Genomic DNA, 288358 nt, shown 5'->3' with positions numbered 1-288358 from the left:
ATCCAGATCCCATCTAAATTTCATCCCCTAGAATCCCACCATAAAGGACTATATTCTTTTAAGTTAGGAGACCAAATAAATCCTTCCTCTCACCAACTGCTTTTTGTCAGGCATTTGTTCATAGTAGTGAGGAAACTAATGGATAGAAACAACTTATTAGTTAAATTTACTTAGTTTTAAGATTATAAACCTTTCATTTGATATCAGAAGTAATTCTGTTTTACTGAGGAACTTAAACATTCTATCAATATTCATATTCTCAACTACGACTCCCAAGGTCAAGTCCCACCCTCCTGAGACAGTTTCATTCAGTGACTATTCACTTAGAAATCTTCACAGGAAATGACTTTCTGAAGAGAAGACTGCTAACACAGGCACTAATATCAACAATTAGTAAATGGTACCATAAACGTCTGCATGGAAAGGATATTCAGACAAAGCAGCATTCTACAGAATGTGAAAAGGTTTTATCAGCTACACATCTGATAAAGGCCTAATAAGCAAAATATATAAAGTAGTCAGAAAAGTGGATATGTAATAATAATAATAATAATAACAGAAAAATTCCCAGGAATCCACAAGGTTGTCCCCAGCTAAGCCCTAAGCAATAGTGGAGAGAGTGCCCGAACTGGCATTGCCCTGTAGTCAGATTTATGACTATCTTAAATGTCACCATAGAACCTACTTCATGGAAGCAGAGGCAGAGAGCCACAGTGGAGCACGGGGATGAGCTCCCAGAGTCGAAGAGTGGAAGGAGTAAGAATATGAGCAAAGAGATCAAGACCATGATGGGGACACCCATGCAAACAACTTACTTGAGCTAATAGGACTTCACCAGCTCTGGCCAGACAGGGAAAAAACAGCATAGGACCAAACTAGTTCCTTTGAATGTGGGTGACAGTCATATGGCTGGGGAAGACTGTGAGGCCACTGGCAGTGACAACAGAACTTATCCCTACTGCTTTTTTTGGCTTTTGGGAACCCATTCTCTTTGGAGGAATACCTTAATCAGCCTAGATATAGTAGGGAGAGCTTTGGTCCTTCCTCAAAGCAATGCGACTTACCCTTTCTGAGGAATGCATGGGGGATGGGGTAGAGGAGAAGGGTGGAGAGAATGGGAGGAGAGGAGAGAGTGGGAACTGGGACAGGTATGTAAAATAAAAAGATCATCTTTTCATTTTTTAACTAAAATAAAAAGGAATAATAATAATAGCCAAATTAAAAAAAAAATAGGAGTGGAGTTTAGTGAAGAGTACTAAAAAGAGACTATGGGAAATGGAAGGGAACGTTTCAGGGTCAGGTAAAACTGGCATAAAAGAATCTCTCAGGAATCTACAAGGATGACACTAGCTAAGACTCCTAACAATAGCAGATACGTAGCCTAAACTGGCTATCTCCTGTGACAAGTCAGGTGTTCAAGTGGAAGGAGCTTGACAGCAACTGAACAGCATAACCTTTGACCTACAGTTTGTCTTGCCTATGGGATGTGCTGAGTTAAGGGTGTCCTACAGATTAGTGGAGTGGCTAACCAATGACTGGTCTAGCCATGTTTTGTTGATGCTCATGAGAGATCTACACTTTCCTATACAAAAAAAAAAGGAGGAGAGGGGATGGAGAAATGGATCAGAAGTTAAGAGCACTGACTGTTCTTCCAGAGGTCTTCAGTTCAATTCCCAGCAATCACATGGTGGCTCACAACCATCTGTAATGAGATCTGGTGCCCTTATCTGGCCTACAGGCATGGAGGCTGAACACTGTGTACATAATAAATAAATAAATCTTTTTTAAAAATTGGAGGATAAATGGATTGGGAGGTGGGAACCAAAGGCTAGGGGTTCGGAGAAGGACTGTGAGGAGACGACGGAGGGTAAACTGTGGCCAGGAAGTAAATATTATTAGTTATATTATATGTAAATATTATATGCATTCCATCCTATCAGAGTTGCTGCTTTATTCATAATAGCCACAAATTGGAAAAAAAACATAAATTTCACTCAACAGAAAAGTAAAGGAAGAAAATGTGGTACACTCAGAGGGTGGAAAAATTAAACTCAGCTATTTGAAAAATGCAATGAAATTCACAGGTAATTGGATGCAACTATTGTGACTGAGGTAATTCAGACACAGAAAGACAAATATGGTAGTATTTACTCACACATGGATGTTTTCTATTAAATCACTGATAACCAAGCTTTAGTGAGTAAACTGACCGTGTTTAAGGGTTAAGTAAGGAACTGTGTGCATATACAGAGGGGCAGATGGACCTTGTTAGGAAATGAAACTAAAACATATGGATATAGACGGGATTCTAGAATGGGAAGATAAAGTGTAGAGGGGAGAGGAGGTGGATCTAAGGAGGGACAATGAGGAGAGATGGGTAAAATTATGAAATATTTGAGGGGTAGTATGAAAACCTAATATAGTATAAGGTTCTTAAAATACATATATATCTGATGGTTATCTATATTAAATCACTAAATAATGGGGAGACAGAGCCTCAGTAGCCTTCACTTGTAACAAAATGAATCTGCTAGTACCGGGTTTGGGTCACATCTAATTGAGTTGTTGACCCAAGTTGTCCCAGAGGAACCCCCACACAATGCTAGCTGTTGCCAAGACTGTAGGTTCTCTCCACAAATTGACTGCAAGGCCTTATTGTTGAAGTCAACTTATATAAAACTGAGCATCCTTTTATCCAAAAGTGGTTTTGCTGGTTATTGAGCTAGGTTGTTTTCTAATTTTCTGAGAAATCACCATACTGATTTCAATAGAGATTGTACCAGTTTGCACTCCCACCAGCAATGGAAGAGTATTCCCTTTACCCCACATCAAATAAATGTAGAGAAACTCATAGTGATCCCATTGAAATCAGGAACAAGACAAGGTTTTCTACTCTCTCCATATCTATTCAGTATAGTTCTTGAAGATCTAGTTAGAGCAATAAGACAACAAACAGAGATTGAGGGGGATATAAATCAGAAAAGAAGAAGTCAAATTCTCACTAGAAAGTTATTTGTTTTCTAATGAGATACAGAAAGGTGGTGGAATCCAGATGAGAGGAGAGGTAGGGAGAAACTCGAATGAGTAGAGAAGGGAAACAATAATAAGAATATATTCTGGAGAAAAAAGATATCTACTTTCAATTAAAGAAGAAAAAAAGAAAACTTAGGAGTCAATCAGGGTTTCTTTTTATGAGGTATTTATTCTATATACCTTTTTCATCATGTATTTTGACCTCATTCACTTCTTTATCCCTTTGCGTCTGCTCCTGCACACTTCACAGATAAAACAAAATTTAAGAGAAAAAAGAAAAAAAAATAAAGTAAGGGAAAAACTTAAAAATCCCATAATGAAAGTGGCAGTGTGCCACAGTGAGCCATACCATAAACTCCTTTGTCTGTCTACCTTTACTTGCAAGTGTTCATTGCAAAGAGTCATTGGTCTGGTTCGAGGCCTCGGGTTTCTGCTACACCATCAATGCTGGGCCCTCTCTAGGGCTCGTCTCGGATATCCTGTTGTGGCCCTGTGTTGTGAAGACACTGCAGGTTTGGGTCTGCAGGTCAGATACCTCACTTGCTGCAGCAGATCATAGATGGGGTCGATTATGGGACAGGCCAAGTTATAATCTTGGTGCTGAGCTGGGCTGTAGGATTGGACTGATAGATGTGAAATGGGGACAGCTCTCCCGCGTTTTCAATTTGGGGGCTGTCTCACCCACACCTGCACTAACCAGGTTGGCTCTTTCACTCCTATAACCACAAGGCCAGTTCTCCTGTCTGCCCTAGATCTTGATGTGTGGCGGGTGGGGAAGGGCAATTCTCCATCACCCATGCTGCCACAAGAGAGACCGGTAATGGAAACAGCTCTCCCATGCTCACAAATTCAGAGCCAGCACACACACAGCTGCGCTACCAGAGTTGCTCTATTGTGCTGCCCTGGTGTGGTGTAGGGCTTACTCTCCTAAATGTTGCAGTGGGTTGGGGTCCGGGATAATTCTCCCACTCTTATGACCACAGGGCCTGCTCTCCCACCTGCCTCAGACTTTGATGGGCAGGCAGGAGGGTATCATTCCCCTGTCCATGCCACCACAAGACAGTTGCGAAGTTGGGAGACCTCTCCCATACTCACAACTTCGGACTGGCACACTCACACCCGTGCTACTAGCGTTGGTTCTATTGTGCCGCCCTGGAGAGGTGTAGGGCCTGCTCTCCCAAGTGCTGAAGCCGGTAGAGGTCGGAGGAGCTCTCCTGCTCTTATAATCACCCAGACCAGTTCTTCCACTTGACCCAGGGGTTGCTGGGTGCCTGCATAGAGTACAGCTGGCTCCAGCTCACAGGGTCACCAGATAGAAGGGTAATGGGGCCATTTCTCCCGTGCTGGCTACATCGGGGCTGGCTCACCACAGCCCCACTAACATGGTTGGCTCTATTGTGCTGCCCTGGTATGGTGCAGAGTCTGCTTTCATGAGCATTGGAGCTGATGGGGGTCAGGAATGGGTTTTCCACACTCATGACCACAGGGCCAGCTCTAACATCCTGCAGGGTTTCTTAAATCAGTAAAGCAATAGTCTGAACCTATTTAAACCAAAATTTAAAGGAGGGGATGAGGAAAAATGTAAATGTATAGACAACATCTCTATCAGCAAAATGAATTCAGATATTGTTAATATTAAAAAACAAAAATTAAATCCTCACTCACTAATCTCATTAGTTCATCAGCATCTCTTTGATATTTCCATCCTACCCAAACCTAAACATGGCAAAGTCATCTACACTACATAGGCTCTCCTGTCCACTCTTCTATGACCACCGAGACTCTACTCAGATTCCAGAAGCTTTTGAGCTTCCTGTGGCTCTCAGAAAGAGATTATTTTGTTGGTATCTTGTAGAATTAAATACTGGACATCTAAAACCTAATGTGACTAACTGTAGTCTATGTAATATACCACAAGATATTTTATATAAAAACTTTTTTTCTTAGTTTTAATGGTGCCAATTTATAAACTATAATATTGATATCTATATTTGTAGCACTTTTGTTTTTATATTCCCAGATCCTGCATTGGGAGAGAAGTGTAGAAGACACTTGAATGGGAGGCAATGATTAAAAGGGATTAAAGAGCAATTAAAGTGTATTTTACATGTCTAAACAGCAAATTTACAGATATAAAAGGGTCACTAGGCATATTAAAAGGATTAGGACCTTATCCATTTAAAATTTATATTTGCAAGTGTTCATGCCCTGAGTCTTCATAACACACAAATGTCTGCTGGAAACTTAAAAGATATAATAATCTCTTTATAAATAACTAATGAGTGTGTAAACCCACCAGAAAAGTAATTGAGAATTTAAAGAAATTCAGAGTATTTCTGAGTTTGAGATTTTCCATTTATGGTGAAATCCTAGATCAATGGAGCCATAAACACAACACCTAATAGTTGTGATATATTGTATCCAATGGATGCCAATGAGAGAGATGTAAGTCTTTAGCATCAATAAACTCCATCCTGATCAAAATTCAAGTTTCCCTTTTAAAGGTCTTTTATATCATCCATCTTCAGGGATGGTTGATCCATGTGGACTCTCTTTTATCTCAGAGCGCTTAGCACCAACATGCTCACTGAAGTCCACTGTTAAACCTGTTTTCACTTCCCTTATTGCCCTCTCCCATGTAAAGACTTTCTACTAGACTAGAGTTAGGACTTTAAACCAAAAGGTCTAGGTCATAATACACTTTAACTGATATTTCTCTGAGCTTTCTCGGCTTCTATTATGAAGTTATTTTGATAACCAGTTTGATCCCTCAGGTTACCTGGTGGATTACTGTGGTCTGTAAGACTTAGCTTATGCTCAATGTCTAAGCAAGGCCTTAGGCATTTGATCATTGTGTTGAAACAGTTGTTTTTAAGCACATTTTAAGTTCTTGAGAAACCTTTGCTATGGCATGTATCTAGAATTGCTATTAATATTGGTTTGAAGACAACGCCAGTTTAGGAACCAAACTTCACTGTCAGGTACAATTATCAGGGAAGGTTTACAGAGGACAATACACTCCTGCAGAGACTTCCATGGCTTCCCTTAGTCAATCAGGATATTTTAAAAACTTAAAGATGTATAATCAGTTCAGTTTTTCAAATCTGCGCAGTGTTCTTTCTCTCTGAAAAGACTTTAGAAGTTAATTGCACCAGTGGTAACTATGGCAACATTACAGAAGTGACTTACCCAAAACTGTCAAACTCTGCTGATAAATATTAACTGGAAGCACAGGAAAATGCATAGCAGCTTAATCCACTGTTTACCAATCCTCCATGGGCATTATGTGTTTTCTTATATTTAGGCTTTGCTCAAGGTCCCAGGTGTGTTCTCTACCTGTTGTATGTTTTGTTTGTAGCTATGAAGGTAACTGAAATTGTACTAAGTACACATGAAGAACACTTCACATATCCAATAATTTGCCTTTGCAGCTCTTAGATTTGTTGAGCCTGCCTCACATTGTTTCCTTAGCTAGTCTTCAGCCCTTGTGTTTAAGTTCTCTCATGGCCTCAGCTTCTCCCTAGTATCTCAGACTAAAGCTTCAAACTGCTAAGCCTGACAGAGTTAACTAAATTTGATATAAAAGGCTAGAAACTGCGTGATATGATTCTGGTAGGGTTTTAGTTTTTATGAGAACTCCCTTCCTGGCTGGAATGCAATTACTTACTTCTAATTTTGCCTTTAAGTAGGGAAAGAAGAGAAAAACTCTTGATATTAGCCATATAAGAACTAGGCTCCACCCTTCTGACCTTAGTTAACCCTGATCAGTTCCCAAATACCTTCTTACCAATGCAATTTCACTGAAGTCAGAAATTCATAGGTTTAAGTCAGAGCTACTCATTTCTCTCTCTTTGTGAGAAAAAACCTTAAAAGTCACAAAAGTTTATCTTGGAATTCAGCTCTATGTGTATACGTAGTCTATATCCACAGTTCATGGCAATTATGGATTAAAAATGTCTGAAGTATGAAAGTCTAAACATTTACAGATTCTTCTTCTTGTCCTTTTTCTCTAAACAATAAAACATTTGCCAAAGGTTTCATTGTGTCTGGTAACAATAACAACAGAAATTAATGAAAGCTTACAGGATGATATGTATAAAACATGCAAATTCTATACCACAAGCAACATTGGATTGTGGTATTTGTAGGGGCTCTTGAAACTAAAACACCAAACAAACAGAGAGTCAATCATATATTATATTGTTTATATTATGTGGTTTATGATAAGAAAATCAGCTTTGTACAGCTTATTTTAGTTCATATAAAAATGACTCTTTCAGTTGAAAATTGGCAAAGATTTTTCAGTGGGGCTTGGTAGAGTGAGGAATGTGGTTCTCAAACAAAGTTTCCCTGATGGTTTCCAGGTATCTCACAATATGTTGCTTTCACAAATACGTAAAGAAAATTATTTAAATGGAGAAAGCTTTATTATTTTTTTCAGTGCCAAAGTTTTAGTGCATGGCTGCCTGGATCATTGTCCTCAGGCCTATGGTGTAAGAAAGCATTTTTTTCATGGTGGCAGGAAGAAGAGGTGAGCTAATGGACTTCTCCTCCTTCTCTTTTGGTCCATCTGAGCCCAAGTTGTTGAATGGTGCTGACCACACGTAGAGTACATTTGTATTTACCATCTATGGAAAGCTCTCCCAGGAACACCAAGTGTACCCTATCAATTTCCCAAGTATTTCTCAACACTAGCAAATGACCATTATGTTTTTCTCTTCTCAGTTTCCTGCTCCTATAGAAGCAGATGTTTCACTAACAGCATATGCATCCATGGTTTCCTTATCACTCTAGGGTTTAGGAATAACTCTAAATTTATTAGGTGAGTCAGGTGGACAGAGCTGTATTGACATAGTTTCCCTGAGGGGTTTAGTGGTTTCAAAATCCTACTGTGCACAAGGTAACCAGTTAGGAAAAGACAATGCCTTGGATAAAGACACTGCTATGGAGTTTTGCAAGGCCTGCAGGATCATTCTGTGAATACAAATGGAAAACAAAGGGAACCTCTATAGTGCTGGAATGATTGGCTTTCATTTATACAAACCTCATTTCACAAGCTTACAGTGGCAAAGAAAGGCCCCCCCATTGATTTTCATGGCTGCTTATGGGGACACCGATGGGCTATTAAAATGGTAAGTGGATCTGGTTCTAGCAAATGGTTATCTATGTTAACTTAGGGGCAAATAAAAACGATCTCGACAGAGAAACAGAATTGTATTACTTTCCAAAGTGGGAAGATTTGACAAGAAGATTCAACTCTGACATGTTTTCTGCCTGGTGTAAGGAGATAATTAAAGCAGGCTGGAGAAAGGCCAGAAAGGGATGACAGCTAGTTAATCTAATGGTTCCTCCAGGGAGCTCAATTTCTCTGGAACAGAAACCCTAGCAAACTTTCACTGGTAATTCTCGTTTTCCTCTTTGCTTTCTGCCAGCAGATATAAATATGTCTAAATCTGCACACAGCAAACAGAAGTATGTAGGAACTGTGTCTCCATACTCCTGTCTCAGTACAGCTGTTACATAAACCTCTCTGTAATAATGCAAGTGATCCAGATTTGGGGTGAGTCTACAGTGTGTTAGTGAGTATTTGATTAGGGTACAGGAGCCCACAGACAAACTGAGCCTTTGGAGTCCATTTCATCTGGATTTGTATGTGTGCTTTTTGCTTTTGAGTAGACTGCTCAAAAATGGTATCAAGTCCAACTTGGCTAAACGTTCACTTAATGAGATAGTACCCTTACCTGATACTGTTTGGGTGGCCAAGAACCAGAAACTAAGAAACCTTGGTCTAAGTAAAAAATAAACTTAAGCATAAAAAGATAAGAAGAGAAGAACCTTTTAAAGGTGAGCTCTGGACAGAAGAAGCTGGGGTGGGCTTTGAGTTTTATGGCCTGCCCCACTTCCTGTTATCACCCTTTACTTCATGTATATGGATGAAATGTGATCACTCTGACTCCTGACCATCAGCCAGCCTCACATTCCTGCCAACATTCCTTCCCTGCCATGACCAACTGTATCCCTTCTGAAACTGTAAGTTAAAATAAACCCTCTTTTACTCTCGTTATTTAAGGCTTGAGAATTGAAAAAATTAAAGAGGTAGATGCCCTTGTTCCTAAGCAATCAAGCATGTGGGTAACACAGCCATAGACAAGTTCATGTGATGCAGTCTGGGCTCATCACTACATTTTTATTTGCGTGCCATCTTCACTGAACCCTAATATGTTTAAATGCACAAATCAAAGTGTGACGCGTGTCAGCTCAAACTCCATTTCTCTGTGTTTTGTGTCCTGAGTGTGTGATGGCTTCAGCAGCAGCATCTTGTGAAATTCTGGGAGCTGGCAAAGATCTGCAGCAATAGGCTGTGTTTTGTGAGTCTTTTTGACACCCTAGTTAACAACCCTAAGAGAGTTTCCTGGTGCTTGTCCCTGGTATTTAGACAGATGTACTCCTTGTATAAGGAGGTGAATACTACCTATCTGAAGGGAAATGCAGCAGTGTGCAGCTCAGCTCATTGTCCCATGCTTCCTTTTGTCCACAAATGTAACTTTAACATGATACCAGCATAACTGCATGGCTTAAAGGATAATTACTTCACTAACGTGATAAAGACTCCATTCAGCATACAGTCCATTCTTGGTAAATGATACTCACCATTATGACAAATTATAATCACTTAAAATAACACTGCAGACATGCTATTGTCACATCATTTGGAAGTCATAAACTGTAGCATGGATGGAAAGCATGAACTACATCTCATCCTGCATTGTGAGACTTTCCTGCTGAGATTGAGAAACCCCTTAAAGCATGACTATGGACTGACTGCGGCTAGGAAGTGCAAATGACTGTCAGGGGACTCCTCTCAAATAAGGCAGGTGTGAGCCTCCTAGAGTCCTAGACATGATTTCTAAAGGTGAGAATGAGGAATTATAACTACAGCTCATTATAGAGAGGGTTAGGAATTATTTGCTATTCAGGACTGCTGCTTATAGGAGATCCGGCTTGTTACCAGGAAAAAGTGACTTCAACACACGAACATCTCTTTTATTATGTGACTTCATCGTTCTCAGAGACTTACAAAGACTTATTATGAAATGAGTTAAGTTTTATAGACCTGACTTAGCTTCGAACGTCAGAATAATGATTTAAAAACAACTTGAAATAAAGTATGATTTATACTGATAGAAGTAAAAGTTAAAGATCATGACATAGAGAGTTTTAAAGAGTAAGTTTCACATTCAAAACAAACAAAACTAATCCTAAGGCAAAAATTAAATTTGTGAGGGTTTTCTGTAAAGCATGGAAGATGTGGCCACATCCTGGTGAAGTTCCTGAGGATGTGTACATGATTTATGTCCCCACTTTTTGCTGTCCATGAGACATGAGGAAAGGGATCAGCCTAAAGAAGCATTCCTGTGATGAGGTCTCTGGGAGATAGCCTCCTTAATTTAGACTAACATGTAAGGGATGCTCAATTTTCTTATAGTGTAAATAATTCTGAAGGCTGGTGTATAAAATTTATATGTTTTGTAAAGGACAACTATTCTCAGTTTTCTTTCATATACATAAAAGTCATGAAAGTAAGAAAGACTCTTTCTGGAAAGAGAAAGTAGAAGAGGAAGAAGAGGAAGACGAAGAAGAGGAAGAGGAAGAAGAGGAAGAGGACCAAAACAAGTGCCTGGAGAAACAGTTGTTCAGTAGGGGTTGTTTATTAGGGGTGAATATGAGCAAAGTACATTTACATAGACAGAAACATGTCATAGTGAAAATATTGTTTTATAGTCAATATAAAATATAGTAATAAAATGAATAAAGGAAAATGCACCATTTTCCTCTATTTATAATAAATATATATTATATTTACATTATAAATATAATAAAATAATGTTTTATTATAAGCTTACCAGGTAATGCTCCCAGCATCTGTCTCAGGTAGAGGATCCAAGGTGTCTCCTAACTCTGCCTTCCTCCTCTCATGCTACAGGCCAAGCCAGTTTTATTTATTTATTAACCAACAAAATCAACACATAGACAGAAGGACCTCCCACACCAAAATGGTGAGAGAAATAGCTAAATGGCTCCAGGAAGCAGGCAGTACTGAGTCATGGTGTTCTGCACACAGTATTTGCATCTGGTCACTTTAGAGTCTATTTACTCTAAATTTCCCTAAACCCAGCTCTTCATCTCCAAAATAGGCTGAAGACTTTCACTTTTGTCCTCTTAGAAGGATTAAAGGAACAACATCTGTGTGCATTCCTCAGTGCACGTAGGGGCTCTCATTAATAGTGTCCTTTCTGCATCTAGTAAGAGCCCTTTCCTCCATGATTTGAACAACTAATTTTAGCATCTTAGGTGAATTTATTAACAAGACTGAGTGTGTGGAGAAGTTAGAAAAGGCCACTGGACGACTGTGTCTCAGGAGACACATGTGATACAAGCAGAGGCCATGCCATACTGACAAGTAGCTGAAACACTACACCACCCAGGGCATAGCTCAGGCTTTCAAGCCTCCTCAGAGCTGGAGGTTAAGACACTGTGGTGGGGTTCACACTTCCTCTTTGCTGAGGACTAGTGGTACTTCCCTTGGGATCAATAAATTTAATCACTCAAAACAAAAGTGGCTCATGGAAGCTGGCATCCTGAAAGTATCAGAAATAATCTCTGTCTTTTAAACTCAATAAATACAGAGCTGAAAAGTGGCCTTAAGATATCTGACCATGAGTCTTAAATAGAATACCATCTCCTCCCATGGATATACTTGCCATTAGACTTTGAATGGACACAGTGTGTATGGGAATAAAACTGTCTCTGACAAAAGTAAAGACAGGGAAAGAATTCTAGACCATGTGGGACATTGTAGGTTAATTGATAATCAAGGTTACTGCAGCTAATTCCTTGGACCCCTATAGGAGGCAGTAAGACATACTTCTCAGATTATGCAGAATGTAAAAAACACTGCCCTGCCCCACATCCCAAGGAGTAGATGCTGGAGCAAGTACTCAAGACAGACTAGGGGTACGAGCAGATGAAGTCCTGGCAGATGGAAGTGGACTGTATAGTAAAAAAATAAAATAAGAAGCAGAGGTTTGAAATAGCACTGAAGCCTTTAGAATCATCACCAGTGATTACATGAGCAGGTGATCTCACTTGGAGTCATCTGTATGAGCCGTGGAAAGGATAGGACAATGTTGAAGGACAGGATAATGAGAGAGCGATGTCAACTGAGTAAGTTAAGAAGAACCAAGTGCTTAGTGGCAAAGCTACAGAGCAGAGGAGTATAACAGTGAGAGTAAACTGAGTCCATTTGAAAGTGTGCTGTTGCCAAGTCAGGGGTAACACCAAAAGTCTACTTTTCTGTTTTGTGTTCTTCACTTTACTCCTTAAAAAAATGTAGCATTTAGTTTTAATAATATGGAGGAGTTAAATTTTCCTAGAAGAGAACTCAAAAGATCTGTATGGAGATGTCATCAAAAAAAATGAAAAAAAAAAACAATATTTTAAAACTTTTAGCATTGATATTTTTTTCTCTACAAAACAAAACTGAGGAGAGGGAACCTGAAAGGACCCTATCCTATAGCCATACTGATGAATATCTTGCATATCACCTTAGAACCTTCATCTGGCGATGGATCCAGATAGAGACAGAGACCCAAATAAGAGCACCGGACTGAGCTCTTAAGATCCAAATGAGGAACAGAATGAGGGAGAACATGAGCAAGGAAGTCAGGACCACGAGGGGTGCACCCACCCACTGTGACAGTGGAACTGATCTATTGGGAGCTCACCAAGGCCAGCGGGACTGGGACTGAATAAGCATGGGATGAAACCGAACTTTCTGAATGTGGCGGACAATGAAGGCTGATGAGAAGCCAAGGACAATGGCACTAGGTTTCGATCCTAATACATGAACTGGCTTTGTGGGAGCCTAGCCTGTTTGGATGCTCACCCTCCTGGACCTGGATAGAAGTGGGAGGACCTTGGACTTCCCGCAGGGCAGGGAATCTGGACTGCTCTTCATTCTCAAGAGGGAGGGGGAATGGAGTGGGGGGAGGAGGAGAGGGGGGAAAAGGGGAGGGGAGCGGGGGGAGGGGGCAATGTGTGGGAGGAGGGGGAGGGAAATGGGAAATGGGGAGGAGGCAGAAATTTTTTTTAACAACTAAAAAACATAAACAAAAAATAAAGAAAAAAAAGAACTGATAAAAAATATGTTAGTTGTTCTCTCTCCAAGACTGTTAAAACCCACAGGTGAGTCCCTGACAAGGGTGCTGAGAGGGCTATGAGCCAGGTTCTCAGCCTACATCTGTCAAGAACGGCAATGTCACTGGATTTCATAATTGGGTAATTATTCTGAAATACCAGACATTCAAATGTGGAAAATGTCAGCGCAGAATAAGTCACAAAAGAATGGTTCTACCCATGAAATATTTTCAAGATTGCTGTTTGTTTTCCTTCCTGTATTCACTTTTGCACCGATGTTAAATCTAAGTTTTCATACTTCAAATTGAGTCATTTATATACAGCTTCACACAGTCTGGCTTACAGATGAAACACATGAATGGTTTTCTATGGGCTTATAAGACAATGGGCATTTTCCATGAAGACATGTTGCTAATTTATCAGCATTTTTTTAATTTTCAACAATTCTACTAATCATAAATGCAGTTTACTCTCACTCAACTAATAACTCCTAGCAGAGGCACAAGCTGCATTCAAGATTCTTTCTGATGAACAGAGTGGTACAAAGCTGTTTCTTTGCCAGGACAAAGTACATGCTGCATGGGAGAGATATACAATGAATGATGTAAAATAAATTTATTTTCATTGTGTGAAATAATAATAATTTCACAGGAGAAAGATAAGGTCAAGGAGAAAAGTAAGTTTTCAGGAACAGAAAAATAGATTAAAATAGCACTTTCTATAGACAAGAAAATACACATGTGCTAAGGAATTAATTACTGTGATTGTCTTTTAAAAACCATTGAAGGCACAAGAAAAAGCAGATGCCAAGTCAGCCTTTGCTTGCCAAGGGAAGAGAGGTTCCCAAGAGAGAAGCGGGGAGTGAACAAGCTCAACTAGGACAGTGTTGGTCATGGAGGACTGAAGACATGATTGGAAGAATAGGTCAAAAATAAAACACCAAAGTATAAGAAGATAATCAGATGACTAGATTCTGAAGACAATGTATTCTTTGATGAGGCATTGGGATGTCTTATCACTCAAAGGTTCTTGTTGTCAAGCCTGATGACCCAACTTCCATTAATCCCTGTATCCCACACAGAGGAAGAAGAAAAATAAGTCTTCTATATTTCTTCCCACCACCATATGCATGCTATGGTATATACACAGAAACATGAACATACATCAACATATAAAACACATACACTTACATACAAACTAATAAATATAGGGGAAAATGGAATCTTTTGAGAAGAGGTGGTTATCTTTTGATAATAATGAAGTGATCAGTGATCTCCCCACACAGGATACCTTCACTGGGGATGTATTTTTGTTTTGTTTTGTTTTTATACACTGTTTTACATTAGCAGAATAAAGGACTCAAAAGTCAATCAGTTTTGCAAAGCAGACACTTTGTGCTTTCTATCACACATTGCCTATGACTTGTCCTAATCCATTATTACGAAGCAGCCTGCTATAGCATATATAATTCCTATTATAAATGATGCTTTACACAAGAAACATTTCTGTACCTGCCTGTGTCAATAATCCTGTGAAACTGGAAGTTGAAAGTCATTTTTTAGGTTTTTGTTTACAGAATCATGTCTCACAGGAAAGCACATGTTGTGTACCTAGAATAAAACATCCTCAGTCATGGCTGACAAAATTTCAACAGCCTTTAGCTCACTCTCTTTCTAGAAGGCACTTGGAAGATGCTCTTATACAGAGAGTCTGTTGTGGATGCTACTTTCAGTTCCATAAATGAGTCATTTAACCTCTGTACCCTTTAAAGATAGGAATAAATTGTTCCCTGGACTATTTCACCTACTGAAACATCTATTGCTGAGATAGTGTCTACAAAACTGAGAGAATGTCTCAGCACAAAGCAATTTGCTGCATATTTTGACCCTAAACCTGAAAATGAAACAGTTGGAAGCAGAGATGGGGGAGGAAGACAAATGTCTGTAGTTTTACAGAGATGGGTGATGAATGAGGAGGTCTATGATATCACACAGATGAGGACAGAGCAGTGGTCTATGATTTAACAGAGATGGGGGATGAAAGCAGATATCTATGAATTCACAGAGGTGGAGATGCAAGAAGTCTATGAATTCACAGAGATAGGGGTCTATGACTTCACAGAAACATGGAAATAAGAGAAGAAGTTCATGAAATCACAGAGATGGTGGATTAAAGCAGAGCTCTATACCTTCATAGATATGGGGATAGAAAAGAAGTCTATGATTTCACAAAGATAAGGATAAAAGCACATATTTGTAACTTCACAGAGATGGGAGAATAGAAGAAGTCTATGACTTCACAGAGATGGAGATGGAAGAAGTCTATGACTTCACAGAGATGGGGTAGAAGAGGTCAATGAATTCAGAGATAGGGCTAGAAGAAGTCTATGACCTAACAGGATAGGGGTGAAAAAAGTCTATGACTTCACAGAGATGGGGGTGGAAGAAGTTGATGACTTCACAGAGATGGGGTGGAAAAAGTCTATAACCTTATAGACGTGGGGTGGAAGAAGTCAATGACTTCACAGAGATGGGAAAAAGAAAGAAGTTTATGACCTCATAGAGATAGTGATGAAATAAGTCTATGACTTTACAGAATTATGGGACAGCATGCAGATGACTGTGACTTCACTGAGAATATGATGAAGGCAGAGTTTATGATTTCACAAAGGAGGGGATGGGAGCAAATGTGTGACTTCACAGAGTTAGTGTATGAAGGGACATTTTGACCTACAGAAGGGATCTTGCTGTTCTTTGATGTCACAACAGTTGAAGGAAAGAGTCTTGTCTCTCTTTCATGTATTTATAATGATAGTAAATAATTTTAATTGACTTCAAAGTCACAGAGAAATCCAAAGAATGCCCAAAATATTTCCAAGGTAGATAACAAACGGACAAAAACTTCTTGAAGAATTAAATTTTGCTATTTCTTTGTAAGTGGTACCAGGGTTTACAAAGGGCAACAAGGTACAAATCCCTATTCCATTATAGAGTTCTTGAAAAAGTCTAATTACTCCACAAAGCAGGTGAGGGTCCTGACAGCTCACTGCATCTTTCTCATGCTTTACTTTGCTCAGAGTACCAGCACTATGTTTCTTTGATTGTGGCTGCCCTCTCCTTACAGCTAAAGCTAATTGATCCCATTTCTCTAGTTCATCTTCCACACAAAAGCATACACCAACCAGCCCTGTTATCTGAATCATAGTGCTTCCACCAAATCTTTTTTCCACAACCCCTGTCACATAGTCTCTCGCCCACCATACCTCTGTAAGATAAAGCTCTTGTACACTGCAAATATTTGTCACTCATATCGGTTTAATGAAACATTGATTAGCCATGAACCAGGCAGGAAATATATGTGGGGCCACAAACTATGAGAATTCTGGGAAAGGGAAGAGAAAGAGGCAGTCACCAGCCAGATGTAGAGGGAGAAAGTAAAAAATGCTCTACTGAGAAAAGGTCCTAAGCCTTGTGTCTAGACAAGGACAAGAATTATGGGTTAATTTAAAATGCAAGAGCTAGTTAATAATAAGTCTGTGCTAATAGGCCAAATAGTTTATAGTCACAGCTTGGTCACATTATAAGCATAGGTATCTATAATCTTATCATAATGCTTGTTTCACACACTGTTGTAACCAAAACATTTGGATTTTATTTATTTATTTTTTTAAATTTATTTATTTAATTAAAGATTTCTGTCTCTTCCCTGCCACCGCCTCCTATTTCCCTCCCGCTCCCCCAACTAAGTCCCCCCCAGCCCGAAAAGCAATCAGGGTTCCCTGTCCTGTGGGAAGTCCCAGGAACCCCCACCTCCATCCAGGTCTAGTAAGGTGAGCATCCAAACTGCCTAGGCTCCCACAAAGCCAGTGCGTGCAGTAGGATCAGAAACCCATCGCCATTGTTCTTGAGTTGTCAGTAGTCCTCATTGTCCGCTATGTTCAGAGAGTCCGGTTTTATCCCAGGCTTTTCCAGACCCAGGCCAGCTGGTCTTGGTGAGTTCCCAGTAGAACATCCCCATTGTCTCATTGTGTGGGTGCACCCCTCGCGGTCCTGAGTTCCTTGCTCATGCTCTCTCTCCTTCTGCTCCTGATTTGGACCTTGAGATTTCAGTCCTGTGCTCCAATGTGGGTCTCTGTCTCTGTCTCCTTTCATCGCTTGCTGAAGGTTAATATTCAGGAGGATGCCTATATGTTTTTCTTTGGGTTCTCCTTATTTAGCTTCTCTAGGATCACTAATTATAGGCTCAATGTCCTTGGTTTATGGCTAGAAACCAAATATGAGTGAGTACATCCCATGTTCCTCTTTTTGGGTCTGGCTTACCTCACTCAGAATAGTGTTTTCTATTTCCATCCATTTGCATGCAAAATTCAAGAAGTCCTTGTTTTTTATTGCCGAGTAGTACTCTAATATGTATAAATTCCATACTTTCTTCATCCATTCTTCCATTGAAGGGCATCTAGGTTGTTTCCAGGTTCTGGCTATCACAAACAATGCTGCTATGAACATCGTAGAGCATATAGTTTTGTTGTATGATAAGGCCTCTCTTGGGTATATTCCCAAGAGTGGTATTGCTGGGTCCAGGGGTAAGTTGATATCGAATTTCCTGAGAAACCGCCATACTGCTTTCCAAAGTGGTTGCACAAGTTTGCATTCCCACCAGCAATGGATGAGTGTACTCCTTTCTCCACAACCTCTCCAACAAAGGCTATCATTGGTGTTTTTTATTTTAGCCATTCTGACAGGTGTAAGATGGTATCTTAAAGTTGTCTTGATTTGCATTTCCCTGATCGCTAAGGAAGTTGAGCATGACCTTAAGTGTCTTTTGGCCATTTGAAGTTCTTCTGTTGAGAATTCTCTGTTCAGCTCAATGCCCCACTTTATAATTGGATTGATTAGCCTTTTACGGTCTAGTTTCTTGAGTTCTTTATATATTTTGGAGATCAGACCTTTGTCAGTTGCGGGGTTGGTGAAGATCTTCTCCCAGTCAGTGGGTTGCCTTTGTGTCTTAGCGACAGTGTCCTTTGCTTTACAGAAGCTTCTCAGTCTCAGGAGGTCCCATTTATTCAATGAGGTCCTTAATGTCTGTGCTGCTGGGGTTATACGTAAGAAGTGGTCTCCTGTGCCCATGTGTTGTAGAGTACTTCCCACTTTCTCTTCTATCAGGTTCAGTGTGTTCAGACTGATATTGAGGTCTTTAATCCATTTGGACTTGAGTTTTGTGCATGGTGATAGATATGGGTCTATTTTCATTCTTCTACAGGTTGACATCCAGTTTTGCCAGCACAATTTGTTGAAGATGCTCTCTTTTTTCCATTGTATACTTTTAGCTCCTTTATCGAAAATCAGGTGTTCATAGGTTTGTGGGTTAATGTCGGGGCCTTCTATTCGATTACATTGGTCGACTTCTCTGTTTTTATGCCAATACCAAGCTGTTTTCAATACTGTAGCTCTGTAGTAGAGTTTGAAGTCAGGGATGGTAATGCCTCCAGACGCTCCATTGTTGTATAAGATTGTTTTGGCTATCCTGGGTTTTTTGTTTTTCCATATAAAGTTGATTATTGTCTTCTCCAGATCTGTGAAGAATTTTGATGGGATTTTGATGGGGATTGCATTGAATCTATAGATTGCTTTTGGTAGAATTGCCATTTTTACTATGTTGATCCTCCCAATCCAGGAGCAAGGAAGATCTTTCCATTTTCTGGTATCCTCTTCAATTTCTTTCTTCAATGCCTTAAAGTTCTTGTCAAATAGATCTTTCACATCCTTGGTCAGAGTTACCCCAAGATATTTTATGCTATTTGTGGCTATCGTGAAAGGTGATGCTTCTCTAATTTCCTTCTCTGTTTCCTTATCCTTAGTGTATAGGAAGGCCACTGATTTTTTAGAGTTGATCTTGCATCCTGCCACATTACTAAAGGTGTTTATCAGCTGTAGGAGTTCTTCGGTAGAGTTTTTGGGGTCGCTTATGTATATTATCATATCATCTGCAAATAACGAGAGCTTAACTTCTTCTTTTCCGATACAAATCCCCTTGATACCTTTATGTTGTCTTATTGCTATTGCTAGAACTTCAAGCACTATATTGAAGAGGTATGGAGAGAGTGGACAGCCTTGTCGTGTTCCTGATTTTAGTGGGATGGCTTTGAGTTTTTCTCCATTTAATTTAATGTTAGCTGACGGCTTGCTGTAAATAGCTTTTATTATATTTAGGTATGACCCTTGTATCCCTAATCTCTCCAAGACTTTTATCATAAAGGGGTGTTGAATTTTGTCAAATGCTTTTTCAGCATCTAATGAAATGATCATATGGTTTTTTTCTTTCAGTTTATTTACATGGTGGATAACATTGATAGATTTGCGTATGTTGAACCAGCCCTGCATCTCTGGGATGAAGCCTACTTGATCATAATGGATAATTTTTCTAATGTGTTCTTGGATTCGGTTTGCCAGTATTTTATTGAGAATTTTTGTGTCGATATTCATGAGTGAGATAGGCCTGTAATTTTCTTTCTTGGTTGGGTCTTTGTGTGGTTTTGGTATCAGGGTAACTGTAGCTTCATAAAAGGAATTTGGCAATGACTCTTCTGTTTCTATATTGTGGAATACATTAAGGAGTATAGGTATTAGCTCTTCTTGGAAGTTCTGGTAGAATTCTGCATTGAAACCATCTGGTCCTGGGCTTTTTTTGGAAGGTAGATATTTGATAACAGTTTCTAGCTCTTCGCAACTAACAGGTCTATTTAGATCGTTCACCTGGTCTTGGTTTAGCTTTGGTTTGTGGTACTTATCTAAAAAAATGTCCATTTCTTTTGCATTTTCTAGTTTTGTGGCATACAGGCTTTTGTTGTAAGATCTAATGATTCTCTGAATTTCCTCTGTGTCTGTGGTTATGTCCCCCTTTTCATTTCTGATCTTATTTATTTGCGTGTTCTCTCTCTGTCGTTTAATTAGTTTGGATAGGGGTTTGTCGATCTTGTTGATTTTCTCCAGGAACCAACTTTTTGTTTCATTGATTCTTTGGACTGTTTTCTGCGTTTCTATTTTGTTGATTTCCGCCCTCAGTTTGATTATTTCCAGTCTTCTACTCCTCCTGGGCACGTCTGCTTCTTTTTTTTCTAAAGCTTTCAGGTGTGCTGTTAAGTCTCCGATGTATGCTTTCTCTGTTTTCTTTAAGTGGGCACTTAGTGCTATGAACTTTCCCCTTAGCACTGCTTTCATAGTGTCCCATAGGTTTGAGTATGTTGTTCCTTTATTTTCATTAAATTCAAGGAAGACTTTAATTTCTTTCTTGATTTCTTCCTTGACCCTGGTGTGGTTCAGTAGTTGACTGTTCAGTTTCCATGAGTTTGTCGGTTTCTGGAGGTAGGATTGTTGTTGAATTCTAACTTTAATCCGTGGTGATCTGATAAGACACAGGTGGACACTGATATTTTTTTGTTTCTGTTGAGGTTTCCTTTGTTTCCGAGTATGTGGTCAATTTTCGAGAAGGTTCCATGGGCTGCAGAGAAGAAGGTATATTCTTTCCTATTTTGGTGGAATGTTCTATAGATATCTGTTAAGTCCATTTGCTTCATTACGTCCAGTAGTTCTCTTACTTCTCTATTAGGTTTCTGTCTGATTGACCTGTCCATTGCTGAGAGAGGTGTATTGAAGTCTCCTACTATTAGTGTGTGTGGTTTGATGTCTGCCTTGAGTTTTAGTAATATTTCTTTTACATACGTGGGTGCTTTTATATTAGGGGCATAAATATTCAGGATTGAGACTTCATCCTGATGAATTGTTCCTGTTATGAGTATGAAGTGTCCATCTCGATCTCTTCGGATTGATTTTAGTTTGAAGTCAGTTTTGTTAGAAATTAATATGGCCACACCTGCTTTTTTCTTAGGACCATTTGCTTGAAAGACCTTTTCCCAGCCCTTTACTCTGAGTAGATGCCTGTCTTTGTGGTTGAGATGTGTTTCTTGCAAACAGCAGAATGTTGGATCCTGTTTTCGTATCCAATCTCTTAGCCTGTGCCTTTTTGTAGGTGAATTGAGACCATTAATATTAAGTGATATTAATGACCAGTGGTTGTTTACGCCGGATATTCTTATTGTTTTGGAAGTAGAATTTGTGTGTCTCCCTTCTTTGAGTTGTGCTAGTGAAGGGTCGCTAGATGCCTGAGTTATTGTAGGCAGTGTTGGCAATGTTGGATTCCTTGGGTTGCAGTTTTCCTTCTATTACTTTCTGTAGGGCTGGATTCGTGGCTACGTATTGTTTAAATTTGTTTTTATCCTGGAATGTCTTGATTTCTCCATTTATAGTGAACAAAAGCTTGGCTGGGTATAGTAGTCTGGGCTTGCATCCATGGTCTCTTAGCTTCTTCAGTACTTCTATCCAGGACCTTCTGGCTTTCATTGTTTCCATAGAGAAGTCAGGTGTAAGTCTGATCGGTTTACCTTTATAAGTTACTTGGCCTTTTTCCTTTGCAGCTCTTAATATTCTTTCTTTAACCTGTATATTTTGTGTTTTGATTATTATATGGCGAGGGAATGTTTTCCTTGATCCAGTCTGTTTGGTGTTCTGTATACTTCTTGAATATTCAAAGGAATATCTTTCTTTATGTTGGGAAAGTTTTCTTCCATAATTTTGTTCAAAATATTTTCTGGGCCTTTGAGCTGTGACTCTTCTCCTTCTTCTATTCCTATTATTCTTAGATTTGGTCTTTTTATTGTGTCCCATAATTCTTGAATGTTTTGTGATGATAATTTGTTGGCTTTGCAGTTTTCTTTGATCAGAGCATTTATTTTCTCTATTGTGTCCTCAGAATCTGAGATTCTTTCTTCTATTTCTTGTATTCTATTGATTATGCTTGTTTCTGTAGTCTCTGCTCGTTGACCTAGATTTTCCATATCCAGCTGGTCCTCAGTTTGTCTTTTCTTCCTTGCTTCCATTTCAGTTTTCAATTCTTGAACTGTTTCCATTACCTGTTTGATCGTTCTTTCTTCGTTTCCCAGGGTATTATGTACGTATTTACTCATTTCTTCAAATTTTTGGTTATACTTCTCATCCATTTCTATAAGGGCATTTTTCACATGTTGTTTAAGGGACTCTACTGATTTCATAAAGTCAATTTTTTCCACTTCTTCTGTGTTAGGGTGTTGGAGACCTTCTGTTTTAAGATCGTTGGGTTCTGGTGTTTTCATGTTGTTTTTCAGATTATTGGGTGAATTCTTTCCTTGGCGCCTTCCCATCTCCTCCTATCGATGCTATCTAAGGGGTCTTTTAAAACTGGTTCAGGTTTCCCTGCTGGCCAGGGGCTCCTCTTACAAAATGCCCTTGCTCTGTTTCCTGGTTCCTGCCGGGGGCCAAGATCCCTCTCACCCCTCAGAAGGTTCTTCAGGAATAGGACACGGCTCCTCCTTTGCCTGGGACCTCCCCAACCGAAGGCCTACCTCTCTGGTTTAATTGTAGTGGGGCGATCTGTTCTCGGTGTTGTGCGCGGTCCCTGCAGCCTGCTTCTGCTGCTGGGATGGTTCCTGCCGCCAACAGCCTGTGTCCTCTGCTGCCGCTCTGGTCCCAGTTGGTCCCCACCGGCTGCGCTGGGCGTCCTCTGGCTGCCTCCTCCGCCCGGTGTTCTGGCCGCCTTCTGCCGCCCGGTGTTCCAGCCGCCTTTCGCCGCCCGGTGTTCTCAAAAATTTGGAATTTAAAGAAGTTCTTGCTAAAATGTCTTTACTTAAGTACATTGATCAGAAGTCATAAGAATGGAACCTTGGACACTTATTTTTGAAATATGTGCACTGGAAAGCGTTCAGCTATCAAAATGAAGGTATATCATGCAAATTTGCATGTGGAAATAATATATTTATAAATTATCGCAATTTAATTGAAAAGGCTATGAAAGGCAACAATTTTAATTCTTAGAATTAGTATTGCTATAGCTATTCCTGAAAGAAAAAAAAAGAAACCTTTACATTGTGCAAATTATGAACTAAAAAATAAGGTAATTGCATGTTGGGTAATAACATGAATATTAAGTCATAACCCTACCTTCTGAGGCATTTGGAAAGCATTGACATTGATTTTTTTTTAGTAACGACATTTGTCTTTTAAAAGCAAGTTGAGAATAGAGGTAGAGGCCGGGCGTTGGTGGCGCACGCCTTGAATCCCAGCACTCGGGAGGCAGAGGCAGGTGGATCTCTGGGAGTTTGAGGCCAGCCTGGTCTATAAGAGCTAGTTCCAGGACAGGCACCAAAGCTACAGAGAAACCCTGTCTCGAAAAACCAAAAAAAAAAAAGAAAAAGAAAAAGAGAATAGAGGTAGAAACCAGCTAGAAAATATTTGCTTCCATCATGAGATTTCTCAATGAAATGGCATCACGGAAATCAAATCTGATAGTAGAGATGCTTCTTATGGACACTTTCTTGATTCCTCCTGTTCTTCTCTCATTCCCTACCTCTGCTGCCTTCTGGAAAGGGACTTTCTTCACCCCATACTTGAGCTTATTGACACAGCTCTAACTCTTCAGAAACAAGAGTGAATGGTAGATTTTTCTCTTGCTCCCCTTAGCTGAGTGTGTTGGCTCAGCAATAAATCCATAAGTGTCTACTTCATCCTGTGTGGTAGGCTTGGCTTCATATAATAATCTCATTGCAAGGGAAAATACATACTTATTTCCACTCTAGAGGATGTGCCAATCAGAACATTAGGATGAAAAGATTAAAAACTTTCAGTCACTAAATGCAGCTTTCAGGAACTTGTAATACCTTCTTACCTTTTCTGGAGGGACAGAGTATTTCATTGTGCTGATTTAGCATCCCAAGGTTTCTTGTTTTCACACTTCCTCACCCCAGATCTTCAATACAAAATAGAGTTTAATCACATTCATACAACCTTGGTTTCTTTGTTGCCTTGTTAGCAAATTTCCACAAAATTATGGCTTAAAGCAACCCAAATTCATAACCTGGCAGCTTTGGCAGTCTGGCTGGATTCCCACTAGTTTACAATCTCCGTTTCTTAGGGCACTGTTCATTCCTGCACACTCTGGCAGAGAACTCATTTCCTTCTGTATCAAGATGCCAATGTCCCAGGTCTTGGCTCCTGAAGACCTTCCTTTATCTAAAAGGCAGATTCTTTTTCTCTCAGACTATCTTCTAACTTTTCTCTCAATGTGGTCATGAAAGTGTCTCACTGCTGTGAACATTATGAAAGAAGTTTCTTTCAATTTTTAGGAAATCACACCTCTAATGTATCTTTGCTCTTTAAAACACCACATCTATTGGATCTGGAGACTAGAATATAGGCATTGGTTGGAACCATCAGTCAGTCTACTTGTCTCCCTATCCTTGGAAATTTCCTATTCATAATATTGGTAATTTTGTGAGTGAGGTACACACTTGATGTCCTGGTCACAGTGACATCCCTTTCTTCTTGTGACCTTTTTCCTCAGTGTACCTTCTCACATCTCTTTTCTGATTAATTCATTCAAAACTCTCATTTATCCCTTTACATAATTCAAAAACATCCTCTTTTCATTATAGACAGTTTAACTTTTCAAAATTTTGCTTTATTTTTACAAATGGAAAACTTCAGTTTAACACAGACCATAACACTTAGGTCCTACTTACATAAATAATGCATTTAATATTTTACTGAATGTACTAAACTAAAAAAGATACGGGAGGCAGTCTGAAGTAGGCACCAAAGTATCTCAAGCTGAAAAATTCTAGCCTACCCATGAAAAGGTGAAGTGGCGTGCCAGCAACAATGGTTGTCTGAGTGATAACAGCTTGCCCCACATGGATATAAATATGATATTGCTAATCTGGTTGTTTAAATTAGAAGGCATTTATAGATTATATTTCACATTATAAGGATGCAATGTATTCTTAACACAACACTCAAATTAAGGATTTAATGCAAATATCTGCTATACTTACAGTAATTAAATGCTGTTTTCCATATAAAATGCACATCCCTGTTATTCAACTAAGCAGAGAACAAGAGTGTTTGAAGTTTCCCTAGCATGAAATTTTAAAACTTGTCCTTAATCTGCCCATGTACTGTATTTATTTTCTCACTTACATTTTCCCCTAACTTATCTCCCATGATGCTCACTCCAGGGATCACTACAACCTCCAGTCACTGATTTACATGCCCCAGAATGGAACTTTCCAAGCTCTGTGGTTTTCTGTGTCATATTTCTCTGTATGTATGATATAGATGAACTACATTTCTAAATCATATTTACCTTTTAGCTCCGACTTAGAGATCAATTAGTCCCTATTTCTTTCATCAGGATATGTAAATCTCCTCTAGGTTTGCAGAGTACAATGGTCCTGTGATGTTATTTCCCGTAGAACTACTGCTCAGTCAATGCTTGAAACTAATGGTAACTCCCTTCTAATGTTCAGCTTTCTGAAGAGTACAATGAATATTCAATATTAATCTCTACATACTGAACCATGTTGTATTGAGAATGTTTCACTCATGATACAAAGCTGACAAATCATAGTTAGAATTTCTACAAAAGTTCTTATTTTGATAGTCTATTATCTTTAATCCTGTAAAATGTCATTGCAAAAACACCATACTTTACACAATTGGAAAACATAATTACTCAATGATAAAATGGTATCTTTCTTTATGTTTTTCAGAGAGGTTTTCAACATAGTCAAAGTTCAGTAGAAACAAAAGTGGTTTTAATAAAGTCAAAATTTCCTATCAGAGTTTCCAGTGCTGTAAGTCATACATTTCACATCTTGCACCAGTGTCTGTCTGATGAACTGGAATGGAATAATAAATGGTCAAGTGCTTTTCTGAGTATCTATGCTGTCTCAAGGTCCTCATCTATACAATCCCCAATACACAAGGGATTCCACTTATTGTTCCTGAAGACCTTAGAGGCACTCTCTTTTATTGTACTGAATAGAATTTTTGTACAAAGAAAATGGGCCGTTTTCATATTGTATTGAAATATCCTGGCAGATGTTATAACCGACATATATTTTTTTTCTAAAATATTAGTTCATCCTTGTTCATGTGGCTTCCTCCATAGCTGCATGTAAGACACAAGATCATAGGACCACATCTGCTCACGTTAACCATGTGAATTCTTAGTACATAGTTGTATTGTCTAAACAACATATTTGTGCTCTGGAATAACCCTTTTGAATACTATGACAATTTGTTATTCATATTGATTTAATGAAAAGTAAAATTGCAGTAGCCAGGCAGGGATTAAAATGAGGACAACCAAACTAAAAAAAACAAATGATGGGAAGAAGAAAGACAAAATCAAAAAGTTTCCTGTAGATATAGAGAGAACCAATGGGCATGCTGTGTTGAGAAAAGTTACCAAGTCATGTGTAAAATCATAGATAAAAATGTGGCTTAGCTGAAGTGTAAGAGTAAACTAGTAATAAGTCTGAGCTATCAGCTGAGCATTTATGATTTATGTAAAGTCTGCCAGCCAGTTATTTGGAAAGTGACTACTATTTGGGAGCAGGCAACAGGGACAGGAAAACTCCAGCGACAAATGACTGCAAATGTGGGTTGTAAATCCACATAAGACCTAAAAAAATTTTAGGACTGGGCGGTGGTGGCGCACGCCTTTCATCCCAGCACTCTGGAGGCAGAGGCAGGCAGATCTCTGTGAGTTCGAGGCTAGCCTGGTCTACAAGAGCTAGTTCCAGGACAGAAACCAAAAGCTACGGAGAAACCCTGTAGTAATAAGGAGCAGCGGGGCTGCGTCCCCAACACCCCAGCCACCTGCTCAGCTAGCTTATGCCCTGAAATAATTACACAGACACTGTATTCTTTTAATCACTGCTTGGCCCTTTAGCTCTAGCCCTTACTGGCTAATTCTGATATCCCGATCAACCCATCTCTAATAATCTGTGAGCACCGGTCTTACCGGGAAAGATTCAGCATGTCTGACCTGGCGACTTGCTTCATCGCGTGCCTCTGCCCAGGAGCCAGGAGCATGGCATCTCTCTCTGAGGCTTCTGGTCCCGAGAGGAGAGCTGTGGAGTCTCAGATATATCTCGTTTGTTGAGTAGTGTTTATTCCCTTCTCAGATCTTTGACTGAGTTGAAGATTATATAATTGTAGTTACTCTTTACATTATTTGGACTCCTTGAGATAGAATGTTTAGCAAAGCTTTTGTTCTCAATATTGTTTGTTATATTTATTATTTGTTGTTATTGTATGTAGTTGTATTTGGTTTAGTTCTGTCTTATTTAGACAAAAAGGGGAGATGTAGGGATAAGTCCCGCCCCTAAGGGGGCATGTTCGCCTCGGGCTAATGTCTGCCTATAAATTTGGGGAGCATGCTCCGAGCTGTCGCTTCTGCTTTCCTGGTCTCCACGGGAACGGTGGTTCTGTAAGTCTATTTCTACATTAAAACTATATATATTTTTTTACAATCTGTCTGCATTCGTTTACGCCGGTACAAAACCCTGTCTCAAAAATCAAAAAAAAAAAAAATGCTAAAAAAAACACTTTTTTTAGGAAGGTGCAAAGCACACAAAAATGAAGCCAGGCACAGCGATTTTTAATTTTTTAATTAATTAATTAATTAAAGATTTCTGTCTCTTCCCCACCACCGCCTCCCATTTCCCTGCCCGTCTCCCAATCAAGTCCCCCTCCCTCGTCAGCCCAAAGAGCAATCAGGGTTCCCTGCCCTGTGGGAAGTCCAAGGACCACCCACCTCCATCCAGGTCTAGTAAGGTGAGCATCCAAACTGCCTAGGCTCCCACAAAGCCAGTACGTGCAGTAGGATCAAAAACCCACTGCCATTGTTCTTGAGTTCTCAGTAGTCCTCATTGTCCGCTATGTTCAGCGAGTCCGGTTTTATCCCAGGCTTTTTCAGACCCAGGTTAGCTGGCCTTGGTGAGTTCCAGATAGAACATCCCCATTGTCTCAGTGTGTGGGTGCACCCCTCGCGGTCCTGAGTTCCTTGCTCATGCTCTCTCTCCTTCTGCTCCTGATTTGGACCTTGAGATTTCTGTCCTGTGCTCCAATTTGGGTCTCTGTCTCTGTCTCCTTTCATCGCCTGATGAAGGTTAATATTCAGGAGGATGCCTATATGTTTGTCTTTGGATTCTCCTTCTTATTTAGCTTCTCTAGGATCACTAATTATAGGCTCAATGTCCTTTATTTATGGCTAGAAACCAAATATGAGTGAGTACATCCCATGTTCCTCTTTTTGGGTCTGGTTTACCTCACTCAGGATAGTGTTTTCTATTTCCATTCATTTGAATGCAAAATTGAAGAAGTCCTTGTTTTTTACTGCTGAGTAGTACTCTAGTATGTATATATTCCATACTTTCTTGTCCCACAGTCTCATGCCTGCCACAATGCAGAGATACATCTCCTGACAGCTTCCTGTGAGATGGACCTGGCTGCCAATTACCATGAGCTAAACAGTGTAGCAGATTCCCACAATATCTCACACAGACCACAGTACAGAGAGGCTGCTCTTAGACACTGCCTGTGGACTTAAACTACACAGTATATGTCAGGTTTGGGTTCTTGCTCGTGCAGTCAGAAAAATTTAAAGATATGCAGTAAAGAAAGAGTCAGACAAACGAAACCTCTGAACAGGTTACAGTGTGTTTAAAAATAGAGAGAGACTTGTAAGAGAAAAGAAAAAAAAAGTAGAAAAAGTTCTTAGAAAAGGAAAAGAATAATAAAAGTATAATAACACATGAATAGATGGAAAATACACAGAATCTGGATTCTGTATGTTACTGTGTTGTTTTTGAAATTTTTGGCACTGATTTATGGAAGCTGCTAGATTCAACCAACCTATATCTTTTAAGAATATGTTTCCTTCAAATTTTAAGTCAAAAGATACATTACTTTTGGGAAGAGGTTATGCTTTTATTTCCAAAAGAGAGAATTTGAATTCATTTTAGGTTAAGGAAAACCAGATTTGATCAAGGAAGATCCCCTGAAAAATCTAACTGCAAACACAAAGAAATAAATCTAGAAGAACTACAAGACAAGTGATGTATATTTTACCTGCTAAAACATAAAATGAAAAAAATCATCATTGCCTGACTTATGCACAATACACAGAGTATGCTTGTATTAATGAAGATGTGTATGTTACCTTTAAAAATTTATGTCTTTTCAGAGCAAAGGTACCAAATACCAATAAAATGGATGATCTAAGTGATCCAGCATTTCAAACTACCTCTGTTACAGTCTCCTCAAAATTCTGCATTCAAAAACAATTTCAAATCTGGTGGCTGGGATGGTCTATTTGGAACTTTATAATCATCTTGATTTTCTCAAGGTTTCCCAAAAGACAGTAACAAGTGCAAACAACAAAAAGAAGTCTAGAGTACTATGCCTTATGAATGTTTGTTATTACTTAAGGGGAGTTGGTTACAAATTTTTATTTATAATGGTAAGAAAAAAGTTGAACAAAGGAGATTAGATTTAAAGAACCTTTTCTGAAAAGAAAAAGGGCCTAAAGAAAAACATATAGTTATCCTCCTGGATATTGGAAGTAGACATGATTGCAAGGCAAAAATTGGGAGCTTGGGGGTGGGGGTGGGGTGGGGGTAAGGCAAGATGTGGAGAGAGAAGTGAGAAGGGGAAGATGGGGAAAGCTTGGGGGAATGGGAAGGTTAGGGTGGAAGAAGGGTGGATATGGGAACAGGGAAGTATATATCTTAATTAAGGGAGCCATTTTAGGGTTGGCAAGAGACTTGACTCTAGAGGGGTTCCCAGATGTCCAAGGAGATGTCCCCAGCTTGTTCCTTGGGCAGCTGAAAAGAGGGCACCTGAACTGGCCCTATCCTATAGTCATACTGATGAATAACTTGCATATCACCATAGAACCTTCATCTGGTGATGGATGGAGATAGAGACAGAGACCCACACTGGAGCACTGGACTGAGCAAATGAGGAGCAGAAGGAAGGAGAACATGAGCAAGGAAGTCATGACCGCGAGGGGTGCGCCCACCCACTAAGACAGTGGGGCTGATCTTATGGGAGCTCACCAAGGCCAGCTGGACTGGGACTGATGGAGCTTGTGATCAAACCAGACTCTTTGAATGTGGCTGACAATGAGGGCTGACTGAGAAGCCAAGGACAATGGCACTGGGTTTTGATTCTATTCCATGTACTGGCTTTGTGGGAGCCTAGTCTGTTTGGATGCTCACCTTCCTAGACCTGGATGGAGAGGATAGGACCTTGGACTTCCCACAGGGCAGGGAACCCTGACTGCTCTTTGAACTGGAAATAGAGGGGGAAGGGGAGAGGAATGGAGAGGGAAATGGGGGAAGTGGAAATTTTTAATAAAAAAAATAAATTAAATTAAAAAAAATAAAAGAAAACCCAGGGTAAAGAGCTGTACCCCAGAAAATTCCAGTGAGAAGAAAGAAATTATATTTATTTAAAAAGAAAAAAACCAAAAAACGAAAAAGGGGAATATAGAAGATACAGGATAGAAGGTCAGACTTTTGAATCTACATTTAAACCAAAAAAAGCAACTACTAGCCTTAAATATTTTGAATTGGTATGAATTTTTGCATATTGATACAAATTTAAAGATAATTTTGTTATATACTGTATGAATGTTTCTATTATTTGGGTTATTGTGTTTATACAAATATTTTAAAATGTAATGTATAATTCAGAATACAGATTAACAGTGATCTAAAACTGTCAAACCTATAGCCATGTTACATATGTTTTCAAGGTCATAAGCAGATATTTTTTTTTAAATAGAGAGATGGTCTTTAACACTTAAGAGACATTTGGAATATGACATTTAATATATTTAGTAACCTAAGGCTTTTCATGACCATGAGACATTTACTCCTGAGAGCACCAATTTAATTCAGAGAAGATGGTGGGCACCGAAAGAATCCCATATGGAGTTTGCTTTCTTTATGGAAAAAATATAGCCATTTGGGCAAGAAACTGTCCTTGCCTTAACTGTTGACAGTTATTTGGGAACAAGTGGTCTGGAGAGGAAAACTAGACCTACAAATTGGGTCATTTTTAATTGATCATTGCCCATTTTTTACTAACCATAATACCTCCCACTATGGAGAAAAATATTTTAGGCAAACTTGGTATATGGTACCCAGTTAATAATCTAGCTTCTGACTTCTACTTCCTTGCCCAGATGCAAGGTTTTTGGTCTTTGCAGCATAAGACATGGAGACTGCTGACAGAAGCCTTAGAATGCCACCGAGAATCACCCTATGATGTCTTTACATTAAAAGCACAAAGCAATCCTCTTCTTACATCATATTTTTATTGATCAATAATGGCACATATACACTTATTTATGTATCAAGAGTTTGTGATTATCCTTGTAACTTTTAATGAACTCATAAATGATTATTTATGATTGTAAAGAAGGAGCTACTCTTTCACCCAGTCTGCAAGGGCTTCAGCCTATGAATCCGGAAATATTCAAGAATGGCTCTGAGGCTGGAGAGATGGCTTAGTGGTTAAGAGCATTGCCTGCTCTTCCAAAGGTCTTGAGTTCAATTCCTGGCAACGACATGGTGGCTCACAACCATCTGTAATGATGTCTGGTGCCATCTTCTGGCCTGCAGACACACACACAGACAGAATATTGTATACATAATAAATAAATAAATATTAAAAAAAGAATGGCTCTGAACTATTGGACCCTTTTGCATTATACAAGTACCCAGGATTGAACCCATGACCTTGCACATGGAAGGCAAATTCTTTTCCATTGCTTCTTATCATAACCCTTACCTTCCTTTTTAAAATCAAAGTGTCCTTAGCACTGCTACTGCTAATATACCTCTCACAATTACTTCTTTATTCTTTCCTGATCATTTACAGAGCCTGTAGAGTTTTGATATTTTATAGCTATATAATATTTCAATGTCTAAAAGCCATCATATGCTTCAGTAAACATGAACATCAAGCCTCCAGTTTCTCTCCAGGTTTTTTTCTAATGTAAAACATACAGTATAATATTATATAACTGACTCCCTTTTCTGTGAAAAAGTAAAAGTATATGCATAATAATTTTTTTAGACTTTCCATTTCTGCTTGGGTTTTATAGGCCAAAGACCATGAAAGTTCTTATAGCTGTTAGTATGTGCTATAAAACTATTTTCCAAAGGGACCATGACTATTTCATATTCTTAGCCTTCCTAACAGTAATTACAGTTTGTGTCTCTCTTGTTCCCAAAGTCTTGTCAACTGATGATCTTTAGCACTGATAAATAGTCCTTGCTAATTATTTTAATACATAATGATACATCATAAATATGGTGTATAAATATTTTATATTGTGTATGTTGAATTGCTAATGGTAACTATAAAATAAAAAAAAAGTCTGAGACAGTAGTATGAAATCCTACTTGCAAATGTTTTTATCTGCCTCTGGGACCTACAGAAGATATCTTAAAATACTGGTTAAACATGTATGTGGTGCTGTTGCAAGGAAAAGTTGTTTGTTTGTTCCTGATGCCCGGCTAGTTTAGCCCTGAAATAACCACACAGAAATTGTACTAATTAATTCGCTGCTTGTCCCATTAGCTCTAGTTTCTTATTGGTTAACTCCTATATTAATATAACCCATTTCTAGTAGTCTGTGTATTGCCACATGGCCGTGGCTTACCAGGAAAATTCCCAGCATCTGTCTCTGGCTGATCCATGGCATCTCTCTCTGCCTCTGCCTCCTTTCTCCCAGCATGCCTTTTAGTTTCCCCCACCTATCTAAGTTCTGCCCCATCAACAGGCCCAAAGCAGTTTCTTTATTAACGAATGAAAGCAACACAAAGACAGTAGGACCTCCGACACCATTTCCCCTTTTCTGTTTAAACAAAAAAGAAGGCCTTAACTTTAGCATAGTAAAATTACATATAACAAAACAGTTATCTAGCAAGAATTACAGTTATAATATTTATAACTACTTTATCTTTTATCATAACTTTGAAAGCTGTAACTATAACTACAAATTATTCAACTCCCTTAAAAGAAACCCCACACTAGCTCAGAACTGAGAAATAGATGGCTATTTATTTAGGGGTAGACTCACAAATCAGAATCCTCTGCTTGAATGGTGATCAGAAACCGAATCCCACAGCTAGATCAGAGGGGCTGTAAAAGACAGCAGATGGGTGCTATACATGGGCTTATACAGTATAAGAGGCCATGCCCCAATGGGCAGGTAACCACTGGCTGTAAGACTTCCTACAGTGTTTTTGTGATATCAATAACTTCACTTATTTTCTCTTTTTAGATTTATTGTTATTATTATTTTTAAAACTTTTTTATTGATTTTTATTGAGCTCTACATTTTTCTCTTATTTTCAATACTAGTAACACTTGCCAAAAGACACATTAGTCAAGAAACAGCTTGTAAAGTTATTCTTCTAGTTTCAAATCCACCAAAATGTTTTGTGATACTTTGATAAGGTGTTGGAATTTTCTGAATATTGAAATAGCAAGAACCATAAGCCTAAAGAATAAATAAAACTGTAGCTGGCAGCGAAAGTATAAACCTCTAAGTGAAGCTCCATGTTTTCAGAATGACTATCTCAACCCTAAGGAGTTTGATTGAGATGAGTGGAGTTTGGAAGTGGGTAAGAGTTTGACTGGATTCCTTAAAATGTGCAATGGTTTTAGCATGTGTGAATTTGTAAGAATGAAGTGATTTTATCAGAACAAATATATAACTTCACCTACATATGTATGTTATCTAGGTTATGTCCATTCTACACTAACCGAGACAATGTTAATGAGTAAGAGAAGCATTTCAATTCTTCAAAATTACTTCATACAAAGAGATATTCTGATAAAAAGAAGTACAACAACTTCCATGAAATTAAGGAAAAGTTTTCCACTTTCAGCAATAAATTTCATGGAAACTATTAGGATTTTTTGTTTGTTTAAAGATACTAATGATAGATCGAGAAAATTCTGGGGTTTTTTTCTTACATTTTGGGTGTTTCTTTTTATTATAAATGTGTGGTCATTTGTTAATTTTCTGAATGTATCTCAATCATTGAGATATTGTCTTTTCTACTATGTTTTTTTTATTACCTCAGGCTTATTATTACCTAGCTCTTTTTTTCCTTTTTTTTTCTAATAACTGTTTTTATTATCTACTTTGCTATTTTTCTTTTCTTTTTTTTAATGAAAAAAATTCTGCCTCCTCCCAGCCTCCCACTTCCCTCCCCCTCTTCCCACTCCTCTCCCACTCCCCCCACTCCTCTCCCCCTCCCTCTCCAGTCTGAAGAGCAGTCAGGGTTCCCTGCCCTGTGGAAAGTCCAAGGTCCTCCCCCCTCCATCCTGGTCTAGGAAGGTGAACATCCAAACTGGCTAGGCTCCCACAAAGCCAGAACATGAAGTAGGATCAAAACCCCGTGCCATTGTCCTTGGCTTCTCAGCAGCCCTCATTGTCCACCATATTCAGAGAGTCCGGTTTTATCCCATGCTTTTTCAGCCACAGTCCATCTGGCCTTGGTGAGCTCCCAATAGATCAGCCCCACTGTCTCCGTGGGTGGGTGTACCCCTTGTGGTCCTGACTTCTTTGCTCATGTTCTCCCTCCTTCTGCTCCTCACTGGGACATTGGGATCTCAGTCTGGTACTCCAGTGTGGGTCTCTGTCTCTATCTCCATCCTTCGCCAGATGAAGGTTCTATGGTGATATGCAAGATATTCATCAGTATGGCTATAAGATAGGGTCATTTCAGGTTCCCTATCCTCAGCTGCCCCAGGAACTAACTGGGGACATCGCCCTGGGCACCTGGGAGCCCCTCTAGGTCCAAGTCTCTTGCCAACCCTAAGATGGCTCCCTTAATTAAGATATGTGCTTCCCTGCTCCCCTATCAAACCTTCCTTTATCCCAATCATCCCGTTTCCCCAAGTTCCCCTCATCCTCCCCTTCTCACTTTTTTCTCCCCATCTCCCCTTACCCCCTCCCACCCCACTCCCAAGATCCCAATTTTTTGCCCAGCAATCTTATCTACACATAACCAGGAGGATAGCTATATGTTTTTCTTTGGGTTTACCTTCTTATTTAGCTTATTTAGGATATCAAATTATAGACTCACTGACCTTTATTTATGGCTAGAAACCAATTATGAGTGAGTACATCCCATGTTCATCTTTTTGGGTCTGGGTTACCTCACTCAGGATAGTGTTTTCTATTTCCATCTATTTGCATGCAAAATTCGAGAAGTCATTGTTTTTTACCACTGAGTAGTACTCTAATGTGTATATATTCCACACTTTCTTCATCCATTCTTCTATTGAAGGACACCTAGGTTGTTTCCAGGTTCTGGCTATTACAAATAATGCTGCTATGAACATAGTTGAACAAATGCCCTTGTCATATGACCAGGCATCTCTTGGGTATATTCCCAAGAGTGGCATTGCTGGGTCCAGGGGTAGGTTGATCCTGAATTTCCTGAGAAACTGCCACACTGATTTCCAAAGTGGTTGCACAAGTTTGAATTCCCACCATCAATGGATGAGGGCACCCCTTCCTCCACAGCCTCTCCAGCAAACGCTATCATTGGTGTTTTTGATTTTAGCCATTCTGACAGGTGTAAGATGATATCTCAAAGTTGTTTTGATTTGCATTTCCCTGATCGCTAAGGAGGTTGAGCATGACCTTAGGTGTCTTTTGGCCAATTGAACTTCTTCTGTTGAGAATTTTGTTCAGTCTACTATGTTTCTCTACCTGATACAGTTGAAAACAATTAAGTGACTTAACTGAAAAAAAATTATTTTATTATAGCTGTGGAATCCAGAGGTTTGAAGACAATGTCTTATTAGGGTACTTCCCTGGAGTCCAAAGTTCTGAAATCAGTGTATTTAGGGGAATATATCACTCTGGTCATTTTGGGGGAGACTGTTTCTAGCTTCTGGTGTTATTGGTCTTGCAGAAACCACCCTGTGTGCTCCTGTTTTCCAGTGCAGGACACTTCGGTGTGAAATGCTTGGGGAAGTGTGTGAGCACAACTGAAGCTGCTCCATATATATTTCTCTGTTTCTAAGTTGCTTTGTTTTCCCTTCTTTTCTCTTCTAACACCAGTCATTGAACATGGGCTCAACCTAAGTCCAGGAAAGCTGCATTGTTGGCACCTGCACTCATATAATGGCCACAGACATTTTTCCTAAATTTTGTAAAATACTAAAGTTCTGGATGAGCATGTATATATGGGAAAGAGCTTGGTTACACTCAGAGTGAAATGTACTGGTTCATTATAGCAGTGAAATCCGTCATGTTTTCTCTGAATACAATGTCCCTAATTATGATGCACTATTGTGTACCTCTTTTTCCTTTGGGATCATTGGTCAGTAGACTATGAGGGTGGAGTGAATAGAAGCACATAAAAGGATTCAGATGGTTGTGGATACAATAGCGATTGCCCTCTGGAAGACAGCTTCGCTGAAAACTCAACTTTATTCCTGAGTATAGGAAATATATAAGATTAGGAAGCCTGGGGAAAACCCCATGGCATGATTTTATCATAAAGCTGGATTAATGGCAGCACAGTTCCATGAAAATAGCTAGAGCATATTATTTAATTACTATGTAGTCAGCAGGGGAAGAACATTTGCAGGGAATATGTCTAGGGTCATCCTTGAGATAAGCCCGGCATCCAGGACTATATCCATCCTCCAGATAAGGCTAAGCAGAGAACTGGAAGTCTTTCTGTGGAGAAAGTTCATGTTGCCGAGCTTGGAGAAAGCAGCCAGGCCGTAGTAGACTACAACCTCTCACCAGCAAGGTCCCCAATAAAATGTTGAATTTAAATATCAATAGATTATCTTAGAAAGAGTGTTTGCATCAATGTTTATAAATAATATTACTTGGCAGTCTTGTGTTAGAGTAATATGTTTCTCTGGTCTTGGCATCAACATAAATCTGATATCATAATAAATTGTGCGAAATCATGATAGACTCTGTCACCTGTGGTTACTAAACTGGTGTAGATACTTGCCCAGCCCTTTCAACTATGTTCACCATGACTAGAGGAGCCTGTTCTGCCTGGTCTTACCACTAAAATCCAAAGCTGTCTTTCTGTTCTATATTTCTACATTTTGGGGGTCTCTGTTGTTGCTCCTGGTTGCCAGTACAGTGGCTGAGAATGAAGCACTTCCTGGTATTTCATATTCAGATCATAGGCATTGCTTTTCGAGATGGGGAGTTTCTAGGCGATGAATTCATACCTGCAAAAGCCACTTAACACTTGGCATCTCAGGACAGCCATGCTTAGTTATCTGAAGCCCCTTCTCTGTTAAGCCCTCTACCATGTGTTCTGTTGTAGGAACTCCACCTTTACCAGCTACCAGGGCCACTCAATGGGCTTCTCCTCAGAGTAAAGGTTCTACTCACAACTTGAGTGGTCAAACGAGGACCTGCCAGATAATTTAAGAACAAAATCCAGTGCTGCCCTAGTTTTCATCCACCATACCTCTGGAATCTGAGATTTCTTAGAGTCTAGAAAGTAAATCATTTTTAGAATATGAATGTCGGCTTATGATGAAGGCTTGGGAGCCAGAAATTTGGCCCCTCTCTAAGTGTATCAGAAGTGCAGATTGTGCTCTGGTATTTGGAATCTGGCCATCTTGAACAGAACTCTCCACCTTCTCCTCTGTTCTCAAAGCACCTACTAGTTATCATATATTTTACCTATCATACTATGTCATTTTTTGACACTAGTTTTCCTCCATAAATTGCTGCTTGAGATGTTTTATTTGATTAGAGATTTTTAGTGATCCACAATAGAAATGAGAATAAAAATAAATAAATGAACAAAGATATCATTCTCTATTGCCAAGAAGTAGTCTCTGGTCATTCAAAGAAAAAAGAAAAAAACATGTAAATGTAAATATATATATATATATGGAGAATCTCTAAGTGTTTCCCAGATTGTGGTGTCCTTCAGGAAAAATGCAGGTACATTGTATCTCAATTGGAAGGCAATGCCCACAAACCACGTAATAAAATAATAATTCACTTAGAGTAAGCATTGAGAATCTAGTGTCCTCTAAACCAGCACTTTAGAACATAGATCTAAATGATTTTGGTTGATATGTGATCATTTTATCTCCAAGAGATCCTCTAAGTTGAGAAATATTGAAAGGAACAGGATAATCTTCTACAACATGGTTCAGGACCTCTATACTCACAACTGTGTCTATTCATATTTGGTAGCAGTAAAGATAGATCCAGGCAGCCATTTAATTGATACTTATAATAAAGCAAAATAAATGATTTCATTAGCAGTATTAACTCCATTTTTCTCTGTAATTTCTAAATTACTGACTGATGACTGAAATCCAGATGAGATATTTACAAGGATTTCAATTTAATGTGTGTTCTCAGTGTAAAGACAACATAGAAAAATCAATCCATCAGGATAAAAAGGTGTGGTGACTTGCTTCATGATTTTTCTTCTTAATACATATAAGAAAAATGGAAGTTAATATATTCTAAATGTTGAAACCGTTAATAGATAAACATAAATTAGTATAATTGTCATTGTGATTAAATGGTTTAAACTTAATGGGACATTCCACGCACATCTCCACTTCCAGCACTCAGGAGACAGAGACAGACTTCTAATGTGAATCCTGCTGTACAGAATGAGTGAGAGAGCTGTAGATAAGAGATAGATAGATGGTAGATAGATGATAAATGATAGATAGATGATAGATAGATAGAAGATAGATAGATAGATAGATAGATAGATGATAGATAGATGATAGATAGATAGATAGATGATAGATAGATAGATAGATAGATAGATAGATAGATAGATAGATAGATAGATAGATAGATGATAGATAGATAGATAGATGATAGATAGATAGATAGATAGATAGATGATAGATAGATAGATAGATAGATAGATAGATAGATAGATAGATAGATGATAGATAGATAGATAGATGATAGATGATAGATAGATAGAGGATAGATTGATAGATTAATAGATAGATAGATAGATAGATAGATAGATAGATAGATAGATAGATAGATAGATGATAGATAGATAGATAGATCATAGATAGATAGGTGATAGATAGATTATAGATAGATAGATGATAGATAGATAGATAGATAGATAGGTAGATAGATAGATAGATAGATGATAGATAGATAGATAGATAGATAGATAGATAGATAGATAGATGATAGATAGATAGATACATAGATAGATGATAGATAGATAGATAGATAGATAGATGATAGATAGATAGATAGATAGATAGATAGATAGATAGATAGATAGATGATAGATAGATGATAGATAGATAGATGATAGATGATAGATAGATAGATGATAGATTGTTAGATTAATAAATAGATAGATAGATAGATAGATAGATAGATAGATGATAGATAGATAGATAGATAGATAGATAGATAGATCATAGATAGATAGGTGATAGATAGATTATAGATAGATAGATGATAGATAGATAGATAGATAGGTAGGTAGATAGATAGATCATAGATGATAGATAGATAGATAGATAGATAGATAGATAGATAGATAGATAGATAGATAGATAGTCAGTCCCAATATCTAGCTCTGGCTGAAACTTTGGGAGAAATCAAAGTGAAGTTGTACTAAAATAATGATTTACTCAATACTGTAATTCAATAAAGATTAAATAAAGTAGACCAAACTTATGCAAAAACATAATGATTTATGTTTTAAATCATTCATGAAAAAACATAATTTGATAAGAATAAAAGCTCTTATCATATTACATAGCTCTCTTTGACACTGTGTAACTACTACATACTATAAACATACCCTCTCTCCTACTAAGGCTTTATTGCCTGGAATGCCTAGATGCATCAATGTATAAAAATGAATGGATGTATTTGGCATTTTATTGTTTGTAACAGTTCCCATGAAGAGTATAGAGCCTGTTCATTTGAAGGAATATCCTCTCTCAGCAGCATGACTGTGATAACAGTGGTCTGGTTCTGTAATTTTATCTCATCCATTGCCAATCATAAGATTCCCATAAGGAAAGAGGGAGGCTCAGAAATCCCATGCATATTACAAGAATCTCTAACAATGCCTGCATACTCTCTCTCAGAAAACATAGACTGTGAACAGCTGCTGTTAGAAAGGAAACTGCTTACATAAAGAACTCTACAGTGCAGCAATTTTTGACCCCCACTGATGATGAGACTGTTTTTTTTTTTGTCATGAAGTTTTCATAGTTAATCACGGTTCTGTACAAAGTCCAACAAGCCTATTGGTTTACTGCATTGTAATTCAAGCCAGTTCTTGGTGCTATTGTATTCCCTTTCTTATAAGAATGAATATAAAGAAAGGGCAAGCAGAGAAGCAATGTGATCATGCTTCTTTTGTTTTAGAGGACACCAATGAAAGCAAGGTCCATAAGAAATTCCAAAAGTCAACCAAAATACTCGTAGGACTAACCCACACTTAAAGTGACTGTATACAAAAACAATATATAAAAACTCAATAGCTCTTCAATATACCAATAGCATCATCATTATCAGTATCATCATCATGTTAAGCATGCATGGGCAGCCCGTTTATGGTAATTCTTCAGTTGTTCCTATCTGGGCAATCCTACATGCTTGTGTCATTGTCCTACCCAGGCTTCCAGTCTTCCTTTATGCTGCCCACTAAGCGTGTTTGGGGCCTTTCTCTTCCCCTGATCCCATGCACTGTTCCAAGTAGTGTTGTCTTTGGATATCTCCTGTCATTCATCCTCATAACATGGTCAATGTATCTCAAGCACCATTTTTATATTCTGTAGTCTACTTCCTTCTGCAGTTGGAGATGTTTCTTAATGTCATCGTAGCACAACATATCTCTTTGTGTGACACCTAGATTCCTCCTGAGACATGCTATCTCAAACACATTTAGCCACTGTTCTAGGGAGCATTTTGATTGTCCAGGACAATTATGGGAGTGTTGCAGTGATGTGTCCTCTCACTACTGATCCTTAATATATTTCTGGAATTAATTACAATAGTCCTGGAGGACAAAGACATAGGCATGCAGATAGGTGGTGTGCAAATCAATAATTTGCATTTTGCCTACAATACAGCACTACTTGCTGAAAGCCCAAATGAGCTGCAGTCCATGGTAAATAGAGTGGTGCAAGTGAGAGAAAAACCTTGGTATAAAAGTAAACATCAAGAAGACTGATGGGAAGAGTGCACAAGGATTTTAACATTGTAATAAAGAATCAGAACCTCAAACAAACAGTCAGATATGTCTATTTAGGAAGAAACCTCAGTCAAAAGGAGAGAACTTTTTCGGACATCAAGAGGGGGATAGGGATAGCGAGGGCTGCATTCCAGGCACTAGGAAAGGTTTGGTCAGCAAGAGTCATAATGACAACAAGAAAATTACAAGTATATGAGACACGTGTCTTGTCTATATACCAATAGCAAACATAGGATGATTAAAATCAAAGAAACATTTCCATTAACAATTGTGTTAAACCAACAGAAACACAATAACAAACTTAATGCAGTAAATCAAAGACTTGTACAATGAAAACTTTAACTTTAATTCCCTGAAGAAAGAAATGGAGAAATATGGAAGGTTGAAAGAATTACCCATGGTAATAGATTGGTGGAGTTAATCTGTTAAAACCACCTTTCTGTCAAAAGAAATTTACAGGTTGCTGGACGGTGGTGGCACACGCCTTTAATCCCAACATTCGGGAGGCAGAGGCAGGCGGAATTTTGTGAGTTCGAGGCCAGCCTGGTCTTCAAGAGCTAATTCCAGGACAGGCTCCAAAGCTACAGAGAAACCCTGTCTTGAAAAACCAAAAAAATAAAAAAAAGTCACTTATAGATTTGGTGCAATCCAGTTCAACATTCTTAGCAATTAGAAAATGTAAAGCAAAAATATTTTGAGATTTTATTTTACTCTCATCAGAATGGCCAAGATTAAGAAAAAAACAATAACAATTGCTGAGAAGGATATGGGAAATTAGAAACTTTATGTACTCTTTGTGGGACTTTATATCCTACTGCAGAGATACCTACTCATCCATGTTCAGTGCTTCTCAATTAACAATATGTAGGAAATAGAAATAGCCTAAATGTACATTAACTGATGAATGAGTAATAAAAACACACTATATAAGCACAATAGTATTTTATTTAGTTATAAAGGAAAACTGACAAATTTGAAGGTAAATGGATGCCACTGGAAACAATCATTGAGTCAAGTAAATCAGACACAGAAAGTAAAATATTACATCTTTCTTTCTCTTCAACTTTTACTTTAGAACTTCAGGTTTTGCCCACATACTATTAAGAGTGCTTTAGACTTAGATAATTAAGATATCCCCATAGGCAGAATTTTTTATTTAATGAGAGACCTCAAATCATTTTTCACTAGTCAGTGTGCTGGGAAATATGCTGGTTCCTAAGATCAAAGAGTTGAGTCCAATGTTTAAGTGATACGTAGGCCAATTTCTCTCCCCAGTATAGCTCTGGGTAATGTTCATGAGAGAAACTAATGCAAAGTCATAATAATCTTACAAGTGTTTCTATTTTAATACTTTTTATTATTATTCATGTTGGATGACCTAGAGTGGGATATTGTGGCTTCTGTTAGGTGCATGTAACACCAACTTTTAATATCACCAGGGTCTTTTTGACTAAATAAATTATTTTTATTCTATTAAATGACTTGAAGTATCTTATAAAATAAGTTGAAGAATCTAAGGTGATAGAGAATTTGTCTTGTAAGTATGGCCCCGAGTTCAGTCAAGCAGAGCTTACCTTAAAAAAGCAAAACCAGGCATGGATGTAAAGGAGTTTAAACTGAGCACTGGTTAGACAGAGAGCCAAGTCATAGTGGCTCATTTAGGAAACCGTTCTAGCCATTTTAGGGAACTCCATGAAATTTAAAGACCCATACTCAAATTTCATGTTCTTTACATTTTCTAAGCACAACAGCTGAGGTTGATCTCCTGCTTCTTGTCAAGCATACACACAATACAACTAGGGCACAGAAACACATGCATGTGTCCATAGTGCACACACACACACACACACACACACACACACACACACAAAGTAGATGAAAACTAATTTTGAGACTTAACCCTGTATTCCAGGGTACAAATTCTTGCTATATTTATTTCCTAGATCATCAATATGTCGATTTAAACTAATCCAATGGTTGCAGAATGACAGCTGACCTCCCACAGCTCAGGAAGACTTCTATCAGTATGCCTCCTGTGACACAGGAAAGTCATTTTGTATATCAACTTGGTGAACATGCAATACTCATTTTTCCAGTTAAACAAAAATGTAGAAATTCCTGTGAAAGTGTTTTCTTGATGTAGTTTACGTCTATAATTATTTAACTTTATGGAGTAGAAACTTGACTGTCTGAGTGGCTGCATCCCACTACAGGAAGGCCTCAAGGACAGATAAGGGATGGTCTGAAGAGAAATAAATTATACCTGTGGAAAGTTGCTTCATCTATAGACAAAGAGGCTCCACTCGCCTGTCCTATCTTTCCCATAGACATTTGAGTTTCCAAAATGGCTCAAATTATATAAGCCAAACTTTTTCAAAGCATCTTTACTTCTTTGTTTTTAAGGTTTGCCCATCTTGGTGTGATTGAACTTGGTGTGATCCACTAGGATTATCTTCCATTCAGGAATAAAAACTTTACTAAAATGCACCTATGCAAATTGTCCTTTCTCACTAGCCTGAGCAAAATTAACCATGTGTTTCTTTCCACAGTAACTTATTTAAAGGAAAGGAGTTTCCACTTATTGATATGATCACAAGATAGACAGAAAAAAATAAATACAGGGATTTGAATTGTTAATAAAGAGGAAAGAGAGCCATAATCATAAACATTTCTACTTTACACACAATTACAAAATTGTAAAATTTTGCAATGAAATGTTCATTAATGCATGAACCATACTGAGTAGCAATCCAAAATCTCTCTCAGCATGCTGGTAAGATTTGGATGATGTTCATAGCTTCTTGGACCTTCTGCTGAATCAGTATTAAAAGTAAAAATTCTAAAAACAAGTGAAATCAGCTTTATCTATCATGCTCTATGATATATGCTTAGTGGTGTCCTCGGTAAACTCCCTGAAATTAAATCCTTTCTTCTACCCAACCCGTAGTCTTCCCTCTGAAGCAGAACATGTCAGGTGGGGAAAACATGAATCAAATAATCCCACACTAGTTCCGAATAGGGTATACAAAAACTTTTTTTTTAAAGGCAAGCTCATGGATGACAAGAAAACAGAAACAGGATCCAACATCCAGGTGTGGCAAGTGGAAGAGATTGAGAGGGAAGTCCCTTTGGCCTTTTGGTACCCAAAGCCACACCTTACATGGTACAGCCTCTCAAAGGCCATTGGCTGAAGGAGGCTTCCCATCACCTCCCCCTTTTGTCTAAATAAGAGAGTTTCAAACCCAATACAAAACTGTATATAGTAAGAACTGATATCAAGTAAAAAATTAAAATTACAACCAGTATAAACAATATTAAGCAAGGAACATATGCTGGATGTTTTAATAATTATTTTATCCTAAGGAGTCTAAGTTTTATATTAGAAATGACTTGGATAAATTGTAAGAGGAAAGTAACTATGATTATCTAGTCTTCAACCACATCGAAGGCCTGATAAGGGAGATAATATTATTTGAATAGGCAGGAGGTCCAATCAAGCAGCTTCCAAAGTGTGCAGTAGATGGCAGACACAACTGACTACCTGAACAATCACCCAAAGTCTCATTTGCAATTTTGGAGCAACCAACTTTGGATAAGGCATAGAGTAATTGATAGACCATTTTTAGAGGCAGGAAGATTTTTTAAAGCATATTACCCTATCTTGGCAAGGTTTGGCAGGTTTTTATTTTTTTTTTCTATCCTGCTTGTCCAGTCCAGATACCATGCATTTTGTCAGTGGTCGAGGCACGGACAGTTCCTTACCCAAAGGCCAGTTTTGCCAAGAAGAAAACAAACTCCAAATGGAGTGTCTTCAATGCTCACATTTCTTGGGAATAGATCAGTGCTGTCAGGAGCAATCTTGTCTCACTTCAACAGAACCCCAAGTTATTTAAATGCCATGTTCTACAGTTACTTGAAGTGGTTGATGATTACCTATCTATGCGGAATACAATCTTTATGTATCTAAAGAACCTGATTAGTCTAACTATAAGTATGACAAAATGGATGACTATTCACCTATAATACTTAATAACTGTATAACTTAAAAACTAAGACTTTGTAGACTTTGTATCAGAATATCAAACAATCTTTAAACAACGATTCAGCAAATGAGGACAATGACCTCAAAATGTAAACAATGTATAAGTGTCATGATCAGAGGTAAAAATGTATAATGCAATATAAAAATTATATCCTAACAGTGTATCAGTCTAAAAAATGTCTTAAACAGAGGTAAAACTATACATGTATACAATCTGACAAAATAACTTTGCATAGGTGTACAAATATTTTAAGCAGAAATAGCATATTCAATATAACAAATGTAATTTGAATTTTTATGAATATATAAGAATTTATAACAATGTAAATTGTCTATAATAATAGCTCACAAGTATTCACTCTATTGTTCACTATTATTATTATTATTATTATTATTATTATTATTATTAGTGTGAGTTTATTCCCATCACTCCTCTATATTACAGACCCTTTTCTGATCCAATGATTGAACAACATTTCAACATATTTTAACCCATAGCATCATACTTACATTGTTACCATTTTAATTTATAAATGAAGTACCATCCTTTTGAATGGATAACAATATCATACTCAATGGGATGCATGCAAGTCTCAAGTTAGTGTCCATAACAGAATGAACTTCTAGTGAGCTGATTAGTCATACTTAAATTGCTACAGTTATATTCTTGTTTTATTGATTTGTGGGTTGTTTATTGAAAAATTGGTAATCAATCTTTTCATTCTAGGATAGAACTTCAGTAAAATTCTTAAAATGTTCAGAAACACATTGGTATGCTCACCTCACCAGGAGTACTTGTTATGCATTACTGAATGACAATCTCTGACCTAGAGTTAAAATGGGAAGACCACCTGCATGGTCTAGTGTCCCATTCTTGAACCTAATGTAGTCACAAAGCAACACTACTCAGCACTGATGTGATGGTGACATGGTTATGAACTTGAGGGTAAATATAAAATCAATGGATACACTAACAAGAGGCATATCAAAACCACTCCAGGATCCTAACACCGTTCATATCCAGGTTTCCCAACATTATTCAAGTCCTTTAGGAGCTAGTTACCACATACAACATTGTATCAGTAGTGGGGATGCAGTCTGCCTGTTTATATCCATGGGGAAGACCTCCCACTGTCAGAAGTGGGCACTGCATTCAACTTAGTGCTATTTACTTCTTGTTCTTTAAACTGAATTCCAACTATGCCTCAGATAAAGCCATCTCCTATCATATGTGATAAAACACAGATTTTATAGCCATTTATTATACATGAGGTCTAATCACCATTACAGGATAAATGCAGATTCCATGGATCCCCCTTTACACTCCTGTTATACTAACAATTCCGTTGCACAGAAAATGATATGCAGACCATGTGCCAGGGTTTTGTTATTATAGTAGTTAAGAAATCTTTGTCTTTTTTAAGTAATTTATTTTTATTCATGTGTATGTGTCCACCCATATGAGTGTATATTATTTGTATGCATGTGCCCTTGGATGACAGAAGAGATAATTGGATTCCCTACTGGCTGTGAGCTTCCTTACATGGGTACTATGTCTGCTTTTCATTAATATGTATTACTCTCATTGGTTAATGAAAAGCAGACAGTCTAGTAACTGGGCAGGAAGTTAGGCAGGAAAATCAAACTGAGAATGTTGGGAATGAGGGCAGAGTCAGGGGAGATGCCAGTCAGCCACCAAGCAAGCAGGCTGTGTAGAAAATGAGGTAGCAAGCCATGAACCACGTGGTAAAGCATAAATAGAAATTGGGTAAATTTGAATATAAGAATTAGCTAGTAACAAACTCGAGCTATTGAACAAGCATTTGTAATTAATAGTAAGTCTCTGTGTGGTAATATGGAAGCAGCTATTGGGATGGGGAGTGGAAGGGCAGAACAGAAACATTCTGCTTACAGTTCCCAGGATGGTCAGCACAAAGCTTCTTGGTGAAAATGACAGTTATAACTAACCTCTTTATTTTGATTTGAACTTGGCTTTTGCTTGCATTTATCTCATTGTAAAAATATATGCACAGTTGGAGAAAAGCCTTCTCTGAATCCAGCCATGTTCATTTATGTAATCTGTTACTTTATTCACAGTTATTAATCAATCATCTCTCACGGTGTTGAAGTAAAATACAGTGGTGTTTCCTTATCCTGTAGGCTGTGGGTAAGCCTTTGGCTGAAGGCATTGAAAACAATGTGAGACTCAGTTTCCCGCTCTGAAGGACAAGTGATGGCAGGTAGGGAGACTACACCTCCCTGTAAGTAACAAAACATATCTACTGCCAAAACCTCCTTCACACTGTGAACCACACTTTTGTAATGTCCCAGTTCACTTGACTCAGATGATAGATGAATAAAGCCGGGGAAGCAGATAGTCATGGTCACCACACCAGACTACAAGACCAAGAATCTCCCACTTTGGATAACAGAATAACGTCCCACCACCTGCAGCCAACCTCCAAGATCTCCTTATGGGAGGTGGATGCCATGCCTGCCAATCAGAAATACAGCATGGGTTAGCTGTGGGTCACATGGCCCCTGCAGGAGATCAGTGCTGACAGAAGGAATCAAGTGGCTAACCTGTTTTCTTCTGTGTTCACAGATCTTGAATGCCCTTAAAATATAGCTAGGTCTTTGCTTGTAGTTTATTGTGGATTTTCTGCATAAAAATGATGAAAATGACAAGACCGTCATTTTACCTTATGCTTTTGCTATTATTATATATCTTTTTGTGTTTTGTTTTGTTATTTTTGTTTGTTTTTTCAAGACAGAATTTCTCTGTGTAGCCCTAGCTTTCCTGGATCTCCGTCTGTGCTCTGGCCTTGAACTCACAGAGATTGATCTGTCTTTGCCTGCTTAGTGATGGGATTAAAGGTGTGCACCACCTCCCGGCCCAGCAACTGCATATATATATATATATATATATGTGTGTGTGTGTGTGTGTGTGTGTGTGTGTGTGTGTGTGTGTGTAGATTTTTGTTAATATATGACACAGACAATATAGAGTACACAAACAAAGTGAGAGTAGGAAAATATCAATCACTCCTGATCAAACTTAAAGCAACTTTATTAAGACATCCGTATCAAAAGTAATGGGCATCAAAGTACATTTTGTCTACAGCACTGTTTTAGGAGTAAGGGCAATAGTTTCTCAGTTTCTGCACAGTTTGCAGAATTACCAGGGTGAATGTGTGCATGGTACCAAAACTTGAAGGAAAAGCATTTCTTCAGCCCTCAAACAATGACAGCTCTTCACTGTGAGAAAATTTAATAAAGAGATAGCAGTAATGAATCCCTGGCACCCTGGCACTGCTTAGTATTAAAATTGTGCTTTTCAATTTTGAGAAAAACTAGTTCAACTTTGCTGGCAAAAGGTTCCTTCTTGGTGACAGAATAGTTTAGGAGGGAGATATAATCGGATAAGAGAGAGGCAAGTGGTAAGACAATATTTAATAATCATTGCATTGGTAAATGTATTGATTATATTGATCTTGTTAGTGTTACTATTAGTTAATTAATTAAATGACTCAGAGAAATATCTGAATCTTTCCAGTATTTATCGTATTTGTACCTAGAATGAGCAGTTTGGACTTGATGTCCCTTTGAAGAGACCATGTTCAAGGGTTTATCCATTGGTTTCTAAAACCAAACACAGAGACTCACAAGGATGAGGTTTTCATGCCTGGGTGAAGCTATGAGACACATATTGTCTAATTTCAAAGACTGATACTCTTCACTTTGAATGAATGGTTAAAAAAATAAATGTATGTTCAGTATCCTTGGGTTTTCAAGCAGGGGTGCAGAATGACTCCGTAAGAGTACTATTGCAGATGCATCATTCATTTCAGACATTCAAACAATAAAGCCAATTTGAACATGAATACCAAGGTATTAGGCCATAATACCCAACGTCAATATAATTTTCCACACTCTCCCAAATCATCTCTATCATGAAAGCATGAGGTTTCCTGTAAATTAAGAGAATAACACTTATTCTGAAAAAGAAGGATGAGTTTGAGGAGGGTTAGAAAATTACAGAGCAGTGGATTTTCAAAATTAGGAAATTGATTGAAGGGATGAGAAAATAATGGAAACTGAAAACTAAAGAAGTGGAAAGAAATAAAATTCTTAAAAACTAACAGTAAATGTGGTTTATAAATAACAGAATAAAATTCTAGATCCATATTCAATCATCTGATGGGCATGGGCTGCAGCCGCTCTGTGTGCAAGGAGTGGAGAGCCTTAAAAGGCACTAGACAAAACTTTCAAATGTCAAAGGATGATCAAAGTAGAGGTGGAAAGTTTCAAACAACACATGTAACACAAATGATCTTTCCACCCTGAATCTGGAGTGTCTGTCTCCAGAAGACCAAGCTCTGTGCACACTCAAATCTCTGTACACGATGATACTGTGCTTACATGTACATGTTTCCTTGTGTGCTTCAGTCACATGTAGATTATTACCCTTACACCACACAGATGCTTTTTTACACTGCATTCCTCAGTTAAGAGTGATGAGAAAAGCTCCCTGCTCTCATTCAAGCCAAATTAACCTTGCAAACATGTTGGATGTACTGGTAGTTGAATCTTAGGGCAACAGCTTGGATTATTTGTTTTTCTTGCTTTGTTTGTAATTTATGAATATATATAATTTCTGTCTCTCCAGGGATTTTGCCTTAGCTGTTTCAACTCTAAACTAACATGGTTAACATATCCAGTACATAGGTCTTTACACAAAGACTAACTTAGACATAGATGAAACTATTAAGATAAAACACTGAATAATGAAAAAAGATACAGCAAGTCAAACACTCCTGAGAGTGGGAGAATCAGTTTTCTTCAGGGACTGACTCCTTACTAAACTGTCCAATCCCATGTAGTCTGCTTTAAACTCATACACAAGAAACAATACTAAATGAACTCAGTAGATTGCATAGACTTACATACGTGTGTGTGCATGAATGTATGTGTATATAGGTATAATGTGGGTGGTCCTGTCTATGTGTTGCTTTTATTGGTTAATGAAAAAAGAAACTGGCTTGAACTGATAGGACAGAGTAAAGCTAGGCAGGGAACACTAAACTGAAGGCTGGGAAAAAGAAGACAGAGCAAGGAGACACCATGTAGCCCCACTAGAGATAGACGCTAGAAACCAGTAAACCATAGCCTCATGGCATTTCTACCTCTGATCAAGATACTTCTACACTGTTTACATTTTGAGGTCATTGTACTCATTTGTTTCACGGTTGTTTATTGTATAATATTGTAATATAAATTCTTAGTCTTTAAGTTATATAGGTATTCAGAATTATAGATCAATAGTCATCTATGTTTGTCATACTTATAGTTAGACTAATCAGGTTCTTTAGCTACATATAGATTGTATTTTACATAGATAGGTAATCTTCAACCACTTCAAAGAGCTGTAGAATATAGCATTTAAATAACTTAGGGCTCTGTTGAAGACACAATTGCTCCTGGCAGCACCAATCTATTCCCAAAAGAATGTTGAGCACAGAAGACACTCCACTTGGAGCTTGTTTTTTCTTGGCAAAACAGGCCTTTGGGCAAGGAACTACCCATGCCTTAATGCCTCAGTCACTGACAAGGTATATGTTATCTGAAAATGGATAAGCAGGACACAAGGAAAAAGACTGTCAAATCTTGACAAGACAGGGTAAGATGGATTTTGAAAAATGCCCTGCCTCTGAAAATGGTCTCTCAGTTACTTGCTTCAATGTTGCAAATGAGACTTTGGGTGATTGTCCGGGTAACCAGTTGTCTCTGTCATTTGTTGCACATTTTCAAAGCTGCTTAATTGGACTTTCTGCTTAGTCAAGTAATATTATTTCCCTTCTTTGATCTTCGAAAGGATTGAAGACTGGTTAGTTATAGTTACTTTCCTCTCATGACTTGGCCAAGTTATTTATTATACAAGAATTAAACACAATAGGATAGGATAATCATTGAATATATTTATTTTTATTGTATATAATTTTACATTAGGCTTAGAACTCTCTTATTTAAACAAAAAGAGAAGGTGCCATAGGAAATCCTACATCCAGTAGCTTTTAAGTTACCTGCCCATTGGAACCTGGCCTCTTTCCTGGCTGTGGAATTTGGTTGCTGTTCTCCATTCCAGCAGAGGATATTGATTTGATTGATTTGTGAGTCTACCCCTAAATAAATAACCCTCTATTATTCTCAATTCTGAGCTAGTGTGGAATTACTTTTAAGCATCCTTCTTCATACAGATGAATGGATATGGGTTAATTTATGAGTTAGTCAGAGATATGTTTAAACTATTGGCCAAACAGTATTGCAAATAATACGGTTTCTGTGTGATTATTTTGGTGCTGAGCATCCAGGAACAAACATGCGGCCTCCATTCTATACACATGTTTGTGTGTGTGTGTGTGTGTGAGAGAGAGAGAGAGAGAGAGAGAGAGAGAGAGAGAGAGAGAGAGAGAGAAGAGAGAGAGAGAGAGGTCATGAATTTGTAAGGAAGAGTAGGACCACAGGATTGGAGCAGTAGACAAGTGGTGCATGAGATTGATTGAGATACAGTGTTCATTTATGAAGTGCTCAAAAAGAGAGGAAGAATGGAAAAATGAAAGTGTGTATTATATACATTTTACCATAAAATAGCTAACCAGAAAGTATTGAAGTGATGAGATATACAATGAAAATCAACGTCAACCTAGACCATCATCTCAAAAGGAGGTATAATTTACAAATAAAAGAAAAATAAGAACTTTTCAAAATGAAATCAGAATGAAAGTTCAAGGTATCCACATACATGCTGGAAATTCAAGCACTGTATAGATAAAGAGGTATATAGCACCATATAGAAGGAGGAGGATCAGGAATTCTACTCTGGCTTCAGACATGGCTTTTGAAGCCATCCTGGGCTTGGGATATACAAGATGTTGTTTGAAAAGGTAAATTAATTAATTGAATGAGTAGTTAAATATAAGCAAGTGTCATGGATTCTTAGAACACACAGTATAAGAAAGATTCTATCAAAAGGATTTATGACACGAGACAATTAGATGTGCAAAAATAAGCATATTGCTTAAGGAATAACCAAGTTTAAGATATGCTCAGATGCCTGACTATAAAACTGTCTTTCATTTATTTACTTATTTAGTTGGTACTACAGTCTAAAAGCAAGTCACATTCGGGAAAACTAGCCTTCAGTTTAAATTTTTATTATTTTATAGCCAAATGCCATGCAAACAACTAATACATAATTAATGCTGGGGAGGTAGTGAGATGGACATTTAGAGTCTGGGCTTAGGGAAGTGAAGGATACTTGGATGTGTGTGAGGAGCAGTGAATGTCAGTCTTGGATTCTAGAGGACAATGAAAAGTCCTCTTGGCTTTGTAGAGGACACTGGCGATGACTTCTGGGTTCTGGGTAGGGTGGTGACCCATAGCATACAACATGTCAGTATTCACATGAACAGTCAGACTGCATTCCATAGTAGAATGTCTTTCCAGCATTGTCTGGATGTTCTGCTCTATGTTCCAGACCCCAGCATGTCCCAAAATGCCAGTCTGCATATCCAGAAGCTATTATCCTGTGTTCCACTTGGCCCAACTGTTAGATACTATAAGAGTTCTTAGCAAATTTGAGTAAGGTTAGGCTCAACTTGATGGGAAAAAAAAGTAAAATCATTTTCAGTTTGGGGTGCTTTTCATTTTAAAATATGTAATTATCACATAACTCCATTGTAATTGAGCACCATTGTGTAATATATTTCTACAGTCTTAATTATTCTAAAAAGATAATTGGATCCCAAGAGCCAGATGAATAAAAGGCTGCATTCTTACATACTTTATTAGATTTTTTTCAGATGTACATAAAGTAAAATAATTGTTCCTTATCAGAGATTATTGCAAATTGAAAAACATTTTTAACTGCACAGCAAAAACTAAATAAAGGTAAAGCTGGTAGAATTAATAAACATTTGTGGAAATAAGGCAAAATCACCCTTATTTTTTTTTTAAGAATTCATGGCAGCATTCCTATAAGAAGGGTTAAATGAGGCTGCTTGAAAACATAAAACTTCAATATATCATGATTAAAATAAGAAAAAAATCTAACTAAGAAATGTCAAATTGAGTGGTTCATATACACATTTAGTAAAAAAAAGTTTTGTGGGTAGCAAAAAAAAAAAGATGCTGAAACTATTCATAATCATGTTAATGGAATTCAAAGCACAAGATATATTTCTACACAATTACTACAATAGATAAAGCTGGAAATTGACATGACATCTGACAAAAGCATGGAAATATGACAATTCTGACATGTCCCAGGATATGTATAAATCATAGGAAGACTTTGAGAAACAATTAGTCAGGCCCAAGAAAATCAATAGCAGAGATAATGCACGTTGAAGTATAAATAATCAGGTAAAAATTACATGTCTACTAATGCATATGATATTTTTCACAACATTGTTAGGTGAACTGTCAAAATGAACTACTTACATTACAAGAAAGCTCATGGACACATTGTATGACTGTCGTATGTTGCAATCTAAGCATTAGCACAATGGACACAATGATGTGAGTATGTATGTCAGACACACATATGCATATGAACATACATACATAACAACATGGGTAATTTAAAGTAATTTCTTTGAAAGAAAGATGTTGAACTCATAATAAAGATGATAATAATAATTATTTGTTAATTTTATTATGTAGAATCTTTAATGCAAATTCTCTTTGTAGAGACAGAATACAGATAGGCATTGCCATGGGACAAAGGAAAATATTTAAAGTTCTATTCAGATTCTTCCTTTCAATTGTAGAAGGCATTCATGCATATATATACTTTTCAAATATAATTATTTTTAAATTGTATGAAATTTGTTGCATGTCAAAGTTTAGTAAAATACGAAAGAATGTTTTTCATAACTCTGGTAATCCAGTATACATATTGAGGCACTGCCTTACACAGAACTACTACTCAGTGAAATGAGCTATACACAATAATTTACAAAGCACACCTAAAGAGCTATTTATTATTTTAGTAAAAGAAAAAAGACCCAGGAGCTACAAAATATGATATCACACACAGCACATTCTTGAAAATGCTGAGGCATTAAAAAACAAAAAAGAAAAACAGTCTAATGACTTAGGAAAAGAGGGGTTAGACTGCTTTAAAATAAACAAAACTTAACACTTTAGGATGGTGGGGAAATTTATATGGCAAGGCTTACCTAACAACATGTGATAAGTGTCATAGACCTTCCCCTAGAAGATGTGAATTTTGTCAATGTAAATAATTTCACCACAGTAAATCTGACATGGAGACATAGTCTATATTTATTTATTTATTTTTATTGTTTTATAAATAATACCATTCAAAATTTCCACTTTCTCCTCTCCTCCTATTTCCCTTCTGCTTCCCCCTTCCCTTCCCCCCTCCTCCAGTCCTAACAGAGGGCAGGGTACCCAGCCCTGTGGGAAGTTCAAGGCCCTCCCAACTCCATCCAGGCTTAGGAAGATGTGCATCCAAATAGAATATGATCCGCAATAGCCAGTACATGCAGTAGAGACAAATCCCAGTGTCATTATCATTGGCTTCTCAGTCGGGCCCAATTGTCAGCCACATTCAGAGGGTCCAGTTGGATCCCATGCTCCTTCAGTCCCAGTCCAGCTGGCTTTGGTGAGCTCCCATTAGCTCAGGCACACTATCTCAGTGGGTTGACTAACCCCTCATGGTCCTGACTTCCTTGCTCATATTCTCCCTCCTTCTGCTATTCAACTGGACCTTGGGAGCTCAGTCCAGTGCTCCCATGTGTGTCTTTGTCTCTATCTCCATCTGTTGCTGGACAAAGGTTTCATGGTGATATTCAAGATACTCATCAGTCTGCCTATGGGACAAGGCCAGTTCACGCACCCTCTCCTGCACTGCCCAGGGTCCTAGCTGGGAACATCCCCGTGGACCCCTGGGAACCCCTCTAGAGCTAAGCCTCTTGCCAACCCCAAAATGGCTCCTTTAATTAAGATATCTTCTTCCCTGCTCCCACATTCTAAACCTGCACTAACACTGGTCATTGGGCTGGAGAAATGGCTCAGTGTTTAAGAGCACTTGCTGTTCTTGCAGAGGATCCTGGTTCACTTCCCAACACCCACATGGCCACTCACAACTGCCTGTAATTCCAGTTCAGGTGATCTGACACTATCTTTTTACATGCTCAATCTCCTACATGCTTGTGGTATAAATATATAAATCTCTATAATCAGAAACACACACCTGTTTAAATTTAAATTTTAAAATTAAATTTAAATTGTATACACAACACCTACAATGACTTTTCTTATCCATTTAGACTCTGCTGAGTTCAGATTTAATATTGTGTAGCCTCAGTAAACAATAATTTTAAAAATATCTTATCTTCTTTTATATAGCATTGTATTCTATTGAACTTGTCTGAGAGGCTCTGTGGAGACTTCTGTTGGATTTAATTGCTCCAGCATAAGTTTTCCAAATGTACAAAAAGAAGAAAAATGAAATTAACTGAGGGAGATTTCAATCAAATGACTAACTTATTATTTGATAAAACATTCATATTCTATAAAGAAATAATTCTCAGTTTTTTAACCTTCAATTTTTAATGCATGAGAATTTCTCTGAGGTATGTATTAATATTTTAGTAAAAAGGTTTCATTTTAAGCAGCTCAGATATAAAATCATATCCTAAAATAATAATACTTTAACTTAACAACAATTCAGAGGCAGAGGCAGGAGTGTGAGGGATTCAAATCATCCTTGTCTTCCTAGAGAGTCTGAAGCTGGTCTGTAGAAAAAGATCTAACATCTCTAGGTTAATGCCAGGTTGCCACGTCATCACTTCAAGCAGCCACCCTGGTCCTGAAGATAAGATCCTGTTCCTGAAGACACCACAGACAAGGGACTCAGGACTTGAAAAAATTTAGATAGAATTTTCCTCTCTGAGTACTATCTTTCATAGTATCCAAGCATGTTATAAGAACTTCCAAGAAAGAAAACTAATCAATAATCCTACACAACTGGAATGTCTATGCAGCAAAACAACATTCAGCCCAGTGAGGTATGTCCCTGGGTAAATGGCTGTACCTGTAGTTTGGGAGTAATCAATGTTTGTCTCACTGAACTTAATACCAATTAAACTGGAGGGAATCATTCCTGTTATTGTAAATCCAGCTAACCATTCATCTCTACAGAGATGCTAAAACTGAGATTGGAGAACTTTCTATTGTCACTCCCCCAAACCAATACAATTCCTAGCTGCCTTCTAAATATTTGTCCTTATACCCACAGCAAATGGTAGCTTTTACCTGTCATCAAAGGAACTTCATTTTGCAACAGATGGAGATTAGCAAAAAAGAACCAGAACTGTTTCCAAAATGAGGAAAAATATACCTTGACATTTTGTCTATTCTAGTCTATGACTATTTTCTCTCAATATACCTAATAGAACATATGAACATTAATTTTCACCTCAACATTTTACAAAGGAAAAAAATCAAAGAATCACCCTACTTCTGCACATGCTTACAGATACAAAGAATCTCCAATATACCATATTCTCTATTTTCCATAGAACTTAGGACCGTCTACCATAAAATCTGTTTCATTCATTCACTTATTACTGCTTGTTTCCAAGGAAGATCAGCTTAACAACCATGTTCCCCCATGGCCTTTGGCAGATTCCAATCTCTGCATTGGTGTTAGAGTTTTTAGACCTTAAACTTATAAGCAAATAGAATGTTAGAAAAGAGAGAGAGAGAGAGAGAGAGAGAGAGAGAGAGAGAGAGAGAGAGAGAGAGAGAGGAAAAATGTCACTTTGACCTGATTTTTGTCTTTCCATTCTTATTCACTGTTATAGCTGCTATAACTGGTGTCAGGTCATAATTAACATATGTTTCAAATAGTTTACATTAAAATAGAGTGAGGTATCCTTTGCCTTACAGAAGCTTTTGAGCTTCATGTGGTCCCATTGATTTTCAGTATTCTGTTTAGGAAGTTGTTTCCTATGCCAAGGCATGCAAAGCTATTCTCCCTTTCTCTTCAATAAATCAAGTTCAGTGTACCTAGCTGTATGTTGAGATTTTTGATTTACCTGGATTTGACTTTTGTTCATGATGATAATTATGAATACATTTTCATTCTTCTATATGCTGACATCCAGTTTGACCAGCAACATTAATTAAAGATATTTTTCCTTCTAGTGTGTATTTCTGGTTTCTTTAAAAATAATCAGCTGTCCATAGGTGTGTAGATTTATGTCTTGGTCTTCAATTTTATTCCTTTGATTAGTGTGTCTGTTATATGCCAATACCATGTGGTGACTAATACTCAGAAGTACAACTTGAAATCATGGATAGTGATATCTCAGGAAGCTATTTTCTAGTACAGCATTCGTTAACTATCATGGGTTTTTTGTTTGTTTGTTTGTTTCATATGATGTTTAGAATTGTTCTTTCAAGGCCTATAAATAATTATGTTGGAATTTTTATATGGATTGCATTGAATCTATAGATTGCATTTTTACCAAATTAATCCTGCTGATCCATGAGCATGGTTGATCTTTCTATATTCTAATATCTTCATCAGTTTTTTTTCTTCAAATGATTGAAGATTTTGTCATACAAATCTTTCACTTATTTCATTAGAATTGCTCGAAGATGTTTTATAATATTTGTGGCTATTGGGAAGAGTGTCATTTCCCTGTTTTCTTTCTCAGCCTGTTTGTCATTTTATATAGGAGGGCTATTGATTTTTTTGTTTATCTTATATTTAGCCTTTTCCCTGAAGGTGCTTATCAGCTGTACAAATTCCCTGCTAGAACTTTTTGGGTCACTTCTATATACTCTCATATCATCTGTGAAAAAAAATGATACTTTGACTTATTTCTTTCCAATTTGTATCCCCTTGACCTCCTTCAGTTTTTGTGTTGCTCTAGTTAAAATTTCAAGTACTATAATGAATAGAATGGGAAGAGTAGACAGGTTATCATGTTCCTGATTTTAGTGGAATTGCTTTGAGTTTCTCTCCATTTAATTTGTTGTTGGTTATTGATTTGCTGTAAATTTATTATGTTTAGGTACTGTAGAAATTTCTACTGCCAGCAGCCATTAAATTAAGTTACCTTTTCATTTGGTGTGGGCTTCTTATGCTATTTATGGCGATGTAAAGTGCTTGTCAGACCTCTTTTCTGGCTGGGGGATTCAGATGCTGTTCTTCATTCCAGCAGGAGATTGTGACTTGTGAGTCTACCCCTAAATAAATAACCCTCTATTATTCTCAGTTCTAAGGTAGTATGGGATTTCTTTTAAGCATCCTTCTTCATTTAGGTATGTTCGTTGTATTCCTAATCTCTCCAATACTTTCATCATGAAGGAGTGTTAATTTTTTTAAGGCTTTTTCAGCACCTACTGAGATGATAGTGTGCCTTTCTTCCTTTCAATTTGATTGTATGGTGAATTATGTTAACTTATATTTTTATGTTGAACCATCCCTGCATACCTGGAATGAAGTCTACTTTATCATGATGAGTGATCTTTTTGATGTATTCTTAATTTGGATTGTGAGTATTTTATTGAGTATTTTTGCATCTATGACCATGAGGGAAATTTGCCCATAATTCTCTTTATCTGCTGGAACTTTGTTTAGTTTGGTCTGGGATAACTGTTATATAATATCAATAGGACAAAAAGGCATGGTACAGAATGGGAAAACATTTTCACCAATTCTACATCCAACAGAGGGCTAATATACAAAATATAGTAAGAACTCAAGAAATCAAGAAACTAGATATCAACAACACCAAGTAATGAAATTAAAAATGGGATACAGATATAAACAGAGAATTCTTAGCAGAGGAATTCCAAGTGACTGAGAAACAATTAAAGAGTGGTTACTATCCATAGCCATCAGGGAAATGCAAATTAAAACTACTTTGAAATTACATCTTATACATATCAGGATGGTTATATGATGTGGGAAGTCCTTCTGTATATGCGTTGTTTTTATTGGTTAATGAATAAAGAAGCTATTTGGCCTATGATAGGGCAAATAGAGCTAGGTGAGAAAACTAAACTGAATGCTTGGAGAAAGAAGGAAGAGTCAGTGAGAAGCCATGGAGCCACCACCTGAGACAGACATGCCGAAACTTTGACAGTAAGCCACAGCCACATGGCAATACACAGATTAATGAAGATAGGTTAGTTTAGGATATTATACTGTCAATCCAAGATCCAAGGAGGAAAATTGTTTTTAGAAAAAACAATTAAATGAAGATTAATTAGAATTTTGCCTTCAATAGAAAATTATTCAGTTTTTAAAAAGAATGAATAAAACAGTCAAACTAACAAAACCAAGTGTATCTGGACGCTTGTCTAAAAAATCACCATGCAGTGTCATTGTCATTACAATGATATACAGGCTGATTCAGGACATTGATTTCATTTAACTTTTCATCCCATCTATGACACTTCTTCTGAAAACTTATATACAAGCAACATTGAATTGTTATCCATTCTTTAAATATTCTAAAACTCCTGGTGTCCTATTTTCTATTCTGGATAATCTTTTTGTAAGGAGCTAGCTCACTTCACTTCACTTCAAGAAAACTTGCACTCTTAACAGGAAACAACCCTTGACTTATAAAAGCACTTTTTAAAAATGAAATTGTACTAATTTTTCAAGCATAACTAGTTGTTATGAGTTTTGTGCACTAGTTGTCTAATAGTGCTATGCTCCCTTAGAATGTTAATTGTTCTGCCTTGTAACTTTCCATTTTGAGTTCTGTCTCATTTGTGACTTATTAAATTCCTGGTGTAAAAGGCTTATCACTATTTCTATTCCCTATTGTGGATCTCAGTAAATGTCTTTATGCCCACAGCATCAAAAAAAGGAAGCAATAAACATTCAAACTAGATTGAGCAGGACAATATGCAATGATGGGACTTTTCATATTTTATAAAAAGTTATTAAATATTTGTGGAAAGTAGACTATAATAGCTTCCTCTTGTTAAATATTTTTATTCTTGATGGTCTATGTATGTATATAATATTTTCAAAGGATGGCATTTTCACAATGCCTGGATTGTGACACTTACATCATTGGTGATAATGAGCATTTATTTTTAAAGGGCTTCACACTATATAAAAATCAAATTATTTGAAGAACTTTCAATAAGATAATTGGGTATGTTGTCAGCACAAGTAGAAAAGTGTGATATTACACTCAACTGACTTATAAGTCCATAAAAGCAAGCAAAACTAACAAATATCACAAGTTCCACAAATAGCCAGCTTGTTTCAGGGTGTAGAATAAAGTCTATGTTATTCTTACTTTTGAGAGAAGTAGGGAGTGAAAATTCACTGTGGACAGTATGGACCATAGGTCGTGAGAGAAGAGTGTTCAGGATGCTGTAAACCAAAGGAAGCTTTAATCCCAACACTTAGGAGGAAGATGCAGGTAGATCTCTGCAAGTTCTAGGTCAACCATGGCTACACAGTGAGATTCTGATATGGAAGGTGATGTATGCTGTAAGTATGTTTTATTGCAACTGGTTAATAAAGAAGCTTCTTTTAGCCAATGGCGTCACAGAGTGAAGCCAGGCTGAAAGAGATATATTCAGAGAGTAGACCAGAGAGAGACAGAACTTTACCTAGTAAGCCACAACCACATGGTGATACACAGATTAATAGAAATAGGTTAACTTAAGACATAAGAGCTAGCTAGCAATACACTTAAGTGATTGGCCAAGCAGTGATTTAAATGATATAGTTTCTGTGTGATATTCAAGTCAGGGAAGTTGGGAAACTAATGAGTGGCCTCCGCAAACAAGATTCTGTCTCAATCAAATATACACACAAGCAAAAATCTTATCTTGCTATATTACTTATATTAGTAGACATAAAGGAGCAAAATATAATCACACTGATATGTAAAATCAATGTTGACTGAATTTATGATCATTTCCTGTAACATGAGGGCCTGCTTGTTGGGGTTTCTGTCCTGCCCAGTTCCCACAGCCATTCAGCCCCAAAGAAATCACACAGTCTGCATTACTTATAAACTGATTAGCCCATTAGCTCAGACTTCTTATTAACTCTTGTAGCTTATATTAATCCAATATTCTTATCTATATTAGCCACATGGCCGGTACCTTTTTCAGCAGGGTAGGTCATATCTTGCTTCTTCCATGGTCTGGAGAGGACTGGGAGGAATGGGCTTCCTCCTTCCTAGAATTCTCTTATTCTCATCACCCACCTCTACTTCCTGTCTGGTTGACATGCCTATACTTCCTGCCTGGCCATTCTGTTTATTTAAAACATGATTGACAGAATACAGACAATTCTCTTGTACCACTCCTCCCTCTTTTTTTTTTTGAAAACAAGAACATCCATAGTCCATTTATTGGGAATGTGGGCATAGTTTTCCAGGCTAATTCTGGCTGGTTGGGGGTGCTGATAATCTTATGGGGACCTAAAGACATTTTAGAATTATGATAAAGTCCTAACTGGTGTATCCTGTGAGTCTTGATCATCTCAGGCAACAGTCTTAAATCTGTTCTGGATGTAGAACTCAGACATCCAGGCCATCTGTTCCTACCAGTGATTTCTCAGGTGGTCTTCCTTGATCGAACTTGATTTTTCTTAACTGATAATGAATCCACAGTCTCTGATTTCCTGTGGAAACAAAAGCAAATCTTTTCTCCAAAGTAACATACATTCTGACTTCAATTTTGAGTCAAGTTATTTTCAAAATACCTTACTTGGGTTAATTCAGCAGCATTTATAAACAAAAGTCTTTTAGCAACTATTGCTCCTTCCTCAACATTCAAACAACTCAAAGAGAGCATAATAACATACAGTATCCAGATTCTCTGTGTGTTTTCCATCTTTATGTAGCTTTATTTTAAACTCTATTTCTTTTATTTATAATTTTTGGCTTTTCGAGACAGGGTTTCTGTGTATCTCTGTCCTGGAACTCCCTCTGTAGACCAGACTATCTTTGAACTCACAGAGATCAGTCTGTCTTTGCCTTCTAGGCATTGGGATTAGAGGTGTATGCTACCACACCTTGAAGTCACAGAGGTCAGTCTACCTCTGCTTCCCAAGTGTTGGGATTAAAGGTGTGTACCACCACACCCAACAACTCACTTTCTTTTTTATTTTAAGCCTATAATCTTTTTTCCCAAGCCTGCATCTATTTTTAACACACTGTAAACCATTTAGAGGTTTTTTCATCTTTGAATCTCTCTTTACTGTATATCTCTCTTGTTCTGACTACATGAGTCTTTAATTTGCTAAGCACTATGGCTAGGAATAAAGTCATGGCTTTGACAGCTAGATCCAGCCCATTTCTTAGCTTTCTGAGATTTCAGCCTCATGGCTGAGGTGCTGCCAGAACCATGTTTATTGCCACAACTCTGTGGCGTTTCAAGGTCCTTGTCAGCAAGCAAGCTGCAACAGTGTGTCCCAAACAACACTCAAATGCTCTCTCTGTAGCCGAACCTACTTCCTCAAAGAGTCAGCACTGGCAGGACAGCCCAGAAAGCTGGCATTTTTAAATGGCACAGCTTTTTTCCTACTACGGCTGAAAACCAAAAAGCATGTGGTTGACTTTTCATCAACACTATGTAAGTGTTTCATGGCAGGACCTCTTAAAAGAGCTGCAAGGTTATGTAGCTAAAGCTGAGTGAGAAAGCCTCTCTTAAATAGAGTCTAGCAAGCAGAGCAGACTCGAGAAATTACTGCTACCAAAAAGCCATGCTTTACTCTATTCTATTCTGTCTAGAATTACTTCCCAAGTGCTTTCAGGTTTTATGTGGATGCAGTTGTCCATGTGGGTGCAATTCTGTAACATTAGGTCATGTTTGTTGGGTGCCATTCTATAACATGAGGGCTGAGCATGTTGAGGTTTCTGTCCTGCCTGGTTCCCTCAGCCAGTAAGCTCCCAAAAAATTATACAGAGATTCTATATTAATGATAAACTGATTGGCCCATTAGCTCAGGCTTCCTATTCGCTCTTGTAGCTTATATTAACCCGTTATTCTTATCTATGTTAGCCACATGGCTCAGTACCTTTTTCAGCAGGGCAGGTCACATTCTGCTTCTTCGATGATCTAGGCAGGACTCCTCTATACTACAATTTCCTAGTTAAATCTTAGACAAATTAAGAATAATAGGGGATTTTAGTTTAAGTCCTAACAACCTCTTCTTGTAGATTTTTTTAAAAAAAATAAGGCTTTTTTTAGATTTTTTTTTAAAAAGCAATATATCTGCTGCTGAATGAAGCCTCTTTGATGATTACTAGACAGGGTACTTATCTATGAGTATGGCAGAGCATCATCAGGAATTTTATTTGCCACTCATCTTCTGTTCTCTTTTAGGTCTCTGGGTTATCCAGTATTAGATTTCTGGTCATCAAAGCAGTGTTGGGCATGGGATCTCGCCAAATGAACATCTAGTTAAATAAACATTGGTTGGACACTCCCACAAGTTATGCACCACCATTGCCCCAAAAATTCTTGCAGTCAGGACAGATGGTAGGTTGAGTATTTTGTGCCTGGATTGATATCCAGGTTCCTCTTGAAACCTGAAGAGTACATTCTAAGTATCTCCTTCAAGAGTACCTTCAAGAATATCTCAGGAGGAGTACCTTCCTGCACCAAAGAGACTAGAATATAGATGTACATCACTACATGGATGTTGTCCTTGGCAATGGGTTCCCACTCTGAGAATTTGGAGAATAACCTTGTATTCTGACATCAACCGTGGCTATTTAGGGATCACCACAGGATCCCCTTGGCCAAAATTTAACTAAATACAAAATAGTGCCACCACAGTAAGCCTTGTCTCTGGCTACAAAAGGCAGAATATTACTGACCAACATACCTAGTGAGAGTTTAAATTGGAGGTCTCTGTGTGGTCCCTCCCCTAGAAGATTAGGGAACTCCATGGAAGATGAGGAGGAATAATTATAGGAGTCAGAGGAATGGAGGTAAACAAGAAGAACATGCACCACTGAATAACTAAACAGGGCTCACATGGATTCACAGAGACTGAAGCAGCAAGCTTCGGGGCCTGCATGTTCCATACTGGGTCCACTTGGTATATATTATGGTTATTAGCCTGGCATTTTTTAAGGACACCTAAAAGTGACAGCAGATGTTTCTCTGACTCTTCTGCTTGTTCTTGGAACTGTTTTCCTCCTACTGGCTTGTCTTGTTCAGCATGGATATGAAGATTTTCAACTTGCCTTAGTGTATTTTGTTTTGTCCTGTTTGGTTGTCCTCTCTTGGAGATCTGTTCATTTCTGAAGAGGAAAGGGAGGTAGTGGATTTGGGGAAGAAGGGGCTTAAGGTTGGGAGGAGTGAAGGGAGGAGAAACTGGTGGGGTTGTATTGTATGGAAGAAGAATTTATTTTCAACTAAAAAATAATAACAATGATTTCTTACTGAGATTTGGAACAAGGCAAAAAAGATGTCCCTGTTTATTTGACTTATGTATATGTGTAGCTATGGCTGCAGTTAATGCAATGAAAAGGAAAAGTAAATGAAAGACATACTGCCTTTTTAACTTAGAAAATTATATAGAAACTATTTTATTCATAAAAATAATCAATAATTAAAATCATGAAACACTTTCATACAATAACCAGTGAATTTTTCTTGAAAATGAACATTTAAAATTATATGTGTGACAGGCCAGCATTTCCGCTGTCATTCCTCTGAAGTTCTAAGTCCTAGGCACACGGGTACTATCCCTGGGCAGATGATTATAGTTATGTTTTAGGGTATTTTGGGGGAGGGGTTTATATTTTTTGTTTTGTTTTGTTTTTACTCTTTGGGGGGCCTGCAACCCAGTTTTCAAATAAGTATACAGAGAACTAGTCTTACTTATGAATGCCTAGCCTTAGCTTGGCTTGTTTCTAGCCAGCTTTTCTAATTTAAATTATCCCATTTCTCTTTAACTACATTTTGTTTCTTGGACTTATTACCTTTCTTCATTCTATATATCGTTCTTTTCTTCTTACTCTGTGGCTGGCTGTGTGGCTGGGATGCTGGCCCCTGAAATCCCCTCTCCTTCTCCTTTACTCTCTTCCCTAGATTGTTTTCTTATTTAGTCTCTTTGCATGCCAGTTCCATTTATTATTTCTCCTGCCTAACCATTGACCGTTCAGATCAGTATTAGACCAATTAGATGTTATAGGCAGGCAAAGTAACACAGTTTGATAGAGTTAAATAAATGCAACACAAAAGAATGCAACATGTAAGAATGCAACGCATCTTTGCATCATTAAACAAATGTTGCACAGTATAAGTGAACACAAATCTTAAACTAGTATTCCACACTAATTGGGTCTATGATGTCAAAAAGAGTTAGTTGAGTAAGGCAGTGAAAAGCAAGGTATTAACCAACATTTCTCAATGGTCCCTCCTTTAGCTTCTGCCTCCAGATTCTTGCTTAAGTTTCTGCACTGGCTTCCCTCAATAATGTCAATAAACCATTTCCTTCCCACATTTCTTCTCAGTGCTTTATCACAGAAACAGAAAACAAACTGGGATAATATGTGTCAAATTGTGAGGTTCTCTTTTGATGGCTTAAATTAATGTTATACCTCCTGTCTTGGCATGTAAAAATAAATGAACTCATGGAAGAACCCTTGATAAATTCTTCTTCAGTATTTACATTCACTTTATGTGAGTCATGTGTGATGTCAGTAACCGCAAACCCAATAGTGTTGGCGATAGCATTTCCAGTTTACTGAGCAACTAGTGAAGCTGTGGTAAGTAGTAATTTATTTCATCACATCGTCTGCCTCTGTCTAGCATATCTGATGAGAATTCCCTTAGTACATGTTGGGCAGACACTGGATAAAATGCCAGGTAGAGCAATTTCCAGCCTCAATGTACTTTTCTCAAGGTAATAAGGTTATCGTTGTGAAATGTAGGGCAGGAATGAGCAACTAAGTAAAATCTGTATGTATAACATAAAGTCAAATGAGAAGTACCAGTAAAAGTGTGAGTGTAAGTCTAATTCACACACTGGTAAGACATCAACCGCTTGTATAGCCGGACATTGGCTTAAAAATACAAGCCTTACACAGAAGATAGCTGGAAACTCTTCTTAGAAATTCCAAGACTTACAAAGCTCCTTCCCCAAAACCATTTATTTGTTTAGTTCTTCTTTAAACAGATATATACATATGTGTACGTCTCTGTCCTCCTATGTGCACATGAGTGTAGGTGCCCACTGAAAATAAAAGAGGACATCAGATCCCACAGAGCTGGAGATACAGCTTTTAAAAGTTACTTGCAATTGGTTCTGGCAAATCAACTTAGGTCATCTGCAGGATCAGAAAGTCAGTCTCTACTGAGCTATCTCTATATCCCTCAGATTTGATTGGTTCTTAGAAAAAAGGATTTTCTTTTGTCTTCTGCAGCTTCCATCTTCTCCACATTCTAAGTTGCTAACCTGGGCATTATTTTCTTCATTTCTAATAACATTTTTATTTGTTTAATGCGTAATAAAGATACATCAATAGTTTGGAGCACTTGTAGACAATCTATGCAATAGTCAATAACTGAAGAATTAACTAATATTCCTTAACTCTAAGATACCACAGACTTCTTTTCTGGAGTTCTGGAGAGAGAGGTGATAACCTGGGATCCTGCAATTTAGATTATTTCCATGTTTTTTTTTGCCTTTTTATTTATTCTAACTTGACATTTTACAATTTCTTATCTAAAAATGTGTTAACCATTATTCTGTCTCATCCCAAGATTATTAGATATACCTGCCCTGCTTTCATTCATAAATTGCATATTCAAAAGCAGGTTTGGAAATATGTAGAGCTAGCATGGAGTGGATATCAGAACACAGGCTGTCTGGAGATGGGCAGGGGTGATGGATACGATACGGAAATTAATCACTGGTTTATATTGATTTAGAATTATGTACAAATTAAAATTTACCAAATCAAATGCTTAAGTTTAAACATCTTGGTTTAGAATGATTGCTCAGCATTCAAGAGCACATGCTGGTTTTCCAGAGGAGCAAGATTAGTATCCCAACACCCATTAGCTACAACTCCATGGGATATGGTATGCTCTCCTGGCCTCTACTAGTATAAACACCACACACACACACACACACACACACACACACACACACACACACACACAAATACACACATGCACACCAATAGCTGCTGGGAAATGAGTCTGATATGTAATGTATTCGTGTCAGATAATCTAGGCAAGAACCCCTTCCAGGATCTTACATTCAGACCAGCTACATACAACTGTCCAGCACTAACTCAGAACATGATAATCCCCAGTCTTTGTGTATGCTGCAGCCCAAGCAGCTTCAAACATGCTCGAGCATAAAGCTCTCTTGTAATTGTCTAGATTCTTGGACCCCCACCAAAACTTCCACAATGTTTTCAAATTGCTCTGATGCAGAACACTTCTTTCTGCATTCAACAATATTCCTGTAAAGAAAATGAGGAATCTTCTCCCTCCTTCCGCTCCTCATTGGGACCTTGGGAGCTCAGTCCAGTGCTCCAGTGTGGGACACTGTCTCTATCTCCATCCATCACCAGATGAAGGTTCTATGGTGATATGCAAGATATTCGTCAGTATTGCTATAGGATAGGGTCATTTCAGGTTCCCTATCCCCAGCTGCCCAAGGAACTAACTGGGGACATCGCCTTGGGCTCCTGGGAGGCACTCTAGGTTCAAGTCTCTTGCCAACCCTAAGGTGGCTCCCCTAACTAAGAATTGTGCTTCCGTGCTCCCCTATCCAACCTTCCTTTATCCCAATCATCCTGTTTCCCCAGTTCCCCCTATCCTCCCCTTCTCACTTTTCTCTCCCCATCTCCCCTTACCCCCATCCCACCCCACCCTCAAGATCCCAATTTTCTCCCCGCCAATTTTGTCTACTTCCCATAGCCAAGAGGATAACTATATGTTTTTCCTTGGGTTCACCTTCTTATTTAGCTTCTTTAGGTTCACCAATTGTAGCAAGGAAGTCAGGTCCATGAGGGGCGCACCCCCCCACTGAGACAGTGGGGCTGATCTATTGGGAGCTCACCAAGGCCAGCTGGACTATGACTGAAAAAGCATGGGATAAAACCGGACTCTCTGAACATGGCGAGTAAGGAGGGCTGATGAGAAGCCAAGGACAATGGCACGGGGTTTTGATCCTACTTCATGTTCTGGCTTTGTGGGAGCCTAGCCAGTTTGGATGTTCACCTTCCTAGACATGGACGGAGGGGGGAGGACCTTGGACTTTCCACAGGGCAGGGAACCCTGACTGCTCTTTGGACTGGAGAGGGAGGGGGAGAGGAGTGGGGGGGAGGGGAAGAAGTGTGGGAGGAGGGGGAGGGAAATGGGAGGTGGGAGGATGCTGAAACTTTTTTTTCCTTTTCTCAATTAAATAAAAAAATGCTATGAAAACAAGTAAATAAATAAAGCAAAATACATAAAAAAATAAATTAAAAAAAGAAAATGAGGAATATTTTAATGTATTTCTTTTATTTTCAAGAATAAGAAGATAATTCTGTATATTTTTAAAAGTCTTTTGCTCATGTTTTAATTGACAGACTATCATGTTGGCACCTGATTTACAATTTTCAATGACACACTCTTGAGTGAATTGATTTATGATGATGTGGATTCATTAACTTGAAGTTCACATTTCTGTAATCGTAGTCCATTAATATCAGAACTTTATCCTTTCATCTTGCTTCACTCTGGGGACTCTTACTTGTTCCCACAGTCACTGCTAGGTTCATCATGAGCTTGCAGAAAGCTGCTCCCATCTGTTACAAATATATTCCCAGTGACTGCTGTCCACTTCTTCCCAAGTACCAGCACTTCCTGTCCATTCCTCTGTTGAAGAGCAGGTGTCTTTTCTCAGACTGATATCATGTTCTCCTTTATTGCTTTGTCCCATCGGTTGTCATAAATGTTGACCCTGCTACAATGTTCCTATTGGAGATTGCTTATTTCTTAGATACCAAGAATAAATGGAGAAGGGATTAATTAATATCTTGTCAGAAAAAAATAAGAAGCTCAAGAATATGGCCTCATCTGTCTCCTCCTTACAAAGAACACTGTTTTCAAACAAACCAACAGACAGGAAAAGAGTGACTGAAAGCTCCACCCAGCCCTGCTGAGGACACCCAGCAACCCAGACTCTCAGACATTATCAGAGGAATGGTACAGCTACATGGAGAACCAGTTCACACTTTTCATCCTGCAGCACAGCCTAACATTAATGTAAAGTGTTTCTGTGCAATTGTCACAGCTCTGGTAGACTAAAACAAGTCCTAAGGGATGATCAGTCAATATACCAAGGGTATCTAGTTTTCCCTTTTTTCTAAGACAGGGTTTCTCTGTAGCTTCGAAGACTGTCCTGGAACTCACTCTGTAGGCCAGGTTAGCCTCTAACTCAGAAAGATGTGCCTCCTTCTGCCACCTGAGTACTAGGATTGAAAGCATGCACCCCCTTCTGAGTATTTAGGCTTTTAAGGTCAAAGTCAAAGTGGTAGTTGGGATGAAACCTTTCACTGTCTCTGGAATAGAATATTTTTCCAGCCTCCTGCAGTGTATACCGGGGAAGTAAGAGAACAATTGAGTTGCATGAAGTTTCTGTAACTAAGGGCACTGATTATGATTCGGGGGTGGGGTGTCTCCAGTATTCTACAATGGCTGATTTCTTTTATCTAGCTACTTCTTATGAAGTCTCACTCAAATTCAAAATCCTCTTAATCTTTTTCATATTCACCAGAGAAAATGTTATTATTTTTTAATATTTATTTATTATGTATACAATATTCTGTCTGTGGTGTATGCCTGCGGACCAGAAGAGGGCACCAGACCTCATTACAGATGGTTGTGAGCCACCATGTGGTTGCTGGGAATTGAACTCAGGATTTTTGAAAGAGCAGGCAATGCTCTTAACCTCTGAGTCATCTCTCCAGCCCCAAATGTTATTATTTTTAAAGATTTTGTTTTAACAAAAAACATGGAACTACATGCTTCAGGCTTCCCAGGTCCAGAAATCCTGCTGATACTGGGCATAGCCTAGCCCAGCGTTGATTGGCACAAGACAGTGATGAAGAGGATGGGTGGGGAAACACAGCACAGTGGTGAGTAGAGGATCAGGTGTGGGTGCCAGTGAATGGAGACAAGCAGAAAGACATGAAATGATAGCCTATGTCTAAGGTTTTGTGCTCTCTAAGGTACAGCTAACAGTTTTAACCTGACCTTTAGGGGTTTACCTCATTTCACGAGTTCCAGTGGCACCTTTATCCCACACTTTACCATTTGGTCTTTACCTACCTGACTTCATTGTGTCTCTGCCAATATGACAGCTGATATATCCCCCAGAAGACTAATCACACACACACACACACACACACACACACACACGCACACACACACACACACCGTATTTGCCACTTTTCTATTGTGTGGTAAAACACCACAAATAAACAAGGTATAAAAGAAAAAGTTAATTTTGACTTAAGGTTCCAGAGGGTGAGTTCATCCTTGCAGGGAAACATGGCAGCAAGAGCAGCAGGCATCACAGCAGGAAAAGGAAGCTGAAATCTCTGTACATCTTGGACTGAAAATATGTAGCAGAGAGAGTGAACTGAGGGGTGATGCAAGGTTTCTAATCTCAAAGTCCTTTTCCACTGGCATTCTCCCTCCAGCTAATCTAAACCACCTAGACCTCCAAAAGCAGTGCCAACAGCTGGGGACTCAGTGTTCATATGCCTGAGGCTATGGTTGATATTTCTCATTCAAAGTACCCCATACCCTCCAACAACAGCAATACTTAGAAATAATTTTTCTACAACCGAGTCAGGCTTTCAACTTGCTTTTAAACATTGTTCTCTGACACATCTACTTAGCTCTGCACAGCTACCTTGATGACTGCCTATTTGTAATCCTTCAGCAATGAATAACATGGGGTTCTAGGCAAAATGAAACAAATGTGGCTTTGTCTAGTTAATCAATCCTAATAACTTTACCTTTGTGCACACTTCTGGATATCTATAGCCTACTAATTTTTGTATGACTTTCTTTACTTCATATATTAATTACAATTGTCTTTGCTAAAGAGAAAATCATTACTAATCCTTTTTATTCCATGGATTCAAGATAAAACCCATGTCTATCAGTGTTTCACTTTGACCTAATTTCTCTCCTAAAAATGTGTTAAGAACTGTCTTGATTATTATGGCAGGTAGAATAACATGGAAGCCTGATCGAGTCATTGAACTCATTCCAGAAACACATTTACCAGAATTAATGGGACTTTCACCCTACCATTTCCTGGCCTCTATAATATTGGATAAAGAGCTGCTAATATAGAACAAGCCAGGCAAATAACAAAGACAGAAGAATGTTAAAAACTCATTATAGCTGTGAAGGACTCTTAGCTGCTCAGACAGCCAAAACTCTCATTATGCACACACTGATTCTTAAAGTTCTACAAAGTTTCTGTGAACACGTGGGGAAAGTTTCCTGCCTCATTTTAAGTGGGCCATTTGCATGGGTGTCCTTGGTCTAGGGAGATGCAGAGCCCTTGGGTCCCTCGAGGCAATGAGATCTCAGTAATGGCACAAATGTCAAAGCCTTGACAGGCTCGACCTGTGGAATTAAGGCTATTTGTTCATTTCCCATAGTTAATGTGCCATCTTTTCAGTTAAATTACCCAAATGCACTTTATGAGTCTTCAGATTTCCTGCACTGTGGTCTTACATTGCCAGATCTAGACTTTGATCTCTGCTTTTCTATGTATCACCATTGTGGACAAGTGGACTACTTCACCCCTTTATGTCTGACTCCTTTAAAGCCATTTAACAGCTGTATTCCCAAACTATCTGGATTCCTATAAAATGCTACTAAGACAACAGCCTTTGAAAGTGAATGCTAGACATGTATGAAAAGGGAATATGGGGAAAATTTTTGATTCTTAGAAGAATTCTGTGAGAATTTTAAGAGATGACAATTTGAGATGGGTGGAGGACAGACATAAAATATTTGCTGTTGTAACTGAGCTACAGAAATGGCATGAATACTGGGCAGTGGTGGCGCATGCCTTTTAACCCAGCACTTGGGAGGTAGGGTCAGGCAGATCTCTATGAGTTCGAGGCCAGCCGGATCTACAAGAGCTAGTTCTAGAACTGCTCCAGCTGTTACAGGGAAATCCTGTCTCAAAAAATAAAAGGAAAAAGAAAAAAAGAGAGAAATGTCATGACTGAGGGACAAAATGAACTTTGGACATCTTGCCCTTTTACTCCTAAGGAAAGGGAGATGTCCAGATTTTCTGTGAGAAAACCTGGTGATAGTATTCATAGACTTTAGGAGAGTGATTAGCAGGATGAAGGCAAAAGATGGATCCTATGTTGCTCTAGAACCATATCCCCAGAGACAGCAATCACCAGCTCAACTGGAGGGAAGAGGTTTTTGAATTGCACAGTTGTGTCTTGATGTCTTAGCTGTAGCAGTCTGCACCCAAAGAACAAACTTAATCCTTCTGGCTGTAGCATTTTACTGACTGAAGGAAACTTCCCACCTTCTCCCTATACTACCCGTCTATTGCAGCACGATTTAGAAAAAAAAATGATCCATATTTGTCTAAAAAGTAAGATTTGTAATAAAAACTGGAAATTCTAGACCAGAAATGGAAATTCCTGACAAATAAGATTATAATTAAATAAAACATTTGCATAGCTCAATGTACCAGGCACAGGAGACAGACTTCAAAACAGAAGGAAATATTTACAATTTACAAATCTGTTGAATGGTTAGCATGAAGTAATTTTAAAAACCTCAATAATCAATTAGCAAAAAATCCTTAGAAATCCATTTCAAAATGTAGACAAATGACTTGCCTAGACAATATTTATACAGGAAACACATGACATCAAATTTTACATATTCAGTCTCTTTAAACAAAATCCACAATGAGTCACAGTGTGTGCAAAGCAAAATGACTACCATTGATCCAATCAAAGATTTAAAAAAGCATATCTCTTTTGGTTGAAGAATCTTGAAACAGAAGTGTTTTAGACTGTTGCTGCCAATGTTAATTAGCAAAACCATAGCAAAAGCAATGTGAAGTTTCCTCAAACTTTACATTGTTACTCATACTGTTATTTAGCAATTCTCTTCTAAAGAGTCATTTGCTTATTTATGTGTATGTCTGTGTGAGTGTGTGTTCTTGTGTTTTCTATGCTTCTGTCTGTAGGCAGAATCCAGAATCAGGCTCCTAGTATTTTCTTCCACCACAGTCCACTTGCTTCTCTTAAGCAGGGTCTTTCCCTTAATAAATGAGTATTTTCACAGTTAGCCTGAAAGTGAGCAAGCCTCAGGTGCTCTTGTGCCAGCATCCCTTAGCGCTAGAATGATAGTTTGATTGTTTGGATGGCACTAGGATCTAAACTCTAATCCTCCTGAGGGAAAAGCATGTATTCTTAACTACTGTGTGATCTCTCCAGACTCATTTTTCTAGAAATTCTTGTATCAAAAACATTCAATGGAGGGAAATAAGGATTTCAAAAAGACACCTATCCTCCTTATTAACAACAGACCAGATAGATATGCAACCTATTGAAAATGTTTATGAAATTCTTATTATCTACAACAAAGCTGAAAATCAGTTACTAAGATAGATGATAATTAAAAATGTGTCAGATGTTTAGTGATTTAAAACAATTACCTTCTTGTTCATGTCAAAACTGAATAACTTTTAATCTAAAATAGTATGCAGAATGCAATCATGAAAATGGTTCTAATATACTGTATGAAAAGAACACATCTTCACAATGACCTGGACCACCTTAGATTTATGCGGGTGCTGCAAGTAGAAATGACTCCGTCCAGGGCTCATAAATATTATATCTCGTTATATTTTCCGTTAAATGATAGGACTGAGGACTTTAAGAAAGATGTCTTAAATCACCTTTATCAAAGACTCAGTTGGATTTGTGAATTTGTGTTTTTCTGAGTGGAGAAAACCACGTGATTTCTAAAACACAGATTTTCAAGAGATTGTATCTGCACTGTATCATCAAACAAGACAGATATAGTCCAAGTCCAAGATTTTAAAAATGTCTTTGACTCCAAGATTAGTACAGGCAGAAACAGCTTCACCTTGGAAACATTTTCCTCCTTATAAAAACCAGATAATTGTGTAGGAAAAAAAGACATGGGATAATAAAAATGAAGACAAATCATTCAGAAATCTTTCCCAGCAGAGGTCTGTTAAAGAATTTCAAGTGCTGTATTTTGAAAAGCAAACCAAATCTGAGACTTCTGGTATCTCCGATTATCACTAGTGTAAGCACACATTCTGCAGATTCTCAGCCTGTCCCCATCACTGTGTGTTGGGGGACATACAAAGGGGCAAAGGACGACTGTTCCCTCGGCTCATTCTTTCACTCCCTGAGCTGATCTGCAGAATCCCTGGACAAGTCTCATCTACACAGAGATATCTTCTGTAGCTCCTGACCTCAAGTCTGATCCTTATGTAAAGTGCTGCAAGGTCCTTAGCTGTACTTCACTTCATTTAACTTGCATGAGGAATGTACTTTAATTTGATTAGAGTAAATTGTGATATATCATATTTTATGAAAATCACCATGGAGGTATATTCATTACTGGTCTGTCTCCCTTCCATTCTCCACTGAATCGACTGACTTTACTTCTCTTCCTAAAATGGGATGGATCATTTTTAGTGAACATGAAGAAAATGAAACACAAATAGCAGTTAATATTCAAGGCTAGAGGTCAAGGTGGTTTGCTCTTCAGAGACACATACATAAATTCTGAGACAGCAATGGCAGCAGCCATTGGCTTATCACTGACCACAGTAATTATTGAGCATCCAGTGAAGCTGACCTGTAGACAAGGGCTGGGAACAGGGGACAGAAATACTGCATTAACTCAGTAATGAGAGTGGACACTGGCTGTGCTCACTTTGCTGGTATCTGAGTGAGAGGGAAAGACACAGCATAAAAGGCCAGTAGCCTGCACACATGTACAAGGAAGTGTAAGGAGGATGCCACATGCTAATCACAAGTGTGTCGTGGTCATGAGCAACATTCCTTAGAGGTGATTAGGGCTTCCTTGCGTATCTCAAATCTAATCACATCTGCCCTAGAAATTAATACCAAATTTCCTGTATGGAAATACACATGCTCACATACACATGCACTTACACAGTATCTGGCTTTTATGAATGATAATTCAATAAATCATCCTGGCCCAAGTTAAATGGCAATAAAAGATATAAGTGGACCAGGGAAGCAAGTTCAATTAAAGTGGTAAGGCACTTTTTATAAAATAGAACTAGAAAAAATGATGTAAAGAAGGGAAAATGAGGCCTCCAGGTGTTGAGAAATAATGAAATTGTCAATAGAAGTGGCATTCCCTAAAAACACCTATAAAGGAGGTAACTTCAATGTCTGTATTAGACATTAAGAACTGAAAGATAAATGGTACCATAAGATAAATAAAGAGATCAAGGTAGAAAGTTTACAAAATAGAATAATGGATGGCATTATGTTCCCATGCAATTAGGTAGGAAGGTCATAAAAGTAAATTAATATGTAATAAGTTTTATGGGTCTTGCTATAGGTTTGTTGTGTTCATTTTTATCAGTCTTCATCTCTGTAGCAGTTGTTGCTGAAATAACATTATTTACCAGTTTCATTTCTGTCTTAGTTCAAATTTCTAGTGACTAGGCAATTTATAAAGCACAGAAATTTATTTGGCATTGAGGTGGGATTTCTGTCTGTATGCTGTGAATGCATTTTATTACCGATGGTTAATAAAGAAGTTGCTTTGGCCTATAACAAGGCAGAATAGAACTTGGTGGGAAATCTAAACTGAATGTAGGGAAAAAGTAGGCAGAGTCAGAGAGCTGCCATGTAGCTGCTAATGAAGAAAGATACCGGAATCTTACCAGTAGGCCACATCCTCATGGTGATACATAGATTAATAAGAAATGGATTAATTTAAGATGTAAGAACCAGGAACACACCTAAGCCATTGGCCAAACAGTGTTGTAATTAATATAGTTTTTCTGTGATTATTTGGGTCTGGGCAGCAAGGAAACTAAAGTGCACTCTCCTTTCACAAGTGGTGCCCACCATCTAGCATGGATCCTCCTTAAAAAAAAGAAAGCTTAAAAAAAGAGGGATTCTAGACCTACAAAAATGAGAGCCAAGTGCAGCTTCTTGTTTGTCATATTTCTTTCAGACAGACTCTGTTTGCAGACAGCAAGCAGAGGTACGGCTCCTTTAAGAACCAGCTTCCTGGTTCATACTGGCACCATGGAGAGCTCCGGCTTTTTCAGGAGGTCCTTCTACAGAGCACTTAGGGTTTGTGAACAGACTTACAAGTTGCTTAATCATGACATAGACCTGCTATATCCCTGGAGCTGGGGCGGTGAGCATGGCTCACAGAGGTGTTGAACATACCTCCTCCATGTTGGATGAAGTGGAGCCAACAGGCAAAGCTGCAGCCTTAGTCCTAGCCATGCCCTCTCAGCATTACAAAAGAAGTGCTCCTGGTCGGAAAATGATTACAGATTCAAAAAAAATAAAACCTGAAACAGTTCAGAATCTGTTTTAAAAATGTACATCGGCTTAAGAAAACAGAAAAGAAAGTGGATATAGGCAGTTATAGAATGAAATAATTTTAAAAATAAATAAAACAAAGTCATTAAAGAGACAGTAAAAGTAATATAATATAAAATAGTACAAATAGTCATAGATTAAAGGAGTAAATATAATAAAAATGTTAAAAAGTAATAAAGTAAAAAATAAGCTGTATCAAGATGGAAAATAAAGAAAAATTCTGAATTATGTATATTATTGTGTTTTCTTTGAATTTCTTAATGTTAATGAGCTAACTGCAGAGAGACATTTGATTCTGGGTCTGCTAAGCTAAACAAAGACAAAGGTATCTTGACTTCAAAATTTGAGTCTAAGGAAATGTTACTTTGGAAAAGAGGTTCTGCTTTTGTTTCCACAGAAGATGAGAACCTGTGAATTCCTTCCAGGCTAATTTGGTTTGATGGATCAAGATCCCCTGAAAGGTCTCTGTGAACTCTAAAAATACTTCACCCAACAAACAGCAGGAATCAGTTTGGAGAAAACAATACCCAAATTTCCAAACTGATTATTTATAAATACCTGCTTTCATTTAAAGGGGGATAGGATATAGAAATGAATACTTTACGGTGGTATGGACTTTGATGTATTGAAACAAACTGAAGATCAATTTTGTTATATGTATAGTTCTATTCGTGTTTAAGGTATTATGTTTATACAGCTCATTTAAAAATGTAATATATAATTAAAATTTTTGGATTGATAGATAGTTATCTAAAATAGTCAAGCTTGTAGTCATATTAGTTAGGTTTCCTAGATATACAAAGATATAATTTAGATGGATAAGTATTCTTCAATCCTTTCAAAGACCTATAGAACATGATATTTAAAATGGTATAAGAACTTAGACTTTTCTCGGCAGTGAGACATGTCTGCTTCTGGCAGCACCAATTAATTCAGAGGGATTGATGGACATTGAAGAAACTCATTATGGAATTTGCCTTCTATGTGACAAGGCTAGCCATTTGGGCAAGAAACTGCTCTTGTCTGGACTACTTGATGGTATGCTGTATATTTTGGATATGCAGGACTTACAGAAAAATAACTGCTTAACTTGCCAAAAAAAAAAAGATGAAATACTCCTGCTTCACGAAAGAGTTTGCCAGACATTGTGCAGGACAAAAAAGAAAGTGACTGATAAACTGACAATATAGATAAAACAGCCTTTCAAATTTCCTGTTCCATGAAAATGTCCATGAGATACTATAGGTCTGTAGGCTGAAGATGGATTCCCTACATGACAGAAGAACTTTGAGTAACTGCCCAGAAAGTAAAATGTGTCTGTAATTCTAGAGTTTTGGAAGCTACTTACAATAAACTTCCTATTTACTTTGGTAATATCATATCCTTCTGTGCTCTTTGATGGAGCTGAAGACAGTTAAAGTTATAGTTTTAATTAGTTATGATAAAATATAAATTAGATATGAAAATTTCCAGATGCAAATAATAGACTAAATATTGAAAGTATAATTCTTGGTTGATACCAGTTTTGTTACATGTAATTTTACTATGTTATAGTTAAAACCTTCCTTTTAATTTAGACAGAAAAGAAGAGATGATGTGGGATTCACCTCTTCATACTGTGAATATGTTTTATTACCAATGGTTAATAAAGAAGATACTTTGGCCTATGGTATGGCAGAATAGAGCTAGGCAGGAAATCTAAATTGATTGCAGGGGGTAGAAGGTAGGGTCAGAGAGATGCCATGTAGCTGCCAAAGGAGAAAGACATCAGAACCTTATTAGTAGGCCACAGCCTCATGGTGATACATAGGTTAATATAAATGGGTTAATTTAAAATATAAGAGCTAACTAAGAAAACACCTAAACTATTGGCCAAACAACATTGTAATTAACACGGCTTTTGTTATCATTCAAGTCTGGACAGCCTAAAAAACTAAAATCTCCTTTTACATGGCATATTTCTGAGCCCTGTATTTATATTTTGTCAGTACTTGTCAGCCCAATGTGAGGGTCTTGCTGAGTGTGTGTCAGGCTGAAGTGTAGTGTATAGGCTAGTTTGGTTCTTGCTCGTGCATGGCTCACTGTTGTCATCCATAAAGTTCGTTTTTAATACCTCACCTCGTTCAGAATAATTGCCTGAAACTAAACAAGTTATGTACATCAGTGTGCAAAGTTACTATTTAGTTTTCCTAGATATTGGTTTTGAATGTTCAGTTAAACCATAGCCAGAGATAGGAATTGAAGAGTGTAGTGAAACCTGAAGCTTAGAAGTGCTCCTCCCAGTCTTTGCACTCAGTCTGCTCTCATGATTCATACCCAGTTCATAGTGGAATGCCGACCTCCCTGAGTCCATGTTGGCATGATTCGAGAAAAACTTTTAAGTGATTGTAGAACACAATGTCTGGAAGAGACAACTTTAGAAAAAGTTTCTGAGAGACATACCATTCATTCCAATACAGATGAGGTTTTCAAGAAACATACCTTCATTTGGTTTATAGTAATCAATAGATTACTTATCTACCTTAAATATTAAATGTTAAATGCTGGTAATAGCATAATTTTTAATAAATAATATCTCATGCCAGAAAACAGAAAATGAACTTTAAAATACAAGGGAAACTGGTAATTTTAAAACAAATATACTTAAAATTAGCAAATACTAATTTTGTTGGGACTTTCATATTTGTGATTACATTCTTTTTTTAGAATTTTTTATTGAGAAAAGGAAAAAAAAATGTTTCAGCCTCCTCCCAGCCTCCCATTTTCCTCCCACTCTTCCCACACTTCTTCCCCTCCCCCCACTCCTCTCCCCCTCCCTCTCCAGTCCAAAGAGCAGTCAGGGTTCCCTGCCCTGTGGAAAGTCCAAGGTCCTCCCCCCTCCGTCCATGTCTAGGAAGGTGAGCATCCAAACTGGCTAGGCTCCCACAAAGGCAGCACATGAAGTAGGAACAAAACCCCGTGCCATTGTCCTTGGCTTCTCAGCAGCCCTCCTTGCTCGCCATGTTCAGAGTCCGGTTTTATCCCATGCTTTTTCAGTCACAGTCCAGCTGGCCTTGGTGAGCTCCAAATAGATCAGCCCCACTGTCTCAGTGGAGGGTGCACCGTGCCTCGTGGTCCTGAATTCCTTGCTCATCTTCTCCCTCCTTCCGCTCCTGATTGGGACCTTGGGAGCTCAGTACAGTGCTGCAGTGTGGGTCTCTGTCTCTGTCTCCACCCTTTGACAGATGAAGGTTCTATGGTGATATGCAATATATTCGTCAGTATTGCTCTAGGATAGGGTCATTTCAGGTTCCCTATCCTCAGCTGCCCAAGGAACTAACTGGGGACTTCGCCTTGGGCTCCTGGGAGCCACTCTAGGTTCAAGTCTCTTGCCAGCCCTAAGGTGGCTCCCTTAACTAAGAATTGTGTTTCCTTGCTCCCCTGTCCAACCTTTCTACATCCCAATCATCCTGTTTCCCCAAGTTCCCCCCGTCCTCCCCTTCTCACTTTTCTCTCCCCATGTCCTCTTACCCCCATCCCACCCCACCCCCAAGATCCCAATTTTCTCCCCAGCAATTTTGTCTACTTTCCATAGCCAAGAGGATAACTATATGTTTTTCCTTGGGTTCCGCTTCTTTAGGTTCACCAATTGTAGACTCCATGACCCTTATTTATGGTTAGAAACCGATTATGAGTGAGTACATCCCATGTTCATCTATTTTGGGTCTGGGTTACCTCACTCAGGATAGTGTTTTCTATTTCCATCCATTTGCATGCAAAATTCGAGAAGTCATTGTTTTTTACCGCAGCGTAGTACTCTAATGTGTATATATTCCACACTTTCTTCATCCATTCTTCCATTGAAGGGCATCTAGGTTGTTTCCAGGTTCTGGCTATTATAAATAATACTGCTATGAACATAGTTGAACAAATGCTTTTGTCATATGATAGGGCATCTCTTGGGTATATTACCAGGAGTGGTATTGCTGGGTCTAGGGGAAGGTTGATCCCGAATTTCCTGAGAAACTGCCACACTGATTTCCAAAGTGGTTGCACAAGATTGCATTCCCACCAGCAACGGAGGAGCATACCCCTTCCTTCACAGCCACTCCAGCAAAGGCTATCATTAGTGTTTTTGATTTTAGCCATTCTAACAGGTGTAAGATGATATCTCAAAGTTGTTTTGATTTGCATTTCCCTTATTGCTAAGGAGGTTGAGCATGACCTTAGGTGTCTTTTGGCCATTTGAACTTCTTCTGTTGAGAATTCTCTGTTCAGTTCAGTGCCCCATTTTTTAATTGGGTTAATTAGCATTTAAAGTCTAGTTTCTTGAGTTCTCTATATATTTTGGAGATCAGACCTTTGTCTGTTGCAGGGTTGGTGAAGATCTTCTCCCAGTCAGTAGGTTGCCTTTTTGTCTTGGTGACAGTGTCCTTTGCTTTACAGAAGCTTCTCAGTTTTAGTAGGTCCCATTTATTCAATGTTGCCCTTAATGTCTGTGCTGCTGGGGTTGTACCTAGGAAGCGATCTCCTGTGCCCATCTGTTGTAGGGTACTTCCCACTTTCTCTTCTATTAGGTTCAATGTGTTCTGGCTGATAGTGAGGTCTTTAATCCATTTGGACTTCAGTTTTGTGCATGGTGATAGATATAGGTCTATTTTCATTCTTCTACAGGTTGACATCCAGTTGTGCCAGCACCATTTGTTAAAGATGCTTTCTTTCTTCCTTTGTATAGTTTTAGCTCCTTTATCGAAAATGAGTTGATCATAGGTTTGTGGGTTAAAATCCAGGTCTTCTATATGTTTACATCGGTTTACTACTCAGTTTTTATGCCAGTACCATACTGTTTTCATTACTGTAGCTCTGTAATAGAGTTTGAAGTCAGGGATGGTAATGCCTCCAGCAGATCCTTTACTGTATAGGATTGTTTTGGCTATCCTGGGTTTTTGTTTTTCCATATAAAGTTGATTATTGTCCTCTCAAGCTCTGTGAAGAATTTTGATGGGATCTTGATGGGGATTGCATTGAATCTATAAACTGCCTTTGATAGAATTGCCATTTTTACTATGTTGATTCTCCCAATCCAAGAGCAAGGGAGGTCCTTCCATTTTCTGGTATCCTCTTCAATTTCTTTCTTCAATGCCTTAAAGTTCTTGTCAAATAGATCTTTCACTTCCTTGGTTAGAGTTGCCCCAAGATATTTTATGCTGTTTGTGGCTATCGTGAATGGTGAAGCTTCTCTTATTTCCCTCTCTGCTTCCAAATCCTTTGTGTATAAGAGGGCGACTGATTTTTTGGAGTTGATCTTGTATCCTGCCACATTGCTAAAGCTGTTTATCAGCTGTAAAAGTTCTTTGGTGGAGTTTTGGGGGTTGCTTATGTACAATATCATATCATCTGCAAATAATGAAAGTTTCACTTCTTCCTTTCCAATTCGAATCCCCTTGATCCCATTATGTTGTCTTATTGCTATTGCTTGAAATTCAAGCACTATATTGAAGAGGTATGGCTAGAGTGAACAGCCTTGCAATGTTCCTGAGTTTAGCGGGACGGCTTTGAGTTTCTCTCCGTTTAATTTGATGTTAGCTGTCGGCTTGCTGTATATAGCTTTTATTATATTTAGGTATGACCATTGTATCCCTAATCTCTCCAATACTTTTATCATAAAGGCATGTTGTATTTTGTCAAATGCTTTTTCAACATCTAGGGAAATGATCATATGTTTTTTTTTTCTTTCAGTTTATTTATATGATGGGATTACATTGAAAGATTTTCATATGTTGAACCAGCTCTGCATCTCTGGGATGAACCCTACTTGATCATAATGGATAATTTTTCTAATGTGTTCTTTGATACGGTTTGCCAGTATTTTGTTAAGGATTTTTGCATCAATATTCATGAGTGAGATTGGCCTGTAATTCTCTTTCTTGGTTGAGTCTTTGTCTGCTTTTGGTATCAGGGTAAGTGTAGCTTCATAAAAGGAATTTGGCAATGATTCTTCTGTTTCTATATTGTGAAATATATTAAGGAGTATAGGTATTAGGTCTTCTTGGAAGTTCTGGTAGAATTCCACATTGAAACCGTCTGGTCCTGGGCTTTTTTTGGTAGGGAGGTTTTTGATAACAGCTTCTAATTCTTCACGACTAACAGGTCTATTCAGATTGTTCATTTGGTCCTGGCTTAACTTTGGTATATGGTGTTTATCTAAAAAAGTGTCCATTTTTTTTTTACATTTTCCAGTTTTGTGGCATACAGGCTTTTGTAGTAAGATCTAACGATTCTCTGAATTTCCTCTTTGTCTGTGGTTATGTCCCCCTTTACATTTCTGATCCTATTGATTTGCATATTCTCTCTCTGCTGTTTGATTTGTTTGGATAGGAGTTTATCAATCTTGTTGATTTTCTCCAGGAACCAGCTTTTTGATTCATTGATTCTTTGGATTGTTTTTTTGTGTTTCTATTTTGTTGATTTTTGCCCTCAATTTGATTATTTCCAGTCTTCTACTCCTCCTAGGTGAGTCTGCTTCTTTTTTTTTCTAGAGCTTTCAGGTGGGCTTTTAAGTCTCCAATGTGTGCTTTTTCTATTTTCTTTAAGTGGGCACTTAGTGCTATGAACTTTCCTCTTTGGACTGCTTTCATAGTGTCCCATAAGTTTTAGTAGGTTGTTTCTTTATTTTCATTGAATTCAAGGAAGACTTTAATTTTCTTCTTTATTTCTTCCTTGATCCAGGTGTGATTCAGTAGTTGACTGTTCAGTTTCCATAAATTGTAGGCTTTCTGGGGGTAGCATTGTTGTTGAATTCTAACTTTAATCCATGGTGATTGATAAGACACAGGAGGTTATGAATATTCTTTTGTAACTGTGGAAGTTTGCTTTGTTACCAAGTATGTGGTCAATTTTCGAGAAGGTTCCATGAGCTGCAGAGAAGAAGGTATATTCTCTCCTATTTGGGTGGAATGTTCTATAGATGTCTGTTAAGTCCATTTGATTCATTACCTCCATTAATTCTCTTATTTCTCTGTTAGGTTTCTGTCTGATTGACCTGTACATTGGTGAGAGAGGAGTGTTGAAGTCTTCTACTATTAGTGTGTGCGGTTTGATGGCAGCCTTGAGTTTTAGTAATGTTTCTTTTATGTAAGTGGGTGCTTTTATATTAGGGGCATAGATATTCAGGATTGAGACTTCATCCTGATGAATTGTTCCTGTTATGAGTATAAAATGTCCCTCTCCATCTCTTCTGATTGATTTAAGTTTGAAGTCAACTTTGTTAGAGATTAGTATGGCCACACCTGCTTGTTTCTTAGGTCCATTTGCTTGGTAAACCTTTTCCCATCCCTTTACTCTGAGTAGGTTCTTGTCTTTGTGGTTAAGGTGTGTTTCTCGTAAACAGCAGAATGTTGGATCCTGTTTTTATATCCAGTCTCTTAGCCTGTGCCTTTTTATAGGTGAGTTGAGTCCATTGACATTAAGTGATATTAATGACCAGTGGTTGTTTACTCTCGTCACTTTTTTAGTAGTAGAGTTGGTGTGTTTCCCTTCTTTGAGTTGTGCTGGTCAAGGGTCTCTAGATGTTTGAGTTATTGTGGTCATTGTTGGACTCCTTGGTTAGTGATTTTCCTTCTATTACTTTCTGTCAGGCTGGATTTGTGGCTATGTATTGTTTAAATTTGTTTTTATCCTGGAAAATTTTGTTTTCTCCATTTATAGTGAACGAAAGCTTGGCTGAGTATAGTAATCTAGGCTTGCATCCATGGTCTCTTAGTTTTTGTAGTACATCTATCCAGGACCTTCTGGCTTTCATGGTTTCCATAGAGAAATCAGGTGTAAGTCTGATAGGTTTACCTTTATAAGTAACTTGGCCTTTTTCCTTTGCAGCTCTTAATATTCTTTCTTTATTCTGTATGTTTTGTGTTTTGATTATTATATGGCGAGGAGATTTTTTTTTTTGGTCCAGTCTATTCGGTGTTCTGTATGCTTCTTGAACCTTCAAAGGAATATCTTTCTTTAGGTTGGGAAAGTTCTCTTCTATAATTTTATTAAATATATTTTCTGGACCGTTGAGCTGTACTTGTTCTCCTTCTTCTATCCCAATTATTCTTAGGTTTGGTCTTTTTATTGTGTTTCAGATTTCCTGAATGTTTTGTCATGAGAATTTGTTGGTTTTGCTATTTTCTTTGATCAATGTGTTTATTTTCTCTATTGTATCTTCAGTGTCTGAAATTCTTTCTTCTATCTCTTGTAATCTGTTGGTAGTACTTGTCTCTGTAGTTCCTGTTCGTTTACCCAGACTTTCCATCTCCATCCTTCCCTCGGTTTGTGTTTTCTTCATTACTTCCATTTCATTCTTCAAGTCTTGAACCGCTTCCATTACCTGTTTGATTGCTTTTTCTTGTTTCTCTTGGTTTTCTTGGGTATCTTTGAGCGATTTGTTCATTTTCTATACCTTTTTGTTTGTGATCTCTAATTGTTTATGGCAGTTTTTCACCTTCTGTGAAAGGTCTTCTATTATTTTCATATAATTCACTTTTGAGTCGATTTCTTCTAATTCTTCTAGAGTAGGGTGTACAATTCTTCTTATTTCGGGATCGCTGGATTCTGGTGATGTCATGTTGCCTTTCAGATTGTTGGAGGAATTCTTGCCTTGGTGCCTTCCCATCTCTTCCTTCAAATGGAGCCAGGAGAGGCCTGGTGTCTTGGTCTTGTCTTTGCTGTGACTGACTCTTTGGGTGTATCTCTTCAGCGTAGAAGCAGGAACCGTCCTGTCCAGATGGAACTCCTCAGCACCGAAACATCGACGCCTGGTAGTCCAATGACCGGCGAACAAAAGGGAGAACTTGGGGGGCAGGGCGGGGCCGAGTAGAACACAGGACACCCTGCCACAAAAGCTGAAGGTGTGCCTGCTTCCTTTCGGCGGTCCTTGAGGCCTGCCGGGTAGGCAGGCACTCACTGCTCTGGGTTGGTAGCCTTAGTGTAGGAGCAGAAAACTCTTCCTGAGCAAAGGACCTAGCAGAAAACGCAGGCTGTCCAGATGGAACTCCACAGCACCTAAACAGGGCCGCCTGATAGCCCAATGATCTGGGGACAATAGTAAAAATGGGGCAGGCAAGGCGAGATCCAGGAGAGCATGGGCACTCCTGGAGCACAAGGTGAAGGTGCCCAGGCTCCCTTACAGGGTGACCTTGAGGCCTGCCCCGTAGGCAGGCACTCACCGCTCTGGCTGGGTAGCCTTAGTGTAAGAGCTTAAAACTGTTCTTGAGCACTGGTCCTAGCATACAGCCGGGCAGGGTTGGGGTGGTGCTGGGGGGGCTGGATTGTGCATAAGAAAGACAGCCCTGCAGAAGGAGCTGGGGGAGGGGGTTTGTGCTCTCTTCCGGGACGGTCTGCCCCTGGATAGCACACACTCACCTGTCCAGATGGAACTCCTCAGCAGCTAAACATGGATGCCTGGTAGTCCAATGACCCGCGGACAAAAGGGAGAACTTGGGGGGCAGGGCGGGGATGAGTGGAACACAGAACACCCTGCCCCACAAGCTATTTCCCTCAAGAACACTGGTGTAAAAACACACAATAAAATGCTTGCAAACCAAATCCAAGAGCACAGCAAAAGGATCATACACATGGTAAAGTAGGCTTCATTCCAGGTGATTACATTCTTTATGTGTGATTTTAGAATCTACAAAAGAAATATCAAATTATAGCAAAGGGCTAATTGAGCCTTAGAATGTTCTCTAAAGAAAATGAGCAAGTGGCCCACCAAAAACAGTATCTGTCTCTTCATATTAAATGAATTTCAAGAATGAAATGAATGAACAAAAACCATGTGAAAAATTTAACTCATAAAATATACCTTTTCATATACCATTGTTCTGAAATGATTTAATTTTATTAATACAAGTTTTATATAAGCTTTGGAAACAGAGCTATTGATTGACATAAGTTCATAGGAGGCCCCTTAATGCAAAGAACACATCCATAAGCAAAGTGTACATGATTAAAGAAGCAGGGTAGTCTCTGAACACCTTTAATTTAATATCTTCCTCTAATGCAGCCGGTCACAGAGGAAAGAACAAAAATTGACTTTACAAACCCACAGGATTCAATTAAAATAGGTGAAATGGAACTGAATGGTTTGACATGTGAAAATTACATGAATGGCATCAAATTAAAAAACTTTTCTCACAGCTATACATATTTCTAAAATAAAATGAATACACGTGAGAATGTGTGTGCCAGATTCAGATATATTTACAAGAATACTAACTCAGTCTAGTGTTTACAGTAATAAACTGGGTTGTTTTATAAACAACAAGCAATTTTAGTGGAAAAGAGTGTGTCATACCATCAAAGTGGTAAGTTAAAATACATATTTATTTGTATTTTTGTACAATATAAATCAATCTGAAAATTCCCTAATGTCAGTGTCATTGACTCCCTTCAGACTGTCATCCAAATTCAAGTGCAGTTATGACCTAACAAATAGTCTTCCCATGGGACAGCAATGTTCAAAATATATATTTCATATCTGCTTCTCTCCAGGTCTATATCATGCTGATTGTAATTTCTGAGTTCAATTATAAGCAGTTTTCTCATGGAAGAAACAACATTTCCCAAAGTTTCTGGAAATGGAAGAACAATTACCGTTCACAACAGAGAAAATCTTTAAATAATTTTTCAAGAAAATCAATTTGTTAGTTTACTAATATAGCATCTTATCTTTAAGGAAGATCATAATACTGCCTTTCAATGAATAAAATATGTTAAGGTAAGTGTTGGAAAGTTTTCACTACTTTTCTGATGAAGATTTTACATTATTATTCTAAGTTCAGTAGATCTTAGAAAAACTGTATTATAAGATTTTATAGAATACCCAATGATAACTCAATTCAGTCCTCAGATTCTATTTAAAAAACCAGCTCAGAGAAAGTTGAGTGCACCTGTATGTGTTTCATAAAAACCTGATGTTACTCAGGCATCAGAGAGAATGCTATCATTTTTCTTAGAAGAATAATCCTTTATTTATGAATTTATAAATGTCCACCTTTTCAACACCTCAAAACTATTGGACTTTAAGACTAGATAGGTCTATGGAAAACCAAATGTTGTTCCACCAAAGATCTGTAGCAATAAAATGACACCTGATGACATTCTGCTATAATAATAGGTCAGTGCCCTATTTAGCCATCATCAGAGAAGCTCCTTCCTGCAGTAGATTGGAACTAACATGAAGATTCACAGCTGGACAATATGCAGAGAGTGAGAGACTTTGGAAAACTTAATACTAAATGTGATGACTACATAAAATCTCTTTCCTCCTTGAGTCTCAATAAACCGAGGAAGAAGAGGTGAAAAGATTGTAAGAACCATTGGGGATGGAGGACACTGAGGGAATAAGACCTTGTAGACAGAACAGGACTGATGCAGATATGAATGCACAGGTCCTGAACAAGTCTAACCCAGATGGGAACCCAGGACTGTGAGAGGAAATGGGCACAAGCCCCATCCCAACCCAGATACTGTCTCCAAGTGCTATTTGCTCACAAAGAAAAATTAGTTATTGCTCATAGAGTCTCATTTGGTATACAAACTACACATAAGAGTGTGTCCCATGCCCTGAAGTAGATGTCCAACACAAAATAAACTCAGTAGTATTTTTGGAGGGTATTTTATTTTAATTTTTTGTTTTATAGTGTTTTGTATGGGTTTTTTCTATTTTTTATTATAAATTTCTGGTTTTTTATTTGTATGGGATTTTTATATGTGCAAATTCATGTATCTCTGCATTCACATGTATTTCTTGTGCTTTTTCTTTGGCTCTATTTTCTTCTGTTTATTAGTTTGTTTTGTTCTATTCAGGTTTTTTTTTGTCTCCCCCACACCTCTGTCTCTTATATGCCTGTTCATTTCCTAATGAGAGAGAACAAGAAGAGGTGTGGATTTGGGTAAGTGGAGAAGTAGTGAGAAGTTAGTATTTGGAAAATCCCAGAATATATTATATGAAAAATTCTATTTGCAATAAAAAAGAAAAATCAAATTATGATGCCTCAATAAAAACACTGTAAAGGTGAAATAAATACCTAAGCATCATGTTACTTTAGTACAAAATTTTAAGGCAAAAAAAAAGAATTGGCATTTGTTTACTAATCCTATTCATCCCCTAAATTTTTATCTGTATGAGATATTTGCAGTATCAATTGTTAAGTCTAACAGTGGGAGGTGACCAAATTCAGGGACAGGCTCTATTTTTATATCTTCTTGTGCCGAGCTCTTGGACTCTAATGCAGTTGTCTTTGCTACTACCCTGAGTCAAGTTAAACTAGCAATTTAAATTAAATATGCAATGTCATAATACCTACCTTAGTCTATTCAAGCTGCTGGGACAAACTGTCAAACACCAAACAGCTTATGAACAATACAGTTCTTTTCTTTTTTGTTCAGTGTCAGAGGGCTCCATGTAGCTGGACCCTCATGAGACCAAATTGTCATAGCACACCTTTCTGGTATTTGAGAAATATACTAACTTCATGGCTTCCACCTACAACATCATCAGCTCAATTTGGCTATTAGTTTACAACAATTGTCAGGGAATATGGAGACCAAAATGTCCACTGAATTTATTATTTCAAAACTAAAAGACTCAGTAATAGAGTTAAAGTACTAATAAGAATACTCACATAAGCCATAAGCTAGTCTGAGTTTCCAGTTTTAGAAAGTTGGACCGTTGGTAGAGGTTCATGCTGATTTCCCTTTGGGTGGTTTTAATTATTATTTAGTATTTCTCACATTCTTAATGAGGTTTCTGCCTCTCTTCTACAGTCAGTAAAGGTGGATAATGATTTGAAACTTCTTTCCTGAATTCTGGCTTCCTATGAGCTCTAGTCATTGACTCCCCTGACCCTTTCTGCTGTTGCTCTGAGGCTCTGCTTTTGCCCATGGAGTATTTTACTTTGCACAGGATGTCCAAGCAGACCCTAGGATAATATTCAGAGTAGTTTCATAGCTGTATCCAAAAAGATTCAAAAGATGGAGGAAAAGGCAGGCAACTTCTGCACCAACGTAATAAGAAACTGGAACCAAGATTAGATATAATAACGTACTGTTTTATTCTACCTAGGCTGAGTAAACAGCTTGGGGCCACATTGACGATTAGCATGCCTGGAAACAGATGAAGCTGGATGGGTGAAAAGGTTTTAAAGATTAGCTCACTCTAAGCAGCACTGTCATTTCAGACAGGACTCAGTTTTCAGGGCTCATTACCACACATTGCATACACTGCAGTAATTACTATGACGTCATGGCTAATTTGACAGGATCTAGAATCAGCTAGGGGAAGAACCTCGGGGCACAAACAAGGGGCTTTTCTAAATTGGTCTGCTTGAGGTGGGAAGATCCACATTAACTGTTGGTAGGAGTATCTTGTTGTTGGAAGCACAGAAGTGAATGGAAAAGACAAAGAAAACCAAGCACCAGGATTCATCTTTCATGGTGGTCTCACTCTGGATGCTTTTTCCTGTTCCTGTCAGGACTGCCCTGACATAATATGCTACATCCTCATTGTATCTAGAAAGCAAAATAAATGCTTCTTTTTAAAGTCACTTTGGACAGGTTTTGTTAGAGTCAGAACAATAACTGATATACATGTCCTAATGAGGAACTATCATGGGCAAATATTTGTTTGTTAACTTCTCATGTCTGCAATTCAGTCTCCTTATGGCGGTTTAGGTTAAAGTGGGAAATTGAATACTACTCCAAGAAGGTAACAGTTAGGGTGTTCTGGATTCTAACCATGGCTATAGCTGATATGCAGACTGTAGACATGTGTTCCACACAGATGATACATCTGCAGACTGACCATCCTCTGGTCCTAATTCACATACCAGGATGAGTCAAGATGCTGTTAATGTCTTTGCACAAGTATTTTGAACAAAACTGTCCCCTGAGGGAAACAAAGGTTACAGTGATTATTGAAAAAGAAATATATGAGTCAACTTTATTGCTCAGCAGACTTGAATTATACATTCTTTATATGCTGGGTTTTGTAATGGCAGGGAAATATGAACATCCTTGGAGTCTACAGATGCTAATACACATTTAGAGAATTTCTAAATCTTGCCATTTTTCAAATTCTGACTGCGTAATATATTTCAGGCTGACAATTATGATCTAAACATTACAACAGAAAAGATCATAATGAATCCAATCTATTTAACTGATGTATTTCAACTCCCTGTGTAATAAGGAATTATATTTAAACAAAGAAAATGATTGTAAAGATGTGGGAATAAATGCTGTTTGGGGAATAAAACCACAGATGAATACTCTACAGAGACAAAGATATTTTCTTCTCTTTATGTGTAATTTACAATCTAATTTAAACAAATAATCACATACAAGTAAAATTAGAACTGTGGCTCTTTCAAACTGCAGATGTATAATGTCTCTGTTATTACAGAAAAGAAAAATATTTCTTCCTGAAAGTACAGGAAAGATATTGGCAGGAGTGCAAGCCGTAGCTGAAAACAAAGGCACATCATCGGTGAGCGTTAAAGATAAGCAAAAAGATTAAAGTGAGGAAAGCTGAGCCTACGATAATACCGGCAACAGAAATACAATGGAGGACACAGGGAACAAGAATTCTGAAAGACTTCTACCACAGGGAGTGGGATGAGCTGTTTCAAAAGAATGGTACAAAATATAGGCCCAACCTTCTAAATCTCTGAGGCATATTTTATCGTCTTGACAACTCCAGCACTTTTGTTATCTTTCTTAATTTCATTTATAGCAGGAGGGTACATTAGAACACAAGATGAAAAATATAGTATTAATATTATTATCACATATGGATTTTCCTCAGTAGTAAGATTTTAAGCTATTTTCCTCATAAAAGTACAGATTTAATATGTTTCTTCCTTAGGTCTATACAGTTGTGAAAAGGACATTCTAGCACGGCATCACTACCGGTTAAGAACCCATCCCATGCTGATCGAACACAAAGAAGTGGAAAGGACAATGGGTGGTGCTTCTGACCATCTCTAGTCACATCGTCATTATTGGCATCTTTTCCATATTCACACCACGTTAATCAACTGGTCAAACGTCATGTTGTATTTCTCTATACTTGCTTTCTGTCCTAATATTAAAGGAGAAATAATGACTTAATGAATCAAAGCTTGCTGAGTTTTCTTTACATCTATTGCCTTAACACTTAGAGTAAAGCTGGGGATGTAATAGTCCTTAGTATTTGGTGAAATCCAATTTGAAACCCTTCAACGTATTTCATTCCTGGCATGTAAGCAGAACATATCAAATAGTTGAGGTCTAGTTTTAGTTTTTCTTCCAGACATTTTGAAGTGTTACACTCTGCACTTCACTTAGTGACCAGATTCGTGTAGGAGGGAAACTATGAAATCTCTTTCTCAGCAGTGTACTGACTGCCTTGATGTGGGATTCCCCTCTATGTGTTGTGATTATCATTAATGGATAAAGAAACTGCCTTGGTCTGTTGATAGGCCAGAACTTAGATAGGCGGGGAGGACTGGACTGAATGCTGTGAGAAAGAAGGGTGGAGTCAGGGGACAGCATGAATTGGCCTCCCTAGATAAGTGTGATGAAACTTTGTTGGTAGGCCACGACCTCGTGTTGACATACAGATTACTAGAAATGGGTTATTTTCTTTATTATGTTTCTGTCACCTCAAAAGGATAATACAATCACACATTGATGTTCCATACAATAAGTCATCATTGAAGGCTCTTCCTCCACATTATTCACATACTCTGCTCTAGTGTTTACAGCTCCTATCTCTTCGCTCATTTTCTCCAGTAGAGACAGGTCTTGAAAAGTTTTCCCCTAATCCAAATGGCTGACTCATTTTTTATGTACTAAGATTAAATCCTTAAAGTCAGGGAAATTCTCTCTTAAAATATGTGTAGTTTCTTTCTAGCTGAAGGTTGGGTCATATGACTGAGAAATTTATTCTTCATACAATGTTCAGACTTCTTCCTGTGCATAGCTTAAAGTTATGAGTAACAAAATAAACAAATTAATAGCAAACATTTTCTCCAGCTATGGCAACCCAATAGAATACTGTACTTTAGGTACACAGAAAATTTCAGAGAGAAACTCGAGAAACTCTTATGGACTATCTATTTTAGATATAAAGAATGAAAACCAAAAAATAAAAAATAAAAAGAAACTAATGTCCTACTTTATATCTACTTATTTTAAAAGTTAAAAGGAGAAATCTGGTGTCCAGGTGTTTAAGGATTTTGAACTCTAGGGAAACATAGCAGCCACTCCTTATAGGGCTCCAGCAACAGACCCAAGTATAATTCTAGAAAAGTCCAACCTAGGCAGATAATAAGCTGATTTGGTTTACTTGCAAATCAAGGGCAAGATATTACTTACAGAAATTTGTCAACACCAAGGCAGCAATAACAATGACCAGCATTACCCCAGCATGGATGATGACTTTCCCATAGCTGCATAGACCAACACCCTTCCTGGTCACTCTTCTGTTTCTTATATCCAACACCTTCTAAGATCACATGAAATCTGGGCATATTGACAAATGACCAGGAGGTGCAGAAGGAAGAATACCAGGGGAGGGACCAATGACCTTTGCATGTTGTTGCCCTATAAGGGAAGTTCCACACTCAACAAGCCCAACCACGGAGGTCTCTTGAAATAGTCACAGATGTTCTGGTGACACTGGAGGCTCTTATGCTCAGAATCTTTATGTGCAGAATCTTTTCAACTTTTCAGTCTTCTCTGGAAACAGTCGCAAAACTGACACTATCCTTCAAATTGAAGAACACATTTGGCAAAAGAAATGGGAGTCTGGAAGACATATTCCACTTAGAATGATCAGAGAGATAAGTAGTAGGTGTAGATCTGATGAAAATGAAAATAAGTATCGTTTCTCCACATTTAATATTTCTCACTGGGACTAGTAATCTTATGTTGTCCCAACTACAAACATCAATCTTAGATGCTGCCTCTCTGAGTTCTACCATCATGACCATTAGCATGTGTGATTCATAAAACAGCTGAGAAACATAGTACAGGACATAGTAGAGGTTTTATCTATCTAACATTTTAGGAGAACTGGTAATATTGACTTTTATCATTAGATCTAAAATTGATTTGAATTTTTTGTCTCAGAAGTAGTCAGAGTAACAAATGTAACAAAGAGAATTCCTTAAAACAGAAATTTAAGGAGAAATGGAAGATTTGCCATGTAATCCCAGGAAATCGGTGAATTAATAATAATAACAAATAGCCTTGAGCAGATATAACTTCTGTTTCCTTAGTTACTATGGATTCTTGTAACAGCCTTGAATCTCCTTAATTTAACACCAAAGTGTAAAATTAAATTTTCCTTCTGAGCTTACAAAAATTTTAATAATTTCATTTACCACCCATGATGTGGCCTTAAGTTTTCCCAAGAAGCTTATCACAGTTTGAATATGAGATTTGCCTAACAGGCTCAGGTGGGGAACAGATAATTTGTAGCAAGTGCTGCAACCATAGAAGCTCTATCTAGTTGGAGGAAGTGGGTCACTGGGGATTTGCCCTGCAGGTACCTTTTCAGTCACACTCTTTCTCTCTCTAGCCTCCTTCCTAGCCTCCCTCCATCCCCCTCCTATCTGTTTCTCATCTTACTTGTGGACATGAGCTGAGTAGCTTATCTTACCACAGAACTCTGATTCGATGCATCACATAACGTAGTCCCCAAAACACAGGACCATTTCCTCAGATCATTATCCTCAAATATTAAACACAATCTAAAACCACATGCTCTTTAAGATTTTCCTCTAAGTTGTCTGTCCCAGTAAATAAATATCTAACTAAGACAGTAATATCTGACTGAAAGAAATATATCTATGTTGGCATAATGCCTATTCTGTGGAGCACTTTTGGAAGATAAAAACTAATTGTCACTGCAAGGTTAATTTTAACATGATGGATATAAACATGAAATTTTATATACTAGTAGTGTATTTTGGTGGTTGGCTATAAATTAATGCCTGTGCTTTATGCCGGGTAATTGTGGAGACCCAGGTAAATTATTCCAATATGGGAACATGAAGTACAGGAGCTTTGTTATTTCACTAGATTGACATCTGTCTGTCAGATCCTTGAACTTACCTTTTCCCTACCACCACTAAATCTGTCTCACAAAGTTAGCTTTGCCCTGGATTTTTAGATGAAAACGTGGCATTTTATGATAAACAGTAAAATATGAATGATGATATCCCCTACATTATTTGTTCTTGTATGACACTGAAATGACAGACTATGACAAACATGTATTCCTTCAGGAATCCGGGCCAGGATGTGTGTGATATTTTATACGGATTATAGCACGCAGAGAGTGGTCACTCTAAAAAGCATTATAGGGTGATTTCTACAATTCATTTCTCAGCTGCGGGGGGAGGGGCAAGTAAAAATCTTCAAATTGCTGAAGAATTTTTTTAGTACTTTCTAAATTAAAAAGAGGCTGCAGAGATTATCTAATTTAGTGTCCCACTTGAATTTTTAGCCCCATTTAAATGCTTTAAGTTGTAATGCAAAACTTAAATATCTTGAGGGACCAATTTCTCAGTGAATTTTTATGTTGCCTATTATATCAGGATCTTTGGTTGTAAAACGGTGTATTTCTCTAGAGCCTCCCACCAGCAGGAGGAGAGCTCAGGTCACAGAATGTTAGGCCTCCTTATGCATTCTTCTTCCCGAGGCTGCACTTAGCCTCACTCATTCACATGCCTGGTCTAGTCAGCTTTCTTTAAATAAATATCATTTAACTATACAGTTACTGAAAAAATGTTTCCCTGTAAAGATACCGTTATAGCAAAGATATTCTTATCACTGTAGAGTGTACAATGGCTCTGCTGGATAGGTTGAGTCTTTAAGTGCTCACAAAAAACTCCTTGGTATCCCAAGCTGAAGTGAGTTGGGGGAAGGGTGAGAGGTGACTGGGTCACAGAGTTAGTTCAGTCACTTTGTCAGGGGATTAGAGACCCTATACCAAGAACCATGGCAGATGCCATTGTTTGTCCTGTGAGAACATAAGTGGACAGGAATACCCAAACAGGAAAGTTTGCCCTCACCACACTCCAAGTCTGCCAGTTCCTCCATTCTGGAATCCCCAGGCCCCAGAACTGTAGAAATGCTTGATTTCTAAATACCCCATCTGTGGCATTTGCAATCACATCCACAATCACATCCTACATTACCACCACTGAAACCCTTCTCCCTCCTCCCATTAGCACTGAAGCCAGGCCTCTGCATTCCAGAGCTAATCAAAAGCTGTAAACACTCGGACTGTCGCGGGATTTTGTGTTTATCTACTCACTTTACTCAACCATAAATGCTGGGAAATATTATTTCTGACTGCTGTTTTGACTTTTTTTCTCAACATTTCCAATTCTCTTCTGTCAAGTCACTTGCATACACAGGGGATCATGAGAGCAGTCAACAACTGAATTAAGATTTGCTATTAGAGTTGTTTACTTTGGTGCCTCCAGGCTAGAACACTGTAACTGCAAACTTAGGATAGTTTTTCTTGAAGACTTAGTCACAAGAGCAGTATATGCCTTCTTGTTCTGCTGCACCCTGGAAGGGTCAGTAGTGGCCAAACCCTTGCAGACTCTCCTTTCCCTTCCTTCCAGATGACGTTTATTCTGTTGTAACAAGAATCCAGTTCACTCTTCACTGATCAAAAGGGTCTGCTATGTTTTGTGTTGCTTGAACATTTGAAATAGTCCTAAATAGCAACTGTGTAAGTGAAACAGACACAGGCACCAAGTCAAGAGTGGGACAAACACATTCTCAAAGTCTGCGTTGTGGTAGAGGATTGGCAGAAGAAGTGGAAGAGCTTAGTGGAAACTCAGCCAGTGAGTCTTCAGGTCTTCCCTGGGACGGTTGTTAACCGACCTTGAAGAGTCCAACAGCTTCACAGTGCTTTAGTTTCTTAACTCTGACACCAATTAGAAATGTCCCTATTCTTCTGAAAGTTGGTCCACAGTGAACAATATTCGGTAATAATAAATTCTGGTTTAATGTGTATTTGTGGGTATGTGTTAGGGGAAAAATGCAAGTACGGGAAAGAATTCTTGTCATATATACTTGCATATATATGTTAAAGAGCTCATTTTTAGTTTTCATTTTAGCTGTGTGTATGTGTGTATCTGTGAAGGTGAGTGTAAGTTCCCCAAAGAGGCATTTGATCCTCTGGAACTGGAAAGCAGCAATTATGATCCAATTGACAAGGGTGGGTTCTGAGAACAAAACTTGGGTCCTCTGGGAGAACACCATGAATTCATTACTGCTGAGCCATCTCTCTGGGCAAATGTGCAAAATTTTATATATCATTATCTGCTAGCTACTTCATGTGTGAGTGTGTATGTGAGTGTGCATATGTGTGTGCTTGGAGTTAGATGGTTGCAAGGAAGAGAAAGTGTGTTAGTGAGAAGCAAGACTTCCACAGTATGTTTGAGAGTTTGGAATACCCACACACTAACACACACCCCCAAACACACGTACACACTGTTCTTCATCTGTACAATGTAGAAGCAAATGTTTGTCTATGACTTGAAGGCAAACAAAAACATAATTTCACCTCCCTTCTAATTTCTTACACTACATTTACCTTCAAAACACAAATTACAGCATATACCCGTTGACCGCTCACTTCTCACTGAGACTCCAGAAGCATCATCTTCTGTTTGATTCACTTTCACAGCCTGGCTCACACGGGAGGATGCTGTGCCTTGAGGAAGAAAGCTCTAAGTGTGAAACTTCCTGAGAGGGGAAAATAATGACCATGCGTGTCACAAGGGCAGAGAAGGGGTTACACCTACAGGTTTCATGAAGAAAGTGTGATATGTTCTATTTCCCATCTGCTTGGGAAGCCAGCAGCCACAGCTAGAAGACGTTGTCTTACATACAGTCAAGTTAAAAGACAGGCTAAGACTGGCCTGTTGATATCTAATTTGTAAATCTGGCTATTTTTAATAATAAGCAGCCAGGCTAGGTGGTACACCCCATGATCAACAGCACTTAGGGAACAGAGAGAGGAGAATCTAGAGTGTAAAGCCAACCTCACCTTCATGAGATCATGTCTTGAAAAACCATTCCATCAGTAAAAACAAAATACTGCAATTATGAGCAAATTATTTTTTATTGAACTTGCAAACTCCTTGCTTTCATATCTCGAACTCTAAGGAGACATATAATAAGTCCTACATCAGGATAATTGTGAAGTCAAAGTAAAATTATGTATGCAAGTCCTTTACTTCATAGCCTAGAAGGAGATTTTTTCCAGTTAATGCAGAAATCTTATTTTAATTAATGGCATTTATTTTCCCACATGGTACAATCCTATTTTCTCCATCCAATGTTACCAAAATTTTATAATTAAATGGAAACAAAATAAACAACCGCAAAATAATTTCATTTTTTATACTATTAAAATTTGCTTTTTACGTGTATTTAAACTTTCATAAACACATCTCAAATATTTAAGTGTGCTCTAATTTTAAAGAGATACAATCCCATGTAGAATGAATATCTTTCATTAAAATTATACTTCCAGCTTTTGATGTGCTGGGGTATCAAACACTACACTGTTGATGAGCAACGAAGAATTTCCAGACATCACTTGTTACTTCCAAGATTCGTAGTTCCAACTCAATAGTCTAATTCACTAGACACAATAGCAAACCATGGAAAAGGGCTATTAAATCAGCAGCTCCAGTCTTCCGAGGTTACTAGGTGACTAAAATATATTGCTTTTTCATATGTTGTGATGACTTGTGGCTAGAAATGACTCCTTTAGAAGATCAGGTGTTATCAGTCAGAAAAATAATTTAATGTCAAATGTATATACATACAGAGTTGGGATCTTTAAGTGTATATGGATACTTAGATATAGAAACATATGTAAATAAGAAATTAACAAAGTTATCCTATTTCAAAGTAAATACTGATTGGGAAATTTCATTCTTTCAATATGATAAGAATTACCTAAATTACATTGATGATTATGTTAGGACACCAGGCTCACTGACTCAAAGCTTCTGAGATTCTCCTGTCTCTGACTCCCATCATATACTGACTTTATGTGGGATCTAGGGATTTGAACTCAGGGTCTCATACAGGCATGGCAAGCATTTTATCCACTGAGTCATCTTCCTTATCCAGTATTCCGTATTTATGAATACTATTTTCTTCTTAATCAATAACTTCCAGGCACAATTAGAATAAGTGGAATGAAAAGAGAAAAAAAGTAATTAAAACCTACCCACATATGAACCAGTCTCTGCAGTTTTCAGAAATGAACATTAAAATACCAGAGGTAAAATTTGAAGAAAAACAAATGGTAAAATTTAAGATTTCCTATGAGAATAGAAGTTACTTCTTAATAAATATAGTCATACCTTAAAAACATATAATGAGCATATTAAATACAAAACATATTAAGTGTTTAAACAGAGCATTCAGTAAAAGAGTAAGACAATGCATTATTAAATAAGTCAACTGAAGACAAATAGCAAACAAATGGGATGTGAAATATGCAAAAACCTACTAAAGAACTACAGTCAGATGGGAGAGGTGTTCTCGAGGCATTGGCTTGCCCTAAGAGAAAGCAAAGGAATAGCGGGGTGGAGAGGGCAAGGAGCTATTTGAGGAAGTACACAGATGTTTTTAAAATACAGAAAATAACTCATCAGAAATCCATGAAGTTATAACGAATGTAAGCCAAATGAACCCAAGAAATCATCACCCACCTGTTATAACAAATAATCCAAACTAAAACCAGGGAGGGAATTTAGCATAAATAACTCTTCATAAAGACATCCTAACATCAAAGAAAGTGAGGTCGTAACATACTGCTCAGGAGAACTGAGGGAAATGAGATAAACTTGGGAATAAACTTTCCCATTTTAAACCACCAAAAATCACCTAAAAATTTACAATGTTACTGATAGATTAGTTTAGCTTTAATTATATAGAGTAAATAGAGTGACTATTTTCTTGACAGAATAACTCTGAATGGTCACATGGTAACTCTATTAACTCACATGTTGTTAAAAGCCCCAACAGTCAAGCCATTGCATATCATCTCTACCCCTTTAATGTCTAACTATACAGCCTATGGCAATGGATACTTAAGTTTTCAACCCAGCAGACACTGATGGAGATAATACTCTTTAGTAAGGCTATCAGGACTACTAACTCTAAAATCGGTTTATCTGTCTGTAATTCCTATCATGTGCCTCTTCATTTCTTCCCTAGGAATAGCCTTGCATATATTCCCACTGCTTGTATGTTTATCTCATGGAAACATTCCATCTACTGGGCACATATACATCTGTGGATGGTCAGGAAGATAACTTTTCATTTATCTGTATAGTTTTGATATACAGAATATATACTAAGACATGCTTCATAAGTAGAACTATTTGTCTCATGAGGACAGTAAACACTTAAAAGCTTCTTTTGCTCACTTTTACCTCAGAGCAAGTTCAAACTACACTAAAGCCATTTTGTAAATAGATCATAAGTTCAAAACTTTACAGCTATGCACAAGGTCGGAGTCACAGGTGTCCAACCAAGGTTGCTAAACAAAGCACACTAAGAAAACCATGCCAATTCTCCACTTGCCAAGTTTGCTGACAATATACCTATGTATCAAAGTTTGTCATTAGGCTCTGTGCCCCCTGTCTGGACACAGTCTTACTCCTGAAACCTTGAAATCCTTGTTTTCCATGGTAAATGGCTTGTCTCCTTATTGCTTACCCTAGGGAAAGTGCTTTTGACCAATGAGAGGTAACTATTAAAATGTTTTTATTGCTTCAAGTCTCTTGCAAGAAAGACAATTTTTAGGCTAGAGGGGAAGAATCTAGGAGGAATTAGAATTACGGGAGAAGAATTAGAACAGAAGCAAAAAAAGAAAGAAAGAAAGAAAGAAAGAAAGAAAGAAAGAAAGAAAGAAAGAAAGAAAGAAAGAAGAGAGACTTATTTAGAACAACAGAGTGTGAGAGAATTCATTTGCCCTCAGATAATCCAAGAAAAGAAGTTCTGTTTACCTTCTATAGCATTTGATCTGAACCCTGAAAAGAACGTTGGGGCTAGACCCCAGAGACCCTTGGTACTTTAATGTCTATCGTTTGAGATGGAAATGGCTACACAGGAGTGGGCACCCAGCCCCCTTGAGACCTTTTTATTTCTGCTTAGTGGCCTACAAGGTTGAACCAGTGCTTTTTGTAGGCATGGGTGTGATGATAACCAATGGAGCATGAGAAAAATCTTTTATTATCTATAATTATTTTATGTAGAGTACAAGGTTGTGGGTTTATCCCATACACATAAAACCTATACTGTGCTGTGTTCCACCCCAGCCATCCCTGCAGGTTTCCTTATGATATCTAAGTAGTGCCAATTTTTTTTTAACTTTTAACATCTGTAAATTTAGTTCAACATTTATTTTTGTAAGAAGTATTGACAAAGATAAAAGGCACCATAATAATCTCAGCAAATGAAAATACTTATAGATAAAAATTCATTAATATGAAAACATGCTCAGAGTATTTAATCTCTAGGGAATATTTAAAATCTCCAGGATATAACACTAGAATCCACAAGAAAGTCCCCAAATTCAAAATTAATTGAACCAATAGAAATACAGCTGGAACTACCATGTGATGCAAGAAGATTGCTCAGTAGGAACACCCTCATGGACAGAGGAAGTCTAAGTAGATGCTTTAGTCAGAACTCTTACTCCAGGGAAAGAACCACTTTACAAGTTTTTAGATACCCATGATGGTAGCAAACATGTACATCATCGCTAGTGTTGTTTACTCATAGCTCAAACTATAATCTCGATACAATAAATATATGTACACCAATGGTTCAGAGGAAAAGTCACAGGTCCTGATTTTCCCAGTATGTGTTTGAGTTCTTATATACATGGATAGTACAGGATTCACTTATATCCTGAACCAAAATTTTCTCTCTTCTTTCTCTCTCTCTCTCTCTCTCTCTCTCTCTCTCTCTCTCTCTCTCTCTCTTTCTCTCTCTCTCTCTCTCTCTTTGTCTGTCTGTATCTCTCTGTCTCTCTGTCTGTCTCTCTCTCTCTCTTTCTCTCTCATCTTTCCTCACCAGTCTTCTTTCCCACCAATCAGCAATAGTGAACTGTTGCTAATAAAGGGGTCATATTATTTTCTTCATATATCATATTTCTAAACAGAGACCATTACTGAGATGTTAAAATTTTGTACAAGTTCATGTTAATTACAGATGACAGCCACCCACTTGATTTTAATTACTTCTTATCTTCTGTCATGTCTAACACAAAACCATTCTATTTATCTCATTAAAAATAAGCACATAGAAATATCAAACTGCTTATAGTTGTTCATATGTTTAGTGTCTAAACTGCTAGTATCATTTAAATTAATAACAGATATATGGAAAACATATACAGCAACTGGAATAGTAAAAAACACCAGTCCCATTCTGTAAAAGAAACTTCAAGCTACTTTATAAGAATAAAATAAAATTTATGTTGACTTTGTCATTTTCTGTGGTTGTAAGAATGTTGCAGAAGAATTGTCTGTATTCTGTCAATCATGCTTTAAAGAAATGCTGATTGGCCAGGCAGGAAGTATAGGTGGGTCAACCAGACAGGAAGTAGATGCTGGGCGATGATAACAGGGTATTCTGGGAATCAGGAAGCTCCCTCCAGAGTGCTGACCAGACCACCGAAGAAGTAAGATGTGAGCTGCTCCACTGAGAAAGATACCGAGCCATGTGGCTAACATAGATAAGAATAATGGGTTAATATAGGCTACAAGAGCTAATACGTAGCCCGAGCTAATGGGCCAATCAGTTTTATAACATATGGGGATCTCTGTGTGATTTTCTTTGGGGCTTTCCAGCTGTGGGGAACTGGGCAGGACATAAAACCCAACAAGCCAGACTTTCATGTTACAGAATGGTGCCCACGTGGGTAACTGCATCCACAGAAATCCTGAGAAAGCTTGGGAAATAATACAGTAAAGCATGTTTTGTTAGTAGCATCAATTTCTCAGGTCTGCTTCGCTTGCTAGAGGCAAGCAAATGCTCTCATTTAAGAGAGGCTTCCTGACTCAGCTTTAGCTGCAAAACCCTGCAGCTCTTTCAAAGGTCCTTCCATGAAACACTTAAATGGTATTGATAAAAATCTGAACTCAGGTTTTTTGGTTTTCAGCTGTAGCAGGAAAAAAGCTGTGCCATTTTAAAATACCAGCTTTCTGGGCCATCCTGACACTGCAAACTCTGACTCTTTGAGGCAGGAGGTCAGCTACAGAGAGAGCATTTGAGTATTGCAAATTGCTTGCTGGCAAGGACCTTAAAATGCCATAGAGTTGTGACAATAAACATGGTTACAGCCAGTACCTCTGCCATGAGGCTGAAAGACTAAGGAATGGGCTGGATCTAGCCGTCAAAGCCACGGCTTTAATCCTCTCTTTAACAACTCATGTAGTCAAAAAAAGAGAGATATACAGTAAAGAGAGATTTAAGAAAAAAACAACAAAACCTCTAAATGGATTACAATGTTTTAAAAGTATATACAGGCTTAAAAAAAGGGTAAAGTCTTTAAAGAGACAGAATAAAGTAAAGTGATATAATAAAAATAAGCCACATAAAAATGAAAAATTCACAGAGAGTTTGAATTCTGTATATTATTGTATTCTCTTTCAATTTTTTGACTGTGAAGGAGCTAAATACAGAGACATTTCATTGTATGGTCTGTTAAGCTAATCCAACATATGTCTTATAAAGGTATCTTGACTTCAGAATTTGGATCTAAGGATATGATGCTTTCGAAAAAAGGTTCTTCTTTTGTTTTCAAAGAGGATGAGACCCTGTGTATTGCTTCTATTCCACTATGGTATGATAGACCACGCCCTCCTAAAAGGTTACTGTGATCACCCTCAAAAAATTAATTTGCTCAACTGCTGACTGAGAGGAACATAGCACACAGGTTATACCATGCAAAACCTGATTAACAGCACCCCTATAAAGTAGGAAGAAGTTTGGAGAGAAATAACTGTGCCCATATTCCCAAATATCGTTTATAAATGTTCTTTTACATATGATATAGATATGAATAATTGACATTGTTATAAATTTTACTTTATTGATATAAATTTAAGGTCATTTTTGTTATATGTATATGTATTTCTGATCTTGATTAAGGTATTGTGATTGTGTACTTCATTTAAAAATGTAATGTATAATTAAGATATATAGGTTAATATGTAATCATCTATAATAGTAAAATTTGTAGTCATGTTAGTTAGACTTTCTAGATGTGCATAGATGTATTTCAGATAGGCATTCTTCATATCTTTCAAAGACTACAGAATGTAGCATTTAATGTTTTAATAACTTAGGGCTTTTCATGACATTTAGACACGTCTGCTCCTGGCAGCAACAATCTACTTCAAGAGGAAGATGGACATCAAAGAGGCTCCTTATGGAATTTGTTAGCCATTTGGGCAAGAAATTGCTCTTGCCTCAACTGTTGCATAAACTGGACACAAAGAACCTGCAGAGAGAGGACTGCTGAACTTGCCTAAAGGTGAGATGGTCTTTCGGAGTTCCTGATATATGAAAGAGTCTACGAGACATTCTACAGGCCACAGCAAAAAGTGACTGAACTGTCTTTAAACGTTCCTGCTTCATGGAAATATCTGCTGGATACTATGGCCTTTAGGCTGAAGATGGATGCCCCAATGGTATAGAGAAACTTTGGGTGACTGTGCAGGCAGTGAGATGTCTCTGTCATTTCTAGAGTTTGAAAGTTGCTTATTTCTTGTTTAATTAGGTAATATTATATCCTTCTGGAGTCTCTGATGGAGTTGAAGAATAGATAGATAGTTACAGTTTTTCTTAGTTATGATAAAAGATAAAATAGATCTAAATATTGTAAATATAATTCTTGTTTGAAAACTGTTTTGTTATATGTAATTTTACTATGTTAATGTTAAAGCCTTCCTTTTCATTTAAACAGAAAAAGGGGAAATGGTGTAGGAGGGTCTTTTTTCTATGTGTTGCTTTCATTGGTTAAATAAAGAGACTGTCTTTGCCTTTTGATAGGACAGCAGCTTAGATAGGTGGAGTAGACAGAACAGAAGGCTGGGAAAAAGGAGGCAGAGACAGAGAGCCCCCCTCCCTGCAATGAATTTGCCAGGTCAGATATGCTGAATCTTTCCCGGTAAGCCACAACCTCGTGGTGACTTACAAATTATTAGAAATGGGTTGAAATCAAGATGTGAGAGTTAGCCAATAAGAGGCTAGAGCTAATGGATCAGGTGGTGGTTAAATGAATACAGTTTCCATGTAATTATTTTGGGTAAAGCTAGCCGGGAGCCAGGCACAGAAAGTGGCCCACAGATCTTTTTACAACATAAGAAAATTTTAATAATCCATATATTTTTTCAGGTAATGGTTTACTTATGTTTTTCTTCAGTATAATAAATAACATCAAAATGAGTTATGGTTTTCTAGCCAACAAATCCATTTGTTGTTTAACTAGCCATTTATACATTTTTTTTGTTTTAATAAATTTAATTCCAAAGCTCCCTTATAATTTTAAATCAGTTCCTCCCCAGGTAGTTATTTATTTCAAATACTTAGCAATATATAAAGTTGTATGTTTTCTGGCAAGTTCATTTTCTCTACTGAGAACAAAAAATATTCCTCTCTTATTGATAAATCTATTTCTTTCACTCAAAAAAAGATATGAAAGATGAGCCAATGCATGTGACCAAGCTGTTTGACCTTGGGGTTCCTCAGCCTCCTCAGGTACTGGTCAACACAGCAGCAATGGGAGCTCCTTCCCACCCAGTTGCAGACAGAATTCTAGGTGTCTTCTCTGAAACCTGCTCTGCTGATAAGGGCCTTCAGCATTTCCTCCTTTGGATGACAACCTGGACCTATCAAATCATTGGGACTTTGTTGCTGTGGTATTTTATGTTATTTGACAAAAGTCAAAGTATCTAAAAACCCTTAGCAGGGTCACCAACCTGGTGATTTGGATTAATGAGGAAGGATATTGTCCTGAGAAGTTGTAGTGACAGGGAAGTCTTTCAATAGAGATTGAACCCTTCTCCAGAGAAGCAGAGAACTGACCCTTGATTGACAGCTGGAAATAGTGAGCTGCCCCGTTGTGAGGACTAGTGGAGGCTCTCCTCTGAATTTCTTCCCTCTTAGATGCCAATCTAAGTTTTTAAAGTATTTTTATGACACATTAAAATTCCAATTTTATTAAAAGTTGAACTCCTAGTGATGTTTCTAGCAACTAGAACTGCCACAAAAAATCAGATGATTTTGAACACACATGTCTCTAGGATGTAAATTTCAATTCCTTGTATTTAAACACAAAAATATTTTTTGAGAAGAGAAAAGAATGAAAAAATATTTCACAGGAAAATGACATTTTCAAAAAGCTGTATAATTTTAATCCACTTTTAATTTATTGAAAATTCAATTCAAATCTTTGCAAGTTGCCTGTGGAAAATGTTTTCTGCTTTGGTTTAGTTTGGTTTTTAAAATTATTTTTTCTTATTTTTAATTATTTTTTTCATTTATTGTACATACAAATCACATTTTCCCCTTTCTCCTCTCTTCTAGTTCCTTACCCCTTCCTTTTATTTTCCCCTCCCCTATCCAATTCTCTTTCATTCAGAAGGGGCAGGACTTCCATGGGAGTCAACAAAGCTTAGCATATCAAATTGAGGCAGGATTGGGCTCCTACCCCTTTACCAAGGCTGGGCCAAGCATCCTCGCATGATTCTAAAAAGCTATCTCCCGTACCAGGGATAGGTCCTGATCCCATTGCTAGGTACCACACAAACAGACCAAGCTAATGTAACTGTCACAGACAAGCAGAGGACGTAGGTTGGTCCCATGCAGGCTTCCTAGCTGTCCATCCACAGTCCTTGAGCTCCAACCAGCTCAGGTCAGTTGTTTCTGAGGAGTCCCCCTTAATGATCTTACTCACCCCCTTGCTCTTACAATCCCTTTTCCCTCTCTTCAATTGGACTCCTGGAGCTTAGCCCAGTGCGTGGTTGTTGATCTCTGCATCTGCTTCCATCAGTAGCTTGATCTCTGATGACAATCTGGGTATTCACCAATCTGAATACAGGATAAGACCAGTTCAGGCACCTTCTCCACTATTGCTAGGAGTCTTAGCTGGAGTCATCCTTGTAGTTTCCTGGTAGCTTCCTTGGCGCCAGGCATAAAAACAGACAGGTGGATCAATGCAATCTAATTAAAGACCCTAGTATAAACCCACCCACCTATGAATATCTGATTTTTAACAAAGACGTCAAAAATATACAATGGATAAAAGAAAGCATCTTCAACAAATGGTGTTACCATAACTGGATGTTCTCATGTAGAAGAATGAAAATAGATCCATATTCATTGCCCTGCACAAAACTTAGGTCCAGGAGGATCAAAGACCTCAACATAAATCCAGTTACACTGAACCTGGTTGAGGAGACAGTGAAGAGTAGCCTTGAATACATTGGCACAGAAGACGACTTGCTAAATATAACACCAGTAGCACAGACACTAATTTTGATAATTAATAAATGGGACCTCCTGAAATTAAAAAAAAAACTTCTGTAAGGCAAAGGACACTGTAAATAAGGGGAAAAGGCAACATACAGGATGGGAAGAGATCTTCAACCCCACATCGAACAGAGGGCTGATATTCAAAATATATAAACAAATCAAGAAATTAGACATCAAAATATCAAAGAATCCAATTAAAAAATGAGGTACAAATTTGCACAGAGAATCTCAAGGACCGAGAAACACCCAAAGACTTTTTCAGCATCCTTAACTATCAGGGACTTTGGAAGGTCTGATGGATATGGATTCAAAGGCATGCGTAAAGAACTATGCTACTACTTCATGCCTCTTCTTTAAAGTAAAGGTGCTATGACTATTTTCCTAGGGAGTCTATTCTATTCATCTCAGAATGAAGGGATAATGGCAGGCCAAAGAATCCATTCTATCAGAGTCAAGCTGGATGAACCTGTAAATGAAGGGGTCTTTTTCCCACCCCATCCCATAGCCTCTTCTAAATAACCACTTATTTTAATTAATATCAATTAGTTAATTTAATTAAAAAATATTTGGCCAAACTGCTCAGGCTTATTACTAACTAGCTCTTTCTTTTAAATTGACCCACTTCTATTAATCTGAGTTTTGCCACGTGCTCTAACTATTCCATCTTGGTCCTCCCATGTCTGACTGGCATCCATCTCACAACTTGCCCTTCTTCTTTTGGTCTCTCAGTTTGGCTTTTCTGCCTGGCTTTATTCTGCCTTGCTATAGGCCAAAGCAGCTTTTATTATAAACCAAGAAGAGCAACATTCATTCATAGCATACAGAAGATTTATCCCACAGCATAAACTGATGTATTTACAGAAGATATGGGGGAGCTTGGTGACCTTGATAGCAGCATCAGGGAAAGGCTACCACAGTATGTTTGTAACTCACAGAATCTGCATTACTGCTGTCATGTCCCAAAGAAATTCAGCACAAATGACTAAATGTGGTTTCTATTAAAGATACCAAAATGCACACTAGCAGACAGGCTCTCCAAGCATCACAAGTGTCTGTTACAGAGTCCTGACTCATCTAAGCATTTCTCACCCCGTCCCCTGCCCTATCCCCTACTTTAAACCTCTCTAGCTTTGTAACTTCGTGTCCCCGTTCTGATTACCATAAAAACCTGCATTTCAGCCACGCATTCTCTTTGTCCTATTGCTTCTCTTTCTCTCTTGCTCCTCTGCTCTTGGCTCCTGGTCCCTCTCTTTACTCCCTCTCTCTTCTCTTCCTCTCTCACTTTTCCAATCTCCCTCTCCTCTCATGGCCTGGTTCCGTCTGCTGGCCATTTCAGTCTACTGCTCTCTCCCTGACCTGAACTCTTACAGATGCCTCTGGCTGTACTCTCTCTCATATCTACAATTAAAACCTTCTCAAACACCCAGGAGCAGTCATATCCTCATTTCATTCAAGTGCACCACCCCCTTCAGCTTGCAGGTGGCTCCACTGAAGAGTCTTCCATCCTCAGCAGCAGTTTAACCCTTAATAAACCCTTAATAAAGCAGGCTCCTCGCAGGCCTTGTGCATTTCATGAGTCTCCCACAAGCCCCCTGAGCCTCAAAAAGAAGGAATTAGTTACACAGTAATGACATTCTCTCATGATGTAAAGTACAGAACCCAGAACATCCTGTCTTTGTTACAAATATGAGATTTTCCAACTCGGGTGCATAGGTCCTTAGAAATCAGAGAGACACTTCACATTTCAGGACAGAAACAGGAACGTGGGGCACAGCACAGCACTCTGAGGTAGGAACTTCCAGCCTCACTTCAAATTCACCCAGATTTTCATTTGGTTACACATCTTACTCTTTTTAGGTATGGTTTCATTTAAATAGGAGTCTTCAGAGCTTAGTTTATATAAATAGAGACTAAGGAGCTTGGGATTTCAAACAGATTCATGGTGCAACACTATCTGAGTTTTAGTAAAATACCCACATGACCTTGTGAAAGATTGATGACAGGTAGGTTACATAACTACCAGATAAACCAGTTCCCACAATTAGGATAATCCCATCCAGACATGAAGTGCAGGAGGTGATGGAAAGTTGGGCTCACCGAAGAAAGGGAAATGGGATAAACATCAGAACACACAAACTAAATATAAGAAATGCTGGACTAAATGCCCATGAAAACAGGGCTGAAGGCAGTGTATCAGCACACTACTTAGAGGAGGAAGCAGTGAGAGATGGAGTACGGGCTGCACAGCTTGTAAAATGTAATGCGTTTATGTATATTTATAATGTATACACATATACACATGAGGGGATAACAAAGTTGACTTCAAACTTAAATCAATCAGAAGAGATGGAGAGGGACATTTTATACTCATAACAGGAACAATTAATCAGGATGAAGTCTCAATCCTGAATATCTACGCCCCTAATACAAAAGCGCCCACGTACGTAAAAGAAACATTACTAAAACTCAAGGCAGCCATCAAACCACTCACACTAATAGTAGGAGACTTCAACACTCCTCTCTCACCAATGGACAGGTCAATCAAACAGAAACCTAACAGAGAAATTAGAGAATTAATGGAGGTAATGAAGCAAATGGACTTAACAGACATCTATAGATTATTCCACCCAAATAGGAGAGAATATACCTTCTTCTCTGCAGCTCATGGAACCTTCTCGAAAATTGACCACATACTCGGTAGCAAAGCTAACTTACACAGTTACAAAAAAATATTAGTAACCACCTGTGTCTTATCAGATCACCATGGATTAAAGTTAGAATTCAACAACAATGCTACCCCCAGAAAGCCTACAAACTCATGGAAACTGAACAGTCAACTACTGAACCATACCTGGATTAAGGAAGAAATAAAGAAAGAAATTAAAGTCTTCCTTGAATTCAATGAAAATAAAGAAACAACATACTCGAACTTATGGGACACTATGAAAGCAGTGCTAAGAGGAAAGTTCATCGCACTAAGTGCCCACTTAAAGAAAACAGAGAAAGCACATATTGGAGACTTAACAGCCCACCTGAAAGCTCTAGAAAAAAAGAAGCAGTCTCACCTAGGAGGAGTAGAAGACTGGAAAAAATCAAACTGAGGGCAGAAATCAACAAAATAGAAACACAGAGAACAATCCAAAGAATCCATGAAACAAAAAGCTGGTTCCTGGAGAAAATCAACAAGATTGATAAACCCCTATCCAAACTAATCAAATAGCAGAGAGAGAACACGCAAATTAATAAGATCAGAAATGAAAAGGGGGACATAACCACAGACACAGAGGAAATTCAGAGAATCATTACATCTTATTACAAAAGCCTGTATGCCACAAAACTGGAAAATGTAAAAGAAATGGACACTTTTTTAGATAAATACCATATACCAAAGTTACAGCAGGACCAGGTGAATAATCTAAACAGACCTGTTGGTCGCGAAGAATTAGAAGCTGTTATCAAAAACCTCCCTACCAAAAAAAGCCCAGGACCAGATGGTTTCAATGCAGAATTCTACCAGAACTTCCAAGAAGAGCTAATACCTATACTCCTTAATGTCTTCCACAATATAGAAACAGAAGGGTCATTACCTAGTTCCTTTTATGAAGCTACAGTTACTCTGATACCAAAACCACACAAAGACTCAACCAGGAAAGAGAATTACAGGCCAATCTCACTCATGAACATTGACGCAAAAATCCTCAACAAAATACTGGCAAATCGAATCCAAGAACACATCCAAAAAATTATCCATTATGATCAAGTAGGGTTCATTCCTAAGAATCTTAACATTTGAGTCATGATATCTGTTAGTTCTTCTTATTTCTCTGTTAAGTATTAGGATGTAGATGTTCAAGATTAAGACTTCATCTTGATGAATTGTTATTGTTATGAGTATAAACTGTCCTCTATCTCTTTTGACTGACTTTATTGAAGTCTATTTTGTTAGATATTAGGATAGTTACACCTGTTTGTTTCTTATGTTCATTTGATTGGCAAATCTTCTCCCTTTATTCTGTGGTAATGTCTGTTTTGAGGCTGAGGTGTGTTTCATATAGACAGCAGACTGCTGGATCCTGCTTTTGTATCCATTCTCTTAGTCTGTGACTTTTTATAGGTGAATTAAGTTCATTGATATTAAGAGATATGTATGTATGTACTCTCTCATACATGGATACTAGCTATAAAGCAAAGGATATTGAGCCTATAGTTCATGATCCTAGAGATGCTAAGTAACAAGGTGAACCCTAAAAAATATACATAAATCCACCTGGGAAAAGGAAATAGACAAGATTGCCTGACAAATTTGGGAGCATGGGGTTAGGAAGAGTAAGGAGGGCAGAAGGGGAAGACAAAGGGAGAAGGGAGCAGGGAGGAGAACCTGAGGGAATGGGATAGTTGAGATGGAGGAAGGACAGATATGAGAGCAAATAAAGAGAAATTTGCATTTTAGGGCTAGCAAGAATCCTGAAACTAGGGAGATTCTCAGGAATCCACAGGGATGACCACAGCTAAGACCCCAAGCAATAGAGGAGACAGTGCCTGAACTGGCCTTGCCCTATAGTCAGACTGATGAATATCTTAAATCTCCATAGAACCTCCATCCAGCAAGTGATGGAAACAGAGTCAGAGACCTGTATCAGAGCACTGGACTGAGCTCCCAGAGTCCAGTTGAAGAGAGGGAGGAGTGAGAATATGAGCCAATGGGTCCAGACCATGATGGAGACACCCACTGAAGCAATCTACCTGAGCTAATGGGAGCTCACCAACTCTAGCTGCTGGAAGGAAACAGCATAGGTCCAAGCTAGCCCCTCTGAATGTGGGTGACATTTGTGTGGCAAGGGCAGACTACAGGGCCACTGGAAACGGGACCAGGATTTATCCCTACTGCATGTACTGGCTTTTGGGGAGCCTATTCTTTCTGGATGGATACCTTGCTCAACCAGGATATAGTAGGGAGGGTCTTGGACCTTCCCCAAAGCAGTGTGCCTTGCCCTCTCTGAGGAGTTGATGGGAGGCAGGTGAGGTAGGGGACATTAGGTGGAGAGGATGAGATAAGGAGAGGAAGTGGGAGCTGATATTGGTATGCAAAATGAAAACAGATAGTGTTTTCTTTAAAAAATAATTAAAAAGTGAAAAGAAAGAATCCTAATGTGACATAATAAGAAGATTGTGCATCAGTATCAGCAAGAGTTATTGCTCTCACATCTAGTGTTGGTCATAGACACTATGCAAGGAACACGACTCATTGTCATAGTTTCTGTGCTGCTGCTGTGATGAAACACTGAACAAGATCAGCTGTGAAGGCTCAAGTCTATCACCTCAGGTAAGTCACAGCAGGAAATCAAGCAGCCAGTGTCAGCACACCCACCATCAAGAGCAGAGAGAAACACATGCTCCCATGCTGCCTGCTTGCTTGCTCTCGGTTGTTTTCTTCACTCTCAGGTAGTTCAGATCCTATTGTGTTGGATGATACCATAAAGAATAAACTAGGTCAACTAATGATCAAGGGAATCCCATCGACAGGCCCACGGGCTAGTCTGATTGAGATAATTTCTCAGTACACACAAGTTGACTTTTAATACACTCACACTTGTTGGTTGTGCATGTCTTTAATTCTTGCATTCAGGAGGCAGAAGCAAGCAGATATCTGTGAGTTTGAAGCCAGCTTTGTCTGCAGAGCAAGTTTCAGGACAGCCTCCAAAGCAACACATAGAAACTCTGTCTCAAAGCAAAAACAAAACAAAACAAAACAAACCAAAAACAAAACTGAAAAACAAACACCATGTATCAATCATGCCCACATTGATTGGTACTATTATCTGAGATAGGGCTTTACCTTTTAGACCAGCACGAGCATGCTCATCTCAAGTGCTGGATTACATCTATCTGCCATCCCAACTGGCCCTAACCCCTTATTATTATTATTATTATTATTAATTATTATTATTATTATATCACTGTAGTGTGGATATGAAATAAAGTTAAAGGAATTCTGTCTGTCTTTCCTGTTTATACTTCAACTAACCATGTCCACAGCTACTCTGAAAGTCAGAGGGTGTTTTGACCATATCCTACAGCTTCTCTGTCCAGCACCTTCAGAATTTTAGTGTAGTCATAATGGGAGTGGTCACCTCAATTGCACTTTCACTAGGAACTCATGTTTGTTTCTGATGATGCCCTTACTGCCAACTCAACTGGTTTGGCTGTGCGGATATGTACATTCCCTGGCACCATTGCCATACATGTTCCTTGGGTGAGTGTTCAGGTCAGTTCATTTGGATATGATTTGTACACTTCAGTATATCACTTTTCCATATCCACACAAGTGCTTGTTGATTAGGACCATGCTAGTGAACTGCAGCGATGCTCACATTCCACACTGGGAGCTGTCGGCACACATCCCTGAAGGCAGAATATCATAGGAGGAACTTCAGTAAGCATGTATGATTTTAACTGCCCTACAACATGGTTCCTACTGGTTTACCAGACTTCCTACTGAGACAGAACAACCAGGAGCTCCAATTTGTGTCAGAAAAGTTTAAAATGTTTCTTTTTCCCAGGTGAACTAACAGTGGGAGAGCTGAGTGGTTACCATGGCAACAGAGGTGACAGCGCACCCTCCTGGAGACTGCTGAGGGCTAGCTCCTAACAGAGGTGAAGAGAAAGGGGTTCTCAAGGCTCTGAAATCAGAAACTATTCAGTCTTCTATGAAAAACACAAATCCCTTCCCTAGCAGAGCCAGTCCATGCCGCCTTTCTCTGTGGAAGATTTATTTCTGCTTAGGATGTACCTCTCTCTCCCTTGTGAGCGATTTTATTTTTAGTATTTTAAATTTCTCAATCTGTCAGGAATATTACTAAGTCAAGGGCATGGATATACTACACTTACAGTGATTTTCACAACTGATTGTCAGGGAACAACACACCGTTTAGCTTTGATATGTTATTTACAGGCTGCTCTTTGATTTTATGTACAAATGACTCTGCTTTCTAATTACCTTGAAATCTGATCTCTTAGGATCTTATCTGAGACTATAAGTTATGTAAAAGTCAACTGAGGTATACTGGCCTAATTTTAAAATTAAGTTTTCTGTTCTACACGTGGTTCGTTGCTCCACTCATTGATCTGTTCTGTATTCTTTTTCTCATTTTTTTCATTGTAGCCACTTTATATTTCTACACGTTTTTCAAGTATATGAAAATAAATGAACCAATCTGTGATATTGTATACTTTGCATAGCTACTGTTTTGCTCATACCAGATAAAAATTTTTCTGAAGAGATCTTATTATAAGCCGTCTTGTTAAATTTTTTATTGCTTTTGTTGCTGAATCAGCTTCACCATCCATAACTTTAATTCTCCAGGTTTCTTTCCCCTTTCTCTGCTTTTCTTTGCTTCCTGAGAAGACCTGGTGGTGATGGCATTTGTACTTAAAATTCACATTGGTTTTTAACTATGAGCACTTAACAATGGGCCACTCAACACCTGCGGCCTCAGTCAGACATGTTGGGATCTCTTGATTCACTCTGATCTGGGGGGTCTTTGTGTATGAATGTGCTTGTCAGAGGAATGTTTCCCTCAAGTTCAAGTCTGCTGAGAGTGTATAGAAAAGATTAGTTTGTTCACTAGCTCTGCACATGACTGCTCAAGTGATCATGTTTCTTTAAATCGACATTCTAACTTGCATTAGTTAATGTGAGGACAAGCTGTGTTTCTGTACTTGGAATGAAATTTTTCTCATAACATTAGTTTATTCTTTTAACCAGCATGTTCCACTTTTGACATTTTTAAAAAATTTTTCATTTATATACATATTTGAAGTCTTATTTGTAATTCTGACTTCTCCAAGTAATGGAGTAAAGGGTCTTATGATACAATGAGAAGATTTTGGAAATTTTCCATAACTTAAAGTTTGTGAAATATTTACATTAATTTTATTTGAATGATTTAGAATCATTCTATTACATCATTCTGGGTTTTTTTTTTTTGTTGGTAGATTTTATGCAATTTTATTTTAAATAATATAAAAAGACTCATATTTTCTATTTTATCTGACACAAGCTTGCAAATTTCTCTATCTATGGAATTGTATTTAATTTAACAGAAGGATTTTTTAAACGTCCACTTATTTACTAACTTATTTTTTTCTTTTCATGATTCTATATTATTCTGGCCTCTGTTATTGCTGAAATATACTTATTAGCTGGCAGCTCCTTGTTTGTGTGCAGTGTTATTCTGCTGTGTATACTCTGAAGGTTTCCATTTCGTCTCTGTTTTCACTCTTGTACTATTACATGGAGAATTTTGTTTGTATGTCGGCTGTTTACCATCTTGACTCTCTGTATTAAAGCCTTCTATTGGTTTTAGAAAATTTGAAGATTCAAAATTGTACTTAGCTTTTCTTCTTTACTTTTCTTTTTTTCCATGAAACTTAAATTGCACGTGTATTAGCATGTTGCAATAACTCAAATGTCTCTTAGAATATTGCATTCTAAAATACATCTTCCTACATCTGCCAGATTATACTGGACACTGTCTTTCTAATATTAGTAATCTTTAACTTCTTTGTAATTTCTCAAAAGATTAGTCTGCATCTAGTTTTTATCTAATTCATCACAAAATCTTTATAGTCCCAGTGTGCTGTGTAGCTTTGTATGTTTGTTTATTTTGCCTTCTCCCTAGTCCTAAAATAACAGGTATTTCTCATTCCAAGGCTTAAAAATTAGTTGGCCAGTTTTCAAAAATGTAGTCTTTATTCATGACTGAGGCTGAAAGATCAAGCTGTGTTTCTCCACTCCCCCCATTAGATTTTTAATCAGCTGTAGATAATTTATCAGTGTTAATGAACAAGTCAAGTTCAAACTAATATAGAGTCTGAGAAATGCACATGTCTCTGCCTTCCTATGTTCTAAGCACATTGCTGAGTTTTCTCTCTCTCCTCAGAGGACTGTTTGGAGAAGCTCATTTCTTTTCACACAGAATCAATGGCAGTCAGAAGGTGAGCAGGCACTATTTTCTACCCTCAATGCACCTCAAAGAGGTTTTTCTTCTGTATTGACTCATCTTAGCTCTGTGGCTTAATACTTTGCTTGCTTTCAGAAAGGGCTACTTTACAAGTTGTTCATGGATGCCCTCTCCTACTACACAGCACTTCATGTTACTACTTACGGTTTGTAGTAAGTTGTAGATTTAAAAACTAGATCTTTCATCTTCATACCTCTATAGACGCCTGCTAATTGGGATTCCTTTTCTGTCAAGAAACAGGTTAGGAAAATTTTCTATTCATTTAATTTCATATTAGCTTTAATTGTAGTTGTATATTCCCACTTTTCCTTCTTGGATGGAATATTTTAGACTCTCATAGAAAACCTTGACCATTTATTACCAATTCTATTTAAAATATCAGAAATGAAACTCCAAGTTTTATTCTGTCTCCAGAGAGCAATGAAAGAACAGGCTTTTTCTCTAACTTAAGATTTCTGCTTAGCTTCTCAGTCTCTCAGGAGCCACTTCTTTTTTTTTTTTTTATATTTGGAAAAATTCTTAAGTAGGAAAAGTGTTTCCACACCTGAGCATTTTGAGACTTCAAGTCTGCCTGGAAATAACAGCCAAATAAATATTTTTATCCTCTTATGTCCTTAAACATAATTTTTACTTCTTTTCAAGTTTCAGTAGCTGTTCTTAGTGAGTAGATTGTTCATGGGAAGTTATTATATTGATTCCAAGTCTATTATCATGCACCTCTAAATAACTTTGGATCAATCTTATTCTATGGAGACATAATTACTGCTACTTAATGGGTTATTGATTCTAAAAGGCTGGAACACATTTCATTTTAATCACCATGCATTTCTGGTATTAAAATTGATATATCAATTAGCAAAGTATGGACAGTTATTGATAATAATACTTGATATATTAGCAATAGACCAAAATAACATGTAAAACAAACGTTGCTTAAGAGAGAATAATGAATATCTTTGATTACAACCTTCCTGAGTGAGGTGTGTGCAATAGCCCACATCTGTATTACCAGTCACTAGCCAAGCTACAAAAAATGTATCACAACCACAAGTTCAGCCTGGGCAAGATAACAAAGCTGCCTGTGTAAAGCATTAACATACAAACAAATAAAGGATGTAGCTCAGTGAGACTCTGCTTCTATATGTACGTGTGTGTGTGTGTGTGTGTGTGTGTGTGTGTATCTTGGATTTGATTCCCATCACATGTTCCCATTCATATAACTGGAGCCATACTGAACAGTAGTGCAAGCACTGGAGAGACACACTCAGTATTAAAAGAGTGAGTTCAAGGCAGAAGATGAGACACAAGAGATTGCCAAACTACCTCAATCTGAGAAACAGGGAATATGGAATTTCAGGTGATTGCTGAAAGGGAGTGCTCAGAAAGACAGGTAGACAGTGCTCAGACAGATAGACAGTGATCAGACAGACAGACAGTGATCAGACAGTAGACGACAGTGATCAGAGTGTACACAGTGATCATACAAAAGACAGTGATCAGACAGGGAGACAGTGATCAGACAGTAGATGACAGTGATCATACAGGGAGACAGTGATCAGACAGGTAGACAGTGATCAGACAAAAGACAGTGATCAGACAGTAGACTACAGTGATCAGACAGTAGACAGTGATCAGACAGTTAACAGTGATCAGACAGGAAGACAGTGATCAGACAGTAGACAGTGATCAGACAGGAAGACAGTGATCAGACAGTACACAGTGATCATACAGGGAGACAGTGATCAGACAGTAGGCAGTGATCTGGGTACCAGATAGCGCCTTAGCTGTGTCTAGAAAGGACACATAATGGATGGACTGATGAGCATTACTAGTTTGGGAAAGCAAGGAATAAGAGCACATTCAATTAGATTTAACCGACACTGCCTTCACTGACGGGCAACAGAGAGAAATTGAAATCTCAGAGCAGGATAGAGTCTATCAGGTCTAGAGTAGTCACAAACTTAACTTAAAATAATCAAGGAACAAAAATAGAAAGTTTGAAACACATGATTGGAGGATCCTAATTTTTTCTAAGCATATCCATCATATGTTAGATCCTTTTCTTGGAAATACTCTGTATACTGGTCCAATTCAATTTTGTTTACTTGTTTTGACAGTATCTTGTTTTGTAATCCATGATAGCTTAAACTCATAATTATCCTGCCTCAATCTCCTTAGGGCTAGAATACTGGCATATGCTACCATGCCCACAGGATCACTTTAATACTAATAAAACAGGAAGAGGGATGGGAGGCATTTGGGGATCATTTAATCAGTTCTGGGGTCACTATGCTTGGAAAGTAGGATAAACAGTTGATTCTTTCACGTGGCCCACTACTCCCAAAGATATGGTACCTTGACCCCAGCTTTCATTTGGGAAACTCCAGATGTTTAGTAAAAGTAATTAAGGAAGGATAGGTCTTGACAGCTGCTGGGAAAATTCAGAAGGGAATTCAGGGTATTATGGTTTTCTTTCAATGAGATAATATGCAGTGTTATCTCCGTCATCAAGTATTCCATTGATTTAATTACAATTAATATGTAGAGATCAATAACTGTCAATCTACGAATAGAAGGATGGTTACACTAGAAATGTAAGAAAGGCCAAATACTGAAATAAGTTGAACAGTGTAATCCCAACAGTATAGGCAAGTGATGTCTTGTAAAATTATACAGGAAGGAAATATGCCATAGCCATCTCCAGTCATGATCCCTGGATTTTTGTATTTATCTTCATTAGAGCTTCTGGGCTTTGCCTGGTGTTTCTAAGCAACTGTGATTTGTAGTTCATACCTGCCTTACTACAACCTCAGAAATCCTAAAATGGCCTCCTACTGCTGACAAACAGCAAATTTACTCATTATAATATTCAGGCACATAATGTAGATATAATGAAGATATTTTCTGAAAAGATCGTGATTGCTGATTCTACAATTTGTTTCTCTCTGGTTCTTTACCAGATGCCTCCAAAAAACTTACCCGCACAATGCATCCATCAGCTAACCATAGAGTCTATAACTCCTGAGGTACTATGTGCTGTCCAGTTCCTGAAAGACAGATGCACTCCCTCAGACAGTGAAGCATTCAGGCCACTTTGTGTTTCTCTGTGTTTCCTTAGTGCTCAAGGAAGCATGAGGCTTGACATACAATGGTTCTTAGACAGTAGTCTTTTCTACTCTGTATGACTTTCAAACTTCTTTATATTTTTGCAACAACAATCGTATTGATCCTGGCCATTGGCATTGTATTCTGTTTCTGATAACTGTATAAAAAGTCTGATTTCTTTCAGTAAAATTGGCACAGCCTCAGCTGTGACCCCTCCAACCTGGCCTGATTTCATTCCTTAAGGTCATATGAGGTGAACTTGGCCCAGTAAGTTAACACAGGTGGTTACAGTCATTAAGTTCCATTTAAAATATATTTAATCACAGCAAAGAATGTTCATATTTATATAAAATAAAATGCAACAGTGGCTCAGTCATCACGACCATTTACTACTCTTTTAGAGTACTTAGTCTTGGCTCCTAGCACTCCCTGTGAGTGACACATCACTCTAATCCCAAGAGCTATGATGTCCTCATCTGGCCTTTGAAAGCACTAGACATACATGTAATGCATATGTATGTCTCTGACATGCTTGGGAGGACTTATCTAAAGTAGGTCAGTCTCCAGCATGCTTGGGAGGAATTAACAGAGGTGGGAAGACCCGCCTGTAATTTGAGCAGCATCAATCATGGGCTGGTGGCCTTGGGCAGCACAATTCATGAGTGCTTGCTCATAGAGAACATGGACACTAAGCTGACCAATGCAATGAATCTCTTTCTGCTCCCTGATTGTGGAGGCAACTTCTACTTCAACCTTATCTGTCACCATTACTTTCATGCAGGAACCTTCCTCTGTGAGCCAGTGAAAGACCCCCAAGATGGGCTGTCTTTCAGTCTGGGGAGACCCTCCCAAGAATCAGCGAGGCCACACGTGCGGATGCAATCAGCAAGAGGGTTTATTCAGGTACACAGGTACCTGGGGCGTAGTCGCTCGGGTGACTAGCGCGCCTTCCAGTTGTGACAGTGGATTTTTTATAGGGTAGGGAAGCAAAAGCGCGGGAACAGAAGCGAGATGCATAGTTACAGGGTTCTGATTGGGCAATTCAAACAAGGCTCGGGTTCAAACTGAGTACAATTTCGCGGTTTCCAAGAAATCAGATATACATGCTGCCCTGGCCTATCTAGGGTGCCATTCTTCCTTTGGACCCCAAGTCCCCTGCTGGCAGTCCAGATGGTTGACCAGAGATATCTTGCCTTGCTCAGCGCCCCTGCTGGCAGTCCAGACGGTTGGCCAGAGATATCTTGCCTTGCTCAGCGCCCCTGCCCCTAAGCTGACCAAAGCCCTTATCTCTAAATTAAACTCCCCTGTCCTAGCTTTCAGTTATATTGCTCAAAAATTCAAGCCTTGTAAAATAGCGTTATTGCTGCTGCTAACTTAATGCTGCTAAGTAGGGGTCTTTCACCAGAATAGTCTCTATTCTCCTTAATTTGCTTTTAGTTGGGTATTTATTCACAGTGATGAGGCAGGCAACTATGCAGTTGGCATGGCAGAAGGCCTCACTGTCGTGCAACGGCATTGCTGCCTTCAGGTAGTTCAAGTTCTCTCTCCAGTTGTTAGCCTAGTACTGTTCCAGAGCATGGCCGTATTTCACACTTTACCAATTTTCTAAGTGCAATTCAATGGCAGTAAAATGGTCATATCAGGTGTAACCATCGTCATTACCTTCAAAACTCTGTATATGGTAAAGAATAACACTGAATTTCCCTACGGATTATATTACCTCTTCTCTCTTCCCTATACCTGGATGAGTAACAGTCTATTTTCTGTTGAAATAAATGAGGCTCTTTTCACTTCTTCCTTTAAGCGTTCTATTTTTATGACTGGCTGATTCTTAAGGCCCCAAAGTTTCATTCATGTTATCCTGTGCCAAAAATACTTTCCTTTTAAGGACTGGGCACTGTCTCTTTGCATCCAAGCACCAAAAGTGTTTAGAAGTTATCTGTCATTAACCTCTTAAGTTAGTTTTATTTCATTTTGATTAGTTGTTCGACATGATAATTCACATTCTTATTGGCCATAAAACCCTGCATTTCTCATAAAACACCAGCATTTCTCATTAAACACAAACAACTCTTGGGCATCTTCAATCCATCTATACTGTTTGTAGTACTTAGAATGTCCTCAACCCTTTTGTAGAAGCTTTTCTTTCTCATAGCCTCCTTCAAGGCCACCTTTGACCTTGGCTCTCTATAGCAGCCCTGAGCTCTCCTCCTGTGTCTTTGTTTAAGCTGCTGAGGGAAAAGGAAAGCTGAGGGGCTAAACATGGCCTTTGTCTTTCTTAGAGAAACCCTTTCCAATTGTGTCCTACTTGTAGGCTAATATTGATCCATCTATTAGTTCTCATATCTGTGTTCCATAGTGGATAACAAAATTCATATTTTAACCTCATCAGTACTCAGACACACAAGACTTACTTTAAAATACATACTAAAAACATGACATTTACTATAGAGATAGAGGTTATTTTTAATAGTTTTTTCGTAGCCCTTGATACTGTACTGTTATGATATGGAACTATATTCTCTCAAAATCATATGCTGAAATAGTTTATTGTGGAGCCCTTTCTTTCAGGCTTGCCATGCTTATTAGAATCTTGAAATCACAACAACTGGGCTGACTCACAGGACACCACCGAAGTCCAGGCCTTTGTGGAGTTATTCTGGTCATGAGTCTGGAGTCTTCATGAGAAGATCATACCCTAATAAGAAAACAGCATGATCCCCCAACCTCTATGTTTGAGAGGCTTAAGAAATCTTCATAGCAGGAAACAGAACCTACCAGGCACTATATCCGCAAGTACCTTGATCTTAGACTGCAAAAAACCCCAGAGCCTGGAGCAATAATTGTTTGCTCTCAAGTCACCCAGTCTACAGGATTTTCTTACCACCACCTGCGCATGCTACACAGTAGAGGTGCACACTACTGAGGGCACCAGGCAAAACTAAAGCAGGGATCCAAATCAGACCCTACTCATGGGCAACACTCATCAACTAGAACCCTGTGTGCACTTGTACCCTTTCTGGCCTTCAAGTTCATTTAATATTCTGAAGTGATGTAGCCTGTAGGCTTTCCATCTTATTGAGTTTGTTTCTTCTAGTTTTCTTTCCTTTCATCTTGTAAATATTATCATCTGCCCTTTGTTTAATCATTTCCAAATTACAGTCTATAAAAACTTAGAAAGATTATGTAATGCATGTTCTCTTGGATATATTTCTCATACTTATAAATTTAAATTTTTATTTTGTTCCTAAATGTTTAATAATCCTTAGTTTGGCAATTTTTTTGATGCTTACTTGATTATTTTAGTTCACTTTTATATTCTCAGTTTGTGGTACATTTATAAATACCTTCTACTTATGACAAGTTATATATGAATTTTTATCATTTTCTATTAGTATATGAAAATTTTCTCATTAAAGCATAAATTGATATTCTAATTTTGAATACATATATGCATCTCTTCTTTATTCTTTACCTTTCCTTATTTTTTAAAACTTGTCTGGTAAGTCAAGAGAAAGTTCACAGAGCCTACTGCCCTTTTTACCAAACTGTATACTTCGGTAACTGCCAGTTGAGTCAAAGGGGTGAGCTGGGCTAATTGGAGTCCTACTTTTCTCCACTCAATTCAGTCCTTCACTCTGCAGGTTCACAATAAATTAATCCTATTGGAAAGCAATCAATCTAAAAACCCACAGACTTCGTGGAGGTTTTTGTGTTTGATAGACCAAATACAATTGTTCTTGTCTAAGCTGCTTTTGTTTTCTTAGTGATTTTTCCTGCTATCAATATGACAGTTCCCATTTCACTGATCAGTTCCTTCCCCTTGAATTATTCATTTACAGTTGGGAGTGTTTATTCCCTCTCAGATGAACAGCTTGACAGCAGAGCTGTTGTGGAATGACCATGTATCTTATTGTCTTTTTCAGAAGATTTTTGCCTTATGTGGTATTGACCTGAGAGAGAAAATAGTGCTATAAGAATGATTAACTAAAAAGTGGAATCAGACATGCTTTGTCTAAAGTGGTCTCAACAAACTGCAGTGTTGTTTGAGAAAGTGTCCATAGGAGCAAACTCTCTAAGTCAGTGATTCTGAACTCTCTTCAAAAGCAAACCACACTTGTATCGCTAAAGATGCTCATTTCATGCTTATTCAACCATGTTTACATGGCTTACATCAGGATAGAGACTGAACATTAAACTAGAGATTGTGCAGTCTTAAAACCAGACATTATGCAGTCTCAAAACCATCAGTCTGATGAAGATCCAGGAGGAGGCCAGTAGTCTGAGGCCAGCCTGGCCTATATAGTCAACCCCGGGAAATCCAGAAGTACAGAGAGTCACTACCTCAATGCCCTTCCACCCGCCTGAGTGGCCCAGAAAGTACTCATTTTGATATGCCTCAAGGAAAAGATTCTGATCCTCCTTGTGTGATCTGTGGCCAGATCTCCTTCAAAGTATATTGTATTAGCTATAAATTGTAAAATTCTGAGAGATATCTGCTATGTCTGAAAGGCAGAACTCACAGCTCACAACACCAACTATGTACAAACTTCCATAAACAACATCGATCCCTTCAGAGGTAATGAGAAGATTTAAAATACATTCTTTTATTATTATTAATATTATCTATTTTATAGGTTTGCTATTTCGAGCATTTTATCCCTCTTCCTCTCCTTCCTCAAACTTATCCAATGTTCATACACCCTGCTCCTACTCAGATTCATACCACATTTTCTTTATATTCTTTTTAAAATTTATGTTTACCCTTTATTACACATAGTTTTTCTCTCATAGAATATAATCTGAATACAATTTCCCCTCCCTCTTCTTGTTCCAGTTCCTCCCCACTTTCTCCCTCACCCAGATCACTGGCATCCTGTCTCTCTTTAGAAAAGAACGGGCAAAGCAGAATGTAGCAGAATAAAATATAATAAGATAAAACAAAAAAAATCATATTATAATTGGACAATTTAAGGCAACAGAAAAATAAAAGAAGCAGAAGAGAAGTCACAAGAAATAGGGACCTGCTCATTTGCACATTCAGGAGTTCCACACACGTCCTAAACTGTGTGTATGCAGAAGATCTGGGGCAGACCCACCCAGACCTTTGGCCTGCTGCTTAACTCTGTGAGTTCCTAAGAGATTTTTTTCTCAGTTAAGTAGGATAACCTTGTTTTCCTGCTGCCTTCCATACCATCTGTCACCCCTGCTCCTTCTGTTTCCTCTTTTGTGGAGTTCTCTGGATTCCCAAGGAGGGGGGATTTACAGCTGTGTCCCAATATCTCCCCCCCCCCCCGTGTGTGTGTCTGTGTGTGTAATGTCTGGCTGTGGATCTCTGTATTTGTTCCCATCTGCTGTAGGAGGCAGCTTCTCTGATGATGAAGGCATAAGATACCAATCTACGAGTATAGCAGAATACCATTAGGAGTCATTTTATTCATTTTATTGTTACTGTTTTTTTTTTTTTTGTAAAGAGTGGCAACATTTTGTTCTTCCTTATGTCTCTAAGCTATCTAGTCTCAGTCTCTTGGTCACCCAAGCAGTGTCAGATATGAGTGCCCCTGGCAGATTGGGCTTTAAGTCAAATCAGACATCAGATGGTTACTCTGTCAAAGTTTGTCCCACCATTGTTCTAGGGACATAACTAGATCCTCTGAATGTGGGTGACAGTTATGTGGCTTGATCTGTGCAGGGAGCTGGCAGGGGCACTAGGACCTGGCCCCAGTGCATGAACTGGGTTTTTGAAGCCCACTTTCTATGGTGGGATACATTGCCCAGACTTTATAAAGGGGGACGAGCTTGGTCCTGCCTCAACTTGAAGTGGTATGCTTTGTTCCAGCCCATGGGAGGCCTGCCCATGCTGATGGATGAGCAGGTGAATGCTGAAGGGAGTAGATGGGACTTGTGAGGGATGGGGATTGGAGGAGAGGAGTAGATGGGACTTGTGAGGGATGGGGATTGGAGGAGAGGAGTAGATGGGACTTGTGAGGGATGGGGATTGGAGGAGAGGAGGAGATGGGACTTGTGAGGGATGGGGATTGGAGGAGAGGAGGAGATGGGACTTGTGAGGGATGGGGATTGGAGGAGAGGAGGAGATGGGACTTGTGAGGGATGGGGATTGGAGGAGAGGAGGAGATGGGACTTGTGAGGGATGGGGATTGGAGGAGAGGAGGAGATGGGACTTGTGAGGGATGGGGATTGGAGGAGAGGAGTAGATGGGGCTTGTGAGGGATGGGGATTGGAGGAGAGGAGGAGATGGGACTTGTGAGGGATGGGGATTGGAGGAGAGGAGTAGATGGGACTTGTGAGGGATGGGGATTGGAGGAGAGGAGGAGATGGGACTTGTGAGGGATGGGGATTGGAGGAGAGGAGGAGATGGGACTTGTGAGGGATGGGGATTGGAGGAGAGGAGGAGATGGGACTTGTGAGGGATGGGGATTGGAGGAGAGGAGGAGATGGGGCTTGTGAGGGATGGGGATTGGAGGAGAGGAGGAGATGGGACTTGTGAGGGATGGGGATTGGAGGAGAGGAGTAGATGGTACTTGTGAGGGATGGGGATTGGAGGAGAGGAGGAGATGGGACTTGTGAGGGATGGGGATTGGAGGAGAGGAGGAGATGGGACTTGTGAGGGATGGGGATTGGAGGAGAGGAGTAGATGGGGCTTGTGAGGGATGGGGATTGGAGGAGAGGAGTAGATGGGACTTGTGAGGGATGGGGATTGGAGGAGAGGAGTAGATGGGACTTGTGAGGGATGGGGATTGGAGGAGAGGAGTAGATGGGACTTGTGAGGGATGGGGATTGGAGGAGAGGAGTAGATGGGACTTGTGAGGGATGGGGATTGGAGGAGAGGAGTAGATGGGACTTGTGAGGGTGGGGATTGGAGGAGAGGAGTAGATGGGACTTGTGAGGGATGGGGATTGGAGGAGAGGAGTAGATGGGACTTGTGAGGGATGGGGATTGGAGGAGAGGAGTAGATGGGACTTGTGAGGGATGGGGATTGGAGGAGAGGAGTAGATGGGACTTGTGAGGGGTGGGGATTGGAGGAGAGGAGGAAGCGTAAACTGTGGTCAGTATGTAAAATAAAGGAAAGAATGTTCGTTAAAAAATGAGAGAACTAAAAAAGCAAATGATCCTGTGTGGTTTTTTTGTAAAGTGTTTTTGGTGGTTCAACATCTATAAGGAATTTGGTTAATACATTAAAAAGATACAGAGAGACAGACAGATGGAGACCGAATGTCACAGAGAGAAACACAGAGTCAGACACACACAGAGAGACGGGGGGGGGGGGAGAGGAAGAGGGAGAGAGATCTTCATTTTCAACAGCAAGGAAGTTCATATTTCCACCAATGATGTAAAGCGCTGTCTCTTCCTGACCATACTGCCTATTCCAGTGATCTTCTGTAAAGCTCAGTCTGGCCTGGAATTCATGGAGATTCATCTGCCTCAGCTTTCCAAGTGCTGACATGAAAGGTGTTTTTTTTTTTTTTATCCCAGCTGGCTATTCCAGTGGTTTTTAAAGTAAGTGTGTCTATGCATCTAATAGGAGATTCAGTATATTCTAAGTCAGCTCTCAGACATGTTCAAAGTTTCTGAAACTCTAAATCCAGCATCTGATAAGGTTTTCTGAATAAAAAAACAATTTTACATAATAAAAACTATCAGATTACACCAATGTTGATTTCATGATAACTACAAAAATCATTTTAATATTCAATGTTTAATTTTATTTGTGACATATTAGATGCCTGTTAAACACTCATTGACTGAGTGTGCTTTATATGGACTTCAATGTATATATTTGCTGTTCAGAGATTTCCCTCTGCCTCCCAAAGCTGAAAGCACTTTTATTTACATAAGATAGCCAAGGGGCACTGCTTATTCTAATTTTCTAAAGTGACCCTTATTAAATTATTAATTTAAACATTTTAATAAATTTCTACCTCCACACTTTTTTCTATGTTGCTTAACAAAAAGGTGATTTAAGAACTATCTGCTATTTCATTATTAAAAGTTATATATGGAAGTATTAAAGAAGTTTAAAAAATGTCTATTATACTTTAGTTTCATGGCAGCTACGACCGACTGAGCATGAGATAATGAACAACTCAGTCCTCTGTCAGGTCACAGAAGATGCTGAATTGTGTCTGATGAGACTGCTTCTCTCTAGCTGTCTACAGACCTGCGAGACTCTCACAGTCTTCTTCATTCTGCTTTTCTTTCCCCTCAGCACAGTCCAGTCAGTTATGCCCTGGGGATATGGAATGAACGAGCATTCATCAAGGCTCTCCCAAACCTTTTTCATTTCTGACTAGAATGTGACAAGCGGAGGCACTTGGTTTACAATTCTGTGTGAATATATTGTAGGAACCAGCCACACTAAGCTAAGTATGGACAGATCACCCAAAGGAAGTTCTTTACTTCCAACCATTATCACCTGCCAGAGTAGAATTCAGCCATAGATAAATTTATTAAGAGCCCTGAGTCTCAGTAGTTCACCCTGAAACAATACCTGGTAGCAGGAAGAACCACAGCTGAGATTACCTGACCACCACCCAAAAACAGACCATTCAAAGGAAATGCCTAGCATTTCAATCACTGTAGATAGGATCACCTGGCAGCACACTCACCAAGACAGCCCTAGACAAATTTCAGCCAATCAGAGGTCCTAAAACCTCAGAAACCCCTCACCTCCACTTCTACTACTATAAAAACCCAACTCTAACTGAGCTTGGGCTCCCGTTATTCCAATACGGTCGGACATGTGGAGAGACCAAATTTGCAAACTTGTTTAAAATGAAGGGTCTTTGCTTTTGCATATGGGACTCTGTTTCCTTGTTGGCTTTTGTGGGGCCTTTGCGGATTTGGGCATAACATTATGTTACTAGTGTAATTATTGTTCACACATGTTGGGAAATGTGGGTTTATGATGCTGAAATTTTAAGGTATTTTATAGATTTATTTGTGTAAAATTGAAACTCTTTGACTCTGTTCTTTAGTGTGCTAGGGGAATAGTGATATTCAAGTATCTCTCTGAAATTATATCTTTGATGAAAAGTTTAAGATCTTCCTAATATAACACTAGATATATAACTCCAGTCTTTATCATGCAAAAGTTCACTTTTACATAACTAAATTATTTGCAAAACACCTCCTTTATTCTCACAACTTGTTTCTGTGAACGGCAGCACAGAGATAAATGATGGGTTCAAATAGACTTTAGCATAGGTAGCAAGGCTCACTTCAATTAGAAAGGTTTCATTTTTCATATCCCCTTAAGCCTTTAAATAACTATTTGCAAAGAACAAAGACTTAATCAATATATCTGTCTGTTCTTCAGAGAACAGCCTGTGTCCCCAAAAGCTGAAAATATTGTTTATTTTCATCAGATAGCCAAAGGCTGTGAAGACTTGGAGTTTCCACAAAAAGGGAAAAGATGCACCCACAAGGGCCCAGGTGCTCAGCAAGTTCAAGCATAAGCTGTGAGGCACCATGGCTGTGCTGATTCCTTTCCACAGACCTAATTACCACTTCTCTTTACTCAGAATCCTCTCATCTCATGCAAATGAGCCCCAGCATCTGTTCTCTCTACTCTTAGAGAGCTTTTATACTCTTAAGAGTCTGTGGGCTAAATCTGCTCTGCAAAACATCCAGGCATATCAGTATTAATAATCTCTCATGAGCACTTACACACATTCTATCAAACAGAAAGTAAAGAAAGCTCATTTCAATAGTCTGTCATATAGAGAGTGAATAAGGAATTAATCCTACTTTTACCTGTTATTAGACTGTGAGTCCCTCTCAAAGATTGAAGGACATAAATACATAGTATTCATATGGAAGGAGCCCTAAAAACTGATCATTCTGCTAGCCTTGAGAAACATTTTTGTGGCTCCAAAAAGCAAGGAATGTACTGGTGACCAAGAACCCATCTTCTGAAATCATATGAAGATATCATCCCTGAAAACAATATTGAAAAGTCTCAAAGTTAAGTGAGGAGGAAAATAAACTATCACAAAGATAAAGCTCCAAAGTCAGATAGGATAAGGGCATGATTCATCAGCTAGTTCATTCTATGTGTACAAATGTAGATGTACATTTGCATGTGTGCATGCAAATATGTGGATATGTGTGTGCCTTTGTATACATGTGTTTATATGTGTCTATTCACTTGTATATGTCTTTAGTTGTGCATTTGTATGCATGCATAGTTTAAGAACGTTTATTTGTATGTATATTTATATCTATGTGTGTGTACATGTATATGTGTGTTTAGGAGTGTCTTTGTGTATTTGAATGTGTATTGTGCATTGTATATAAGTGTGCATTTATATATTTATATCTATATGTGTGACCATGTGTATGTGTGTTTAGAAGTGCATTTGTGTGTGTGCATGTATATGTATGTTTAATTGCATACTTGTGTTTGTTCTATATATTTGTGTATATGTGTATGCATATGTGTTTTTGAGTTCGTGTGTATTTGTATTTGTGCATGTATGTGTATATATTTATATATGCATGCATAAATGTGTGTGGACAGTGTAGATCGTGTATGTATGCATTGTCTTTTGTGTATGCATATATGTATTTGTCTGTATGCATATGTATATAATGTATATAGTGTAGCTAGGTCCCCCCCTCCTTTGAACTGATGTTTCTTCCCATATAAACAAAGTTGATTGTTTGTTTGAGGCTCTGCTTCTTAATTATAATGTTAAAATCATTGTGCGCCCTTCCCCTGTGTTGTATCTCAATCTTCTCGATGTTTAATACCAAGGTTTTCACTTAATTATATCACTTTATTTACCATGGCCTACAGCTCATTTGGACTTTCAGCAAGTAGTGCTACATCGCCAGCAAAACACAAGTTATTGATTCGCATACCACCTATCTGCATGTCTACTCATCCTCTAGGGCAGGTGTTATTATTAGTTCCAGAAATATATTAAAGGGTTGCAGTTAAAGGATGCATCTCTGCAACACTCCTATGATGCTCTTTAAATTAGTTCTTCACAGACTTTGACTGATATAAAAGTATCTTTATAGGTATTTTCTGGTATTGTTATGATTTTCTCTGGGTACCTGTATAACCTCAAAGTTCTTTCCTCCAAATGCTATTGAATGCCTTCCTGACTTTGATATAAAAGACATATAAGACATCAAGAGGCACTAGGAAAGGTTTGGTCAGTAAGAGACATAACGACAACAACAAATTACAAGTATATGAGACACTTGTCTTGAGCTGCTCTCTGAAACCTGGAAAATAAAATGCTCCTCAGAACAGCAGCTGAATGTGTTTGAGATGGCGTGTCTCAGGAGAATTCTAGGTATCACACGAAGAGATAGTCTGTGCAGTGATGACATTAAGAAACATCTCCAGCAACAGAAGAAAGTAAGGACACAGCAAGGGTGCTTGAGATACTTTGACCATATTATAATAATGAACGATAGCATATACCAGAAGATAGCACTCTGTGGAGAAGTGCATGGGAAAAGGTGAAGAGGAAGGCCCAAATAAACACTGGATAGACAGCATAAAAGAAGACAATGGAATATGGGTATGTCAATAAAACAAGTATCTAGGACTTCCCAGGATAGGAACAACTGGATAGCCACCATAAACTGCCCCTGCATGCTTAAGCATTGCTGGGCATAAATGAAGACAATGATGTGTACATGATTTCATTTTTGCATGTAACCCAGTGAAGGTACCTGTCTTTATGCATATGAATAATAGTATACCTCTTTTCTGAATCATATACATACATTTGTATGCTTCTGTATGTCCATGCTTATGTGAGTATATGCATGAATTTTCACACATATCTTTATGTATGCATGTGTGTATGTGTTTATATATTTGTGTGTATGACTTTATGGGTCTTTATGTACATGCATGGGTATTTGTGGCTTTGAGTATGTATGTACATTGTGCATTACAATCTCTGCAATTACACATAAACCAACCCCACAATGGGCAAACAGGTGAAACATGAGCAAATTAATGATGTAGTGTAGTAATAAGAGCAGCGGGGCTGTGTCCCCAGCACCCTGGCTGCCTGGCTAGCTCATACCCCGAAATAATTACACGGACACTGTATTCTTTTAAACACTGCTTTGCCCATTTCTATCTAGCCTCTTCTAGGCTAACTCTCGCACCTGGACTAGCCCATTTCTAATATTCTATGTAGCACAGCTAGGTGCGCTTACCAGAAGATTCTAGCCTATGTCCATCCTGGGTTGCAGCTTCATCACGTGTGTCTGCCCAGGAGCCGAGAGCATGGTGTCTCTCTGAGGCGTCTGCCCCCGAGAGGAGAGCTGTCGAGTCTGAGCTCACTTCCTCTTCCTCCCAGCATTCTGTTCTGTTTACTCCACCCACCTATGTTCTAAGCTATGAGCCCAAGCAGTTTGTTTATTACTTAACCAATGAAATCAACAGATTGATATATGACACTCCCACATCAATGTCGGATGAAATGACATGACCGAGAGGATGATGGCATTATTTCCAGGGTGTCTGTTTGAATCAAGACTCTTTATCAATGTGACCTTAACTTGAGCAACATCTGACTAAAGACATTACCACCTGCAGAATGTGGCTGAGTGGATGGTACCTTGTTCCACTGGAACAAAAAGAATGAGTTTCCCAGTACATTTCTTATTGATCACCTATTAATTAATATTGTCTAAAAATCTACAAATACAACTTAGAGTTTGAGTTCTTACATGCTATATAAACTAGCATTATCAGGAACCAATAGTTTTGCTTTCTCCGTTTCATGTTCTCCTCAGTGCTGGATAAGCTATTGGTCTTTCCAACCCACAGATGCATTAAAATTTATACTAACCAAAGGTAGAATTAGTGCAAAAGTATTCCTACATAATTATCTTCTCATTTGAAGAAATTACTCATTAAATATTGTTATTCCCTTAGCACTAATTATTTGATTTTCAGTTATGCAAACTGTTCTAGAAGAAGTGATATGCTTTAAGCACAACAAGTTATGAATACCTAATTGTTATAGCCTTTCACTATAATAAAACAATTAAAATTTAAATTAAAGCACAATAAAATGAAAATACAGTTTTATATGCATAACACAAACTAGCTAAATGCAGCTATTTGTAAATAAGATGAGCGGGACACAACTGGGCTAATATGTGGTAGCATTACATTTGTAAGCCTCTTTTTAATATAAGAATATAAAATGCAAAACGAATTAACTACTTAATAACTCACTAAAGTTTTTATAGATCATATAACTGATGTAAAAATGAAAGAGAGCAATTGCATACATGTGATGTAGGAGGTTCTTCTATGTGTTGCTTTCATTGGTTAAATAAAGAGACTGTCTTGGCCTTTTGATAGGACAGCAGCTTAGACAGGTGGAGTAGACCGAACAGAAGTCTGGGAGAAAGTAAGCAGAGTCAGGCAGCTGCCATGGCTCTCCTCTCCAAGACGGATGTAGGTTAGGCTCATCCCGGTAAGCCACAGTCACATGGTTCTACACAGATTATTAGAAATGGGTTAATTAAGATGTGAGAGTTAGCCAAGAAGAGGCTAGATATAATGGGCCAGGCAGTGTTTAAATGAATACAATTTGTGTGTTGTTATTTTGGGGTATAAGCTAGCCAGGCCGGGCAGTGAGAAGCAGCCCACCACTCCTCATTACAACAGTCATGTGGGTATAATTAAGTAAGTATAAATAATATAAATGATGACCGTTTTTTAATGAAGATCATACGTTAAGCTTTCATGTAGGAAAATATTGTATTATTGGTCATCTTCACACACCAGCAAAATTAGTACAGAAAATTGTGTGTCTCAGGGATGAAAATTCGTTTTGCTCTGCTGTATTAGAGTTGGGTATGGTAATGATGGAACAGCCAGTTGATTAGCCAGCTGGTGGTCCTGAAGAACATTTTCTGTACTCAAGGTATACAGAGGCGCTCAATCATGGTCAATTACTTTCTGAGTTTCTATGATTTAATGAAAGGAATTCCTGGACGTACTAGTACACCTTTTTGACATAAAGTATATAACCACTGCCTCTTATTTTTTGACATGCACTGTATATAATCTGGAAGTGATTCCTAATATCAGATTTTTTTAAAAAATGTGTTTGTGCTTTTCTTTATCAAGTAAAATGCCTCCCTTTTTTTAATGGAAAAACTTCCATACATTCAATTTTATCCAGGAAAAGTCATTAGTCAAATGGTTTCTAGCTACAGGTCTCACTAGAAATGCAGGAGGCTGAAACAAGAAACATTCACAAGTTAAAAATGCATTTCATATAGAACACAATCCTCAATCAATTTTCTTTTCTCACTATGATCTTTCATCTCAATATGCAGGCATGAGTTACAATAACTGTCACAAATGAAACACATTGAAGACTATGTTTCTTTTGCCTGGCTGGAGATTGAACTAAGTACTTTGTCTAGGCTGTTCTAACCATCATATTTCCCAATTTGCACAGTATTCAAGAAAAATCTTATTGATATGTCAAAAGCATAGTCACCTCAACTTGCAAACAGCAGTGTTCATTAGACTTAAATGAGTTTTCTATGGTCACAGAAGTAGACTCAGGTTCTGTCCTCAGGAGAACTTACCTTGATGTATCACAATCCTCTGTGTTTTATCAAAGCTTCTTAGTAACTGGTAAAACTGCAATAAAAAAAATTAAGTTAAAAGTTTTATATATAAATATATATATATATATAATTTAACATCTATTGGTATATATATATATATATATATATATAATTTATTATATATATTCTATAGATCATCTGCAATTCCACTACCATTCTTCTATATCCTACCTATATTTATCATATAATTCTATCTTCTATCTATAAAAATCCTTGAATGTGTCTATCTATTTTCTGTCATCCCTCTGTTTTTCAGTCTGTCACCTCCTTTGAATCTTACTACAACATTCCCCATGTAAATTTGCTTTTGGAATTTTATCAACTGTTCTTTACTGTAATAACTTTTTCAATCATATGCTAATTCTAGTCTCTCCCAATGTACACTGTTTTCACATAACTTTTCCCCATATTTCTAAACTGTTTAAGGCACATATATAACTTGCATCTTAGGTAACTAAGAAGTCATGTTTTATTTCTACAACAGCTATGTCTCTTGCTTCATGAAAATAAATTTATGAATGACAGAAAACTAAGAGATGTTGAGAGAGGGAAAAATAGTGAAAATATACATTTAAGTAATGTTATATAGATGGAACAGGTTGTAGTTAGGAATACATATGTATACACATATACATAATACATGTAACAACAATTAATGAAAAACTGGGCCATGACTTTGCAAAAGCTCAAAGGGGAATATATAGGAGAATTTGGAGAGAAAATAAAGAAGGGAGGAATGATGGATTATCATTTAAAAGCAGAAATAATTTAAAAAAAGTATGAAAAATTCAGATAATTAAAACAGCAACAAATACCTTGTCAAAAGTTATACAGACATATTACCACTGCAGTACACACCAATTATAATTAGAGGATAATTGCTTTAATACATAAGCCTGAAAGTATGAGGTGCAGAAGCGTATTTAATCAGCTTTACTGACTTTCTGGGTGGCTGTCATTTGATCAAATAAGCCATCTTATTTGCTCAGAAGACGTGTGTCGATAGCATCTCAAAGTATCTGAACTTTGAAGTTTAGCAGAATAATAGCTTTGTTTTTCAGGAATATATTTTATGTTTAATAGTGCAATGTAAAGGTCACATTTTCAGATGCTAAGTCACAGAATGTTCAGTCTAAAATTTTGACAAGTTTGACCTTTCAGGAAAAATATATATATATATCCATGTGACCATGGGTGGGCCATGGAAAATATGTCTTCACTCATTTTCCAATTTTTTAATACTCCTTAAATTCTTAGCTCACTTTTATACAAATGATTCTAGCACTACATACTTTTAAGGTCAGTTTCCATACCTAATGCCAAGAGAAAAGGCTGTTGATAGGATTGTTTAACTTTGCAGCACTCCTTCTTTCCACAATTGGTAATGAAGAACTGTAGAGTTTACTCTTCCTATCTGTTCATCTTTGTACCATGTTAGTCTTGCTTAGCCTCGAGACAACAGTCACAGGACTTCCACTAGGTCTTCTTTTCATGATCCTGGCCTGGAAAAAGCCAGGACAGGTCCAGAGACTGTATGCTCATAACAGAAGTATGTGCTGGCTAGTTTTATGTCAACTTAACATGAGCTAGAATCACTGGAGAGGGTAGGATCTCAGCTGAGAATGTGTCAGTGTAAGAGCGGGCTGAAAGAGAAGCTGCAAGGCATTTTCTTAACTAGTCATTGACAGCAGATGGCCAATCTCATTGTGGGTGATGCCACCCTATGCTGGTGGTCTTGGGTTTATAATAAAGCTAGCAGAGCATGCCTTAAAGAGCAAACAGCACCTCTCCATGGCTTCTACATCATCTCCTACTTTTAGGTTCCTACCCTGCTTGAGTTCCTGTCCTTACTTTGACGATGAACAGTAATTAAGAATTATAAGCCAAATAAGTCCTTTCCTACACCATTTGCTTTTGATAATGGTGTTCTATTCTAACAATAATAACTCCAACTAAGACAAGATATGAAATGAAAAGTCTGTGATGGAGAAGTGAAGAAGTGATGATGAGAATAAAGGTTTTCAAGTACAAGAAAATCAAGGTTAAAAAGATGTCTGGGGCTGGTGAGATGGCTTAGTAAGTAAAGAAGCTTGCCACCAAGTCTGATTACCTGAATTCAATCCATAGGACCAACATGGTGGAAGGAAAGAACCACTTTTGACCTGTGACTTGCACCCACACATTGTGGGACAACACACATGCTTGCATGCAAACACATACATATGAATTCAAAATAAACATATTGTTGTAGTTATGTTTAGTGTCACAGTGATGAAACATTATGATCATAGAGACTAGGAAAGGAAAAACTTTACTTGACTCGTTCTTTCACATTTCTGTCCATCACTGAAGGGAGTCAGGACAGTAACTCAACCAGGATAGCAACCCTGAGGCAGGAGTTGACACAGAAGCCAGGGAAGAACACTGCTTCCTAACTTGTTCACATGGCTTGCTCAGCGTACTTTCTTAACCCAGGACTACCATCCCAGAGAAGGAACCACCCACAATGGGTTGAGTCCTCTCTCATCAATCACTAATTAAGAAAATGCTCTAATGGCTTGTCTACAGCCTGATCTTATGGAGGAAGTTTTTCAATCAAGGTTCCCTCCTGTCAGAAAAAAACATAGCTCATGTCAAGGTAGCATAAAACTACCCAACTGGTGTAAATAATATAGTTTTAAATTTTAAAAAAGAAAAGTTCTAATGTCAGAAAGTTTTCAGATTAAGATGGAAGTAAAGCAAAGTAGCAATTCTATCAGGACAGAATACAAAAATGAGTCCATGTGCACAAGCGTTATCAAGGACTAAAGAGACAGACACCAGTTACCTCAGAACTCAGACTTTCTGTCGCCTGCTGGTTTCCTGGACAGCTTTTCTCTATGACTTCCTACCCACCAGAGATTTTTCTCCTCACTCATCCGTACGCATTTCTTGTCAGAGGAAAGAAAGTTTTCCACTTTTCTCAGAGGCTCATGGTAGAAACTCTAACAACTTTCTGAACTCTAGATAGAAGTTCCCACACCTTCCCAGCTGCTCGGACCCCATTACTGTAATCCGAGATATTAGGCATCAATACACTGGACAGTTGCTTTATTACCACACTATCGATCTCTGAATTAAAAAGAAAGTTCTAGAAATGTGCAGCAGAGGCACATGTCCTGCAAGGAAGCCCTGGTAGCAGGAGGGTCCTCAAAGGGGACATCTTCAGTTTTCTGTGTGACATTTCACACCAGGTGATTAGTAATATATAGAAGGAATTGAAAGAAACCAGAAGGAAGATGTGAATAAAGATTGATATGTGGAAAAAAAGAATAAAATTTTTAAATTCATATAAAATAATAAGATACAGCAATGAGGAAAGCATGCTGCTGAAAACAATAAAGAAATAAACACAAAGCTGATCTTTTTGTGCTTTTCTGAACCTCACAACATTTTCTAAATCTTTATCCTTAACTAATAAGTCTGCGGAAATGAGTGGGTTACTGATACATTTACTACAGAAAAGTTAAGCCCAGGCTAAGGCATATTATAACAGAGTGCTGAAAGAGATTTGAGATTTTAAAATAAAGAATTAATACACAAAACACCGAGGGAAAACAGGGCAGATACTAAGGTAGAAAACCCCACTCCACAGTCAAACTGAAAAATATCCTGTTGACTGCAGGAGTCCGTGTACCAAGGAGAAGCCTAAAACCTTGGATTCAACCAGCATAAAATCTCTTCAATAGCCTCTCATAGTACACTTAAGCTGTGTTTCAAAGGCATCCTGGGAAAATGACTGACTGGATTGCAGTTCTTGTTCAGGGTCCAGGAACACTGAACGCCATCTCTGAATCCTCTAAAATCACAAACTAGTAATTGCACACTGTTCACAGAAAGTCTGGCCAAACACCTGCTACCTCATCTCTTCAGAACTGGGTGAAATAAGTATCCAGTTCAGCCGTCTTGCTCAGAAGTAGGCAGAGTAAGAAAATCTCTTTACCTACAGTTTGAAGGGAACTCTTCTTTCTCTGGTAAGTGACTCAGAAGCAGGAATTGATTTATCTTCCCCACACTTTAGAAAGAGAGCTCAGGTGCTGTGGCAGTGATACCACTGAAAGGAACTGGGTAGAAGACCCTGAATCTCCTACTTTTTCACACAAGGAGACCACGCTTGCTAAAATTCAACACACCTTGCAGCTTCTCTGATCGTAGATTTCCTTGGATTCAGTAACATATCTCTTACGCTAAAGGACTTTTCCCATCCTGACTGCAGTATTTTAATGTGTGAACATTTTATTCCCCTAGTCACAAAACTGACTTATGCTCTCATATATGATTTTTGCTTCTCTGAACTCCCCAGACTTCAGACTTAGTTTAGACTCTATAAATAGAATCCCATGCATTTCTATGTGCATTTGACTTTGAAAGACACAGTTAAGTTCTAAAAAAAAAAGTCATATTTCTCAATTCCATCAACACATGCTTTTATGAATTTCCAATAATCCTCTTAGCACTCAATCTTTGCTTGAAAATGTGATGAAGTATTGTTGAATACCTCAGGATAGGAGCTCTTTGCTACACAGATAAGCGTTTTTGCAAATGATTTTCAAAATTGCTTTGCAAATAGTAAGACCCACTTTCTACAGTAGAGTGCACTTCACGGTGACACACATGGTGCCTACTCTGTTTTTTACTCTGTCACTGTGGTCTACTTGGTGTCTCGGCCAGTACCACAAACTGAGCCACTCATGCGTCTGTCATGGAAGCAAAATAACATCAACTATATGTTAGGGTTTCTGAGGAGGTTAAGGATAAAAAGTAAGGTTCAACAAATAGGAAATATATAATACATATCATATCTGTGTTTCATTATTGAGCTTCATACCATGAAACTGCATTCTTGAGTCAGAATAGGTCACTGACTACTCACATCCTGAATGAGAAGGGAGCAGTGGAAATGTCTTCAAAGCATGTGTTTAAAACATTGATCATCACCGGGAAACTGTCTCAGAAAATAAAATACCATTTATTAACCTGAATTTTGTAACTTTGACACTTTAAAACTAAAAACCAGAAAGTGTTTGTTTGCCTCAAGAGAAACAATTTTAGTTACACAATGATCAAGCAATGAGTTCAAATGAATTTATTTTGAAATAAATATGTACTAATGGTGGAAAAAAGTCACCATTCTACTAATAAGGTAGTTGTTTTATGGCAGTATGTTATTGTGTTCAATGTTATTTTTTCCATTCAAATGATTCATGATATTTAATTCAAATGTCTCTCTGTAGGAAGATAGACAAAAAGACAGGTATATAAGTTTGAATTTTTTGTTTAGCTTTGTGTTTATTTTTGTTTTTTCTTTTGTTTGTTTGTTTTTTGAGACAGGGTCTCTCTGTGTAACAACCCTAGCTGTTCTGGAACTAGTTCTTGTAGACCAGACTAGCCTCAAATTCATAGAGATTCACCTTCCTATGCCATCCGTATGCTGGGATTAAAGGCATGCACAACCACCACTCAGCTGGATTTGAATCTTAGTGCTGTGGTATCTATCATTGGAGAAAATCATCTTCTTAGTCATGACCATCATGCCACAGATCGTATTAACTAGAACTCCCATGACCCACTGCTGACAAGGGGTGTGATTCTGTTTCTTTATTAGGAAAGAAAGATATAAAGAAACCAATAATTATTGTAGGAACATAAGACTACACTATGCACCTCCTATTTAACTAGCATAATCAGTGCAGAAGGAAGTGGGGAAAACATTTAAACTGTTGCTTTCCCTAATTCATGTATGACTAGGGATTAAAGACCAGGTGGCTCTAAATACAAACCCTACAGTGTGACAGAAGGGCCAACTTCTTTTTTTGCAAGGAGCCACCCATGGGTCCTGGCCACCCATAACTGAACTAATCACTCAAAGACCGTATTAATTAAATCAGTGCTTGGCCCATTAGCTTTAATTTCTTATTGGTTAATTCTTACATGTTAATCTAAGCCATTTCTATTAATCTGGCTATTGCCATGTGACAGTGGCTTACCCGGTAAAATTCCCAGCTTCTACCTCCGGCACCTGTCTCAGGCGGATACATGGCGTCTCTCTCTCTCTCTCTCTCTCTCTCTCTCTCTCTCTCTCTCTCTCTCTCTCTCTCTCTGACTCTGCTTTCTTTCTCCCAGCATGCCATTTAGTTTTTCCTGCCTACCTAAGTTCTGCTGAATAAACAGGCCAAGGAGGTTTCTTTGTTCATTTATGGTAATCACAGCACAGAGAGGGGACTCCCACATCACCTCCCCTTTTCTGTTTAAATAAAATGAAAGTTTTAACTTTTTTTTTGATACTGTGTATTTATTTATTGTTAATGACCGAGCATTTAGAAATTTCTTTCTTTTTTTTGTTTATTTTATTTTTTTTAGTTGTTGCAAAAAAAAAAACAATTTCTGCCTCCTCCCCGTTTCCCATTTCCCTCCCCCTCCTTGCACACATCGTCTCCTCCCCCCACTCCCCTACCCCTCGCCCCCTCCCCCCCACTCCATTCCCCCTCCCTCTTGAGAATGAAGAGCAGTCCAGATTCCCTGCCCTGCGGGAAGTCCATGATCCTCAAACTTCTATCCAGGACCAGGAGGGTGAGCATCCAAACAGGCTAGGCTCCCACAAAGCCAGTTCATGTATTAGGATCGAAACCTAGTGCCATTGTCCTTGGCTTCTCATCAGCCTTCGTTGTCCGCCACGTTCAGAAAGTTTGGTTTCATCCCATGCTTATTCAGTCCCAGTCCCACTGTCCTTGGTGAGCTCCCAATAGATCAGTTCCACTGTCACAGTGGGTGGGTGTACCCCTCGTGGTCCTGACTTCCTTGCTCATGTTCTCCCTCATTCTGTTCCTCATTTGGATCTTAAGAGCTCAGTCCAGTGCTCTTATTTGGGTCTCTGTCTCTATCTCGATATGTTAAGGTTTTAACTTTAACATAGTAAAATTACATATGAGAAAACAAGTATCAAACAAGAATTAGTTACAATATTTATATCTACTTTATCTTTTATCATAACTAAAAAAACTTATAACTATAAATTCTTCAACTCCTTCAACGACTTTAGAGGAATATAATATTACCTAAATAAACAGGAAGTGCATTGCAAGCAACTTCCAAAACTCTAGAAATGACAAAGACATCTCACTGCCTGGACAGTCACCCGAAGACTTTCTTTATCATTGGGGCATTCATCCTCAGCCTACAGGCCCATAGTATCCAGCAGACTCTTTCATGAAGCAGAAACCCGAAGGACCATCTCACTTTTAGTCAAGTTCAGCATTCATCTCTCTGTGGGTACTGCATGTCCAGTGAAGCAGTCCAGGAAAGAGCAGTTTCTTGCCCAAATGGCTAAGGAGCCTTTTAGATGCTCATCTTTCCCTTGAAGTAAATGGTCTTGCCAGGAGCAGACATGTCTCAGCATCATGAAAAGTCTAAGTTATTAAAACATTTTAAATGCCATATTCTGAAGGTCTCTGAAAGATTTGAAGAATAACTATCTAACTGAAATATATCTCTATCTGTCTGGAAAATATAACTAATATGACTACAAGGTTGACTATTAAAGATGACTCTCTATTAACTTATATTTCTTAATTATACATTACATTTTTAAATGAGCTATATAATCACAATACCTTAATCAAGAGCAGAAATATAATTATAACAAAATTGATTTTAAATTTATATCCATAAAGCAAGATTCATACCAATGCAAATCTCTATAACATATCCCCCTTTAAATGTAAAGAAACTTTTATAGATAATATTTGGGAATATGGGCATAGATTTGTCCATACTGTTTCCTGCTGTTTGGGGGTGCTGTCAATCAGATCTTTCATGTTGTATCCTATATGCTAGGCTCATCTCAGTCAGAAGTTGGGCGAAGTAATTATTTGACGGTGTTCACAGCAACCTTTCAGGGGGCGTGGTCTATCATACCATATTGGTCTAGAAGCAATCCACAGGTTTTCATCTTCTGTGAAAACAAAAGAAGAACCTCTTTTCCAAAACACCATATCCTTAGACCCAAATTCTGAAGTCAAGATACTTTGTAATATACATACTAGTTTAGCTTAGCAGCCCATACAATGAAATGTCTCTCTATAAGTAGCTCCTTCACAGTCAAGAAATTCAAAGAAAACACAATAATATACACAATCCAGACTCTCTGAGAATATTCCATCTTTACATGGCTTATTTTTCTTTACTCCTTTTAATCTATGACTGTACTCTCTCTTTAACTACTTTTTTTTTGAAAAAAAAACTATTTGCTTCTTTTTCAACTCTTTATACTCTTTTTCTTCTCTCTTCCAAGCCTACATACATTTATCCAACACTGTGACCCATTGAGAGATCTTTCATGTCTGAGTCTGTCCTTATTGTGTTATTTGAAAATATTTACTGATCAGAAGCATTTCTTAAAATGCTAAGCAACTTGGTCTCAGTGGCCCCGGGTGCTGGCTCTGCCTCTCTCAATCTTTAAATATAGTTCAAGCTTTCATGGGCTTTACATGGATATAGCCAACCATGTTGGAGCTCCAGTTGTAACACAAGGGCCCACTTGTTTTGTTTCAAGGAGCCACTTATTTGTCCCAGTCACCCAGAACTGAACTAATCACTCAGAGACTGTATTAATTAAATCACTGCTTGGAACATTAGCTCTAGTTTCTTATTCGTTAATTCTTACATCTTAATTTAACCCATTTCTATTAATCTGTGTATCACCACGTGGCAGTAGCTTACAGGGTAAAATCCCTAGCATCTGCCTCCAGTGGCTGTCTAAGGCAGATCCATGGCCTCTCTCTCTCTCTCTCTCTCTCTCTCTCTCTCTCTCTCTCTCTCTCTCTTTTTCTGATTCTGCTTTCTTCCTCCCAGCATGCCATTTAGTTTTTCCTGCCTACTTAAGTTCTGCCTTATCAACAGGCCAAGGCAATTTATTCATTTATGGTAATCACAGTACACAGAGGGGACTCACACGTCACTATAGAGGTAGATGGATGTCAATGGTAGAACACTTGCCTAGCAAGTGAAAGCTCTGACTTCAACCAGCAGCAGCACAAATACAAAAGACAAAAACAAAGAATGGGCTTTTGTAGATATCATTCTGCTTAAATTGAATGGAATTACTTATCAACAATTTGTTTAGCTCTTGCTATTTGCCATAAATAAATAAGCATTACTGAGGCATAGTCAAAGAATACCTTTAGGCGGGCGGTGGTGGCACACGCCTTTAATCCCAGCACTTGGGAGGCAGAGGCAGGCGGATCTCTGGGAGTTCGAGGCCAGCCTGGTCTACAAGAGTTAGTTCCGGGACGGGCACCAAAGCTACAGAGAAACCCTGTCTCGAAAAACAAAACAAAACAAGACAAAAGAATACCTTTAATATAAAAAGCCAAGAATCAAGGATATTTTATGTGAAATCTAGTATTTTGAATTCAAAATTTGTAGAAGTCAAACTTTCTATATTGTGGTGGCATTCTACACATCCAACCCAGAAATCTTGGAGCCACTGCCTCTATTTCATCCTTTAGTTTTAGTACTGAGAATCAAACCTAGTTCCAACCTGGCCACAAAACTATATTTCAACTTCTTGGAGTCAGCCTCTGTTCTTTCTTTCACTGAGTCCAGAAATTTTTATCATTATTACTCAACATACACAAATGCAGTCTTATGGAACATTCATCTTGCTGTAACAAATACCAGGGTCACTTACAAATTTATTTCACATTCCTCTGTTGTAAAGTACAGTTAACAGCTTTGGTTCATAGGATCATTAGGGACATGAATAAGATTGTTTTTGAAAAATTATTCAAATACTTATTTATTATCACTTCTTCAGTTCTGTGTGTGACCTCAAGACCACATTGAGTTTAAAGTATGTTAACGAATTCAGCTCTTAGAAAAACACATTATTTCTAATTCCAGTCAACTGTAACAGACCTTAACAGATAAACAGAGAGCAAATATATCAGTGGCTGTAGTGTTTCTCTGATTGTTCTATTTTTCTTTCTTCCAAATCACATGATTCAAATTGAAGGGAAAATGATTATAGTAAGTCAGTTCTTTCTATGTAGATTTTCAGATGATGTATTGTTTCCCACACTAAAATATGAACTTTAAGAAAAATGAGCAGAAATTTTCAGAATTGATAGTCTCCATATGCCTAAAGAACCCCTGCTGGTGAGCCTGTCCTCACCAGTTTGCGTAGGATAGTTACTTCAATGTAAAATAACAAATAGATAATAAATTTACTATTATTTTGTTTACTTTTGAGATGATAAAACACAGAAAATGGTGTTAAAGTATATGATCCAAACCTCTACCAATTTATTTATGAGAAAAAAGTAAAAGCCATAGAGTCAAATGTCACGCCTAGCATGTCACAGTTGATATGAACAGACATGAACACTTGGTGTTCACAGCTAGTGATCTTCTGATGGAGGAAGGTCATTGGTTAAAAAATAAAGAAACTGCCTTGGCCCATTTTATTGGTTAGAACATAGGTGGGTGGAGTAAACAGAACAGAATGCTGGGAGGAAGAGGAAGTGAGCTCAGAGATGCCATGCTCCCCTCTCCCAGGCAGACGCAATAGCTCTGCTCTCTGAGGCAGATGCGATCAAGCTCTGGCCCAGGATGGACGTAGGCTAGAATCTTCCCGGTAAGCGCATCTTGGTGCTACACACTTTATTAGAAATGGGCTAGTCCAGGTGCAAGAGTTAGCTGAGAAGAGGCTAGATACAAAGGGCCAAGCAGTGTTTAAAAGAATACAATTTGTGTGTTGTTACTTCGGATAAAGCTAGCCAGTGGCGGGAGCTGGGTGGCGGAATGCAACCCGTAGCTCCTACTACAATCTTCTAATGCACGTATGATATCATGGTCTTGAAATCAAAATTAAAATTGTTGCTTGTGAATTTTTATGATAAATGGATGCTAAACTTGAACAATTTCTCCACCTACGAAGTACATAATGTTGTATTATCTTTTATTATGTCAAAGAGATATATTACATTATAGTTAAGGTATAAATCTCATTGGACATAGTATTTAATCAGTCAAATGTATATTGAATTGTAGTTAGTATTTTACTGAGGTCTATTGTATTTATGTTCATCAGCAATATATTGGAAATTTTCACCCTTTTGTTTATGAAATGATAAAGCTCTTTATGTGGTTTATAATAATTAATGTATCAACACAAATTATGTGTGTTCAAATATTTGCTTTTGCTACCGTAGCCCTTTACTATTTCTTAATGTCCAGGGCTGTATTTCTTTTCTTTCTCCTAAAGAGGATTTTAACTGGTGATTTTCTACTCCATGTTGGCTGACAAGTATGAAAACCAATAATATGTGTCTAGACAATATAGGAATCCTAAATTTAGCTACTAAATTGGTTTTATAATTGATAGTTTTATCTTATACATCTTCACTGTCCTAAAACTTGGTCACATGGGACCTGAGTTCTGCGGAACACCAATTTATCTACCTTGTCATTTCTATTCCTCACTTCATTTGTGTTGCACTTTTCATTTTATCACCAATCAAGCTATTTTTAGCCACAATACCAAACAGGTGCTGTAAAGTGAAAGACTAAGATGAGAAATGTAGAAATCTGACAGAAATATGTGTAGCAGTAGACCAATGGCAAAGTCTGCTCTCAAAATAGGTATCTAATTACATGCTCAAAATAGCCTGCCTGTTGAGACTTCTTGCTTTCACTCAACCCAAAGCCTGTATTGACACTTGCCTTGAAGAAGGTAGCCTCTGTATCAGGGGAACTTTAGCCTGGGCCAGACAAGATGCAGTCACTCTCATGGGGCTAGAGGTCTGTTGAAACCTAAGCTCTAGGCGAAGCTTTAGTCTGAAATGCTTGTCAAAGCGATGGCATGTATTTTTGCTGATTGTCACCAGGCACAAAAATCCTCTGTACTTATGTGAGTGGTCTGGACATTTATCTGGATAGAAATCTGAATAGCTCTCAAATGTCTTGACATAATTTATTAGAACAATTTGGTATGAAAGAAAGGAGTTAGTATTGAACTAGCAGGCTATAGCCAAAATTTCCAGTGTCATGCTATTCACAGTGACAGGAACATGCAGACATTATATTGAAGCAAGTAGAATTAATCTATGTGTAGTGCTACCACTGGTTAAATAGTGGGGATATATTACTGAAAATCCAAGAAAGAGAACAAATTCTAATGGGATTATAAGAAGTCTAACTATTATTTACCAAACATAAACATAAATGTACTTTCTTCCAACCAAGTTTATTCCTTTCTCAGGGACTCTGATGGAAATTCTTAATCTGCATGAGGCATTCCAGACCCCATTCCACATACTTCTGTTGTTCAAATACTCATCCTTCCATTGATACTTGAATGTTAATAGAAATATTCTTTATTGACAGCTGCTAGAAGGAGTTGGCAAGAAGATCATTTCAATATGTGACTAACTCTAAATGCTCTTTTGTAGCAGTTTAAGGGACAGAATGTGAAAGTTCTCCCTATGGATAGAGCTTTAGGCCAAGTGAAGCAATCATTGTCTGAGATAAGGCATACTGGTGCACAGATAGCAAAAAACAGTTCAATAGGCCAGTGAGGGCTTTACTTTATTTATAGTTGATTTGCTTATTTACTTAAGTTCAATAACAGAGTACACATGATATAAATTTTGAAAGATATGCAAAATTTAAATGTACTGAATCCCTCCCAACAAATATTAAAGATAAGTTTCTTCACACATTGAGGAACTAACAAAGGAGACTTACACTGTGACTACTACATGCACCTCTTCCTGAGACCATTGCCAATTGCCCACTGTCAAGAGATTTGTCTGATCTTTTGTCCCTGACAGGTGGCCCATCAATTTTCTGTAGAATAGATGCATTCAGAAGGTACTGGCTTATCTTTCTTGTTGCAAGAAACAAACATTCTGAGTTCACAACATAATCCTGAACCATTTCTTGTGAAAGCAGTGGATAGATTGTGAAAACAGATGCCAACTCAAACTGTGAGACTCTCTTCCTTTCTCACACTACTTAGGGGGCCCAGAATGGTTGGATTTGTAGGACAGAAAGACAGTCATGCCTCCAATACATCACATGACAATAACACCACTGGATACAAGAAACTGGGCACCCACGATGTAGCTCAGTTGGCAGAATGCTTTTCTCCCCATGTTGCTTTTGATGGTGATATTTTAACTCAGTAGCAGTAACTATAAGGCACAGAACTTACCTGCTGATAGATTGCATGGATAGTATGCTTCAGGGATTCTCCTGTCTCTGCCTCTCCAGCACAGGGACTACAGGTACTTGTACTGGGCAAGTCTTTGTGTAGATGGGTGCTGGGGATCCGAAATTAGTTTGTCATGTTTGTCTAGGCAACAGTTACTTACTGAGCCATGAACCTAGTCTCTATTGTGCATTCTCTAAACAATGGATTTGTACTGTTTTTGATTTCTGTGTTCAGAGTGACCTACCCATTAAACATCTGTAGGTAGTGAATAGTTCAGCTAGAAAATAATAATATTTTAAGACTTTTGTAAGAGACAATTGTTATTAAACTGTGATGAACTAGAAGCAAATTGAGAACATAAAGAAAAAAAAGTGAATCCTCTTTATATGCACCAAATTCAAGCCAAGGAAAAGGCTCCATGTAAGACTATCGACTTTTATTTGAAAATACCATTTGTTTTGTGTTGCTTGGTGTGAGAACTCTTGCTAAGAGAGTATAATTCTACAGTGTCTTTCATAATCTAAAATAAGTTGTCCTGTCATCATACACTTTTTGACTTGGTAAGAATAGACTGCAATCAATACCCGTGTCATGTTTGGAGCACTCAGTTCCTTCAAACAGTTATTTACGTTGCATCTCTTTCAGGAAAGCTTTACAAGTTCAATTACAACAGTTGCTGTTTCATCAGGTCTGCAGAGCATGAATTTAATAGTGAGAACCAAGTTGCTGTCATGCCTTAATTTAAAAAAATCAAGTTAAAAGCTCCTCACTGATATTCCTGACCATCTCTAAAACTAAGATTTCCAAATACAGAAATTATTTCCTTATAGACATGGCATGAATTTCAAGAAAAAATTCTTAGTCATAAAATAAATTATTATTTTGAAAATATATATTCTGAAAAAAACAGGTTATTTTTATATAATTCAAGTTCTTGCTTGATTTTTTAATCAGTTATGCTTAATGGTCAAATAAAGAAATATTTTATAATGTACTCCAATATATTATATTATAAATATAATATATTATTTTATATTTATATTGATTATTTTATATTTATAATGGTTATATTATAAATCATTGATTTTGAAGAATCTCATTTTTGTTGGAAGATAAATTTCTCAGTTTTAAAATATATGAGGAATGATAGAAAATAAAGGTGAAGTATACTCACACAGAGATTTTTTATTCTAGTACGTCTGTTGATGAGAAGGCTCTTCTCTCTTGAATAATAATTATTTGAATTCTGTAAGATATTATAATTCTAATACCTATAGGCCTGAAATGCTTAGATGTATTAACATATCTTCTTTATATGATCTTGAGTAACTTAAGGTAATTTTGAGACTATTTCTTTCCCTTTGTCATAAAAAGATTAGTAATTAGGTTTACTAAAAATGTTACAGGCTTTAAAAATCATCATACTATGGTGGATATGCCTGTGATCTGAAGGGTAGGGCTGTAGATCAGAGCCTACAATATTGACAATACTTGACAATATTGTGCAAGGTCCAGTTTTTGGATCTCAGTAAGCTGTAACGGAAAAGTATGATAAGTCTTATAGGAATGCATCTGAATTTGACAACTGCCCTTTGCCATTTGAATAAGCAGGAAATTTATGCATTTCTCTGAATGATATTATCGCTCACTTTTTCCCTGGACACTGGCCAACATAACGTTTTAAAGGATGAATATCATCTACTGAGAACAGTAGGTTTTCATCTATTAAAGACAATACTGAACATCAGGGCAAAATTCTGATACTGAAAAAAAAGAAATAAAAAAAATATTTTTAAATTTTCATTTCAAATTTTGTTTGTGCTACTATATGGATTTCGTTTTATATTACCACACATACAGTGGAATGGATTTTATAAATATAACTTTCCAGAGTTCAAGCCTAGTTCTATTGCTGTTGGTTTACATAGTTATTTTATTTGGAAAATTTATTACCCTTTCACTCAATCTCATGGTCATTGAATGTGTGCTAGGAAAAGAGGAATGGACCACATAAATCAACTTTGTTTCTAAAATGTAAATATCTCTCTAGAAAATGATGGACTCATGTGAGTGGAACCCTCTGGAAAACAACCCATCCTTACTCTTCCATCCCTTTCATATGTACAGATGAAGACATTATAAACATGTTTCACTCTCATTCAAAGACACACTGGCATGGATGTTTTTCCCATAGGGCTGTTTTCCAAATGCAGAAATAATCAGTAATATCTTCCAGAATGAGATACATCTTGAAAGGATTTGCTCATTCTAAAGACCACCTTATCCTATTAAACACTAAGGCTTTTGTTATAAGGTAGAAACTCACCATTCCTCATGTTTTTTTTTTTTCTCTGTTGTGAAATATATTCTCTAAAGTGGAGTTTCATGGTTATTGGGAGACCGAGGAAAGTTCTAGAAAACAACGGTAAAGCAGATTACACTTATTAAAAACAACCTTTGTCACCAGTCTGGATTGACTTCAATGGCAAAAAAAAAAAAAAATAGAGCAAAGGTCCAAATTCTTCGAAAAGTAAAAGAGGGTGATGTAATTATTCACAAAAAAAAATTCGTTATTTGATTCCATTTCTGAACCTTTAGATAACAAGACAAAAGGGCAAACAATCTAAATATTGACACAAGTATGGAATATTCAGTGTACACAAAACAACTAAAGATAATTCTCTGTTCTATATTTGAACAGGTAAAAGGCATCTGCCAACTTTATATGTGTGTTTGAAATATATATATATACATATATATATATATATGTATATATATATATATATATATCCATCCATGTCATATGAAAGGGTGCCATTTAATAATATGTCACGAGGACTCTATAGTTAATAAAATTTATCATGTCTCATGCAGTCTCAGAACTATTCCCAGGTGGGGAGATCAGCATATATATCATTTGTCTTGTAATTTTTCTTTGTTTTTTTTCAAGTCTGTAGCCATGATTTTCAGGAGATCTCCCCTACTCAAATCTGATCTTTATCAATTTTGAAGAAATCCAAAGCTTTTTGTTCCTCATGGGAAAAAAAAGCATAGCATCTCCCCCAAAATAACACATTTTATGAATTCCATTTGGACATCCTTAAATATATAGGCTGGTTTATTTCAGCAGGTTTGGTATTCCTGCAATCCAATGTCGCTTAGCAGCTGCCATATTTTACTCATTAGCATTTAATAAACTGAAATTAGTAAAGCACTATAGGGACCAAATGCCCAATGTTGAAATATTCCCCATCCCATGGCTTGTTGTTTTTATATTACTTTACTCTCTCTTTAAAGACTATTAAACTATTTATTTTTTATGACTGTCCATACCTATTTTATTTTCTTTCTTCAGCACCTAATCACAATTTCAAGTGTACTGTACCTGTTCAGAGACTGTCTTGTTATAGATATGGATTTCTGCGTACCTGTAGTCTTCCAGATCTCACACATGAAATGAGCCAGCTATTAACAGGCCTTTTCAAGTGCTCAGCTGTACAGGAGGAGCTGTGCTCTGTAAACCATGAATACTGGGATTGCCTGAGAGACTGCAATTGCTAGGAATTCATGTCCAGCTCCTCCTCTAGAACTTTTCTATGGTTTCTCAAGCCCTGTGGAAATATGGGCTTCCACATTGGATGCTGAAATGTTAACTGTACTTTATTTGCATTGCCAGTTCCTGGATCATGATATTGAAACATTATTAAATATAAAAGCTCTGCCACATGGCTCTTTGCCTCTCCTCAATACTTTAAGTTCTATTTCCTTTACATGTGACCGGTGCATCACCATGCTGGTCCCAGAGTTCCTATCACTGCCCAGAAGACCAACATATTCTCTCCTGATTGGCTATTAGTTGTTCAGCTGTTTATTAAATCAATCAGATGTTGTCTTAGTCAGGCAAAAGACAGAGACACATCTTCACTCCAAGTGATCAAATATCCCACAACAGTCTGATGTTTATTTGAAATAAATTTCAAACTGAAAATTACATTAAAATCTTATTATTCAAATTACTGTGATGATATCCCATGGACCCTGAACACATTCCCCCACTTTCTTCCTTTCTTTCTGAAAAGGCTGTTCTTATTTCCCTTAGCAGAGATTAAATTAGATGTGTGAGAATCAGATTGCCTGAAATAAAATTCTGATTCTTTGATTTATTTTTCAACTACGTTTTATAAATTATTCTCATAGAAACTGCATTTTCCTTGCAGAGTTGTAAAAAAATAAATGTCATTTTATGTGAGGTGCAAATTAGAGGTGTGAAAACAGGAGTGAAGCAGTTTTGTTTCTTTCCCTGGATTATTTCTTCTGCCTCCTTACTGCATTACAGTGGCTGACAAGAGAATGTATAAATTGAGGAGCTATGTATTAAAAATATGGTTAAGAATCTAACCTCAATATTCCTTTTTAATGGGGCACCTTTCCAAAGCACCTTCCACTTTCTTATTCCTTGCATTGTGCATGATTTTGCCTTTGCAATGACCCTCTAAATCATTTCTTTAAAAATGTGTCTACAAAATGAAAACTAGCACAAAGGTCATGTCTCACCCTTGCCAAGAATACACAGGGAAACTTAATGAAATGTATAAGGATTCAGGGCAAGAGTTAGAACATGAATATTCTTTCCGTAAATTCTCTTCTTTTTCCACACACAAAACTAGCCTGAAATATGAAATCACCCCATCACCTGTAATCAGGGATACTGTTTTATAACCCTTGACATGGAGAAAGGAGGAAGTACAGACCTAACAGGTCAGGCTTGGGTGGAGGTGAGCAGAACTGAGATGATCAGCAGTTCAAGTCCCATGGACTGCTTCTGCCTGCTGACAGAGTAAACACTGCTCACTACTCCAGATCACCATGCTTTCCTCTGTCTTAATGAGTTGCCTAATGAGCTAATGCTTGCAGTGAACTGTGAAATTAAAGCAATGTGTTTTCTACTGTGATAGCCAAACATTTCACTGGACAGTTTGTGTTTCAACATCACTGCGATGTCCCTTTTGTCTATTTGTAACAGAATAAAAAGGACAGCTTCAAAGAGATGCAGGTGTTTAATGGGGAATAAATAAATACTCCCAGCATGCAGAACAATTAAATAATCTCAAAGCAATGGGATCTGATGCAGATGTAGGAACCATAGTAACAACTCTTAAACAGAACAAGAGGGTCCAGGGGACTTTCTGTAAGGGAGCCTAGCTCAGAAGGCCAGGTGGTAATAATGAGGCTTTCCCTCTGGTTGCCATTGGTGGAAGATCTCCAAGCAATAATGAAGTTTGTTGTTGCCAAGAAATTAGACAATGGAACAGTAAATTTACAAAAATATTCTCTCCACAGCAAATCCAGAGTAGGCACTATTTCCTAAACCACAGCAGCACTGTTATAAGCTCTGTAATTCTATTTCAACCTAGCATAATTTGTTTTTCACTCTTATTTTTATTTTTAAATAATAATACTTATAAATAATTAAGCATTACTATTTTCTTATACCTTCAACTAATAAATCTGGCCTTAGGTGATTTAAAATAGTGCCTTCTTTCTTTTAGCAATCTTTATAATTAGACTTACAATACAAAGAAGAAGCACGGGGGAGATATTTACTGTATTTCATGGAAAGATGAGCTACCTGGAAATAATGCAGAGCAAAATCGTGGTCATGAAAGCCAGACCCCGCAGTAGTGATAGCTTGGAAAACTCACAGTAGCCTATAGGAAGAAAATGGTCTTAGTCTTGAAAATCAGACAGAACTTTAAAATGCAGAGATTATCCTTGGATGTTCCACTAAACATAGGAACAAGATGAAAGGCAGAGTCAAAGAAAATCATTAATGGGATACAATGGGGTTAACATATGGACCATGGAAATTTAAAACCTGTAAAAATGAACCAACTTGACCTTTGTCAGAGAGAAGAGTAGTAGGACTTTAAGCCCAACTGCAGAAGTTAAGTCAGGAGATGGAGAGGATCTCAGTTGGAAGCATCAGTTCTTGTACATATTGTAAATACTCCATTTAATATTTGGGGAGCATTAATCATCTGATGTGGAATTTCCCTCTGTATGCTGTGAATAGTTTTATTACCATAGGTTAATAAAGAAGCTGCTTTGGTCTATGACAGGGCAGAATAGGGCCAGGCAGGAAATTTAAACAGAGATGTCTAGAGAGAGTAGGTGGAATCAAAGAGATGTCATGTAGCTGCCAAAAACACCAGAATGCCAGAAACTTACTGGTAGGCCAAAACGTTGTAGTGATACACAGGTTAATAGAAATGGGGTACTTTAAGATGTAAGAGTTAATTAATAAGAAACCTGAGCAAATAGGCCAAGAAGTGTTGTCATTAATATAGCTTCTGTGTGATAATTCAGGTCTAGGCAGTTGGGAAACAAACAAGCAACCTACATATACATAATGATGCCCAATGTTCAGCAACTCAAATTCACATAAAGCCTAAGAAAGTTTTTGTTGTTGTTGTTTTTTAAAAAAGTACTTATACACCCCCCAAAATGGAGGTTCTTGTTAAGCACACATTTTTAGATAGGTTCTGTTTGCCGCTGGTGAACAGAGGCAAGACTCTTTTAAAAGTCTTGAGTCAGCATTGCCAGCAAAAACTGCATGAGTTCTTTGAGAGAGGGCTTTATGGTTCATGCTGGCAGCATGAACTCTGGCTCTTTTGGGAGGTCTTGCACTTAGATGGGGTTTGTGAGCAGCATGCTACTGGTAGCTTGATGGCGACATAGACCCAGTGCATCCTGGAGCTGCGGTAGTGAACATGGCTTGCAGAGCTGGTGGTGAAAGTACCTCTACAGTATTAGACAAGGTGGAGCCAACAGGCAGGGCTATGGTGTTGATTCTAGCCATGCATGCTTAGTCAATTTAAAAAAGGAGTTCGTAGTCAGAAAATAATTACACATAGACAATAAAGACAGATTCATACAAAAATAAAACTCTGAATGGGTCACAATGTATTTAAAAATATATGTAGGCTTGGGAGAGAGAGGAAAAGAATCTAGACATGAGTACAGGCAGTCATAGATTAAAGGAGTAAAGATAATAAAATAAATATTTTAAAAAGTAATAGAGTAAAAAATAAGCCATGTAAAGATGGAATATATACAGAGTCTGGGTTGTGCATATTATTGTATTCTTTTTTTTTAAATTTTTGATTGCAGAGAGATTTGATTCTGGGGTTGCAAAGCTAAACCAACATGTATTTTACTTCAAAATTTGAGTCTAAGGATATGTTACTTTGGAAAAGAGATTCTGATTTTGTTTACACAGAGGATGGGAAACTATGGATTCCTTCCAGGCTAATGTCATTTTCTGGAACAAGACTCTATGAAAGGTCCCTGTAAACCGTAAAAATACTTCATTCTACAAAAAGCAGGAAGCAATTTAGAGAATATTTTGCCCAAATTTCCAAAATGATTGTTTATAAATATTTGTTTTCATTTAAAGGGGGATATGATATAGAGATAAATACTTTACATTGATATGAACTTTAGTCTATTGATATCAATTTAAAGTTTATTTGTTACACTGTGTGTGTGTATATGTGTGTATTTCTGCTCTTGTTTAAGGTATTGTGTTTGTGAAGCTCATTAAAAAGCAATGTATAAAAACCTGGGATAAAACCGGACTCGCTGAACATAGCGGACAATGAGGACTACTGAGAACTCAAGAACAATCGCAGTGGGTGTTTGATCCTACTGCACGTACTGGCTTTGGGGGAGCCTAGGCAGTTTGGATGCTCACCCTACTCGACCTGGATGGAGGTGGGTGGACTTCCCACAAGGCAGGGAACCCTGATAACTCTATGGGCTGACAAGGGAGGGGAACTTGATTGGGGGAGGGGGAGGTAAATGGGAGGCGGTGGCGGGGAAGAGACAGAAATCTTTAATAAATAAATAAACGGGAAAAAACATAAAAAAAAAACAAGCCATGCAAGCCAGGGGTGGGGGTGGCACACACCTTTAATCCCAGCACTCCAAAGGCAGAGGCAGGGGGATCTTTGCGAGTTCCAGGCCAACCTCGTCTACAAGAGCTAGTTTCAGGACAGGCTCAGAAAAGTACAGAGAAACCCTGTCTTGTAAAAACAAACAAACAAAATAATAAAGAAAGAAACAAGCCTTGCTAAGACTGGGCATTCATGACTTAAAAAAAAAGTAATGTATAGTTAAGAAATACAGATTAATAGATAGACATCTGTAATAATAAAACTTTTAATTATGTTAGGTTTTCTAGATATACAGAGATATATTCAGTTAGATAGATAATCTTCAACATTTCAAAGACCTACAGAATATGTGGCATTTAAAATGTTTAAGAACTTAGACTTTTATCAACAGTGGAACTTGTCTGCTTCTAGCAGCACCAATTACTTCAAGGGGAATGATAGCCATTGATAAACACGTTATAGAATTTTCCTTCAATGTGACAAGGCTCGCCATTTGGGCAAGAAACTGCTCTTGGCTGGAATGCTTGATGGTACTCTGTATAAACTGGACATGCAGGACCAACAGAAAAATGACTGCTGAATTTAACTAAAGAAAATGAGACAGTTTTTTTCAGGGTTCCTGCTTCTCAGAAGAAACCACCAGGCATTCTGCAGGACACAGAAGAAAGGGGACTGACAAACTGCCATTATAGGCTAAATAGTCTTTCAATTTCCCTGCTTCATGAGAAAGTCTGCTGGATACTGTGGGCTTGCAGGCTGTAGATGGATGCCCCAATGTTATGGAAGCACTTTGGGTAACTATCCAGGCATCAAAACGTCTCTGCCCATTCTAGAGTTTTGGAAGCTGCTTACAATGAGCTTCCTGTTTACTTTGGTAATATTTTATCTTTCTGTGGTTTTTAATGGAGCAGAAGACCAAAAGATACAGTTTTCCTTAGTTATGATAAATTATATATAAAACTTTAGACACATAAAGAAATGTTGTAATCTTAATTCTTGCTTGATACCTGTATGGTTATATGAAATTTTATGATGTTAAATTTAAAGCCCTCCTTTTTATTTAGACAGAAAATTGGAAATGATGTAAGATTTCATTCTGTATGCTGTGAATATGTTTTATTACCATTGGTTAATAAAGAAACTGCTTTTTCCTATGTCAGGGAAGAATATAGTTCAGGAAATCTGAACAGAGCTATATAGAGAGAGGAGGCAGAATCAGAGATGATATGTATCTGCCATGATGTCAGAACTCCGGAACCTTGTTGGTAAGCCACAGCCTTGTGGCGATGAACAGATTAATAGAAATGGGTTAGTTTAAGCTGTAAAAGATAGTTAATAAGAAACTTGAGCAAATAAGCCAGACAGTGTTGTAATTAACATAGTTACTGTGTGTTTATTCGGGTCTGGGCAGCTGGGAAACTAAAACACAGTCTCCATTTATAGTCACCTCAAGATTGAAGAACATTAATTAAATTCTGGGCTTACCAGATTTGAAAGAAATTCAATATTTTAGGGAAAATTTGTTTTATTGTGAAAGAAATGTTAAAGAGAAATATGGTGGCAGTTGTAAGCATTTACACAAGCCTGTCCTTGGGGAAGGAACAACAGCAAAACAGGTCAACAACAAGAGACAAATGTGACACTGTGGCTATTGTCAGCACAGAGATGCCCACTGTCCTAGATGCCTGCACTATAGCCCCTTACAAAGAGCAAGGGCTTTCTCTCCCCACTCTTTCTCTCTTTTTGCTCAGAGTACAACTCTGAGCCCCTCCCCTATAAATCTCTCGTATGAGCTCTGTCACATGGTGTGACTTTGTGGGACCCCTGTGTCAAGTCCACTGAGGTAACTTCTACTATTAAATCATTAAGGTTGTACTTTAATAATAAATATTTGGAAAGCACAAGAAGCCTTGCACCCATAAGTTAATGTGCATATCTATATGTTATACATAAGAGAAAACCACTTGTTCTTCCCAACTACACGGCTTGCTTAGATCTGAAATAATCCCACAGAAATTGTATTAATTAAATCACTGCTTGGCCCATTAACTCTAAATTCTTATTGGCTAACTCTTACATATTAATCTAATGATGTGGGAGTGTCATATATCAATCTGTTGATTTCATTGGCTAAGCAATAAAGGAACTGCCTCGGCCCATTTCATTGGTTAGAAGATAGGTGGGAGGAGTAGACAGAACAGAATGCCGGGAGGAAGAGGAAGTGAGGTCAGACTCCACAGCTCTCCTCTCCAGAGCAGACGCCTTCAGAGAGACGCCATGCTACCTGCTCCAGGGAAGACGCACGCTATGAAGCTCTGAACCAAGATGGACTTAGGCAGAATCTTCCCGGTAAGCGCACCTAGGGGCGCTACACAGATAATAAGAAATGGGCTAGTCCAGGTGCGAGAGTTAGCCTAGAAGAGGCTAGATAGAGATGGGCCAGAGCAGTGTTTAAATGAATACAGTGTCTGTGTAATTATTTCGGGGCATAAGCTAGCCGAGCCCGGCAGGCGGCTGGGGTGTTTGGGGACGCAGCCCTGCCGCCACCCATATTACTACAATCTAACCCATTTCTATTAATCTGTATACTGTCACGTAGCTGTGGCTTACCGGCTAAAAGTCCCAGTGTCTGTCTCCAGCAGCTCCGTGGCTTCTCTTTGACTCTTTTTTTCTCCCAGCATACAGCCTAGCTTTTCCCACCTAGCTCTGTTCTTCCCTGCCAAAGGCTCAAAGCAATTCTTTATTCATTAACCAATAAAGGCAACACATAGACAAAAGGACCTCCCACACCATCTATAGTCTCAATAACTCATGCTAGATGGAACCAGAGGGTTAGAACTTTGTGTGTGTGTGTGTGTGTGTGTGTGTGTGTGTGTGTGTGTGTGTGTAATTTGTGGCATTCAGGTGCCCATTGAGACCAGAGAAGATGTTGGATTTCCTCTAACTGAAATTATTGGTGAAAGATCCAACATGGTTGAAAGGAATTGAACTGGGTTACTCTATAGGAGCAGTAAGTGCTTCTAACCAACCATCAAGCAATCTCTCCAGCCCCAAGCATCACAAATTTGAAGATAAACTGGACTTCATAGTATACATCTACATCAAGAATAAAACACAAGGTATCAGTTATTTTTCTATTGTCCTCATAAGTCACCATTTCCAAGGCAATTTTCAAAAGAAAAGATGTTGGGTGTCCAACAGTTTCAGAGAAAGTGTACATGGCAGCCACTGTGGGGAGCATGACAGCAGGCAGCCATGATGCTGGAGGATCTTGAAATCTTGAGACACAGCCAGGAGACAAAGAAAGCTAATTGGGAATGGCACGGGCTCTGAAAAACAAAAGCTTTTCCCTGTGACGTATCTCCTCCAACAAGGCCACATGTGCTACTAATCTTTCCCAAACACTTACTCATATGGCAAAGGTGAAGAGAATGCTTTCCAAACATACATATGCACACACACACACACACACACACACACACACACACACACACTCACACACACAACAAAGCTGAAGAGAATGCTTTCCAAACATACATACGTACATACACACACACACACACACACACACACACTCACACACATGGCAAAGCTGAAGAGAATGATGATGACTATTTCAAAACACATTTTGATTGTAATCCTGGAAGCTGTGTGTCAGATAAGTGTCCCTGTAGTGAACTTCCTGACAGTCTTGGGGGACAAACAGGGATTAATGAAGTTGAGGGCATTTCCAGAGACTTGCCAGAAAGAACAAAGCTGAAACCACCTCACAGAATTAGAAAATATTATAGTGGTATGGAACCCAGGTCAGTCAGCTCTATCATAGCATCTTCTACAGGGCAGAGCATCTCTTGGCAAGGAAGGTTAAGCTACAGAATTCACATCCCTATGCTGCGCCTTTTCTTTCAAATCCCCATTAAGACAGGACATTTGAGCCTCACAATGCAGTACTTAGCATTGGAGTTAGAATCACAATGGAGACTGAGGCAAACCTGGATACTCACAGGACAGAATCAGTGATGATCAAACAAAAATCAGAGGCCACCCTGAGTGTGGGTGTTTACATCTCATAGCTGGGGTCTTGGTTATAACAAAAAAAGAAGAAAGTGGATAAAGAGTTTGCATTCCTCCTCTCTTCTGGGTATTTTAAATATCAAGTTAGTTTAGCATCCAAACTTCATCATACTTATATCTAGCTCTGCTTACTGAGGTTTATAGACTTGATTCAAATCAAAACAGAAAGGTAAGATGTGAAAAAATGTATAGTTTGGTGAGAAAGAGAACTGGACTGTTTTAAAGTGTGGACAAAGTAGATCAGACAAAGCAATTGTTGTTTAATTAAGTAAATTGTCAGTTAAGAAGATGAGGTGCATTCCACCTGTATCTTTTGTCTCAGATACCATGAGACAAAATGTTTCTCATCTAAGTTCTACATTGTAATGATACTTTAAGACATTTCGTTTGAAAACAGAACCTGAACAAAGAGAAGCTTTAAGACACTATGCTGTGGCTGGGCTTCCTAAGGATTTGTTTCTTCAGTTCAACCAGATGTGTTGTGTGAGAGAGCATTGCTCCTGAAGTTTAAAGAAGAAAGCTTAGATAAGCAGGAGAACTTGGCTTTCTATATTTTATGACAGTTTATAGGCAAGAAGGAAGCCAAATTGAGAAACTCATAAAGACTTGCACCAAAGTTCTAGAAAGCTGCTGAGACCATACTACAAGGTTGGATTCCCAGCATACAAGTCCTGAGTTGGGTGTGCTCAAAGCTGTGAGGGTGATACATCAGTTGCAATGACCATCGAAAAAAACAAGAATTCCAAAAACATGGAATTCTCTAATAAGAAAGTTGTGTGTACTAAGGAGCTAGTCCCAGAGAGAGGTAACAAGTGCCACGGGCCACAGAATTAGCAGATGGTTGCAAACCCTTTTGACAATGCAAAGTTTATTTTCCCACCAGATTTTGGTCTTGCTATGGCTCTCTTCCCACAAGTCCGTGATCTTCTGTTTTAGGACCAGAATATTTATATTATTACTTATTGAAAATAAATTATTTGCTTTTTGATATTGCAAGGCCCACAGATAAAAGTCAACTTTGAGGCTTAGAGGAGAATGGAATTTTCAAGTCCTTTTATTTGTGGACTCCTTAGTTCATGATTGTAGGCATTTTGTGTTTGGGCATGGCTGTAATACTATAAAGGCAAGGATTAGATAGTTTGCATTAACGTAATGAGTTTGGATTCCAAATTTTCAAGGTATCAATGTTGACAGTTAATCTGCTAGAGTAGGCTTTTCTTTCAGCAGTTTAACCATTTTTCAAATGGTTAGTGATATGATAAGTGACTTTATTCTACTTTAATTATTATGCAGAGATATATGGCACAGAGCCCACAGACAGGAAGTATCTCTAGCTTAGCGTTTTAGTATAGTATTAACTAGAATTAGAAATGAGCCACTCTGAGTGCTTAACATGAAACTCAAAAAACCCTTAAATAATGAGATTAGTTTATTTTTATTTGCAATGGAGAAAGGCCTTTTCCTTATCAAAGTGAGCGTACTAAAACAGATCTATTTGTACACAACCTCAGCATAAAATCAAAGTAATATGGACCATTTTCCAGGGTCATTCAATCCCAGTGGAGATTAGCCGTTAGAAAGCATCCCACATAGACAAGGCTAAGAAAGCAAGTTAAATTTAATACTACAAACTCAGGGATGTGCTGATAGTCATTACATAGTCGCAATCCATGGCCCTGAACAACCTTGCTCTGGTACTAATTATTCTGTATTGTCATTTTCATCAATAGATGCTTCATTAGATTTCTCTTTAAACAGCCCTTCTCGTATGTTTTTCCCAGATAGCCTCACTTCTTTGACAAGCACTAGGATGGGCTGCATTTCTGAAATACATAGCGATCAGGCCCTTGGCATTGAGCATCACTGGGCTCCTTTAACTTGTACTTCTGTAATGTGCCAGGTGTGAGACATGGTAGATGGTGCAACTTCTAATGTCACTTATTATTTATTATTCAATAAACCAAGGCAATAAATGGAGAGGACTATTTTACTTATCAAGGTAACATGATTTGATATTTAAAGAAATATTCTTTAAAAAGAAAAATTATATGTGAAAGTGTCATTAAACAAAGTCTATGAAATATAGTTTAGTCTTGTGGGTTTATTTTTTTTTTTGCAATATCTACTAAATCCTACCAAAATACCATCTTTGACTTAAATTTTGAAAATAACTTGAACAGAAATGATCCCCAGAAGAACAAACATCTCATGGAGTTCAGCTAAATATATAATGGAAAATGCATATGCATATAGTTTTTCTATAACAACAAGGAGCATGGTATATTTATTTTGATGTTTTCTTTGTAATCTTTTGAATCCTTTTAGCAAACATATAGCCCGCTTTTATATCCACTCCTCAGCAATGCAGTAGGTCGTAAACTCTATAGTTACATGGACATTTTGAGCACTTTCACTCACAGAAGATCTTTGCTGCAATAATGAATCTGACATGAAGATAAATGACGACAATTAGTTTTAACTAGGATTATTTCTTTAGTCATGACTAATTTATCTGTTTCAGTATCTGGAAGCCCATGTTATTTCCTGATAGGCACCAAAAGGAGGAAAATGAAGTTAAGTTCAAAATCTAGAACAACTGGTTTTTTTGTTCTCCAGAATGACCTTTGAATGACAAATTTATAAGCCTTTACACGGGCCTGTGGGGAAATGACCTGTTCTATTTTAAAAAAAAAATCTTCTGTATAAAACACAGAAATCAGTTTCAACTCCTAGAATAAAAAAAAATTCATATGAGTGTACCCAGAAAACTATTTAAAACCCTATGTTAAATTTTCTCTCCCATCCCCTTTTTCTCTTTTTCTCCTTTTTCACTTCTAAAGAGGATCAGGACAGAGAGTATGGGCAAGTTCCTCAGATCAGTAACTTAATCGTTTATTGAAGATATAAGGTTCCCCTTAGATGGTCAGGGTAGTGAACTGAGAATAAATATGAAAAGCATACTTAAGATTTGAGAAAAACTGTGGTCTATACCTACATTAGCAGAGGGGGGAGATTTCTTTCTTTTCTTCTTCTATACTTTCTTGCCACTATCCTCCTTTTTTTCTCCTTTTCTCTTCTCTTCAAATTGCCACTGACTTATTCACCCAACTTTGTCCTCTCCTTTCTTTGATATATGAGCGGGTAGCTCTCTGTTCTCTAGGATGACCTTCAATTTCTAGGCTCAAAAAGTTCATCTTTCTGAAAACTGGGACTACAGTGTCTGTGTATCCACCATGCTATGGATACTATGTGAATTTATTTTCTTCAGGCCTCAAATCCTCTAACCACTAACAGTGTTTTTCATATCCATGCAAGCTTTAATTTGTTTGATTATTTTTTCTGACAAATTCTGTTCCCATACCAAGTGTGGTCTAGGGAAAAATGCCCCAATCTTCAACTTCACCCATGCCAAGATGACAGTCCCATGACATTGCTGCAATGAAATACCTCCACTCTATGCTATGGATTGGAAAGCTGAGATCAGAGAAATTGTCTTTAGCAGTGGACAACTGAAGAGACCATAGAGACCTGGGGTCCTCTGACATAAAATGGTTAGAAGAATCAGACCTAAATCAGACCTTTGTCCATGTTGTTCTCTACTTTAGGAGACACTAAGAAAGAATGCTGCTGAGTTGGGGTTTTGATGACCACTGGAATGACTTCAATTCTGGGCCATTTCAGCAGAAAGAGCTCTAAAATATGCATATTATAACGTTGAGTTCAAATGAGTTTTCTAATTCAATTTAAATATTAACAGATTTTTAGCTTCAATTTCTTTGTTTTTGTTTTTTGTTGTTTTGTTAAACAGGGTCTCTTTGTGTAACAGTCATGGCTGTGCTGAAACTCACTTTGTAGACCAACCTGGCCTAGAACTCACAGAAATCCACCTGTCTCTGCCTCACAAGTGCTGGAACTAAAGGCAGATGCAACCACTGCCTGGCCTAGCTCCAATTTCTTTAACACCGAGGATACCACTCTAGCAAAGGGAATGATTGACTGTGAAAAGCACTAACATCACTTCCTACTTGCTTTTATCTTCTATATAAAAAAAACTTCAAACTAATAATGCTGATTACATACTTGATACAGTTGTGTAAATGTTTTTGACTTGCATGCAGTAGATTTTTCATGAAAAGAAATCTAAGTGCTCTCCACAGTCATGTTTCAAAAGGAAATGAGGAACAAGAGAACAAGCAGAATGTAGACATGTGAGGAGTCCTTGAAGTACTTCAACTCCTGATCTCTGTCTACGAAGGACCCGATGGTGAAGGGTGAGTGACTTCATGGGAAAGAAGATGTATTCACCCTGAGCACTGCACAGGCAGAACACAAGTTAATAGGGGTAGAGATGGAGACTCAGAATAGCGGAATACTAAAGAAAAGCAAGTATTTTTGAAAGAAATTTCAGAGTGTTTACTCAGGTTATTACCTTAGTTATGAAGAATGAGAAGAAATCCATAAGAAAAAATAATAAGGAAGAACTCTGAGATAGAAAAATCAGTTTTTAAATCATACTACAGCAAACTAAGAAATCAGAATGGTGTACTAGATAGAGCTCTGTCCCTTTATCCTGGTGTCTAGAAAGGGTTAGATTGAACGAGCTTCATCTTCTTTGAACTGCCCATCTAGAAGTTGATTTGCCTAATGCTCCAAACTTTTTTATAAGCCATTGCATTTATTATTATTTTTATTTTTTATTGCTTTATAAATGACGTCATTTAAAATTTCCACTTCCTCCCATTTCCTTCCCACTCCCTCACTCACTGCCCCCCCTCCCCTCCAGTCCTAATAGGGGGCAGGGAACCCTGCCCTGTGGGAAGTCCAAGGCCCTCCCCCATCCATCCAGGCTTAGGGAGGTATGCATCCAAACTTGAGATGTATTTTGTTCAGAGAATACTTAGAAAAAACTGTTTGATACTGTTTTGTTTGATTTTCTATTTGTCACCATCTTACCTTTATTAAAAACCATCTTATGAGTTATAAAACTAAAACACATACTTAAATCCTGTATCTTCAGAGAGGAATCAGGATGTCCCTGACCCATCAAGGAATTACAGTTGGGGATGGGTGCATACAGGATGTAAAGTTAAATTCCAAACGTGTGGAGGAGGCCAATTGCAGTCTAACATCAAACTAAAGTAAATGTCTAATCATTAACTATCAGACAATAATGCTTCACAGTAAGAGCTGCAATTTCATAAGACTGGATGACATATAGAACACAGGGAACTCAGTGTGTATAATCTCCTTCAAGGAGCACAAGAAACATAAATGAGGGTTGGAATGAATTTATGAATTAAAATAGAAAGCACTGAGGAAAAATAAAGTATCTTCAACATATAGCACGATTTTGCACACTCCAACTTTCATCCTTTGATGCATAGGTAACTACCACAAAAGGAAATATGTGACTCTGTAGGAAATGACAGTGTTTCTGTTTTCTTATCTGTAGTTAAAACTAAAGCAGCAGTCTTTTCTAATTAATCCTGATTTGCACTATGAGAAGCAGACATTCATAACTACCACACTGAATTGTAGTAGAAAGCCAGGCAGGCTTATTGTTTGTTTTTTTCTGTATATGAATGAGGATTGCATCTACGATTACTTGGTTGTATAACTACAGCTCTTTCTGGAGAGGAAATGAGAGGAGAGTTACAGGCAACTTCACTTGGTAAATCTTTAGATCTCTTCAGCTGGGCAGAGACAGAAAGTTAGTCATTATTTCAGGCAGTTACATTCATTCCTTTCTTCTCTGTTATTATTAGTATCATGGAATATTCTTGTAAGTCGCGTGTTCTCTATGATTGCTAAGCCTCCTATATTCCCAAGCCAAGAAGAGGACGTGGATATGCAGCAACTGGGAAGAGGTCTAATAAATATCCTTTAAAGAAATCAAAATGGTCGGGATCTTCCAGAAGCTGCAACTGGACACCTAACATATATTATGTGAATCTGAACATTGATCACTCAAGCTGGGTTAGGAATTAAAATCTCAACAGGATCTCCACTTGCTTGTTTGTTTAAGCTTGTTTATGTTCCCTTTTCCCTAATTTTTTGCCTTTCAAAATACTTTGGATTGCATGATCATTTTTCTGGACCCACAGAGCCACTTCTCACATCTCCTTCTACCATAAATGTTGTTAGGATTCAACTCTGGTTATCAGGCTTTAGATGGAAGTTTCTGTCCTGCCTGGTCCCACAACCTTTTGGTCACGACAAAACACACAAAAGTTTATATTAATTATAAACTTGTTGTTCTTTTAGCTCAGGTTTATTATTAACTAACTCTTACAACTTAAATTAATCCATAATTCTTCTCTATGTTTAGCCACGTAACTTGCTACCTTATTCAGTGAGGCATTTTCTTCTTGTTTCCTCTGTGTCAGGCTAGTGACTGCAGAATGAACCTTTCCTCTTTCCAGAGTTCTCCCAGTCTGGTCACCCATCTATACTTCCTGCCTGGCTTCTGACCAATCGGCATTTTGCTAAATCAATACAAGTGGCAAAACTTTACAGAGTACAAGAGTATTATCCCACAGTGATGGGGAACCTTCTCCAACCAAAGGCCTTAGAGAGGCTGGACCAGGTTGAGGTGTGATTTTTGGGTACCAAAAAGCCACAGTCCCACTGCTTGCTCTCTTGTACTTGTCAGCCACACCTGGATGTTGGACCCTATTCCTATTTCCTAACTGTATTCCATAGATTCCCTTTTAATAAAGAAAACCTTAAAATACTCTATTCAGAGGTAGCTTGGGATTATTTAAGTATCATTCCTCTCATTTGATGCATTCTGCATCACCACACCATCAGGCTTTGGGGAAACCATCTTTGCCTACTGAGCTTTATTTCTAGCCTCAAGATGAGGTTCTTCTTTTCTTTCTTTTTTGTGTTTGTTTTTCAGTGTTGAGGATGGATCTTAGGGCATAGATACACACTTCACCTCTAAGTTATATTCCTAGTTTATATTTTTATGTGGTTTGTTTTAGATAATAGAAATAAGATATTCAGAAATGCATATAAAAACTGAACTTTTAAAATATGATAAACTGAGTTGATGAAAATATTAACAGCTCTGAATTTTTGTGTTCACATTAAGAACAAAACCTAATTGGAGACATGGAGAATATTCTGAAGCATATAGCTGTTAGTTATTACTATACCTCTAATATAAAAGAAATTCAATGATTTTTTCTCAGATTATGGTTTTCAGACATTATAGTGGATCCTTTTTGCAATTCTTTAGAAATGAGCAATGAGTTTAGAACAACATTGAGAGAACTTGGACAACTGAGAAAGCTGAGTTAATTTAGCCACTTAACAAACTTTTTACCAAGTCGTTCTTCAAGATCTGGCTGAATTAATTCACTGAATCTATTTCTGCTCCTGCTCCATCAGCCTACAGGAAAGGAGCTGCCATCCGTTCTACAGGGAAGACACTCCCATGAGCAAAATACTAGCAACTTTAGTTCTGGATTCAAAGTTTAGCTGAATACAGTCTATCTTTCCCATCAGGCTTACAATTCAAGGGCTTGTATTTATATCTGTAAATCTTTGGCCTCACTAGGAACCCTTCTCTTTGTACTTTGTCAATACACTTGTCAGCACATTGTGTTGGTCAGTGGTACAGCCTGCTACAGCTGATTAGAAATCCATGTCACAGATTGAGGTGGATGTGTGAGATTCCCTCAGGGACAATGTGGCCAGGTACTCAAAATTAGTGACAAGCATGCTACTTCCCCCAGTCAACTGAGGACCTCTGTCTCCTCAGAAGGGTCCAGTCAATCTGTATAGAACTTCATTCCTTTGTTCTCTTTAAGTCTTGGTCAACCATTGAAGGAGAAGTGGCCAGAGAGACCAGTGCACTAACACTGGGTTACAAGCCATAATGAGCCCTGCATGGTCACCTGAACCTTCCTCCACCTATCCAGTGACTTTTGGCTCTTGGTAGCCACAGTGCTATTTGTGGATCCTTGCTACTCCAGAATGTGAGCCCCCTAAATCTCCAGCTCTGGCCTAAGCAGATTATCAATATCACTGCCATTCAAAACTCAGTGAAACTGAGTCAATAAAATTGTCAAATGTCTGTGGCTTGCCTGCCTTACAAAGAAAACATACTTCAAAAAACTAAAAAATAAATAAATAAATAAATAAATAAATAAATGAATGAATGAATAACATGAGTGTCTGTTAAGAAATGCCAGTGCACCTCCCCCTCAGAGACTGCTAATATCACAAGAACATGTCAGCAGCAACAGGGAGGAGAAATAGCTCCATGATCACCAGTGTTAATGAACATATGAACCATTCTTTACACTTGTTGAGGGAGAAGCAACAGGATCTCATGAGGTGTCTCCCCTCTTCTCTAGAGTTACCATGTTTAAGATAGGGTCTCACTATGGATTCCAAACAGGCTAAAAGTCATGGGACATTACAGCCTCCCTTCTCTAGTACAGGGACCTCGTGTGTGAGCCAGCATACTCAGCAAGCTCTTACTTTTTGTTCCAGGAATGAGTTACCTAATTGCCTTGGGCCTCTGTGAAAACAAAGATCTTAGCCAGCTCTAGCCCTAAAAATTCATGAAGCCTGGGACATTTTTTTCTTCATTATTGCTGAATTTCCTCATCCCATGATGAGTTTAGAGCATTCAGAGGCCGTTTGAGTTCTGTATTTACCTCAGTCAAGATCATGCATGCATGAGCAAAGTTCATCTTTGTCCTAATAAACTGCCTGTGCTAGGCCTGAGAGGACTGTGCTTTGGGACAATAAACAATAGCAAATATTTCAGCGACTTCCTACTTCCTATTTTTTTTTTCATCAGCCACTCTTCTCGCAGCTCTAGGGAAGCCTCGTGCAAAGCCACAAAAAGAGTGTCATTGTGGGTAGTCTGGTGATGAACTGATGGCTGAGGAGAAAGTCCATACACACTTGACTAAAATCTTCCATTTTCCCACCCTCTCTTGCTGCCTGTGGTCTCAGTTGCCTTAGGCTTCCACTAAAACTCCAAACTCTTCAGTTCTTCCTGGATATGCCATGCCAATCCCCCAGTGCTGGAAAATGCAGACTTAGAAACCAGCTTCAAGACTGAGCACACCTAGCAAGACTCATAAGCGGATACAAGAGTCCAGAGTCCTATACTTATGGGTTTCTATTTTTCTTGATTTTTATGTCTGTGGGCATTCCTGGTGATAGCTAAAGTCCCCAGAGGCAGTTAGATCCCCCAGAACTACAGTACAGAGTAGGATGAGCCACCATGTGGGTGCTGAGTTCCATACTCCGAACCCCATAATACAACTCGATTCTCTTCAGCACTGAGCCTTAATTACATTCTGTAAATGAGTGGTGTCCGGGCAGCACTGGGAATCAGGATGCTTTCCTTCTTCCCAGTCTGTTTATCTAGGAGCATGTACAAGGGATGACCTGGGACACTCAGGTCAGTCCTGTAACAATAGAGCAACCTCTCTTCAAGCTATGCACTTTCCTGCAGCGTGTTGAGGGTGTGGGTGAGTTGGGTCTTGGTTGTGAGGTGTCTGTGTCTCCAGGGCCAGCTCTGATGTGGAAATACTAAACTCTGACTTCATTTAGGCCAGTATGACAGGAAGCTGGGGTGAGCACATCAGGGAAGGATCGAAATGGAAAAGTTTTAAAAAAGGGTTTCTGGAGCAGGGTTGGGATGGTATGGCAGCATATACAAAGAGGACACCTACAGACCTACAGATCAACTTCCTACACTCATCTAGCCAGAGACATCCATAGGGCCAGTAGTAAGAAAACCATGCACTGTAGTGTGATCCATTTGCTTAGTGCTGACTTGTGGAAATGGGTGAAAACTCACTATTCTCAGGCAGAAAAGGCTAAGGCAATACTTTCCACACCTGCCTGCCTTGAGTTTTCCAGAAGAAATCATTCTCTACCCAAGATATTCACTCCTGTCATTTGCAATTAAAAGGGTTAAAAACATATGATGAGTGTTTAGTACCAAATGAGACATCTGCATTACACACACACACACACACACACACCTCCACTCAGAAGGCATGGTATAAAATGACGCTGAAATAATATAAGAAGTGGAGATTGGGAAAGAGTGTTGTGAAAACCTCTGGACAGGACAAGGCCATTGCACTCAGGAAAGCCCAACAGTTGTGGTTACCTCCACTAAAGCCCTTCAGTATTCCAGAATGGATAGGGTAGAGGCTAGTGCTGCAACTCTAGCTGAAGAGTTATTGATAATTCTTTTCAGGGGAGGAGGAGTCATTTTTCTCTGGGGGTGTAGAGAGTGGGAAGTTGCCAAGAACCCAATAGAGTTGAACAAGCATGCACATGAAAAAAAAACCTGATTAAACTCAGTAGGTCATGCAAAACAGAAAATGGGGCAGGAAACTTGGCTTTATTTTTTAAAAGGCTTTTGACACCAAGACTAACAAGTTTAGAATGGGGATTCAAGTAGGGTTAGAGGAGCATGGGAAAGGAAGATGAGGACTAAGTATGATCAAGATATAGACCTGCAGGGCAATGTCAAACAATAAATTTTAAAGTTCACAATCATACAATTAAGTCTTTAATCCCAACACTTGGGAAGAAGAAGCAGGTGGATTATTCTAAGTTCCAGGACAGCCTGGACTATATGGTGAAATTCAGATAAGATATTCCTTCACACTGAGGTACAATCACATTTAAAGAAAAAAAGACAGAACAAAGGAAAAATGAAATAGAGGAGAAATAAGCAACTAGGTCAAGGTAACCCACCAGTGCCTAGATAATCCTTTTTGCTGGCAACTGCATTTCTCATTTAACTTGATTATATGACCCCTGATTAGAAGGAAGACTCAAGACTCAAGAGCTTGACACAAAAGTCAAATTTAATCATAGATATATCATTTTTTTAAAAACTACAACTCTGTTTCAAAATACACTTTTAAATAAAATATAAGCTTCGGTGAAATTTATGGAAAATGACAATGCTTTCTAGGTAGATTCTTTGCTCGAGAGGGCCAACATTAACAGAGAATGTGCACCCCCACACAGTTCATGGTAAGCTGTCTTTGTCAGTCTGTCACTGATGGTGAATTTGTACTGCCACCCCTTATGCAGGACACCAGTTGTGATGATATAATCATTAGCTTCAGTTGTGAGGTCATCATATCTAGGAAACTTTACAAACTTCAGAGAAAGGTTTTTTAGATAAGCAGACTTCTGTATCTTGGCCATAGACAGTTTAGAGGTGTGTTGTATTCTGTTTGGTGGCCAGAGTGGTCAGTAGGAAGATGGTCACCTGGACAACATGGTTGCCAGACTGGACAATCTGGAGAGGCTGACATGGTGTATGAGGAAAGGATGAGAGCTATCTTGTGATGTAGATTAGACAACTCTGACACAGTCCACAGGCTGACATTTTCTTCTCTCGTTTTCCAGGGTTTGTGAGGTCATTCACTTTGTTACAGAAGTCCTTATTTCAGATGTGATGCTCTGGAGCCTGATTCAGTGGGGAGGGCCTTGGCCCTGCATCAACGTGGTATTCTAGACTTTGGAGACATCCTAAGGAAGCCCTTATCTTCTGTGAGGAGAAAATAGGGAGTGGGTTGGGGAAAGGTAGGTAGGCAGGAGAAGGGGTGGGAGGAGAAACTGGCATTGGAAAGTAAAATGAAAAAGTAATTAAATAAAAACATTACAAAAATAAAGCTGTTAAAAGCAAACACACATTCCCACTGATACAGGTGCGTGGGTTTTTTTCTCAGAGAAAGTCTACGGTGGTCACACTGCTCTTTGGATGGTTATGTGACTATAGTCCTACAATTGGAGAAAAGGAAATGTGGTTAAGGCATGGAAATCTCCTGATTTGAAACAACATATACTTTTTATATTATGCCAGAAGAGAGCCTCTTGTGACCCAGACTAACACACATAACCTAGGTGCCCCAGGAGGATGCTGAAATTATCCTCCTGCCACTAGCTCTGAAGTGCTGGATTATAGGCAAACACCACCAGGGAAAATTTCAGTAGTGCTGGAAAATGAGTCCAGGACCTAGTGCCTGAAACAGGAACACTCTCCAGGCTAAGATACATCCTCATCAATAAATCTCTGATGTTAAAAGCTCACTGAAGCCAGGTAAATCTCAGCCTAGAGGTGAAATCCTGGTATCAGTAGAAGCAATGTCAAAAGATCTATCACCCATCACTCCCACCTAGTTCTCCTCATGGGTGGAGTCAGTGCCTCCGCACGGATCTTTGCATCTATTTTCCAGGGTCACTTGGAAAGTAGACCTTTATTAAAAGGGAACAGTAAGTTTAGTGTAGTATTGGAGTCACAACTGCAATTGGACAGCAAAGGTGACCTAATAGTCCTCGAGAGGATGCTCACACTGACATTCAAAGTCATAAGGATTGATCAGTCAGAAAGCCTGGCTGTGTAGTCTCAGCCAGCCTCACAATGGTGATCTCCTACTGTAACTGCCCAAGTGCTGGTGCTACAGGTGTGTTTTACCACCCCAGTGAATGATTCTAACTTTCTTCACTCACCTCAGTGTTTCATCTCCTTGACTGCTCCAGTGCTTTGCTGGATGAAGCACAATTAATAAAAACTCAGAGACAGATACTAGGGTTCAACCTGAAGACCAGAGATGCAAGGCAGCCACTGGCTCTTACCTCAACTTCAGTCCGAAAATGGTGATCCTGCCTCCAGGAAACCTCAGAATGAGACTCAGACTGAGAGCTCTTTAGTTCTGGGGTTAAGGGCGTGCACCACTACCACCTGGTGCAGTTCCACAAGTGGCTATAATGGGCCATAAGTCCCAGGCAGGGAGCCGCATGATGGGTGAGAGACCTCCATGGGGCAGCCAGTCCCACTAGAAGAAACAAACAGATGGGCACACCACGAGACCATGCCACAGGTCTCCAAAGGTGGCTGATCCTGGGCAGAAAGCTATGCTGGGGGTGAGAGACAGAAACATGAAGAGGCATGCCATACAGAGTGTGGTTGGATATTTATTTTGTGGGTTATAGAGGAGAAAGGGGAAGAGAAGAGCAGAGAGAGAGAGAGAGAGAGAGAGAGAGAGAGAGAGAGAGAGAGAGAGAAACATAGATGGGGCAATAGGAGAAGTGGGGAGAAGGGAGAGACAGAAGCTGCCTATTTGAGAGAGAGATGGAAAGAAATAGGACTCAGGCTGGAAGCTGAAGATCAGCTTGCCTCAGTGGATGGGGGAGGAAGTGGGCATTGGTTGTCTTTTCAAGGGACAAAACAGACCATTACAGTAGGTCTTGAGATCTCAGAGATTTTGAGGTGTTTGATTTATATCCCAAGGCTTAACAAGGAATTGAGTCCTCCTCATTTTAGAATTAGTCAATTTGCCTGTTTCCATGCTGAACTTGCCTAAAGGTGAGATGATCTTTCGGGGTTCCTGATTTATGAAAGAGTCTGCGAGACATTCTGCAGGACACAGCAGATAGTAACTGAACTGCCTTTGAAATTTCCTGCTTCATGGGAATGTCTGCTGGAAACTATGGGCCTGTAGGCTGAAGATGGATGCCCCAACAGTACAGAGGAACTTTGGGTGACTGTCCAGGCAGCAAGATGTCTCTGATTTCTAGAGTTTTGTAAGTTGCTTACTTCTCATTTACTTAGGTAATATTATATCCTTCTGGAGTCTTTGATGGAGTTGAAGAATAGATAGGTAGTTATAGTTGTTTTCCTTTGTTATGACAAAAGATAAAATAGATATAAATATTGTAACTGTGATTCTTACTAGATAACTGTTTTGTTATATGTAGTTTTGCTATGTTAAATTTAAAGCCTTCTTTTTTTGTTTAAACAGAAAAAGGGGAAATGATGTCGGAGGGTTTTCTGTTTTGTGTTGATTTCATTGGTTAATAAAGAAACTGCCTTGGCTCTTTGATAGGACAGAAAATTAGGTAGGCTGAGTAAATAGTCAGGTCTAGTCATGCTAGAAAGCCAGGTGATACAAATGAAAAACAAACAATAACAAACAAAATAATAAAATAAATAAGCTGAGATATTTGAGAACTTTGTTCAGCAATATTTGTGGATTTCCATTTTAAAATCCTTTATGTATGAACTGTGAGTGTGTTAGAACATGTCCGTGATCTGTATGTATTTTTCAGATGTGCTTGTTCATGTGCGAGCCAGAATGCACAGGTGCTTCAGCACATCTACATATATAGGCAAACTGCCTAGGGTGTTGGCCTTCCCTGGTTTTTTTAGTTCAATAGAATGTTTTTTGTGTCTGCCCAGCCATAGCTGTACTTTGAGAAACTAGATCTTCTCCTGTCTCTCCATCCTATCTCACCCAAAGAGAACTTTAAATGTAGAGGTGACAAACCATACCCAGTTGTCATGTGCTTTCTGGATATTCCAGCTCAGGTTCCAACACTGTCACTGCTAACTCTTCATCCATACAGTCATCATCACCCTGGCTCTGATTGAGGATTTCCTGAGTGTCTACCAAATGCTGAAATCAATCTCATCCAACCAAAATTCCTTTGCTTTCACATCTCTTCATTACATCATAAAATTATCTGAGAGTTCCACTTTTAAAAAGAGACAGTGCCCAGCACATTCCTTGATGGGAGATGATATGGCATTCTCTCAATGAACATCTTGTGTTTCTTCAATTCTCTACAGAGCTCTGGGAAGATGAGGATCTGAATTCCAACAAGTTTTACGGAAACTGATCTGGCTTAAACTAAGTTTCTGCTTTATCAATAGGTCAAGGCAGTTTCTTCATTAATGATAATCACAGAGGGGACTCCCACATCAGGCAGTAACTCAGGGGTATAGGAAACTCTCTCCACCATAAGATACATCTATACTACTCTTGGGATTATACACCAAAAGATGCTTAATCCTACCACAGACTGATATTAGGGAGGCAGCGGGTATCTGGCTCCAATCAACCATGTTCAATGATAGTCTATCAATAATAGCCAGAAATGGAAACAACCTAGATGTCTCCCAACTGAAAATGAATAAAGAATATGTGTTTCATTTAATAAAATAAAGTATTACTAAGCCGTGAAAGAGAAATGAAATCATGAAATTCACAGGTAAATTGATTTAACTAGGACAAAAATCATCTTTAGTGAGGTATTCCAGACCTAGAAAGACAAATAAAACATGAATTATCTTATATCCAGATATTACCACTTAAGCTAATCATAACCAAGCAACAATCCATATGTTAAGTATAGAGTAAGGGAAAGGGAATGAGAACAGGTAGATCTTCCTAGAAGAGGGGAATAGAATAGTTATGGATGGATAGTGGAGGCTGTTAGTGGTTAAATTGAAGATGAAGGAAAGAAGACAAGGAGGGATACAGGAGACAGCTGATATTAAGCCACCTGAGGGAATTATAGAGAGCTTTCACAGAAGAAGCTTCCTCAAACACATACATCTATGAACATGATCTACATGAAATCACCAAACTTTGGGGAGACAGAGCTCCAAGTGGACATCTCTTGTCACCAAAGGATGCTTTCAGTAGCAGGACTGGGTAGGTCTAATTGAGCTGCTAGCCAAGGTGGTTCTTGTGAACTGTCAAATAACTGAGGCTGTTGCCAAGACTATAGATTGCCATTCACAAACAGACAGCAAGGCCTTAACTGCTGAAGACAACACACAACTCATTGAACATGGAGGAATCAAACTGATGCCTACATAAAGACTTCACACATATATTTTAGCATCTTTGGTATAATAGTGTATAGTACAGGCCTTCTAAATCAAGAGGATGGATGCACATATGAGCGTACAGGGACTGTAGCAACATATACAGAGCCTACATGGATCTACATTAAGTGGGGTCCTAGCACTGAAAGGAAATTTGTATAAATACTCTTATCCCTGTCCCAGAACCTTTCTCCAATTGGTAACTACATGCAAATGAAAACTTTGTAGTCTTGAAGAGAGTCTCATTAGGGAATTAAATAGTCCTTAAGGGTAGGCTGGCAGGCCAAGTAGTAGAGTCAACAGAAAAAGAGTTCCCCTTCATCATTAAAGGTTCCTTGTCTCATAATGTCATGTCAGCAATTTTCCTTAAAAACAAACAAAAAACTCTATCTTACTTTATATTTTTATTTTATTGATAAATATTTTTTCTCTCTTTGTACTCTACAGTTCCTTTGCATATACAGCTTCCATTGTGTGTTTGCATGTGATTTCTGAGTTTGAGAAAAAGTAGTCTTCTGCATCTACATCTGGTTCTTATGTCTTTTCTTGGACTCTTTTCCTTCTGTTTGTGTTGTGGGTTTTTTTATTTTAGTGTTTTAGTTTTACCTTATTATATTATATTTTATTATTATCCCTTGGACATCTGTTGGTTTTCTAATGAGAGACAGAAAGGGGTAGATCTGAATGGGAGGGAAGGCAAAGAAGAAATGGGAAGAAGGGAGAGAGGGCAAACTATGATCAGGACATCTTATATGAGAGGAAAATCTATTTCCAATAAAAATAAATATGAAGAAAAATTTTAAATTAATAAAAATTAAAGACCAGAGAATCAAAGACTGCCATGTGCTGGGATGTAAAAACAGAGGAGTTCCAAAGAGTCTCTCTAGTGAGGGACAGCCAAACTTAGCCAGGACTTGGTAGAATCTTCCTCTGCGATCCATGGAGCGCATGGTGTGTGGAGGTCCTCCTTTCTTTCTGATCTCCTGCCTGAGCAATACAGACATAACCAAATGTAAAGGGATATAGGACCAAAGTCTGTTATACTTAGGAAGTAAATGCAACAAAGTTGCAGGTCATAAAATCAGCACACACAAATCAATAGCAAATAATGAACTACTACACACACACACACACAACATACACACACATGCACACACGCACACACGCATGCAAACACACATGCACATAAATTTTCACTTGCAAAAATTCTAGAAAGAAGTTGTGAATAAATTTAAACAAACTGTGAAAGATATATGCACAGAAGGCTATGAAACATGAATCTAACAAACAGAAGATGGTACAAACAGACAAAATAATTCATTCTTATCGACATAATATTGTAAAAATAACAAATGTATCTTCAATGAAATACTGATTCAAATAAGTCACTTAAAATTCCAATGTCATTTTCCACACAAACACTAAACAGAAATCAAGTCCATATGGAATCATAAAATACCGAGCCAAAGTAATCAGAAGCAAGAACAAACCTAGATGACATGCTAGCCCTTGCCTCAGGAATCTGAATTAGATGAACTGGAAGTTGGAGGACAGTCTGGACTATGGGGAGAAATTGACCCCATAAAAGAGAGCAATTAATTATTGACAAAAGGTAAAAGCAAAAACATAAATAAGCCAAGGTATATCACAACCCCTAACTTCAAACAAAATTTCAGAAAGACAGAAACAAAGACAGACAGACGAAAGAAAGAAAGAAAGAAAGAAAGAAAGAAAGAAAGAAAGAAAGAAAGAAAGAAAGAAAGAAAGAAAGGAAAAAGTATAACTATAGGGTAGGATAAGGGAAGCAGAAAAACAGAGTGCAATCATGAGAACAGAATGGATGTCCAGGACATGAACCCGCACATTGATCTTTGAGAGAAGTGCCAGATGCACATGATGCTGAAAGGATAGTTTATTCAATAACAGATTCAGGGATAGCAGGATCTCCAAATAGAGAGGATAAAATATGACCTTTATTGTGTGCTACACATAACATTCTACTAAAACGGATAAATAGCTTAAACAGAATAACTGAGGCCATAAAACCTGAGTTGACAGGATCTAGCCCCTCTTTTTATCTCCTGGTTTCTAATGCAGCCTCAAAAGCACTGGCAACAAACCAAATCATAAGTAGATGATTAGGTCAGTATTAAATTGAAAAGCTCCCACCCAGCAGAAGATACACTCTACAAAGCGAAAGACAACCTGGGGACTTTAATTCTATTTCCAAAATGGAATATTTTCAGTGATGCACTCTTGCTTAAAATTATTTTAGTGATGATTTTGTTTATTGTTTGTGTATTTGATCCACTATATTTTGATCATATGCTTTCCCTCCCTAAACTTCTCCCAAATCCTCTTATAATTACCCAACTTCATCATGTTCTTTTTCTTAAAAAATAAACCATGGAGTCCAGTTTGTGTTTGCCAACCACTCCTTTATGTGGAGCCTGCCCCAGCATGTGGTCAGTCTACTGTGTCTCTTCATTAAAGAAAATTACTTGGTGTCTTAAACAGGAGCCAATGGCTCCTTGGCTGGAGCCAGGACTTCATGCCCACCTGCCCTGTCGCATGCTGGGATTTTGTCTTGCTGGATCTCGAGCAGGTCTTGTGCATGTTCTCAGTCTTTATGAGTTCATGTGAACACCATCCTGCTGTGTCTGATAGAAACTGTTCATCTGGAGTCATTTTTCACTTCTGGCTCCTTAGACTCTTCCTCATAGATCCCTGAACTTCAAAGACAGGTATGTGCCATTTAGGTCTGAGCACTCTGAGGTCTCTGATTCTCTTGCACATTGACTAGTTGTGTGTTCCTGTGTTGATTGATTTATAATGTAAAAAGAAGCTTCTCTGATGAGAGTTGAGCAGTACAGTGAACTTTGGGGATAATAATCTGTCATCAGAAGTAATTTTATTTCTAAGTTGATACAGCAGATTAATAGTATGTTTTCTGTAAGTACATGCCTTATCTAGCTTCAGACTTGGCTTCATTTAGAGTGTCAGACATAGTGTCCAGATCATGGGGCAGACCTAAAATCCAACCAGAAAGTAGGGGTTGTGCCCATATCATTTGTGCCCTTATTGCACCAGGGGGCAGATCTTGTCAGGCAGGTTGTTACTGCACTCCACAGCAGTTCCACCTGGGTGAGAATGACAACTACTTTTCTCCTTCAGAACCATAGCAGCAACTTCCAGAACTAAAAATTCTAACCAGAAGGCGTGGAGTTTCTAGTTGATCAATGTCTCAGCTTTTCCATGTGTTATGATGTAAGTATGTGGTATCATCAGCAATGGGGTCTTAACATAAAGTTCTGGAGAATGGCCATTAGCATTGATGTGTCTGTGCAAGTGTCATGGACAGAAGCAAAACAATCTATAGAGAGGTGAGAATGGAGCTCACTTCAGCATGACTTAATTGGACTGTATCAAGTTTCTGGAGTCTAGGACCAAATAGTTTATTTTATTCATATTTAATCACAGTAAAACATTGGAAGACAGTTTTTTTCATGATAATTATCACAACAAAGATTAAGGCATGGCTACATCAAAACTCCTTTGTAAAATGGATCTCTTATGTAGAGCACCTTTGACCTCTTCCACAAGAATGGATTCTATTGACAGAGAAACAATTCTCAGGAAAAGGGCCTAGGGAAAAAGAGTTGGTAATAAACATAAGGATGGGTTCTATTTACTAGGAAACAATGCTCAGAATAGGTGTCTAAGGAGGAAGTTTTGTAATAACCATTATAGCAAACTCTTTTCCAAAGAAAAAAGTTCTCTCTTACATAAGGATAGGTTCTATTGTCAGAGAAACAATGTTCAGAGGTCTAGGGGATTTGGATGAAGGCTGGCTTTACAGAATAGCAAAAAGATCGATCACCAGCCTATTGAACAACATCCATTTCAGCCTTCTGGATGAACAGATGTCAATTTCTTCCACTGAAGGAATAGTCTGCGTGTTTGACAATTCTGGTTTCTTTCATGCTCTCTATAAGTACAGGGACTTCATGCCCTCCTGCACACTGAGAAGAAGCTATAATGTGTGTGTGAGGGGGGTTCTGTAGTTTCCCATGAGCAACGACTCAAATGGACATCACTGATTTCTGATACTGGAATCTTTATTTTGTAATACACATATATAGTTGGGATATTGTCCCCTTGTTATAGGTTAACTCTTATTTAAATTCCTTTTATATCTGTATACGTTTTAGGAAGCTTCTAAAATAGTAGTTTCCATATGTCTTCTTCAAATACCTTTATGGCACCTGTGGTGGGGAATTCCAGTTATAAGAGAGAAGTGAATATATCTCAGTGGTGAGTGCTTGTCTGATGTGTGCGGGGACCTCATCTTCATTTCCAACAATGGGAAAAATAGAGGACAAAGGATGAGCACAGATAAATAAATTTTCAAAAAAGGCGCAGGAGTCTTAAATGGACAATTGATATATAATAAATAACTATATGAAACTAAATAAATCCATAATTAACTCTCATTTTCTACCCATAGATAACTCGCTAAAATATAATCATTCTGTAACATTCTGTAGTCTGTTTTCCTTTTTTCCCTCATCTCTTTTCTCTGTCCCTGACAACCCTTCTCCTCCCTTGACCACCGTTTCAGCTAAGCGTCTCAGGCAGTTTCTGTAGCCATCCTTTCTGCATCTGTCTGTTTGGAAATAGAACAGAAGAGAGGAGGAGATGAAGGAAGGAACTAGGACCTGCAGGCAGCACTTTGTTTTTCTCCCCTTGAAGGATTGCTGACAGGAGAAGGGAGTGGAGATTCCCCTCCTGGGAGTCTGGGGCACAGTCTAAAGAAAACCCAGAGAAGCACCAAAGTCCTTTGAACTTTTGGTGACATCAAAAATTTGTGTAGCATAATTGTTTATCTTTATAGAGAAGTAATATTGAGTGTTAATTTGTTACTATTAGTGTTCCTCAATTAAATGTTAGACCAAAATTAATTCCATTAAGGCATTTGCATGCCTAGAATACCTTAAGTATCTCTCAAGGAGGGGAATGTAAACTTCATATTTTACCTGACTAAATCAGGGACATAAGCAGTCTCCATGTTTCTGAAGCACTGCAAATCACAGGCTTACTATGTGGAATGTAACATGAGGTGAAATAAACAGTCTAGATTTCCTACCCATATAATTAAGAGACATTCATTTTTATCTTACATCCACAAAGATTAAAGAATAGTTTCAGCTTATCAACCTTCCATGATGTTCTCAAATTGCTCCAAATGGTTAGTTGTTACTGCTATTGGATCCATAGAAAGTATATATATATATTCACATCCATCTGTTCTGATTTTGGAATTTCTGTAACACTATTTTTGTATCCATTCATGTTAAAATAGTAATGATTGCTTCTATTTTTTGTTTTTTTTTATTTTTTATTGAAAAAAAAATTCCGCCTCCTCCCAGCCTCCCATTTCCCTCCCCCTCCCCCTCCCCCTACTCCTCTCTCCCTCTCTCTCCAGTCCAAAGAGCAGTCAAGGTTCTGACTTGTCCAAGATCCTCCCCGCTCCATCAAGGTCTAGGAAGGTGAGCATCCAAACTGGCTAGGCTCCCACAAAGCCAGAACATGAAGTAGGATCAAAACTAAGTGCCATTGTCGTTGGCTTCTCATCAGACCTCATTGTCCGCCATGTTCAGAGAGTCCGGTTTTATCCTATGTTTTTTCAGTTCCAGTCCAGCTGGCCTTGGTGAGCTCCCAATAGATCAGCTCCACTGTCTCAGTGGGTGGGTGCCCCCCTCGCGGTCCTGACTTCTTTGCTCATGTTCTCCCTCCTTCTGCTCCTCATTGAGACCTTGGGAGCTCAGTCCAGTGCTCCAGTGTGGGTCTCTGTCTTTATCTCCATCCATTGCCAGATAAAGGTTTTATGGTGATATGCAAGATATTCATCAGTATGGATATAGGATAGGGCCATTTCAGCTGCCCCAGGAACTAACTGGGGACATCGCCCTGGGCGATGGTTTGTTTATATGTATAAAATTATTTACTTTCATGTTAACTTTGTCCTTTTATATTACCAAATGGTTTTGTTGTGAACACTAAATTTTTGGTGTTTTTGAGACTGAAGGTCCCTCTGTTCCTCAGACTAGCTTTGGACTCATGACTCTCCTGCTACAAATATCAGAGTCCTGGGATGACACACATACAACATCACATCATGGAGATTAACTGGGAGGCTCGGGATGACACAGGTACAGCACCACATACATGGAGATTAATCAATATTTCAATTTTCCAGGTTTGTAAATGGAGTTTATCACTTTTGTTATTGTTTACAAATGTGTGCGTGCATGAGTGTGTGCGTGTGTGTGTCTGTGCATGTGTGTTTGCGTGCGTGGGTATGTGTAATTTGCTCTCTGGTCTATGTATTTTGGCACTAGAGATGTTCCAACACATCAACAGAGTGTTGAGGGAATGGTGGAACTCATTGACTCCCTACTTTAACGCTTCTCATTTAAATAAAGATCTGCCTTTTGGAACAGGTTCATCTCTTATTATCAAGTAGCTTTCTCATTAAATAGCTAGATATCACGTTTTTTATTTAGCTTTGAAGTTTAATTAAGGATTTTTAATTTTGTGAAGTATCATTACTCACTATATATCATTAGGCATCTTTTCTGCAGCTATACAGAAAATGAAGGCTTTAATTAATCACTATCTTCAAATCGCAGTGCTCTTGGAACTTGCATTCATCAAGTACAGTTGTTAATTTGCTCTTGAGATCAATTCATAGCTATTTGCCATCAAACTATTACATGATATTTCACTGCTGATGTGTTAGTTTAGGATATTATTTTTACTATGATTTTTTGACATGAGCTTGCATGCTGCTTGTATTATTTAAATAATATACACATTTAATAATATTTTAACTTGATTATGTAATGTATCTCATTTAATTATAATTACTTTGGAGAAACTTTTATATTTCATTATGTAGATTGTTATTACTCATATGCTATTGTGCTTTATCATTTTAAAGGTATTTTTAAATAGCTGGTGTCTTCTCAGTGTTTTGTAGCTTTCAAGATTATTTTGACGGGAATGTCCTCACTATTTCTGGTAATTTTTGTGAAATTTCATTGGAGTTTAGTGTGTGGTATAAAGTGCAACAGGGTTTATACATCACTCGGGTTTATTAAAACCATGCATCTTTTGTCATCAAAGTTCAAGGCTGATATGTCATATAATTGGTCTAAGATTAATTACAGGAGGTGGGTTAAAGTCAATGGTAATGAGTATGCCTACTACCTTTTCAAACTTTTCAGTGTTGCTGTATCTAACAGGTTCCTAATAAGAATTCCCAAGCACCATCCTTAATACTTTCTCTGTTCCTGCTACACCGAGCACACCATTAGGTAGTCTCCAAAGTTCTGTCTCAATCCTATGCACACAATTCCATTTCTTCATTCACTCCATCAGACAAGCATATTCTCTTACTTTGTCTCCCATATTACACTAGTCCTTATTACTACAAATGTGGGGTCCTTCAACTGTGGAGGAATTCCTACAAAGTTACAGATTTCTGTAAAATTCAGTTTGCTTCTGCAGTCCCATCTCTGTATTCCAAACAATCTACTCATCTACCTCCTTTATCTCTATCTCCCCAACCCCATTCCCCTTTATCCCCAACTCTTCTTTCCCCATCTCTCCACTCCATTTCTTCCCATCTCCTAGCCTTCTCTATTTCCATTTCTAGGTCATCTGTATCTCCATCTCCTGACCTCCACTTTCTTTTCCCTTCTCTCTCCTGCCATCATTGAGTAAGCTCTCTTGGTAGGTCTTAGCTCTGATTCAAAGCAATGATGTCAGCTAACCAGAAATGTAAATTATTAACACCAGAATCCACAATGAATCTCTTCTACCTTAATGTGTTTCTATCCAGGCTCTCCCATAAATACTGTGAGTTATTGGTTCCTTCTAACTCTAGACTAGTGCTCCTAAGCAAGTTAATGAGGTTAGGACATACCTATATCAGTAGAATAATCTTGGGACTATTGATGTGGGCACACAGAGGCCATGAGAGTCTATTGGCATGAAATATATATATATAGTTTTTTCAAAGCAGGATTTCTCTGGCTGGCCTCATACTTACAGAGATCCATCTGCCTCTGCCTCCCAAGTGCTGGGATTCAAGGCATATGCCACACCACCAGGCAACATTGACTGATTCTTATGATGTTGCCCCCTACTAAGCTTGTATGTCTTAAAGATGATAAAACGCATGTGAGCCAAAATTACATATCAACAAAAATTTTTGAAGTGAATCAGAATAATTACATGTTACTTAGCGTTTTATTGCTGTTAAGAGACAACATGAGCAAGGTAACTTATAGAAGAAAGCATTTAATTGGGGGTTTCTTCTAGTTTCAGAGAGTGAATCTATTATTACCATGGCAGGGATTGTGGTGGCAGTGAGGCATCTTACTGAAGCAGTAGCTGAGAACTTAATCTTGATCTGAAGACAGAAGAAAGATTAGGAAATCAAGACTTGGCCTGGAGTAAGCTTTGAAATCACAAACCCACCTCTCCTCCAAAGAGAAGGAATGACACAGCTCCAAAACCATATCCTAACCTTTCCTAAATGGCTGCCCAACTGGGAGTCAAACATTCAGAGTCATTTTTTTTTATTTTATTTTTGGAGACAGGGTTTCTCTGTATAGCTTTGGAGCCTGTTATGGAACTTGCTCTGAAGACCATGCTGACCTTGAACTCACAGAGATCCACCTGCCTCTGCCTCTCTAGGGCTGGGATAAAAGGCCTGTGCCACGACCACCCAGCTAGGGCCATTCTTATTCAAATCATCAGTTGCCTAAACCAATGATGTTTCTGTTCCTTAGAAATTTACCTTTCAAAATGAATGCATATACCTTTACTTTATTAAAAGAACTTAAGTTATAGAAGAAAAGTAAAAGTAAATCTAAGAAAAAAACTGAAACATACTATAATCATAAAACTTGAATTTTGAAAGCATATATGTGTGTCTGTGGCTATATATCTGTTGTGGCTGTACGGATGTCTTAAGGGTGGAATCATGCAAGGATGTCAACACTCCTAATCACAGATTAGGTATGCTACCTTAGTATGTGTGTATCTGCGCCTCCCCAGTCTGTTTCTACCAAATAACATTACAGTGAAAACATCATTAGTGTCTTTTGATAACAAGTAAATCAGGTAATAAATATGAAAATATATTTTGGATGGCAAGTGGCATGCAGAGATTTTCCAACTATCATTGTTTATTATCATAAGGTAAATAGGAGTTCCAATTCTGATGAGTGTATGTCACCAAATCTCTGTGATACTTTTGTGAGATTGTTAATAATCTATTTAATAAGCAGTGGACATGTGCTTTGCCTTTTCAAAGAGAGTTTGAAGAGCTGACACAGTATTGTCTAGAATCGTCCTCATAAACTGAGAACTGAAGCTAACTGACTGCTGTAATTGTTCTGTACCTTCTAGATGTAAAGAAAAGAGACAACATGATTAGAATTATCCTGCTGGACTTTCTTTTCAGAACGTTGAGTCGATTAACACAGAGTCCATGAGATTCCACAATTTTCTGCAGCAAATCTGGTGAAAGAGAACAAACCAGGGTTTCTTCTCTATCAGTATTCAGATACCTTTGGAAAGAGATAAAGACAAACAAATTTGTCAAACCACAGGGGAGCTGTCTACTATTCTATTCCTTGAACTAATTTCTTTCTTAGTCCCTTCTTACAGGCTACAGACATCAAAAGGATTTCTCATCAAAAGGATTTCTCCTGCAGTTTTCTCACTTCTTCTCCAAGACAAAGGACACATAGGCCATTCTCTGAGTTCAACCAGCAATGTTCCAATCACAAGCTAATGTTCCCTGTTTCTCCTCAGTCTGACCTCAGCTGGCATCATTCCCTGTAATATTGTTACATATTACATCAGACTGTCTTTACCCCCAAAATGCGTATTTTCTTTATTTAAGGAGGCTCCTCTATTTATTTTTCTTTTTGTTGGGGGTTCATTTGAGGCAGGTGTTCTCCATGAAACAATCCTGCCTGTTCTGGAACTCTCTTTGTAGACCCATTGGCCTTGAACTCAGAGATCCACCAGCCTCTGCCTCCAGAATGCTGGGATGAAAGGCATGAGCTACCACTGCCTGGCTTCCTATAGTTTGTTAATGTAAAGAATAGAATCCACACAACTTAGGAGAAATTGTAAGCTCCTAGTAAATAACACTCACCACACACTGAAATTTTTTAAATAAATCAAAACAGGAGTCTTTTGTAAAATTTAAAAACAGCTCTTCAATTCATCTGCACAAATAAGAAAATTGTCATGCATTGCTCTAAGCAATAAAATGTACTTAAAAAATTAAAAAATTTATATTGGAATGACTCCCAACATTCAACTGTCTTGACACTATCTAATTATATAAAGTGTATAAATTCATCAAAGTGTTTCCGAATTCCTTCATGGGAATATTTAAATATGATAGTAAGTTCTAGTATAGGCAGTTGGATGTTTTATCACTGTCAGTGTAACTAGGCTGGGACTCACCGGGAACACACACTTCTGAGCATGGCTGTAAGGACATCTTCAGGTGTAACTGGGAAGGGAACATCTACTCTGTACATCAAAGACATCATCCCACATGCTGTACTTCAGACTGAATAAACGCAGAGAAGGGAGGAAGGCAGGAGAGCCCCCAGCATCCATCTTTTCCTCTCTGCTTCCTCTTATGTGCTATGGCCAGTGCTTCACATTTCCATCTTCATGACTGTGTATCACATTTTTGTCTCGCCTCCCTTATTATTTTCCTAATGTTTGTATTTATAATGATCATAGTTAATCCATTTCTTATCTGCTTGTATTTGAAGTCTTTGCCTACCATCATAGCAACAGTGTTAAGGATTTGATCTTTTTGGACTTGGAACAATGACCCAGCAAATTTCCTGGTATATATTTAATTAAAAATAACATAAATGTTAAATGGAAATCATCTGTTAATATGAGTAAATTGTTTTCTGTCCCAAAACATTTTCACAAACTTTGCACTTAAACAGTACCAATATTTACATGTTTTTGATCTCCTTTCTACATGTTATACTGAACCCACATGGACATTGCTTGCATTTACACATGTGCATAGTATATGCTAGGATTCACATATGAGTAAGAACATGTGGTCTTTTCTGATATTATGTGACTTACCTTAAGAATGTGCAAAACCCATCCATTCTCTCCCAATTTTAAAATGTAGCAGACTGCCGTATCTGTTCTTCTGTTGTTGGGCAATTAGGTTAACTCCATTTCCTTGATGGAGTAAAGAAAGCCCCATAACATGGGAACATAAACATCTCTGTGGTAGTACTGTATTCCTAACCAAAGAATATAATGGCCTAGACAGTGAAAATGTCAAGAGATTTAAAAAAAGAAATCAAAGGAGATAGTAGGTGACATACAGATTGTTCATGTTCTTAGATTGTCAAAACTAATACTATAAAAATGGTTGTACCTCCAAAAATAATCTAAGGATTTAATGCAATACCTATCAAGATACTGATGTCATATTTCAGTTTTAGAAAAAAAATCTAGTATTTGTGGGAATACAAAATAGCAAATAATCCTTAAGCAATATTGTAGTAAAAATAGTGCTGGAGGCATTACAATACCCGACTTCAAATTATACTACAGAACTCTAGGGATAATAGCAGCCTGGCAATGGCATAAAAATAAAGACAGACTAAATAAGTATAATAAAAACATCAGAAATAAACTGACATAGGTATGACAACTTATTTTTTGATAAAAATGGTGAAAACACCCATTGGAAATAGCATAGCTTATCCAACAAATGGTGCTGGAAAACTGGATATTTGCCTGCAGGAGAATGAAATTAGGTTTATACCCTCCACCCTGTAATTTAAAAAAATCAATTCAAAACTGATCAAATACTTTAATTTAAAACCCAAAGCAATGAAACTCCTATAAGTATATGAAATACCCTTGGAGATTCTGTGGTAGGCAAGAACTTCCTGAACAGAACACTTACAGCACAGAACTGGCCTCAAGAATCAATAAATAGAATATATGCAATTAAGTTTCTGCACAGCAAAGAATACTATTAGCAGATATAATAATGCCTTTTCATTTGAAGTTTAAATAGGAAATTTTCAAATATAACCTTTCATTATGGTTTTCTTGTTTTTATAAAGTGTATTTTACACATACATTTCAAGTATTCGTATCTGTACCCTGTAGGATGCACATTGATCCATTTTTTGTCTATATCTAAATTAATCTCAGGTTTGGTATAAAAATGCCACAGTCCTTGACACAATATAATTTGTTTCCTAACGTTGCTAGAGGCTCAAAGTTCATGGCCAGGGGATCACACGACTGCATGACAGACTGTCTTACTTCTGTCCCACAGCTGCTTCCCTACTCATTATAGATATACTTTTATTGGCATTTGCTCACAAAAAGTCAGGCAGAGTGCTCTCTTTCTTTCCCTCTCTCTTTCTCTCTCTCTCTCTCTCTCTCTCTCTCTCTCTCTCTCTCTCTCTCTCTCATCTCTCAAGTGTGTCTGTGTCTGTGTGTTTGTGTGTGTGTGTTTGATTTGATTTTCTGAGACAGAGTGTCATGTGACCGTGGTTCCCACATACCTGGAACTCCTAATCCTTCTGTCTGCATTTTCTGAGAACTGGGTTTGCAGATTTGTAATTCCCATGACTTGCCTCCCTCTTTACTAGTTAAACCACCACTGTAGGAATGACTTTTGAAGTCACTTAACCTTAAGTTCCTTGGAAGATTCCAATATACACATGGAATTAAATGGCTCTAAGGATTTATGCAAATGAATTTATGTTTTCAAAGTTAAGACTATAGAGCCATAAAAATCAGAGGAATGTTTATTAATGTTAATTTATACTTATTTTACAATATTCAATTAATTTATAATATCAGTATATCTTTTATTATAAAACCTTTACATTCCTACATTTAACAATTTTATCTACTTATAGCTAATATTTGAATATGTTAGGTTGATATTTGTAAATTATGATATGATATGACCAAGATAAGGGCAAAAAATAAAAACAATTGGGATTATAGAGAAAAAATATTTGAACTAGACAGTGTTATGAAGATTGTGAAAGTCTATTGGAGGAGGGGCTGCTTGTTCATTTCGGTTGCCCAGAACCAAAATAATCACACAGAAACTATATTCATTAAATCACTGCTTGGCCCATTATCTCTAAATTCTTATTGGCTAACTCTTACATATTAATTTAACCCATCTCTATTAATCTGTGTATCACCTCATTGGGAGCCACCATTTTGGGGTGACTTCTGTTGCCATCTTAGCTGCTGTGGTTTTGTGAATTCCAGGGAAGGGGCATGAAGATTAGAAAAGTTAGGTAGGAGGAATAGAGATAAGAAAGCAACACAGAGACAGAGGATAGTATCAGGAGGGCAACTCAGGGAATCCTGAATGCTGACTTCCTGTTCTGACTTCTGAGTTCTAAATTTGCCCACATTTAATTTCCCATATACTTTTATACCTCAATACAAAAAGTGGAAAGAAAGCAAAAGACTGTTTTAAAACCACCAATGAAATAAGGGTATAGTGTGCAGACCCACAAATGTGAGTCTATTTCCAACTTGAAAAAAACGGCAGAGAGTTGGAACTTACCTCTGTTTCTTCAAGGTTATTGTCCATTTTTTTGCTGAAACAAAGGTTCCACCTAGATTTAGATCAGAGAGTTCTGCTCTCTCAAGGTTATTGTCAACAGGTGTGGCTAATATCCAGACCTTGTATTCCAGGAATAGAGAAGTAGATCTGTTTCTACCTCAAACAAAAATTTAAGGCTCCTACTAAATCCTTGCTCCGTCAAGGAGATAACAATGGATTCTACCCAGGGAGCCATTTGCCTACAGACTGTTTTGGTCAAAGGTGTGAGCATTACTTATCTTGTGTCAGAAACAAAATGTTTACCTAAGAATATAGCCTGTAGCCTTTGATTGGTATGTTCATTTGCTTGTATCACGTTAATGCAGGTTATTTTTGTTTTTGTTTTAATCTTACTCCTACCTTTTGGGATCAGGGGTATTTTAAGGAATCAGAAACTAAATATGAGAAGATTTCAGTATTCACTGGAGCTCCCTCCTGATATTATCCTATGTTTTCTGTTTTATTATTTTCACTCATGTCTTCATACTCTTTACTATTTTTCTGATCCCCATACTCCTACCCTGATAAGTGATATTTTTGTCAGTAATAGTCTCCAACACTATAGTAAAAAGTGAAATGGAAGGGACTGTCTTAGGTTATTTTCTTCCTTTCTATCTTCCTTCCTTCCTTCTTTTCTTTTCTCCTTCCTTCCTTTCTTTGTTTTTTCTTTCTGTGTGAAAAAATCTTCTGTAGTCCCGACTGACCTCCACCTTGTTATCTAGTACAATCTAGCCTTCAGCTTTCCAAAGGCTAGGATTACAAGCATGTGCCCCTAAACTCAGTTCATAGCTCATTTTCTGAAAGGAACACTTAATTTACACATGTGTTAAAGTAGAAGTAACTATCTCGTGCCCTTATCATAGTCTTCTAAGTCTATTAAAGTATAACACCACCTAAAAGTCAATGATTAGATTTCTTTTTGAAGCTACAAGTTAAAATTTGTTCTATAGTCAGGTCTCAGCAATACTATTTTCTACCTATCATTGTCCACCTGCATAATATATCACAACAGAGTGTCATCTCAATTTTCCATTTCCCATAGAAATTGCTTAAGTCTAGATAGTATTTGGCTAGCAAAACATAAGAATCCTATATAGACAGATATGTGGTATCTAATTTTTTCCCATTACTGGGGATTAAACCAGGACATTTGTGTAAACACCCACCAGAGAGTCTGCATGAAATATACAGTTTATGAGTAATCGACTAAATTTACAGTGTTCAAACTGCAGGGAACCTTGTAAATCATCAAGGATAACCTAAAGCTTCGAAGTTTCTATAGAAATCCCAGCCGAACTCTGAATGAGGACAATAAACAGCTGTGGTGAGTCCTCAAATTGTAACAAAATGCCAATTTCCTTAGCTTGAGTTTGTGGTATAATCTGCTGAATGAAAACACCATTCCTGTACCATGGTCCCTCTTTTCAGCTGCCTTATCTTTACAAGTAAAGTAAGCAGAATAAAGACACTAAGAATCTCATACACAAGAAAGAGTGTGTGTTCCATTGCACTTGGGCTTACATGTGGAATTAAGGTTGTTGATCTCAAATTTAAGGCTATGAAGATACAGTAGGTTGAAGTAAAATGAGCTCCAAAGGGAATGCCACTGTTTGGAGATATGACCTTATTGAATTAATTTTGTCCTTGATGGAGGAAGTGTGTCAATGTGGGTGTGGGCTTTGATTTACAACTAGGTAGGACCTTTATCTGAGATAGAGGCACAATAACCTTGTAGAAACTAGAAACTAGTCCCAAACTCTCTGACCTTTGGTCCTTTGGGGCCTCCACACCACCTATAGGATGACACCCAACATGGGACAATTACAGCCACATAAAACCTGAGTTTGGGAAGGAATTCTAGACTCAAAGGGACAGAGTTAAGTACAACTTCTTGGTAGCAGCATATTTTCAGATACACTCTATTTGCTGATGGCAAGCATAGCTCCTTTAAGAGGTTTCTTTACTCAGATTTAGTTGCAAAAACTGCATAGTTTCTTTAAGAGAAGGTTTTTTGGTTTATGCTGGCAAATGAACTCTGGCTGTTTTAGAAGGTCCTGCACTTAAATGGGGTTTGTGGGCAGCATGCTACAAGTTACTTGGTGGCAACATGCACCAACTGCTTCCCAGAGTTGAAGGGGTGAGCAAAACTCCCACTTTGTGATCACAGAGCTGGTGATGAACTACCTCTGCCATATTAAAAGGCTGAGAGAGGTGAAGTCAGTATTATGGGCTGCTATGACATCCCTGCTTATCATTTTAAAATGCTCCTTGTCATAAAAAGATTTCAGATACAAAATAGTATAGATTCAGACATAATATACCTCTAAACAAGGCTCAGTATGTTTTAAAAATGTACATAGGCTTGGGAGAGAGAAGAAAAGAGGTATAGAGAGTTATAAAAAAGAAATAGTAGTTTAAAAAAAATAAAACAAAGTCTTGAAAGAGACAGTACAAATAATATAAAAGAGTACAGACAGTCATAGATTAAAGGAGTAAAAAAAAAGCCACGTAAAGATGAAATATACACAGAGAGTCTGGATTATGTATATTATTGAGTTTTCTTTGAGATTTTTATTGTAGAGAGGTATTTGACTCTGGGAGATGCTATGTTAAACTAACGTAAAGGTATCTTGACTTCAAAATTTGAGTCTCAGGATATGTTACTTTGAAAAAAAGATTCTGCTTTTATTTCCATAGAGGATGAAAACCAGTGGGTTCCTTCCAGGCTAACGTGGTTTGATGGAACAAGATCCCCTAAAAGGTCTCTGTGAACCCCTAAAATCACTTTGCCTAAGAAACAGCAGTAAGCAGTTTGGAGAAAACTATGCTCAAATTCCCAAAATGATTGTTTATAAATGTTTATTTTCACTTAAAGGAGGATATGCTATAGAAATGGATACTTTACATTGGCAAGGATATGTATATTTCTACTCTTATTTAAGGTAGCTTTTTTAGATGTACAGAGATAGATTTCAGATATTTCATGTATTCTTCAAATCATAGCATTTAAAAGTTTTTATAAAAATTAGACTTTCCTCAACAGTGAAGCACATCTGTTCTTGGCAGCATCAATCTACTTCAAGAGAATGATGGGCATTTAACGGCCTTCATATGGAGTTTGTTAACCACTCGGACAAAAAGTTCTGCTTGATAGTATGCTATATGAACTGGACATGCAGGACCCACAAAAAATGACTGCTAAACTTGCCTAAAGATGAAACAGTCCTTCAGGGTTCCCGCTTCATGAAAGAATCTGCCAGATATTCTGCAGGATATAGAAGAAAGTGAATGAGAAAATGCCAATAGAGGCAAAACAAATCTTCAAATTTCCTAGTTCATGGAAAAGTCTTGGGAATACTATTGGCCTGTAGGCTAAGGATGGATGCCCCAATGTTAGAGAAGAACTTTGGGTGACTGTCCAGGCAGTGAGATGTCTCTATCAATTCTAGACTTTTGGAAGTTGCTTACAATGCACGTCCAGTTAACTTAGGTAATATTATAATCTTCTGGGGTCTTTGATGTAGTTGAAGAATAGATATTATTATAACTTTCCTTAGTTAAAATAAAAGATAAAGTAGATATAAATATGGTAATTGTAATTCTTTCTTGATACCTCTTTTGTTATATGTAATTTTACTATGTTGAAATTAAAACCTTCCTTTTTACTTAGACAGAAAAGGGGAGATGATGTGGGATTCCCCCATGTATGCTATGAATATGTTTTGTTACCATTGGTTATTAAAGAAGCTATTTTGGCCAATGGCTTAGTAAAGTAAAGCCAGGTGATATAAAGAGAAAGTAGGTGGAGTTGAGGAGACCCCATGTAGTTGCTAAAGGAGAAAGATTCCATTCACCAGCCAGAACCTTACTGATAGGCTGCAGCATCGTGGTGATACACAGATTAATAGAAATGGGTTAATTTAAGATGTAAGAGTTAGCTAGAAATACGCCTAAGCTATGGCCAAATAGTGTTGTAATTAATATACTTTCTGTGTTATCATTTGTGTCTAAACAGCCGGGAATTGAATAAGCAGTCTCTGCCTACAGGCTGGTAAGCCACATCTATCTCACTGCCAGCTCACCTGTGGACATCAGTAAGCCAGTGGACATGCTCAGGAAAACCTGCCAAATCCACTGTGGAAGTTTTTGTCACAATACCCATCTACCACGCCTTGTTCAAAAGGTCTCTAACGTAACATGAATATTTTCTCCCAAATAACTTAAAAATTTCTGCTTTAAAAAATAAATTACTTCTTAATTAATTTCTAGTGATTTGTTTTCATTTGAAAATTAAGCTTTTCATATTTATGAAGCACAAAGCTTCAATATTCAGCTTAGCAAAAGTATTCCATAAATCAGAGACACACAGAAAGGAAATGGTGCATCAGGAGTACCAGGCAGCCTTTACCAAGACTTACCCAACCATACACAAGGAAAATGGTTCTGTAGCAAGAAAAAAGAAAATATGTACCCTGGGTAAACATGTATACCAGAAAGGTATAAATGGCTGCCATCCTATGCATGCAAATATATTGCTAGCATAGTAAAGGTGTCATAAGTACACATTCCTTGACAACTAGGAAGTGCAAAGTAATATGGATGACTTAATTAGAAAGTTCTCTGTTCTGTTGTAGAAGGAAGGCATAGTCCTGCTCTTCTGCTTGAGAGACTTGAAGTAAACTCATTCTTTAGACCCTTGACAAGTGACCTAGAGAGTACATAACTGGTCTTCCCGGTGCTCTGTGCTGGACGCAAGACTGCAGGATTCTAATATACATCTGCATGACCTAATAGGAGAATAAATATATTACAGGATGCACTGGACACATTTCCATTAAATCTCTGACTTCTCATTTCCTGCATTAAGTTTCTGAAGGTCTAGAAATTCAAATGCTCAATCTATAAATATACTGCTCTTTTTCTGGACCAGCCTACCATAATCCCTTACACAGCCAATAAACTCCGTTTTCTCACCATAACACCCATGTTCTTATCTACGAAGAATTCTCAGAGCCTGGTGGGATGTGAAGGATACATGTAATCCCAAAAATCTGGAGCCAGTGTAAGGAAGTTACTAGCCTAGGGCTCTGTGAGACTATCCACAAACAAAGAAAATAAAAAATAACCAACACAAAACACACCTAGAATAATGATTAGAAATTATGTTGAAACTTTAAGAAGAAAACAAGCCTCCAATGTCTTTAAAACTCATACACTAAATAATTGCATTATTTATCTGCAAATTAGAATCTTAAAGGTTACAAACAGACGTTATTATAAAATAGGCATGAGTAAGTTGTTCCAGTGGTAAAATAACATAGTCACTCTATTTCTAAAAATGCATTATGAGGTCTGTGACAGTTTTTTAAAACCTTCCCCATGCTTGCCTCTTTTTGTCCTGCTCCATATACCATGGACTCTCCAGCTTTTTTTAAAAGAAGTATTTGTATCAATTTTCCTTTTCTACAGTATCCTTTCCCTTAATAGTGTACTTCAAATCTCACTTCTTCATAGCAGTCTCTCCCAGATGTCCAAATTATTAACATTCTCCCTTCTAAAATATGGATATTTTATTCTTGTCAATTTTTGATTTAAAAATATTTTATACAATATATTATAAAATATTATTTATCTTTCCCCAACTCCTCCAATGTCCTCCTCTCCTCTCTACCCACCCAAGTACACGTTCTTTCTGTCTCTCAAACCATCCCCCCAAAAAACATGACAACAAACAACTTAGAATCAAAACAGATAAGTGAACTGAAAAAGAAGAGAAAAAGGAGACCAAAAATCCAAAACAAAGCAAAAAGTACACAAAAACACAGAGTATATTTTGTGTTTGACAACTATTCCTGAGCATAGACCCTTCCCTCTAGCATGACTTATATGCCTACCAACACTCTTTTGAAGAAAACTGATCTTCCCTTTCCTGGTAGGTATATAGCCATTGAGTTAAGGATGAGATATTGTGTCTACTTCCCCTCATGAGTTCTAGTACCCTTTCTAGACTGAATCTGTATAGGTCTTTTGGATGTAATCACAATCTCTGCAAATCAGTCTTGTTGTATCTGGATTACAGTTTTCTTGGAGTAATCCACTACCTGTGGCTCTTACAATCATTGTCTCCTCTTCCACATAGAGTACTGAGCCCTTAAAGGAGGGGTTTGAAGGACACATTCCATTTAGGACTGAGAGCTCCAGAATCTCTCATTCTCTGTACATTGTCCACTTGTGGATCTCTGTGTTAATTTCCATTTATCACACAAAGAATCTGCTCTGATGAGGATTGAGTCATGTTTTGGTATGCCTCCCAGACTAGTGTGGCAAATGTGAAGACTTTAGATTCTAGTTTTGCTTCTCTTCCTATAAAAAACATCAGAGCTCACTGAACGTAGAGACTCTATATTGCATCTCTGTTATAGCAGTAGAGTAGCAGGAGTCTGTTACATTGACCTTTGAAAGTTAAGTCAGACTTGAGCATAGCGATATATTTTCCAAGCCCTACAGTTAGTATAGAGCACCTATGTTGAAAGAGAAGGAGGGAGAGATGGCAAGAGAGACAGAGAAAGAGAGCAAGAAAGAGGGAGGAGAGGAAGTGAGAGATCAGTTTCATGTAGAACTTTAAAAGATTTATAACTGTAATAAAGTATCACAACCCATTAGTTTTGAACTCATGTTAATGGAATTGCAACTGGGTGGCCATGCTATTCTCATTCCAAATCCATCCCGTATGTAGGATCTTGTCAAAACTCTCATCATTACTTCTGCTTTCCAGTATACTAGATCTCTTAATCTATTCTTCCTATATAACTCCTATTAAGTTACTGTCTGTTACATCAATTCACATGTTTATCTTCCAGACTAGAATAATTCACTGAAGTAACAGAGATCACATCTTATTTTCACTCCTGGGATCAAGCATAGAGTCCTGTGAGAGATGAGGTTCTGAAAAGTGTCAGATCTAATAATAAAATATCCTTTGACTTTGCTTTTTTCTCTGTCAGATGTTATAACTTCCCCACATCAATGGGATCACCGAATGCTTTGGAAACATTGCACCGGGATCTAAGATGAACATTTGCAATTCTCATTCTAGCCTGCTGTGAATATCTACAGAACAGACAAAACTCTTCACTGCAGTTCTAATCTTAATGTGATTCAGAAAGCCTACCAGGACCCCAGCACACTGGAATGACTTTGTTGCTGGTTCTTCTTATGTTAGTGTGTGGATGTGCATGAATGTTGGTGACGGTGCACATCATTCGATCCTTTGGAGATGATTGAGGAAAGGAAAGCAGCGTTCTGGAAAGTAGGCTGAGGGTTTGTTGTTATATTATGGAGCAGCATTTAAGACTTAACAAATCTTTCAGATAATTTTGATAGAAGATGAAAGTTGATGACACATAACTTTGATGTGAGCTCCTCTCCAGAGTACAGCTTCTGATGGGCTGTCCTCTGAAATTTTCACATAAATGGGTTGCGTGAGAGAGCAGCAGCTTTCTTTAAAGGCGGTGTAACAAACATTGAAAGTTAGTATTTCAAAAAAGAAAAAAGAAAGTTAGTATTTCTTACACAGTGAATTAAAAAGACATCAAAGGAGAAACTTCCATAACTAATTTTGTTTGAAGGAGTAATTTTACTTTGTTTTATATTTTATTTACAAAAATGAAAATGTTAATAATGAGATGTCTAGCAGCATTTTACCACAAAAACATCTGCAGCAGGAGTAAGGAACAGAAAATACAAACTTTCCTCATGTTCTATTTAGTTGTTTTAAATTACATTACTTGCCAAAATATCATATTCTCCTTATACTGTGTGTCTGTTCTTTTTCGATTGAACAGAAATCTTCTCAGGTCACATTTACACATGAATTGCAAAGCATACTATGACATTTGTGCAATAGTAAATAAAATGCTATGTATTTTGTTCATCTTGATCTGCATAAAAATATTAGAATTTTAAACATGTTTTCAATCATATATCACTTATTCCTGATTTAAACGGGCATTCATTTTTGCAAAATGTAAACACTTATAGTGGTATATTATTTGTGTTTTAATAAATAAAGCTTGCTTGAAGATCAGAGGGCAATAGAGCCACACTATTCAGCCATACAAGCCAGGGAGTGGTGGTACACTGTGAGCTCAAGGCCACTCTAGGCTACACAAGATTGAATCTGTCTAAAAGAGGAACAGAGCTCACACAATGGTGATCCCAGCTCTTGGGATCCCACATCTCTAATCCTAGCACTAGAGAAGTGGACACAGGAGTGATATGGCTGGGTAGAGGGAGAAATATATAAGGGGAAGAGACAGGAACTCAGTGGAGTGTGGAGTTTGAGGATTTGTGGAGACAAGATCTTGCCCTTTCATTCTGAAGATTTGGTAGAGGTAAAAGGTCTTTCTAGTGGTTGGCTGGTTTGATTTTCTGATCTTCAGGCTGAATCCCAATATCTGTCTCTGGGGTTTTTATTATTCATGCTACAATGTCTTGTTAAAAATGCTAAATTTATACTATTTTATTGTAAAACGATTCATCTCATAAATTTCCACTAAATGACTTTTCCTTTCTCAAAAAATTTGTAAATTTTTATTTCTTACTCCTTTTACCATATAATTTTTCCCTCAGTCAAATTCCTATATATTCCTTCTTTCAGGTTGTTACATTCCTCTGTATTTGTTGATTGGGCATAATAAAATATTTTTACTAGGTAAACTTTCTTGTGAGTTACTGACTCTAATCCTTTGTAGATCCTTGGATATGTTTATTTATTGTGCACAGAATTCATACTGAGGTAGGTTGTATATTTGCTTCCATACTGTGAGCAATGTAATACCAGAACAAATAAGTACAGTAAATCTCCCCCACCAGAAGGGAAGGAAACAAAGAGACAGGATAGAAAAACATCTTCACTCCTAGTTCATTTGCGTCATGGTCTGATGCACTTTGATTATCTGCTATTTTCCTGACTGACTTTTCTGCAGATCGTTACACAATTTTAATATAATTTTGAATATTTTCAAAGAAAATAATAACATTACCTATATATATATTATTGCATGAATGATATGTCAAGGGCAAACAAAGCACTCTGTGTATACTGAATTATGTACTTCATGCTGAGTGCAAAGCAAAGGTAAATCAACATTTTTATTCAGGTAAACAATAACTCTACTAATTTAAGACATTTTAATTCAGAATCAAACAGTCACTCAACACTGACATGGAGATACACAACTGGAAACAAGTTACATTTTATGCAATGACACATAGACTGAAAATCTGCTCTGCATACCAGTAATCACAAATCCAATTTAAAGTTATAACTTGAGTTAGCACATTGTACAGAATTACTCTCTTAACAAACCAGTATAGTTCATATCCTCTGCACACTGTGAAGCACATGGTGCTTAGTCTCGAAACTGACTGAAGACTCTGGTAGTTGGATGTTCTCAACATGCCTTTACATTGGTGTTGCTTATTCACTGACACTCAGATAAGTGAAATCTACTTCAGTCCCAAGATTCTTCTCTCTTCAATATCCTTCCGCTCATCATATCATTGCTAATGTTCTAGTTTTGGGGACTTTCAATGTTAAGTCAAATAATAAAATGTAAATTTTCTGTAATTAACATATGTAAATAAAGGAGTACCTGAATTATAAGTGTAAAATTTCACATCTATTATAGTGATAACACATTTTGTTGAAAAGCATTTTGGCTTACACTTCAATCACTGAGGGAAGCCAGTGCAGGAACTTCAAGACTGGTCTTCTTGCTAACCCACCCAGAACTACCTTGATCCACAGCACATCAGACCAGGAAGGCTGCTGCTCACTGGCTCCCTGACATCCTCATGCATATTTGTCTATTTACTTAGCTTTCTCATGCAGCCAAGAACCACCTCCCTGGGAAATGTGTCATCCAGAGTGGGTTGGGTTCTCAAACGTCAATTAATAACTGAGTCAGGCAATGTGATTCTTCTATTGAGGGGTCCTTATCAGGTAACTCTAGGCTCTGTCAAGTAGACAGGCAAAGCGAAGAAGGACAATAGCAATAGAGCTTATTAATTTCTCTCTATGTAGTCAGGAAACATGTCTTTGGTAGTGATTGACAGACAGGTTTTTGGAGATAGATACACCACCGAGCTTCTTTTTCTCTGTTATTCTGTTCTTTGCATTTTTTCTATGACCATAGATTTTAACATATTAAAATATTATTCATGGAATGCATACAGGGAACCGTCACTATAAATTTCATTGTTTTACATGTTACTAACAGTTAATAAATAAATAAAACAAAGTTTACAGACATTATATTAGGAATTAGAATAGGTATTTATATACTTACATAGTGAGTAATTGTCAGTACTTTATGATGTATTAAAAGTTACTTAGTTTACTGAAACTCAACATGCTAGTGCACATGTGAGCTGCATAAGTGTGCTAAACCATGGAAACCATGTGCAAGAACTTCACTTATGTAGTTTTTAATCCATGCATTTCCTAGGTATCTGTCTTCTGTGCTCATCTTTCAGGCTTTTCATTGTTGCTGCATGTTTTTAATAGAATATTTTACTTATTTGTGAACGTCACACATCGTACACATCCTCACTCTCTGCCTTCTCATCCTTCAGGGTCCCCACTCCACTTCTCCATCTTTCACATTCGAGGAAAATATTCTTTACATGGGAGAAGTGAGTTAAATAGCTCTGTTTAATACTTCTAAATATAGGACTTATATGCAAATTGTGAGATTTGTTTAAGGAAAATGCCATTTCCAGCTCCTCACCTCATAATTCTAGATGCAGAAAGCTCACTCTACTTCCAAATTAATTATATTTCTATTTTATCAGGTGTTCCAGATGTTTTTTTGCTAGTTATCTTCTATCATTTTATATCGAAATTCAAACAATATGTAGTAAATGCTGATGAAATTCTTCCTTTAGTAAAGAGTAAATAAATAGAAACAAAAATGCAAATATTGTAGTCATACGTTTTGAAATTAACACAGCCAAGAATAAGAGCATACAACAATAGTACATATCCATCATTCTAAACTGCTGTTTTATCTCACCACGCAATAAAGATACACGAGGAGTCATGATTCTTATGAGCATAAAACATCTTCAAGTTTTATGTGTCCTCAAAACAACACTAAAATATATTAACATATTTACATTCTACCAGTATCCCAAAGATTAAACTAATACACTAGCTTCATGGTCTCTTAGGAGATAATTTTAAATTGATAGGGAAACTGGAAGCTTGAAAATGGACTTAGTATAAAGCCTAAAATTGCGCATAATTTTAAAGTAAAACAGGCTGCCTTGGTGTGGAATGCATTTGTTTGCTAAACAGCCTATATCTAATCAATTGAATAGTCTCCAATAGTGTATATCACAGAGAAGGCAGCTGTTTCCTGTGTTGCATGTGAATACCCTGAGGAAATGATGGGAAAATCATTTTGGAAGTGACCTTCATTTAATGAAAACAGCATTGTTTTAAAGCGCTAGACAGAACAATTAATCTTTCATGAGTACAGGCAATATTTTCAAACGAATGGTGAAATGAAATATTTAGCATATGAATATGACAGTTTTGGGTTCAACTGCTGTTATTTCTTATGGCAGATTTGAATTTCTATTCTTGAAGAAAAGCAACGATTTCATTCATCTTAAAGCCTTGATTTCATCTCTCTGAACAGTTAAATAGATGTTGATAACTTATGAAAACCAGACTTACAAAACCTTATGTACAACGAGGAAGACATAATGCACAGAAGAAGCCAGCTGCCTCCTCAGAGGGGAAAGATTTCTTTCTCTCTTAGAAGTTTCAGGGCATAGAGACGAGCAGAGTTCCTTTTCCTTGGCCATGGGAGGGAACTCTAGCAACTCAGGAAATACAGATTCCATAGCTTTCTTCTCTGGTAGTGTAATAAATACCATGCAAAAGCAACTGGGGGAAGAAAGAATTCTGTGACCTATGTTATAGTCCATTATTCGGCAACTCAAAGAAGGAACTCAAGTAAGGGACCTACAGGCAGGAACCGAAGCAGAGACCATGATGGTACACGCAGACTCTTTCATGAATCAGGAACCCCGAAAGATCATCTCACCTTAGGCAAGTACAGCAGTCCTCTCTCTGTGGGTTCTCTTTGTCCAGTTTATGCAACAGTCCAGGCAAGAACAGTTTCTTGCCCAAATGGCTATCAAATTCCATAACGAGCCTCTTCGATGCCCATCTTCCTCTTGAAGTAGATTGGTGCTGCCAGGAGCAGACGTGTCTCATTGTCATGATAAGTCCTAAGTTATTAAAATATTTAAAATGCCATATCCTATAATCTTTGAAAAATATGAAGAATGCCTATCTAAAATATATCTACGCACATCTAGAAAATATTAACTAACATGACTACAAACTTGACTATTATTTATGATTAACCATCAACAACCTATATTTCCTAATTATACATTACATTTTAATTATGAACTACACAATCACAATACCTTAATCAAAATCAGAAACACTTATACATATAACAAAATTGACCTTAAATCTCTATCAATAAAGCAAAATCTATATTAATGCAAATTACCCATATCTATATCATATCCCCCTTTAAATGTAAAAGAACGTTTATAAACCATATTTGGGAACATGGACGCAGTTTTTTCTCTCCAAACTGCTTCCTGCTGAATGGGGGCGCTGTTAATCAGATCATTTAGGGTGTAACCTGTGTGCCAGGTTTGTCTCAGTTGGCAGTTGAGTGAAGTAATTTTTTGAGGAACCTTTCGGGAGGTCGTGGTATATCATACCAAATCAGGATAGAAGAAATCCAAAGGGTCTGGTCCTCTGTGAAAACAAAAGAAGACCCTCTCCAAAGCATCATATCCTTAGACCCAAATTTTGAAATCGTAATACCCTTATCATATCCGTTCTGGTTCCATTTGGCAGTCCATATAATGAAATGTCTGTCTGTACTTAGCTCCTTCACAGTCAAAAATTTTAAAGAAAACACAATAATACAAAGAATCCAGACTCTTTGTGAATTTTCCATTTTTACATGGCTTATTTTTACTCTATCACTTTACTTTATTCTGTCCCTTTAAAGACTTTACCTTTTTTTTAACATTAACTTTATTTTCTATATTCTTTTTCTTCTCTCTCCCAAGCCTACGTATATTCATCCAACAGTGTGACTCATTTAGTGGTCTGAATCTGTCCTATTGTGAATCTGCAATTTTTTACTATCCAGGAGCACTTTTGATTTGTGCCTTTAAATCACTAGGCGCTTAAGAATCTAAGCTGTGACATTCCTAGGTTAACTTTTTGCTTTTTGAGCGTATATCTTTGACCTGGAATAACTCTGTAGACCAGGCTGTCTTTGAACTCTCAGAGATCCGCCTGTCTCTGCCTCCCAGGCGTTGGGATTAAAGGTGTTTGCTACTACACCTTGAACTCACAGAGATCTGTTTGTCTCTGCCTTCTAGGCACTGGGATTAAAGGCGTGTGCTACCACACCTTGAAGTCACAGAGGTCTATCTCCCTCTGCCTTCCAAGTGTTGGAATTAAAGGTGTGTACTACCACACACAACAACTCTCTTCCTTTTTTTGTTTTTTGCTTTAAGAACTTCAACTTTTAGCTTGCATATATTTTTAACACAGTTTAAACCATTCAGAAATTTTCTCTGTCTTTGAATCTCTCTTTTTCTGACCACATGAGTCTTTAATTTACCAAGCAATCTCAGTAGGACTAAAGGCGTGGCTTTGCCGGCTAGATGTAGCCCATTCCTTAGCTTTCCAGCCTCATGGCTGAGGTACTGGCTGTAGCCATGTTTACTGCCACAACTCTATGGCATTTCAAGGTCCCTGCCAGCAAACGAGCTTCAGCAGCCTGTGCTTGCAAACCGCATGAACCGCCTGCGTAAAAGAGTCAGAGTTTGCTCTGGCAGTACAGCCCAGAAAGCTGGCATTTTAAACGGCGCAGCTTTTTTTCCTGCTACGGCTGAAAACCGAAAAGCATGTGTTCAGCTTTTCGTCAACACCATTTAAGTGTTTTGTGGCAGGACCTCTTAATGAGCTGCAGGCTTTGCAGCTAAAGCTGAGTCAGGAAGCCTCTCTTAGTTGAGGCGCTTGCTTACCTCTGGCAAGCAGAGTAGACCCGAGAAATTGTTGCTACCACGTCGGGCTCAGTTCAGCAACCATTGTCCAGGCACACCTGCCTAGTGATGGTACTTAGTCACAGTAGGTTGGACCCTCCACATCAATTGGCAATCAAAAAAAAAAAAATGGTCCGGTACACAAATCACTCTGAAATCGAAGTTCCCTTTTCCTTGTTTTTGCAACCGTGATTAGGTATCACAATGGGGCTTTCTTAGGAAGGAAATCAGTTAGATGGTGTTAAAATGAACAGAGGACTGATGTAGCAATAGTGGGTAATACACTCATTAAAATAAGGCATTCGAGTCAGACTTTTTTAAAAAATTTCTTTTAGCTCTTGCTAATTGAGTGATGAACACACCCAGTCATATCTAAAGCTATACTTACATATGCAGATCTGAGTACCCAATCTTTATCCCTAATGTTTTTCACTACAAAATGAGGTGAAAAGGTTGAATTCAGTGGTTGTCTATAGTGTGCAACGTTCTGGTTTAAATTCCAGCAGCAGCAGAATGAATTTAATGTGTGAGAGCACAGCATCTCAGTGACTAAATGATACTGCTATTGTCACTTATTCAACTTCCTTGTCCTCATACAACATTTACCAACATTATTAGTGTGTTATTTGTATAGAATAATAGACTTCCCTGTGACAGTTCTATGAAGCAAATATCTTATTTTGATTGTATCTACTCCATCATTATTCCGTTTTATCTCATCCTCCAGTTGGTCCCTGCTTCTCATATAACCCCCTTCTTATTTCAAGGTCTTTCCCTTTTACGTGTTGATCATATGTGGAAGGAAATGTAACATATTATTTACGTACTTATGTACTTACTTATTATTTATTCAAGACAGGCTTTTTCTGTATAAGAGCCCTAGCTGTCCTGGAATTCCCTTTGTAGACCAGGTTGGCCTAGAACTAACAGAGATCTGCCTGACACTGACTCCCAGGTGCTAAAACTAAAGGCACGTACCACCACACCCATCTTACTTTTATTTATAAATTTAGTTTATTCTGCTTAAGGAGATATTTATTCCTCTCTAGTCTTTTGAAAATTGTGTAATTTTAACTGATTCCAAAAATGTTCAATGTAGACTTTTTGGAAAGAAAATACTACAATAAATAGTAAGTATATGAAAATCATAAGAATTTTATGGCCTCACAAGAAGATGGCTGTCATAAAAATAGCAAATACTTTATGTGGTGGAAACGTAAGAATTTTCTGCACACTTGGAGATATCCCTACCAGTCCAACCACCGGGGAAGCTGCGTAGAGTCTTGTCTATAAATATTAGAAAATGAACTGTGCATTCTTGTTTATGACTACAGACCCATAGATGCTGAAGGCTCAGGGTAGAGTAGAGGGTATTGCTTGACCACAGAACTAACAGATCAGTCAGTGCAATGGAGTGAAATACACCTCAAAAATTATATTATAATCAATGCTTGGTCTAGCATTCTCACTACCGGATAAAGAAACTAAATAAAATAAATGTTTATTAGAGTCATCTGTATATGCATGTTCTTCACGGTGTTTCTCTTCTTCCACTTATCTGTCTTTCATTATCTATTTCTTATTTCTCATGGTTGTCATTTATGTATTTATCTCTTATCATCTATGTCTATCAGTTTTCTGTCATCATCAATATACCTTCTATCTAACCATACCACTTTTGTCACCTACCCATCGTCTGGGTGGATTCTCAGATCTGTTGTCTGAGCATGTTTTAGGTCTGTTGTTTTGTAGTCTGGAAGGGTCACATTAACAGAATACCACAGATGTGCTGATGAGAAAAGGTGAATTCTTTCTTGTCATTTCTGGGGAGAGACATCAAGGTTTGAGTGCTCTTGGCCTGGTTTCTGCTATAGATTTCCTCTATGGCCTGCAGTTCCTGATCTGTGTCCTCAGAGCATCCTTCTTCCCTGTGGGTAAAACTTGGTGACTTTTACCTCACAAGGACTCTAGACTTTTAAGTGAGGAATTTACATGCATAGCTCCAAATTACTTTGTTTCCTGGGATGTCCTATCTCAACATAAATTTGTATGTAATTGGAGCATCAATTATGGACATTTAATGTCCATGATGATTCCTAACAGACAGTAATTTTTATTCACTATTAATCTAACCCTTCACAACTGAACATATTTGATTATCATGTGACAGATATTTAATTTAGAGATGCTGTTTCTAATGATGAATGGGTGACAATACATTATTCAAAATGACTATCAAATATGTCCCCTGAAGAACTGTAATTAATAACACTGGTAAATAATAGAAAGTAGGCACAGCTATGCAAAGGCATAAACTAGGGTGTGTGGCAGCTGACAGAGATTATGGAAGGCACCTAGAGATAATCTCACTATACATTACAGATCTCCAGGCTTCATCTGCAATTTGACGCCTGAATTCTCTTTTCTTTTTTTATTTTTTAAAATTTATTAGATTATTATATTTTTTAAAAAAAATACAAATCCATGTTCCCATTCCCTCCCCTCCTCCCATTCACGCCCCTTCCTACCCACCCCCATCCACTCCTCAAAGAGGGCAAGGCACATTGCTTTGGGGAAGGTCCAAGGCCCTCCCTACTATATTCAGGCTGAGCAAAGTACCCATCCTTGCTCAGATGGATAGGATCCCCCAAAAACAGTACATGCAGCAGGGATAAACCCTGGTGCCACTGCCAGTGGCCCTGCAGTCTGTGAGAGTTTCCCTTTTCTTATTGTCCCTGCCAGCACCTGTGTTTGTTTCTACCCTTAGTGGTACTCAGGGTGAAGTTTGAGGGCCCCGAAAGTCTAGCCAAGGGCTTCACTTTTGATTTTCTCTTTTCCGTTTTAACAAATAACTGTTCCTGCCGAAGTGATATGATGTCTTCTGTGTTTTTGTTTGTATTTACGCAATTATCAATGATGCTAAGAATATTTATGCGGCTGTTGGCCTTCTTTTGAGAATGCCTTACAAGTTCTCACTCCGACATGTGCTCTCTTTCTCTCTGCCCATGTCGGTGTGCCCATGTGTGCATATGTCTGAATGTGAGAAGACCAATTTGTGGGAGTTCCAAGGGACGAATTCAGGTTTTCAGATTTGGAGGCACATCCTTGAGCTATTGAGCCATCTTGGGGGCCCTAGCACCCATTTGTAAATTGCTCTGTTTTGTTGCTCTATATTGTCTCTTGATACCAGGTCCTTAATGTTCTCTGACTTTATTCTGCTTTTATTTTGTCTCATCTTCGCCTATATTATTGTGTTTCTATCACTTGTCTGTCTACTCTGACCTTTATTCCATAATATTCTTTGGTGGTTTCTGTATAAACTCTCTGGTGATAGTGGTCTTGAAATTTCTTCAACTGTATTCTTTTTCAACTATTTCGTTGTTCACATATGAAAATGATTTTGATATATTATTTCTTATTTTTTCAAATTAGGTTTCCATTTAAGTTATCTAATGGAAATTTATGTGAATTAACTTTTTATACTTCATACTATAACTTTTAATTTATAATTCAGTAGAAGTGTTTACATTTGTGATATGCCATGTATTCTAACATATTTATACATGGAGAATTTGTTGGGGCTTTTTGTTGTTGTTTTTTGGGTTTTTTTTTTTTTTGGTTTTTCGAGACAGGGTTTCTTTGTGGCTTTGGAGCCTGTCCTGGAACTAGCTCTGTAGACCAGGCTGGTGTCGAACTCACAGAGATCCGCCTGCCTCTGCTTCCCGAGTGCTGGGATTAAAGGCGTGCACTACCATCGCCCGGCTACATGGAGAATTTGTTAAGTCAAGTCTGTTAGCATACTGATCACTTCATGGTTTTGTCTTCTTGTAATTTATGTAGAACAAAGATATAGATAATTGGCTGTTCTCAATTATAGAAATCACTATTATCAATTTCAGTATAATAACATGAAATATTATTGAAGAATGGTAGATCCTAGAACTTCTCTATTGACAAGTTGATGAATCTATTTTACTGATTTAAAAATTGGTACAGTGTTTACATCATTCTCTATTCCTACTGCATGGTGGTTATGCTCACATATAGTTTACATGTTTGTGATTAGATTTTCTCTATTCTAACAAAATTCTGCAGAGAATTTTGTGAGGAGGTGGTCTTCTCAATAAATACACAAACAATGAAACAACCTTAAATTAGAGTATATGTTTAAAATTGGCAGGGTTTCAAGGAAAGAGTTACAGCTCCGGACTCACTCCACTACAAGTTATCCACAAGATGAATGTCCTCATCTGAATGCAGCACTGAACGCCAATGAAGCCGAGTGGCAGGACTGTATGTTTGAGTACTGCTCAACTGACTCATCTTCCAGATCTGCCGCAAAGGAATGTTTAGTGTGTGTTCATTGTTAACAGAATCATACCTGCATGCTTACTTCTAGAGATATTTATATTTATATGGCCAGAAGCTGAGGTACATAATACCAGTTTGTTTTTTACAACTTTAATTTTTTAAGTATATTAGGCAACTTGCAATAAAATTTATACAAAATTATCATGTTGCTGAGAACTCTCCTGTGTACTAAATGTAATCAGTGAATCTTAGGGTAAATACAATGAATAATGCAGAAACTAATATACCAAATAATTACTTTAATTCAGTAAATCCTATACATTTTTTAGTTTAGTGACATTTGCTTATTGTGCAAACACATTGAATTATGTATTATTATGAGATAAAGATTCCTTTTATTGAGTCTCTTTTGTTAGCTCACAAAACTAAAGAAAACGCCATTCAAAAACAGTCCAGCAATTTGGTAAAACATAATATTAACATACTAGAAATATATTCAAAATATACTAAAGCAGCATAATTATGTGAAGCTTTAACTGTGGTGTTACTCTATTGAAATACATTTTTGGAACAAGAAGATACTAGGAGAATCTATTTTTAAAAGTTCATTTTTGTAGAATAAAGGGACTTGAAATATAATTTTTCAGTGTCTTTGTTGGAATGAGTCCTGTTAATGATGAAGTCTGCTGTGTGTCCAGACCACATACTCCTGGTACCTCACTGTCACCCATCATTCCTCTCTTCTCCATCCTGCAAATACAAGTGTAATCGTCATCGTCCTAAACCCAAAAGACTCAATCAGGATTTCTCTTCGTTTAGTTCTGGAGAGACCAAGACATAAGAGCCCTAGTGAGCTATTATTCATGGATGTACTCTAAAGGGGCAAGAATTATACTGAACAAAGTGAAATTTCAAAAATAAAAGGTAAAAATATTGAATAGGAGGAGCAAATTTGGATGAGCACAGCACTTCTAATATAGTACATTTTAGATTTCAAAGTCTACCAATTACATTTTGTTCAGGAAATTCAACAAGACATTTGGTACATATAAAGAATAATTTATCCTTTATTCATATATTTTAAATCTTACAGACCATCACTTTTATCATCACTAAAATGAACTAATTTTCAACACCATTTAACAAAACCATTCTTCCTTTGTGGAACCCAAATATGCCAGAATAGCTGCTGTCGGAAGACTTGAATGCACTAAATGATATTAGTATATAAACCATATCTGGATGCTCCGGCGAACATTCTACCAGCAACAGCAGTTTTAAGCTGATACCATGTTGAGTTTTTCTTAAGTTAGCATATTCTGTACATCTTCAAAGCCTATCATTCTATTTTGATTTCCTTTGCTGAGATAAAAGACTCTTTCCAAAAGCAACTTAGGAAGGGAAAGAATTTATTTCATCTTACAGACTATAGTCCACCATTGAGGAAAGTCAGGGCAAGAACTTTAAGCCAGACTTGCTTACTGGTCCACACACATTACCTCTGACCAACAAACTCACTCCCAGTCTAGGGATCACGGCAGGAATCAGGGTGTCATGCTGCTTTCCAGCTCTCGGGCTAAGGCCTAATTAGCATTCTGTAAACTTCGTGTCCACTTCTCCAGGGAATGGTGCTGGTCACAGTAGGATGGGACCTCATACAACAATGAACAATCAAAGTCATTTTCACCTAGTTGAGACTCACTTCTCAGATGACTTTAGGCTTTGGAAAGTTAAAGCTAACTAGAATGTTTCATGATTAGATTAGACTGCTGTATCTGAGTATAATATCAAGTATGAATTTGTTGATATTTGTTTGTTTTTCCTGAATGGACTGAGTTCCATTTGGAGAGTTCTACATATGAATAAATAAAAACTTTTATCTGAGACAATTTGCTTATCAATGCTTTCCTTAATAGTCAAAAGTTCTCAATATCTTCAGTCATTTTCTTTCTCTTATAGACTATCTGCATATTCAAAAATTAACCTTCAAAATCAAGCTTCCTGTGACAAGATCCTACTTAACTCTCTGGAGCCTCTTCCATTGAAATTGAACTCTTAATGATTCCTTGTTAGAACTGACTTGGTGAATCATGAGCTATGAACCTGTTGATTGCTAATGCTGACGACTTAAAAACACTTTAAGTTGTGTCTTCAGACTACATAAGTATTTTGCTTTATGAGTATCTGTTTTATAAATGAGAAAATATGTTCTTCTATGCTTAATAATATTCAGAGTACACAGAGCTAGATGTTACTGTTGGGTCAAAAACTCCAAATCTGGCTTCACAACACTCTTCATACAAGGAGCTTTGTTCAAAGTTACAAGGCAATGGGACTTGTTCGGGAAGACGGCTGTGCAGTGCTTTCTCGCTGTGCTAAGGATGGCACTAAAAGTAAGCAGCCCAGGAGCTACCTGGAGGATTGAACATGTCACTTGTATTCTCAGCATTCTGAGTTGGAAGCCCACGAGCAGGCCTGGTCTCAGAGGTTTCCTTCCCTGTTTTTATATGGGTGCCATACTTTACCTTCACAGAGATCAGCTGAGATCAGGAACTGAAGGCAATGGCTGCAACACATTGACAGGATTATCAAGCCATGATGGAGACAAAAAGCTCCACAGAATGTGCTTGAAGTCATACATGATGAATGAGAGGACGTTGTGTGTCCTTCCCCTACACCATCTCCTTGAAACACTTTTCCTTAAATGAAAAAACGAATCTCAGTATGTGGATTTATAAAGTAAGTCAACTTTTTTATCTAAACAATGAGAAAATGAAGAAATTGCGTCTGAGTGAGGAAGAGAGACGTGGCTCCAAAATTAGATTTTTTTTTTCAGTTGAACACAGTTGTTTTTGGTTCTGACTTTTCATTAAGAAAAAATACTTGAAGTTTAAGTTCACTTGAGTTTGACACAAGATTTGTACTTGAATCTATTCTGAAATCTAATTCAGCATAGAGGTATATTTGTCTCGGTGATTGGAGGCTATGAAGTCAAAGTGCATAGAAAAAGCAAGAGCAATACATCATGAATCAAGCTGAGATAGCCAGAGAACTTGTGAAACAAGGGAAGTGATGTGGGATTCCCCTCTGTATGCTATGAATATGTTTTATTACCATTGGTTAATATAGAAGCTGATTTGGCCTATGCAGAGTAGAACATAGATAGACAGGGAAACTAAACTGAATGCAGGGAGACAGAAGATGGAATCAGGCAGACGCCATGTAGTTGTCAAAGGAGAAAGATGCCAGAACATTACCAGTAAGGCATAGTCTCGTGGCAATACATAGGTTAATAGAAATTGGTTAATTTAAGATGTAAGAGCTAGCTAGGAGTACACCTAAGCCATTGGCCAAACAGTGTTATAATTAATATAGTTTCTGTGTGACTATTCGAGTATGGGTAGCTGGGAAATGAAAGTGGTCTCTGCTTACTAGGGCAGAGTCCAAAGGCTGAACTAATCTTGTAATGGCAAACCCTTATGAAAATTATCCTACTGCAATGAGAATCAATCCTCTTCTAGAAATAAGCAGTCATGTGTCCTTTATAAGGACATAATTTATCATTGAAGCCTCTGCCTTTGAGCACTGCTGCAACGGAAGTCGAATTTCAAATAGTTTCAGGAGACAAACCAGATACAAACCATAGCACTGATGATGAACCAAGATCCCAGAGCATCTTAGGATGCATGATTGGCCTGCAGAAGACATTTAGAGAGAAATGATGACCTTCCTTTAATAGTGGAGAGTTTGTTCCTTGTAGTGTATTATCCAGAGGGTAGCAATTTTCCCAATGGTTGACCCAAGGGAAGCTGATGGAAGACTCCAATAATCCTGTTGATACACTGCGCTACAAGAAGGAGGTTTCAGTTCTACAGAGGGAAGAGCACGTCCGGCAGCTATTTGGAGAATAAAAGCACACAGTGAGAAATCAATCACAAAGCTGATATGAGAAATGAGATTTAAAAAATGTCCATTTGCCCTGCTGCCATGTTTACATTATAAAAATTTTACCAAATCTCTTGTAAAACACCACTCCTTGGCCTATTCACTGAGGAGCAAGTGTGTGGCTTTCCACACAGCTGTCACTCAGCCGTGCCCCTGCTCTAAACTTCTTTCAAATGATAGTTCATTAAAAGGCTACTTCCCAAATTCCCTAATGATATTAGCTTCTTAGCATTTAAAAAGAACATCAGCTTAACAATTAATACGTTAAAAATAGTTTTGTGATCTCATATTTATGAATCTCAGGGGTGGCGGTATATCTGGGGGTTCAACTTACCATTTTCATATGCAAGCCACATTTTTCAAGACCATTACAAGCTACACACCAAGCAAAAAGATATATGATAGAGGCATTCCCAAATAAGATAATCATAGCAGAAAACAATTTCACTATTTTGCCACTGAGATAAGATCCTCACATTTTCGTACATAAACTGTATAAAGGATTTGTTAAAAACATGCATATTTTCAATTTTGTGTTTAATTATTGTATTGGTATTTGTTTGACTCCATAAAGTAAGCCAGAGATTGTCATTCATGGACTTTTAAAAATGTTATTTCATGGGCTGGAGAGATGGTTTATGGTTCAATTCCCAGCAGCCACATGGTAGCTCACAACTATCTGTAAGGGACTCTGGTTCCCTCTTCTGGCCTTCAGGCACACATACATACAGGCAGAGCATTATAAATAATGAATAAATAAATCTTAAAAAAAAGTTCATTTCAATATGCAAAATAAGTTTTCTCCTCTCTTTTATTACAAGTAAAATAATTTGAATTATTTATAACTACCTGTAACAAACCTAAAAAACACAGAGTTAAATACAATCATTTGTGAGAGCTATTACTGACTGGTGTGAACAACGTGAATGACACATGCTGAAGCGGGACATGAACATGACTATGTCTGTATAACAATTGTGCAGTCATACTGGAAGCTTCTGGTGAAGAGTCCACACCCTCGTGAAGGAGTGGACATTTACCAGAATATATGGTAAGTCACAGTGGTCTTATCAAAGTTGGGGGGGGGAAGTACTGTTTCTTCGGACACTGATTGTGGTGGATGAGACCAAACAAAACAGTTTATGAACTCACTACCAACGTGCACTCTAGTGCATTTAGTATCCTATTATAAACACTCTAAAGTGGCCCTACCTCAAAGCAATGCATTTTAATGGTCATGTCAATTTTAAGATGCTTAATAAAATTATGTTTATTAATTGTTTTTAAAACCGCTCAATAGGAAATCAAAAACGTGTTGCCTCTTGTTATACTGGGAACAGATTTTATTAATGTATACTTATAACTTAAATATGGGGTGTGGATTCATGCATGTATTTGATCTAAGGATTCCATGACTTTAATAATGTAGCACTTGAATTAGAAACAAAGGCATGACTGAATGAAGGACCTTTCCCTGTGTGTTTCTCAATTAGGACACAAAGAATATTCCATCTGGGGAATGACCTATGTTTTTATTAAGTCTGTTTCCCATGTGCTGTAACAAAAATGTTCATAACATGAATAAATAAAGAGTATGGAAGATAATCTTATTTTTTAAAATTGTATTTTATTATGAACATGGACAATAAAAACTTTTTGCTTCAGTATTGCAGCTCAAAACAGCAGCCACAATGATAAGAATATTCATTAGCACATAAATAATAGTATAGCAAATTATGATTTGTCAAATGCATTCATATGTGCTTACATTTAACTGATCTCCAAAGCGAACATCTGTGCTAGAGATGGATCTCAGGATCTCATGAATGGAAATGTAAAACTTATCTATAGTAGTTAATGTATAAGTCATCTGGCCATGCAATACAAATTCATTTGTCCAGATTTATGAAGCATAACTAGAAATCGTGGGGATTTAATAGATATAGAATTATGAGGAAAATCAGATTACTTGATACACAAAGGTGAGATTTACACATATGGCAATCTATTTTTAACAAAAGAGATGCTTTTTAAACTAAATTAGTTCATTAAGGAAATTTTCAATATTTTACCTGATTCAACTCCATTTATGAATGAGTCACATTTTGTTCTTTCTAGTGCATATACCTCTTATTTCACCATTGAGTAATTCCCCTGGGTTCTCAACTTTATAAACACTTTCACTTATTGCTCCTCTTCAGCAATACAACAATGCAGGTTACTGATTATTATAACCAAAAGGTCATAGTTAATATTCTCAATGGTAATCTGAGCTAGGTTTAAATATTGACATGTGACTTCAACCCTTAAACCTCTTTGATTTTATAACTGTGATAAAGAATAATTTTTTTGTATTTTATGATGTCCTGTACTGCACTCCTCTGCTGTTAGACAGTGGGTTTGCAAAGGGACCTTGTGTTTCCTGTTCCCAGATCAAACCATCTTTGAAACACAAGCAGACAAACTATAGTTTGTATTTCTTCTTCATTATTATAATAAAGCACTGACTGAAAGCATCTCAGGAGATGACGTTTCATTCCACCTTAAAGCTTACAGTCTATCTCTGAGGGAAGTCAGGGCAAGAGTTCAAGAAGCAAAATGAATCAGAACCCAAGAAGGAATGCGGCTTTCTGGCTCACTCACCCTTCCTTAGCTTACTTTCTTGTACAGCCCAGGAGCATATGTCCAGAGAATGACTGGTGATTACAAAGACTTAGAGAACCTATAGCAATTAACAGTCAAGACAATCCCTTACAGATGGATATCCTCATGGGCCAATCTTCTTCCCAGATGACTCTAGACTGTGTCAATTGACAGTTAAAGCTACTTAGGACACCTATTCAGAAATCAAAGCATAAGGATTTGGGGGAGGAGAGATAGGGAGTCTTTTCACTGAAGTACAGAAGGCAGTGCATTCACAAATGTGTATAAAGTGTAAGTGCACAACAAGTCACAACATGACTGCACATTATTTGGTTAGGTTTCAGAATTAAGTAAAAGAATATGTCCATCAACCCAAATTGGTGTCAAATGTCCCCTATTCCCTTTCAGACACTAAATGAATCACAGGCTACTGAGTGTTTGCTGCTGTCTTGGCTTCACTATTTGCAGTGATGTTAATACATATTAACAGGTGGATTATGGGAAGACTCAGGCTCACCAATCACCATCATCCAAGAGCCTCTTTTCAAAAGCCACATGGAAGCTTGTTTCATATTACCCTTTGTATGGCACTAAAAAACCCATGTTAGTTGTTTTCCAGAGAGGAGTGCTTTCTCTTCTTTAGGCTCATATGTTGTCAGTCACATTGATTTCTACTTCCTGGTTAATATTCAGAATACAGCCTCCTCAACTACCAAAATATTTTTCAAAATAAAGAAGTATTCACCTAAATTTCATATAAACTTACCTCATAAAACAGGTACCTTTTGGCGAAAGACCTTAGGTGTACAAAACAAGACACTTTCTATTAACACAGCTAGCCTAAGACTGTGGCCATATAAAACTACTCACGTCATACAGAAAACTCTGAGAGTTCACTCTATCTTCTAGAAGCCAGGAGATATTCCAGGGTCAATAGTGAAAAGCTTCTTTCTTTAGAACATTTGGGGAGTAAGGGGACAGAGCATGGGCAGGCTTGGAGGCAGAACAGGGAAGGAGTTGGAAGAAAAAAAAAGAAAGGCAGAAAATGGTGTACTCTTTTAACTAAATAAATAAAGGAAGGAAAAATTACAGAAAAGGAGAAAAAGAACATAGGGAAGGAAAGAAGATGGGGAAAGAGGAAGGAAGAAGAAAAGAAATCCCTCATTTGCTCAGTGACCTTCCTTACTTTCTCTTGACTTATGAGGATTCAGACTCTGCTATACCAAACAACCTATTTTAGCTTCTACAAGTTGCCTTCTTGTCTATCTCATCTTATATTGGAAGCTTTAGAGAAGCACAAAATGTTTAGTTCATTTTCTTGTAATTATCATTAAGGAAACAATGGTCAGGCTCATGAGTTTCCTGTAGAATCATCTAAACCACTCTACACTGTAATTTGTCAGACTTTCTGCTAACAATATTTCACTTAAGAAACCTCTACAGAGGCAAATCTCTGTTATAGGAATCTCAGTGTCAAACATCAAATACAGAACAAATATATTTAATAAATCATATCCCAGGATCAACAGTTCACCATCAAATTGACAGAAAGCCCTTCTAGGTGTTTCCTCACATAGTATTGATGAGGGAAAGGTAAGCACCCAAAGCTGAGTGACACTAAACCATTGTAGACGGCATGTAGCAATGTCTTTTCAAATGTGAAATATAGGAACCATTTGACCCCACAAATAGATTCTAGGAATTTCTATTCAGAGAACCACCATGAATGTATCTACAATAGTAGAAAGAAATTCAATTACTTACAGGAACAAGTGAAGGAACATAGTTATTAGTTGGAAAATTGGAATCAATTCAGTAGAAATAAGACATGGGCTGTAAAAGGGCTTGCTGCTCTTGCAAAAGACAGAGTTCAGCTCCCAGAATCCAGATCCAGTAGCTCACAGTAGCCTGTAACTCTAGATCCAGGGGATAAGATGTCCTCTTCTGGCTTATATATTAATTTGTATTCACATGTACATACTTACCCACAGAAAAACACATGTATATGCATATAGACATAAAATATATAACTATAAATACTATGAAACCACTCAGGGAATAATGTTGCTCTTCAGATTGCTTTAAAATAAAAATATTAATGTGATGTGATCAAAGAGTATAGAGGAAGCCAGTTTGACAGTGCTGTAATTTTATCTTGTAAGCCGAGATAAAATGTAGCAGGAAGCCCCTAGTTTATTTCCCAGCCACCCAGACTTGTGAAATAATCACCAAGAAACTACTTTTTGCAATACTGTTTGGTCAATAGCTTAAGTGTATTGCTAGCTAGTTGTTATATCTAGAATTAACACATTTCCATTATTTTATATTTTACCATGAGGATCATGGCCTACTGGCAATGTTCTAAATACCAAGTTGTGTATTTCCTCTCTGGTGGCTAGATGGCATCTCACTACTCTGTCTTCTTTCTCCCAGCATTCAGTTTAGCTTTCCCTGCCTATCTCTAATCTGCCATGTGCAGACCCAAGACAGCTTCTTTATTCATTAACCAATAAAAGCAACACATTGACAGAAGGACTTCCCACACCAAAAAAATTCATGATGTAGCTGGAGCTTTCTATCCCACCCACCAGTTCCCCAATAACCTTTCTGAGGCTTAATGTTAATTATAAATTATTTGGCCAGTGGCTCAGGCTTATTACTAACTAGCTTTTACATCTTAAATTAGCACATTTCTATTAGTATATATTTTACCATGAAGCTTGTGGTTTGTTACTTCACATCTTGCTTTGGAATCTGCTGAAGTCTCACTTACTCTGTCTTTTTCTCCATGTCTCTCTGTTTGGATTTCCTGTCTGCCTCTATTCTGCCTGGCAATTGGAAAAATCAGCTTCTTTATTAACCGATGGTAGTAAGATATATTCACAGTATAAAGAGGGGCATCCCACATCATTATGGAATGAACAATGTATATTTACTATTCTCTACAGACCCTTTGTCATTAGAATGCCACAAAGCAATTAAAGAACTTGACACCAAAATAAAATAAAACCTAACTCAGAAATTACACATTCAAATCTTGTCAAATTGACTGGCTAACCTAACTTCCTGTCTCTTTCCATCAATTCAGATCAACAATGGGAGAAAAACAAAAAGGAGTGTCCTGTGTTTATATCCCCAGTCTATAAAATAAAAGAGAACCCTTTACTTGGCCATAAATAAGAGTTTTGTTTTGATTTGGCTTCTGGAAGACACTCAGTTCAAAACAACAAATGGATCCGAATATTGATCCATCAACTACAGATTACTAAATGACCAAAATCCCTAATACATTGTACATGTTCCATGTAATCATCCTACATTTATACTCTGATTGGCAGCTCTGAGGGAAATCAATGGTTTAAAAAGAAGAACACTTTAGGCAGGAAAGAAAAAATAGAGAGTAGTAGGGAGAATATAGAGGAGAACATGGGAGCTGAATTTGATCAAAAATATCATGTTCATATAAGAAATTTGCAATATTTTTTAAAGCATTAAAAACAAAGGACCAGGAAGATGTCTCAGTGATTAAGAGAACTTCTCTTGCAGAGAACCTGGGTTTTGTTTCTAGCATGAATATGATAGTTCATGCCACCTGTAACTCCAGTTTCAGGAGATCTGATGCCCTCTTCTGACCTCCAATGATTCATGTACATGCTTGGTGCATATATGCATACACCGGCACACATACATACTTACGAAATTAAGTAAATAAATATTTTTAATCAGGCATGGAGGAAAATACCTTTAATCACAGCTTTGGAGAGGATGAAGAAGGTAGATTTCTGTGAGTTTGAAGCCAACATGGTCTACCTACTGAGTTCCCGGGAGGTTGAGCTACATAGTAAGAGCCTCTCTCAAAACAAACAAAGAATGAATAAAAAATAAATAATTTTAAGAGACCAAAACATTAATAAGTTATGCTTGGTATTACCATTTTAAGACCTGAAGGTTGGATTATTTGAGATCTACATCTAGGAGGGAGAGGAGAGAAAGTGTACATCACACATCTCCATTACCATACTGTCGTTTTCCTCTATTTTACTACAGTTCAAAGTAAAGGTGATCATACATGCAGTGCAGGTATTTATAAAGAATTCAACTCTATACTAATAAAGTCTGTAATTTTAAAGGGTTAAATGTGTTAAGTGTCTTTATAGAAGTAGCTTGAAATGTTTAATTTAGGAAGTGTTAGTACTGTGTTGTGGGTATTCTTTCTAAAGTTGAAGTCATAATCTTTTAATAAGAAAACACAGATTAAAGGGAGAATGCTGTATGTCTTCACAATTAGTAGTAGTAACTAATCCGGCACCTGCAACTCTTTTTAATATTAGCAAAGATTGATGGGCAGTGGTGGTACACAACTTTAAGCCCAGCACTGGGAGGCAGAGACAGCCAGTTGAGTTCAAGGTCAGCCTGGTCTACAGAGCAAGTTCCAGGACAGCCAAGGCTACACAAAGAAACCCCATCAAGGTCTACCTTTGATCTTTGTTGAATTTGTTACATAGAATCTCACAGTTCCAGGACCATACACAAACACACAAGCACACACACACACACACACACACACACACACACACACACGATAGGAGAAGGATCATTTAACTTTAACCTCACCCATGGCACACTCCAGAGCAAGAATCTTTCACAGACTTTCAAGGATGTTAGTAGACCCTGAACACAAATTCTGAGAAAGAGTATGAACTGTGATTTTCTGGCTCCACACAGCATATGTCTTTAAATTACATCATAACTATTTTGTATGCCCTTAAAGAATGTACTTACGTGACTATTCTTATGTTTATGGGAATGTAATCTTAAAGGGGCAAAACAATGCATTAGGTTTCCTAGTCATAGTAAATTTATCATAAACTAGGCAGAGAAGCAAAAAAAGGCTAGACTAGACTAGAATAGGCTTCTCTGTACTGAAAAACAAATGTAGACCTTGTGAATTTTCCAACCCCTCCTTACACACCTAATTGTCTTTGCTGTTTAATGAAGCCTTCCTTGCCTTTGCTCCCAGCAGTATATCTTTGATCTTATACCAGAAACATTCTTTCTAAAATTGTTATTGTTATCATTGTACATGTTTGTGTGGTATTATTTGATTACTATCTCGTCTCACCTCTTATCTTAGGCCATTAGAAGCCGAATCCACATCTTTATGCTGCTCTGTCCTTAATACCTGGGCCTGGATGTTGTCCTATGAGTCTGCTGACCATGCTATTTGCAGCACAGGGATAACAGGGAAGTTCAGGAAAGAAAATGCCAAGCTGCTTAATGTCATCACTGTGGTAGTTGCCAAAAAGTAGCCCAGCTATGAAGCACAGCAAGGAGAAGGTAAAAGACTGTTTTGTTTCTTTCTTAATACCATGATGAAAGATACCAAGTTGCAGGGACAAGCACATTCACGTTGCACATACGGCACTATACAGAAGAGCTCCTGGATACCATACACTCCACTGACCCATTTTTATATATGCAGTAAGCTCAAAACTGTTTAATAAAAAGATGCAACTTTCAGTATTATAAATTTCATAAATGAATGCATGCTATTTCTAAATTTGTTACTTTGTACTACAAACATACAATTTTGAGAAAACCAGCATTACACCTAGAACTAAAAATTTTCAAAATAACTTTTAAAGCTGAAAATTGGTCATACCACAGAAACCACATCTTGGGATAAATATGAACTGGTTGTAATGCATTATTCATTTATGCATTGCTGAAATTCTCATTCTAACAATTTTCATAGATTTTGCCTGTGTTCAAATTTTGCATGTCTATTATTTTCTGTCATTGTGACTTTTTTCTCTGGTTTGGACATTAAAATAAATCCAGCCTCAAATTGACTTGGAAATTATTCACTCCTTCACGTCTTTCAATTTTTTAGAACAATTTGTGTCAAGATTGCCTCCATGGGAAGTTCATCTCATCCTGGAAATTTCTTCTCTGGGAAGTTTTACATATTTATGATGTTTAGAAGATAGAAATAGATAAGGAAGTTAGTCAAGTAGTAATGAATAAGAGGGTGCCAAGTGAGAGGGCATGACAGGTTTATGTGGTCTGCTTGCTTAGACTATAGGTTTATTTGTTTCTTTTATTGTTTTTTGCTTTGTTTCTTGAGACAGGGTTTCTCTGTGTAGCTCTGGGTGTCACAGAACTCCCTTTGTAGACCAGACTGGCCTTGAGCTCACAGGGATCTGCCTGCCTCTCTCTGCCTCCTGAATGCTGGTTTTAAAGGTCTGCACCACTACCACCTGTCCTATCAACTTGCTTTTAAGAGATTTTCATTATTTATTTCATTGAGATAGATAATTGGAAACCTGGAAGTTCTCCTGTGGCATAGAGTGAAAATTAAGGATCACCGAGGGTATTGTCACATTTTGTAAGTTGCTGACCTGAAATAGTGTTGACAGAGAGTTCTGTTCTACCCAGTCCCACAGCCATTTAAGTCCCAAAGAAACACACAGAGGCCTACATTAATTATAAACTGCTTGGCCTATTGGCTCAGGCTTCTTATTAACTAATTCTTACATCTTAAATTAGCCCATAATTCTTGTCTGTGTTAGCTATGTGTCTTGATACCTTTATCCATGAGGCAGTCACATCTTGTTTCCTCTGTGTCTGGGTGACATCTGCAGACTGAGCCTTTCGTCTTTTCAGAATTCTCCTGTTCTGGTGACCCCACCTGTACTTCCCTATCCTTCCTTCCTGACTACTGGCCAATCAGCATTTTATTAAATCAATACAAGTGACAAATCTTTACAGGGTACAACATCATTGTCCCACAGCAGAATAGGCTCTATAATGCCTCTGTCTCTGTTTTACTTCCTCTGTCTCTCTCTTTCTTGAGTGCATGTGTATGTTTTTGTGGTGTATGTGTGTGTGTGTGGGGGGGGGGGAGTACTTGTGTCAGTACCCACAGGGGCCAGAAGAAAAAGACATTATACTCCCTGGATTTAGAGTTCTATGTGACTGTGGACTCTTCCTGGGCGTTCTAGGAACCAGAATCTGATATTATGCAAAAGGAACAAGTGCCCTTTATGATTGAATCATCTCTCCAGCTGCTTATTCTTGCTCATTCATAAAGGCTAGATTTACAGCAATGTACTTTTAAAATGTGGGATAGAAAATACAGATTTCTGGGGTTTGCAGAACATAGGGTGAAATCAGAGTGCTTTGTCTCCAGGCTGTTTATAAGGTGAGACCATCTGCTGCCATGTTGTGTTCAAGTGATGCAATTTCGGGCAAAGGTCAGTTTAGATTCTGCTACCAACACTGCCTGTGTTTACTGTCGCTGTCCTTAATTCCTCACGGTAAGGCTTTTATTAAGGTTTGAATTACAAAGTAAAAACAATAGGAAATGAAAGTATTTGGTTAATAAAATTCTCTTCTGAAGCTCAGAGTGAAGTGTGATAGAACAGCCCTGGTATTGCATAGATGAAACACCGGTTTGAGTCCAAAGCTGCAAATGCATCTTTGTTCAAGGACCCAAACTTCATGATGCCTTTACTGGTCTCACTTAGTCAGTTAGAGACACAGACAGAAAGAAATGAAATGGAGGTGATTACTGTTATTCTCAGGTCGAGCAGAGGATTTTCATCTGTTCTCTTTGTTTTTTTAGTGAATGAAATGAGCTATATCTCTACCTGTACAGAATGAGACAATAGTGGCATAGGAAATCCATCATTTTCTTTATATCTATTCACCTAGTAGACATAAATAGAATACTCAGGCCTTTAATGGCGAGTAATAAGGGATAAAACAAACTCATTGCTCCTTGCTGTTTAAATAAGATGAGAACAATAAATCAGAAGTATATCTGAGTAAGAATCGATGGTGCTGAGTGAATGCGTGGACTGCAGCATTTGTAGTAGACAGTGTTGGAGAGCACTTTCTAACTGCAGCAATGGATCAGCTCTCCCTGATGACATTCTCAGCTGAGGAATGAAGAGAACAGAAAAGTAGGAAGCATAGCTCACACACCATTGATCCGTAGAGTTATTGGCCATCAAATATAGCTGTTTATAACTTGCTAGAACTTGTTTGAAACCTTGATTGGTTTGACTCAAGAAACGTGCTTCTTTGTAAGGAACTTTTTTCTAGGACTGAGAAATCTATCACAAACCAATTCTAATCTTAAACTAGTAGAGGGTTCTGCTTATATTAATATATAATTGTGGGTTTTTAGAATGTATTGGTAGTTATTGTCACAATGCAACATGGAAAGCACATATTATCCCCATGAAATATTCAGAAAATCAAAGTTCAGAGAATTTAAGGTACCTTGTGCAAGGCAATTGTACACATTTAAGAGAATCCTGGTATAACTAAAGACAATGAAAGTAACATGTGATTCTTCATGGCTACCATGCCAGGACTTTATTTCTGCTGCCTATAGCACCCTCACAATGCTTCTGCAAACTGGTGTTGCTCACCCATTTTACAACTGATAGCAGGCTGAGGGTAGTCCAGCTGAAAAGTTTATTTTAGAGGCCTGGACATGATGTGCAAAGTTTAACTATAAACTTGGTGAACTACACACACAACTCCCATGAAAAGACTACAGTCCTTTAGAGGACGGGGAAAACGACGTTTCATTACAATTTTATGGAAGACTGACTGTCAGCAGGAATTAAGTGTTTGCCTGTGGAGATGCTTTCCCCCAGATCCTGTAAGTACAGATCAATGTGATCACAAATAGCTCTGAAAAGCTACATAATAACTGAGCTTCACTCATGCAGGGAAAATACGGGCACTTAAAATGGAATCTTACTTTGTAACAGATCTATGGCATTTTTCAATTTAAAGAATGCTCTAAAGGTAGTTTCTCTCCAACTTCTGAGAATCCTAATAAGGTTCCTGAAGGAACTAGGACCAAGGTTTTCATATATGTAATGAAATTGGCAATATGTAGTATTAGTTTTACACGTGGGTGCTGCACTGATTTGTGTTTCCTCTATTGTTCATAAATAATGCTATATTTTAATGATTGTACACATGAAATGAACTTTCGTGGTGGGGACTTTCTGCATTGTACACAAAAATATTTTGGAATCTAATGTAACAGCACACATCTAAAATATCAGGATTTAAATACCGAGTCAAGAGGATTTCTCTAAATCCAAGGGCAGCCTGTGTTACACAGTAACAGCCTAGATAGTTGCGTAGCATCTTGGTATGGTTTGACCTACTCTGACAACCTGCATCTCTCACAGGTTTTATTTATACACAAAATCATTTCTTCATGGATTTTAATCATTGATTACAAAACCTTTTTATGGTACATACTTTTTCTAAATTCTTCCTTGATTATATAAGTCAACCAAAGTTCAAAAAGCAAAATGAGCAGTTAGATTTCATGAGAACTAAAATCTAACATATGATAAAATCAGTTTTTAAAAGTCATTGTCCTTTTCCTTAAAATCAGTGTCATAAAACCTGGTGGTTACTAAAATACTAGATGGGATGTCTCTATTTAAGTTTGACTAAGTTAATATATCAGGAATTATGTTCTACCCACTATTATTTCAAGCTTATCCTGTATTATTCTACTAATCTATAATAGTAAATATAATTAATCTATTATAATCAATATAATGAATATTATAAGATAATATCTGATCTTTCTATGGAAACCTAATCCCTCAGTTCCTTGTTCAATTTTTTTCTTGCCCTTTTTCTCTGTTATTTTTATATCTGACATAAGAACACCATTCTTTTCTTTGACTTTTGAAGTGTTATGTCCCACTCTATTCTTTCTACAATATCAGAAAAATCCTGACTGACAAGACTGCTCAGAATACCAGGCAGTTCACTGAGCCAGAATATTTCCTTTTGTATCATTGTCATAAACTCTTGTCTCAGTATGGTCCTTACCTTATTAGAATTCTTCAAATGTCAGACAAATATGAAGATTCCTAAAACGGATTACTTTGCCTTCAAGAGGGTACCAAGACTTGTCATTAGTTTTATAATCATAATCTTTTTTTGTCTTTCCTATTTCCATGTTTTTGAGGCAGAACATAAAAACATAATGATTCAGTAATAGTTTGTCAACATCTAAAATTTCCCTAAGTTTTTCATCTTTAATGACTTTTTCCAGAACTTGTGTCTCATGCTTACTAATGCCATGTAAGTAAAAGGTTCTATAAAAGACTCAATATTAAACATAGCTTATTCTCCTAGGAGACAATCTTAAATTTTATTCTCATTAACATCAACTTTCATAAGAATTGTTTACATTATCCCATCTCTAGCCTTTGATGAAGGGCCCTTAACCTCAGGAAATTAAATAATAAACATGTCAAAAACACAAGCAAAAGCTGTGTAGCAAACTCCACCAAGGACAGTGAAGCATCAGTCCAGATCATCCAAGCACTGGAACATTGTCAAGTGGGCCTTCAAGATTCTTGGCACAAGCCTACAGAATGGGAAAAGATCTTCACCAACCCTGCATCAGAGGGCTGATTTCCAAAATATACAGGGAACTCAAGAAATTGGTCATCAAAACAACAAGTAACCCAATTTTTAAAAAATGGGTACAGACTTAAACAGAGAACTCTCAACAGAGAAATCTTAAATGGCTGAAAGATACTTAAGGAAATACTCAACATCCTTAGTCTTCAGAGAAATGCAAATCAAAACAACTCTAATATTCCATCTTACAAGTGTAAGAATGGCCAAGATCAAAACCACTGATGACAACTTATGCTGGAAAGGTTGTGGGATAAAGAAAACACTCCTCCATTGCTGGTGGTAGTGCAAACTTGTACAGCTCCTTTGGATATCAGTATGGCAATTTCTCATAAAATTAGGAAACAACCTTTCTCAAGACCCAGAAATACCACTTTGGTGTATATACCAAAGGAATGCTTAATCATGCCACAAGGACATATGCTCAACTATGTTCATAGCAGCATTATTTATCATAGCCAAAACATGAAAACAACCTAAATAACCCTTAGCCAAAGAATGTGGTACATTTACACAATGGAATACTACATAGCAGAAAAAATAATGATATCTTGAAATTTGTGGGCAAATGGATGGATATAGAAAACATCATACTGAGTGAGGTAACTCAGACCCAGAAAGACAATTATCATATGTACTCACTCATAAGTGGCTTTTAGACATAAAGCAAAGAAAACCAGCCTACAATTCACAATCCCAGAGATCCTAGACAACAATGAGGACTCAAAGAGAGACATGCATAGATATAATCTACATGGGAAGTAGAAAAAGACAAGATCTCTTGAGTAAATGGGAGAGGGTAGAAGGAGAGGGGAGAGGAGAGAAATATATAGCTCAATAAAAAAATAAAAGACTCTTGGCACAGTAATCACTTACAGAATTGTTTTTAAGAACTAAAGTACAAAGGAAAAGTTTCAAATGCCAAAAATGACTCTCACATGGTTACTTTTCTGCATGACCAATACATTGTTCAAGTACAAATACAATGAAAATCTGTACAGTTGACACTATGCCCTACGGCCATTATTGTTACATTTATAATGAATATTTGTTTTAAGAAATAAATATATATTTATGACAAATCTTTGTTTTTGATAATTAATAAAAGTGTTCTGCAAAATAAATTTATGATGAAACAAAGCCTAACAGAATTTTTCTAATTGAGTGAATTTCTGTTTATGGAGCTATGAGTGACCCATCTTCTTAGAGTGTGGAGTCCTCTCAGTGTGGTTGCTTTCTGGTAACCCACACCTGCCCATAACCACTCACCCAAGCTCTGTAAGAAAGCCTAATAAACCCATTTGTTCCCTTGAATGAACTATGGTATCATTATACTTCAGTTTGTAATTGAGGCTTTATTAAAAGGGGTGGATGTTGTTTATGTCACACGAGGAAATGAATTCTAACAATAACAGTCTACAAAGACAGGGCAGATACTCCCTCCCTGGCATAGGTGAAGTTCATATCACACAAATACTTCCTGGTCTGCAACCCTCTCATCAAATGCATAATCGGGATTAAGCTCATAGATGCCTCCACCTCTCAACTCAGCCACCAATACTAACTTGGGTTAAGTATTTGCTCTCCCTAGAAAGTTACATGGAAATAACAAATAGTTTTTCATGTCCCAGTCATCCGTATCTATAGCATCAACATTTTTTACATCCCCACCAATTCCAGATGGTTGGGCTAACCATACCTCCAATGAGCACTAAACAGTCATTTTCATAAGACAAAGCATATTCTTTTCAATGTGCTTGCAAAAAAATGTACACAAACAAACACACACAAAGAAAGCCCAGAACACACCAGCAATAAAGTGAGAAATAAAATTATAACAATTTTTTTTATTCTTAGTAGACTGGGACCTTTGTAATTTAACTATTTTGTCTTTTGAGAAGGGTGTCATGAAGTATAGACGTAGAGATTGAAGAAGTTAAATTTTATTGTGTGTGAAATAAGTTTCGGAGGATGTTGGCAGCAGAATTATATAACAAATGTAAAAACAATCACAATGGTCATTATCTGAATAACTCTTAGAGGAATGGAAGGCTGAAATTATAGAGCCTGTTATGAAATGACAACAACTGAGGCCCAGAGGATGGAGTTTCAGTTGGAAAGGACTGGGAGGAGGTAGTGGGACTGTCACAGAAGATGGGTTAGTGAATTACATGTGAAACAGAGTAAAAGGGGAGATGACATGGAGGGTCCACTCTTTTGTGTTGAACACGGTAGGCCTTCAGATAAGCGCTTTCATGGAGTTCAAAGGGTTCAAATAAATGGATATGAGATGTAGACATTATATATTTCAGGGATTTGCTTAATAAATTTTGCAAGAAAAAGAGAGAAAGGGCCTGTGCAAGCCTGCTTACCTGAGTTCCAACTCTAGAACCTATGGTGGAAGAAAAAACTTCACTCCCCAAAGGGTTGCTGTGACTTCTGCATGTATGGTATGGCACAGGTATTCCTTACACATGCATATACACATCACACACACATACATATAATAGCAATAATAACATAAAAATCAGAACAGCAGAAACTATGTTAGCTAGATAAGTAGATTCAAGTAATAAATTTGAAAATATTTTATTGATTAATCTGTGCTTAATGATGAAGATTAATAATCTCAGCTAGTCAGTATGCTTGAGTAGAAGTATCCAAAGTTCAAACTCAGCTTGGCTTACAGAGTGAGTTGGGTAAGGAAGGTCGACAAACCTTGGCTCAGGGTCAGCCTGTACAATCTTTTGGTACTCCATCTCAGAGAGTATGAAGAGAGCAATGTAACTCTGTGTAGAGTACTGGCCTGCATACATGAGGCCCTAGTTTTCAGCCCCACCACTTGAAAACTGTGAGTTAAAGTAAAAACAAATTCAATAAAAATCATAACATTAGCATACATTGATGGTAACACATAAGTAGATGCGAAAACCTGATAATAGAGCACACTGTGTAATAACTGTCAGTGCAGCAATTTCAGTGGACAAGAAGCTATGGAACTGCAGAGCCCAATGACGACCTGCCATGAGTTTCTCCTTGAGAATATCCAGCCATCTCACTGTGAAAGGAAAATAAAAGGGCATTACCAGGGGGAGTGGGGAGAGGCCTGTAAAGGGGAATTGGAATGAGAACAGGAGAAATCAGATTGTCGGAGGATGGAGTGAGAGAGTACTGGGGCAGACAACTGGAACCTGGGGGGCATTTCTGGGATGAGCTAGAAAGCTAAAGGACTGGAAATTCCTAGGAATCTATGAAGGTGAAGCTAGGTGAGACTCCTAACAATAGGGGATGTGGAGCCTGAACTGGCCATCCCCTGGATCCTGGCAAGGCTTCCAGGTGAAAGCCTGGGAAACCAACCAGGACACAACCCTTAGACCTACAATTTGTCGTGCCTACAAGATGTGCTGGGATAAAGATGGCACAGAAATTGCGGGAGTGACCAAATAGTTTCTGTCACAGCTGGAGATCCATACCCTGAGAGGGAGCTCACCCCCGAGGACCAGAACACAGAGGTAGGGTATCCCAGAGGCCTAGCATAGACCCAAACATGAATGGCACAAAAAATAAGATAAAGTCAATGAATGACTCCTAATGGTATTCTGCTGTACTCATAGATTGATGCCTACCTACTTCAACTGCAATCAGGGATGCTTCACCCAGCAGCTGATGGAAACAGTTGCACAGACTCACAGCCAAATATTGGGTGAAACTCACACAATCCTGCTGAAGAGAGTGAGGAAGGATTGATTGTAGGAGCCAGTGGTGTCAAGAGCACTACGAGAAAACCCATAGAACCAACTAACCTGGGCTCACAGGGCCTCACAGAGACTGAACTGACAACCAAAGAGCCTGCACGGGACTGACTGAGACCCTCTGCATATATGTGTGTGATTTGGGTTCCTGTGAGACTCCTAACAAGGAGAGCTGTTTCTGACTCTGTTGCCTGTCCTTGGGACCCATTATGTCTACCAGACTACCTCACCCAGCCATAATAGAAGAAAAGGTGCCTAGACTCACTACAACTTGATATACCATGGTTGACTGATATTCATGGGAGGCCCACATGTATCTAAAGAGAAACAGCGGGGGAAGGGGAGATGGGGTGGGGAAAAGAAAGAAAGAGGAGGAACTGGGAAGAGGAGAGGGAGAAAAAACTTTGATTGGGATATAAAATTAGAAAAGAAATAAACAACAACAAAAAAGAATATCCATTCAGTTACAGATAAAACTCATTTTAGGGAGCTAAAAAGACAAGTTGGCATCTTTGATAGTAGAACTTTACAGGAATTCTTTCCTAGTTTTCCAGCTGTCCTCTTAGTTTGTTAAAAATCTGAAAGGTAATACATGAAAATGTAACATAAATTAAGTTACAAGGTTACCAATAGTAGAATTTATGAGCTTTACTCTGTGAGTCCATAATGTTATAAACTTTAAGCCCGGCTAAAGACCAGGCTTGTGTCTTTTTCCAAACTCATGGGAAATCAGTGAAGGATATCAAAACTGAGTTCCTATTACATGTTTTAGGTAAGTTCTCAAATATAGACACAGAGTTGGTGGGAGGGGGCAAATGAGCAGGCAGTCAGGGAGAAGAATGACAAATCATAAATACTATTAGGAACCAAAATAACTAAATAATGTCCATCCTCAAGGTGATGTCTTAAGTGATGAAATTTGCTTCCAAGAAAAATCTAGGGTAAACCCAAGCCCGATATCTGCCAAGGAGTAATGGCGAAAACCCAAGCCCGATATCTGCCAAGGAGTAAGGGGTGACTTAGGAAAAGATCGCAGCTATATTGTGCCCTGCAATGTTACATTTTACTAGAGTGAGAAAGATAACGAGGAGCCAGACTAGACGTTAAGACAGGGCGATGGTTGCTGAAACCATTTTAGCAGTGGGAGGGTTGCAGAGGAGCTGCCATCCATGATAGAGAAAAGCATTTCACACAGATAAATGAGACATAAGCTGGGAGCACTGGGTTTTGGGTGGTGACTGGGCTAGCAGGGATATCAGCAGAATGAGTTGACCATGAAGGTCATGATGCATCCTAATTATAGCATCCTCTCTGGAACTGGTCTCCCAGACAGATTGCAATGGGCATTTGCACAGCCAGTGAAGAAGATGGGGAGGGGAACTTGCCAAACGAGTCAGCTTTTAGATCATTGTGTTCTCAAACCTGTCAAGAGCAGGGCTGCTGCCAAGCAATTAAAACATTTCTTGAAGTCTGAAAGTTAGAATGTAGTTGTTATATGTATGTTTTTGTGCATATTTTGAAATATTTTGGCTAAAATATTTTAAATATTCTTGGGTCAGACACCAGATTTTAATTTTCTGTATTTAAAACACTATTTTGAAACATGAAGATGATACATGTTCAGCACTCTCTAATACTCTCTGATAATTTGGTTCAATGTTTTTTGGCAAGAAAAATGTGAACCAGCTTCCTTCCTATTTACAGTCCTTCTGCTTTCTCACTATCTGAATCCAGCCAAAAGAAATCTGCTTTTACAGGATCCAAACTAGGAATTTAAACACGGAGAATGCTGTGTACTAACAACGAAAAGAACTGAGGAACACAGTCTAAATGCTCCAGATCTGAGAGTCTCACATTGTTGCCAGTGGGCCATATCCAGAGCTGATCTAGAGGTTTAGGTACAGCCCTTACGTACATGTATCACCATCTATATACCCCCCTGAATCATATTCAAGGCATATATGGTGTTGATTTTGATAGTAACCCAGTGTCTTGTAAGGCTGGAGCCTTGACCTCAGTAGTCACTTTCTCTACTGCGCCCCTTAACCAGCGTCATGTTCCTGCTCTCCTGTCTATTTGAGGGGTCTGTCTGCATTTGAATGTAACTTATTTCAACTACTGAGCTAAGGGTGCTCCTGTAGTTCTACAGTAAATCTGGCTAAACTGTCCAGTTGTTTGTCAATTTTAGTTAGTCCTTCATTTATGATTTCTTTTCAAAGTGTAAGTGGAGGATATGGTAATGAATTTAATGCCCTTTACTTTCAGTACTACATAATCCCACTTTTTTTTCTGAGATTTTTGGGGGGGCAAAAACTATCTGTTGAAATGGGATGTAGTTTAAAATGAGATACCTCAAATAGACAGGAGAGCAGGAACACGGTGCTGGTTGATGGGCACAGTAGAGAAAGTGACTCCTGCGGTCAAGGCTCCAGCCTTACAAGCCACTGAGTTGCATTCTCTGCTCTGATTTCCTCAAACCACTGAAATTTCTGTTAACTGTCAGGTCTTGCTGCTCACACTCTGAGAATGCTTATTCCTTCATTTGTAAAATAACTGCATTTGAAACTGAACGTATATTGTAGAGTAAAATACTGACAAACTTCCTAGCAAGATTCCAAGTGTTACAGGACGTGCTTGTCTTTCTATCTGATGGAGGAAGGTCATTGGCTAATAAATGGCGCCCACGTGGACTGCTTCCACATAAAGCCTGAGACAGCTTGGGAAGTAATTCTAGAACAAAAGGACAGTGTTGTGCATGGTTTTTTGGTAGCAGCACTCTCTTGGGTCTACTCTGCTTGCCAGAGGCAAGCAAGCGCCTCATCTAAGAGAGGCTTACTGACTCAGCTTTAGCTGCAAAGCCTGCAGCTCATTAAGAGGTCCTGCCACAAAACACTTAAATGGTGTTGACGAAAAGCTGAACACATGCTTTTTGGTTTTCAGCCGTAGCAGGAAAAAAGCTGCGCCGTTTAAAATGCCAGCTTTCTGGGCTGTCCTGCCAGGGCAAACTCTGACTCTTTTACGCAGGCGGTTCGTGCGGTTTGCAAGCACAGGCTGCTGAAGCTTGTTTGCTGGCAGGGACCTTGAAATGCCATAGAGTTGTGGCAGTAAACATGGCTACAGCCAGTACCTCAGCCATGAGGCTGGAAAGCTAAGGAATGGGCTACATCTAGCCGGCAAAGCCACGCCTTTAGTCCTACTGAGATTGCTTGGTAAATTAAAGACTCATGTGGTCAGAAAAAGAGAGATTCAAAGACAGAGAAAATTTCTGAATGGTTTAAACTGTGTTAAAAATATATGCAAGCTAAAAGTTGAAGTTCTTAAAGCAAAAAACAAAAAAAGGAAGAGAGTTGTTGTGTGTGGTAGTACACACCTTTAATTCCAACACTTGGAAGGCAGAGGGAGATAGACCTCTGTGACTTCAAGGTGTGGTAGCACACGCCTTTAATCCCAGTGCCTAGAAGGCAGAGACAAACAGATCTCTGTGAGTTCAAGGTGTAGTAGCAAACACCTTTAATCCCAACGCCTGGGAGGCAGAGACAGGCGGATCTCTGAGAGTTCAAAGACAGCCTGGTCTACAGAGTTATTCCAGGTCAAAGATATACGCTCAAAAAGCAAAAAGTTAACCTAGGAATGTCACAGCTTAGATTCTTAAGCGCCTAGTGATTTAAAGGCACAAATCAAAAGTGCTCCTGGATAGTAAAAAATTGCAGATTCAAAATAGGACAGATTCAGACCACTAAATGAGTCACACTGTTGGATGAATGTACGTAGGCTTGGGAGAGAGAAGAAAAAGAATATAGAAAATAAAGTTAATGTTAAAAAAAAGGAAGGTAAAGTCTTTAAAGAGACAGAATAAAGTAAAGTGATAGAGTAAAAATAAGCCACGTAAAAATGGAAAATTCACAGAGAGTCTGGATTATGTACATTGTGTTTTCTTTAAAATTTTTGACTGTGAAGGAGCTAAGTACAGAGAGACATTTCATTATATGGGCTGCCAAATGGAACCAGAACGGATATCATGAGGGTATGATTTCAGAATTTGGATCTAAGGATATGATACTTTGGAAAAGAGATTCTTCTTTTGTTTTCACAGAGGATCAGATCTTGTGGATTACATTTATCCCGATATGGTATGATAGACCACGCCCTCCTGAAGGGTTGGTGTGAACACCTTCAGAAAATTGCTTCGCTCAACTGCCAACTGAGATGAAACTAGCACACAGGTTATACCATGAAAGACCTAATTAACGACTCCCCCATTCAGCAGGAAGCAGTTTGGAGTGAAAAAATTGCGCCCGTGTTCCCAAATATGGTTTATAAACGTTCTTTTACATTTAAAGGGGGATATGATATAGATATGAATAATTTGCATTAGTATAGATTTTGCTTTATTGATAGAGATTTAAGGTCAATTTTGTTATATGTATAAGTGTTTCTGATCTTGATTAAGGTATTGTGATTGTGTAGTTCATTTAAATATGTACTGTATAATTAAGAAATATAGGTTGTTAATGGATAATCATCGATAATAGTAAAGCTTGTAGTCATGTTAGTTAGATTTTCTAGATATATAGAGATATATTTTAGATAGACATTCTTCATGTCTTTCAAAGATTACAGAATAGGACATTAAATGTTTTAATAACTGAGGACTTTTCATGACAATGAGACACATCTGCTCCTGGCAACACCAATCTACTTCAAGAAGAAGATGGGCATCGAAGAGGATCATTATGGAGTTTGATAGCCATTTAGGCAAGAAACTGCTCTTGCCTGGACTATTGCATAAACTGGACACAGAGAACCCGCAGAGAGAGGACTACTGAACTTGCCTAAGGTGAGATGATCTTTCGTGGTTCCTGATTTATGAAAGAGTCTGTGAGACATTCTGCAGGACACAACAGATAGTGACTGAACTGACTTTGAATTTTCCTGCTTTATGGAAATGTCTGCTGGATACCATGGGCCTAAAGGCTGAAGATGGATGCCCCAACGGTACAGAGGAACTTTGGGTGACTGTCCAGGCAGCGAGATGTCTCTGTCATTTCTAGAGTTTTCAAAGTTGCTTTTTTCTTGTTTGTTTAGATAGTATTGTATCTTTCTGGAGTCTTTGATGGAGTTAAGAATAGTTAGTTTTAGTTATAGTTTTCCTTAGTTATGATAAAGATTATTGTAACTTTTACTTGATAACTGTTTCGTTATATGTAATTCTGCTATGTTAAAGTTAAAGCCTTTTTTTTGTTTAAACCGAAAAAGGGGAAATGATGGAGGAAGGTCATTGGCTAATAAAGGAACTGCCTTGGCCCATTTTATTGGTTAGGACATAGGTAGGTGGAGTAAACAGAACAGAACGCTGGGAGGAAGAGGAAGTGAGCTCAGACTCAACAGCGCTCCTCTCGGGAGCAGACGCCTCAGGGAGACGCCATGCTCCCAGCTCCAGGGAAGATGCACGCATGAAGCTCCGACCCAGGATGGACTTAGGCTAGAATCTTCCCGGTAAGACCGGTGCTACAGTTTATTAGAAATGGGTTGATCGGGATATCAGAATTAGCCAGTAAGGGCTAGAGCTAATTGGCCAAGCAGTGATTAAAAGAATACAGTGTCCGTGTAATTATTTCGGGGCATAAGCTAGCCAGGCAGGCGGCTGGGGTGTTGGGGACGCAGCCCCGCCGCCCATATTACTACACTATCACTGACAAGTAGTTCCAGACAGTGCAAAGGGAAATACTGACTACAGCATCTCTTGGCCTTCACCAGTGGTCACTTTAACAGTTTATCACCACTCACAGGTCGTAAGAATTTCATCGTGTATTTTTTTTACCCCACCCTCATCGTGTATTTTTTTTATGTCTTACATAAAATCATAACATCCTACAATTGAGTTGATCCAATTTTACTGTTTGGATCAATAACCATTTTAAAAGACTAATGTGTAATCAATACGTACTGATAAAATCACACTTAGAAAACATCAAAAGGATGCTCAATATAAAAATTAATTGAGGACTGGCAAGATGGCTCACCTAGTAAAAACACTAGCCAACCTGGGGACTGGTGTTCAATGCCCAGAGTCAATATAAAGGTGCCAAGGTTGCCACCTGACCTTCATACACATACATGCATACACTCATGCACACACACACACACAGACACCAGAAATACACAAACAATATTTTAAAAAGTACAATTGCAACTTCATGCTAAAAATAAAACTACCATAAAATTATATTAATCACATTTTGATATGAAGAATGTGTGATGTTTTAGAACAGTTTAGCAAAAATAAATAAATTAAAAAATAATGACCCATCAACAGGAAGTCACTCATTCTTTTTTAGAGTAATAAACAATATAAGTAAATGCATAAATCAGATGAAAAAATATATTTGAAACTGGTGAAAGTATTTCTAAAATGTAACATCATGAAATCATTAACAGAAAGAAGAAAAAATGTTCAATATCAGAATACAAAATGATTTTTGAAAAACAACAAGAGGAAACCAACCAGGAAATATAATATATAATCAAATAGTCACAAAATATGTCCAGTATGGTTCTTGCATACCAAATAACTCTAACCTATATCTTATATCTTCATCCATAAAATATATTGCAAGAATGAGCTAGATCATAAGTGTGTGAATGAGAGTATATGATGAGACTTTAGAGTGATGTCGCTGCATCAGTAGTTAACAAGAAAATGCAAATTAAAATTCTTGTCTGGAAGCATCCACTATGTGGCAAACATGAAGCTACCACAATGGCTTCTCACACATCATTCTTATGAGGTCACACTGTGTTCCTAAACATCTAAGGTTTATAACCTGATGATCTATTTTTTTTCTTTTTGAGTTATTAGCTAAGAAAAATTGTAATTTTTTCTAATAAGGTGCACCATTTCTCTCCTTTTCAGTAGTCACAAACTGGAGAAAATCCTAAACATTTCCCAGAGGTAAATGTGTCAGCTCAACTAGGTGTGTTCCTACAATTAAATACAACAATAACTTGCTCTGAAGGACCCCACAACATAAGCAATTATGGTGTAATGCAAGTCAAACTTTGAATAAAGGTTTTCCTTCAAACCAAAGAAATTTTAGCTAAAAATTCTAAGGACTCTCCATATGGTTTTCTTTATCTTCACTTACTTCCAATTTCAACAACTGGGTGAAAGTACTTTCTTTGTATTTTTTGCTGATTTCAGATCAATGTTGATTTTGGTTTTAATTTTATTGACTTGTTGTTTTAAACGTTGTTTTAAGTATTTGTTGAGTACTTGCACAGCATCTTTTGAGAAACCTACTCATTTTAACTAGATTATTTGGGAATTTCCTACAAGACTGAGCCCCCTTCTTGGATAGCACCTTCTTGTCAGAATTGCATTTGGCCAACATTTCCCTTCCTGGGCTTTGTTTATGTGCATGACTGATCAGCTACGTTGCTATGGAGAGGTTTATTGCATTAAATATAATAAAAGTGCCTACTTTTATTTAATGTACTTAAAAGTTCTTGCCCATTCCAACATCCTGAAGCTTTCCTGTATTGCTTCCTTTTCTGTTACTATGGTGAAATGCCATGACCCATACTAACTTCGGAGATCAAGGGGTTTATGTATTAGTCTTACACGTCCAGGTTCATCAATAGAGAAAATGAATTCAGTTTTGCAGGGACTGAAGCAGTAATTGAAGGAGAACCCACAGAGGAACTCTGCTCAATGGCTTGTTTCCATGCTCATGTTCGCCTCCCTTTCTTACACAGGTCAAGTCCATCTACCTTTCTCACAGTGCTTATGGCAGGTTCCTCTAGAACAGTCACTGTTACAGTAAACAACTCCAGTCATAGGAGTTCCCACAATTCCTCTGGATCTAAGCTTGCAATTTGAGTCTGTGACCCTGAGTCATGCTGAACACTAGTCACTCTGCTTTGTCTTCAACAAATCACCTCAGCTTTTCTACACCTGAGGAAAAGGTATTCTGTTTGCAAAATGCCATAGAGAATGCGTCCTGTGCACTCTCTGTATATATACAAAATATATTCATTCCTGCTTGGTCGTCTGAGCTACATTCTTCTCTCTTTGTCCTATTTTTGTTTGGTTGTTATTTGGCTTTTGGTTTTGCTTTGCTTGGACTTTTATTTCATTTTAGTTTTTGGCTTCATATTCATAGTTCTCTGGAAGGTTTGCACCATCTCACCAGGTTCCTTTCGCATCTTAAGAGTCAACTAAAGCAGTAAGACATGGATTAACTTGTTGGCCAGTTCTCCGAGCTACTAAAAACATTCAAGGAATAATTTATATTTACTCTGTAGATATTTTTGTCAGAAGTTTTAAATTCTGAACCCATAAAAAATTCATGAAGGCCACTGGGATGCAGTTACTTTGGGCTCTCATGGGCAGTCATAGTCTAATGGGGACATTCTTCTGGCTCCTCCCAGCTGTGCACTCATCCACTGAGCTCAGCTATTGCAGAACCTAGGGGGTTGATCATCTTTGGGGAACCTGAGAAAGCTGGGATGCTGGCCATGTTCTGGGGTATCTGGTTGTTTCACTGCTGTCCAATTTGTGGAACTAGCCAGTGTCTCTTGGACCTGGCAAGATGTTGGCAGAGCAGAAGACAAGGTTAAGTTCAGGGAAAAAATCTTTAGGCCCTGGTAATTGAGAGGGAAGGTGTTAAAAACAGAGAAGTTTGGGAGGCTTGAGCACTTAGGGCCTGGTAATTAAGGGACGGGTGCATCTGACCTGTTTGAGGTGTATCCTTCCTGTTTCCTCCCTGGAGCTTACAATAATTGTTTAAGTTTGTGAAAACATGTTTTAGACACATTAACATTTCCGCTGTTTATAATCTGTACTAGAGACTAGAACTAATGGGCCAGGCAGTGTTTAAAAGAATACAGTTTCCGTGTAATTATTTCAGGTAAAGCTAGCCGGGTGGCGGGATACAGCCCTGTCACTCCACACTACAGAGTGGCGCCCAATGTGGTAATGAACTCCACGTAAAATCTGAGAGGGCTTAAAAAGGAGAGAGAGAGAATTTAAGACAGCTTTTTGCTGTTTGTAGGTTGCATGCCACAACAAAATTGTCCTGACTCAGCGGCAGAAAAAAACTGGCTGTTTTAAAATGCCGGCTTTCTGGGCTGTGCCGCCATTGCAATCTCTGTCTGGCTCCTGCAGGAGACAGAGCTTTTGAATGGAGCATTTGGAGTAAAGTACTACAGCTTGGTTGATGGCAATGTAAACTGTTGTGTGCATGGAACTATGTGTTGCTCAGGGGCACCAAATGGCTCTGAGGCAGGAGTGGCTCAGCTCTGCCATGGTGAACTGTGCTGGTCTCAGGCAGAAGCTATCATAATTACCATAATAACAGCAGAGTTAAAGTTTAGACTAGGTGGAACACAGGCGGTACCGTATTACACCTACATGGTGCAGCTTAAATTTTTAAAAAATGCTTAACATTTTAAGCTGCTTCTGGATAATAAAAAATTACAGATTCACAAAAGGACAGATTCAGACATAGGCTTGGGAGGGAAAACAAATATAAAAAGTAAAGTTAATGCCTTTAAAAAAAGGGTAAAGTCTTTAAAGCGACAAAGTAAAATGATAGAATAAAAATAAGCCACGTAAAAATAAAAAAATACAGAGAGTCTGGATTCTTTGTATTATTATGTTTTCTTTAAAATTTTTGACTGTGAATGAGCTAAGTACAGAGAGACATTTCATTATATGGTCTTCCAAATGAAACCAAAATGGATATCATAAGGATATTATGACTTCAGAATTTGGGTCTAAGGATATGATGCTTTGGAAAGGAGTTTCTTCTTTTGTTTTCACAGAGGATGAGACCCTGTGGATTGCTTCTATCCCAATTTGGTATGATAGACCACGCCCTCCTGAAAGGTTGCTGTGAACACCTTCAAAAACTTACTTCGCTCAACTGCCAACTGAGATGAAACTAGCACACAGGTTACACCATGAAAGATCTGATTAACAGCGCCCCCATTTAGCAGGAAGCAGTTTGGAGAGAAAAAACTTGGCACATGTTCCCATATATTGTTTATAAATGTTCTTTTTCACTTAAAGGGGGAAATGATATTGGTAGGAATAATTTGCATTGGTGTGGATTTTAAGGTCAGTTTTGTTATATGTATATGTATTTCTGATCTTGATTAAGGTATTGTGATTGTGTAGTTCATTTTAAAAGTATAATGTATAATTAGAAAATATAGGTTGCTAATGGATAATCATCGATAATAGTAAAGCTTGTAGTCATGCTAGTTAGATTTTCTAGATATATAGAGATATATTTCAATTAGATAGGCATTCTTCATATCTTTCAAAGGCTACAGAATATGGCATTCAAATGTTTTAATAATTTAGGGCTTTTCATGACAATGAGACACATCTGCTCCTGGCAGCACCAATCTACTTCAAGAGGAAGATGGGCATCAAAGAGGCTCCTTATGGAGTTGGTTAGCCATTTGTGCAATAAACTGCTCTTTCCTGGACTGTTGAATAAACTGGACACAGAGAACCCTCAGAGAGAGGACTGTTGAACTTGCCTAAAGGTGAGATGGCCTTTCGGGGTTCCTGACTCATGAAAGAGTCTGCGAGACATTCTGCAGGACACAGCAGATATTGACTAAAATGTCTTTGAATTTTCCTGTTTCATAGAAATGTCTGCTGGATACTATGGCCTTTAGGCTAAACATGGATGCCCCAACAGTACAAAGGAACTTTGGGTGACTGTCTAGGCAGCGAGATGTCTCTGTCATTTCTAGAGTTTGAAGTTTCTTAGTTCTTGTTTACTTAGGTAATATTATATCCTTCTGGAGTCTTTGATGGTGTTAAAGAATGGATAGATATAGTTTTCCTTAGTTATGATAAAAGATAAGGTAGACATAAATATTGTAGCTGTAATTCTTGCTTGATAACTGTTTGGTTATATGTCATTTTACTATGTTAAAAAGGCCTTTCTTTTTTGTTTAAACAGAAAAAGGGGAAATGATGGAGGAGTTACTTTCATTGGTTAATAAAGAAACTGCCTTGGCCCTGATAGGACAGAAAGTTAGGTAGGCAGAGTAGACAGACAGAATGCTAGGAAGAAGGGAAGAGAGGCAGAGTCGCCATGATTCTCCTCTCCGAGCCACACACAGGTTAAGAATCTCCCTGGTAAGCCACCAGCTCGTGGTGCTACACAGATTATTAAAAATGGGTTAATCAAGATGTGAGAATTAGCCAATAAGAGGCTAGAACTAATGGGCCAGGCAGTGTTTAAAAGAATACAATTTCCATGTAATTATTTTGGGGCATAAGCTAGCCAGGCAGCTGGGAGCTAGGGCAGCAAGGAACATAGCCTGTTGATCCTCACTACATGTACTGAAATTTACATTGTATAAATGGCAATATATTTGTGCCAGAAATGACTGTGACAGATTTTTTTCACAATGAAAAATATCTTTGAAGTCGATAGTTAGCAAACCACCAACAGAAATTTAAAATCTTGAGTTTGTGCCTATGATGATAGCAATATAGTATGATGTTGAATACTTTATCAGAGTTGGATTGATAGCTTATTAGAACTTTGTTGCTTAATGGAAGACTATGGACCCTTAGAGTTCTAATACAACAGTAGCATAATGAAAGAGAAATCTGATAACTTGCATTTGTACACCTTGAAACACTTTCTTATACCCTGAAGCATTCTTAGATCCTCACATTTTAAACTTTGCTATCTTCACATAAGTGAACCTTAAAGTACCTGTTTTTTCCCCATCCTTGTGTCATATTCTTAGCATTTAGGAGAAATCTGTTTTCTGAGTTTGTCTCTTCTTGAGTCTGGAGGCTAGAATCAAGTAACTGTTTTTTAATGTATGCTGTTTTTCTTTTCTAAAAATTATATCATTCTCTAAAATTCTTAGGGAACAACACAGTAAGCGAGAATATTTTTAAAAAAGAATATAAAAGTTAGCCTTCAGACAGGGAAAAAGGCTTCTAAAGGCCGTCTTCTTGGGAAGACAGAGCCACTGAAATCAGTAACTCAGAGCAACTAAGGATTCCTGCACTGGATTCATAGACCAATGACTCTGCCGACAATGAAGCATGGGTGGAAGAAGAGATTAGGAGTCCTCCTTCCTGTGGCCAAAATACTTGTTATTGACAGATTCAAGGAGATGGGGAGTCCGTACTAACAGGCTCCAATGGATATTTCCAGTGTAATTATCACAAGGTGACCGTAGATAAACTACATGGGTTGCAAAACAAAACCAAAGGGCTGGGAAAGGCACTGGGAGGAATAAGGATGGTAGACAGGGTTGGTTCAGAGATAAGAGGGTATGGCGAGTAGAGTAATAAGAATATATAATATACATGTATGAAATTTTCAAATAAAATTAATCAATAAAGAAGGTAAAAGAAGGCATTGTTACAGCTTTTATACTGGCATACTTTACAATTAATTTACTGTAATGCAAGCCTTAAATCCACATGTGTTAATTATTTCCTTTAATTCTTTCTTATATTACCCATCTTTCTCTGAAGCAATCATTAAGTTACAGATACTGTAAAAGCTACACATACAACTTTTACTATTTTTTAAGAAACTAGAGAGTATTTATAAAAATCAGAGAGTAATATTGACACTTCAATTTATCAGACCATCTTCCCCATTAAATTTTTTATTAATAATCCCAATACCTTTCTTTATGCTTGAAACATGATTTATAAACAGCCCAGATCCTCAAATTGCTCTTATAAATTAATTTTCTTTACATGTTTCTTTTCTGCCTGATGTTGTTCATAAAATTTCTGAAGGAGTTTAAATCTCAAACTATTTCTTTAATAAATCAGTATTTTCGTGATTATAAACATAGTATGCACTCATTATGCTGACAATGAGTTGCAATATTTTAAAGTATTAGGAAGACTAAAATTCTATTTTTGTTATCCTATATGCCAGCAATTTCCTTGGTTTTATCTTCTTTCTCATACACTCCATCTCTCTACCCTTATGTATCTATAAATCAGGTATATTTTATATTGTAATTTAAATTCTTATTAAAAACTTATGTAAAATTCTTCCTGTAAAATGACAAAAAGTTCCATATCTACACAGACCACTTTTGAAGTGGCAGAATTCATTTACAGTGCTTAAGCAAGAAGTATACATGCAAATATATACTAGTATTTAAGTGTAGTCTTAGATGTTGGTGTGCAGGAGAGAATAGAGAGAAGAGTCCCATTCACAGTGTAAGAGGTAAGACACTGTGGCTGTAGAGACACCTCATCAATAGGATTATGAACTGCTCTGTAGCAGGTTTCAGTTTTTCTTCCAACATAATGTAGAATGGTCAGAACAACTTGTAACTGCAACTCCAGGGGAGAGAAACATAAAGGTCAACAGACATCTGTATTTATACATGCAGATAATCCTACACACACATCAACATAATTAAAAATAACTAAAAGCAATTTTTTAAAATAGAAGAAATATGATCCTTCTTAGAAAACTGTGAATCGATATACCTCAAGACACACCTATAGCACTCTTAGGTATACATCAAAAGGCTACTCAATCATACCACTAGGACACTTTCTCAGATATTTTTATAGCAGCATTATTCATAATAGCCAGAACCTGAAAACAACCTAGATGCCCCTCAACTAAAGAAGGGATAAAGAAAATGTGGTTCATTTACAGAATGGAGTATTACTCAACTATTAAAAGCAATGTCATCATGAAATTTGAAGACAAATGGATTGAACTTTAAAAAAAAAATCATCCTGAGTGAGACAACACAGACCCAGAAAGACAAGCATAGCATATATTCACCTATAAGTGGCTATTAGCTGTAAAGTAAAGGATGGTCATGCTACAATTCACAGACACAGAGAGGCTAGGAAACATGGATGGCTTAAGAGACTATACTTGGATCTCCCATGGAAGGGGAAACAGAAGAGATTTAATGGGTGAACTAGAGGCAGATGGGAATGGGATCACGAGGGATCAGGTAGGGGTCAGGCCAAGGGGTAGAATACTGAAAGAGACTTGTAGTAGGAAATTGCTCATTCTTTCCCAGCCACCCAGATCCAAAATAATCCTACAGAAACTTTATTAGTTGCAATTCTGTTTGACTAATATCTTAAGCTTCTTATGAACTAATGCTTACATCTTAACCTATTTTTATTATTTTGTGTATGGCCACAAGGCTGTGGCTTACTGGGTAAAGTTCTAGACATCTGTGTCCTCGGGCAGCTACATGGTATCTTACTGGCTCCACCTACTTTTTCCTCTGTCTCTGTTTGGAAATCCTGCCTTGTTCTATTCTGCTCTGCTAGAGGCCCAAAGCATATTGTTTATTATCCAATGGTATACAGATGGGAATCTCACATCAGAGACTACTGGAAAAGAGAAGATTTCATGGTCAGGGTAGTAACCTGGTGCAAGGAAACTCCCAGAACTCTCCAAGGGTGAATCCTGCTAAGATTCCTAGCAATAAGGGTTATATAGCCTGAACTAGCCATTTCCTATGACCATACAGGACTACTAGTGGAGGGATTAGGACACCAACCCATACACATAACCTTTGACATACACTCTGTCCTGCCTAAGGGATATGCTGTAGAAAGGGTGGCACAGAGATTGTAGAAGTAGACAACCAATGTTTGGTCCAACATTAGACCAATTACATAGGAGTGAATCCACACCTGGAGCTCCAGGACCCAAAATATAGATGCCCTAGACACCTAGGATAGAACCAAACAGAATTGGAAAAAAATTCAATACAATGATGACTAATGTTATTCTGCTATACTCATAGATTGGTCCCTAAGCCCAACAGTCATCAGAAAGGCTTCATTCAGCAACTGATGGAAACAGATGCAGAGACTCACAGTCAAACATTAATCTGAGCTCAGGGAATCCTGCTGAAAAGAGGGAGAAGGGAGTAGGAAACAGAAGGGTAAAAGACATCAAAAGAAAACCCACAGAATCAACTAACCTGGAATCATAGGGGCTCACAGATACTGACTTGATGACTAGGGAGCCTGCATAGGACAGACCTAAGCCTTCTGAGTATAAATATGCCATGTTTTGTTGATACCCAAGGGAGCCCTACCCTTTATTGAATAGAAACAAAGGAAGAATGGATGGGTAGAATACAGTGGGGAGTTTAAAAGGAGGGACTGGGAGAACAGGAGGAAGAGGAAACTGTGGTCAAGATGTAAACTAAATAAATAAATAATAAAATAACACATACTGTTTCTGGATGTACTTCCTATGACAAAGCAAAAACACTCAATCCTGAGTTATTTGAAATCCCTGTGAAGCCTACAGAATTCTACAAGTCCAGGAAAATGTTTAGTGACCTATAAAGTGGGGGATGCTGTTGATTTTCATGAACTGTGGTGTGTGGGCTACAAATTCAACTCTAACAAGTGTGAGCAATCAGATAAACTTAAGACTCTGAATTCCTCTCCTACCAGGACACCAGCTGACACAAGTATTCGTAACAGGAAATTATGTATCTCCTGGCAACTGTTGCCTGGTTGTTTCCAAGGGATCTTGTGTACTTCCTTTATCACAGTACACAAAGGTGGAGGTCCTGGGAAGCATCAGAGTCCTTTCTTTGCTGTAAGGTTTCAAACTTGGTGGCTGTTTCTAGATTGTTTAAAGAATGAAGACAGAAAAGTTTTGAGAAAAGGGTAATAAAGACATCAAAATTTAAAAAAGAGAGAGGAATAAAAGATAAATTGACAAAAGGTGTAGTCTCATTAAACATAATGTATAATAGACAACTGGAGCATATTTTATTGTGATGTGCTTCTTTTGTGCACAAAGTCTCATGAATATATATGTATGTATGTATATATATATATATATATATATATATATATATATATATATATATATATATCCTATTGTTTTCTCCTCCTGAGCACTGGGATTAGAGGCCATCACCTCACTGAACTTTTTCTCTTTTTTTTATTGAGAAAAGGAAGAAAAAAAACAAGTCTCCACCTCCTCCCAGCCTCCCATTTCCCTTCCCCTCCTCCCACCCTTCTCCCCCTCCTCCCACTCCTCTCCCCCTCCCTCTCCAGTCCAAAGAGCAGTCAGGGTTCCCTGCCCTGTGGAAAAATTCCCTTTAGAATCTCCTGCTTGCAATAGCAATTTAATGACCAACTTCTCTTCATTTTCAGATAGAAGACAGTATTTAGGAAGAATTCTAAAAGACTGTGCATTCAGCACCCAAATTTCTTGTTGCCCCAAAGAGAACCCAGCTTATCGTCCTTCACCACAAATATCTCCTTGGTCATCTTTCTCAGGAGTAGAGGATGCCACACTGTGTTCATGAACACAAGTGTATTTCTCCTGTATCACCTGGAAGTACTTTTTTCCTCACAGTGCAAACTGTTGCTCCTAATCTCCTAATGATGTGTCTAATTTCTTGCCTATTGAGCATTAATTTCCTCTCACATGAGCTTGTTTTTAATTAAACTTTCCCACTTTTATGGCTGAGTTATTTTATTAATTATATTAAATCATGAATGTTATCCATAATTGGAAACACATCCCAGAAGTCAGCCTGCTGATATTAGGAATTGATAGAGTTGATAAAGTCAATGGGAATTTCATTCATTGTGATTTTTGTCTATATGGCTTTGCCTATTTATTTATTCAGTAAGTATTATATATGATCATACCTTATTGTTTTGAATAATTTTTAGAAAAATCTGTTTTGAATATTTGGTGGTGGGTAAAAATATTTGACAAATTAAATATTCAGACTGAAACATAAAACTATTATGATTCATGGATAATTTTGATAAACAATAACAGAATCCAATTGCTAGTTTATTCAATTTTCAATATGGCACAACTATTACTAATCAAATATTATAGCGACCAGGTGTGGCACCCCATGTCTGCAGTCCCTTCATTTATGATGGGTTAGCAGGAAGATCATGAGTTTGAGGCCACCCTTGACTACATAATAAGTATGAAGCCAGTCTATATGAGGCCCTGTTACGAAAAAGCCAGAGACTGAAAAAGAGAAGTGGGGTGATATGGGATTCCCCTCTGTATGATGTGATTACCATTGATTAATAAAGAAACTGATTTGGACCTATAGCAAAGCAGAACTTAGCTAGGTGGGAAAACTAGACTGAATGCTGGAAGAAAGAAAGGCAGTCAAGAAGAAGCCATGGAACTACCATTGGAGACATATGCACTGAAACTTTGCTGGGAGGCCACGAACTGGTGGTGATGCACAGATTAATGGATATGGGTTAAATTAAGATGTAAGAGATAGCCAATAAGAAGCTAGAGATAATGGGCCAAGCAGTGATTTAAATAATATAGTTTCTGTGTGATTTTTCTGAGCTGCCGGATGGCCTGAATAACCAAGTGGTCTCTTCCTCACAAAAGTGGGGAGAACACTAGGCAGGCTGTCTCAGGAGTTCATTGTGTTTCCTTCATTATTTCTATTCTGTCATGAATATCGGTAGCACTTACCAGAAAATCAGTTCTAAACCACAGAAAATACTGGTTTGTGATTTGCTATCATCTTTTTGGAGTCCTTGATGTGACATAACATCATGAAATCAGTTAAATAAATTCACTTGAATTGATATACAGTTTTGTTTCTGGTTTATATAGACATATCCCCAAACTGGTTTCAAACTCTCAATAAGGGAAATGTTTGCCTGATTACATAGAGAAACCCGTGCTGGCTCAGCAGGTAAGGACTTGATTCCCAGATGTTAGTGCTACATTGGAAGGTGCTAGAAATTGGAGGATCACAGTGCCTATGAATGGTTTCTTGCCTCTGGTGCCTTCCTGTCTCCCTGTCTCATTCCTGGCAAACACTAGGTAAATACCCTCTGCCAAATACTGCATCGATATTGATGCTTTTGCCTCACCTTAGTTCTAAATCCATGGATACAGACAAGATTTGACTGAAAGATCTAGACCCGTAAACACAATTAATCTTTTTTCTTGCAAACCAATTTTTCGGGAATTTCACACAGCAGTGATGAATGGATCCAGCTTGCAGCATGTGTACAAATTGGGAGGGCTTGAACGGGGGGGGGGTGTCCATACTTGTTCAGCAAGTACTTTACAACCACCCATCCTCCCCAATCCAAGGTTTTCATCTCGAACTTTATTTAATCATCCTTTTATTCATTAATTCTTAGTATCCTTAATACTTTTACAATTATAAAAGGCAGGGATACCATGAAAATCCATAGAGAGCTGGGGTAGCTGACAGGTCACAGCAGAATTCAGTCTAAGATGAATGGGCTTTTACTTAGTGGGGCTGTAGTGGACCTCCTAGCCCTTAGGAGCCTAGTGATCACTGTGCAGGAACCAGTGATAACAGTTTCACATCTGAAACCTCAGGAACCAGGAACACTAACCTGAGGAGCCTTAAGAAACATTTCCCTCTTGAAGAGATTCAGTTGCTACAAAAATAAAAGGAAGATGATTACACTGTGGCAGAGAGAAAGTATCTGGGGGCTGGGGGGATGGTTCAACAGTTATGAGTGCTTGTCGCTCTTCCAAAAGAACCTTGTTCCATTCCCAGAACCCATCCAGTGGCTCACAGCTACCTTGGATCACGGGGACCCAACAACCTCTTCTGGGCTCTGTTTACATAGACAAAGGTGGCAAACATTCACACGGACATATATGATAAATATTTTTTAATTATTATTTTTTATATTTAGTGCATATGGGTATTTTGTCTGCACGTGTTTCTGTACACCAAGTGAATGCAATGCATGCAGAATCTAGAGTAGTGACAGACAGTTGTTAGCCACCATGATGGTGCTAAGTATTAAACTCGGTCCTCGGGAAGAGCAGTCAGTGCACTTAGTGAGCAATCTCTTCAACTCTAAAAATGTGTTTTAAAGGATAAAATACTATAGGATTAATTTTAAAAGTACACCAAGAGTTTCAGAGATACATTGTGGTCTTATAGAACAGGAGTGATGCCACCAAAAAAAAAAACTTGTAGTGGACTCATGAGTCTAAGGGTCTTATCCAGGGAGAACTGTTTTTTTGGCCTCACACTCCTAAAGGCTTATTAATAGTTAAGGTCAGCTGGAGAGCGACCTTTGGGATTCAGGAGACAGAAATCTGCTCAACATTCAAAATGGAATGTTTTGACATCTCTGAGCATCTTCGAAAATACCCACAGTTATCTGCTTCTGTAAACTACCATGAAGAAATTATTTGGTTCCCTACATTTTCCATTTTCATTGGCATAACCCCCACCCACTTAGAAGACTCCCAACTGTGTACCATCAGGTATCACACAGTGTGCTGGAGTTCAGTTCTATCAAGGGTATTCAGTGGACCTGCTCAGATCTCAATCAGAAAGCTCATGTTTCTCTAGCAATTTACTAGAAATTTAATAAGGATCCACTGTCCAGGAATAAAAGCAATAGGATCATAAACAAGAGATTCAAAACCTTTTTATTTAATTACAGCCAGGATAAATGCCCAAGAAAGTTTTGTGAAGTAGGACAAGTGGCCAGGCAGGCTGAGGTCAGTAGTTGTTGGTGTGAGAGGAAGAGAGGAGATGCGGGAAGTGATTTTTAAAGAAGTAACATTTCTAATGAGAACAGAAAGAAAACTTGTGTGAATCACAGATAAGAGCAACAACAAAATTTCCAGGCAAAGAACATCCAGAGTCATCCTTGAGGATTCCTGGGAATTACCTAGTGACATGATTCTCACTAGCCCTTTAATGGCACCCTCAATCAAAATACCTCTTTTTCCCCCTTCTTGAACATCCATTCCATCTTTGGAGGGATACCTTGTTCATCCTATATATAAATGGGAGGACCTTGATCTTGCCTCAAAGTGAAATGTCAGACTCTTTTGGCTTCCAATGGAAAGGCTTACCCTTCCTGAGGAGTGGATGGCATTGTGCGGTGGAGAGAAAGATGGAATAGAAGGAGGGGAGGGTGTGGGGATGGGGATAACTGCGCAAAATGAGAAAAGATTGTATTAAAAAAATTCTTAATTAAAAAAAATAAAAAAACACCCTGGGGTAAGAAAATGAAACCAGCCCATTCAATTTAATTTGAAGATGATATGGGATTCCCTTCTGTATGCTGTGAATAACATTGGCTAATAAAGAAACTGTCTTGTCCCTGTGCAAGGAATAGAGGTAGGTGGGGAAAACTAAACTTAATGCAGGGAGGAAGAAAGCAGAGTCAGAAAGAAGCCATGTAGCCCCACCAGACACCAGATGCCAAAACTTTAGCCCGTAAGCCACAGCCACGTGGCAATACACAGATTAATAGAGATGGGTTAAATTAAGATATAAGAGTTATCCAATAAGAAGCTAGAGCTAACGGACAAAGCAGTGACTTAATACGGTTTCTGCATGGTTATTTCTGGGCTATGTGGCCGGGAATCAACAAACAGACTTTCTTACAACATGAAGAAGAATGATCTGCGCTGCAAAGACCTAGGGTAAAGTTCCAATAAGAATATTATTTTCTAACGTGATCCTCTGGCTTTTTCCTGGATGCACTTTGTGAAACCACTTTTCTGTTTACCCATTGTAATGATGTGTCCTTGTCAGACCTAGCCCAGTGTGTTTAGTCTTCATTGATTTGTCTTCTGAGATGCACTCTGGAGTATCCATACACAGAACCTTGTATTTAAACTTATCAGATTGTCTTAATGACATCTGGTTTTCTGTTCATTCTATCCCCAGAGAGCTCTAATCATCTCTCCCATTTTAATGTTCCTGCTTTGGCATCTTGTTCCATATCTCATTGCAAACACCAAGTTTTCAACTGCCAGTGGCTGAGCTTGTGAAATGTCTTGAGTGACATACTTTATTCATAGACAATATACATTTCATTATTGCCTCATTAAATATTTATGAACACAATCCTAGCATGAAGCACTTTGCTGAGCATTTAGTTGCAGAGATCTTTTCTAATTGTGGCATCGTGTGCATCATCACAATTCATGAGTGGTGAAGTAGAGGCATTGCCAATGAGTGACTGCAGGGTAGGAGAGTTAGGAAAGACAAGCCTGCTGCCCTGACACTGGATGTTAACATGTGAGGACACAGTGTCCACACACTCCCCTTTTAGCATATATATGTGAACAGATAGCATGTGTTCTAGGAAGTGGACTATGCTAGAAATTTTACTATGGTTGAAGAAACAGCTAGACAAATTATCAGCATCCATTCGAGTTGTGTGGTCTGCACTGGACCTTGCCAACACTTACTTCGGACACCAAGAATATATCTCAAATGCTGGAATTACATCTGTAAAGGTTTCAAAGTACCAGACTTGACATTCTGCCATCTCTGAGCAACAGGGTCATGACTGAGTTAAGGATAGAAAAACAGCAAAGGACAGCACAGAAGGAAAAACAAGGGGTTCGTGAATTGCATACTCGGTCTGTTCCACAAAGCTAAAATGGCTGTAGCTCAGGCTTTAACTTGATCTTTTGGGGCTGATCTTTGAAATATGAGGATAGCAATGATTATGCAATCAAAAATAAAAATGATTTTATGATTCCATAAGAAGGCGGGGCTGTGTAAGCTTTCAGAGTCGTTCTGCAATAGAAAAGGTATTATAAGTCAGAAGTTGATCTGTGTCTGCTTAACCTATTTACTCCCAGAGAGAATGAAAGACTCTAGTGGATGTGATGATCCATAAGGAAATCTGGGTTTTATCCAGCTGTGTGTGTGATTCCTCACCCTGATGAGTCACTGGCTAAAACATTGAATCTGGTGTCACCACAGCTATGAATGGATATGAGCCCAAAGACAAATAAATACTATCCCAGGAGTCCTAGTCTTCCTCAGTCAGGACAATGTACACACAAAAAATGATATTATGAATTACAGATAATCTGAAAATGGTATTTAATTAGGTAGCACAACAGAGTCACCCTATGTGAATGACAGGGGGTGAAGGTATACCCCTATAACTGCAATCCCTCAATCATACAGGGTCTCCAACTTTTACTTCGTGACCTTCTTTTGAGCTAGGCAAGGTTTTGTTTTTGATCTCCTATATTCATCTCTGAGTCTTGTTTTAATATTTTCTTTGTTCTATTGAGTTTTATTTTCTGACTTCATGTCAGAAAGAACCTGGCAGCTTCTCCTGGTTCATGAACTTAAACATCTGTTCAAAGAGCGTCATGTGTCCACCAGACACAAGTACATAGACAAGGAGCACCATGAGTCCTCCAGACTCAGGTACATACACAGAGATGCAGACACTCATATGGCTCAGTAAGTTGGGTTTTGTGTCCATGGTCAAGTGTGATCATATTCAGAATGAAGTTTTCCTATATTTTCCCTGAATTCTCTTCTCAACACTACCATTATCATTGAAACAATGCAGGACAGGACTCTTGAAGGGACACTGATGTGGGAGTCTTCTGTTTTGTGTTGATTTCATTGGTTAAATAAAGAAACTGCCTTGGCCCTTTAATAGGACAGAAAATTAGGTAGGCGGAGTAGACTGAACGGAATGCTGAGAGAAGGAAGCCGAGTCAGGCAGTCGCCATGATTCTCCCACTCCAGACAGACGCAGGATAAGATATTTCCTGGTAAGCCAGCTCGTGGTGCTACACAGAATATTAGAAATGGGTTAGATCAATATGTAAGAGCTGGCCAATAAGAGGTTAAAACTAATGGACCAAGCAGTGTTTAAAAGAATACAGTTTCCGTGTAATTATTTCGGGTAAAGCTAGCCGGGTGGCAGGAAGCAGCCCCGCCGCTCCCACTACTACAGGACACACACTTGCTGAGTTTATTTTCACATTACATGGTCTTCTGCTTTATAGGGAGCTCCGAAGACTTAGCCATCTGTGTGTAAAAAAAGAGATGACTCAATCCTTCTGAAAAGCGTTGTCGACAGAAACAAAACCTTGCACTTGCATTTTCTAAGCTGCTTTTTGAAAAACTGTGAGAAAAATTTTCATGAGTTTGTGTTTCTTCTTGGATGCTCCCTCCACTCTGTTTACTAGAATGATATCCAGATCACTTTAGTGTCCTTTCCTCAGCTAAAGCAAAAATAAAAGTCATAGCTCAGTGTCGGAAACATCATCCCATTTGATTTCAAGTAGGTATGTAACAGGATCAGTTTTGCATGGGAAAGCTGTGTTCTGAATGATATTGAGGCAGCAGCCTGAGGCAGACAGAAACCAGTGCTATCAGCATGATTTATTTCACCCTGTCTTCCAGCTTTATCATGTCTCTATTTATTTTGTGTGAATGTGGGCTTTTTTGTAACTTTTGTATATTTTATTTATTTTTATTGTACTGCTTTTATTCTGAGAATTCAAACTTGTGTACTAGGTTTACTTTCGTATCTATGCTAATTATGTCTGCTAACTATTGTTAGTAGTTTCAAAATAAAACTATGGTAGTAAAATGTTTTATAACAAATATAATTTTCTTTCACTTTTTAATTTTTTTTCAGTGATGAATCTAAACCCCAGAACATTCTACCTTTTACTCACATACTCTACTATTGAGCTGCATCCCTAGAACCACGGTTTCTTTCTAAATGTCAGTCTTTAAAAGTTTGTTAGTGTTGAGTTCTATGAGTTTATTCTTGCAGATATTTATTCAATCGACATCTGGAAGTTGAATTGGAAAAGATGTAAAGCAGAGAGAGGAGGATGTATGGGAGGATGGCAAGCTATTTATGACTTCATAAAGAAATGATTTTCGGATTACTCTAGCTACAAGTAACTTTTTTGCTACTTTGAATGCAAAGAGATAATATAAAATTGTTTTGTCTCATAATTATATTTTGCCTTTTAAAACATCCTAATGATCTCTATTTAGATCACATCTATAAAGTGTCTCCCTTTGAGTAAATATTTGAGATTTTGCCTTTGCTATTAAATGACTACCCTTCCAGACTTGGTACACTCAAATAGACAGGAAGAAGCTGATGTGTGTTTGGTCAACTACTAGTAAGAAGAGTTGATCAGCAGTTACCAGCATAACTGGGAGAAGAAGACTTCAAAAGGAAATACAGTAAAGCTGTTGCAACAAAATGATTTCAAAATATGTGATACTTAGAGAAAAACAAAAGGATCATGCTTTCACTAAGTTGCATTAACTTAGCAACAAGTATAAAATTAATTAACTGATCCAAGAGAGAAAGAATCAAAATGAGGTATGAAAAATAATTGAAAGCAATCCAAATGAGAACAGAGCATAATTTACTGTGTTTTTTGCTCTTTCAGGTTAAACGTTTCATACAAGACTGGGACCTACTGTCACTGAGCTAACCCAAATTCCACAAAATTCTTTTGTTATTATTTTACTACTTCCTCTTCTATTGAATCATGGTCCCTCTCACAAGAGATTTCTACGGCTATTACATTTAATTTTATAATACCATATATCAATATTGAATCAAGAGTAGCATACAATTTAGAAACGTTGTATTTATAAACTTCAAAGATATTGAATGCTTTTCTTTCCATCTTATTTGATGTGAATGCAACCATTTGGAATAAATGTATCTTTTTTAATCACAAGTTAAAATTTATGGTATAAAAGGAGTAGGGTGCTCTCTCAGCATCTTCAAAGGGTGGCTTGGGTTTGATCCCTAACAGTGCAAAAAACAAACAAACAAACAAATGCAAATTTGTATCTACCAAAATATCTATGAAATGTTTCAAGTATTGCTTATAGTAGATCAATACTTTTTCCATTTAAATAATTTTAAGTAAAGTTATAAAATAGAATAATGATTCTAAACTTGTATTGTGTGACCCTCAGAGGAGCCAGAATAGCTAAAGTACAGCTTTATCTATCATGTTATTGAACTCCGATGATAGCATTCTAAATTAGAGACTTTAATTGTATTGGTACTTTTTTTTTTTTTTTGCTTTTTTCGAGACAGGGTTTCTCTGTGGCTTTGGAGCCTGTCCTGGAACTAGCTCTGTAGACCAGGCTGGTCTCGAACTCACAGAGATCCGCCTGCCTCTGCCTCCCGAGTGCTGGGATTAAAGGCGTGCGCCACCATCGCCCGGCTGTATTGGTACTTTTAAATACATACATATTCCATCTGTAAAATATCTTTTATGGAATTCTCTATCAGTTTACCCACAGCAAGAAGAACCTGAACACTTACTTTTGGGGTCTCAGAGCACCTCTGCTTACCATTTTTGAAAACATTCAGAAATTAATGATGGTCCATTATAAATTAAATGCATAGCTCTTGTTCTTTGTGTTTCTAGTATAAAAGAGCTTGTGGTTTTATTAAATTAAAGCTACTGTGATTTTTCACAATAGCTTTGTAAGGTTTGCTTATGTGATCCATATATTTATTAATAATGTTAGCAACCTATTTATTATTGGATGTTTTGATATAAAGTGGAATTATATACCTTTCTGTCTGTAGCTAGCTACATATGCATGTTATAATAAAGTATTTCTTCAAAAGAAACCAAACTTTGCTGATCATTTGGTCACTGCCATAAATGGACCTTACAGTGTATAACCTCAAATATGATTTATTTTGTGAGCAGACTTCTTAGAGAGGCTCCACATTATTCCTGCTTCAGTTAAATCTACCCTGCAAATACCAACAGCTATAAGAGTAATGATGCAGAAACTGAGAATGCTGAGATGGAGAAGTGTCTTCCACAGTTGCCTGGAAATAAAACCTCAATTGGGATGCAAGCTGAATATCTCTGATGAAATCACGCGAAGACATTTCTGTGAAGTCTTGCCTCCTCCATCCAGAAGCTGAGAAACCATCACCACCTATAAAACCTCTCACTGTCCACACTGGGAGCTCATATTTTAATGAAAAGTCCATATTTAATTGTTGCATGTGTTTTGTATTGTCTAAATTTTAAACACTGGAATTTAAATACACAAGAAATAGTCCTTATGTTCTAAACACAGGAGCTAGCAAATTATTCCTAAATGGGATCAAATAGATGGTGTCCATAAATGAAATACAATACTTAAAGTTTGACCAGGGACACAAAAATGCCATACCCTGATCAGTGCGGGTCAAGGCCACACCAGTATGAATCAGCATGACAGCTCATTTGCACCATGGTGAATGACCCATTGAGTACACAGTGACAAAGACACCAGTCACGCCATCTTCTGTGTTCCTATAAGCCCAGGTCACAGGAATTCAATTGGTTGTCCCCACTATGCAGAGGAAAAGCCACGTCCTTCTTTGAACCTTATATATTTCTAAGTGTTTCATGTTATGTTGAATACTTTATTCTCAAAACAGTCTTAAAGTGGGTACTATTATCATCAGCTTTACAGAAGAGGAAGCATAGATTGCCTCAGTGACTTTGCAGGTGTTCAGTATGGAAGACGAAGACCGAATAAAATCCCTGGAGCTCTCAGGGGCTGCAGAGCATCAGTATTCTATTAATGTTTGAAGCAACTGATGCAACAAACAGTAGGGATGGAAATATGGTGGCTCATAATGCAGTTCTGGAAGTCATTCCTTTCTATTAATTTCCGTTTGTTCAACTATGTCCATAGCAGCATCATTTGTAATAGCCAGAACCTGGGAACAACCTAGATGCCCCAAAACCAAAAAAAATGGATAAAGAAAAGGAGGTACATTTATATAATGGAATACTACTCAGCAGTAAAAACAATGACATCGTGAAATTTGCATAAAAATTGATGGGACTAGAAAAAGCCATTCTGACTGAGATAACCCATTCTCAGAAAGATAAACATGGCATGTACTCACTCATAAGTGGATACAACCTGTAAATCAAAGAATAACAAGCCTATAGTTCACTATCCTAAAGAAGCTACGTAGCAAGGTGAACTCCAAGAGAAACATATCTAGATCCTCCTGAGAAGGGGAAGTAGACAAGATCTTCTGACAAAATTAGAAACATGGGAGTTGGGTGAGAAGGAAAAGCAGAAGGGGAAGAGGAGGAAAGAAGGAGATGGGGGAAGAGAACTTGAGGGAATGGGATAGTCAAGATGGGGGAACGACAGAGACAGAGAGCAAGGAAAGAGATATTTTGATTGAAAGAGCCATTATGGGGCTAGCAAGAAACCTGGTACTAGAGAAATTCCCAGGAATCCACAAGGATGACCTCAGCTAAGACCTTAAGCAATAGTAGAGAGTGTGACTGAACTGGCCTTGCTCTGTAGACAGATTGATGACTATCTTAAATGTCACCATAGAACCTTCATCCAGTAACTGATAGAGACAGGGCAGAGCACTGGACAGAGCTCAAAGTCCAGTTGAAGAGTGAGAAGAATGAGAGGTCAAGACTGTGATGGGAATACCCACTGAAACAGCTTACCTTAGCTAATGGGAGCTCATCAACTCTAGTCAGACAGGGATGGAGTCAGCATAGGACCAAGTTAGAAACTCTGAATGTGGGTGACAGCTGTATGACTGGGGCAGACTACAGGGCCACTGGTAGTGGCACCAGAATTTGTCCCTGCTGTTTGTACTGGCTTTTTGGAACCCATTTTCTCTCGATGGATAACTTTCTCAGCCTGGATAAACATGTGAGGCCTTGGTTCTTGCTTGGAGCAATGTGTTTTACCCTCACTGTGGAGTGAATGGGGGATGGGAGGTGGAAGGTAGAAGGAATGGTAGGAGTGGGAACTGAGATTGGTATGTAAAATGAAAACAACATAGTTTGTTTTCTTTTAAAAAATAAAAGAAAAAAGAAAGAAAAAATAAACATAAGTGAGTGATGAACACTTCACAACTTGATAGAAAGGATAGAATTTTTCATATAAGGATGATAATATTCTATAAATTAAAAAATCATAACATTTACAATTCATTAGAATTTTATGTTTATACTTCATGCTTCATAATGGCAGGCTAAGTGAAGATGCAAAAGACCTATTCCTTTAAAAGTCCCCACAACCTTTTTCCTGACACAGGCTCCCCAGCAGGCCACATAGTAAATCATTCTCATTGTAATTGATCTAAATATTCTCTATGCAAACCAATCCCTTTATAGTAGAGTTTTAATTCACACTTCATTTCAAACTGAGATGACTCACAAAATAAAAGGCTTGTTTCTTATTCTTGTGCCTGTAATCTTCAAAACTTAAATTCTCTGTTATTTATTTACTAGACTTGTTCTCAGTGTACATGTGTGAACGATCCTAAGGGAACAGGAGATGACAATAGACAGAAAGATAGCCTGTGAGGAAAGGGATGCTCTCCAGATCCTTCCAAAGCCTGAAGCAAGAGTGACGTGGAAATAGGTAAGGGGAAAGCAATTCAGAGAATTTAATGTTTAAAAGATGATGCCTGGGTTCAAATATGCACTGTTTCAAATTCCTTAAAACTACAATGCCAGTCATACAATATGCACGTAAAATTGGGAACATTTAGAACACTTCTGGAGAATGTGAACAGTTATGAGGAATTATGAAAAATGCATCTCAAACCATGATCATCTCAAAAAGACTTCATACTTCAAAAGAAACTACAAGTTACATGTCAGAGCTGCACAGTTGAATAGGAAACTTTGATTTCAGAACAATCTATCATCATCTCTTAGTCAAAAGAAATACATTATGCTTTTCTGTATATTAATTATTTGTTTAGACTACAAAGCAGATAATAAACAGATAAACTTCATTTTACTTGTTAATTAATATATAAAAATGACTAAATGCATTTTCATTAAGTCCAGCTTAAGTTGACTACTTCTGTATCAGATAACCATTTGCCCTTGGGGAAGTTCATTAGCTACCTTCCTCGTTACTCATAATAGTAACTTAAAAGTCTTAAGCACAGGGTTTATACAGTTTATTTACCTACCCACCATGGCATAGTTTCACCCATGACACTTCACCAATATGGCTGCCTAAGCAAAACATAAATAAGTAGAGCACCCATAAAACTGCTGACATGGGAGGTGGAATCTCACAGGGTCCCAATCTAGGCAGTTAAGGAATAATGAGAGCAGGAAAATTGTCTTCCCTGGGGATGAGCCTCATAATTGGTTATCCAATACCAATTAGTCAGCTCTGAAATTGGTGAAACCTATCAAATTGTATTTTTATATTTATATGTGCAGATGTCTGTGTGTGTGTGTGGGTGTGTGTGTCTGTGTGTGTTTGAGCAAGACAACAACACATATAGAAAATAAGGCCATGAATTTGAGATAGAGCAAGAGGAGGCCTGGGAGTAACTAAAGGATGGAAATAAGAGGAGGGAAATAAAAGAAATGGAGAGGTTATTTTATGTCACAGTTTCAAAGGAAATGGTTTTTTTTTATGGTGGCATATTTCTTTAATTCCAGTACTTGGGAGGCAGAGGTAGAAAGATTTCTATGAGTTTGAGGCCAGCCTAGTCTACATAGTGAGTTCTAGGACAGCCAGGACAATGAGACACCCTGCCTTAATCTCTATCCCATAATTTTTTAATGTGATATTACTTTCCAAATATTGGAAATGTTGGAGTTTTTTTCCACTATTGCAATCTATTTATAGTCTGTTGTTAGTCAGCACATTTCTTTTTTTATCCTTTTTTTTTTAAATTTATTTATTTATTAAGGATTTCTGCCTCCTCCCCACCACCGCCTCCCATTTCCCTCCCCCTCCCCCGATCAAGTCCCCCTCCCTCATCAGCTCAAAGTGCAATCAGGGTTCCCTGACCTGTGGGAAGTCCAAGGACCGCCCACCTCCATCCAGGTCTAGTAAGGTGAGCATCCAAACTGCCTAGGCTCCCCCAAAGCCAGTACGTGCAGTGGGATCAAAAACCCATTGCCATTGTTCTTGAGTTCTCAGTAGTCCTCATTGCCTGGAACATGGGATGTACTCGCTTATATTTGGTTTCTAGCCATAAATAAAGGACATTGAGCTTATAATTCGCTATCCTAGAGAAGCTAAATAAGAAGGTGAATCCAAAGACAAACATATAAGCATCCTCCTGAATATTAACCTTCATCAGGCAATGAAAGGAGACAGAGACAGAGACCCACATTGGAGCACCAGACAGAAATCTCAAGGTCCAAATCAGGAGCAGAAGGAGACGAAGCACGAGCAAGGAACTCAGAACCGCGAGGGGTGTACCCACACACTGAGACAATGGGGATGTTCTACTGGGAACTCACCAATGCCAGCTGGCCTGGGTCTGAAAAAGCATGGGATAAAACCGGACTTGCTGAACATAGCGGACAATGAGGACTACTGAGAATTCAAAGGAAATATGGACTACTGTCTTCACATAAGAGAAATCATGGCGGGAGAACCAGGAAGTCTCTTGCCACGAGGAGTCCACAGGAAGCAGAGAGGGTGGAGTGAGGACAATACACTCTAAATATCATTTTTTTAATTTATCCCATGGGATGGTATTTCCCACATTCCGAGGAAATTTCCCTACTCATTTAGAGTCTCTGGAAACATCTTTCCAGTCACAACCAGAGCTTCACCTGCTGGGTGATTCTAAAGTCTCAGTGAGACAAGCTGTCATAGAAAGTCTCTGAGGGGACATGAGAATGTGGCATGGCCCACAGTAGAGGCTGAGGGAAAGGGAATGGGCTGTTGGGTACAGTTAATGAGCCGACTGCTGTTAATATTAACAACCTTTGTCAGGAAAATAAAGAAGGAAACCTGATACAATGTTACCACATCACAGATGGAAAAAACTAAAAAGCTTTAGGTTTTCAGTGTCCAATAAAGCTCACAGAACTAACACTTAGATTTTTCAGGGACTGTTTTCTAAGCTGACCTGGTCACCAGCAGTACCAGGTAGTAGATTCAATGTCAAATGATATACTAGTGGCTAATGTCTCCTCAGTGAAGCCAAGGAAGTGTTATCCCTCCACTCAGGCTGAGTAGAAGGCTGTGCTGTTTACCAGACAGCACGAAGAGAGTCTTGGAGCATAATCTGGCAGACTCGTTGCTGTGAAAAGAGTTGTTTTCTTAAAACATGTTACCTTGAAATTCCTGCTACAAAATGTGGACAAATGCAAGGTGGAAACCAGCAAGAATCCTGAGAGCAAGTACACCATACTGAGAGAGGTGAGCATGGGGGTCACTGCCTCTAAGATAGGGTAATGGGACCTCACTTCTATTGTTCCTTTGAAGTCTTCATTTACTTTGGACAAGGTTTTCTGGGTTAAAAACATGGTGGCAATCCTAACTAGACAATCTAACAATAAATGTCACAATTACATACAATTTTCTCATTCATTATTTGCACTATTTCAAATATCTTACTGAACTAAATGCACAAAGAAAAATGTAGACAAAGACCTATTACTGCACATTCACACACATTAAAGAAAAAAAATCACTGCTAAAAATTTATCAGCAGATCTAACATAAAACAAATGGCCAAAATGCAATAAGGACAAAGTCCAAGTAACTTTTGGCTCGTAACTATTTTCAAGTTATATGTCTGCATAACTTTCTACAGATAATTGTGATCCCAACCAGGAGAATATGATCAGTAATACAATATTTTAACTTAAGATTTATGAGTGAAATCATGTTTTTTACTAATGTTCATATTACATGATTCTAAGTTGAATAAATTTAGGTGAATGTTTACTGGGTAATATTTCAAAATGTGTAGTTTGTTATTTGATAGTCATTTATAAAAGTTTAAGCATGCCTATTGAACATTTATTTCTAAACCATCAAACTTTTGCTTGATGTATTTCTAAGAGATTATTCCAGAGAAATTTCTTTCAACTTTTGTATATTCCATCATATATCAGCATAGTTATATGTCTATGAATTTTCTTCCTTGAAGATTGATAACCTATGTGACAAGATGACAAATGGAAGCCACTTGCAAAACAACCACTTTAGGAAAAGTTTCCACAGTCTGGATTATAACTCGAGTGAAAAATGTTTTTAAAGCAAATTTTGCTGTGTTTAAGTGAGGACAGAGAAAAAAAGGAAACATTTTGGACCAATATATAAAAGAATTAGAAGAGAATCATAATCCACCCTACTCTGTTGATCACAAGCACATGGGTTCATTAACATAGAGGCTATATTAAAAATCTTTCTTGACCTAGAGCACCATATATATATGCATGTGTGTGTGTGTGTGTGTGTGTGTGTGTGTGTGTGTGTGTGTGTGTGTGTGTATGCTAGGGAGATAAGTGTATCATGATGTTCACATCGTTGCATAAGTATGTGAGATGTTTGTCTCATAAGTAATTAGAAAAAATTTAATGTTTTGCTTCTTAGAGAATCTTTGGGCATACTCGCAGTTTGTAAACCATTAAACTATATAAAAGGAATGTATTCTCCATGCACAGTGAATTCCTTCATCTAGATTTTGAGCAGATGCACATATTCCTACATGGCAGTGTGAATTAGATTGGCAACAGAATATTAGTAGCTCTCTTTCATTTGCTAGAGCAAGTTAATAACTATGTGTCAGGATAATTCCATAGGATTCTAAAAGCTTTGATCAGCATAGATAGAGCTGAGAAAACATGAAGATATTTTGACATCTTAAGCCACTGGGCTGGGAAGTACATTTAGCTATTGATCTTAATTTCTGCATTTTTCTTCTATTCTACAAGCTTTCTGGGGAGCTTTCTCTGCATCTATTGCATGCCATTTGATTATGTTTTGAATGAGTGGTAGAACAATGGGTTGGAATGATTCTCCCCTGCCTTCCTCAGCTCAAGTCGCTATGTGAAATTTCAGGGACTGAGTAGCAACTGGACCTCTCCACTCACAGCGTTGTAGACTGAAAGCTCTGACCAACAGATGCCTCCTAAGAGTTCATAGTTCAGAGAGTGACTTCTGTTTGTGTTCTCATGAGATGAAATGACATTGTATGCTGACCTCTTTCATGAGGGTTTATCCTCAAAACACACTGCTATCCCATGTGCTTCTCAGTTTATTATTAATAGACTGGGGTTTGGATTCCTATTATTTATTTTTTCACTTAGACATTTATTGATTGATCTTGGTAGGCAACCCTTCTACTGCTTCAGCTTGAGGGATTATATTTTAGGGTAAAAGTTTTATAGGGGCAGAGCAATCAGACCACAATAATCATAATTAGCATAAGTATTCTAACTATTGAGTATGTTTTCAAAGCTCAAGAAGAAAATCAGTATCTGACAGAAACTACCTTACCAATTCTAGGAAGTAATATCAGGCATGTATCTATTAAATGTATCTAGAAACATCATCAACCCTAGTGAGTTTGTGCTCCCCATCTATAATACACTGGGTGTTTCCCAGTGCATCTGCCCTGTCACACAGCACTGTCTCTCCCCGCATCCCTGACATGGTCTTCCCACTTATCATCAGAGTTGACAGGTGTCCAATCACTCTGCATCTCTCACAAAAGAGTTCTTTCCACACTATGTTACACATTCATTATCATTGAAAATACAGCTTAATATTTAAACTAGACTTGAACAGCTGGAATATAGAACAGTGAATCTACAATTTAAAACTCAGGGGTTTTGACTGATTGAAGGATCAGGATCTGCCAAAATGGTACAGATAAACATCCAACTATGTGCTAGGTGGTGGTGGTACAGGCCTTTAATCCCAGTACTCGGGAGACAGAGGCAGAAGGATCTTTGTGAGTTCAAGGCCATCCTGGTCTACAACAACTAGTTCCAGGACAGCTAAGACTGTTACACAGAGAAACTCTGTCTCAAAAAAAAAAAGAAGAAGAAAGAAAGAAAGAAAGAAAGAAAGAAAGAAAGAAAGAAAGAAAGAAAGAAAAACGAAAAATTCCAAAAAATTTCCAAGTGTGCACCTGAGAGATAAAGTTTCCTCTCTCAGATCCCTTAACTTCATGTTCTTCCATTCACATGTATTTATTCCACCTGATTTATGATCATTTAAAATGTTACAGATTGCTCATCCTCTGGACATGACAGCCACCTTGCTGCAGCTCCATGCGCGTTCTTCAGCTCTTACGTGCAGGAGGTCCTATTGCATCCCCCAGACACAGACTGTCCCAAAACCATCTGTACACCTCAGAGTCTGAGATGCTCTACTCCTCCACGGATATCATGTGCTCCAGTCTTCAACACCTACCACTTCGCTCCACATTGAACTTTTTTTCCATGTTGAACTATATAGCCCGAGAGATTGGACTGCCTTTAAATGATGTTCCATTACTGATTGTGTAGATTCTGTGCATATTGTTTATGTTATCTGTGTTTTTTTATTTATTTTTTCATTGAGAAAAGAAAGAAGAAAAAAAAACAAGTTTCCACCTCCTCCCAGCCTCCCATTTCCCTCCCCCTCCTCCCACCCTTCTCCCTCTCCTCCCACCCTTCTCCCCCTCCTCCCACTCTTCTCCCCCTCCCTCTTCAGTCCAAAGATCAGTCAGGGTTCTCTGCCCTGTGGTAAGTCCTAGGTCCTCCCCCCTCTGTCCATATCTAGGAAGGTGAACATCCAAACTGGCTAGGCTCCCACAAAGCCAGCACATTGTGTAGGATCAAAACCCCGTGCCATTGTCCTTGGCTTCTCATCAGCCCTCATTGTTCGCCATGTTCAGAGAGTCCAGTTTTAACCCATGCTTTTTCAGTCACAGTCCAGCTGGCCTTGGTGTGCTCCCAGTAGATCAGCTCCACTGTCTCAGTGGGTGGGTGCACCCCTCGTGGTCCCGACTTCTTTGCTCATGTTCTCCCTCCTTCTGCTCCTCATTGGGACCTTGGGAGCTCAGTCCAGTGCTCCAGTGTGGGTCTTTGTCTCTATCTCCATCCATCACCAGATGAAGGTTCTATGATGATATGTAAGATATTCGTCAGTATTGCTATAGGCTAGGGTCATTTCAGGTTCCCTATCCTCAGCTGCCCAAGGAACTAACTGGGGACCTCGGCTTGGGCTCCTGGGAGCCCCTCTAGGGTCAAGTCTCTTGCCAGCCCTAAGGTGGCTCCCTTAACTAAGAATTGTGCTTCCATGTTCCCCTATCCAACCTTCCTTTATCCCAATCCTCCTTTTTCCCCAAGTTCCCCCATCCTCCCCTTCTCCCTTTTCTCTCCCCATCTCCCCTTACCCCCATCCCACCCCACCCCCAAGACCCTGTCTGTGTTTTTCTTTGTCCTCCATAGCACATTACCCATCGTGTCACCATGTGAACCTTCCATTGCATACAGATAACTGACATTGGTCCTTCCCATTAATATCCTTATCAGGAAAATAGCAGAGAATGGTGATTAACTGAGGATGAAAATGAAAATCAGACAATAAGATATCTACTGCATAAATAAACAAAGGTATATTGTCAGTTGTGTACCTGATTATACAGGAAAAGCCCTGAGAGATCCATATTCATGCAATTTTAGATCCTTACCAGGGCTACAAGGGGGCCTGTTCACCATCCCTCCCAGTTCAAGAAGACATAAACTCAGGAACATAACGGCAGATTATCTTTAAGAAACTACTTAGCATGCTTGAACTAACCAACCATCCCCGCATGTGAGAAGACAGCAGAGAACTATGAATTTCCAATCACAGAAAGCCATGCCTTTGATTCCCCAGATCACTGACCACATTAATGAACACGGTTGATAAAATCCTTCAAAGACATCTCAGAGGCCCCTTTCTCAGGTGATGCTAGATTGGACAAAATTGGAAATGAAAGCTAACCATTCCAGTAATCACATCCACAGTGTGATCCAAATGTTAAGATCTCCCATCAGTAATCATGAAGGTGTTACTTGAATAAAAAGGAAGTTCACAGTGAAAACCTGAAACTACATATTCAAAGCCTACTTCACAAGATAGAACTAAATCATGCAGGCACAGTATCCCTACTGGAGCTCAAATCTGTGGCTTACTAGGTCAGAGGCCCTAGGGGACAGCCTACTATTATTATCCTACTAAGTGGACAGAGTAATAAACTGTCCCTAAATTATTATCTTTAAAACATAGGTATAACTTTAAACAGATAAGTTCGCCTGTGTACCCTGATTAGAGAAGTTCCCTTCACAGGAGATGGTGATTAACACAGAGACCTGCACCTGGTCATTGTGCGGAGGATAAGAGACTATAGAGTGCTCAGCTCCAAATGAGACAGGGGAGTCACATCCTTCCCAGCAATGCTCAGAGATCATCACAGAAGAGGGTGTAGAAAGACTGTAAGAGTCAGAACATATTGTATATTCTGAACATTACAGCCCAATCATACACATGAACACACAGTTGCTGGGGGTGATTTGGAAAATATCAAGCCATCCAAACACCAGAATGGATGGGAAAGGGATCATGAAATCCCACTCCTTTCTGAGAGGTTATTTGCAATTCATGGCTTCTGGAAAGAAAGAGTCAATTTTCTTCAGGGATGCACCCCTGAGAAGCTTCCCAGCTTCGTTCCGGATAAGATCCCATACCCAATCACAAACTGGCAGCCTTGAGTGGACTCAGTGAAGAGGGTGGGTTGATGTGGGTCTCCTTCTTTCTTCGGAGCCATTGGATACCATCCCACAAGGGCAGAGGGGCAGAAGCTGCGAGAAGGTTCAGATGGCCATGAGTACAATGGAAGTAACTTCCAGAAATCAGCTTCGGAGAGACAGCTCGGTTAAGGTAACGGGGCCAACTTGTCTAGCCTAGACGGGGGTACAGGGAACACGACACAACACAGACTGACAAACAAAGGGAATTTATACCTGATTAAGGACAGAGGAATGTTAATGGTGCACCCACTCAAATCGGGGAAAGGGCGCTTGTGTGCTGAATCATATTGCCTTTGCAGGAGCTTTCCTACAAGGTCATCCTCCAAATAAGGTCAGGCAACCATCCAGGCCTAGAGACACTATCTTAATAGGGTAGGAAGGAAGGCCTGCTGCAAAGAGAGTCCTCAGTATTACACGAAGCTCGCGGAGCTATCCAGACATGGTGAAATGCAACCTTAAACTCCGGGTACTCCAACAGGTTGAGTGATACAGAGAGATGAGGGGCGGAGGGAGAGAGAGAGATCATGAAGTCGTGAGCAGAAAATACGCAAGACAGGAGAAATTGTTTGAAGGGGAAAGAGGATTTGATCCATCCATGTAATAGGAACATATTATTATGAAATAAGATGTTTTAAAAGAAAACCTAAAGTGGAGAATATAAATGTATTGCTCTTGTAGGTCATAATTTAACATCTTCATTTAAACACTTCTCTAATAATCAAAAAGTTGTTAAAGGAGCAAAGTAGTACTTGACTTAGATTCTCCAGAAGCAAGGCATACATAGCAGTAAGAGCAGCGCAAAGCAGCCATTACAGGTGAGGTTGCCTAGCAACCAGCTCTTCACACCACGGTGAAGCCCTTTGAGTTTCTCACAGCCAAAAATGCCCAGCATGCAGATCAATTATGTAGACAGGAGATGAAGACAGAAATGAAGATGCTAGTGAAATGCTCCATGGAGTACAATAGTATTCAGATGCCGCAAGGCAAAACTTTCAGCACCTCTGTTTATACACTTCTTTCCTGCAGGGACACGTGTACACAGGACTTTGAAAAAGAAACTTTCCAATTCCAAAGTAACAAATCCTGGGCCAGAAGCAGGCATTGGTGATGTTTGTTTCATATGGCAACTAAGCCAGGTCTGGAAAGACAAGGAAGGGTTTGAGTGTTTTGTTTTTGTTTTTTTCTCCTTGGTTCAGTTTGTTTAAAAATGAACCTTTTGGTTGAATGAGAAATATTGACTAAATTGTTTTTGTAATCAAAAGAGTAGGATTTTACATGTCATTCTATGCAGATTAAATAGTAATTTCTATCTTTTTGCATGTTAAGTTTTTAACTTGGAACTATTATTCAAAGAAGGTCAAATAGATTAAGAGGCAAGAAACAACAAAGTTCCAATTTTGAACGTATCTTTTAATGTGTTAAATGTGTCCTCCTGGGTTTCTAGGCTTTTCCATTCCACCACCAACTATAATGTTGAACACAAGGCTTCTCACGGGTCTGAAGACATATCAATTTAAAGAATCAATTATGCAAATTCCTGTCTAAAGAATAGAGATCTGTAGTTCTGATGCTTGAAGAACAAGAGCAGAAGAGTGTCCCAGACTCAGGGGACAGAGGGAGGGAGACAGGGTACCATCTACCCTTTGCCTTATTTGAACTGTATTCCTAGCTCGTTATAGGGTTCTCCTTACTCAGTTCACTACCTGAATTTAATCTTTCTAGGGAACAACCTCACAGACATACCATACACAGTGACTTCACAGATACCTGAATGTTCCTTTGACCAGCCAATGTGCCATCTAAGATTAACCATTTTACCAATCCCAACTTATCTTGATAAACGTGTACAACATAATGGCCTTATGTTATTGCAAATAATTTTCTAAATTCCCTTTGTGCGACATTTAGCCTGATCTTTGAGAATTGAGTATTTTGACAACCGTGAAGTCTTTTGCTGCATGCCCAGCTCAGGAAAAGTATCCAGAAAAACTATCGGATGAGTGGACAACAATGCTTTAGATTTTTACTTACAATTGCAGCAAGTTCTTGATGCTATTTATCACCTATAATTATGTACCTAATACTGACCTTGCTGCTGACTAATAGAACCAATGACTGTGTAGTAAACAATACCCTTTTGTGAGGGCATTATAAAAGGCTTTTAAATAAGCAAAATACTGTTTAGAATGCCATGCATAAGTCAAAACTTATCCACAAGTCTCCAGCATCCTTGCACAACACTGTAGGTTAATTCCTAGAATTAAAATGTCTTTTATTCTGAAGTAGAACTAAGCAAAGCCCACCTACAGACATCACCACAACACAACAGTATGTTTTGTTGGTACGATGATGGGTCCCTGAGGAATTAAGGCATTTTCAAAATCTTGAGCAAAATAAGAACATGCTGTGTATTTAAAAGCTTATGGAAGAAAAAGCTAAGTCACTTAACAAATTAGTGAATCACTGCAACTTGTTCAATAGATAGATGGGATCATATGATACAGCACAAAGATCTGACACACAGCATGTTTTCTGTGCTCATTTTACCTGTCTTGCTCCTGACATTTTTGGCACATGTCTCCCCACTAAGTAGAGAGTGTAAAAGCATTGAGAATTTTTATTTTACAAGATGAAACAGTAAGGAAACAACACATCCAGATTAAAAATTTAAACAATAAAATTTAGGAGATATTATTCTTGCAGGCATATTATGTTCCCTGATGTTATAAAACATCATGATGCAATTATTCAGAACCAGTGTGCTCCTTGCACCAGGGAGTCCTCATGTGACCATACAACTGAATTCTGCATTTTTCAACTTATGTGGAAGAATTAGCTTAACCTTCTTCTTCTTCTTTGTATTTTAAGCTTTTGCAGTTAATACTGAACTCAATATTAAATATTTTATTTATTGGCCAAACTTTCAAATTACCTAATGCTAAAGAAATGGGATATTCAATGAAATAATTTCATCTTTATCATATTTCAGGTAAAACTAGAAACTTCATACTTTTTAGCACACCATAAAAATACAATATTCACTTTATTTTCAAAATGACTATGATACAATGTCGTATATTTATTTATTCATGTTCTTTAAAATTATTTATTGGTTTATTATACATCCCAGCTTCAGTTTCCCCTCCCTCCTATCCTTCCAGCCCTCCCCATCTCCTCAGATCCCACCCCCCAATTGACTCCCCCTCCATTTCTGTTCAGAAAAGAAGAGGCCTCCCTTGGATATAAACAATACAAGGCACACCAAGTTTCAGTACAACTAAGCACCCCCCCCCTTGTATTAAGACTGGGCAAGGCAACCCAGTATGAAGAATAGAGTCTAAATGCCAGCAAGAGCCAGAGACAGACACTGCTCCCACTGTTAGGGGTTCCACAAGTAGATCAAGTTATAAATTGTAACATATATGCAGAGGGCCTAGGTAAGTCCCACTCAGGCTCCCTGGTTGGTGGTGCAGTCTCTGTGAGCCCCTAAGACCCCAGGTCAGTCGGATCTGTGGGTTTTCATGTGATGTCCTTGACACCTCTGACTCCTACGATCAATCCTTCCTCCCTCTCTTCAGCAGAATTCCCTGAGTTCAGCCTAATGTTTGGCTGTGGGTCTCTGCATCTGTTTCCATCAGATGCTGTATGAAGCCTCTCTGACTATTGGGTTAGGCACCAATCTATGAGTATAGCAGAATATTATTAGGTATCATTACATTGACTTTTTTCTCTAGTCATATTTGGTTGTATTCTAGCTCTCTGGGTAATCCAAACTCTGGGGCCTGGTGTTTTAGGCAGTGTAAGATATGGGCTCACTCTCAGGAAATGGGTCTAAGTCTGAAACAGTCATTTGTTGGTCACACCACAGTCTTTCTGCTACCCTTATCTCAGCATATCCCATAGGCAGGACAAACTGTAGGTTAAAAGTTACATGGCTGTCTTGGTGGCCCCATGCCTGAACTGGAAGTCTTTCCCAGTAACGGGAGATGATCGCTTCAGGCTATGTATCCTTTTATTGCTTGGAGTCATAGCAGGGATCATTCTTGGAGATTTCTGGGAGTTTTCCTTGCACCAGGTTTCTACCTCACCCCGAAATACACCCCCTCCCAGTCATATCTTTCAATGCTCCCCTTATCCATGCTCTACCTGATCCTTCATGTTCCTGCCCCACATTCCCCTTGTCTACCTACAAAATCTCTTCTATTTCCCCTTCCCAGGGATATCCAAGTGTCCCCCCACTGAGCCCTCCTTATTATCTAGCCTCTCTATGTCTATGAATTGTAGCATGGTTGTCCTTTACAGTTCTTAAAGACATCTTAGGGCTGGCGAGATGGCTCAGAGGTTAAGAGCATTGCCTGTTCTTCCAAAGGTCCTGAGTTCAATTCCCAGCAACCACATGGTGGCTCAAAACCATCTGTAATGGGGTCTTGTGCCTTCTTCTGACCTTCAGGCATACACACAGACAAAATATTGCATGCATAATAAATAAATAAATAAATATTTTTTAAAAGACATCTTATAATATTTGTTTTAGAGACCACTTGGAGCTCATTTAATTACTCCTTGGATTTCTGAAATCTAAGCTACAGTTCCTTTACACCAAGCTACATTTTGCTGTACATTGCAAGACAGCTGCTGTGATTGGACTTTTAAAACTCAGCAAAAAGAAATCTGTCTAGAGATACAATAACAGTAAACTGACTTAAAGATGATATTGTAGTCAAGTTCCAGTTCCTATTTGTGTACACATTACACACACACACACACACACACACACACACACACACACACACACACACACCACACACACCCTCTGGTCTTATAGTATTGTTAGCCTCACCAACACCCATCTACCCATTCACTCAACACTCACTCAGATGAAGAATTATCTTTATAGTTGACTATGGTGGTTCCTGTTTGTAACCCTAGTACTTGGAAAACTGAGGTGAAATTATTATTGCAAGTTCCTTGGAAGGTTTGACCACAGAATGAAGTACTATCTCTAGAAGAAAACAAAATGAAATCACTTGGATTGATAGAATAAGCATTGATTGTGAAAGGGTTATGTTGAGTTGGGAGAGCAGTACACATAGACTGTGTCACATATGCTCCAGGGAAAGAATGAGGGACAAAGAAAGAATGTCAAGTTTTCAGAGGCTTAGTTCAAAAGCAGAATGTGTGGTGTACTTCACAGCAAGTCTGCCCTGGATTCTTGTGTAAAATATGAACAGAATCTTTTCTCGTTCATGTATGGCTCGTCACTTAGAATCTAATGTGGCTTTTAAAAGAGAAAGAGTAAGAATGTGTGCCTTGAGTTCATCACAAAGTTGGCTACTTTACCTGAAAATCAGCAAGACCAGTGTAGAACATGCTAGGAAGATCAAATAATCTTATTAAATTAAAATGGTTAAAATGGGTATCTTAGCTTCTGAAATATATGATGCCCTATATACTCTATTTTATTCTATATCTGAATACTACATGATGCATTTATAAACTTGTCTTATTGGAATAATTAGACTTAAGTATCAACTTACCTGGGGTCATTTGAGAGAGAAGTACAATTGAGGAACTCTGTTAATCATGTTCTTTTGGCACACCTGAAGGGATTATCTTCATTATTAATTGATATGGGAAGGCCCACCCAATTGTGGTCAGCAATATTCCTTGCGTGGTTCAAGGCTATAAAAATGCTAGTTAATCATGAGCCAGGGAATGGGTAGGGAGGGAACCAGTAGGTACTGTTCCTCCTTGTTTCTTGCCTCCAGATTTTTTCATGACTTTATGATGGATGGTGACCTGGAAAATGAGGACTTCCTTCCTCTGAGGGGATTTTTATCAACATGTTTCATTACAGTGACAACAAGGATGCTAGGATACTAGTCAGAGCTGAAAAATAATATTGAAGCAGAAGATGCTATAGGGAGGTTTGCAGCTTGTGGTAGCTTGCAGCTATTGGGGCGTGGCCTCTTATACTACATATGCAGATGCAGTGCCTGTATCCTTCCCTTTCTTCCCTCCTTTTTGCTGGCTGCTCATTCGGATTGTTGTATTGCAGGATTCGATCTATGTCCACCATTCATGCAAAGAATTCTGATTTGTGAGTTTTACCCCTAAATAAATAACAATCTAGTTCTCATTTCTGAGGTAGTGTGGGATTTCTTTTAAGCGTCCGTTCATCACTTGGTTCGTTCATCAAGGAGTACATCACTAAAATAAAAGAAAGCACTCAGCATCAGTATGGCTGCTCTTCTGCTTTGCATTTTTTAATGAAGCTAAATTAGGGAGAACTGCCTGTAGTTCCTGAAACAAAGAAGGGCATCTGTAACTGAGGTCGATACTCTTACCAATGGGAAAGCAAATGAGGTGATGTGCTAGCCAGAGTGCTCCTCTCAATGCATAGCTTTCACCCAGACAAGAATAGAGGAAGATATGATAAGATTGTGTCATACTTCTCAAAATTTCAAAATTATACAGAGTTTATAGTTTTGGAGTTTAACATAGTAATTTTCAAATGGAGTTGAGTTCAGACAAATTAAACTTTAGGAGACAAAATGGCAGACACAAGAGAACTCTGCCTAGATGACCTCAACTGTTTATCACTAAGATTACATCTGTATCTCATCTCTTCTTTGAAGGACACCAGTCCTACTGAGATCGGGGCCCATCCTAATCTGCCTGGATTCATCTTAACTGGATTATATCTCCAGAGTCATTTTTCCCAAAGAAATGCTGGTTCTATAAATATGTTTTTGGAATTATAGCAACTTAATGCCATGTACTTTTCCTCTGCTTATACTCATTCACTCTCATATTTCATTGAAAATTCTTTCTCTATTTCCCAACATTTTCAAAGGTCTTAGCCAATTCTATTTTTAACTCTAAATCTCTTATAAATTTAACAACTGGAAAGTTACAAATAATATTATTTAAATAATCTAAATTATTCCTATCAGAAAGTTTATTTACATTTAGTTTAGAGACTTACTTTTACTGGTGGTCATAGTCATTTTAATGATATTACTTAAATAGTAAGAAAATTATGCAAAATAGATTCTGTGATGCATATTTCATAGATTAAGCGTGGCATAAAAGAGTATAGTGTTATTCCATTTATATAATGTTCAGAACTGGTAACAGCAAATAAAGTGTTTGAAATGAAAATAGTGATTATGTTTTACATAGGAAATTATCAAGTAGAAGGGATAAAACACATTGGGAAACACAACAGTGAAAGAGATGTTCTATTTTGTTGAGCTGGGTGATGCTTTCAGAGGTGTGTTCAAATGTAAAAATATGACTACTTATACATATAATCTCTGTGTATTTTATGAAAGTTAGAACCTAAAGATAAGTCACAGTAAAATGAATTGTGAAAATTATTCTTTATTAATCTGATCTAATGTTTTTTAAAATATTTTCAACAGACCCAGTCAACAAAGACACTTAAAATACTGTCAAGCAAGAATCAGAAAAAGGAATGTAGGCAGTTGGCAGAATCTAATAGTAATCTGGAAATCTCTGACCTTCCTATTGTTTTCAGAGACTTTATTTCCACAATGAAGTCTGGGATACTCACAAGTAATGTCAGAATATCTGCCATGCAGTGGGGGATAGTACATGCTTATTATTTAATGATTTTTCTATCCTCAACAATTCTCTGAAATTATTCCCTATTCCTTGCAAAAAAGTAGAGCACAAAAAAGACAAATCTAAGTTATCCTGTACAATGAGCATCCTGTGCAAATGTATCATGTGACATAATTGTGGTCCCCAATTTTCTTTCTGTGAAGACACTAATGTGAATAATATAATAATAAAGGACTCGGGTTCTCAGGAATTCTGAGGACCACATGAAGTACATTTTTGTATTTGCTAGCGAAAATGCAGACAAGGTTGATTTTCTTTATCTGTTAGAAGTCACACATCCTCAATGAATTCCTTGTTTGCCTTTCCTTTCTACAAAACCAACACTTGGGCCATAGGTTGAGTTACCATTGATGATCTCAGGAGGTAGTTGATTAGTTCCTCATAGGCATGCTGTCTTTCTCATCTTCTGATAGCTGTGATGGCAGCAAAGAAAGCTGAGGACCTGGTTATCGGGCTTGAGCATTCAACAGAACTCCTGCACTGACCATTAGTTTATACCTGCAGAAAGGAAAAGTCCAAACTTCTTCAATTCCTGGCTTATTTCAAACTACTTGGGTTAACTGGGGTCTCATAGGTTGACAGTAGGCAGGATTAGCCATGCAAGGAAAATTTGGGAGGAAATGTTTAACAAGGATACAGAGAAGGAAGTATGCAATAGCTGTCATGCTATTAAGGTTAATATGACCCAAATGAGTGGGGTCATACTATGGGAAGGATTGTTCAGCTGTGATTATCTCAGACTAAGACACAACTTTAAAAAGATTTCACTAACACTAACAGCAAGCATTGATTGTTGAAATAGCATCTGACTTCATTTAATATATTGACTGGATTCAGTCACTGATTGTGAGACATCTTTGTGAAAAGAAATGGAGAAAGATCCAAAAGTTTAACTAGGACCAACAGTTACATTTGCTTTTTAGAGCAGGAGACTTGTACCTCACATGGCCGTAACCAACACGGCTTGTCCACATACAGTATTCTGGAATCTATTTAGAAAAAAACGGTCTAATTTAACTAATTCAATTAGTTAAGACAGTTTTAGAATTTGCATTTCTAGTGAGTGCTGTAAGATAGTGTATGAATAGTTTTATGTCACTATGGGCCTTTGAAGGACAATTGAGTTCCAAAGTCCAGAAGCTGCATTGGACAACGCACAAAGTAAGATACTATTGTCTATAAAAATAATGATACAAGTATTAACACTTCTTTTTCAATATAATAAAGTGAGACTTAGAAAAAATACTTTGAAGTTTTATCTAGTAGAGCATTGAATATTTCCTTTAGGAGACAGCTATTTAGAAAAATTCAAATAGTTTAAAATGAAGCTGCAGTAAGAGCTCTTTACAAACAAAACAGCTACAAAAAACCAAACAAACCCAGAGGCTGTTTTACCACTTTGATTAGCATCTTATCCAAAGCTACACAACTCATGACACACCTCAACCGGTAAGAGTTTCTATACTGAAGCAAGACACAGAAAATTCAGTGTTCAGGGACCAAGGTCATAGGCTTGAGTATAGTAGAAAAAGATTTATTTATAAAACCTTTTAATCACATAGAAACAAATCTTTTTTTTTTTTTTTTTTGGTTTTTCGAGACAGGGTTTCTCTGTGGCTTTGGAGCCTGTCCTGGAACTAGCTCTGTAGACCAGGCTGGTCTCGAACTCACAGAGATCCGCAGAAACATAACCCAAAGAGCTCTTTCACAAGAAATATTCCAATCTCCCCAGCATGTTTCCTTATATAAAGTTTGGGTAAGAATTGCAAGGAGCCATTTGGATAATCAGATATTTAATCTGTGGCTGGTGATAAGAAAATAAATGGTTTTCCTGAACAACATGGCTACTAAAAAATGAATCAGAAAATTGATGAAACATATGCCCCGTGATACCACACAGGGCCTCGTTTGTTCACCAACTAAATAGAAATGAAACTAAGAGGAACACCTAAGTGGGATCTAATCTGGACAGAGACATGGTGTAGCAGCTAGTTAAGTTGCTAGTCTACTGGACTGACTGATGCCAATAAGATTGTCATCTGAGAACCAGTGCTGCGGCAAACTTCTCGACCAGCGAGGAAGAACGATCACCACATGAGGATTCTTCTCAGATCACTGAGAAGATTTACTGAAGTGCCCTTGGTTGAGAGAGAGCAGGAAGCGAGGGGCAGGAAACGAGGGGCAGGAGGCGAGGGGCAGGAAACGAGGGGCAGGGAACGAGGGGCAGGGAACGAGGGGCAGGGAACAAGGGGCCCCGAGAGCACTAAGGCAGCTGCTTATATAGGGAGTAGGCACACGGGTCACCCTGTGATTGGTTGCCACCATCAGCTGACACCAGACTGCATTGGGATAGGCCCAAGGACCCTTATCCACCGCACATGCGGGAAGCGGGGGACACGCTGCTCCCAAAGGCTTAGCCAAATATGGAGTTGTTTATTTCCAACAAGACAGGATGTCGGTGCCATCTTGTAATGGTGATCCTGTCCGGCTCCCTACAGTTCCCCCTTTCTTTTATAAAGACAGGCAGCTACCAAGTGGAGGGCATCAGGTCAGAGTCCAACCATGGTGTCAGATCTAAAGGAGAAGGGACTGGGACAAGGAGAGACCCTTCCTTCGAATGGTGAAGCAATTTATCTCTCCTGGGAACAGAGGGGTGCCTTATGATTCTTAGGTCGAGTGGGGACCAGGTCTTTTTTTTCCCCTTACCCATCCTAGGGTTCCCAGGACCCTGTCTTAGTTTGGGGGATGTCCTGCCACAAGTCACCCGTCCTTGGAGCTCCTCAAATAAAAGGTATTTAGCAAGATTTAAAGTAAGCAGATCACAGGGCACCCTGTCTTAGGCCATGTGGAGTGCACCCCTCGTGCCTGGGACCATGCCATGTTGAGCCGGTTTATACAACCTCTGTATGGTGTGCTGTTCAGGTGAGGGCTCCACAATATCTCCCGTCATTGGGCCCCTGCGTCTAACAATAATGAAAAGACTGTGAGTAGCTCCTAATGATATAATTTGGGCACCAATACCTCCATTTTCAGACAAGAAGAAAGGGCATTTTCCAAACCCAGTATTCACCTTTTAGTCTGGCCTTAGGTATCCTCCTTCCTAAATGCCTACTCCACAATAAGATTAAGAAGGCTATGAGCTGATGACAGTCATTCAGCTCTATTAAACAAAACAAACAAACAAAAACCTGCTCCTGAATCAGCACTGCTAGCAGCAGGAAAGCAAATTCACTCAAGCTGCATTGCTCAGAAATAGTTGTTTCACGACTTCACTGAAAGCAACAATACAAAGACAGATTATACATATCTTACAGTTGATAATGATGTTCCAAAAATTATAGACAAATATAGATTTACATTAAAAAGATTATTCTATTGGCTACAAAGTCTAGAAAACCAGAAGTTATTAGTATGCTTTTTTGTCTTCACTGAGCCTCAAAACTATCTTCAAAATAAATTTCAAGTGTCCTATGAAGCAGATATAAGAAATGTAAATTGCGCGTAATTCACTTTTCATTGCAAACCTACATTCCCTGCCTTATATTATTTCCACAGACTTAGATTTAGTAAAGAAACACCTGCCATTCTTTTTAATACATTTAAATATTACAATACATGAATATATTTTAAATGTGATATTGTTCTGTACAGAAAAAATGTGCATAATGCAAACCTAGTGGAAATCTCACCGTAAGAATTCAGAAGCTGAAAATATAAGAGTTAAAGGCAAAATGTTCCAAAGTATTTATCTCTTACAGAGAACTTGCTGAAACCTAATGAAGCAATAGCTTTCAGTACATCACTTTAAGTTTTCTCTGTAGGAATCATTAGTCATGGCTCCTGAGGTGTGTGTCTCTGATCACTTCCCCAGCATCCTCTTGGGCTCAGTATGGTTATAGCTCTGAAGTTGTCACAGTCTGATGACCTTTTACATTTTCCATTTTTCTCTTCACACTGGAGGAATTCAGTTTATATTTTGGCTGTGCTATTTCTTACCGTTGTTTGGGCTGACAGGAGTTTCCCTGGATTGATGTAGGCCACCCAAATTCATGTCTTCTCATAGTCTGACCATATAACCTCATTTCAAGATAGGATAGGTTCAAATATAATTTCTTAAAATGAGATCATACTAGATTAGGGTGAGTCCTAAATGAGAAAGTCGCATGGAGACAGAGACACAGAAATAAATGATGTCAGTGTCACATGGAGGATTGAAAATAGTTGGAGCCAGAAAAGATTGAATAAATAACTGTAGGGGAGTGTACAGAGCAAGCCTAGCCTATTGGATAATGGCTTCTTCATATTTTTTTTAATTTTATGGATTTGAGGATGCTGTTTCCTTTAAATCACTTATTTTATGTTGTCCTTATAATGAGACATAGAAACAAATATAGATTTTGGTACCAGTAGTAAGGTAATCCTATAACCAATAGCTTTCAAATGTGTATGTGGCTTGGGAGTAAAGTAAAGACAAGTGAAAACTTAAGGTACAAGAAGGAAAAAAATACATTGCCTTGAATGGATTGATTGCTAAAAATATTAGCATTCTTGTGGGCTCTCAGAAAGACATTATATGCATGGTATTGGATGCTGAGGGACTAGGAATTCTTGTAAATAAAAAAAAAACAGATAGATGATAGGTAGATGGATACATAATGAATAGATGATAGATAGATAGATAGATAGATAGATAGATAGATAGATAGATAGATGATAGATAGATGATAGATAGATAGATAGATAGATAGATAGATAGATGACAGATGATAGATAGATAGATAGATAGATAGATAGATAGATAGATAGATAGATAGGTGATAGATGATATAGATGATTGATAGATGATAGATAAATAGAGGTAGATGGATAGATAGATAGATAGATAGATAGATAGATAGATAGATAGATAGATAGATAGATAGATAGATAGATAGATAGATGATAGATGGATGATGGATGGATAGATAGATGATAGATAGATAGATAGATAGATAGATAGATAGATAGATAGATAAACAGACAAAAAAATTAGACCTCGTAAGCAATTGGCCTAGCCATTTAGTTGAGATTTGAAAGCAGAGTGGACGCTGTGTCCTGATTCACTTTACTGCTTATAGTGAGATGTGAGCTGTATTTAAATAGAGAGTGAAACTTATTAATAAAGAGAAACCAGACTCTGAAGACTTGGAAAATCTCAACTAATTTCATTTGTTAGTTAGATTTAATTAATTTATTAATTAATTTAAATTATAAAAGATTATAATGCCAAGATAGCCTGAATCCTGCAGTCTGTTTCTTTGGCCTCTTAGGTTTTACACTTAGTCTCCAGAAGTGTAACAGTATTAGTTTCTGTTGTTTTAGGCAACATAGTTGCTGATGATGTTAGGGTGTCCATGAAAAAGTAATAAACCACTCTGATGCAATGGAATAGAAATAAACTGTGGTATATTTAAAAGGACAAAACATTGGGAAGACACAATTTTGAATGCTCAAGTGTGCTTTAAGGAATTGCTCTTGTAGATTATAATGGTTTTTAAATAATAAAAATGAAACCAGCTCATTCTGGTACATGGGATGTCTAATGTAATATCTTACTTGCTTGCCAACTATTCTTCAGAATTAGATGTCATTTTAAAGCTATTAGAATAACAGGAATATAGGATTATCAGTAAGAACTAACCATAGCAATGTAATTTACTCCCCATGAAAAAATAACCAGGAATCAGGCTCTGTGTATAAGAAGTAAACAAAATGAGCAAGAGACAAGACGATTTACAGTGAAATAAAAATGGAACAAAGTATTGTAGAATATTTTTTCCAGAAATCAATTCTATGATGTTTAATTAGCAATATATTTTTTCCAGAAATCAATTCTATGATGTTTAATTAGCAATACTATTAATGATGTCATATTGCAAGAACACAGTTAATAGAAAATTTATGCTAAAATTGGTAAAATTGGTAAGAGGAGTTTAATGAGAAAGTTTGTAAAACAACCATATAAATTCATAGTACCAATGAACTAACACCAATCATTGACAGAGAGAAACATACTTTATTCTCATCCTGTTTTTTGTATGATTTGCAAAATATATAAATTGGACAAATTCATTACTAATAATTTATATACACTTAGAGTAGTGGAAACTTATTCCTCAAATACACTCTATTTGTTGCACACTTAAAATTAAAACAAATACCAATGGAATCATGGAAAAAAATCCAGTGAGTGAAAGTAAATGGCATTTAAATAGTGTAAAATAAAATCTATTGCAAAAGAAAACAGTTGTGTTATCAATTCAGCAAGCATTGTCCCATGATGAAATGATTTTACACCTCATCTTAGTAGGATGGTGTGGGTAGAAATGGGATAAAGAGTAAAATTAAACATCAAATCTCCTCTTTCTTTACAATTGATGTCTTTTTGAAAAAGGTGAGAATTAAACATACACAAATAATAAATGTTTCCAGTGAAACCCCCACCAAATATATATATATATATATATATATATATATATATATATATATATATATATAGAGAGAGAGAGAGAGAGAGAGAGAGAGAGAGAGAGAGAGATTCCACGAAAGAGACTGGATAAGGTTGATTTTATTAAATTACTTTAGAAATCTTGAGATAAGTAATACTTGTCAATGGCACAAGGATGGAGACATTGAACAACGTCTAGAGTTCAGGAAGAGAAAGCAAGGAGGAGACCGAATGAAAATAAAGGAGTGGTCCCTGCTAGCAGTGCACCATTGCGGGTGGGAGAGGCTCCTGTAAGAAAGTTAAGATTTGAATATGGGGAGCATTTTCTTAGTAACTTTCTAATCGCCTTTTCTAGGGCTTTATGTGGCCAAGGCTGACCTCGGTCTCGCTCTGCAGCCCGCCAGGACTTGACCATTTGATGCCCCTGCTCTGCCTCCTTGGTGTGAAGATTAAAGAATACACCACTGCTCCTGCTTTGTGTGGGGTGAACAATCCAGTTTAGGACCTCGGGCTGCTGAGAAAGCATTCTACAAGTGAGTTGTATCCTCAAACAAGTTTCTAATTGTTTTACAGCAGATAAAGAACCTCACCAGTGGTCAGCGTTGCTGAATTCTGTTTTACTTGACAAAGGTGACAGCTATAAACCATCAAAATTAAAGGCCCTGCTTTCAAGCCTCCTGGCTCTTGTGCTCATAATGACAGCTTGTTAGACTTGTGCAATCCTTTCTGAGCCTAAAAGATATTTTCTGTGCTAGGAAGTGAGGCTGACTATAAATTCATCTGGCAAAGCCCCCTTCCCCCCACTAATGGCATGAGGCATGAAATGTTTGCACCTCACTGAGAAGCAAATGTTCTTTCGAAGGTATTCTGTGACTTAGATGAGAAATGTGGATTCTTCCTGCTCATCTGACAATCCATTGATTCGATGTCAGACACCCGCTTTTTATTAATCAAATGATATGAATTTAAACCTTCCCACACCTCCAACTATCATTGTGCAGCAGAGAAGCCACCGTGTGTACTTCCTTTTCAGTTTATTCCTGGAAGGTTAAGAGCAGAGGTACATCCTGAGGAGCATGGCAGCAATTTACCCCATGTGTGAACCTTGCACAAACCCAGAAAGCACAGCCCCACAACACTAGGGCTGGTTATATAACACATAACATCATATCTACAAATCATCTCGATGGAGGAAAAGTCAACACTCATACTCTTCAGGGTTCTATTAATCTACTGTGGTATTGCGATCATGATTAAATCCTAATCACTCTGTTCTCCAGGACCACATTCATTTGTTACGCATATTACAATAGTTATCATATTATGGCATTAAGTTGTATTATTAAGGAATTTAGAGCAACACAGTTGCATAATGAAGTAATTATTGCTATCATACTAAGACATTTCTTGTAAGAATCCTGGACAGGTGCTGAGAAAGGAGAACCTCTTTTCTTTTTACAGTAAAATAGTAAAGCTGACCATAAAAAGGAAAGGTGGAATCTCTCCTCGAGAAAGTAGTGTGAGCACTGAAAACCTCCAAGAGAACATGGCTCTGCTCCCTTGCCTCACACTTGCATGAGTTATGAAGACTTTCTAATGCAGGGGAAAGACAGGACTGATTCTAAACACGTCAAAATTTTAGAAATCCAAATAGCAATTCATATCCTAATATCAAAGACTTCAAAGAATTTTCTTCATATATTTCTTAAGTGCATGAGAGTATTTGACAGGAGTGATTAAGCTGAGTGAGTGTTGTGTGAGCCCTCTAGGGCAGGACAGGCTGTGACGGAAATGATTTCCATTGCCACTATTACGGGATTCTTATAACATCGCCTATTTGTCTCCTAAACCTTAACATCTTCAATGCCTTCAAGAAATAAATTATTTTACTGAACCCTCTTCATCTAGAATGCTTTTATTTGGGGGAGGTTTCCTGCTATGTAAGTATATGGACGTGCAATTTTCATGTTTAGTTAAGCCATTTTACAACAGTTTAAAAATAATTTTTATGTTTCAAAGTAATTCAAGCAAGTAGGCTTGTGTGAAGATGTCAATAACCAGTGTGTGTTAGGAGATCCTCTGCCCAATCAAAGGCAGCTTCTGGTGCCCTGGCAAATTTGTGTCAATACGCTTTGTATACAATTATGTTTGTGTTTTAGATCTTAATTTTAAGTTTTTTCTTACGTTCTACAAGGTTCCAATTTAATTAATGAGATGATAAAGTGTTTAATGCAGGTCAATGTTACACCTGCTGGAGAGCTGCTAGTGCATGTATATATGTGAAAATATCTCTAGGTTGTATTTCAGTGACATTATTTTTTACTTTGGCATGTCAAATTAGAAGGACTGTTTGATTTCTTTTAGCTTTTGTGTAAGTATTTCAAGAAGAAAAATGTATTTAACTACAAAACAGTAGATGACAGCATTAAATATTATAAAGTTAAATGATAAAAAAAACTGTTAAATTTCTAGTTTCAGAGTAATACTCTTTCAGGAGATGATTGATTAATTAATTAATGAAAGCTAATTCATATGATTTGCTGTTTTTATGATTTTATTTGAGTTTTATGCCATTCTCATTAGCGATCAGTTACAAAGACCTGCTTGGTCCTCAGATCAGGGCTTGGTGACCCGCAGGGGGACCGCTGAGCAGACTGGCGGCACATCAGAGCCTAGTACGTTTGTAAGAGCAGATGCTCTTCTCTTGCGGACTGAGCTGAAAACTGGACTCCATGAGCAGTTTTGAAGACCAGGACCTTAGTGGCCTTCGGGGGATGGGGCAAGGCTGAGAGCAGGCTGTTGTGTTGAAGATGTTTGTCAGCTGAGGAGGGTTTCTCGTCCCCTAGTGCCATGTTTATTACTGATCAAGCAGCTCAGTTAATGGCTGAGCGCACTCTCCTCTGTCTGTGTCTCGGCTTTGTTCATTACTATATGAGAGAGAGAGAGGGAGAGGGAGAGGGAGAGGGAGAGGGAGAGGGAGAGGGAGAGGGAGAGGGAGAGGGAGAGGGAGAGGGAGAGGGAGAGGGAGAGGGAGAGGGAGAGGGAGAGGGAGAGGGAGAGGGAGAGGGAGAGGGAGAGGGAGAGGGAGAGGGAGAGGGAGAGGGAGAGGGAGAGGGAGAGGGAGAGGGAGAGGGAGAGGGAGAGGGAGAGGGAGAGGGAGAGGGAGAGGGAGAGGGAGAGGGAGAGGGAGAGGGAGAGGGAGAGGGAGAGGGAGAGGGAGAGGGAGAGGGAGAGGGAGAGGGAGAGGGAGAGGGAGAGGGAGAGGGAGAGGGAGAGGGAGAGGGAGAGGGAGAGGGAGAGGGAGAGGGAGAGGGAGAGGGAGAGGGAGAGGGAGAGGGAGAGGGAGAGGGAGAGGGAGAGGGAGAGGGAGAGGGAGAGGGAGAGGGAGAGGGAGAGGGAGAGGGAGAGGGAGAGGGAGAGGGAGAGGGAGAGGGAGAGGGAGAGGGAGAGGGAGAGGGAGAGGGAGAGGGAGAGGGAGAGGGAGAGGGAGAGGGAGAGGGAGAGGGAGAGGGAGAGGGAGAGGGAGAGGGAGAGGGAGAGGGAGAGGGAGAGGGAGAGGGAGAGGGAGAGGGAGAGGGAGAGGGAGAGGGAGAGGGAGAGGGAGAGGGAGAGGGAGAGGGAGAGGGAGAGGGAGAGGGAGAGGGAGAGGGAGAGGGAGAGGGAGAGGGAGAGGGAGAGGGAGAGGGAGAGGGAGAGGGAGAGGGAGAGGGAGAGGGAGAGGGAGAGGGAGAGGGAGAGGGAGAGGGAGAGGGAGAGGGAGAGGGAGAGGGAGAGGGAGAGGGAGAGGGAGAGGGAGAGGGAGAGGGAGAGGGAGAGGGAGAGGGAGAGGGAGAGGGAGAGGGAGAGGGAGAGGGAGAGGGAGAGGGAGGGAGGGAGAGAGGGAGGGAGGGGGAGGGAGAGAGAGGAGGAGAGAGAGAGGGAGAGAGAGGAGGAGAGAGAGAGGGAGAGAGGGAGAGAGAGGAGGAGAAGAGAGAGAGAGAGAGAGAGAGAGAGAGAGAGAGAGAGAGAGAGAGAGGAGGAGGAGGAGGAGGAGGAGGAGGAGGAGGAGGAGGAGGAGGAGGAGAAAGAGACAGAGACAGAGACAGAGAAGGGGGTAAGCAGAGAAGTGGGGAGAGAGGCAGAAGCAAAGCTGCCTCTCTGAGAGGAAGATGGAAAAGAGAGCGAGCTCAGGCCTGAAGCTGAAGATCAGCCTGCCTCAGCGGATGGGGAGGGGAATGGGTGTGGCTTGTCTCTTAAAGGGACCAAAACCATAACAACACTAGTTTGTTCCAGTCTCAAAAAGAAACAGAACCATCACAAGGGAAGTGGAAACAGGAAGAGATAAAGCTGGGTAGAGAAAGGAATATAAGGTGGGAGGAGACAGGAGGTAGTTGCAGTCTGAGGTTTGGTGGAGTCAGATGCAGTCTGAGGTGCAGTCCGAAGACAGAACTTCTCTTTTTGTCAGAGGTAAGAGGTCTCTCTAGTGACTGGCTGTACTGCTTTTCTGATCTCTCAGCTTTCACCTACTAATATCTAATTCCGGGTTTTTATTATTAAGAACAATTAGAATTTCTGCCACAATACTCTCTCTGTCTTAGTTTGGGTTTCTATTGCTGAGAAGAGACGCCATGACCTCAGCAACTCTTAGAAAGGAAAACATTTAACTGGGGCAGTTTCTGAGGTTTAGTGCATTATTGCCATGGTGGCAAGCATGGCAGCACTCAGGCAGACATGGTGCTTGAGGAGTACGTTAGAGTTCTGCATCTGATTCGGCAGACAGCAGCAACAGAGCGTGACACTGGCCCTGGATAGAGCATCTGCAACCTCAAAGGCCACCTGCGGTGAAATATTTCCTCCAACAAAACCACACCAAATCCAAAATAATGACCACTCCTTGTGAGTCTATGGGGGCCATTTTCATTCAAACCACCACACTGTCTGTGCCTATGCAAGGCATTCATAACTAGTAATATTCGTGATTTAATTTCTTTAAAACTTTCTAATTACTAAGCTTAAAATGTTGTCTAAACCTAAATATAGTTAATTTCCAGCATATGAATTAAAGTTAGCTATAATTAATAATACCAGATTTCCATATTCATTAAATTTTGCATATCTGTTGTCATTATTTATTATTTCACATTACTGTAGCCATAGGCCTATGGACTTGTATGATAAATATATCAGTAACAGGGTACTATAACTCAATAATGAGCTTCAAAGTCCTTTCATAAAATAATGTAGTTCACATATAAAACTGCTATTCAGCATACCATTTTCTCTTCTTTAGAAATTGTACTAACCCGATTCAATTGTATAAAGTTTTGTACTTTTGTCTATTCATCTTTGCAGGGAGGGGAGAACAGGTCTGGTAGTCGAAAAAAAAAATGTAGACACCTAATTACTTCTATGTACTTCAAAGGGATAAATCACTTTGCTGTGAAGGGAGGCAATAGATGTTCTGCCCTGGAACCAAATAAGCTTTGAGGGTTAGTGGAACTAATTTGCTAGTGAACAGAGGAGGAAAATGAATTACTTCATGGAGAGTAGAACTTTGAAACGCTGATGTCATGGAGGTGAACATCTAAAATTACTCTATCTTCATGTTAGAAAATTGCAATTTAAATATATAATTCTATTTCGGCTTTAAAAAATGTTCTGTGCCCAGCATAGGACAAAGAGTAGAGGAGCAAGAACATATCCTGTTAGAATCCTCCTGATAAATCAAGAATGTATGCAGTGAGGATGTTCTGAGCTACATTGTCCACAACAGCCACGCCCAGTCTGCAGTGAAGTCAGTAAATGTGGGTGATTTGGGTCCTTGATTTTTTTAACCTCATCTGTGATGTGAAAATATCTTTGTTAATGGGGCTAAGAAAATTATACATAATCCTAAATATTTTTTAAATGGCAAGAACCACGCGTTTGAGATGATGCACCAAGAACTAAGCTCTAAATGCTCCATGTACAATTAAGTCTTTATTTGCCCACTGTAAGCTCTTTGAACACTGGTAGTGGGTAGATACTGTCCTGAACTCTTTAACGTACTAGAGTTCTTGAAGTATCACTTCCCAATTCTGGAAAAAGATCTTCAGTGTGCCTACTTTTCTTGACAATAAACTTACCAAATATTCTATTGCACTGACTGATTTATCCAAATGAGTTATGTTTCCAATGAGAAGAGATGTGAACACAAGGTCTGTGATTCTGACTCATTGCTAAGCAGGACACAAAGTCTAGAAACTCACTGTACAGCATAGTACAGCACAGACAGCAACTCACTGTACAGTTGTTGTGCATTGGGTAGCACAGACAGTAACTGCTCTCCAGGATACATCTACCTCACTGCCTGAAATCTACAAATCATTTCCACATCCTTGAAGTTATCTTCAAGTTTGACAATTATTTTCCTGTACTATATAAAGCGATTTATTCGTTTAGCAATCAAATCTTGTTAAACTCATAGAGATGCTCAGCGGTATATAGAACACATCCAAACTGCATCCGCTTGCAAAAGGGAAACATAATGAGGACATGAGTGTCAGGGCATGATAACTCTTCTCTATAAAGCGGTGAATGCCTCACCACATCCTGTCACTTTTGCTTTAATATATTGACTATATAGCCTTTACTTAAAAATTCATTTGCTTTATTTATTAAGGACTTAATTTTTTCTCACATGAATTTTGTGGGGTTATTCATTTTTCTGAACTTGGCTGACAACTCATAGAAAAATGGATGAAATATCAGAGTGATTATTCTGAACTTGGATTAGTTAATAATACTGAAAAGGGGTTCTTTTTCCCCTGCCCCCTCTGTTCTTTTTATATCTGCAATAAGAATCTCTCATTGATGACAAGTGGGCTTCAGTTCACACAACAATGTCAAGTGATTGCTAGTAGCTTCTTGAAGTAAATTCCCAAGAGAGATTATGAAGCCAAGTCCACTGTCAGCAGGGAGCATAGTTCTGGAAGATTCTACAGTCTGCCTTGTGCCAATGACTTAGTCTGGTAATGTTAAATGCCTCTGTTATGCTCTAATACCATAGCTTTAGGATCTTCTGTTGACTATATTAAGTAAGTGGAAAACAGTTTATTATTTTTCTTATAATTAGGTACAGGCTTGCCCTGTATCTCAGTTGTCACCTAATATTGCAGTATCTGGTCTTTAATTACTACTAACAGAATCAATAAATTTATATAGACTGCTCTTTTATGAAGGTGTAATAAAAGTCTTTGCAGATGCATTAGGTAGTATTTATAATGATTATTATAAGTCAAATATTATACTAAATGAGTCTACCATGACTCATTAATCTTTATCCTTGAGGACATGAAGGTTTAATGAGAAAGAGAGTGGATAAATGCAAATAAGAAATATGGTAATGAAGGAAAGTAAAAGCAGTTTCAAGAACTCAGAAAACAGAAGTGATTTAACAAGGAGAAAGATGGATAGTGGTCTTCCCAGACAGGGAGTGCGAAATCTATATTCTTTATTTCCTAGGATTTACAGCCAATGGGGAGCTTGTATTTTATTCAGTACAGCTGGAGGCCAACAGAGAGTAGATGCAACATTCTGACTCAGATGAGTATACATATATATTGACCATTTCTCTTGAAGAGAGTAGAGAAAACACATAGCTGGACTTAAGGCCTATATAGAAAGTGAATACTGGTGAATTGTCTTTACTTAGATTTAACAGAAACTAAAAAGGAGTACATGAGAGGGGAAAGAGGCTTTATGAAAACTCAATGGGCAATGAAAGAGAACATGTGCAATATAAAAATGCAAATAGGAATACTAGGGTCATAAGGTTACAGGTAGGTATGAGGAGACAGGAAGATAGGGGAGAGTGAGAGAAAAGCAAGCAGAACTATGTGTATATCAAAATTTCATAAAGAATCAGATTGTTCTGTATGCTAATGTGGGAGGAACAGAAGAGTCTGAATGAACTACTAACTATTGAACTATTAACAGGCAGTAATAATTAGCATAATACTTTTAAAGATCTGGCATATGCCAAGTTGTTATAAAAATCTTCCCAAATAACTTAATTAGAACATCACCTCTATACATCTGTTTTCTTATATTTTTATTATAAACTCTTAGTCTATCTCACCTAATTCAACAAAGGACAGAAAGATAGTTATGTCATTGCTCCAAACCAACTGATTGAAATGTTGCTCTTATCATATGCTCAGGAAAAGTCTCGTTCAGATGTAGAATCCTATGGGTTATGTTTTCCAGCCTCTATTTCAATCTGTGAATGCAACTTGAAGTTTGCAGGGGTCCAGGGAAGGAGGTTTCTGTAGATAAGGATAAAAGGAGCAGTATTTCATTTAAATCATTATTTTATTCATAAGCATTAACACGCTTGCTTGGAGAGTCCAGTCTTTGTGAACACATAGAACAACCAAGGGCAATGTCACAGAGTAGTCAGGGAGTTGTGTACTTTACAAGATCATCGCTGAGAGTCAGTGCCTGTAGAAAGGGAAGAGGTCATTGCAAACTTAGTAGTCAAGAGAGACTGTGGAAGAGATGGGATTTAACAACGTTCTCAACAAGAAACAGGACTTCTAAAATACAGAATGTGACACATTTCAAATTTGAGAACAGAGAGCAGAGCTGTGAAAGTTTGATTGCAGGGGCCACTGTATCTTTGCTGTAAATGCTTTGCAAATGTCTACTGACTCTGGCCAGTGAGTATTAAAGGAGAGAGTCTTCTAGACTGCACTTGTGTGGGATGGAAACTGTTAAACATGTATTTTCACAAGCAGAATCACAGAAAGAATCCTTATTCTAGTGTTCTATCCCAGATGTCATAATTCAGAGAAGCAGAAGAAATCTGTAGTGAGTTAAGCATCCTTGTAATAAATTGGCCTGAAATACATTGGCGGAGCCCTGACATTTTTGTAATGCCCAGATTCATGGCCTTCGATTCCTAGGGAATTTTGAAAAATAGAGACAAGTCAGCTTACCACTGTGGGATGAAAAATAAGTTTTTCCCTTGATGCAGTTTGGGTGCTTTAGGTCTTTTAGCTGTCTTTTCTGCTGTTCACAAAGATATTTCTACAGAGAGTAAAACATAATTCAAACAAGAACTCTAGTTAGCTGCAGAAAGGCATAGTCACTGCATTCTCTCAAATATTTTATATTAAAAATAAAAAAGTCACAATCTTCTGATGTCATGAACTAGATGTATTAACCCCAAAGATTCAAGGAAAAGGGCAACCAACCCAAGTCATCATGGCCAAATTAATTAAAGCAAGCTTTCCTATTCATGTACAAAGGTTGTCTCCCTAAAAGCGGGGCTCAAGAGATCAACATCGA

This window comes from Microtus pennsylvanicus, chromosome 12 (assembly GCF_037038515.1).
Source record: "Microtus pennsylvanicus isolate mMicPen1 chromosome 12, mMicPen1.hap1, whole genome shotgun sequence".
NCBI lineage: Eukaryota > Metazoa > Chordata > Mammalia > Rodentia > Cricetidae > Microtus > Microtus pennsylvanicus.
Note: the sequence above shows the minus strand (reverse complement) of the source record.